The 288,358-nt window shown below is 43.8% G+C and overlaps 9 protein-coding genes across 10 annotated transcripts; 2 read left to right on the top strand and 7 right to left on the bottom strand.

Annotated features, from left to right (window-relative positions):
* Positions 1-13,429: 13,429 nt before the first annotated feature.
* LOC106578525 (metalloreductase STEAP2) lies at positions 13,430-22,793 on the bottom strand. Its single transcript, XM_014157426.3, has 6 exons — positions 22,643-22,793; positions 21,044-21,480; positions 20,705-20,863; positions 18,630-19,157; positions 15,315-15,479; positions 13,430-15,055 (listed from the first exon to the last, which is right to left on the bottom strand). Exons 2-6 carry the CDS (start codon positions 21,431-21,433, stop codon positions 14,771-14,773), a joined length of 1,527 nt encoding a protein of 508 aa, XP_014012901.1. The 5' UTR covers positions 21,434-21,480; positions 22,643-22,793; the 3' UTR covers positions 13,430-14,770.
* A 650-nt stretch (positions 22,794-23,443) lies between these two features.
* LOC106578523 (STEAP family member 1B) lies at positions 23,444-36,900 on the bottom strand. Its single transcript, XM_014157423.3, has 6 exons — positions 36,659-36,900; positions 34,195-34,313; positions 33,160-33,517; positions 29,774-29,940; positions 24,818-24,982; positions 23,444-24,516 (listed from the first exon to the last, which is right to left on the bottom strand). The coding sequence occupies exons 2-6, from the start codon at positions 34,303-34,305 to the stop codon at positions 24,253-24,255; spliced, it is 1,065 nt and encodes a 354-aa protein (XP_014012898.1). The 5' UTR covers positions 34,306-34,313; positions 36,659-36,900; the 3' UTR covers positions 23,444-24,252.
* Positions 36,901-36,989: 89 nt separating this feature from the next.
* Positions 36,990-40,913, top strand: LOC123728991 (uncharacterized). The gene is made up of 5 exons (XM_045702128.2): positions 36,990-37,850; positions 38,543-38,651; positions 39,591-39,710; positions 39,896-39,974; positions 40,066-40,913. Exons 1-5 carry the CDS (start codon positions 37,702-37,704, stop codon positions 40,155-40,157), a joined length of 549 nt encoding a protein of 182 aa, XP_045558084.1. The 5' UTR covers positions 36,990-37,701; the 3' UTR covers positions 40,158-40,913.
* A 20,534-nt stretch (positions 40,914-61,447) lies between these two features.
* Positions 61,448-64,745, bottom strand: dtx3la (deltex E3 ubiquitin ligase 3L a). The gene is made up of 5 exons (XM_014157421.3): positions 64,517-64,745; positions 64,278-64,360; positions 64,016-64,170; positions 62,108-62,319; positions 61,448-61,781 (listed from the first exon to the last, which is right to left on the bottom strand). The coding sequence occupies exons 2-5, from the start codon at positions 64,351-64,353 to the stop codon at positions 61,712-61,714; spliced, it is 513 nt and encodes a 170-aa protein (XP_014012896.1). The 5' UTR covers positions 64,354-64,360; positions 64,517-64,745; the 3' UTR covers positions 61,448-61,711.
* A 48,386-nt stretch (positions 64,746-113,131) lies between these two features.
* c1ql3a (complement C1q like 3a) lies at positions 113,132-119,475 on the bottom strand. Its single transcript, XM_014157420.2, has 2 exons — positions 118,212-119,475; positions 113,132-115,361 (listed from the first exon to the last, which is right to left on the bottom strand). The coding sequence occupies exons 1-2, from the start codon at positions 118,797-118,799 to the stop codon at positions 115,182-115,184; spliced, it is 768 nt and encodes a 255-aa protein (XP_014012895.1). The 5' UTR covers positions 118,800-119,475; the 3' UTR covers positions 113,132-115,181.
* Positions 119,476-123,368: 3,893 nt separating this feature from the next.
* On the bottom strand, positions 123,369-168,351 carry rsu1 (Ras suppressor protein 1). Of its 2 annotated transcripts, none has more exons than XM_014157417.3 (9): positions 168,202-168,351; positions 166,594-166,705; positions 165,857-165,907; positions 160,344-160,464; positions 157,069-157,187; positions 143,955-144,037; positions 141,560-141,674; positions 139,926-140,058; positions 123,369-123,741 (listed from the first exon to the last, which is right to left on the bottom strand). In XM_014157417.3, the coding sequence occupies exons 1-9, from the start codon at positions 168,217-168,219 to the stop codon at positions 123,639-123,641; spliced, it is 855 nt and encodes a 284-aa protein (XP_014012892.1). In that variant the 5' UTR covers positions 168,220-168,351; the 3' UTR covers positions 123,369-123,638. The 2 variants fall into 2 exon arrangements, with proteins under 2 accessions (XP_014012892.1, XP_014012893.1); XM_014157418.3 differs by lacking the exon at positions 168,202-168,351 and adding an exon at positions 166,902-167,086.
* Positions 168,352-179,410: 11,059 nt separating this feature from the next.
* On the bottom strand, positions 179,411-234,319 carry cubn (cubilin (intrinsic factor-cobalamin receptor)). Its single transcript, XM_014157416.3, has 66 exons — positions 234,109-234,319; positions 233,516-233,642; positions 232,838-232,972; positions 232,553-232,654; positions 232,339-232,442; positions 232,080-232,206; positions 231,174-231,342; positions 230,337-230,468; positions 229,607-229,702; positions 229,056-229,180; positions 228,424-228,610; positions 228,144-228,262; positions 227,623-227,857; positions 227,285-227,466; positions 226,952-227,114; positions 226,503-226,693; positions 225,895-226,051; positions 224,740-224,915; positions 221,872-222,037; positions 221,395-221,620; positions 220,993-221,123; positions 218,789-218,978; positions 218,344-218,504; positions 217,993-218,174; positions 217,647-217,803; positions 216,461-216,648; positions 211,348-211,507; positions 207,803-207,984; positions 206,300-206,468; positions 206,014-206,195; positions 204,847-205,003; positions 204,500-204,616; positions 204,176-204,289; positions 203,656-203,784; positions 203,305-203,437; positions 202,812-203,017; positions 202,351-202,532; positions 201,919-202,111; positions 201,627-201,824; positions 201,196-201,342; positions 200,647-200,837; positions 197,310-197,478; positions 196,929-197,103; positions 196,488-196,666; positions 196,027-196,233; positions 195,686-195,826; positions 193,745-193,932; positions 193,311-193,482; positions 192,781-192,984; positions 191,862-192,011; positions 191,441-191,562; positions 190,793-191,018; positions 190,365-190,552; positions 189,898-190,054; positions 189,644-189,793; positions 189,212-189,400; positions 186,676-186,802; positions 185,933-186,150; positions 184,464-184,669; positions 184,048-184,213; positions 182,075-182,283; positions 181,580-181,721; positions 181,221-181,402; positions 180,771-180,936; positions 180,220-180,455; positions 179,411-179,806 (listed from the first exon to the last, which is right to left on the bottom strand). Exons 1-66 carry the CDS (start codon positions 234,231-234,233, stop codon positions 179,699-179,701), a joined length of 10,890 nt encoding a protein of 3,629 aa, XP_014012891.3. The 5' UTR covers positions 234,234-234,319; the 3' UTR covers positions 179,411-179,698.
* A 475-nt stretch (positions 234,320-234,794) lies between these two features.
* On the bottom strand, positions 234,795-253,921 carry trdmt1 (tRNA aspartic acid methyltransferase 1). Its single transcript, XM_014157414.2, has 11 exons — positions 253,770-253,921; positions 252,846-252,955; positions 244,977-245,053; positions 242,860-242,931; positions 242,356-242,421; positions 241,923-241,992; positions 241,745-241,828; positions 241,193-241,524; positions 239,589-239,646; positions 239,208-239,337; positions 234,795-235,161 (listed from the first exon to the last, which is right to left on the bottom strand). The coding sequence occupies exons 1-11, from the start codon at positions 253,831-253,833 to the stop codon at positions 235,061-235,063; spliced, it is 1,164 nt and encodes a 387-aa protein (XP_014012889.1). The 5' UTR covers positions 253,834-253,921; the 3' UTR covers positions 234,795-235,060.
* Positions 253,922-255,038: 1,117 nt separating this feature from the next.
* On the top strand, positions 255,039-263,097 carry vim (vimentin). The gene is given in 9 exon segments (NM_001140475.1): positions 255,039-255,695; positions 256,343-256,403; positions 258,710-258,805; positions 259,428-259,589; positions 260,498-260,623; positions 261,184-261,404; positions 261,778-261,821; positions 262,188-262,270; positions 262,500-263,097. Coding segments are annotated over 9 exon segments (1,389 nt in total). The 5' UTR covers positions 255,039-255,141; the 3' UTR covers positions 262,542-263,097.
* The last annotated feature ends 25,261 nt before the right edge of the window (positions 263,098-288,358 follow it).

The raw sequence follows: 288,358 nt of genomic DNA, 5'->3' as shown, positions 1-288,358 counted from the left end.
CTTACAGTAGTGAATGCATACATTTCATGCATAAAAAAAAGATTTTTTGTATTGGCCCCCCGTGGGAATCAAACCCACAACCCTGGCGTTGCACACACCATGCCAGCATTGCAAACACCATGCTCTACCAACTGAGCCACAGGGAAGACCAGTACGTCTGACAGGCCTCACAACCACAGACCACATGGAATCATGCCAGCCCAGGACCCCCTCATCTGGCTCGTCTGAGACCAGCCACCCAGACAGGTGATGAAACTGTGGGTTTGCACAACCATAGAATTTCTGCACAAACTGTCAGAAACCGTATCAGAAAACTCATCTGCACACTCGTCGTACTTACCAGGGTCTTGACCTGACTGCAATTCGGCATCTTAACCGACTTCAGTTGGCAAATGCTCACCAGAAGAAAGCCCTATTTGGTAAAAGACGAAGTCCATATTATGGCAAGAACAGCTCAAATAAGTAAAGAGAAACGATGCCGAATAACCCCAGGCAAATAGCAGTAGCCTAGTCAAACTCTGCACTGTGCCCAGCTTCACGCACTGACCAACGCAAGGTAGGCGGCCTGTTCCTGATTTTCTACATCTGCACGGCACCTTTATCATTCAAATGCTAAAATGACTTGCGTGATATTAGGCTTCATTAGTTAAGTGTAAATTGCAAGGTTATTGTTATTTATCCGCTGTTGAAAATGTTGTTTTACCGGAATAAAAGTAAGTTACCACAACTCTCATCTGGCTATACCTGCTATACCTGCTGGCATACAATAAATATATTTTATTTTAATTGTCCAGGTTCAGCATCAACAATAGTTTTGGTAGTTTTGCTTTGAACAATCCATTTATATGGTCATTTTTAGATATACAAGGTAAAGTTGATACATTAATGAGGACAGCAATCACTTTTGCGAGGTGCACTGCATTGCCGAAGTGAGAGAAAAAGAAAAGAGATCACTCCTAAAAACTTCCAAACAGTCAAAACCATTCGATTTTGAGATGGGGTGTAACGACTGACATAGAGAGGGGACCAAAGCACAGCGTGTTGATTGCTCTAAAGGAAAAATAACAAAGAGAAAAAACAAACGCGCACAGTTCTGTCATGTACATAAACTAAATAGAAGACAACTACCCACAAACACAGGTGGAAAAAAACCCTACTTAAGTATGATCTCCAATTAGAGACAACGAGGACCAGCTGCCTCTAATTGGAGATCATCCCAAAAAACAACAACATAGAAATAGAAAACTAGATCCTAAACATAGATATACAAAACATAGAAAAACACAAAACACCCCCTGTCACGCCCTGACCTACTCTACCATAGAAAATAACATCTTACTATGGTCAGGACGTGACATGGGGTGAAAACCAAAGTTGTTCAGTGAAGATTTTAGATAATCTTGGTGGGGCAAACTCCCCCCCAGTTTCTTTCAAGAGAGGATCACTCCTAAAAACTTCCAAACAGTCAAAACCATTTAATTTTGAAATGGGGTGAAATCCAAAGTTGTCCAGTGAAGATTTTAGTAAATCTTGGTGGGGAAAACTCCCCCCCAATTTTTTTAGATGCATGCCAGCAAAGCCACTACTCAACACAACACTAAACAATACATTAATTGCACTATAACGGTGACAAACGCTGACCACAAACTGTTAGGGCCTACATAAAGCTTTCCCAACAGCAGAGCTTTCTTTCCAGCACAATGGAGTGAATCCTTACCACCTCTACACTTGGCTGTCAGCGAAGCCTTGTCTGGCAGCGAAAACAATTCATTCAGTTCAATTCATTCAAACAAAACATAGCTTATATGGCTGACCATATCTCCGTGGCATATTACATAATTTATGCAGCAGCATATAAAACATTTTTGGACTCACCTTGTTGTGCGTGGCAGTCCTTTGTTTGTCAAAGTCTGTCATTAAAGAAAAAGATTTACAATTCCGAGTTGGATGACTGTTCAAAACGTATTTTCCCAATCTGACTTCCCAGTTGCAATGCTTGCGGTTAGCCACTGTCACCAATTCCTTCCAAACAACTCATTGTTGTACTTGTGATTTCCAACTTGTTGTGTAATGTTTATGTCCAATGGCCGATGAGCACCGATACATTTTATCTGTAATTTATCTTCATTATTTATCTTCATATGACAAGTATGTAAAAGGCTTTGCCAGTAGATTGTCTACTTGATTAATGATGATGACTGCTAGCTAAGATTTTGAAAGTAAAAGTCCAATCAAAACTACTGTAGATATAACGTGATTTGACGTCATTTTATCTGCGTCCAATGACCTTGAGCCTTCTTGGAAGGGTACTTCTAACGTAACTCTATGGCAGCACCCAAAGGGCTCACATTCTTGATTTTATTTATTTTATTTCACCTTTATTTAACCAGGTAGGCTAGTTGAGCACACGTCCTCATTTACAACTGTGACTTGGCCAAGATAAAGCAAAGCAGTTCAACACATACAACAACACAGAGTTACACATGGAATAAACAAACATACAGTCAATAATACAGTAGAAAAAGTCTATATACAATGTGTGCAAATGAGGTAAGATAAGGGCAATAAATAGGCGATGGTGGCGAAGTAATTACAATATAGCTATTAAACACTGGAATGGTAGATGTGCAGAAGATGAATGTGCAAGTGGAGATACTGGGGTGCAAAGGAGCAAGATAAATAAATGAATACAGTATGGGGATGAGGTAGTTGGATGGGCTATTTACAGATTGGCTATGTACAGGTGCAGTGATGTCTACCCTTACTAAAGGCAGGTGATGTAGTGTCCCAATGAGTGACAGAACACTGAGCCAATCACGGTGCAATGCTCCTATTTTGTGCTGGCCTGCCCCACCACCACAGAAAACACTGAGCTAGGCTGAAACACTTGTCTGTTTTTATGCAGCTTTATTAACTCAATGATGTATATTTTTTACATTGTTTGCAAATTGATATGTGATACGTATTAATGCCAAAATAACATGCAAAACAGGCAAGCCCCCCCACCAAAAAAGAAAAAATACATCTATATACATACAGTATATTATTTATTTTATTTTTACAAACAATGTGGGGCTCAAAACAAGCCACACCTGCCCTGAATGACGGGTCGCCACAGGCTATGTCATATTGATACATTACTAGCTAAAATATTTAATCTGCAAAAAGAACAAGTTAATTAGTGGGTGATGGTGATTTCAGTTCCAAAGTGGAGGGACAAAAAAAGGCTACATTGACCCCCCTAATCTGATAGTTGTACTGGTGGTAGATGCCTAGTCTCCCTTAAGGCTCTGCTCAGGTGCCTACATAATATTTTTTATTAACCTTTATTTAACTAGTAGGGAAGTCAGTTATGAACAAACTCTTATTTACAATGACTGCCTACTGGGGAACAGTGGGTTAACAGCCTTGTTCAGGGGCATAATGACAGAGTTTTACCTTGTCAGCTCAGGGATTCGGTCTAGCAACCTTTCAGTTACTAGTCCAACACTATAACCCCTAGGCTACCTGCCACCCCGGACATACATCATTTATACACACACAGGTCAGGTCAGACAGATCCAGTTCACAGGCCCAGCTCATGAGCAGCTGATTTTAATTTAGAATGGAAAATGAATGCGTTTATGAAACAGTTGTTAGTGCATTGAATTGTATTGTGTCGCATCTAACCGAATCATTCTCTAACCAAAACAACTCCAACCGAATCGTTTCAAACTAAAACAAATCATTCCTGTATGGTATCGGAGCCCATGTATCTAGATACGTATTGAATCGTCTTGAAAGGGAAAGATGCACATCCCTAGTTTCTAAGGTATAGTTGAAATATCCTGTACAAAATTTGTTAGTATAGAAAACTTTATTTCTTTGTTCAAACACAACAATCTTTAGACATGGCCCATCAGTTGAATTGGCCAAAATGAGCCCACCTTTTAATATTCCCGTCTAGCATCAGCTAATTTGAAGTTGTGTTTCTTCAGTCCAAATAGACCTTAGTGGGGTTTGAAGAGTTGAAAGTATGAACTTGTCACGATCGTCAGATGAAGTAGACCAAGGTGCAGCGTGGTGAGCGTACATTTTTCTCTTTATTGAAAGTCGCCAGCAAAACCAATAAACAATACAAAACGACCGTGAAGCTTACAGGGCAAAGTGCCACAAACAAAGTTAACTACCCACAAGGACAGGTGGGAAAAAGGGCTGCCTAAGTATGGTTCCCAATCAGAGACAACGATAGACAGCTGTCCCTGATTGAGAACCATACCCGGCCAAAACAAAGAAATACAAAACATAGAAAATAGAACGCCCAAAACACACAGAAAACACCTCCTGCCACGCCCTGACCAAACTACAATAACAAATAACCCCTTTTTGTAAAGGCTGTCGTCGGAAGAAGACCAAAATGCAGCGGAGTTAGTGTTCAACATATTTAATTATTGCCGTAACACTATTCAAACAAAACAAGGAACTGACAGCCAACACAGTCCTGTCAGGTGAAACACACTAAACAGAAACAATTACCCACAAAACCCCAACGGAAAAACATGCACTTATGTGTGACTCCCAATCAACAGCAACGAACTTCAGCTGTGCCTGATTTGGGAGCCACACACGGCCCAAAACAAAGAAATACAAACACATAGAAACAGAACATAGAACGCCCACCCAACGTAACACCCTGGCCTAACCAAAATAAAGAACAAAAAACCCCTCTATGGCCAGGGCGTTACAGTACCCCCCCCCCCCAAGGTGCGGACTCCGGCCGCAAAACCTGACACTGAAGGGGAGGGTCTGGGTGGGCCCTCTTACGGCGGCGGCTCAGGTGCGGGAGTAGCCTCTGCCCCACCCTTGGCGTCACCCTCTTGGGTGGCGCACCTGGCCGCGCCGAAGGTCTGGTGGGCGACCCTTGTTGCGCCCGGCTGGCGGGCGGCGCTTGCTGCGGCGATGGCTGATCCGGGCAGACGGGCCACTCTGGCAGCTCCGGGCAGACGGGCCACTCTGGCAGCTCCGGGCAGACGGGCCACTCTGGCAGCTCCGGGCAGACGGGCCACTCTGGCAGCTCCGGGCAGACGGGCCACTCTGGCAGCTCCGGGCAGACGGGCCACTCTGGCTGCGCCGGAGGACAGGCGGGCGATTCTGGCTGCGCTGAACAGGCGGGCCACTCCGGCAGATCCGGCACGGCGGGCCACTCCGGCAGATCCGGCACGGCGGGCCACTCCGGCAGATCCGGCACGGCGGGCCACTCCGGCAGATCCGGCACGGCGGGCCACTCTGGCAGATACGGCTCAGGATTCACCAGGCTGGGGAGACATGAGGGAGGCCTGGCTCTGGGCGCAGGCCCTGGACTCACCAGGCTGGGGAGACCCGCTGGAGGCCTGGTCTGAGGAGCCGGCACAGGAGAGACCAGGGTGGAGGGATCCACCGGAGGACTGGTCCTTGGAGGAGGCACAGGCTTGACCAGGATGAGGAGACCCACTGGAGGACTGGTCCGTGGAGGAGGCACGGGCTTGACCAGGATGGGGAGACCCACTGGAGGACTGGTCCGTGGAGGAGGCACGGGCTTGACCAGGATGGGAAGACATGCAGGAGGCCTGGTTCTGGGCGTAGGCACAGGACGTGCAGGGCTGGGAAGACATGCAGGAGGCCTGTTTCTGGGCGCAGGCACAGTCTTCACCAGACAACCAGCACGCACCTCAGGACGAGTATGGAGAGCTGCCTCAGGTGACATCATATCCACGACACGCTCCGTAGGGCAAATGCCGTGCCTTATGCACCAAACTAGCAGCTCTCTCATCTCTCTCCTTTAATTTCCCCATTAACTCCTTCACAGTCTCTGCCTCATACCCCTCGCTCACCTCCAATGTCAACCCGGCTGGCTCTGGTTCCGACCTCGGCTCCGCCGACTGTCCCATGTGCCCCCCCCAAAAAAATGATTGGGGCTGCCTCTCGTGCTCGTTGCGCTCTCTCTCCTCATAATATCGCCTCTCCGCTCTCGCCGCTTCAATCTCCCACTGCGGGAGGCGATACTCCCCAGCCTGAGTCCATGGTCCCTCTCCGTCCAGTATCTGTTCCCATGTCCACGAGTCCATCAAGCTGTTCTCCTGTTGCTCCTTCCTCCTCCGCTGCTTGGTCCTGGTTTGGTGGGTAATTCTGTAAGGGCTGTCGTCGGAAGAAGACCAAAATGCAGCGGAGTTAGTGTTCAACATATTTAATTATTGCCGTAACACTATTCAAACAAAACAAGGAACTTACAGCCAACACAGTCCTGTCAGGTGAAACACACTAAACAGAAACAATTACCCACAAAACCCCAACGGAAAAACATGCACTTATGTGTGACTCCCAATCAACAGCAGCGAACTTCAGCTGTGCCTGATTTGGGAGCCACACACGGCCCAAAACAAAGAAATACAAACACATAGAAACAGAACATAGAACGCCCACCCAATGTAACACCCTGGCCTAACCAAAATAAAGAACAAAAAACCCCTCTCTATGGCCAGGGCGTTACACTTTTACTGGTCAGGACGTGACAGAACTCTCTCTTGTCTAATCAGCAAACTGAATACACCAGCGAGGGACTCTCTAAACAAAACTTTAGTTGAGTTATACACAGAGCCACTGCGTCTGCTCTTTCTGATTCAGTTCAGAATACATTTCTCCAGTCTGAACCCAACTGGTAACAGTGACAGTGACTCATGTGGTGGTTATTGACGTCTTTGAGGTGTTGATTACACGTTTTGATAAAGGTCAATAAGGCTGAGGAGGGAAGTGACTCACTTAGTAACACATATGAGGCTTCCAGACAGACCCCCCTCCTCCTCAAGCCTTCCAAGCCCGGTCGTGGGCCTAAAGGGTGTCTCTGTCTTCCCTGCTTAGTCTATCCACCATCAACATCTGCATGTCTAAATTAGCAACACTCTCTGGGGTGTATTGACCCTAACCAGGGTCAGTTTTCACTGACTGGGCTATTGACCACCACATCAGAAGCACCAACCAAGTCTGTAGAACATTGACACTTGCATTTTGTGGCATTGAAAGTAACTGATGTACTCCCACTGCCCTCTCTGGTTGGAAGAGAAACTGCTATGCTAATGTGTCTCCCACTTATTGCAACCCAAAGACTCCCATAATACAAATTCCCAGGTGTTATGGCTGATGCTGTTGTAAATTGATGTTGCATTGTGTCCAACAGTCTCCAATGAGATGACAATAGACAGCCAAGAAGGAAAGAACAAACAGTTAGAGAACGATGGTGAGAGGAAGACCAAAAGATACAGAGAGAGAATAACAGAGAGATGCTGTGAGGGAGAAAGGACAAGATAGAGTGGAAAGAGTTTGCCAGGCAAGTAGCAGAGCCTGTCCTTCTCCTTGTGTGGGCTGGTGTAAATTGGGTTAGAGTGGCACAGCACAGCGATTGATGAGAGAGGGAAGAGAACAGCCCGGAACAACATTTCTACCACCCACAGCTCCCCGGAGGGAGGGAGGGAGGGAGGGAGGGAGGGAGGGAGGGAGGGAGGGAGGGAGGGAGGGAGGGAGGGAGGGAGGGAGGGAGGGAGGGAGGGAGAGAGCGAGAGAGAGAGAGAGAGAGAGAGAGACACTGTATGAAACTTACCACACACATCAAGATGTGAGATGAAGTCTGGCTAGAATGCCTAAACTAACAAGAGCTTAAACAGAGTGAAATAACAACCCTCATTGGGCATCTCTTTGCTTGCAGAAATAGATTTAGCTGCTAATCTTTTGATAAGAGAATACAAAACTTGCATGTAAAATTATTATCTCCAGTGGCTGTCGATCTGGATAAACCCAGACACAGACAAATAATTTGGGGGTTTGTCGAAAGGAGCTGGTGGTGAGTATAGTGTTGAGGTATGGGTTTAGGATAAAGGTGTGGCTATAGGGTTAGTGGTTGGGATTAGATACATGTTGAAGATGCTGTGTATATTAAGTGGGGTAGGCTTTTCTCTCCCTTTCTTTATGTCTGCCCAACACACACCCGTCCCCCCACCCAACCACCCACCCACCCAACCAACCACACACACACAGCCTTCATTTTGACAAATAGAACTGTTTCAGGGTGATGATTTGATGGAGCTCTTTACGTGGGCACCAATACATCACATGCAAACCTTTCTCAACTGGCAGTCTTTGATGTGCTCCAATAAAAACACCAGTTGTATTTTCTTCAGGCGGTACGTCGGCTGGACCCGACACTGGCTGCCTCCACTCAGCGGCTCCATATGTCAAATAGTAGTTAAGATACCACTCTAAGAAATGAGAAACGCTGAGTCGCATTTGTATCTGACCACTGTAACATATAAGCCAGATTACTTTCTACTGAGAACATTTGCTAGAAAGTGATTTTATGTCATTTCTCTAGTGTCATGATGCTTGATATTTTAGAAAAGAGTCGCTGTGAAGCAGTAGTAGCATGCTGCGGTTTATTTCCTTCTTCCTAAAATGACACCATCCATCAATGGGTTTGACAGCGAATAGACCAAGAAAAGCCATAGTTGAAACTAAAGCTACTATACAAAATATATTGTGTTACCTTTGAGCACATTAGTCTCACGTCCATAAAGCACACTTGAATAATCTTCATAAGATCTTAATTAGTGCAGTAGCAGGGGGGTCAGCCCTTCCTACTCATCACCAGGCTGTTCGGAGCAGCTGCCACCCTCCCACTCCTCTGCCTGATCAACTGTCACAGTGATTCTGTCACACATAGCAACAGCCTTCCAAATGCCACTCCCTCCCACTGCAGTATAGTCTGGTGGCTTGGTCACAAAGTGACAAACATCCTGTTTTGAAGGTTAGCATCCAACAGATATTCATCATATTCCATGCTTGATTGCTTAATTGTCTATTCATTCATTTTAATGGGTGTTTTGCTTCCTATTGCTCTCACTGCCTATAGGGTCAAAAAGCACAAAGGTCTATGTCTATTGTTGAAATAAGCACTTTCCATGAGTGATGCTTTTGTGTCTAGAAGGGATAATGTACCCTTGGGTGTCCTCTCTGAGGCTGTCTTTTTGACACGCTCTCTCTATCTCCCCCCTTTCTCTCTCTGCCTCGCTCTCTCTCCATCTCTCTCTCTCCCCATCTCTTTGTCTTTCTTTTTCTCTCTGTATCCGGGGGCCTCTCCTTTACACGCTCTGATTGCCTTTATTGGCAGTTGTTCAGAAGTGGGATGCAGGCAAGTTTCTTGATGCCCTGCATGATAAAGACGGATCTGCACATAACATTAGGCAAAGCAGTTTTCTTTTCATTAAGAGGATGGGCACAAGATCAGAACAAGATCACCCTCCATGGCCAAAATGGCCCAGGCTTAAGGGGGTATAGTGGGGTCCGCAAAAAATGTAGTTTGCTGTAACAAGAACTCAATTGCACAACAAACTGCAGTTGGTTTAGATGTAGAGAGAAGAGAAATGTTTTTTTTTTAAGTAGTTAAATATTGAGAAAGACAACGTGAGAGTGACAAAGACAGACATAATGGATGCCAAGATGAGTGTGAGCTAGAAAACAAAATCAGAGGAACAAGACAAAGAGGGACTTGTCAGTTGAGTACAGGAGGAAGGCTGTCCTCTACATTGTGTGGGCTGATGGTACAAACTGTGTCATGGCATAGTGAGTGATGAGAGCGGGAGGAAAACAGTGAAGAAACAACGCTCCAACCACCCACAGCTAAACAGAGAGGAGCAGGGGTTGTTGCAGACTCACCACGCACTTCAACAAGATGGGAAATGAAGTCAGGCTATAAAGAGTGATCTGGCGATCGAGAAAGAGAGTGAAAAAGGGAGAGAGAGAGAGAGAGAGGGAGAGAGAGAGAGAGACACAGACAGGGAAAGAGAGGAGGTTTGAGTACAACAATACCTAAGATGCTCTATAAAATGTGTGGTACTACGCTGATAGTAGATTTAGTAACTAGATTTAGTAATTAGAGGAATAATCTGCCTTCTCTTTTCTACGTGGGCAGTGGGTGAGAACTGCTATACAGCCAGCCATCGATAATAAAGAGAGCCACTGTTCAGAATAGCATCCTTCCACCCACAGTCACTCTACAGTGAAATAGTTGTTTGCAGTCCAAGACCGCAAATCAACATCCACAAAGCACAGTAAGGTCTGATAATTTACAATGAAGTATAAAGTTTTGCATTGTTTTGCTAATGTATTTAGTATGGCGGTCCACAATATGACCAGTCAACGGGGCATTGATGGCGTCCACTTGAGCTAAGTGTTCAATAGGTACCGCTTCAGCCAGGGAAACAGTGTTTGTATCAGAAGAATGCAACCCTTTGTTTTGTACTGACCACAAACGTTCCTGTCATTGCACTTTATCATTGGGCCTGCTATCAGGAAAAAGTATTGTTCAGTTAGTTAGGGCAGGGGTTTCGGGTCAGAGGCCAGATCTCAATATATTTATTTAAAAATATAATCATAATTACAACAGATTTTTGTATGAATATTGCTAGCAACAACAGATTTTGGACAAGGGATCCATTGAATGGGTTTAGGCTGCAATATAATGCAACATTATTCATCCACAATGTATGTTCTTAACCCCTTAGATGGATAACATGGGCCGCGAGGCTCACAGGGATATTGTTATCCACAGTACTCTATCAATGCTACATTTTTTCTTGTATTCCCCCAAAATGTTGTTTTTTACTTAAAATCACTGTAATTTAAGCCTAAAAACATTCTGCGCCATTGCAAAATGTGCAGAATTGCAAGAAATTAGCTTTAAAACTGCTAAATGCTCTCGCTGCCCCAGGCAGCATGGGTAGAATTGCAGGAAATTAGCTTTCAATTGTGTAGAATTGCCCGAGACTTGAGTCAAGCCATGCACTGCAGAGGTCATATTAAAACTGCTTGTATGCTATTTTTAGCACACACCTGGGTTAGGGCTTGGCAAGAAGAATATATGTTAAAAAAAAATGTTTGTTTTCAAAGTACATTTTTTTATCTTTTAAAGTTCCATTGAAACGCAGCATCTTGTTATTTCATTGTAATGTTGAGCACCCATCCAGGCTTTCATTGTGGGACCATTATTGTCGTTATTAAGGGTTTGTGTTGCTAACCTGCGGCGAAGGATAAGAGGAGGCCCATCTCTTGTTGTTTGTTGATCACAAGCATTAATTAAGACTAATCTCTTCCCCCGTCTCTGCGCGGCGACAGGAAGCATATTTGTGTCCATGGCAACCCGCTCGATCCAACCCGCTCTCCCAAATCGTGACACAGTGTAGAAGTACGGTTCCTCTAGTGTGTGTGTGTGTGTGTGTGTGTGTGTGTGTGTGTGTGTGTGTGTGTGTGTGTGTGTGTGTGTGTGTGTGTGTGTGTGTGTGTGTGTGTGTGTGTGTGTGTGTCTCCTCTACCCACCGACTCGTCCTCATTATTTGTAGAGGAATTATGGGACAAATGGAAATAGAAAAGTAGCATTCACTATGGGGCTGGTATTGCTAAAGCACAATGACATGACAATGTCTCGTACAGCCAGCCCACTTCACATGAGGAGCTGCTCCATTAGGACTGAGAGAACACTGGAGGTGTGTGGCGGATGAGTTGGAGAGCTGGTTGTCGAATTGTTGATGGTGACTATCGAAGGTATTACAGACAAACAGCCTCTGATTGTAGACTTTAGGCTTGTACAACTGCTAGCAGGGGGTTGAGGTCAAGCGTGCTTGGCACCATGACCAGAATCATATAGTTCTTGTCCCAAATGGCACCCAATTTCCTTTATAGTGCATTACACATTAAACAATAGTAGTGCAAAGTAGTGCACTATATAGGGAATAGGGTTCCATTGGGACACATGTATATGCTTGGTCCATGACCTACATTCACCATTCCTTTATGTTAAGATGCAGGCTATGAATAGCATGCATACAAAACATATTATCACAATCATTAGCCTTAGCTGCATTTGATTTCCACTGCTGTCCATTAGAATTTACCAGCCTCTAAAGATAAGCTGCTTTTCAGGTGTGAATCAAAAGGGGATGGAATTAAGCATGTGTGCTAGATGCTCTAAGCGGGGATAGGATTGCTGGTATCAATAAATTGACTGCCTGCTGTGAGAAACCAGTTAGAGATAACTTGTTTAGAGGGTGGGAATCCATAAGAGGTACCAAGTCCATCAATGTTGTTAGGCACTGACCCCTAGTGGTTAAGGTGAAGTACTGGCCTGAGTGCATGCATTGCTCCTCTCCTCTGTGCTCCTCTCCGTCTCCTCTTTTCTCTTCAGAGTAGGTGGTTATTCATCAATATATTAAACAATCGGCAACATTTTGTAATACACGGCAGAAGAAAGTGAATACAGAGAAATACACAGTAAATAATATTTATACTGAACAAAAATATAAATGCAACGTGCAGCAATTTCAAGTTACAGTTCATATAAGGAAATCAGTCTATTGAAATACATTCATTAGGCTCTAATCTATGGATTTCACATGGTTGGGAATACAGATATGCATCTGTTGGTTACAGATAAAAAAAAGGTAGAGGCTTCAATGGTTGTGTGATTCTTCTGGATATTGGAGGGAACTGGAACACGCTGTTGTCAAGTCGATCCAGAGAACTAGGACGTTTTCAGCTTCCAGGAATTGTGCACAGATACTTGCGACATGAGGCTGTGCGTTATCATGCTGAACATGAGGTGATGGTGGCAGATGAATGACACGATAATGGGGCTCAGGATCTTGTCAGGGGCGTAATTGATTTTAGAAGTGGGGGGACATATATATATTATTTTTTTCTTCTGTCAGATAAACACTCCAAACAACCAACCCGACTGCTCGGATGGTCCTAAGGCACAGCGTTTCCTAGTTTTGTATCACATTCCAATGATAAAACTGGGGAGGACAAAAATGGAATTTCAGGATGTAGGGGGTACATGTCCCCCCCCCCAGTGAAAGATGCACCCCTGGATCTCGTCATGGTATCTCTGTACATTCAAATAGCCATTGATGAAATGCAATTGTGTTTGTTTTTCATAGCTTATGCTTAACCATACCATAACCCCACTTCCACCATGGGGGACTCTGTTCACAATGTTGACATCAGCAAACTTTTTGCCCACACAATGCTATACACGTGGTCTGCGGTCGTGAGGCCGGTTGGACGTACTGCCAAATTCTCTAAAACGACATTGGAGGAGGCTTATGGTAAAGAAATTAACATTCAATTTTCTAGCAACATCTCTGGTGGACATTCCTGAGGTCAGCTTGCCAATTGCATGCTTCCTCAAAACTTGAGACATCTGTGGCATTGAGATGTGTGACAAAACTGCACATTTTAGAGTGGCCTTTTATTGTCCCCAGCACAAGGTGCACCTGTGTAAGGATCATGCTGTTTAATCAGCTTCTTGGTATACCACACCTGTCAGGTGGATGGATGATCTTGGCAAAGGAGAAATGCTCACTAACAGGGATGTTTTTATTTCACCTTTATTTAACCAGGTAGGCAAGTTGAGAACAAGTTCTCATTTACAATGTAAACGATGTACAATGTAAATAACATTTATGCACAAAACTTGAGAAATAAACTTTTTGTGTGTATGGAACATTTTGGGGATCTTTTATTTCAGCTCATGAAACATGGGACCAACACTTTACATGTTGCGTTTATATTTTTGTTCAGTGTATTTTCAAACACGTTGTCACACATGCTATTTCAACAAACTCTAATACAGGGGGATAGGCTAGATGACAATTTGATAGATTGTTTGGCATGTTGCAGGTTGATAGCCAATATGTTCTCCTACTGACTAGGCTCTCTGTTGTTGTTGTTAAGGATGACTACTAGTAAATACATTTTATACCAAGGATAGTGTCATGAAATTATCATTTTTAGGATGTATGTGTATCATACAGTATTGCATTATCAATACACACACAGTATACATGAAAGTTGTTCCATAATTACATGACTTCAATTGACAACAAATAGCTTGATTCAACAATAACCTGCTACATAATTTCTATTGACCGTGTAAAAAATACAGTGGTTTTTTTGGCACATTTTTCTGACCGTTGAACACAGTGAGACAGATCATCGAAATATGTTTTTCTCAAGTGTGTGATTCTCAGTTAACATTCTTACATTGATTTCACATATAATACTATTTTCACATATATCATAATTCCTAAAAGTACATGTCTAAAAATACATGGTACTTTGGCTGAACATAATTCCATGATGACTATTATAATTCTACAACAAGGAAATTGGCAATTTGCAGACAATACTCAGACAACAGTCACAGAACCACATTGTGCCTTTTGCAGCACTGACCAAACCACAGATCCAAGGGCATATAGCATATAGGCTAATTATCCTTTATAGATATTGTCTGGAACTAGGGACTCATTAAATGCTGTTGGAAATGTTACAGTATGGTTGGTCATGGCAGCGTGTCATCAAAGTGTCACTGAAGAGCAAAGACGTATGTCTGATCGATCATTGGCAGGGCAGTGGTAGCTAACTAGAGCACTGGTAGAGCATTGGCAGAATATTGATAGCTAGATAGGCTATGCTGCAGTCTGGCCCAGTCTGGTTGTGTAGTCCAACCAACCCAGGGCTCTGGCTTCACAGTCCAGTTCCACAATCCAATTTCTCCTCTGAGGATCAATAAAGTTCATTCATTCATTTATCCATCCAGTCATACATCTGCCTGTCTATCTACACATCCACCTATCCACCCAATCCACCCAATCCATCCAATCCATCCATCCATCCATCCATCCATCCATCCATCCATCCATCCAATCATTCACATGATAGTGACCCTCTCTGGTGAGACGTGTGCTGCTGCGCCAACAGGGTCCTGGCGCAACTGGCTGCTCTCAGCCCCCCGTTTGATCCTGTGGAGCCGCCGTCCCACACAGGGGATCAGCAGGAACACCTTCCCCAGGATGACACACACGGGCAGGGCCAGGGCCACCACGAAGTTAGGGGGTAGGTAGAAACGGTAAGCCTCCTCCTCAAAGGCCCGCTTCCAGCCGAACAGTAGAGCATGGAACGTAGCGATAAGCAGAGCGATGTAGCCCAGCGTCGACTAGGGGAGAGGGAGAGAGAAACACATGCATCAACAATAAATTATATCACCGTTTTTACATCTACAGTAAGAACATGATTACAAAAAACATGTAGAAGACTACTCAGAAAACAAACAAATGTTTTACCCAGAGTTGACAGCTTGTTATTATTTCTTAGTCAGTATTATTAATCAGAGGCCTTTCCATAAGAATGTTCATCATCCTCGTCACCATCTTCATCATCATCCTCCTCACCATCAACAGTGTCTGTCTGAGTACCTGAATAAAGCTGAACTCCCTCCAGTTGAGGGCGCTGTTAACAGAAGGAATGGAGGTGACGGCCAGGAGAGAAAGGAGCCCGAGGCTCATGATACCAAAGGACAGGTACATCTCCACTCTCCACACCTCCTCCTCATTCCACGAGTTCTCCACGTTAGCATGGAGCTGCAGAGAGAACACAGACACACATACATTCAGTAAACACATACTGTATGAATACAAAAAGTCACAAACATAGTGTATTCACAAATAAACACTCACTTAACATGAAATAAACGCTCACAATCACACACACACACCTGAGTAAAAATGACAAAAAAAATTAAATATCATCCCCTCAAAAATGCCGCTGCCTGATTTATCTAAATGAGGAGACCTAGTTTTCGGTCTAAATTTGGCAGTGTTCATTCATTAACAAAAGCCTCTACAGTCCACTGGCTGTGTCAGTGTGTGTGTGTGTGTGTGTGTGTGTGCGCCTCACACAAGGTGAATAAAGCAAAACCGCATGCGGCATATCAAGCAATTTCAATACAACTGCAGGAGCACCTCAGAGGTCATATGGGTGTAACAGGCCTGAACTAGAGGACAGGCTGACAGGGTGAGGTGGCCTGGATTCACACACACACGCACCACACACACACACACACACACACACACACTCACACACACACACACACACACACCACACATAAACACACAGCCAGAGGTGTGTTTGAGAAGCAAAACACACAGCGAGAGATGTGCTTGAGAGTGCAGCTGATGCTATGGCCTGGATCGACAGACACACACAGCTAGAAGGGTTTGTGTGTGCGTGAGAATGAAGGATGCTGGGTAGGGAGTTGCAGTAAGAGACAGATGAAGGTCAGAGGAGGACGTGAATGAATAAACTGAGATTAAACCGGTGAAGATGCAGATATGACACACTACGGTATGCCACACAGATCAGTAGATAAATGTTGCAGGTACATTTTGGATGTACAACCGTTACATACACTGCAGTATGTATGTTGTTCACAATACCCAATTGGAATGAGAACATAGCTTATAGTTTCACTTATATGAACAAGAAGGAACACCATCAGTAAAAGATGCATTGCAATTCGTTTGTGAAGAACAAGATGTGTACTATATGGTAACCAAAGGATCGACAGTATGTGCATGCTGTTTGTCCCTCTGTGGTCTTCCCAGTGCAGCTGGCTGGCTGTCGTAAGTGTTGTTTATGGCCATGCCTCAGGAGCCACAGCACAAATAGATGAGTCACTCTGAGGCCAAACATCCAATCACTTCAATGTGGGTCACTCTCAAGATTAGAATTATAGAGGAGAATAAAAGTGCATAACGGTTACAGTGTTGCTGCATTGCTGCTGATTCACGATTCCAAAGTGAACTTAATCTGATAAAACATCTACAGACCTCAATTACATAAACAACAGCATTTATGAAGGGTGTCTTTGACCTGACACAAACACTATTCTTCAGATATACTAAATGTTCTATCCATGTACTGTCCATATTGTCTATACATCCCATTACATATACAGTACAAGTCAAAAGTTTGGACACACCTACTCATTCAAGGGTTTTTCTTTATTTTTTACTCTTGGCATTCTCTCAACCAGCTTCATGTGGAATTATTTTCCAACAGTCTTGAAGGAGTTCCCACGTACAGTGCCTTGCAAAAGTATTCATCCACCTTGGTGTTTTCCTATTTTGTTGCATTGCAACCTGTAATTTAAATAGATTTTTATTTGGATGTCATGTAATGGACATACACAAAATAGTCCATATTGGTGAAGTGAAATTTAAAAAATAACTTGTTTACATTTTTGTTTTTTAAATATAAAAAACGGAAAAGTGGTGAGTGCATATATATTCACCCCCCTTGCTATGAAGCCCCTAAATAAGATCTGGTGCAACCAATTACCTGAAGAATGGGCAAAAATGTAATAGTTATGCACTCTAAAGTTTTCTGTTTTGTCTTATTTATTGTTAATTTCACAATAAAATATATTTTGCATCTTCAAAGTGGTAGGCATGTTGTGAAAATCAAATGATACAAACCCTTAAAAAATATATTTTAATTCCAGGTTGTAAGGCAACAAAATTGTAAAAATGGCAAAGGTCGTGAATACTTTCGCAAGCCACTGTATGCTGAGCAGTTGTTGGCTGCTTTTCTTTCACTCTGTGGTCCAACTCATCCCAAACCATCTTAATTGGGTTGAGGTCAGGTGATTGTGGAGGCCAGGTCTGCTGATGCAGCACTCCATCACTCTCCTTGGCCAAATAGCCCTTGCACAGCCTGGAGGTGTGTTGGGTCACTGTCCTCTTGAAAAACAAATGATAGTCCCACTAAGATGGTATGGCATATAATTGCAGAATGCTGTGGTAGCCATAATGTTTAAGTGTGCCTTGAATTCTAAATAAAATCACCAGCAAAGAATCCACACACCATCACACCTTATCCTCCATGGTTTACGGTGGGTGCAACACGAGGAGATAATCCGTTCACCTACTCTGCATCTCACAAAGACACGGCGGTTGGAACCAAAAATCTCAAATTTGGACCAAAGGACAGATTTCCATCAGTCTAATGTCCATTTTCATCATAGCGCTTGATGGTTTTTGCGACTGCACTTGAAGAAACTTTCAAAGTTCTTGACATTTTCCAGATTGACTGAGCTTCATGTCTTAAAGTAATGATGGACTGTCGTTTCTCTTTGCTTATTTGAGCTGTTCTTGCCTTAATATGGACTTGGTCTTTTACCAAATAGGGATATCTTCTGTATACAACCCATACCTTGTCAAAACACAACTGATTGGCTCAAACGCATTAAGAAGGAAAGAAATTCCACAAATTAACAAGGCACATCTGTTAATTAAAATGCATTTTGTTTAACACTTTTTTGTTTACTACATGATTCCATGTGTTATTTCATAGTTTTGATGTCTTCACTATTATTCTACAATGTAGAAAATAGTAAAAATAAAGAAAAACCTTTGAATGAGTAGTTGTGTCCAAACTTTTGACTGGTACTGTATATACATACAGTATATATACTTATACTCCGGACTCAGACATTGCTCGTCCTAATATTTCTATATTTCTTAATTATATTATTTTACTTTTAGAGTGTATTGTTCGATATTACTGCACTGTTGTTGCTAGGAACACAAGCATTTCACTGCACCCGCAATACCATCTGCTAAATATGTGTATGTGACCAATAAAATTTGATTTGACACACACCCTCCCTCTCCTCCCTCCTTTTCTCTCTAACTCCCTCTCCTCCCTCCCTTCCTCTGTCCATCACCCACCTGTTGGTAGGCCATGTTGAGGAGCAGGTATCTCTCTGACCTCCTCATGGGTAGACAAAGGCTGTAGAGAACGTGGACACACCCCAGGAAGAAGCTCAGCAGCCCCAGCTGTTTCCTGCTCTGTAGCCAGCCCTCCAGCCAGTGAGGGAACCTCCTGTACTTAGTCCTATAGTACAGCTGGTGGACCGCGGCTAGCTGGCCCGCCAGGTAGACTAGAGCGAGTAGTGTTATGGCCACTGTGGGCAGAGTCCTATTCACCATCTCTATAGGGATCTTATAGAAGTCACTCTGCTTGTTCTTCACATACGGGTGGATGATGTCCCGGACAAAGGAATAGGCGAAGAAGAAGATGGAGAGAGCCACAGTGGCTAGCACGGGGCCTTTCCAGTCGGGGAAGAGGCGCAGGGGCATGTTCTCAATCTCTCTGGAGGAGGAGAGGGCTCCCATGTCCACTGGGGTGAAGTTGAGCTGCCTGGTCAGCTCCATGATCTGCTGTCTGCCCTCTACAGAGTTACTGCAGATGTACACCTTGAGGAATGGGTAATCAAGCAATAATATATCAAGGTAGTCAATCAGTCAGTCAATCAATCTAATATGTATGACATGGTCAATGTGCATTGCATGTATTGTGAATGTGATGTAATGTGTAGTGTACATTTTTTTCTAAACAACCTCGGGGAAGGCTTATCTTGTCTATCATAGTCATTTACATTTTAGTCATTTAGCAGACGCTCTTATCCAGAGCAACTTACAGTAGTGAATGCATACATTTCATTTCATACTTTTTTTTTTTTCTGTGCTGGCCCCCCGTGGGAATTGAACCCACAACCCTGGCGTTGCAAACACCATGCTCTACCAACTGAGCTACAGCAGATATAATTAGCAGATATAATTATGTAAAAGGAAAACATGGATGTGGTTGTTTCTATCCCTTGTGACTGACACAAACACAATGATTCCCTGGTTCATAATATCGTGCTTGTTTTTTCATTGTCCCAATTGTGTTAATTGAATTTACTGTGTGCGTGTGCGTGTGCGTGTGTGTGTGTGTGTGTGACCAGAATGGTTTTATTTGAAGAAGGATGGCAGCGTAAAATGTTCTTCTCAGCTGTAGAGTCTCACTATAATCCTTGCATAATATTTGGAGGAATTAGTCTCCTTCCCAGGCAAGCACAGACCAGACTGTTAATGCTTTAACCAGCTCAGTAGCCTGCCTTACACTCCTTCTAGTGAGGATATCATAGGAATAAAGACGAGGGTGCAGTGACTTTACCCTGAGATGCGATATGTCATAATCATGTTTGATCTGTCCCCCGCATATGACATCATCATGCCATAGGGGGAGGGTATGTATTGAGGAGAATGTCAGTGCACCTCTTTGAAAGGTCAGCCAATCAGATTGTGTCAACAACAATGGTTTGTAACAACTGACATTGAACAACTGAGAATGATGTAGAGAGAGGTAGCTGCTGTACAAAAGATCACAACAAACGAGTGTTAGGACAATGGATGCTTAGAGACTATCTGCAGCCATTTGGCTGATCCTGTTGCAGAGTCTGATGCTGCCATTTAATTTCTCTGTAGACGGATGTTAGCCTAACTTGGTTCCAGATCTGTTTGTGCGGTCTTGCCAGTTCGGCACCACAGCAGAAAGAGACCTGGAACCATGCTAGACAGACAGGTCAACATCTATACTGCCTTGGCTGCCAACACTGTTATTTCAGCAGATTCAGCTCTGGGTCCAACTTTAATAGACTGAGTGGTTTGTTACCTGCAACAAGTCTGTACCAGGGGAGACATTCTATTCATGTAAAAATACTAATTTAGTCATAAGTCGCTATGCGTGGTTTATGCAATACAATATTTATAAGTTAAAAATGAATGACTAACTGTGCAATGAGTTAAAGAGTGGGACAGTGTTTGAGCCTGAATTAATTCTGAATAAGTAAATCCTGAAATGAACCTTGTGTGTGTCCCAAATGGCACCCTTTTCCCTAAATAGTTCACTACTTTTGAGCAGAGCACTTTGGGACACAGTGAGCCATTTGGGACACAGACCTCTTCTTCCATCTTACCTGCCTGCTGGCATCTTTGGGTCCAGACTGCATAGCCCAGGCAGATATGACATTAAAGCCCTTCACAACTGTAGAGTCGGGGAGCAGGGAGGCCAGGTACTCAGCATTGGACTCAGGGTACTGGTTCACACGGCGGTTGTTGCTCACGTCCACCAGAACCTTAGAAGAAGAAGAATGGAAATGTGTATTTTTGCTCACAACCCAATCCCCTGACACACACACACACACACACACACACACACACACACACACACACACACACACACACACACACACACACACACACACCACACACACACACACACACACACACACACACACACACACACACACACACACCTTCCCTGCCAGCAGATGCTTGAGGTCCCAGAGAACAGAATAATGCTCCCTGCGGATAGCAAGGAAAACCACAGAAGCTTTACCCACAGCGTCTTCATGGTGGGTCACATCAACAACATGAGGGAAGAACTCAGCGGCCCGTTTGGGTTGGCGGCTCCCCACCACCACGTGGAAGCCACAGCGGAGCAGACGGATGGTCAGGCACTTGGAGAAGTCACCCGAACCCAGGATGGCTATGACAGGCTTGGGGAGGGGGCCGTGGGGAGGAGGGTCCCTAGGGCCATTCTTCCTCACCCCGTTGGGGAGGAACAGGGAGGGGGTGGTAGGGTGGGCTGTGTCGGTGTAAGCCGGGCTGCTGCAGCCACTGCCCAGCATGGAGATGGTGTCCATCCTCAGGCTCCAGACCTCTCCTGTCCTTTAGGAGGACGTCTCAGGTTCTAGGATGGTGGAATATGGTTAGTTAGTTATGTACAGCACTTGATTTTTGAGCATAGAGATAGATGGTGTCTGGCAATAACTTTACATTATACGAATAAAAATACACTGAGCATTCACAGTGTAGTACATTGCCTCCAACTGTGTGAACTGCGGTTTGCTTGCTCTCTGACCAGAAGAGACTAAGTACCCTTGGTAACATCTATCCACCCAGCTGCCTGGTTCCCTAGGCTATCAAGAAGGAATTCCTCCCTTTTACTCTGCAGGATGCAGCAACAGCTTGTTAGGCCAAGCACAGTCACACTGGAGACATTCATTGCAGAGTGTTATTAGTTTGGGATGCTGATTGTTCCTTCTTTGGTGGTCTGGACGTTTTAATACTGGGAACACATTATGATGATGCAAAGCTTGGGGACCTTAATTGGTTATATTAAATTATCTAACTGCCTGCAAATTGTAGATTAAATCAAATTAGATAAGGGTGGAATATAATATATGTGGTTGATGCACTGTATGTGTAACCAGCCAAAAAATATATGTTGTCTAATTCATATTAAAATTATATTAAGCTACTACACTACCAACTACAACATATTAAATCAGTATGGTAGGCTATAGGTTGCTTTCAGGTTATAAAAAAAGATTTCTCAAAATATGTCACCAATGTAATCTTATCATATAGAGATCATACTATTTTAAATTATCTAACCTATGACATATTTTGAGAAATACAGTATAATCTACACATTCAACATTTTTGAACGGCACTAGCATGTCACAATATGTCCTTTGGTGACTTTGAAATATCTTCTCGTAAAATGTGCGATTTATTAACCTGTAGAACTATTACCACTAACAATTTACAATATGCTAAAAAAGAATTCACAGTAAACATTGTATTCCTAACGTTAGAAAAATAATCCCGCGAATCGAGGTTTAGACAATATGACTCATCTCATCCAGAATAGATTGCTGCTAGTGCAGAATAGCCAGGCTCCACATCGCAGAGGAATTATTTAGCTTCAGACTCCATTATACAATGCAATACATTATTACGCTTTACAAATACAGCCTACTATAGCTCACAGGTGTATGTACATAGATTGTAGGCTGCGTGTCAAGAGTGTGCAAATTCGTCGGTCAATCGCAAGGTTACAGCCATACCTTTCATGGAGCTGGTAAGGACACCACTGCACGAATAACACACATCCAGCCAGCTGCTCCGCCACAGGTCTGTCTGTCGGACTCCCCTCCCTCTCTCTCCTAGGTGGATCTGGCTGTGGCTGTGCTTCTGCTCAGCAGCGCTGTCATGCATACAGACACTGAGCGGATTCCTGTCTTGCAGGCAGAGCACGTACCAGCGACGAGCATCACACCACGCACAAAGGGGAGGTAGCGCCACGCAGGTAGATCTGTAACTGCCGTTTACACTATGTCCTCAAAACGAGGTCTCCTTCAGTTAGGGACACAGAGCCTATGCTTTTAGGATTTCCGTGTTGGTGTTCATTTGCAAAGGCTAAATCCCATGTGAGGTTGAATTTTGATGAAAGAAAAGGACTAGTTAAGCATCCTCAGATTAAACGGTTTCATACAAAAACGAGCCAAGTACCAGTTAGAATAGGATAAAGTCATATTTTTTAACATTACTCACGTTTTTATACATTAGAAATAATAAAGAATACAGAAGTAATTATAAACAAATTATAAACAAACACCTGTATTATCTCTCCAACATATTCACCATATTTATCCAAAGTCTGAGGATAAAGTGGAATGAGGAAGGGCACAGACCAGGAATTATAAACAAGAGTGTCACTGTACAGCTAGACACATTCATCTAAAACAATTACCTCTTTGACTCTGGTACTCAGTTAGACAAAGAACTATACTCATGTGTTTAAAAAAAATAACAATTGTGAATGTCAAAAGTGAACTGTAGTCATGAAAGGGCAAGCAGTTGAACTCTCATGTTCAAATCTTTATTTCAGAGTGAAACTGAGGGTGGTTCCTCTACCTTCAACTGCATTTTGGGATATTTCAGGACTTTTTACTGCTGTCTCGATAAAACATATTCTAATACAATATATTCTAATGGATATTCTAGCGCCAGAGAAAATACAGGTGAAAACAAGCACAAAGTAAGCTTCGAAATCATTCATATAAATTATCATGGGTCTACTTAAATCGGAATTATGATGATGCTCTCAATGGTTGCTTCCCAAATGGCACCCTATTCCCTATATAGTGCACTACATTTTACATTGTCTACAGGGATTGTCTACAGCCATTGTCTAGTCTGACATTAAATAACATTACTATGCACTAACTACTTACTTATAGAATAATTGTCTAAGAGGAGCAGGCTTTGGCTTCTCCATGTTTCCCTGACTGGGTGCAAACATGCCACAAGATGGTCATTCGTTTTACTTTTACCTTCAACTGAACTGAGCTTCCTCAGCAGCCTTGTGAAACCAGTCTGATCTTGCAATATCTCAATTAAACAAAACATGAGCACAGCGGTCAGCCTGCTTAACCAGGTTATGTTCTCAAGACATCGATTCAGTAAGCACACTGTGTGTAGACTACAGAGTATGTCACCTCAGATATCTGTATAATAAGCAGAAGAGTAGAACTGTACAGTGGCCACTTTATGTTGCCCATCAACCAGCACCGATTCTCCTTGAGGTCCAGAGACCAAGCTTCCGGCCTTATCCCAAAATTGAAACAATTTATCAATCGTCACTGCTGCATCCCAGGTTTTGACGTGTCATCTTTCATAGCGAGTCTTTTTCAGTCACTCCCCTTCCCCTTGGGGGGCAGGGACTCTCCCAGCCTCGACGAATCTGCCCCAGCCTCCGGTCCAGGCAAGGCAGCAGCAGCACAGCCTTGACCAATAGGACGGTGGCTGGGAGGAGCGAGGCCAGGATAAAGGATGGAGGGGTGTACCACACGTAGTGCTTAGGCTCCACCCACTTCCTCCAGCCGTAGACCAGAGCATGGGCTGTACACAGGACCAGGGCAGCATATCCCAGAGTCCTCTGCAGGATGGAAGGACCAGAAGATAGGTAAACAAAAAGGAGGCCTGTCAACAGCTACTAAGAAAAGACAGACGGACAGACAGACAAACAGGAGAATTGGTAAACAAGGAGACAGTTCCACGGGTACTGCCAAACAGACAGACTGACAGTGAAATTCAGGGTCATTGACACAAACAGAGAAATTGATACTGGAGAGGAAACCCTGACCACTTAAGTCATCGATAGAAAGGCAGACAGACGGGTGGATGGAAGGACATGCAGACAGACATCATTATTTATTTTTCAGGGTCAAAAGATTCACCTGCATCCAGGTGAACTCTCTCCAGTTGAGGGCGTCAGAAATGGAGGGAAGGGAGGAGATGGCTAATAAAGCCAGGAGACCCAAACCCATGATACCCAGGGAGACATAGATCTCCATACGCCACACGTCATCTGCTACCCATGAGTCCTCCTGGTTCTGCTGGACCTGATGGAGAGATTACCATATTATAAATTAAAATGAAGCAGAAAAATGTATCCATGCTTTTGTCACTTCTACATTAGACTACTGCAATGCTCTACTTTCCGGCTACCCGGATAAAGCACTAAATAAACTTCAGTTAATGCTAAACACGGCTGCTAGAATCTTGACTAGAACTAAAAAATGTGATCACATTACTCCAGTGCTAGCCTCTCTACACTGGCTTCCTGTGGTTTTACTGCTAGATTTTACTGCTAACCTAAAAAGCATTACATGGGCTTGCTCCTACCCATCTCTCCGATTTGGTCCTGCCGTACATACCTACAGGTACGCTAAGGTCACAAGACGCAGGCCTCCTTAATTTCCCTCGAATTTCTAAGCAAACAGCTGGAGGCAGGGCTGTCTCCTATAGAGCTCATTTTTTTATGGAATGGTCTGCCTATCCATGTGAGAGACACCGACTTGGTCTCAATCTTTAAGTCTTTATTGAAGACTCATCTCTTCAGTAGGTCCTATGATTGAGAGTAGTCTGTCCCAGGATTGTGAAGGTGAACGGAAAGGCACTGGAGCAACGAACCGCCCTTGCTGTCTCTGCCTGGCCGGTTCCCCTCTCTCCACTGGGATTCTCTGCCTCAAACCCTATTACAGGGGCTGAGTCACTGGCTTGCTGATGCTCTTCCATGCCATCCCTAGGAGGGGTGTGTCACTTGATTGGGTTGAGTCACTGACGTGATCTTCCTATGTTGGCAAAGTGGCTGGGGTTATATCCTGCCTGTTTGGCCCTGTCCGGGTGTATCGTCGGACGGGGCCCCAGTGTCTCCCGACCCCTCCTGTCTCAGCCTCCAGTATTTATGCTGCAATAGTTTATGTGTCGGGGGGGGGGGGGGGGGGGCTAGGGTCAGTCTGTTATATCTGGAGTATTTCTCCTGTCTTATCCGGTGTCCTGTGTGAATTTAGGTATGCTCTCTCTAATTCCCTCTCTTTCTCTCGGAGGACCTGAGCCCTAGGACCATGCCTCAGGACTACCTGGCCTGATGACTCCTTGCTGTCCCCAGTCCACCTGGTCGTGCTGCTGCTCCAGTTTCAACAGTTCTGCCTGCGGCTATGGAACCCTGACCTGTTCACCAGATGTGCTACCTGTCCCAGACCTGCTGTTTTCAACTCTCTAGAGACAGCAGGAGCGGTAGAGATACTCTGAATGATCGGCTATGAAAAGCCAACTAACATTTACTCCTGAGGTGCTGACCTGTTGCACCCTCTACAACTACTGTAATTATTATTATTTGACCATGCTGGTCATTTAAGAACATTTGAACATCTTGGCCATGTTCTGTTATAATCTCCACCTGGCACAGCCAGAAGAGGACTGGCCACCCCTCATAGCCTGGTTCCTCTCTAGGTTTCTTCCTAGGTTCTGGACTTTCTAGGGAGTTTTTCCTAGCCCCCGTGCTTCTACACCTGGTTTTAGGCTGGGTTTCTGTACAGCACTTTGTGACATCAGCTGATGTAAGAAGGGCTTAATAAATACATTTGATTGATTAATCCAATTGTGATTGTCTAAGGTTGCAAAATTCCAGTAACTTTCCCAAAATTCCCATCTATATACACGGTGTACCAGTACCGGGTCGATGTGCAGGGGTACAAGGTAATTGAGGTAGATAATATACATATAGGTAGGGGTAAAGTGACTAGGCAACAGGATAGATAATAAACAGTATCAGCGGCATATGTGATGAGTTAAAAGAGTGCAAAAAGGGTCAATACAGATGGTCTGGGTAGCTACGGTGGCTTGCGAAATTATTCACCCCCTTGGCATTTTTCCTATTTTGTTGCCTTACAACCTGGAATTAACATGGATTTTTTGGGGGGGGGGGGGGGGTTGTACCATTTGATAAACAGAAAATGCCTACCACTTTGAAAATTAAACTATTTTTTGGTGAAACAAACAAGAAATAAGACTAAAAAACATAACTTGAGCATGCATAACTATTCACCCCCCCCCCCCCCCCCCCAAAGTCAATACTTTGTAGAGCTACCTTTTGCAGCAATTACAGCTGCAAGTCTCTTGGGGTATGTCTCTATAAACTTGGCACATCTAGCCACTGGGATCTTTGCCCATTCTTCAAGGCAAAACTGCTTCAGCTCCTTCAAGTTGGATGGGTTCTGCTGGTGTACAGCAATCTTTAAGTAATACCACAGATTCTCAATTGGATTGAAGTCTGGGCTTTGACTAGGTCATTCCAAGAGATTTAAATATTTCCCCTTAACAACTCAAGTGTTGCTTTATCAGTATGCTTAGGGTCATTGTCCTGAAGGAAGGTGAACCTCCATCCCAGTCTCAAATCTCTGGAAGACTGAAACAGGTTTCCCTCAAGAATTTCCCTGTATTTAGCGCCATCTATCATTCCTTCAATTCTGACCAGTTTTCCAGTCCCTGCCGATGAAAAACATCCCCACAGCATGATGCTGCCACCACCATGCTTCACTGTGGGGATGGTGTTCTCGGGGTGATGAGAGGTGTTGGGTTTGTGCCAGACATAGCGTTTTCCTTGATGGCCAAAAAGCTACATTTTAGTCTCATCTGACCAGAGTACCTTCTTCCATATGTTTGGGGAGTCTCCCACATGCCTTTTGGCGGACACCAAATGTATTCAGTTATATTTTTCTTTAAGTAACGGCTTTTTTCGGGCCACTCTTCCGTAAAGCCTAGCTCTGTGGAGTGTACGGCTTAAAGTGGTCCTATGGACAGATACTCCAATCTCCACTGTGGAGCTTTGCAGCTCCTTCAGGGTTATCTTTGGTCTCTTTGTTGCCTCTCTGATTTATGCCCTCCTTGCCTGATCCTTGCGTTTTGGTGGGCGGCCCTCTCTTGGTAGGTTTGTTGTGGTGCAATATTCTTACAATTTTTTAATAATGGATATAATGATGCTCCGTGGGATGTTCAAAGTTTCTGATCTTTTTTTATAACACAACCCTGATCTGTACTTCTCCACAACTTTGTCCCTGACCTGTTTGGAGAGCTCCTTGGTATTCATTGTCCCGCTTGCTTGGTGGTGCTGCAGACTCTGGGGCCTTTCAGAACAGGTACTGAGATCATGTGACAGATCATGTGACACTTGGATTGCACACAGATGGACTTTGTTTAACTAATTATGTGACTTTTGAATGTCATTGGTTGCACCAGATCTTATTTAGGGGCTTCATAGCAAAGGGGGTGAATACATATGCACGCACCACTTTTCCGTTACATTTTTTGAAACATGTTATTTTTTTCATTTCACTTCACCAATTTGGACTCTTTTGTGTATGTCCATTACATGAAATCCAAATAAAAATAAATGTAAATTACAGGTTGTAATGCAACAAAATAGGAAAAACGCCAAGGGGCATGAATACTTTTGCAAGGCACTGTATTTCGTTAACTATTTGAACGTTTTATGGCTTGGTGGTGGAAGCTGTTCAGGGTCCTGTTGGTTCCAGACTTGGTGCATTGGTACCTCTTGCCGTGTGGTAGCAGAGAGAACAGTCTATGTATTGGGTGGCTTGAGTCTATGACAATTTCTAGGGCCTACCTCCGACACCGTATAGAGGTCCTGGATGGCAGGGAGCTCAGCTGACCACCCCTCAGAGCCTGGTTCCTCTTAAGGTTTCTTCCTAGGTTTCCCGCCTATCTAGGGAGTTTTTCCCAGCCACCGTGCTTCTGCATCTGCATTACTTGCTCTTTGGGATTTTAGGCTGGGTATCAGTATAAGCACTGTGACAACTGTTGATGTAAATAAGGGCCTCATAAAATACTTTTGATTGATAAATATGGCGTATATTCAGTCAAATAAGCATTTCACATGCACATATCAAAGTGACATCTGACAACTATGCCTGATTGTGAACTGGCACATTGGGATGAGCAACAGTCAATATAAAATTCTCTTTCAGTAATAGCTGTTCTTCATATTCACATTAGATTCCATACTGAGAAAAGTACACAACGATCAGGTTGTTCTGTTTATTCTGGCCGGCATACAGCACATACCAAAACTCCCACACCTCAATACCAACAGAAACCTGGCACCGTAATTTGTCATGTAAGAATTGGTTTACCCTGTCATGAAATGTTATACCAATATACAACCCTCTCTCTCTTTCTACCTCTCTCTATTTCTACCTCTCTCTATTTCACCTGCTGCCTTGACCTCAATGCTTGGCTATGAAAAGCCAACTGACATTTACTCCTGAGGTGCTGACCTGTTGCACCCTCTATATCTACTGTGATTATTATTTGACCCTGCTGGTCATCTATGAATGTTTGAACATCTTGAGGAACGATCTAGCCTAAATGGTCACGTAACCTTATAATCTCCACCCAGCACAGCCAGAAGAGGACTGGCCAACCCCTCGGAGCCTGGTCCATCTCTAGGTTTCTGCTTAGGTTCCTGCCTTTCGGTTGGGTTAAATGCGGAAGACACATTTCAGTTGAATATATTCAGTTGGACAACTGACTAGGTATCCCCCTTTCTCTTTCCAGGTAGTTTTTCCCCAGCCACCGTGCTTCTACATCTGCCTTGTTTACTCTTTGGGGTTTTAGGCTGGGTACCTGTATAAGCACTTTGTGACAATTGTTGATGTAAAAAGTCATTTATAAAATACATTTGATTGATTGAGTTTGCTTGAATATATGCCATATTGTTGAAATAAGCAGCCTTCTGTTCATCATAGTATAAAACGCATCTCAACAGTTATACAAAGAAATGCAATTTTCAGATTTTTGAAAGAAGCCTGGTCTAGCCAGTAGCCATCTACCTGTTGGTAAGCCCAGTTGAGCAGCTTGTATCTGTAGGAGCGTCTCATAGGGTAACAGAGGCTGTAGATAGCATGGAGTGCTGCTAGGAAGAAAGCTAGCAGGCCCAGCTGTTTCCTCATAGACATCCACCTCTCCAACCAGCCTGGGAAACTGCTGTACTTGGTACCTGACAGAGGGATGATTGTGTGTGAGAGAGAGAAAGGGGGGGGGGGGGGGGGGGATTAGTAGTGCTTCTCAACACATTTTTAAAATGGCTGACAAACTGTCAGGCTACAAAAGGCTTACAGTTGTCTGGGAAAGTTGTTTTTACGTGGTGGATCTACTACTCGTCTCCCTGGCAGAAGAACCTCAAGATAACGTGTGTCATCATGTCAAAACCAACACCCTACCTCTGGTTTGACACCATGTTGCCACATCCTGGCTGTCTGGCTCTCACTGGAACCCTAATATAGACTAACTTCAGTACTTTTCATATGATCCATTGACCTTTATTGTAGAGAAACCGACGCCCCAAAAAATCCAATGTGTTATCCTATCTATGAAGCTTGCTTCCATTGTGGCTGGCTGCATATTTTCAACCCCCTACAATTACATTGCACTGAGGAAACCTCAACCTATATTTATACACTGCAAGGCTCCAATTACCCTTATGAATAGTGACTGGACAGAGAGAGAGATGAAGAGGGGGAGGGGAGATTGAGGGGAAGGGTCAGACAAGGATGGGGGGAAGGGGGGTAGTAAGGTCAAACAGGATTTTTTTTTGGACTAGGGTGTTGGTGTTGACCCAATGATACACAATATGTTGAGGTTCTTCTGCCAGGCAGACAAGAGTAGACCTTCCTGCAGGGAAAGACAACCTTGGGCTAATTCATAACTATAAATAGGATTTCATTTATTCTCTAAACTTAAATAAATAAGTAAATAAATCCACTGACTGCGCTTATGCAAACTGTGTGTCTCACTGCACTGATTTCATGTCAGTGTGTATTTGTGGGAGTATGTGTACAACTGTGCACTCCAATGACTTTCAAATTAAATTGTTTGTGGTAGTAGGCCTAATCGCGCATTTCCACTGACAATTCACTTTTTAAATGTTCAGTTTCCATCTATGCAGGCCAGCACCCGTGTCTCATGGCTCCGGCAGACCTGCTCTACCTTCTATGACATCTGGTGTGGCTCAGTTGGTAGAGCATGGCAATTGTAACGCCAGGGTTGTGAGTTCAATTCCTGTGGGGGACCAGTACAATCAAAATATTAAAATGTGTCCACTCATTACTGTACGTTGCTCTGGATAAGAGTATCTAGAAAATGTAAACGCTTGTTTGGATTTTTATTTTGTGTGTGTATTGTGTTTTAATTTGTTTTATGTCTAGGTATTACTGTACTGTTGGAGCTAGAAAAAAAGCATTTAGCTGCACCTGTGATAACATCTTCAAATCTGTGTTCACGACAAATAAACTTCGATTTCAACTGTTCATATGTAATTTACATAACAATTGCTAAGTATAAACTTTAACACCTCACAAAGCAACAGTTTTGAATAAAGGTTAAATAAAGGTAAGAACAAATTCAGTTAAGAACAAATTCTTATTTTCAATGACGGCCTAGGAACAGTGGGTTAACAGCCTTGTTCAGGGGCAGAACGACAGATTTGTACCTTGTCAGCTCGGGGATTTGAACTTGCAACCTTTCGGTTACTAGTCCAACACTCTAACCACTAGGCTACGCTGCTGCCCCATGATGCAGAGGTTGTTGATTCTGCTCGCCATAGGTCTTTAGTGGCACTCTTGATATAATAACACTAGAGGTAACATTAACATAACACATTGGCGGCCCAGTGGTGTGGGGGGAAAGGCATCAGTATGCTTTGGTTGGCGGCTAGCCGAAGTTGGCTTGGCGAACTGAACGAGTGTGCTCGCATACTCCTTTAAAAAGACCTTGGCTTGAAAAACGTGAAAAAAGCAGCAATAGTTTGTCCATTTTGAGATGCCGTAGCCAGACTATTCCTCAAAAGAGTGAGAAGGAATCTAAGATAACAAAAAAAATCTGTCATTAATTTTGACGTTTTTGCAGAGGAGCTCTTAATCGTGCAATTTCACATCTAAGATGTTTGGTACATTGTTTCACAACGAAAAAATGTGAATGACAACTAAGACTTTATTGAAGAATCTCTACTCTTGACCAATCATCGATGAAGGGGCGTAGACTTTGACTTGCCTCCAGAAAACAGGTTGTGTGCCATAACAGCCAACAATAAGTCCAAACGAACAGAAACGTCACAAAATGCCATCATAATATATGCACAAACTCTTCCGAACTGTTTCGGCTGGGAAGTATGCGGGCGCAAACTGTCAGGCTACAAAAGGCTTACAGTTGTCTGGGAAAGTAGTTTTTACGTGGTGGATCTACTACTCGTCTCCCTGGCAGAAGAACCTCAAGATAATGTGTGTCATGTCAAAACAAACACCCTAGCTCTGGTTTGACACTATGTTGCCACATCCTGGCTGTCTGGCTCTCACTGGAACCCTAATATAGACTAACTTCAGTACTTTTCATATGATCCATTGACCTTTATCGTAGAGAAACCGACACCCCCAAAAAATCCAATGTGTTATCCTATCTATGAAGCTTGCTTCCATTGTGGCTGGCTGCATATTTTCAACCCCCTGCAATTACATTGCACTGAGGAAACCTCAACCTATATTTATACACTGCATGGCTCCAATTACCCTTACGAATAGTGACTGGACAGAGAGAGAGATGAAGAGGGGGAGGGGAGATTGAGGGGAAGGGTCAGACAAGGATGGGGGGGAGGGGGGTAGTAAGGTCAAACGGGATTTGTTTTTGGACTAGGGTGTTGGTGTTGACCCAATGATACAGAATATGTTGAGGTTCTTCTGCCAGGCAGACAAGAGTAGACCTTCCTGCAGGGAAAGTCAACCTTGGGCTAATTCATAACTATAAATAGGATTTCAACGACAAAATGTGAATGACAACTAAGACTTTATTGAAGAATCTCTACTCTTGACCAATCATCGATGAAGGGGCGTAGACTTCGGCTTGCCTCCAGAAAACAGGTTGTGTGCCAGAACAGCCAACATAAGTCCAAAACAAACAGAAACGTCACAAAATGCCATCATAATATATGCACAAACTCTTCTGAACTGTTTCGGCTGGGAAGTATGCGGACGCCTTAAGTCTCAAAGGAAAAACACCACGTGTAGCCCTTAGCAATGGGCAAATTTAAGTGTAGGACTTTGAGCACACTTAGATGTATATGTCTGTGCTTGCCTGCATGTTTGTGTGTGTCTGTGCCCATGCCTACGAGTGTGTGTGTGTCCCCCTGCCTTCATACATACAGTATGTGTATGCGTGTGTAGCCTACCTCTGTGCAGCTGTAGCAGGGCAGCCAGTAGCCCAGGCAGATAGACCAGAGCAAGCAGAGATATGGCCGTCCATGGCAGGGTCTTATTCATCACCAGTATAGGGATCTTATAGAAGTCACTCCTGCTCTGAGACACAAAGGGCTGCAGCACATCCCTCATAAAAGTGTACAGGAAGGTCAGCGCCATCAAGATGGCCATCAGTTTGAGGGGTAGGTGCCACTGGGGGAAGAGGGGCATCTCTTCTAAACAGATGCTGGAGGGAAACTCAAACTCCTCCAGGGCGAAGGAGACCAGCAGAGGGCGATGTTTAGGATGTTTAGCCCTGTTCAATAACAGAGCCTCCTGGTCCTCGGAGGCCTTTGGGAAGAGAGGAGACGTCACGTTTGAGTGATGCGCATGTATTCCCCAACCAGAAATCTCTGTAGAACAATAGCTAACACTAAAGTCGGAACCTTGACAAACTTAACAGTGAGTGAGTGATGACCATGAAAACAACCATAGCTATGTTCAACAGGTATATTATTCTTCTGGCTTTATCTAGCTCTATTTGTGATATTTTACCTTGCGTCGCTGGCTTGCTATGTAATCAATCCTCTGATGACATCTGTAATATTGTAGACAATAACCATTTCATTACGGATTTTTTAACTGTCATGAGCTGCATTTGAAGTTGCATGTGATCGTATCCACTGCTAGGGAAACAAAGAGATTTCTGATTCTGGGAAATGGCCCGGGAAATGTGTCTATAAGCTTCCTCTTCTAAAGCACAGTAATACTACAGCAATGTATGGCCGGCATACAACTAACTGACTATATAGTTGGTTTTCTGTGGGGGTAGCTTAAATGCAAACAAACGGTTCACATTCTGAGTCACAACCAGTTGAAATGACTAATAACAGCAACAGGGTAAGCAAGACAACTTTTAATTAAACAACGGCCCCTATTCACACGGCATATTTCCCCTCGGGAAATGATTTCCTACTCACCAGAGAGCTTAGCCTGATTCACTGACATGGGCAATGGGTGTGTTTTACCTTGTGTACCAGGTGTGGTTTGTCCACTGGGTCCATTATAGCTAGCTCTTGCCATGTGTCTTGGTCCTCCACCACAGTGGTCTGTGAATCTGCTTGTCTTTTCTCCATCATTTCAGAGACTGGGCAGACAGGAACAGAGACATCATGCCATCACCATAGATTAAGGCATTTCAACATCCTGGAATTACACGTCTGGAAACACCCTTGGTAGTTCCTCTTAATTGTAGTGCATAGTTTGGCTAATACTCCTATAGAGTTGACTATGTGGTCTTACTGATCAATAGAACATTATTAAAAACAAGAAACTACATTTTAAGTGAGAATAGGCATTGGTCTGAAGCCAAAAATAGTCAAATTCACATGTGCACCACAATGCTCAACCAAGGTTTTCCAGCACATAGCTTTGACCTACTAAAGTAGCTATGTTGGTACTGTACTTCAAACTATTGGTAGGCAGGTTGCTTAGGATTCAAACAGCTTAATTCATACTCTTAGAGGAGGTGCTTCCACAATAATGTGAGTTGTACCGCATGTGGTGCATTTCCTTAAACCTTTAATTTAGCAAAAAAAAATCATAACATCCTTTTTTTGGTCACTAGGCACCCAACATAAACACAGGTGGTGGTGTGTTGGACACAGTAGCTCAGATTGATAGAGCCTGTCTGCATTTCTGATTTCTGTAACTGTTAACTTATCTGTGTAATATTGACATAAGCTCATTGATCAGCACAGTAATTGATAAAACAGGACCACGTTTCAAATATGGTCCTGTTTTATCAATTGCTTTGCTGATCAATGGACAGTTCATTGCCTCTGTCAAAATAATGTGTAGCTTAATGTTTTATTTATACTTGTTAGTTTAGGATTCAACCATTTACTATATGCAGTTCAACGTATGTAATTTACTGTTTCTTAACAAAACAATTTGTTTTCTTGGCTACGGTTTGTGTTGTGGTCTTGGATGTTCTTAGTCAAGGAAATATAGCATAGCTAACTGCAGTGTTTGTCTAGTCTGAAATCTGGCTACCTACGTGATCAGCGTGGCAGTTTCACAAATATTGGTGGTTTTAAACTTAACGTAACTAATGTTAACGAACTAGTTAAGTTGTGTGTAAGAAAGTATAATATATTGTGGTGCATGAACTGGCCATACACGTTAGCTAACGTTAGTCTTACGTTGGCTAAGGTTACTTAGCTAGCTAAAGTTAATTGGATATCATAGCAGCCAAGGACGTTCGCTAGTTTATTTGTGCTCCGATTATACGCAAGTGTCTACATCAGCAGTTTCCCCTTGATGACTTCAGCCTTATGCGAGAAAAAACTTACTTGTAAAAATATAGATAGCTAGCTTTCCTCGCTTGTTGGTTAGCTAACCAGCCAACATTAGCGCTCATATGATTGGTATAACGCTAACGTTGGCTAGTTACCTAGCTAATCAAAACAATCGCATTCATTGGCTAGCTACCTTTATTTGCCTGTTTGTTAGCTAGTTTACAGCTGACTGGTGTTTGCTAGACTTTGTAGCTAGTTAACTACCTAGATAATCAAAATATCGGTTTGCATGTATTGGTTAACCTCAGCTTGAATACCACAATGTAGCGATCTATATACAGTAGCCTAAGTTGTTCGCAAACACTTAAGACTGGCAGCGTGGGGCAAGCAGCTGTGTTGTTATCGCGCAACCGACTTGGTGTTAGAACTCTTGAGTTTCAGCAACAAAAAAAAAGTTCGTTTTGTCAGAAATGTTACAAAAAAAGAAGGTAGCAGCACATCGTTGTTTCTTAACTGACGGAAATGTGCAAGTGAAAGCGATACATTATACATGTTATAAAAAAAATTAAAAAAAACTGTTGCACCTACAAATTGTCAATCCGGTATTTTTTAAATTGAATGGTCACTTTATGGACTCTATATTCTTGTTTTAATTTGAGCTAGGTAGGCGCAATAAATACTCTTAAAACTCAATTGCTAAAGACTATAAAAAAATGTGACGGACGTGAAATCTATGAATAATTAGCCTGTTCCAATCAAACTCTCCTGGGTTTAATTCCCAAAATGGAATGTGAAGAACTCGAGATCTGAGAGCAGAATCCACATGACTTCTATTCCCACGGCATTAAACCGAAACCATTAATACCCGAGGATTAAAAAAACAGGACTGGCAAAATGTAACACAATAACATAATTGTGACAGAAATAGAATAGGAAGAAAAACAGTATTACATTTGTAGCCTAGTATAGTGCAGTGTAGCCTACTAAAGTAGAAAGCAAATATGGAAATGTGATACCTGTATAAATGTTTTATTGGTTTACTTGAAGATTTCGTTGTTGTAACTTTTTTTTTAAGTGTCTATAAAATCCTTACCAGAGAACATATGCGCAAATAGCATTAGTAAAAGCAAACAATGCCATAAATGTGGACAATCTGTCAACCTATTGTATGTGTGTTATGTCAGTGACTTACTGGAAGTTTAGGTCATCTGTACAAATATTTATCCTGCCGATGGACGGGTCCAAAGGGATGAAAGTTGTGGGGGAAACTGCGCACTGCGTGAACAACTCTCAACACGCGTGGAGGACACGGGGCTCGTTTATATTATGAAGAGAAGTGTTCAGTCCTCGACGAGCTCGCGGCTCGGACTACATCTATTTAAAAGCTCCACAACCTACGTGCCTTCAAAATGATGCGGACGTGGGGCATTGAGCGTTCTGTAGTGAAAGGACCGCGGCAAGGAGGGGGTCTGGCAAATTCTGTCCACGGATTGGAAGTTGGATTTGGAAGGGGCGTGATCTATTACACACCTCTGGACAAGGATAGGTAAGTACGCCCGTGAGGCGGAGTTAATACGACTTTTCGGGGCGGGTCTCGGATACAAATCACAGCCACACTTTTGAATGGTGTGTCCTCGTGAACGATACAGGAAGGATTGTCTGTAGCCTACTGTGGACTACACTACTCTTTTTTTTCTGTAATATTTAGTTATTTCTAGAAGACATGGGCAAACATGAGCAACGAACACATACAGACACCTCTAGCGATCAAATAAGTTATATTCTATTCTAAAGACTGAGTTAACCAATATAAAAATGTGATTTTATTTGCAACAACAAAAAAGCTTTCAACAACCACACTGTATCTTGAATGTCCGATTTATCCTCTTACAACAACTTTAAATAACGTTTTTCTCTCCTTTTTGGAGAGTCTCCAATTCATTATTGAACCCTGAACATGCACGTGCCTGGAATGTATGGCTGTAATGTATGTTCATTGATGAAGCAGTTTACAATTTCACAAGTTCACAGTGGATGCTTTCATTTCAATGACCCATAGATGTCTCTCTAGTCTTGTCCTCTGTAGCTCTGTCTCTGCTCTGTAGAATGATGGATTTTTTTTCTAAAGTTAATTGAATTTAGGCTGTTTCCTTTCCTCCTAACGCACATGACCATCCTGTGATTTTCTATCCGTCTCCCAAAACAGGCCTCAGAACTTTGTTGTTGGTGTTGTGAATGTGTTACTTGGATACTGCTTCAAAAAATATTACTTTTCACAAGATGCATTTGACAGGGTGGATCCTTTCGGTGGCTCTAGTTTTTGGGACCTCAAATCTCAAGATCATATCCGCAGGACCGCTCCATGCACAATGCAAAGTAGAATGGTAAGCTACTGTTTGACCATTACTATGCTATGACTATATGTCTATGTTTTGACCAGATGGTGCGTGCTGTTTTTACTGTGCTGGTTGTTTTAAAAACAAATTGTTGCTGTTGTTCACTCTTGCTGTTTTATGGTCTGACCCATACCCGAGTGGCGCAGCGGTCTAAGGCACTGCTAGAGGTGTTATTACAGACCCTGGTTCGATTCCAGGCTGTATCTCAACCGGCTGTGATTGGGAGTCCCATAGGGCGGCGCACAATTGGCTCAGCGTTGTTAGGGTTTGTCCGGGGTGGGCTGTCATTGTAAATAAGAATTTGTTCTTAACTGACTTGCCTAGTTAAATAAAATAAATACAAACATATGATCTCATGGACATTCCCCTCATGATGACTAATCATTTATTATAGCTCTCTGTGCAAAATGGCTCCAAATAAAAATCAATAACTTTACATAGTGCTGATTTATTACAACCACTTGTTAATTTAATTAGCAGTTCTGTTAGGCCCAGTTGAACACTACCCTCTGTATCCACAAGATGGTGCCAGTACCATTTTACCTGAAATGACTGTGGTGGATACTAGTAATGAGTAGCCTCGGGGCCCAGGCTTCTCAACTAGACAAGCTGATGGCCCGACGAGACTAAGTATTAAGCCCTGTCATCGATGTGTTTCTATGTTCTGGGTCCTACTACAGGTACTTTGGGATCCCCTGTAGACAGGTCTATGAAGGTCTGGTCACTCAGATCAAGCAGTGGAGGACCATGTCCAGCTGTGCGATGGGGGGACAGAGGTGCCTCTACAAGGTATGGTGTATGTGTGTTTGTGTGTTTTTATATCGTATAATTACTTGTGTGTGTTGCAAACGAAGAGTATATTACTGGTAACTTTCAAAGTTGAAACGTTCAAGCCTTTTATGGAATTTTCAAAACATGTAAAATATATAAAATCATAAATTGAGATGATTTTAATATAAAACATTGTAACAAAGCTTTAAAACATTATCCTAAATCAGTGAAGGCTGCTGAGGGGAGAACGGCTCATAATAATGGCCAGAACGGAGCAAATGGAATGGCATCAAACAACTTGAAACCGTGTGTTAGCTGTATTTGATACCATTCCACTGATTCCGCTCCCGTCATTACCACGAGCCCGTTCTCCCCAATTAAGGTGCCACCAACCGCATGTGACCTAAATATATTCAATCAACTTAGGGAATACCGTTGGTGTTTAATGTGAGGGTTTCACCATGAATTATCCTTTATATTTTTACTCAACTTTATTTACTCTGTCTATATGTGATTGTTGTAAATGTTTTGGTGCCAAACTAGTGGCAGTTGTCAAAAAAGTAAATTGTTGGAAAAGTTGCAGAGTTAATTGGAAATTATGTAATTGTTGTTTAGATGCTTTTTAAAATGAATTTAGCTGTTTTCTCTTGAATTCATATTTTATATGAATATATATTTTCAGTTATTTAAGTATAAATTGCCAAAGTTACCATAGATTGCCATAGATTACCTGTTAATTACCAAAATGAGAGAAAATTCCAGTAACTTTGATAAAATACTGGTAGTTTTACAACCCTATGTGTGTTGCATATTTCTGACTACAGACTATGACCGTCTTCTCTCTCTCTCTCTCTCTCTCTCTCTCTCTCTCTCTCTCTCTCTCTCTCTCTCTCTCTCTTTCTCTTTATCTCTTTCTGTTTATCTCTTTCTGTTTATCTCTTTCTCTCTGCTCCCCAGCTCCAGGCAGCCTCTATCCACTTCATAGCAGCCAAACACACCACACCATTTAAGAAGTCTGTCGATGACCTGACGTTCCGTCTGGTCTCCTTTGAGTTCTTCACCCACTGTCACGTCTCGGTAGGAGGGATATTCTCTGATCCTGTCGTCACTTCTATACATCCATATGACATATAAGGACAATAATATAATGTGTAGGCCTATTTAGGGATCACATCTTTTTTCGTGGGTTATCTGCAGCTAACACTACAGTAACATGTTTCAGGTCTTAAACACTTCTAACCAGAGCCATTCTTTCTCTGCAGGCCATGTCTGTCTCAGAGAGCTGGTATGCCATTAGAGATCACGGCACAAACTACTGCAACCTCTATAATCTCATGGAAGGTGAGATGGTTAACTCCAATACATATATAGGATCATCTGCACATGAATTATAAAATGTTGTCACTAATTGTTCTCCTTGTAATTAAAACAGGAAGTGGCCTTACAGACGCCCCTGGATGCAAAGAGATAACAAGTGACTTCCTGTGTACCCAGCGATCTTCTGCTGACTGCACTGTATACTGACACCATGATGGCCCATGGTTAATATTGCACGGTGACAGCTTGCTCACCATCAGATCGTTCCTCATCATTTGATAGTGTTAGCAGCACCGTATTTTATACACACACTGCTTTTGTTTTTTTCAAGGTCTTCTTTTTTATTTGATCTTTAATTATTATGCTGTATCTTTTTATCCTTGTTATTTTTTACATTTTGATTAAAATCATTGTTATTGTACGGTAACTGCCCATCTTGCAATGAAGTCAAAACGTTCAAGTAAGGAGTAGTGGGGTAAAAGTTTCATCTGTAAGGTCTTTCCTGCTGTCTCAAGCTGGGCGAAAACTTAGTTGTAAATATAGCTCTCCTTTCATTCTATACCTCTGAGGTGAGTCGTGGTCTGAGGAGGGGCATCGTTCTTTTTGACACCTAAACCAGTTTTCCTCTTAAAAGCAATGGTGCCGGGGTAAAAAAACCACAGTGAGCTATGTGAATTGCAGGGCAGGTTTTTATTAGCACAGCAATATGGTCAGCTGGGCTTTGCCATCCATCACAGCGAAGGCTTTTCAGATCACTGCTAGAAGACACTTTGCCACGGACATCAATGTCTATGGCTGTATCCCAAATGTCAGCGTATTCCCTATATAGTGCACTAGTTTTGACATAGGCCCACAGGGTGCACTTTATAGGTATAGGGTGCCATTTGGGAGTTAGACAATCTATGCTTTAGTTTAGCCAGATAGCTTTCCTCTCTTGCCAATAGGTGGCAGTGTCTGCAAGCTCCTTTGTCTTGTTACGGTTATCTGCACAAATTGACTTTTATTATCATTAAACCACAGCAATTCCAATATTTCAAAGAAAAGGTGTATGCATTTCACTATGGATAGAGAAAGTGGGCTAGGAAGAGAGCAGGCATTGCATAAAGGCTATTGCTTTGATACTTCATTTTTCCAGCACATACGAGCCACCACGCTTCACAGCTTAAAGGCATAGATTTCCCTGCTTTCTGAAGAAGTGTAACATAACCGAATGATGGGTGCTCAAAGAGATCAACGAATTGTTTAATTCTGATAGTAAGTAGACTATTATTTTCTGTGAATATGTTATCCAATATAATGATTGAATTGAAATAGCTCTTCAACTAACACTTACACTACGGTAATATCAGGGCTTAAATTGGGATAGTGGTCGTGGAACTGACTTCAAAATGGATAGGCTCTGAAAGATCATTTTTAATTGACAGTTTTATGTCCATCTGACAGTTAGCATTGGCTCCGTCCTGTCCTCCATCCAAATGTGGATGAATGCTGTTCCACTTCATTCCATCCAGTCCAATTTAACAGCTGTTTATTTAACATGTATGTTGTAACACATGAAAATAGTTTTTGTTTTAGGCGTGTCAAGTTACAGATATTTTGAAAGCATGGCCAAACTCTCGTTCACTATGTTTTTTGGAAAAAGGATGTATTACGACTTCTTCCCTGTGGCATCAGTATTTTGGAGTGCATATGATCCTATGCTGTGTGCATGGCTTCATGCGTATGTGGTTGTATGTGCCCTTACCTCCCTTTCAACGGGTGCTTTATATGGTTAGACAGGACAGGCCCATGACAGTGCATCCCCTTTCCTGCCCACATAACACAAACAGTGTTGAATTCCCTCTTATTAAAACTGAAAGACCCCAAAAAATCATAGCCTGGAATCTAAACTGATATGCTCAATTTCATTAAAACAGAGCATATCAGTTTGGATTCCAAGCTATCAAAATTCTGCCCAAACCAATGATTTTGTCAAGGGGCCCCAGGGCCATCAGGGGCCTTATAGCACCAGGCAGACATCTGAGACAGGGACTATGTCCGAAATGACATATAGTGCACACATTTTGACGAGAGCCCTATGGGCCCTGATCAAAAGTATTGCACTACATAGGGAATAGGGTGCCATTTGGAAGGAAGCCTTGACAAGGTCCGGGGTGGCAGGGGGACAAGGTAATCACAGGCTGTGTATTGAACAATATTGAGAAGCACAACAATACCATCTATAAATCACCATTGAGAGTATGAGAGCTATGCTGAGTACAGGATCTCAAGGACAAAACAGGCTGTCCCCTCTAGCCGGAAGGGAACCAACCTTGTAAAAAGTGTCTGCTCGCTTTATACAAGGCAGTGTTATTGTTGTGGACTGTAGCCCGCAGACCACCTTGCCTTAATGGTTAAACTGTTAGGATTTGTTTTGGTGTAATTCACAATTAAATATAGTTGATGCATAATGTTTTACAGTATATGAAGAGAACTAGGTTTCTTTGACAAACTGTTGGCTCAAAGTAAGAAAGGACCTAACATGACACAAGCTAATAGTAATTAGCGAATGTGTCTCTCTGTATTATACACATTTACACACAACACATCCCTATAGGAGTCTAAGCAGCAGAGATCTCTATCTCCACCACACTGAGTGTAGGCTAGTTCTCTGTGAGGAGATGCCAGAGCGGATCCATCACTCTGGTTCCACCACTCTCATTAGCTGTGACAGAACATTAGCTCAGTGGAGGAGTGGAGAATGGAGCTAGTATGGTTCTAGAGTGGGAGGGTTCCGTTACATATGACCATGTGACCCAGTCACTAGCACTAAGGATCACCCTGTCTCAGATCACCACATTCATACTGTGACGGCTTCTGTGTGTGTGTATATATATATATATATATATATATATATATATATATATATATATGTATATGTGTGTGTGTGTGTGTATATATGTGTGTGTGTGTATATATGTACAGTGAGGGGATCCCATGCTGATTTTGTACGTTTGCCCACTGAAAAAGAAATGATCAGTCTATAATTTTAATGGTAGGTTTATTTGAACAGTGAGAGACAGAATAACAACAAAAAATCCAGAACAATGCATGGGTAATGCTCGGGCGTCGTGGGTGAGGAATCAAACGCAGGAAGCAGCGAATACAGGGTAGTGACTTTTAATGGGCCAAATGGCGAAAAACACAAGCCACCCCAAACAGCGATGAGAGCGCACACAAAACAAAGTGCCCCAAACACAGGGGAAAACACAGTCGGCGCAAAACCAACGCACTAGCGCAAAAACACAACCAGCGTGTACACAAGCATACAACAGATAAACAATCCCGCACAAAGAGCAGGCGGGCCAGCTAGCTCATATAGCCCCGCTAATCACCCCCACTAAGAACAGGTGCAAACAATAACAGAAAGGGGGAAAACAAAAAGGGAATCAGTGGCAGCTAGTAGGCCGGTGACGACGACCATCGAGCGCCACCCGAGCAGGAGGGGGCGCCACCTTCGGTGGGAATCTTGACAGCATGTCAAAAATGTTATACATTGATTTGCATTTTAATGAGGGAAATAAGTATTTGACCCACTCTCAATCAGAAAGATTTCTGGCTCCCAGGTGTCTTTTATACAGGTAACGAGCTGAGATTAGGAGCACACTCTTAAAGGGAGTGCTCCTAATCTCAGCTTGTTACCTGTATAAAAGACACCTGTCCAAAGAAGCAATCAATCAATCAGATTCCAAACTCTCCGCCATGGCCAAGACCAAAGAGCTCTCCAAGGATGTCAGGGACAAGATTGTAGACCTACACAAGGCTGGAATGGGCTACAAGACCATCGCCAAGCAGCTTGGTGAGAAGGTGACAACAGTTGTTGCGATTATTCGCAAATGGAAGAAACACAAAAGAACTGGCAATCACCCTCGGCCTGGGGCTCCATGCAAGATCTCACCTCGTGGAGTTGCAATGATCATGAGAATGGTGAGGAATCAGCCCAGAACTACATGGGAGGATCTTGTCAATGATCTCAAGGCAGCTGGTACCATAGTCACCAAGAAAACAATTGGTAACACACTACGCCGTGAAGGACTGAAATCCTGCAGCGCCCACAAGGTCCCCCTGCTTAAGAAAGCACATATACATGCCCGTCTGAAGTTTGCCAATGAACATCTGAATGATTCAGAGGACATCTGGGTGAAAGTGTTGTGGTCAGATGAGACCAAAATGGAGCTCTTTGGCATCAACTCAAGTCGCCATGTTTGGAGGAGGAGGAATGCTGCCTATGACCCCAAGAACACCATCCCCACCGTCAAACATGGAGGTGTTAACATTATGCTTTGGGGGTGTTTTTATGCTAAGGAGACAGGACAACTTCACCGCATCAAAGGGGCGATGGACGGGGCCATGTACCGTCAAATCTTGGGTGAGAACCTCCTTCCCTCAGCCAGGGCATTGAAAATGGGTCGTGGATGGGTATTCCAGCATGACAATGACCCAAAACACACGGCCAAGGCAACAAAGGAGTGGCTCAAGAAGAAGCCCATTAAGGTCCTGGAGTGGCCTAGCCAGTCTCCAGACCTTAATCCCATAGAAAATCTGTGGAGGGAGCTGAAGGTTCGAGTTGCCAAACGTCAGCCTCGAAACCTTAATGACTTGGAGAAGATCTGCAAAGAGGAGTGGGACAAAATCCCTCCTGAGATGTGTGCAAACCTGGTGGCCAACTACAATAAACGTCTGACCTCTGTGATTGCCAACAAGGGTTTTGCCACCAAGAACTAAGTCATGTTTTTCAGAGGGGTCAAATACTTATTTCCCTCATTAAAATGCAAATCAATTTATAACATTTTTGACATGCGTTTTTCTGGATTTTTTTGTTGTTATTCTGTCTCTCACTGTTCAAATAAACCTACCATTAAAATTATAGACTGATCATTTCTTTGTCAGTGGGCAAACGTACAAAATCAGCATGGGATCAAATACTTTTTTCCCTCACTGTGTGTGTGTGTGTGTGTGTGTATATATGTATGTATGTGTCTGTGTGTGTGTGTGTTAATGCCCCTTGAGATCCATCTGAGTTGGTATGGATCTATTGTATGATATCATTCTCTCCAAACCTCTCATTTACAAAATGTCTCCATTCTTTTGACGCCCTTATAGCAGCAGTGCAAATGATATGTGAGTATAGAGCCATGTAGCATGGTGTGTGTGTTCTTTAACACAGTGGGACAGGAACATACCTGACAGTCTTTAAGCTGTCACCTCCAGCTGGCTAACTCCACTTGGCTTTCTTCCACTGGGTGCGTTTGTCACACACACCCACACACACGCACACATTTCTCCAACCCCATCCCGGAGGTTTTTACCTAAACAGTGGTGGGGGTGCCAGCTTTGTAATTGATTGAACTGCAGCTCTGTTTAAAAAAATATCTACAGTATGTATTATAGGAACAGTAACAGTCTGTCTCAAAGGCTAACAGTTTTACATACAATTTGTTTTCCTTTTAAAGAAGAAAAATAAAGTAATACATTCCCTAGAAAATGTTTATGAATCAAGTTTATATAAAATAAGTTATATTGGTCTTCTAATATTTCAACTATAATGCATTTTTTGTGGCTCTCAACACCTGTTCACCTTGTACATTTGATTTCATTCAGCCTATTCATAAAGCCGCTGACCCCTTTTCAATTACTCAATATTTCCACATTAGAAGTGTTTGTATAAAATCCAATTCAATCCAAACATTTAGATTTAGTCATTGATTTATGTCTTGTTTATTGTGGCCTAAATAATAAAGGGATGTCCTTCTGAATGTTTTATAGCCATGGCTACACTGCAACGATCATACCAGTTCCACATTAAAATGCAGAACAGCATTCCAGAACCCTGAGTGTTCCATGTCTGTCTGTAGGGTCCCATCGGTCATCTAGGACTGGGATCGCCTCGCCAGTGATTTCTCCTTTCCCCATCTGTGGTAACTTTAATGAAATACCTCTTTCACGTGATTTCATTTAGCCAGTACGCTAATGGCTAGGGAAGTAATAATTACATTCAAATATTAATCTGGGGCCGGAGGACAGAGTGATGAATCATACACACGCCCTGTTGTCCAACACGGCCTTACCGTCGTCTTTATATCTCCTTCTGTCTGACTAGACAGATTAGAATGACAAATAATTGTAATTCCTTATTAAATCGAGGAGGGCTGGGCCGAGGCGGAGATTTGAAAAACCCTATTGGAGGGGGTGTGGCAGGGGAGGGGTGTGTGCGCGTGTGTGTGCGTGTGCATACGTATGCATGTCTATTCTTTGGGAGAAACCCAAATGGGGGCCTTACTCTGTGGGGGCTGTAGTGGACCCAACAGCACAACTTCAAAAACAACAATCCCACAGCCACCTTGCAAAGCTGGGCTGGGGTCGTATGTATCAAGCATCTCAGAATAGGAGGGCTGACCTAGGATCAGGTTCTTTCTGTCCATGTAATCTAATTCATTTTGATCTCAAAGGAAAAACTGATCCTAAATCAGCACTTCTACAGTACTTTGAGATGTTTGATACATACGGCCCCTGGGCTTATCAGCTTCTGTGATCACAGCTATAAGTTGTAGTAAACTTTCCTCCTCCAGACAAACCGGGAGCCTGGGAGACAGCCACGTTGAGGACTCATTACCGTAGGCCAGCATTACCCAGGAGACAATGCGTCACTCCTCCCCAACACCGCAACCAGCGCTCCAAAACACCCGCCTGTCAGTCGTCATCGGCGATAGCGCTGTCAGAACCCCCCTCTCCCACCCCCTTCCGTCTGGTTGATAACTGTCCAGCCGAATTTAAGGCGGATTAAAGCTATTATGACTACTGGTGGTTGTGTCTTCCATTTAACTCACAATTAACTCTGTTGTTTACCACAGCTTAGGGATCAATACCTTCCAGAGGGTTGCTAGACTTGAGGATGCCTTTGACACCTAATTACCAATATGTGAGTATGATTATTGTCCTGTAAACAGTCTGTTGTGGTTTGTTTGTGTGGGCGGACCTGATTCCACACAGGAGGTTCTTCTGAATCACTTCAACTGGAAGGAAATGGTTTGCTACTATGGCCAGGGCCAGGTGTGAGTTGGCAAAAGACTACTCAGAGTACTCATAGTCATATTTTTCCCCAACTTACTCAGATTTTCTGGATCACTTATACCGACTAACAACAAATATGTTTTATTGTCACATACACCAGATGGGTGCAGTGAAATGTGTTTTACAGGGTCAGCCATAGTAGTACGGCATCCCGGGAGCAAATGAGGGTTAAGTGCCTTGCTCAAGGGCACATCAGCAGATTTTTCACCTTGTCAGATCAGGTATTCCAACCAACAGCCTTTTGGTTACTGGCCCAACGCTCTAACCATTAGACTACCTACCGCGCAAATATTATGGTGTTCTATTAATGCATTTATAATGTGTTAATTAGGTCAGAATTAATGTACGTTGCATAAAGTGATTCTAGAAAATAATGACTTATCAGCCTTAGAAAGGTATGATACAAGGTATGATAATGTTAAATAAGTCTAATAATCTTGCTTGTGCTGATTTGGTAGGATCTGAGCTGCAGGACAGGGTAGGTTTGGCTGCTGCTCTATCCTTCCTCTCCTCAGCTCTGTCTAAATACACACACCCTCTGTTCTGTTACCATGTGGTCCAACAGCCATCATTCAGTTTCCCCTCGCAGACACAGCGCTATCAGTCATCTGCCACCCATGGGCCTGAATACCCTAACACCCTAACACGCATACGTTCGGGCTGGGGGATCACTCACAAGGAGTTTGGAAATGATTGTATCTCCGCGATGTCTTTAAGGAGGGGTTGAGGAGGCGGGTGGGCTGGGTGGAGGGATGGATGGATCGGAGAAGAGGTGGAGAGGTGAAGGGGTGGAGAGTTGAAGGGGGGATGAGTCGAATGGGTAAACCTAGGTGAAGGCTAGACGCTCGTGCAGGGCGAGAGAGAGAGAGAGAGAGAGAGAGAGAGAGAGAGAGAGAGAGAGAGAGAGAGAGAGAGAGAGAGAGAGAGAGAAGGAGAAGGAGTTATTGGAAGGTATGGGCAGAGGGAGGGAGGAATTGAAGGGATGTATTGTTGCTGTCTCATGGAGGTGTAGGTGTAGTTCATCACTCTGGACCCTTGGTGATAGAGGGGCCTTGTTCAAGCCTCCATTTTAAATGTGTGGGTCAGATGTCCAGGTCCGCCCGTGTCCCCTGTCCTCTGGGGTGGTCAGAACACAGGTGACAAGAATGGAGATTGCTCTTTGGTTCCTCTTTAAAAACACCTTACGCTCCCGTGTCGACCTCCACCCCCCCACACACACGCTTGATCCCTATGGATGAGAATAGGATGAGAATAGGATGGATGTCTCACTTTGTCAATTGCTTGTGTTGCATTTTGAATGCTGGGTTCTTATAATTGAATGACTCAGAGACTAAACAAATGTCTTCAGCTTTGCAAGAAACAAATGCAACCCAAACAGGACGGACAAAGCCTTTATCTATTTGTCTATGTGGTGTATTATAGTCCTTCTGAGTAGTGTCAGGGTGAACAGGATATTCTAAACCCCCAGCAGGAAGCAGCATGGTGAGTGACCTCATCAGTCAGTCACTAATTGCTGTGATTTTCTCTGGTTTGATAGGACTTCTGCCTCACCCACACAGAGCTGGTCCTGGCCCATTAATCACACATGAATACCTGTCACTGTGAGAGGCTGCACTCGTCCAACAACCCTCTGACAGCCAAGGTCCTGATGACCAGGGAAAATGAGCACGGGGAGAGAGTACTGGGGAAGAAATGACACCCTATTCATTACACTCTTAGAAAAAAGGGTACCAAAAGTGTTCTTCGGCTTTCCCTATAGAAGAACCCTTTTTGGTTCCAGGTAGAACCCTTTTTGGTTCCAGGTAGAACTCTTTTGGGTTCCATGTAAAGGTTTCTACATGGAAGTCAAAAGGGTTCTACCTGGAACCAAAAGGGTTTTTCAAAGGGTTATCCTATGGGGACAGCTTAAGAACTCTTTTAGGTTCTAGATAGCACCTTTTTTTCTAAGAGTGTATATAGTGCACTATTTTTGACCAGAGCACCATGGGCCTGTAGGGCTCTGGTCAAAAGTAGTACACTGTGTAGAGAATAGGGTGCCATTTTGGACATAGCCATGGAAAGTTAAACGGAGGGTTATGGGTAACAAGTGTCACTCCTTGAAATGTAGTTTTGATCTCTATAAGTAAGGTCACCAGTGTGTGGAGCGTTCATCAAGAAAACAGATTTCAGGTTTTACTGCTCTTGTTTTTTATTATATTTGGCAGCCTCAAATAATCTATCATCTTTGTTAATCTCGCAGGTCATTCCTGCAGTGGGAAATAGTAATTTGCGGTAACCTCTTCATATCTCCATGCCCCTAACCTCCCCCAACCTTATCTAAAGAGTGTCTCACTCTGCCTATACCATGCCTCTAATATCACCCCATCAACCCTATGAAAACTGCCTATACCAGTGGTGAGTTATGAAGTCCCTCACGCATGGTAAATATTACCTCTGCCCACCCACTCCAACACCCCATAAGCCCTCCAGACAAATGCTAGCTTAGCGAGACCATCAGGGCTTTAAATGTTGGCCATAAAGAAAGAGAAGATGAAGAGAGAGATAGGTGGAAGAGGAGGAGGAGGTGGAGGGAGGGAGGGAGCTGAAATGAACATATGGAATATTATGGTGGAGAGGTGGAGATTCCTCAGGCCAAACACACACACACACATAGATAGACCTGAGAGAGAGCGAGAAATGGTGTCTGTATGTTCCGATTTATGACTCGTCCGTTAAGTCGGGGGTTTCAAATTGGCCGGTGGTCAGAGAGTGATGAGCGCATGACATTTATTGGAGCCGGGGGACCTGGGTAAACTGTCAGTGAAGAGGGCGGCTCTGCCCGGCACCATGTGTGGCGAGCGGCTATTGAAGGTTATGTTGAAGTCTATGTCATTAAGAAGACAGACCCACTGTCAGGAAACATATCCTCCTTGGGTTTCCCCTCTCCTCTGCTTCTCTCCAGGCAGAAACAGGCAGAAATCTATCAGCCGTCGGGGAGAGAAATCCTTTTATTAAGAAATAAAAGGGAGAAGTGGTCTACCCACCACAGTGTCATCCATTTTGGCAGCTCTGCCTCTGTAATAACTTTGTCTCTGAGGCTACCTGCTGCCCAGCCCGGCTGCACATAGAGAGATATGACATTTATCCTGGAAGCATGTGGGTCTATCTCAGGAGAGAAAGAGCGTGTTTTGTTACAGTACAAAGCTGAAACCTTGGCGCTGCTTTAAAAGTCTCACAAATAATGATGTTGTCTGGTTGGTTATTTATAAGAATTTTCAAAAGGAATGAAGCCTATTTCATTTCAGGTGAAATAACTATGTCTTTAGCTCAGCTAGCCAAGTGGCAAACATTTTACATGTCACTGGAGTCCCCTGAGCTTGTATAATGTTGACAGCATATCGTACAACCCCTTAAGTCTTCCCCTGACCAATCAGATGTCCTGTTTGTTTAACATGAAGCAGTGTCCCAGCGAATGAGAGCAGGGCCATCAGAGAGAAGATGATCACATTAATTATTCAATATAGAAAAGCCAATTTTCTCTCGGATCTGACCTTTACCCGTTGAATCGCCTCTGCCCGTGTGTGTGTGTGCGTGCGTGTGTTTGTGTGTGTATTTGTGTCTGTGTACACTCTGATTACGTCCTCATTGCCACTGTGTGAATAGCTTTTTATGTCCCCGTTGCCAACTCACACCTCTCCACCCACTCTGTTTATTAAAATACACCCATCGTTAAGAGAGCAAATAGAACCAGGATATTAGAATATTATGGCAAGGGTTGGGAAGTGTAAATATCAAGGTTATTGCTTTGATAACGCATAGGGGTTATGCGTTACATCCTCAATGGCCAACATAATATTAGTCAAGTGAGTTTTCCATTTGGGTTGAAAATGGGTTGAGTACATTGAAATAACACAAAACCTCCACAAACACACTTTACGGGAAAGCATAAAGGCTGCGCACTAGTACATTGCATTCTGTCAGATCAAATGAGTGTGTCAAAAGTGTTGAAAAAGGAGATTTTATTCTCTGCTTTGTTGTGATGTCCCTTTGAGAGAGAGAGGTAGAGAAAGAGAGAGTGACAGAGAGAGACAGAGGGAGACAAACAGAGAGAGGGGGGTAATAGAGAAAGTGGAATGAAGAGAGAGAAACAAAGAGAGAAAATGAGGATTAAAAAAAAGAAACATTGCAGCATCGATTGAATGGGTGGCGATGGCCAACGTATGAAGCGCCGGAGTGCTCGATCCCACAGCTGAGCCACAGGGGCGATTTGTCACCTTAAAGCTCATTAATCACTGAATCGAGTTTTGAGGGGGGCTGTGCTGTGCATTGAGGGGACTGGGGACTAAGCAAGCAGGGTCACCCCATCCATCCAGGACCCATGCTGGAGCACCCAGGGACCTGCAAGGTCAGGATCATGGCTGGGAGAGGAGCTGCATGGGCTGGGTTGGGGCTGGGTTTGGCTGAGCTGGGGTTAAGTCTGGGCTGAAGCTGGGATCACACTGCCAGCTCAACCCAGATCCTAAAGTACCTGTCACTTTTCCACTGTGTGATATTTGGCGTAGTCGGCAAGATCTGGGCCTCTGAGTGGGCAGTTGTAAAGTAGGGGTCCATTTTATATGCTTTTTATTTTTTTGTGTTTTGTCTCTACTTCACTCTGCCTGCTCAACCCAGATCCTAAAGAACCTGTCAATGTTCACCTTCTGACACATGTACTGTACTGTACTGTACTGTATTGCACTGTACTTGCAATGACACATTTTCTCTATGGGCAGCTAGCTACTGTATCTACAAACGCACTACTCTCTATGTAACATGGTCCCCTCTCTCTGTATTATTCTATCTAAATGGCAGTAGAGAACACCACCAGCAGAGTGGTCCCACTGGTCTCATCTGAAAACAGAGCACTACACTGGAGCTTTATTGGGGTAAGGAGGTATTGAGCCAGAGCAAGGGGCTCTCACTAGCAGGGCCTGTAAGACATACGGTAGATGTGGTTGGTCTGACAAATGTGTCTTGTGGTTTCCTTTCTTTGTCTTTACCACCTACACTATATATACAAAAGTATGTGGACACCCTTTCAAATGAGTGGATTCGGCTATTTCAGCCTCACCCGTGGCCAGGCCTAATCGCCCAACATCAGTGCCAGACCTCATTAACGCTCTTGTGGCTGAATGGAAGCAAGTCCCCGCAGCAATGTTCCAACATCTAGTGGAAAGCCTTCCCAGAAGAGTGGAGGCTATTATAGTAGACAAACTCCATATTGTTGCCCATGATTTTAGAATGAGATGTTTGACGAGCAGGTGTCCACATACTTTTGGTCATATAGTGTATCTATTTAATGGACTTGCATTTTTTTTAAACAGTGTCCAGAGAGCATAAAGGCAACGTGAAGTGCGTCACTGGGTTTTGAGTGAGTGACACAAGTTGGAGAAAGACGACGACTCTAGGTTGACTGTATCACAGCCCTCCATCTCTGGCCTCTCAAAAGACTGAATGTTAGCTAAAAGGAGGAGTGCAGGCGAGGGGCCAATGAAGGTCTCACTGTATCAGATCTCTGACTCCATAGAAGCGTTGCTCTTCGGGGCTATAGAAAGATATCAACACACTGTAGTGTCTCTGTATGAGAGTAGCAAACAGCTAACCTTAGTATACAATCGGCCTGAGGGCTATCAGGTCGGGCCATCTCTGAGTCTTTGGCTAGCCATGTAAGAGGACAAAGTGGGGACACTGGGGGCACAGAGTGTGTGACAGGTCTCTGTCAGAAATGAAAAGAGCACAGCCTCAAAGAGATACAGGGGAAGGGAAAGGGGAAGGGTGGAAAGAGCCAGGGTCTAGATATGATATGAATGGCATTATAGGGATTGAGTGGGTATGTGACGAGTGTTGCCTTTTCAATGTGTGTGTGAGACAGAGGTTTGTGTGGTGGCTTTTTGAAAGCATGGAGTCTGGTACCTTAAAAATCAAATAAATTGTATTGGTCTGATGTTATTGCGGGTGTAGCAAAATGCTTGTGATCCTAGCTCCAGCAAAACAGTAATATCTAACAATTCACAACAATACACACAGATCTAAAAGTAAAAGAATGGAATTAAGAAATATATAAATATTAGGACGAGCAATGTCGGAGTCCGGAGTATAAATATATATATATATGATTGGATGTATAAACATTATAGACATTATGGACAGTATGTGGATAGAATATTTAGTATATCTGTACAATACGTAGGATATAATAGTATATATACAGCAATAATTGAATAGGATGACATTAACTAGAATACAGTATATACATATGAAATGAGTAGAACAGTATGTAAACATCATAAAGTGAGCAGTGATTCCATGTCTATGTAAATAGGGCAGCAGCCTCTAAGGTGCAGGGTTGAGTAACCGGGTGGTAGCTGGTTGTGACAGTGACAAAGTTCAGGGCAGGGTACTGGGTGGAGGCTGGCTAGTGATGGCTATTTAACAGTCTGATGCCCTTGAGATAGAAGCTGTTTTTCAGTCTCTCGGTCCCAGCTTTGATGCACCTGTACTGACCTCGCCTTCTGGATGCTAGCGGGGTGACCAGGCCGTGGTTCGGCTGGTTGATGTCCTTGATGATCTTTTTGGCCTTCCTGTGACATCGGGTGTGGTAGGTGTCCTGGAGTGCAGGCAGTGTACCCCCGATGATGCATTGGAATCTTGGAATCCTGTCTTTACCAGAATGTTGGAAATCACAGACATATTCACAGACGGCTGGTCTCCCCCATCCCTTAACGTATCACACACACATTCCCTCCTCTGTACGCTGTTGATAAACCTTGTCCTATGTAAACAAATCTTTTTCCATGTGCCTTTTCAGGGATTGTCAAAGTTCATTTCAACCTTTATGAAAAAAGCCAATCAACATCTTGGCCAGTTTGCTCTCTAAATAAGATGACCTTGTTGTACACACGGATCTGTTCTGTCTGGATCAGATAGCTAAATAACTCTTTTTTTTACCTTTCTGTTTTGATAACCTCAGGGAAAGAGGAGAGGACATCCCCTAACCTCCACAGGGCCGGAGATGTCTCCATGCTATCCACCTCTCTCTGTAAGATTTATCACACCGTAAACCATTTTCCTTCTGAGATTGACTCAGCTCACCTTTGTGGCATCAGCCTGTTTTTTTTTACGGACACCATTCAGGTCTAATTGATGGCTTACCATCTCTTTTCCCCCTTGTCATGGAGGGTTTATAGGGCCTGTAAAACAGGAGACACAGTGACACAAATGGGATGCAGCGCAAACTTCTGTCAGACGGACAGGGAGGGACGCTAGACTGGCTGTTCCCCTGACGAGACACAATAGCTCATATGACAGCCCTGACGATTCAATTCTATGTTGTGTTTTCATTCCTCTTTTTTACACTGTTTTTCCAAGAAACCCACAGGCACTTTCTGTGTGGTTAAAGCTCTTGGTTGACCTAAAAGTTCTTCTTCTTCTCTCACTCCAAAACCCTGGACACAAGGCATAGCTTCATTACTCCTTCCTCTCTATCCCTGATCAATAATGCACACAGCTACTGATTGCGTGTTTGTCCGGAGGTATTTGTTTATAATAATGGGTTTGCCCCCACTCAGTCAGTTCTATGAACAACCTGACCATCATCAAACTTTATCATCATCCCTATTGTTTGATAAGATAACTAAAATATTAGATCTGTTCGCATGGTGCTAGCTAACCACACTAACCAAACAGTGTTTTACATTCCATTCATCTAAAGATTATAGTCTAATTTCTCTTAACAATGTGACATAATTATCACTATTGTATGAGAAAAGTGTGGTATTTTCAACATCAACACTTTTACATAGAAATTAACTGTTTCCTTTTACCTACTTTTTCTGCTAAAATCACCACCATTTCTCTGCCAGTGTGGGGACTACAGAGTAAAGAGGGGAAAGTTGCCTCATGGGGGTTCAGTTCAGTAAACTGTGAACAAGGCCCAGACTGAGAGACCCAGGCCAGTGAGAACAGAAGCATCCATCTTCAGCGTTTGTGGCCCATGTCTTTTAATGAACTGTCTGGGAATCTGCTTTGTCTTCTGAAAGGGATTGCATCTAATTGTGGTTCAAATTAAAGACTCTAATGAAACCAGCTCCACAGCCCATTCATCACCACTAACAAGGGAACTGTACACCGCTTAGTACAGAGAGACATTGGTTGCATCCCAAATGGCACCTATTCCCGTAGGGGCCCACATGCTTTTACTACGCACTTCTCAGTTGTTGGTATTCAGACTTAGCCTACCTTATTCAGTCGTGTAATGCGCTCTTCAGGTGTGGCTACCTTGCACACTCTGAATACATTTCATTCAGTTGCTGAAAACCCTGCCACTTGCTGGCCAACAGATTTTGTGGTGGAGTTTTCATTGAATAGGGTTTTCAGTACATTTATCTTAAGCCATCCCTTTAAATACAGTGTGCCTTTTACATAGTTAAAAAAAAATCTACAGACTCACTAGAATATATCGAGGGAACAGGTTGAGAATATTAGGGATCAATGAAAGAAAGCCATCTACGCTGAACAAAAATATAAACGTAACATGCAACAATTTGAAATATTTAACTGAGTTTATTATAAAGGTGAATTTTTATGGTGAAAATGATATTCCCCAAACTTAAAACTCACACGCTGCTTATGTATGCAGTTAGGCTCTACACCCCCTGTAAAGCCGATTAACGTGCTTAATTTTAAGAAGTAATTTGGCCACTTTAGTTGAGGCCTATGGGCTAGGCTACATGAGGTGTGTGGCTATGATTCTAATAAATAGTGTCACTCGTCAGACTATTCTTGATTTTCTCTTTACATATACTAAATCATATATTTGTGAAATTTGTTTTAATTTAGAATGCACCATTATCATGCACTTGTCTCCAAACAGGGGCAGCGGGAAAAAATATGGCATCTGTGCACTTAAATAGCGAATGGAGGAGCTTTTCTCATGGTTCATGGTTCATGGTTCATTTTCATGCCAGCCTGTTGTAAAGATAAGCAATGTGCTTAATATTAGGAAAGTTGAAAAATAAATATATTAGGCCTAGCCAGAAAGCTGATGGGATCCTCCCCTTTTTAATAGAGGTCATCGCTCTGTTGTCTAGCTCAATTGCATAGCCTATAGAAACGTTGCACAACATGAGCTGATGGGCTCTCATGAAGTGTTTGATTAGATTTTCGATTACATTTGCATTGATGTCAGAGTGATTAGAGGGACAATAAAGTGCTGAGTACCAGGCAGTTAGCAAGTTGGTAGGCTACTAATGACCATCAGCAGCATCAGAGCTTTGAGAAGCCTAATTACCATGACTAAACGGTCACGTGGAATTTGACTGCCTTCATGACTCATGATCGCCTGTGTGGCAGTAATACGGTCAACGCAACAGCCTTAGTGACCACCATTTGCCTCATGCGGCGCGACACATATTCTTTGCATAGAATTGATAAGGCTGTTGATTGTGGCCTGTGGAATGTTGTCCCACTCCTCTTCAATGGCTGTGCAAAGTTGCTGGATAATGGCGGGCACTGGAACACGTTGTCGTACAAGTCAATCCAGAGCATCCCAAACATGCTCAATGGTTGACATGTCTGGTGAGTATGCAGGCCATGGAAGAACTGGGACATTTTCAGCTTCCAGGAATTTTGTACAAATCGTTGCGACATTGGGCCATGCATTATTCTTCTGAACCATGAGGTGATGGTGGCGGATGAATGGCACGACAATGGGCCTCAGGATCTCATCATGGTATCTCTGTGCATTCAAATTACCATTGATAACATACAATTGTGTTCGTTGTCCGTAGCTTATGCCTGCCCATACCATAACCCCACCGCCACCATGGGGCACTCTGTTCACAACGTTGACATCAGCAAATTGCACGCCCACACGATGCCATATTATTATTTATTTATTTATTTTTTTTGAGGGGAGAGGGGTCGAGGTGAGGAGGAAGATTATTTAAGATACTGTTTGAAGAGGTAGGGTTTCAGATGTTTTTGGAAGATGAGCAGGGACTCTGCTGTCCTAGCTTTTGGGGGAAGCTGGTTCCACCATTGAGGTGCCAGGACAGAGAAGAGCTTGGACTGGGCTGCTCTTCTGTAGGCTTGGGAGGGCCAAGAGACCTGAGGTGGCAGAACGGAGTGCTCGGGTTGGGGTGTAGAGTTTGAGCATAGCCGGAAGGTAGGGAGGGGCAGTTCCTCTTGCACCATGGTCAATGTAGTGGTCATGAGAGAACTTGGGAAGGTTGAAAATCAGGCGGGGTGCAGCATTCTGGATAAGTTATAGGGGTTTGGTGGCACAAGCGGGGAGCCCAGCCAACAGTGAGTTGCAGTAATCCAGACAGGAGAGGACAAGTGCCAGGATTAGGACCTGTGCTGCTTCATGTGTGAGGTAGGGTCGTACTCTCCGGATTTTGTAGAGCATGAACCTGCAGGAGCGGGTCACTCTTTTGATGTGTGCAGAGAATGACATGGTATTGTTCAGGGTCACACCAAGATTCTTTGCACTCTGGGAGGGCGATACTGTGGAGTTGTCAACCGTGATGGAGAGGTCTTTGAGTGGGGCAGTCCTTTCCCGGGAGGAAGATCAGTTCCGTCTTCATCAAGGTTGAGCTTGAGGTGGTGGGCCGACATCCAAGTTGAGATATGTGCCAGGCACGCAGAGATGTGTGTCACCACCTCGGTGTCAGAAGTGGGGATGGAGAAAAGCAGTTGAGTGTCATCTGCATAGCAATGATAGGAGAGACCATGTGTGGATATGACGGAGCCGAGTGACTTGGAGAAGAGGAGAGGGCCTAGAACCGAGCCCTGGGGGGCACCAGTAGTGAGGGTACGTGGTGCAGACACAACTCCTCTCCACTCCACCCGGTAGGAGCGGCCTGCCAGATAAGATGCAATCCTGGAGTGTGCAGAGCCTGAGACGCCCAGCCCTGAGAGGGTGGAGAGGAGGATCTGATGGTTCACAGTGTGGAAGGCAGCAGATAGATCTAGGAGGATGAGAACAGAGGAGAGACAGTCAGCTTTGGCAGTGCGGAGCACCTCAATGACACAGAGAACAGCAGTCTGAATGACCCGTCTTGAAGCCTGACTTGTTAGGATCCAGAAGATTGTTCTGAGAGAAATAATGAGAAAGTTGATCAGAGACAGCACGCTCAAGTGTTTTGTAAAGAAAATAAATAAGGATACAGGTCTGTAGTTTTTGACGTCAGATAAGTCGAATGTTGATTTCTTGAGAAGGAGCAACTCGGTCCATTTTGAAGTCAGAGCTTCTCTGAGACTGTTTCTGACAGTTTGTGCAGAGATTCTTCAGTTTTGCAAACCCACAGTTTCATCATCTGTCCGGGTGGCAGGTCTCAGATCATCCCTCGGGTGAAGAAGCTGGATATGTAGGTCCTGGGCTGACGTGGTTACACGGGGTCTGTGGTTGTGAGGCAGGTTGGATTTACTGCCAAATTCTCTAAAACGACATTGGAGAAATGAGCATTACATTCTCTGGCAACAGCTCTGGTGGATATGCCTGCAGTCAGCATGCCAATTGCACAATCCATAAAAACTTGAGACATCTGTGGCATTGTGTTGTGTGACAAAGCTGCAAATTTCAGAGTGGCCTTTTATTGTCCCCAGCACAAGGTGCACCTGTGTAATGATCATGCTGTTTAACCAGCTTCTTCATATGCCACACCTGTCAGGTGGACGGATTATCTTGGCAAATGAGAAATGCTCACTAACAGGGATGTAAGCAAATTTTTGCACAACATTTGAGAGAAATAAGCTTTTTGTGCGTATGGAACATTTCTTGGATATTTTACTTCAGCTCAGGATTATTTAGGTTTAGGAAAGTACTTATGAATCATAAAAAAATGGTTTGGAGAGCCATGTCGCACAAAATAAAGAAAACGTTGGATTGAGTCATTCTGAAAATTGCCACATTAAGTTCTTCAATCCATGGTAATGTTGAAAGATTAGTTGATATATAATTATAATAGAGAATAGTGTACAATAGTAGGCTATAGCCTTGTCTATTCCCTGCACTAACAATGGAACTGTGTGATGACACGGCCAAACAAGGTCGTAACCTTTTACATGTCCCCCCCACATTTTGAAATTGCATTTTTTTCCCCCCCAGTTTTATAATTGGAATGTGATACAAAACGAGGCAACGGTGTGCTTTAGGACCATGCGGACGCCTCTGAATGATCTGGTAGGCTGTTTGGAGTGTTTATCCAAAACAAATTAATAATAATAATAATTATGCCCCCCCCCCCCCCCCCCCCCACACTTCTAAAGCCAAAGTTTTGTGCCATGGCTTGGTCTGCACTCCACTCCATAACGATTTAATTAGCCTACGTCTTTAAAAAAATATATTATCCACTGTTACTTATGATCCTCAGCAACAGCCAGGAGGAAGCAAATTAAGATAAATGAAAGAATGGAAGGAAATGGAATGATAATGTAGGCTAAACCAACTGAAGGGAACATACAGTAAATTGGCAGTTGAATATGTGTAGTTATTAGGCCTACTGACAGTCGATACTGATAGTGGCAAATATTTAACATGATAGAAATAGGAGACAGAGAAAGTCAGGGTAGCTTATAATTAAGACATTTGGGAGTGCCCATCCCAGCATGTTTAAAAGGCAGTGTAAATGTAATGTTGCATAATGGCACAGTTTTTCATCAACTTTACAGTGGGAAACTTTATATGTTGATATGCTTCAGTTTGCTGCCATATGTCTCCAGCGATTATAAGGTAAAATATATCTAAAACAAGATTCATTTATATTTACAATTCCTTTGTCCAAATGGATTACTAATGTACCTAGCTCTTGTCAATAGTGTTTATCAAGTTGTAAATTGCAGTGTATAGAGAATGGTGTTATTTCTATCCCCCAAAAATAATGACATGCTTTTCCCACTTGGAACTGGAAGGTTCGCTAGACCTTATTCATAGTTTCCTTGCGCATAAAGGTGGAGGAATTATTAGGGAATTAAGTGAAAGTCACCTTAATTTACTTTATCTCCCCGCCAAACGAATAAGTTGGTCAGAATACGCATAGAGAGAAAAGTGCATAAAAAGGGAATTATGTTCCACTTATGACAGCTTAACTCTGGTCTGAATCGGGCCCATAGGGCTCTGGTCAAAGGTAGTGCACTAGGTAGGGGAGAGAGGGAATATGGTGCCATTTGAGAAAGAGGAGGAATAAAGGGAGAGAGAAAATATTTCTGCTGAGAATTCAAGCTTTCTATGGCTGATAAAAAAGTGTTTTTTGGCTTTGGTCTAAGTAGTCATTATTTCTCAATGATTTCTGACCATATCTAACCTTCATTGACTTTGCCTTGAGAAGTACAGTATGTATACAGTTGGACAAAGTTAAGACTAACTACACACAGGGCTGTCTGCGTCACAAAGGGTAATACAAAACACTGCTAACAGAGACAGAGACACGATCACTCACATTTTCTCACTCTCTCACTCTCTCTCTCTCTCTCTCTCTCTCTCTCTCAATCTGACAAACACATGCACACACTGAGAATCAAGTCATCTCTTTTCCTCATGGGTCTTTCTAAGAAAGACAGAGATAGGAGGCTTCTGATGACAGGGGAAGTGGCGACGATGGGGGCCAGAATGTGCTGGAGGATACGAGCCTGCGAGGTGGATGGGAGGGGGGACTTGAGTGCCTCAGTGAGACAGATTTGATAGCTGTCGTTGCGGTGGCTGTGGCTGCCGCTCCAGCTCCAGACCCTGACAGTTGGGACGGATGACTCTACTGTGAAACGTCCAGGAGAAAGTGGTTTAAGAGGCGCCCCTGGATGACAGACACCTCCCTAATGGGACCAGCCAATGAGATTAGACTTTATTGTCTGTATGAAGCCCAGGCTGTAATTCAGTTTGAACAGAACAGGCGGCCTTGCCATCACCCTGGGAAAGTTCACACTCGGCAATCTGGACCAATAACACGCTAGGCCAGCAGGAAGGAAGGAAGGAGATAAGAAAAATAATAACTATAAGGGTAAACTTTTTTCTCAGGAAAAGGGGCTAGGGCTTAGGGTGTTGTTGCAGCGAGGTAGACGAAGGTTGGGAAGCATCCTGTGCTTAAAAGTCATTTGTGTGGTTTGGAGAGGCTGGTGTGTGGATATGTGACAAACCTTAGTTTTCAAATGAATGCTGTTATCTTTATGGAACCACTGACATATGTCAGAATACTGTATCCTGAAGAGCACATCTCCTATTCAATAGGAGTAGTCAGTATATAGGGAATAGAGTGCCATTTGGGATACAACCCTGGTCAAAAGTAGTGCACTACATAGGGAACAAGGTGCCTATGAGCTGGTTTTGGAGGGAAACACAGTGAGTGTAGAGACATAAACAACCACAAGAGGGAGTGTACAGCAAACAGCTGTTTATTGTACATTCTGCGCATAAGGACCCTGTAATCTAAAATACTAATATATTATCAAAGCTTTCAAGAAACAAAACTGACACGATACATTACAGCAGCTAATAAACTTGTATGTAATCCTGCTGTAGAGGTCTAAAATAATTGTACACTAGGACCTGTAGGCTACGACAGAGCATTCAGCACCTTTCAGACATTACTGTTGACGTTGACAGTGTTGATAACTGATGTTGATTGTATCTTAGTCGCCTCTCATTCGATGCCTTTGTCTTTCAGTATTTTCCTCGCTGTCTTCAGGTAGTCTGGGTCTGGATAGCTGTCACTGAATTATCAGAAAAACAAATGAATATCTATGACTAAAGGAAATTGTGTGTACAGATGCAGAGATAATATAGATGAAACACTGGGTCAGACAGATTACATAGATTTACAGACATAATAGACCTAATGCGAGTATTTAAAAGATAAATAATTTAGGGCTTGATTCAATCTGTATCGCCAAAGTTCAGTGTTATAGCACGATTTAAATGTAAAGGTAATTTCCGATTGAGACAAAATGCATTGAGGGTTTACCGTGAATGCAGAGTCCACTAACATGGGAACTTGACCTTTTTCTATTGCTCTGTAGTACACACATCCAGCACTAACCTGTCTTTTCCTGCATCAGGGGTTGTTTTATGGGGTATATCCGCCCATGTGACCATATCCTCTCCATTCTCATTGGTTGCTACAGTAAAGACCAGTCTCTGGTAGAAGGCCTTATTCAATAGCCCCAGGATCCTCCTTCCATCGCGGTTGTCGGGCAAATACGCCAATGTCCTCATTCCCAAAAACGTCTGCCCTGGATTGGGATGTTTGTCCTGCAAAATCAGAATATCTGAATTAATCCAAAATAATCATGGATCTGTGAAATAACTCTAAAACTTCAATTTTTTGCGGCAGATTTCCTGCAAATCTACACATTTTGCCAAAGGTTGGAGGCAAATGTTTGCAGTTTTTAGTATGATAGCTGATGATCAATGGGCCCCACTCTTAGAAAAAAAGGGGTTATCTAGAACCTAAAAGTGTTCTTCGGCTGTCCCTATAGGAGAACAGTTTGAAGAACCCTTTTTGGTTCCATGTGGAATGCTTTTGGTTCCAGGTAGAACCGTTTGGGTTCAATGTAGAACCCTTTCCACAGAGGGTTTTACATGGAACCCAAAATGGTTCTACCTGGGATCAAAAAGGGTTTCCCTATGGGGACAGCCGAAGAACCCTTTAGGAAACCTTTTTTTAAGAGTGTAGACTTACCAATCTAAATAATTTTAGCTGACATGGGCTTATTGAGTGACTGCTGATGCAATCCCCCCTGCCAAAAAAAAGGCTGGCTTAAGTCATGGCAAAATGTATAGAATTGCAGCAAACTTGCTTAAAAACTGCAACATTTTCTCTACGCCCCAAGACAAAATGTGTAGAAAATAACTCTAAAACTTCAATTTTGTCTCTCCGCCATCAATAGGTGGGCCACTAAAACGCATTGCCAAAAGGTGGGTGGTCCCAACAAAATGTTACTTAGGGCCCCCAAAAGTCTAGCAAATAGCTGCCATGAATGACTGTTCCTCCAGTCTAAAATCTGAGATGCAATACTATGTACACTCCTGTCTGTTTGATGTTTTCCTTTTTATTAGTGGTAAAGTTAAAGCCGGGTAACCGGTCGTGTTTGTTCCTTTTCATTATAAACTAATGTAAATTCAACTTGAAATCAATAGAAAATGTCACCATGACATTGGATTAAGGTTAAAAGTTGGGTTAAAATTTAGGTTAAAAGTTGGGTTGATTCAACATCATCACATTTACTTTTTTGTTGAAATGACAAGGAAAGAATGCTGATTCAGCCAGTTTTTGTCCAGTGGGGTGCACCTGTTCTGAATACATTCAAAGATATTTGATTTCCTTCATGCTAGTTGCTGACTTGTAGTGATTGCATTACATCACCCATTCTGTGTTTCCTCCCCGGTGGTATGCAACATCTCAATGACTAGCGACTAGCCTAACCTGATTTACCACATCATCACATCAACAGGATGGAATGTCACCAGACTCTTTAAGCACCTGTAGAATGTGCTTCCTTTCCTCAGAACACTCAGAAGTGGAACACACTTAGAATAGAACAGTATGAGTGAATAAGGGAGTAAAGGTCCCGTGTGGCTCAGTTGGTAGAGCATGGTGTTTGCAACACCAAGGTTGTGGGTTTGATTCCCATGGGGGACCAGTATGGGGGAAAAAATAATACAAAAAATATGAAATGTATTTACTACTGTAAGTCGCTCTGGATAAGAGTGTCTGCTAAATGACTAAAATGTAAAATATCCAACACATGGCAAATACACTTCAAACTTGAATTTGACATTTGAGCTATCATGCCAACTCCTCCTGTCACTCATTGTCATGTTTGGCTTGGCAAAGACAGCAATGGAATTGGCAAGAGTACAAACAGATCTGGGACCAGGCTATATGATGTATGCTATTCTGTATAATAGCTAAATACTGGAACCTTTTGTTTTAACCCTAACTTACTGTTTGTATTCCATCTGCAAATACATAATTGATCTGTATGGTGTTGTCCCCTGTGTATCCAGGGAGGTCTCTGTGTAGAATGACCCATGTCATCTGTCCCTCCGGCTGGCTGCCCTCTGACACCTCAGCATAGCTCCCCTTCACATCCCCATTAGCTGGGGGCAGACACACACAACCAGGTAGGGTCAGAGTTCAATCTTAAGCATTAGAGAGACAAAGAAAGGGATGAGCGAGAGAGAGAAAGAATATCCAGGTAGTGTACCTTGGTCTATCAGTGCTGGGGGTCCCTGTCCATCCAAGTACCTGGTGCAGTACATTTTATCTTGTTGAGCACCCATAGCAGGGCTGTGTGGGGAGAGAAATAAGACAATGTACCTTTCAGTAAGAGAGGATTTTAAACTATTTCAATGAAGACATTGTAGTATTAAACTGTGAAAACATCCAGCAAGTCTGATGATTGGCCATTGCCAAGATGTATTAAACTTAGTCCCATACACTCACCTGTGTGACGGTCTCCACAGCCTTGTTACTCCTGGGGTCTCTCTTTAAGGGACTTATTTCCTCCTCTGGTCCTGTAGCTCAGACCACGTTCATTCAGCTCGTCCCAATACTAACCATTACGGTCTGGGACTGGGTCTGAGTAACTCTGTTTCCTCTACCAAGCCGTCACCTGAGTATTATGCTGCGGTCAAATGTTTTTGACAATAATGCTGGCAGTCCTGTCATGTGTGTGTGGGTGGGTGTGGCGGAAGGTACTTTTGGCAAGTATATGCAAAGGGGTTGAGGTTCTTCCTTGTTCAGCCTCACAACGAAAGGAGGCGTGGCAGAAAGTAGACATTATCATGTGGTTTATTGTTGGTTCCTTCTTAATCACATTTAGATGGGTTGGTGTCGATGCCTTAAATGCCTTAATCTACAGTAGATTGTAACAAAGGTGATGAATAACAATGTTCTTGAGCTCTTGTGTTCCTTGAGTTGTCAACTGAGTCATCAATGACCAGGCTACACTTTTTCCAATGCCATTTCTCAAAATGTGTTTGCGGGTGTTTTGGTGGCATTGACAATTTAATTCGACTGATAAATGAATGGCTATTACACCAGGAAATGGGACTTTCCATCAGTACAGTGACTTCAAGTAGATGTCAACATAGACCAGAACTATTTCAGACCGCTCCAAACTCCCCAGACAGGTCAAGTCATGCATGATACAGGTGTTGTGGGTCACTGGGTGTGGCAGACTGGTCCTATTGTGTTTTAGGAGTAAGTGTGATGGGGACATAGATTACCATGTCAGTTAGTATCATGCACTGGTTGAAATTACAGTGTTGTTTAAATGTTTCCTTTAAATGTTTGGTGAATGGGGTTATGAGCAACCTTCAATGGAGATGTTGTTAACATGCACATTATCTCCATAAGTGAAGATAGGAGTAGTCACTGACTGACTGATAGACAGTATACAGTACTTTCGTAATTAGACATTCTGACACACTATTACAAAATGGTATTGTCTCACACCCACTGACAGACAAACTAACATCCTGACAAGCACACACTACTGCTCCAATGAAGACAGAATAGTGTATATTTACATTTTTATGTTGCTTTCTTTTGCCAGTGTATTTATTTTGTATACCTCTACCTGTAATATTGCAGATTTTAAATGCAGATTACTTTTTTACACAATAGTACATGTTTTCTTTTGGGCAGTGTTTCGTTCTCGTCTATACTTTGGTGCAAGTGTTGACACAAATAAGTTGTATCCCTGGGCTATAAGTCAAGTCCTATGGGACAATAATAAGTGCATAGGAGGAATGGTCGAATGATGAAGAGAGATTGGAATTTTCTCTGCCCTCAGCTGCCTTTAAGTCCACAGCTCTGAGTGGGAGACGGGGAGAGGAGAGTTCTATAGGACTAGTTCGCTACCGACCTGGATCAACAGGAATAGTTTTGTTGTCTGGGTGGTGATGCTTTCAGCGCCTTTAATGCTCCTTAAGGAGATTCCTTTGCCCCCACTCTGCTCAGCCTTTTTGTTACTTTCACTTTCTATGTCTACATTTTTAAAATATTTTTTGTCTTCTCTTTCTCTTTCTCCTTCTCACTCTCTCTCTCTTGCTACTCCCTTTGTTTGAAACTGTATGCATACAGTTTGAAACCACACTCTTTTGAAAGCGATATAGAAAAAAAGAAAGAGAGAGACAGAAGAGAGACAGAAGAGAGAGAGAATACTGTACCTCAGTGTGGCTGACAAATTATGATTCTTTCTAACAGGTTAAGAGGGGTTGGTCAGTCAGTTAGTAGCCAATTGGAGGGGTCACTGTGCATTGATAAACACTAGGCTACAATGAGAGAGAATGACAAGTACTCTATGGATTTGAATCATATTTATTGCCTTTAATTTCCAATGATGCATGTGGGGTTACACTTTACAGATGACACAATATAGCTAGATAGCGGTACCACACACAAGCAGACAGACAGATAGGCAGGCACATACACACAGACACACACAAACGTAGATATACAAAAATGATTGACACCCTTGATAAAGATGAGCAATAATGGCTGAACAAAATAAATAATTTAAATACTGAGCTAAACTCAGCAAAAAAAAAAGTCCTCTCACTGTCAACTGCGTTTCTTTTCAGCAAACTTAACATGTGCAAATATTTGTATGAACATAACAAGATTCGACAACTGAGACATAAACTGAACAAGTTTCACAGACATGTGACTAACAGAAATGGAATAATGTGTCCCTGAACAAAGGGGGGGTCAAAATCAAAAGTAAAAGTCAGTATATGGTGTGGCCACCAGCTGCATTAAGTACTGCAGTGCATCTCCTCCTCATGGACTGCACCAGATTTGCCAGTTCTTGCTGTGAGATGTTACCCCACTCTTCTACCAAGCACCTGCAAGTTCCCGGACATTTCTGGGGGGAATGGCCCTAGCCCTCACCCTCCGATCCAACAGGTCCCAGACGTGCTCAATGGGATTGAGATCCGGGCTCTTCGCTGGGCATGGCAGAACACTGACATTCCTGTCTTGCAGGAAATCACACACAGAATGAGCATTATGGCTGGTGGCATTGTCATGCTGGAGGGTCATATCAGGATGAGCCTGCAAGAAGGGTAACACATGAGGGAGGAGGATGTCTTCCCTGTAACGCACAGCGTTGACATTGCCTGCAATGACAGCAAGCTCAGTTCGATGATGCTGTGACACACCGCCCCAGACCATGACGGACCCTCCACCTCCAAATCGATCCCGCTCCAGAGTACAGGCCTCGGTGTAACACTCATTCTTTCGACGATAAACGCGAATCCGACCATCACCCCTGGTGAGACAAAACGGCAACTCGTCAGTGAAGAGCACTTTTTGCCAGTCCTGTCTGGTCCAGCGACGCTGGGTTTGTGCCCATCCTAGTGTAACTCGGCAGTTGTTGTTGCCATCCTGTATCTGTCCCACAGGTGTGATGTTCGGCTGTACCGATCCTGTGCAGGTGTTGTTACATGTGGTCTGCCACTGCGAGGACAATCAGCAGTCCATCCTGTCTCCCTGTAGCGCTGTCTTAGGCTTCTCACAGTATGGACATTGCAATTTATTGCCCTGGCCACATCTGCAGTCCTCATGCCTCCTTGCAGCATGCCTAAGGCACATTCACGCAGATGAGCAGGGACACTGGGTAGCTTTCTTTTGCTGTTTTTCAGAGCCAGTAGAAAGGCCTCTTTAGTGTCCTAAGTTTTCATAACTGTGACCTTAATTGCCTACCGTCTGTAAGCTGTTAGTGTCTTAATGATTGTTTATGGTTCATTGAACAAGCATGGGAAAAAGTGTTTAAACCCTTTACAATGAAGATCTGTGAAGTTATTTGGATTTTTACGAATTATCTTTGAAAGACAGGGTCCTGAAAAAAGGGTGTTTCTTTTTTTGCTGAGTTTATATTGCATGTGTCACGTCCTGACCAGTAAAGGGGTTATTTGTTATTGTAGTTTGGTCAGGACGTGGCAGGGGGGTGTTTGTTTAGAGTGTTTCGGGGTTTGTTGGGCTATGTGTTTATGTAGAGGGGTGTTTGTTTAGAGTGTTCCGGGGTTTTTGGTTAATGTTCTAGGTTAGTGTATTTCTATGTTAGATCTAGGTTGTTTAGTTCTATGTTTAGTTAATTGGGATTGGCCTTCAATTGGAGGCAGCTGTTCCTCGTTGCCTCTATTGAAGGTCCTATGTATAGGGGTGTTTTGTAATGGGAATTGTGGGTAGTTGTCTCCTGTTTAGTGTCTGAGCACCTGATAGGACTGTTAGTGTTGTTTGTTTGTTTTGTATACGTGATTTGTTGTTTTCCTTCTTCACATTAAAAAGAAGATGAGTATACATGTTCCCGCTGCACCTTGGTCCAATCCTTACGACACCCGTGACAGCATGCTAAACATTTTTTGGAAATTATATAATTTTATACAAACATAATTGCACAGAGAACAATATTTTGTTAAACAAGTTAAAAAAAAAATCTCAAAGGTAGGGGTCCAAATTATCAACACCCCTAAGAATCTTATAAAGTAGTCAAAAGTTTAGTATTTGGTCCCATATTCCTAGCACGCAATGACAACATCAGTCTTGTGACTCTACAAACTTGTTGGATGCATTTGCAGTTAGTTTTGGTTCTGTTTCAGATGTATTTTTTTTGCCCAATAGAAATGAATGGTAAACAATGTGTTTTGTCATTTTAGAGTATCTTTTACTATAAATAAGAATTGAATATGATTATGGATAATCCTGAATGAATCGTGAATAATGAGAACGTTACAGAGGGTCAAAGATCATGCCTCCAAGACATGCTAACCTCTGACCATTACCAATAACAGGGGAGGTTAACATGCAGACACAATGCAGACACAGTGGACAGAGAGAGACTGTCACGTCCTGACCATAGAAAGCTTTTATTTTCTATGGTAGAGTAGGTCAGGGCGTGACTAGTTACATTTTTTTATGTTGTGTGGTTCTAGTTTCCGTTTTTCTATGTTTTTTGGGGGGGATGATCTCCAATTAGAGGCAGCTGGTCATCGTTGTCTCTAATTGGGGATCATATTTAAGTAGTTGTTTTTCCCACCTGGGTTTGTGGGAGATTATATTTTGAGTTAGTGTATGTTGCACCTCTTCGTCACGGTTTGTTGTTTTGTTTAGTAGTTTATTTGTATTTCTTGCATAGTTTCACAGTTAAAATAAAATGTGGAACGATACACACGCTGCGCCTTGGTCTCCTTCGTACAACGAACGTGACAGACATTTTATTACAATGTTTAGAAGCGACAGACCTTTATCAGATAGTGATTGGATTATAATGATTGGATCAAGAAACTCACATTTCAGCACAAATTGTAAACAAGGCTTTAATCTCCCTTGATCAGGGTTGCAGATTATGAAAATAATACATTCGAATATATTAAGGCTAGAAAATACATCACTGTATATCTATGTCCCACCCTAACCCCAGTATAGTGCACTGCTTTTGACCAGGGACCATAGGGCTTGGGTTAGAAGTAGTGCTCTATATAAGGAATAGGGTGCTATTTGGGACACAGCCTCAGGGATCATTGGTGAGCTATAGTCTTTGGGGATCTCCTTCTCATCAATTGAGTTTCCTAGCTACCTACCTTAGGGCTATCCATACTGTTACTCAGGGGTTAGAACATTTTAAGGCCTAGGTGAAAATACATTCTGTTTTGTGGAATGTCAAACCCTTTAGTAACCCTGCTTCTTAGCCCAGGGGCGAGACTGATGCCACTGTACTGCTAGAGACACACTCAAACATACAACTAAATCTGGAGATAGAATACGTTGACAAAACACACAACAATACAAAAAGATACTGATGCATGAGCACCCACGTCATTATGCCAGTGCTGATTCTACACAGGTCTCATTAACATTTGGAAGAAATGAATGTGATTCATGATTATCTCTACCCAGACTGAGTCTAATCAACAAAAGAATACCCTAAAGATACTCAGAGGAGAGAGATGGAGAGAGGGAAAATTAATAAATTCTAAATCTTTCTGTTTTAGCTACACTCTTAGAAAAAGGGTTCTTCAGTTGTCCCCATAGGCTAACCCTTTCCACAGAGGGTTCCACATAAAACCCAAAATGGTTCTACCTGGAACCAAAACGGGTTCTTCAAAGGGTTATCCTATTGGGACAGCTAAAGAAACCTTTTAGGTTCTAGATAGCACCTTTTTTCTAAGAGTGTACTTTTGACCTCCATGTTACAATCTCTGCAGCATTTTAAGAGTCCAACAACAGAGAAGAGAACATGCTTGTGTGCACAGCAGCACAACTGACTAACACCGGTACAGTGGCCCTGGGTCCTGCCGACAACCTCCAGTCTCTCAGAGAGGCTGTCTGATCTAATGTCTGTTTTTCAATGGTCTATTTATAACCACCTGGTACACTTACTGGCCCGGAAGGCGGGAGCACCAATTTGCTCCTCCAACTCTGACTCAGGATGTGTCTTTATCTTGAATATGTCCCAAATGGCACCCTATTTCCTATGTAGTGCGTTACTTTTGACCAGGACCCATAAGGATCTGGTCAAAAGTAGTGCACTATGTAGAGAGTATGATTCCAGTTGGGATGAAGACTGTCTTTGGCTGTATCTGTCCATAACGCCCTAGTGTTCTCTGCTGTCTGCATTGACAGGCAGGCAGGCACCTGGGTTAAACTGAGTGCATGGTTTAGGTTAATCTGTGAGACAATAAGGCCACTGCTGCCACCAGAGTAGTCTATAAAGGGGAGCAATAAGCTCACATACTAAGATAGCCTATGACACAGGTAATTACTTAAATCTAAACCATTGTTTTGTGTTTCTGTATCCACATGAACTAAAACATTTAAGTATTTTGGGGTCATTTTGACCCCAGCCAAAAACACCTAATCCTGCCTATAGTAATTTAAAAGATATGACCTTTATTTGAATCTAGGTTTCTCTGGATAACAAGTTATCCACACCACCAGAGGTGGAGCGGGACCTGTATCAGTGATTTTGACCAGATAGACAGATCACCTGCAGAGATATAGCTTCCCATGTACTCACCTAAGATTGTACTTTTCTATACCACGTATCATAAGACTGTGTACATAACCAAAATTACCGTATTTTTGTGTATCTATACAAGTCTGCCAATGGTATACAAAGTCTGCCAATAGTATAAATACTTCATAGAACTGCAATACAGAACTCAGATATGCTCTACACAACTGTACATTCTCTGAAAAGTAGACTCTTAGAAAAGTACACTCTTAGATAAAAGGTGCTATCTAGAACCTAAAAGAGTTCTTTGGGTGTCCCTTTGAAGAACCCTTTTAGGTTCCATGTAGAACTGTCACGACTCCTACCAAGGGTGACTCCTCTGTTCGGGTGGCACTCGGCGGTCGTCGTCACCGGCCTACTAGCTGCCACCGATCCCTTTTTCCTTTTTCTGTTGGTTATGCCTTTATTAGTTGCACCTGTGTTAATTAAGTGATTAGTTGTGTTATTTAAGCCCGTGTCCCCACCTGTTCTGTGTGTGTGTCACGACACCGACGGATGGTGGCGCCCCTCCTCGGCCGGGCGGAGCTCGGCGGTCGTCGTCGCCGGCCTACTAGCTGCCATCGATCCTTTTTTGTTTCACTTTCTGTTGGTTAGGTCTAGGTAGGCACGCACCTGTTTTGGGTTAGTTATTAGTAGGGGGGGTCATTTAGTTTAGTGCAGGATGTCTGTGTTTGTGCGTGATTATGTTTCTTGTCCGTTTTGTGTGCTTGAGGAACGTGTGCTGGTTTTCCTCTGCCTGTGGTTGGTTTCTTTGTGTTCACCACCGCAGAAGTATTTAAGGGCTGCGTCCCTATTTTTTGGTGACCATATCTACTTTCTGGAATAAAGAATTGTGGTCAAGAATTCTCTGTCTCCTGCGCCTGACTCTACCTCTCCTGTTTTCTTGAGCCAGCCCGTGACAGAAATCACGCACCAAACTTGATGGAGTCAGCAGGAGCTTCAGCGCCAACCCTGTCCATGGAGGAAAGAGTTGCCCAACACTCCACCCTGCTCCACCATCTGGGGACCGCCATGGATCAGGTGTTGGCGCGCATGGAGAGCTGGGACTGAAGCGCTCTCGGCCCCCTGAACGCGGCAGGTCAACAGCCTGCGCCCCCACCAGCACCCACAGCACCCAGTACCAGTGGGGTGAAACTCGCTCCCCCCAGGGAGTACGATGGGACGGCCGCTGGGTGTAAGGGCTTCTTACTCCCGTTGGAGTTATACCTGGCGACCGTTCGTCCCTCTCCCTCGGGGGAGGACAGCGTCAGCGTCCTCGTCTCCTGTCTCACGGGTAAGGCCCTGGAATGGGCAAACGCCGTGTGGGACAGTCCGGACTCAGCCAGGGACAACTACCCAGAGTTCACCCGCCGCTTTCGGGCAGTGTTCGATCATCCCCCGGAGGGGTGAGCGGCTGTTTCACCTGAGGCAGGAGACGAGGAGCTCGCAGGATTTTGCTCTCGAGTTCCGGACCCTGGCCGCGGGAGCAGGGTGGAATGAGAGGGCCCTTATAGATCACTACCGTTGTAGTTTGAGGGAGGACGTCCGCCGGGAATTAGCCTGTTGGGACACGACCATCACCCTGGACCAACTGGTGGACCTGTCCATCCGACTGGACAATCTGCTGGCCACCCGCAGATGTCCGACCCGGGCCCTGCTCATTCCACCCTCCAGCCCTCCTGCTCCCACGCCTATGGAGATAGGGGGGGGCAGCAGCCAGGAAGACTGGAGGGGGAGTTCGCTCCTGCACCTCATGTGGTCGCAGAGGGCACACTGTGGACCGGTGCTGGAGAGACTCAGCTGGGAGTCCAGAAGGCAGGCAGAGCGCTCCTTTGACACCTCAGGTGAGTCAGCACCAGCCTCACCCTGAGCCCCCTGTCCGTCACATGTATGTGTCAGTGTCTTTTCCTTGTTTCTCCCCTCACTCCCGGTTTAAGGCGCTAGTCGATTCAGGCGCGGCTGGGTGTTTTATGGACCGTGGGGTCGCGGCTAAGTTAGGGATTCCCCTGGTCCAGTTGGACCAACCCTTCCCCGTGCACGCCCTAGACAGTCGACCACTAGGGTCAGAGCTGGTCAGGGAGGCCACTGTGCCACTGGTCATGGTAATGCGGGGGGGTCATGAGGAGCGGATTAGTCTTTTCCTCATTGATTCCCCAGCGTTTCCAGTGGTTCTAGGGATTCCCTGGCTAGCCACTCACAACCCTAAGATTTCGTGGGGACAGAGGGCTCTTAAGGGGTGGTCAAATGAGTGCTCGGGCAGGTGCATAGGAGTTTCCATTGGTGCGACTACGGTGGAGAGTCCAGACCAAGTCTCCACCGTGCACATTCCCTCAGAGTATGCCGATTTGGCTATCGCCTTCAGTAAAACGAAGGCGACTCAATTACCATCTCATCGACGAGGAGACTGTGCGATAAACCTTCAGGTGGGCGCTGCACTTCCTCGTAGTCACGTTTATCCCCTGTCTCAGGAAGAAACAGCGGCTATGGAAACATACGTCACTGAGTCTTTGAGGCAGGGATACATTCGGCCATCTAACTCACCCGTCTCCTCAAGCTTCTTTTTGTGAAGAAGAAGGAGGGAGGTCTGCGCCCGTGCATTGACTATAGAGGTCTAAATGCCATCACAGTGGGTTTCAGTTACCCACTACCTCTCATCGCCTCGGCGATAGAGTCATTTCACGGGGCGCGCTTCTTCACGAAATTGGATCTCAGGAGTGCATATAATCTGGTGCGTATCCGAGGAGGGGACGAGTGGAAAACGGCATTTAGTACCACATCTGGCCATTATGAGTACCTCGTCATGCCGTATGGGTTAAAGAATGCTCCCGCAGTCTTCCAATCCTTTGTGGACGAGATTCTCCGGGACCTGCTCGGTCAGGGTGTAGTGGTGTACATCGATGACATTCTGGTCTACTCCGCTACACGCGCCGAGCATGTGTCTCTGGTGCGTAAAGTGCTTGGGCGACTGATGGAGCATGACCTATACGTCAAGGCTGAGAAATGTGAGTTTTCCAAACCAGCCGTCTCTTTCTTGGGGTATCGCATTTCCACATCAGGGGTAGTGATGGAATGTGACCTCATATCAGCCGTGCGTAATTGGCCGACTCCCACCACGGTGAAGGAGGTGCAGCGGTTTTTGAGGTTTATCCGGGGCTTTGGGCAGGTGGCGGCTCCCATTACCTCACTGATGAAGGGGGGCCCGGTACGGTTGCGGTGGTCCGTGGAGGCGGACAGGGCCTTTAGTCGTCTGAAGGTTTTGTTCACCGACGCTCCGGTGCTGGCGCACCCGGACCCCTCTTTGCCCTTCATAGTGGAGGTGGATGCGTCAGAGGCTGGGGTAGAAGCCGTGCTGTCCCAGCGCTCGGGCGCCCCCCCCCCCAAGCTCCGCCCCTGCGCCTTCTTCTCTAGGAAGTTGAGTCCGGCGGAGCGTAACTATGATGTGGGGGACAGGGAGTTGTTGGCTGTGGTCAGAGCCCTGAAGGTGTGGAGACATTGGCTTGAGGGGACGCGTCACCCTCAAGCCAAGTGGGCGATGTTGAACCCGCATCAAGCCAGGTGGGCGATGTTCTTTACTAGATTTCAGTTTAACATCTCGTATACCGATCCCACTACCATACTTCCAGCCTCTTGCCTGGTGGCACCGGTGGTCTGGGAGGTGGACGCGGACATCGAGCGGGCGTTACGGACGGAGCCTACTCCTCCGCAGTGTCCAGTGGGTTGTAAGCACGTTCCGCTCGGTGTTCGTGATCGTCTGATTCGGTGGGCTCACACGCTTCCCTCCTCGGGTCACCCAGGGGTTGAGCGGACAGTGTGTGGTCTTAGTGGGAGATACTGGTGGCCCACCTTGGTGAGGGACGTGAGGCACTATGTCTCCTCCTGTTCGGTGTGCGCTCAGAGTAAGGCTCCCAGGCACCTGCCTAGAGGGAAATTACAGCCCCTCCTGGTTCCACAACGACCATGGTCCCACCTGGCGGTGGATTTCCTGACCGATCTCCCGCCGTCTCAGGGCAACACTACGATCCTTGTCGTTGTGGACCGGTTCTCTAAGTCCTGCCGTCTGCTTCCGTTACCCGGTCTTCCTACGGCCCTGCAGACCGCGGAAGCCTTATTCACCCACGTCTTCCGGCACTACGGGGTGCCCGAGGATATCGTCTCAGATCGAGGCCCCCAGTTCACGTCCCGAGTGTGGCGGGCGTTTATGGAGCGACTGGGGGTTTCGGTCAGTTTGACCTCGGGGTTTCACCCTGAAAGTAATGGGCAGGTAGAAAGGGTAAACCAGGAGGTGGGCAGGTTTCTGCGGTCCTACTGCCAGGACCGGCCAGGGGAGTGGGCAAGGTTCGTGCCATGGGCCGAAATGGCTCAGAACTCTTTGCGCCACTCCTCTACCAACATGTCGCCATTTCAATGTGTGTTGGGTTATCAGCCGGTCCTGGGGCCATGGCATCAGAGCCAGACGGAGGCCCCTGCGGTGGAGGAATGGGTTCAGCGCTCAAGGGAGACCTGGGACGCTGTGCAGGAATCCCTGGAACGAGCCAGGGAGCGACAAAAGGCGAGCGCTGACCGGCACCGCAGCGAGGCCCCCGTGTTCACCCCAGGGGAGAGAGTCTGGCTCTCGACCCGGAACCTGCCCCTTCGCCTGCCCTGCCGGAAGCTGGGTCCACGGTTTGTCGGGCCATTTAAAGTCCTGAGGAGAATAAATGAGGTGTGTTACAGATTACAACTTCCTTCTTATTATCGTATTAACCCCTCATTTCATGTGTCTCTCCTCAGGCCGGTGGTAGCTGGTCCGCTGCAGGAAAATGAGGTACGGGAGGTCCCTCCACCCCCCCTGGACATCGGGGGGCCCCTGGTGTACACAGTCCGGTCCATCTTGGACTCCAGACGCTGGGCGAGGGGCCTGCAGTACCTCATGGACTGGGAGGGGTACGGCCCGGAGGAGAGGTGCTGGGTACCGGTGGAGGACATATTGGACCCAGCGCTCATCCGGGAGTTCCACAGCCTCCATCCGGATTGCCCTGCGCCTTGCCCTCTGGGGCGTCCTCGAGGCCGGCGTCGGCGTGCTGCGGGAGCCGTGCGTCAGGGGGGGGAGTACTGTCACGACACCGACGGATGGTGGCGCCCCTCCTCGGCCGGGCGGAGCTCGGCGGTCGTCGTCGCCGGCCTACTAGCTGCCATCGATCCTTTTTTGTTTCACTTTCTGTTGGTTAGGTCTAGGTAGGCACGCACCTGTTTTGGGTTAGTTATTAGTAGTGGGGGATTATTTAGTTTAGCGCAGGATGTCTGTGTTTGTGCGTGATTATGTTTCTTGTCCGTTTTGTGTGCTTGAGGAACGTGTGCTGGTTTTCCTCTGCCTGTGGTTGGTTTCTTTGTGTTCACCACCGCAGAAGTATTTAAGGACTGCGTCCCTATTTTTTGCCGACCATATCTACTTTCTGGAATAAAGAAGTGTGGTCAAGAATTCTCTGTCTCCTGCGCCTGACTCTACCTCTCCTGTTTTCTTGAGCCAGCCCGTGACAGTGTGGGCTTGTTACGTTCAGTTTCACTGTGTTTGAGTAGTGGATCGTGTTTTGGACTTTGGGTTTTGTTACGCCCTGTTGTTTTGGGCATATTCTCTTTTGTGGTACTTTTCGCACGAATTAAGCCACACCAAAACGCACGAAATTTGCTGTAATGATTTATGTGCATATATGCACGAATTGATTGTGAGACTGAGTTGCAAATGCAGGTGAATCGATAAGAAAGAAACTAATTCGTTCCTTACGACTCCACACCCACGACGTCCAAGCGTTACAAGAACCTTTTCCACAGACAGCAGAAGAACCCTTTTGTAACCCTTTTTTTATGAGAGTAGTTATTCTAGGGCAAATATAAACAAGTATTTATTCAATCCAGGTTTCTCTGGTGACATAATATTAAGTTGTACATATCTTCAGAGGGTGGAGGGGGACCTGTTGGAGTGATTTTGACCTGATAGACAGATCCCACAAACACTCTAACACACAAACTCTAACACACACACACACACACACACACACTATAATATTGTTGTATTGTGGTATTGTACATTTCATATTGTAGAGGTGTAATAATAGTGAAATAATGTAATGATGTCACGTATGACGCATTGTGCTATTAAGGATGTAGGCTGTTGCGTTTTGTTGTAAAGTAATTGTTTTAATCCTGTTTGGACCCCAGGAAGAGTACAGTAGCTGCTGTCATGGCAGCAGATAATGGGCATCCTAATGAATACAAAAATACCTGCAGAGATGGAGCACCTTATGTACTCACCTAGGGTTATAACTGTTTATAACTGGGTATGACGTGTACAAAATAGAAATTACTTTAAATATATGCATAGTTGCAGTTAAAACAGCTCAGAAATGTATGTCAGTGGTATGAATACTTGGTAGAGCTGTAATACAGAAACCAGATACCCTCTGAATGTACTGTACAAATAGTGCTGTATTGGTGTGTTTTCTCTGAAAAATAGTTATCCTACTGAAAATGTTATATTAATACCAGAATTCCTATAATACCCACCAATATTAAATATACGCATCTTCTTATGGTATGTTGGTTGCTATATAATTTGGGTTGAAGTGACTTTGAAGATTTGGGTATGATTTTTGAAGCATCCTGCCACAGGCCCTACCACTCTCATTGTTTCACTAGCAGCGATGCTAATGCTGGCTGTGGGGTATGTCAATAAAGAAAATGAAGCCATATTTTTGGTAATTGTCTCTCACGATCAATAGATGAATCACTCTTGTCAATAGAATTTTTAAGTATATTTCCAATTTTGGTGTACTGCCCCTTTACATTGCAGTAGTTTTTAATCACATAAATATGGAAAACATATTTACTTCAAAATTCAAAAAAGTAAATGATACTAAGATTGAATTGCACTACACCAGCTCCGACGTTCGTCAGATGTGGCAGGGCTTGCAAACTATTGCGGACTGCAAAGGGAAGCAAAGCCACGAGCTGCCCAGTGACACGAGCTTAACAGATGAGCTAAATTACTTCTATGCTCGCTTCGAGGCAAGCAACACTGAAGCATGCAAGAGAGAATCAGCTGTTCCAGACGACTGTGTGATCACGCTCTCCATAGCCGATGTGAGTAAGACTTTTAAACAGGTCAACATTCACAAGGCCGTAGGGCCTGACGGATTACCAGGATGTGTACTCAGAGCATGCGCTGACCAACTGGTGTCTTCACTGACATTTTCAACCTGTCCCTGAGCGAGTCTGTAATACCAACATGTTTCAAGCAGACCACCATAGCTACAGACACAGGGACTATGAAGTGCTTTGAAAGGCTGGTCATGGCTCACATCAACACCATTATCCCAGAAACCCTAGACCCACTCCAATTTGCATACCGCCCCAACAGATCCACAGAGGATGCAATCTCTATTGCACTCCACACTGCCCTTTCCCACCTGGACAAAAGGAACACCTACGTGAGAATGCTATTCATTGACTACAGCTCAGCGTTCAACATGATTGTGGGGTGGCAGGTAGCCTAGGGAATAGAGTGTTTGGTCAGTAACCGAAAGGTTGCTGGATCGAATCCCCGAGCTGACAAAGTAAAAAATCTGTCATTCTGCTCCTGAACAAGGCAGTTAACCCACTGTTTCCCTGGTAGGCTGTCATTGTAAATAAGAATTTGTTCTAAACTGACTTGCCTAGTTAAATAAAGGTAAAATATATATATATAATAATAGTGCCCTCAATGCTCATCACCAAGCTAAGGACCCTGGGACTAAACACCTCCCTCTGGATCCTGGACATACTGATGGGCTGCCCCCAGGTGGTAAGGGTAGGTAGCAAGTTATCTGCCACACCATGCTGATCCTCAACATGGAGGCCGCTGAGGGGTGTGTGCTCAGTCCCCTCCTGTACTCCATGCCTGCATGGCCAAGCACTACTCCAACACCATCATTAAGTTTTCCTACAACACAACATTGATAGGCCTAATCACAAACAATGAGACAGCTTATAGGGAGGAGGTCAGAGACCTGGCCGTGTAGTGCCAGGATAACAACCTCTCCCTCAACGTGATCAAGACAAAGGAGATGATTGTGGACTACAGGAAAAGGAAGACAGAGCATGCCCCCATTCTCATCAACGTGGGCTGTAGTGGAGCAGGTTGAGAGCTTCAAGTTCCTTAGCGTCCACATCACCAACGAACTGTCATGGTCGAAACATACCAAGACAGTCTTGAAGAGGGAACGGCAATGCCTATTCCCCCTAAGGAGACTGAAAAGATTTGGCATGGGTCCTCAGATCCTCAAAAAACTATACAGCTGTACCATCGAGAGCACCCTGACTGGTTGCATCACTGCCTGGTATGGCAACTGCCCAGACTCCAACCGCAAGGCACTACAGAGGGTAGTGCATACGACTCAGTACATCACTGGGCCCTAAAAATTGGCAAAGACTCCAGACATCCTAGTCATAGACTGTTCTTTCTGCTACCGAACAGCAAGCGGTACCGGAGCGCCAAGTCTAGGTCCAAAAGGCTTCTTAACAGCTTATTCCCCCAAGCCATAATACTCCTTAACAGCTAATGAAATGGCTATTTACAGATGACATACAAGTTTTTTTTATAAATATATATAAAAAACATTCAAACAACTCTCCTGTGAAGTAGTTGTCACAATCGTCGTAATAACATTCGGACCAAAGCGCGGCGTGATATGAGTTCCACATGTTTATTGAATGAAACGCACAAAAACAATAAAGAACGAATGAAACGTGAAGCAAATAAAGTGCTCACAGGCAACTACCCATAAACAAGATCCCACAAACACAGTGGGGAAATGGCTGCCTAAATATGATCCCCAATCAGAGACAACAAAAAACAGTTGCCTCTGATTGAGAACCATACCAGGCCAACATAGAAATAAACAACCTAGATTACCCACCCTAGTCACACCCCGACCTAACCAACATAGAGAATAAAAAGGCTCTCTATGATCAGGGAGTGACAGTACCCCCCCCAAAGGTGTGGACTCCGGCAGCAAAACCTGATTCTATAGGGGAGGGTCCGGGTGGGCATCTAGCATTGGTGGAGGCTCCGGTGCAGGTCGTATCCCCCGCCCAGACCCCGAATCCGGCCATGGCGCCGGGCTGAGCGCCGTGCCTGGACTGGGCACCGGCGCAGAAGAAGGTTCCGGCCATGGAGCTGGGTTGGACGCCGTGCCTGGACTGGGCACCGGCACAGAAGAAGGCTCCGGCCTTGGAGCGGGGTTGGACCCCATGCCTGGACTGGGCATCGGCGCAGAAGAAGGCTCTGGCCATGGAGCTGGACCGGACGCCGTGCCTGGACTGGGAACAGGCGCAGAAGAAGGCTCCGGCTATGGAACTGGACCGGACGCCGTGCCTGGACTGGGCACCGGCGCAGAAGAAGGCTACGACCATGGAGCGGGACTGGACACTGTGCCTGGACTGGGCACCGTCGCAGAGGAAGGCTCCGACGTTGGAGCTGGACTGGACGCCGTGCCTGGACTGGGCACCGGCGCAAAGGAGGGCTCCGGCCATGGAGCGGGACTGGACGCCATGCCGGACTGGCCACCGGCGCAGAGGAAGGCTCCTGCCATGGAGCTGGACTGGACGCCATGCCTGGACTGGGCATCGGCGCAGAAGAAGACTCTGGCTTGGAGCTGGACTGGACGCCGTGCTCGGACTGGGCATCGGCACAGGGAAGGCTCCGGCCATGGAGCTGGAGGTTCCGGACCGTTGACCGTCGCTGGAGGTTCCAGACCGTGGACCGTCGCAGGAGGTCCCGCACTGTGGACCGTCGCAGGAGGACCCGGACTGTGGACCGTCACAGGAGGTCCCGGACTGTGGACCGTCGCAGGAGGTCCCGGACTGTGGACCGTCGCAGGAGGTCCCGGACTGTGGACCGTCGCAGGAGGTCCCGGACTGTGGACCGTCGCAGGAGGTTCCGGACTGTGGACTGTCGCAGGAGGTTCCGGACTGTGGACCTGGGCATCGGCACAGGGAAGGCTCCGGCCATGGAGCTGGAGGTTCCGGACCGTTGACCGTCGCTGGAGGTTCCAGACCGTGGACCGTCGCAGGAGGTCCCGCACTGTGGACCGTCGCAGGAGGACCCGGACTGTGGACCGTCACAGGAGGTCCCGGACTGTGGACCGTCGCAGGAGGTCCCGGACTGTGGACCGTCGCAGGAGGTCCTGGACTGTGGACCGTCGCAGGAGGTCCCGGACTGTGGACCGTCGCAGGAGGTTCCGGACTGTGGACTGTCGCAGGAGGTTCCGGACTGTGGACCGTCACAGGAGGTTCCGGACTGGGGACCGTCGCCGGTAGCTCTGGACTGGGGACCGTCGCCGGAAGCTCTGGACTGTGAATGCGCATTGGAGGCCGAGTGCGTGGAGCCGGTACAGGTGGCACCGGACTGGTGACACGCACTTCAGGGCGAGTGCGAGGAGCAGGCACAGGATGTACCGGACTATGGAGGCGCACTGGAGGCCTGATGCATGGAGCCGGCACAGGGGGTATTGGACTGGTGACACACACTTCAGGGCGAGTGCGAGGAGCAGGCACAGGACGTACCGGACTGGGGACACGCACTTCAGGGTGAGTGCGAGGAGCAGGCACAGGATGTACCGGACTGGGGAGGCGCACTGGAGGCCTGATTCATGGGGCCGGCACAGGTTGCACCGGACTGGTGACACACACTTCAGGGCTAGTGCGAGGAGAAGGCACAGGACATACCGGACTGGGGACACGCACTTCAGGGCGAGTGCGAGGAGCAGGCACAGGTGGCACCGGACTGATGACCCGATCTTCAGCCCGCCTGTGCTGCCGCATACTCCTAGCCAACTCCATTCTCCGGTATCCCTCCTCACACTGTTCCATCGAATCCCAGGCGGGCTCTGGTACTCTCCTTAGGTCGACCGACCACCTCTCTATCTCCTCCCATGTGGTCTCTGGCTCTTCCCTCTGCTCACTCTCCTTCAATTTCTCCATCTTCTCCCAGACTAGCTCTGGTTCACTCCTCGGCTCCACCGACCACCCCGTGTGCCCCACCCCCAGAAAAGTTTTGGGGCTGTTTTTTGGGCTTTTGTTGTGGCCGCGAACCCTGGCGTCGTCGCTGACCTCCCTTATCTCCTTGCGTCTTCTTCCAAGGAAGGCTTTCATGTCCCTCCAAGATTTCCTCCCATGTCCAGGATATCTTCTCCTCCTTGATCTCCTCCCAAGCCCAGGATACTGTTTATTTTTGTTCAGTTAAAAAAAAGGGAACGAAGCATACGTTTCAGCCTTATGCCGTCAGTGCTGTACAAACAAATTAAGAAGACACTTATGAAGACACACCTGCTGTGCATAACAGGCACAACAGTTGCAAGCAGATAGTTGATTAGAGACTGGCTAATCGGGAGTCAATGCATATTAACAAGGAATATATATGAATATCAAAAATGGACAATTTAAATGTCACATATAATTGGAAAGAGACAACAGTCTGGGTTACAAAACAATATCAGAAGCAATAGATATGAAATACTCAGAGAGCAGCGGGGGTTTGAAAAAATACTTTCACTTATACTTCATATTTTAAGTGCCTTCGTTCTGTGAAAGAAATCTCGCATTCAAGGAAATGTAAGGGGAAAAAAACAGGAAATTAATTTATGAAATCTTAAATAACACAATGCCATACAAATACTGGAAACATACAAGGTCCAATTCCTCATTAAGCCCTTGGGGGTATAGAGTTTTTAAGTAGAAGATCCATCGGGCTTCGCACTGAAGAAGGCGCTCATCCGTATTGCGGCATCAAACACGGTCAATGGAACAGAACTTAAGATCTGTCACGGCATGATTAGCCTCATGAAAATATCTGACACTGGTGAGGCCACTTCTTGCTAAAAATCACCAGTGGCCAGATAGTTTCATAAGGCTAATCATGCTGTGACTGATATAAAGTTGTGTTGTCCCCCCCCCCCCCCCCTTGTACTTTCACTTTTTGTATTCTTTTGAGCATGGATTAAATTCATGATATTATAATTTTTGCATCTCGGCCTCCTTGGGTTATTCCTATTCATGGTTTTGAGTGTGAGTACCTTAATTTACCTTATGCCAGGTTTATTGACTAAGAACACATCATCTTCATCAGCTCCCGCATCTCAGTCCCTGGTTCGAATCCAGGCTGTATCGCATCTTGCTGTGATTGGGAGTCCTGTAGGGCAGCGCACAATTGGCCTAGTGTTGTTTGGCTGGGGTAGGCCGTCATTGCAAATAAGAATTTGTTCTTAACTGACTTGCTTAGTTAAGTAAAGGTTATATGTATTCTTTTTTTTATCTTTACAAAACAAATTAATCTCTTGACCAACACCTGATTACTCTCGTGGTTGTGTAAGTGTTTCAAGGGGAGAAGATGTTCATCTGTTTTAGCTCAGTTGTCTTTGGAAATTGCAGATGGGAGCAGACAGGAGCAGATTTCAGCCAAAAGCACTTTAATCAGTATTCAGAAATTAGTTCTGCTTGAGTCCTGGCTGGTAAGGTCAGAGTGGTGAAAAGCAATTTCCATTAAATGAGAGAGGTTCGGATTATTTAGATTATAGATGAGAGTTAAAAATATCTCTTGACTATATATCAGCTCTATATTGAGCAATAGCTATCCACGTATTTTGTTATTAGTGTGTGACAGCAGGGCCAGCTCTAGCCTTTTGGGGGCCTTAGCTGCAATCCATTTTCTTGGCCCCCCTCTTGATTGTGGACAGAACATTTTAAGTTTTAAAGTTAATTTCCTGCAAATGTACACCTTTTTCCGTGGGGTGTAGAGAAAATGTGGCAATTTTATAACAAATTTCATGCAATTCTACACATTTTGTAATGATTTATACCATATTAATAGGATACAGTCTGAGTGAGAATGGGAGAATCTCAGTTGCATATTCCTCGCGTTCTCTCTCCTCTCTCCTCGCCTCCTTCTCTAAAAGGAGATCAGAGCGGGGAGTGACCTCTGGCTTTCTCATCCAATGGGTTTTGAGAAGGAGGACAGGAGAAAGAAGAGAGGATGTGAGGAGTATGCATTTGAGATTCTCCCAATGACTAACAAAATCAATGTGGGCACCCTGGAGCTCAGGGCCCATGGGCAAGTGCCCTGCGTACCCAGTCAGTATTTCAGCCATGAATTCTACAAGTTTAGATAGCTGGCTACACTACCTACCAATCAAAAAGTGTTAGCTGACATGGCTAATTGAGTGACTCTCAGTGATTGATATAACAAAATAAAACTGCTGATGCACAACACATTTTCAAAATTGCACCTCTTGTATTATTAACCTGATGTCAGTGACCAGGCTGCTGGTATTATACTATTCTTACTCTCAATAGTAAATTGAGAAACCAACTGAGATTCCAAAAAATGTACAGTACCAGTCAAAAGCTTGGACACACCGACTCATTAAAAGGTTTTTCTTTATTTTTGCTAATTTCTACATTGTATAATAGTAGTGAAGACATCAAATCTATGACATAACACATATGGAATCATGTAGTAACCACAAAAGTGTTCAACAAATCAAAATATATTTTATATTTGAGATTCTTCAAAGTAGCCATCCTTTGCCTTGATGACAGCTTTCCACACCCTTGGCATTCTCTCAACCAGTTTCATGAGGAATGCTTTTCCAACAGTCTTGAAGGAGTTCCCACATATGCTGAGCACTTGTTGGATGCTTTTTCTTCACTCTGCGGTCCAACTTATCCCAAACCATCTAAATTGGGTTGAGGTCGGGTGATTGTGGAGGCTAGGTCATCTGATGCAGCACTCCATCACTCTCCTTCTTGGTCAAATAGCCCTTACACAGCCTGGAGGTGTGTTGGGTCATTATTCTGTTGAAAAACAAATGATAGTCCCACTAAGCGCAAACCAGATGGGATGGCCTAGCGCTGCAGAATGCTCTGGTAGCCATGCTGGTTAAGTGTACCTTGAATCCTAAATAAATCACTGACAGTGTCACCAGCAAAGCACCCCCACACCATCAAACCTCCTCCTCCATGCTTCGTGGTGGGAACCACACATGCCGAGATCATCCATTCACCTGCTGTACTCTGCGTCTCACAAAGACACGGCGGTTGGAACCTAAAATCTCAAATTTGGATTCTTCAGACCAAAGGACAGATTTCCACTGGTCTAATGTCCATTGCTCATGTTTCTTGGCACAAGCAAGTCTCTTCTTATTATTGGTGTCCTTTAGTAGTGGTTTCTTTGCAGCAATTCGACCATGAAGGCCTGATTCATGCAGTCTCCTCTGAAAAGTTGATGTTGAGATGTGTCTGTTACTTGAACTCTGTGAAGCATTTATTTGAGCAGTACTCTGACGCGCAATTAACTCTAATGAACTTATCCTCTCCAGCAGAGGTAACTCTGTGTCATCCTTTCCTGTGGCGGTCCTCATGAGAGACAGCTTCATCATAGCGGCAGGTAGCTTAGTGGTTGGAGTGTTGGACTAGTAACCGCAAGGTTACAAATTCAAATCCCTGAGCTGACAAGGTGAAAATCTGTTGTTCTGCCCCTGAACAAGGCAGTTAATCCACTGTTCCTATGCTGTCATTGTTCTTAACTGACTTGCCTAGTAAAATAAAAAAATTGTGCTTGATGGTTTTTGAGACTGCACTTGAAGAAACTTTCAAAGTTCTTGAAATGTTCCATAATGATGGACTGTCATTTCTCTTTGCTTATTTGAGCTGTTCTTGCCATAATATGGACTTGGTCTTTTACCAAATAGGGCTATCTTCTGTATACCATCCCTACCTTGTCACGGCGCAACTGATTGTGTCAAACGCATTAAGAAGGAAAGAAATTCCACAAACCAACTTTTAACAAGGCATACCTGTTATTAAATGAAATGCATTCCAGGTGACTTCCTCATGTAGCTGGTTGAGAGAATGCCAAGAGTGTACAAAGCTGTCATCAAGGCAAAAGGTGGCTACTTTGAAGAATCTCAACTATAAAACACTTTTTTGGTTACTACATGATTTCATGTGTTATTTCATCGTTTTGATGACTTCACTATTATTCTACAATGTAGAAAATAGTAAAAATAAAGAAATACCCTTGAATGAGCAGGTGTGTCCAGACTGGTACTGTATATACAGCATATATATTTATTTATTTTTGGGTCGGGGGCACTCTAGTGGCCGAGTGCCCAAATTGACCACTTAGGGCTCCTGAGTAGTGCAATGGTCTAAGATGCTGCATCTCAGTGTATGAGATGTCACTGCAGTACCTGGTTCAAATTCAGGCTGCATCACATCTGGCTGTGATTGGGAGTCCCATAGGGACACATTGAAGAGTTCCCTGGCCACTCATGGCCTACTGGCTGTGATGTATGAGTATGCAGTAGTGTGGTCAGGCATGCACAGCTAAGCAATTGGCTGTATTGGTATTGATCCCCCCCACTAAGGCCCCAGGGGAGAGAAGCTAAGAATGTGCAGCCAGGTTAGGACATGGCTGGGGGGGGTGCTTTATGAAAGATGAACTCTTGTATCCAGCAGCCCCAACACAACATATTCTCGCTCTCTCGCTTGGCTCTGACTGTTTTGGCTAAGTATATGAGTGTATAGTGGACGGACCAGAGAAAAGACAGTGAGCAAACAGACTAAGCTAAGGTCAAGTGGGAGTGATCATTTGAGTCTGGCTAGCTATATCGGCTGTTAGAAAAATGATTAACATGGTTGACCAATGTACTGTATGTTTAATGACAAATCTATGCACCAATAGTCCTAGAGAAACTGGTGTTGTCATTGTAAATAAGACTTTGTTCTTAACTGACTTGCCTAGTTGAATAAAATAAATTATATTAATAATGTTGAAACATTTAAACCAACACTATATTCTATATGAGCACCAATATGGTTTCGTAAAAACAACTCTACACTGGAATCCGGAATGGCGCAGTGGTCTAAGGCACTGAACCGCAGTGCTAGCTGTGCCACTAGAGATTCTGGTTTCGCAGCCGGCTGCGACCGGGAGACCCATGGGGTGGTGCACAATTCGTCTGCACAATTCGTCATTTTTCTAACAGCCGTTCCGCCAGTGGAACCCCTAGCCAACAGCCAATGGGATCGCATGGCGCGAAATACAAAACCTCAAAAATCCTATAATTTAAATTTTTCAAACATACGACTTTTTTACACCATTTGAAAGATAAACCTCTCCTGAATCCAACCACATTGTCCGATTTCAAAAAGGCTTTACAGCGAAAGCAAAACATTAGATTATGTTAGGAGAGTACATAGACCAAAATAACCACACAGCCATTTTCCAAGCAAGCATATATGTCAATAAAACCCAAAACACAGCTAAATGAAGCACTAACCTTTGATGATCTTCATCAGATGACACTCCTAGGACATTATGTTATACAATACATGTATGTTTTGTTCAATCAAGTTCATATTTATATCCAAAAACAGCTTTTTACACTGGGGCATGATGTTCAGAAAATGTATTCCCACCAAAAACTTCAAGTGAATTTACAAAAATACTCATCATAAACGTTGACAAAATACATAACAATTATTTTAAGAATTATAGATACAGAACTCCTTTATGCAATCGCTGTGTCAGATTTTAAAATAGCTTTTCGGCGAAAGCACATTTTTCAATATTCTGAGTACATAGCTCGCCATCAGACACCCGCCAAGTTCGGCGCAAACTAAACTCAGAATTAGTATTAGAAATATTGTATTACCTTTGCTGATCTTCGTCAGAATGCACTCCCAGGACTGCTACTTCCACAAGAAATGTTGTTTTTGTTCGAAATAATCCATAGTTATGTCCAAATAGCTGCGTTTTGTTCGTGCGTTCAGGTCACTATCCAAAGGGTAACGCGCGAGTGCATTTCGAGACACAAAAAGTCAAAATGTTCCATTACCGTACTTAGAAGCATGTCAAACGCTGTTTAAAATACATTTTTATGGTATTTTAACGTAAAATTGAGATAATATTCCAACTGGACAATAGTGTATTCATTCATGGAGGAAAAGAAAAAACAGCATGCTCACGGGAACGCGCATATCCAATCTCTTTGTCCCCAGGCAGTCCGCTCAGAAACTGAGCTACTATACTCTGCCCAGTGACAGGGGAATGCTCAAAACACTTTCTGAAGGCTTTAGACAGCCAATGGCAGCCTTAGAAAGTGCAACGTAACAGCACAGATACTGTAGTTTCGAAAGGGACTAGAAAGAAGAACTACATTTCTCAGATCCTACACTTCCTGGTTGAATTTCTCTGGTTTTTGCCTGCCATATTGGTTCTGTTATACTCACAGACACCATTCAAACAGTTTTAGAAACTTCAGAGTGTTGTCTATCCAAATCTACTAATAATATGCATATTCTAGTTTCTGGGCAAGAGTAGTAACCAGTTTAAATCGGGTACGTTTTTTCATCCGGCCGTGAAAATACTGCCCCCTATCCATATCAGGTTAAGTGGGCATTGTGTCAAGAAGCAGTGCAGCTTGGTTGGGTTATGTTTCGGAGGACGCACGGCTCTCGACTTTCATCTCTCCCAAATCTGTGCGGGAGTTGCAGCGATGAGACAAGACTAACTACCAATTGGATACCATGAAATTGGGGAGAAAAAAGGGGTAATTTAAAAATATATATATATACAGTTGGCTGGGTTTTCCATGCATCGGCAGGACAGAACAGCTACGTCCGTTAAGACGAGGGGTGGAGGTGTGTGTCTATTTGTCAATAACAGCTGGTGCATGATGTCTAATATTAAGGTAGTCTTAAGGCATTACTCGCCTGAGGTAGAGTACCTCATGATAAGTTGTAGACCACAATATCTACCAAGAGAGTTTCCATCTACATTTTCCGTAGCCATCTATATACCACCACAAACCGGCGCTGGCACTAAAACCGCACTCAACAAGTTCTATAAGGCCATTTTTCATTAAAGAAAATGTACCATTATTTAATTAGGCAAGTCAGTTAAGAACAAATTCTTATTTTCAATGACGGCCTAGGAACAGTGGGTTAACTGCCTTGTTCAAAGGCAGAACGACAGATTTTTACTTTGTCAGCTCGGGGATTCGATCTTGCAACCTTTTGGTTACTAGTCCAATGCAAACAAGAAAATGCTCATCCAGAAGCGGTGCTCCGAGAGACCGAGGACTTAAATCCGTTTTTACCTCATTTCTACCAGCATGTCACATAAGTAACCAAAGAGAACAAAACTCTAGACCACCTTTACTCTACACACTGAGACGTGTACAAAGCTCTCCCTCGCAATCCATTTGGCAAATCTAACCATAATTCTATCCTTCTGATTCCTGCTTACAAGCAAAAACTAAAGCAGGAAGTACCAGTGACTTACCCCAGGTGGTAAGGGTGGGCAACAACACATCTGCCCCGTTGATCCTCAACACGGGGGCCCATCAGGGATGCGTGCTTAGTCCCCTCCTGTACTCCTTGTTCACCCACAACTGCTTGGCCAAGCACGACTCCAACATCATCATTAAGTTAGCTGACGACACAATAATAGTAGGCCTGATCACCAACAACGATGAGACAGCCTATAGGGAGGAGGTCAGAGACCTGGCAGTGTGGTGCCAGGACAACAACCTCTCCCTCAATGTGAGCAAGACAAAGGAGATGAATGTGGACTACAGGAAAAGGAGGGCCGATCACGCCTCCATTCACGTCGATGGGGCTGTAGTGGAGCAGGTCGAGAGTTTCACGGAAGTAGCATGTGCCTTACTGAACACTTCCAGGAGGTCATGGTATTCAGTGGGAATAGCAGAAACATCCACAGTCTTGCTAACATCCTGAGGAAGACGACTTGGGGAAGGCTGTGCTGCTTGAAGGCAGTGAGAATGGAAAAATGGGCTCCAACCCAGGATGGAGCATGTGGTCCAGTCAATCACAGGATTGTGCTTTTGGAGCCAGGAAAATCCCAAAACAACTGGAACATGGGGAGATGCAATGAGGAGGAGCTGTATGGTCTCACTGTGGTTACCAGAAACCCATAATTGAACGGGCACAGTACTATGGGTGACTTCCCCTATAGAGGGGCTGTCCAGTGCCCTAGTATCCATGGGAACAGAGAGAGGCTGAGTGGGAATACCACACTCCGAAGCAATAGTGGCATCCATAGAACTCTCATCAGCCCCAGAGTCAATGAGCACTCGGAGAGACTTAGATTGGTCTCCCCACAGCACAAAAAAGGGTGTGGGGGTGATGGGAATTAGGGAACTCCCAGTCTGACTCACCATAGTACTGGTACTCACTAGAGACAAGGGTTTCCTAATAGGGCAGGTAGCTATAAAATGTCCTGCCCCTCCACAGTACAGACAACAGTTACTATTCATCCTCTTTGAGCGTTCCCCAACTGATAACCTAGCTCTTCTCAACTGCATAGGCTCAGGAGTATCCAACTCACGAGAGGCTCAGTTGGCTTCGAATCCTCTCGGAAAATCTATATTCGGAAACTTCTGGATTCCCTCGAAGGTGAACTAGCCATAGCGGGTGCACGAGTGTGCCCCAGACCAGACCTCCTCTCACTCCTGCGTTCCTTTAGGCGTCCATCAATTTTAATGGTTAGGGCGATTAGGGAGTCGAGGTCCACCGGCAATTCCCAAGCAGCTATCTCATCCTTTACCGCCTCAGATAATCCATGCAGAAAGTATCTAAAAGAGACTCCGGATTCCAGGCACTCTCAGAGGCCAACGTGCGAAAATCAACCGCGTAGTCTGCCACACTACGTGAGTTTTGACATAAGTCAAGCAGTTTACTGGCCCCCTTTCTCCCGGATACCGGAGACTAAAATACCTTTCTCACCTCTGCCATAAATTCCTCCAGATGAACACAAATGGCAGATTGTTGCTCCCAAACTGCCGTAGCCCAGGAGAGCGCTCCTCCTGACATTAGCGTAATAATATATGCTATCTTCGATCGATCTGAAGGAAATGAAGATGGCTGTAGCTCAAAAATAAGCGAGCACCGAGAAAGAAAACCCTGGCAGGTACCAGGATTCCCCGAATATCGCTCCGGAGGAGGTAAGCGGGGTTCTCGGGAGCTGGGATAAGCTGTACAAACTCTCCACAGAGGGAAAATAATTACTGGATGATTGGGGTTTTTCAGAGGTGGCAGGCAACCTCTGAGCTAACTCCCTGATTTGCGCCATAATAGCCTTTAACCCATGGTTGTGGCGTTCCGTCAAGGAACTGAGCCCTTCCAAAAGGCCTTGTAACTCATGTCTCCCAATGGCGGCTCCCTGCAGGCAGACAACGTGGCAGAGCTGGTCCAAGTCTGCTGGGTCTGTCATGGCCAGATCATACTATCAAGGCACAAGATGAGACCCAGATGCAGACACAGGAGGCAGATGGTTGGAGTCTTACAATGTTTATTAATCCAAAAAGGGGTGGGCAAGAGAATGGTCGTGTACAGGCAAAAGGTCAAAACCAGTTCAGAGTCCAATAGGTACCGAAGGGCAGGCAGATTCAAGATCAGGGCAGGCAGGATGATCAGGCAGGCAGGAAAGTAGTCCAGAGTCAGGCAGTGGTCAAAACCGGGAAGACTAGCAAAAGAGAATACAAAAGGAGTAAGGGAAGAAACAAGCTGGTTGACCAGACTAAACATACAAGACGAACTGGCACAGAGAGACAGGAAACACAGGGATAAATACACTGGGGAAAATAAGCGACACCTGGAGGGGGTGGAGACAATCACAGGGACAGGTGAAACAGATCAGGGCGTGACAAAGTCAGTTAAGAACAAATTCTTATTTACAGTGACAGCCTACCCCAGCCAAACTCAGATGATGCTGTGCCAATTTTGCGCCGCCCTATGGGCCCTAAACCTTCAAAGGACTCTTCCAAGTGAATTCCTAAATCCATGCATACAACACAAGACACTGCGATAACCTTCACCCTCCCCACTGCCGCACCTCACTTAGTCAATTCTCTATCATATACAGAGATTTCATACTCTGGAATTCCTATCTTCACATTGCCAAAACATCACCATCCCTCAAGGGGGTCAACCTGATGAACCAAACTACCCAGTAATCCCCTCCATGTACCCTAACTCTCACATTCACATGCACACACATAATCAAACATGGCTTTTCTTATATACTGAGTATATCATGTACATTTATAATTAGTATGCTCTGTGTAACTGATTGATCAAACGTTTTTGTAGTAATATTTGTACGTTGGTTTTGTGATGTGATTTTCACATGAGCCGTTTCGGGTTTCCAACCTTACCTGCACATCATTTTTACCTGTTTTTTTTATCTGTCCTGTTTTGCCTTTCCCTTGTTTTCTTTGGGGCGGAAAAAATCTAATAAAAGATAGAGTAGGTGTCAGAGTTATGGCCACCCGTAAAAATTCTTATAAATTAAATCAGCATTAACATTTTTCATTTTAATGTTCATCTCAGCTTAAGGGACTGTTCTGTGGCCTTCCATGGCTTTGTGTTTCGCTGGGGTATAAAAATTAGGTAACACATGTAAAATCCATTTGTCATCCAATACCATGGGAAAAGACAAAGAACTAACTATCAAGCAAAAAGAGACAATTGGTCGTTAACTTTCATAAATCAGGCAATAGGGAGAAAATAAGAGCAAAAAGAATATACCATGTACCACTGTTAGGACAATAATTAAGACGTTTATAACCACTGGAACGACTTGTGTCCTCTACCTGCCTGGTAGAGGACACAAGATACACTTGGGTCCTCTACCAGATGGTTTGGGTGGCAAAGAAAAGTCCAAGGAAAGGGTTTGGAGAATTACTGAACTTGATTTTATCTTCGGGTCAGGAAGTCTCCAAATCTACAGTTAGACGCCACCTCTATGCCAGTAGGCTATTTGCAAGGGTTATCAGAAAGAAGCATTTATTGACAGTAACCAACAAATATAAATGCCTGGGGCTTGTTAAACAGAATTGGCACTTGAATTGGAACTACAGTAAGTGCAATGGTGATATGAGATGAAAATAGAGGTCTTTGGCCACCCACATCAGTGGTGGGTTGGGTGTCGAAAGAAAGATGCATCAGCAGAAAATAACCTCATACCTACTGTAAAATATGGTTGGTGGATATTTTATATTATGGAGCTGTTTTGCTTCCACTGGTCCTAGGGGCATTGTTAAGGTCAACGGCATTTATTATTTTTTATTTTATTTAACCTTTATTTAACCAGGTAGGCAAGTTGAGAACAAGTTCTCATTTACAATTGTGACCTGGCCAAGATAAAGCAAAGCAGTTCGACACATACAAGAACACAGAGTTACACATGGTGTAAAACAAACATACAGTCAATAATACAGTACAAAAATAAGTCTATATACAATGTGAACAAATGAAGTGAGATAAGGGAGGTAAAGGCAAAAAAGGCCATGGTGGCAAAGTAAATACAATATAGCAAGTAAAACACTGGAATGTAGATTTGTAGTGGAAGAAAGTGCAAAGTAGAAATAGAAATAATGGGGTGCAAAGGAGTAAAATAAATAAATAAATAAATACAGTAGGGGAAGGGGTAGTTGTTTGGGCTAAATTATAGATGGGCTATGTACAGGTGCAGTGATCTGTGAGCTGCTCTGACAGCTGGTGCTTAAAGCTAGTGAGGGAGATAAGTGTTTCCAGTTTCAGAGATTTTTGTAGTTTGTTCCAGTCATTGGCAGCAGAGAACTGGAAGGAGAGACGGCCAAAGGAGGAATTGGCTTTGGGGGTGACCAGACAGATATACCTGCTGGAGCGCGTGCTACAGGTGGGTGCTGCTATGGTGACCAGTGAGCTGAGATAAGGGGGGACTTTACCTAGCAGGGTCTTGTAGATGACCTGGAGCCAGTGGGTTTGGCGACGAGTATGAAGCGAGGGCCAGCCAACGGGAACGTACAGGTCACAGTGGTGGGTAGTATATGGGGCTTTGGTGACAAAACGGATGGCACTGTGATAGACTGCATCCAGTTTATTGAGTAGGGTATTGGAGGCTATTTTGTAAATGACATCACCGAAGTCGAGGATCGGTAGGATGGTCAGTTTTACGAGGGTATGTTTGGCAGCATGAGTGAAGGATGCTTTGTTGCAAAATAGGAAGCCAATTCTAGATTTAACTTTGGATTGGAGATGTTTTATGTGAGTCTGGAAGGAGAGTTTACAGTCTAACCAGACACCTAGGTATTTGTAGTTCTCCACATATTCTAAGTCAGAACCGTCCAGAGTAGTGATGCTGGACGGGCGGGCAGGTGCAGGCAGCGATTGGTTGAAGAGCATGCATTTAGTTTTACTTGTATTTAAGAGCAGTTGGAGGCCACGGAAGGAGAGTTGTATGGCATTGAAGCTCGTCTGGAGGGTTGTTAACACAGTGTCCAAAGAAGGGCCAGAAGTATACAGAATGGTGTCATCTGTGTAGAGGTGGAACAGAGACTCACCAGCAGCAAGAGTGACATCATTGATGTAAACAGAGAAAAGAGTTGGCCCAAGAATTGAACCCTGTGTCACCCCCATAGAGACTGCCAGAGGCCCGGACAACAGGCCATCCGATTTGACACACTGACCTCTATCAGAGAAGTAGTTTGTGAACCAGGCGAGGCAATCATTTGAGAAACCAAGGCTGTTGAGTCTGCCGATGAGGATGTGGTGATTGACAGAGTCGAAAGCCTTGACCAGGTCAATGAATACGGCAGCACAGTATTGTTTCTTATCGATGGCGGTTACGATATTGTTTAGGACCTTGAGCGTGGCTGAGGTGCACCCATGACCAGCTCTGGAACCAGATTGCATAGCGGAGAAGGTGAGGTGGGATTCGAAATGGTCGGTAATCTGTTTGTTGACTTGGCTTTCAAAGACCTTAGAAAGGCAGGGTAGGATAGATATAGGTCTGTAGCAGTTTTGGTCAAGAGTGTCCCCCCCTTTGAAGAAAGGGAATGACCGCAGCTGCTTTCCAATCTTTGGGAATCTCAGACGACACGAAAGAGAGGTTGAACAGGCTAGTAATAGGGGTTGCAACAATTTCGGCAGATAATTTTAGAAAGAAAGGGTCCAGATTGTCTAGCCCGGCTGATTTGTAGTGGTCCAGATTTTGCAGCTCTTTCATAACATCAGCTGACTGGATTTGGGAGAAGGAGAAATGGGGAAGACTTGGGCGAGTAGCTGTGGGGGTTGCAGTGCTGTTGACCGCGGTAGTGGTAGCCAGGTGGAAAGCATGGCCAGCCGTAGAAAAATGCTTATTGAAATTCTCAATTATGGTGGATTTATCGGTGGTGACAGAGTTTCCTATCCTCAGTGCAGTGGGCAGCTGGGAGGAGGTGTTCTTATTCTCCATGGACTTTACAGTGTCCCAGAACTTTTTTGAGTTTGTGTTGCAGGAAGCAAATTTCTGCTTGAAAAAGCTAGCCTTGGCTTTTCTAACTGCCTGTGTATATTGGTTTCTAACTTCCCTGAAAAGTTGCATATCACGGGGGCTGTTCGATGCTAATGCAGAATGCCACAGGATGTTTTTGTGTTGGTTAAGGGCAGTCAGGTCTGGAGAGAACCAAGGGCTATATCTGTTCCTGGTTCTAAATTTCTTGAATGGGGCATGCTTATTTAAGATGGTGATGAAGGCATTCAAAAAAAATAACCAGGCCTCCTCTACTGACAGGATGAGGTCAATATCCTTCCAGGATACCCGGGCCAGGTTGATTAGAAAGGCTTGCTCGCTGAAGTGTTTCAGGGAGCGTTTGACAGTGATGAGTGGAGGTCGTTTGACCGCTGACCCATTACGGATGCAGGCAATAAGGCAGTGATCGCTGAGATCTTGGTGGAAAACAGCAGAGGTGTATTTAGAGGGCAAGTTGGTTAGGATGATATCTATGAGGGTGCCCGTGTTTACGGCTTTGGGGTGGTACCTGGTAAGTTCATTGATCATTTGTGTGAGATTGAGGGCATCAAGCTTGGATTGTAGGATGGCTGGGGTGTTAAGCATGTCTCAGTTTAGATCACCTAGCAGCATGAGCTCTGAAGATAGATGGGGGGCAATCAGTTCACATATGGTGTCCAGAGCACAGCTGGGGGCAGAGGGTGGTCTATAGCAGGCGGCAACGGTGAGAGACTTGTTTTTAGAGAGGTGGATTTTTTAAAGTAGAAGTTCAAATTGTTTGGGCACAGACCTGGATAGTAGGACAGAACTCTGCAGGCTATCTCTGCAGTAGATTGCAACACCGCCCCCTTTGGCCGTTCTATCTTGTCTGAAAATGTTGTAGTTAGGGATGAAGATTTCAGAGTTTTTGGATTCAGACACGGCTAGGACATCCGGGTTGGCAGAGTGTGCTAAAGCAGTGAATAAAACAAACATAGGGAGGAGGCTTCTAATGTTAACATGCATGAAACCAAGGCTATTACGGTTACAGAAGTCATCAAAAGAGAGCGCCTGGGGAATAGGAGTGGAGCTAGGCATTGCAGGGCCTGGATTCACCTCTACATCACCAGAGGAACAGAGGAGGAGTAGCATAAGGGAACAGCTAAATGCTATGAGAATTGGTCGTCTATGACGTCCGGAATAGAGAGTAAAAGGAGCAGGTTTCTGGGGGTGATAAAATAGCTTCAAGGTATAATGTACAGACAAAGGTATGGTGGGATGTGAATACAGAGGAGGTAAACCTAGGCATTTAGTGATGATGAGAGAGATATTGTCTCTAGAAACATCATTGAAACCAGGTGATGTCATAGCATGTGTGGGTGGTGGAACTGCAAGGTTGGATAAGGTATAATGAGCAGGGCTAGAGGCTCTACTGTGAAATAAGCCAATAAACACTAACCAGAACAGCAATGGACAAGGCATATTGACATGAAGGAGAGGCATGCTTAGCCGAGTGATCATAAGGGTCCAGTGAGATTCAGACAGTTAGCCGGGCCATAGGTAGCAAGCTGGCAGAAGATGGAGGGAGGTCTGTTTTTAGCCACCTCGTGCGTTTGCGTCTGTAGATTATTGGTGTTCCGTGTGGTAGAGGGGACCAATCCAATTGGCAAAATAGTTATAGTTATAGTGGTCCAAGAAAATTGTCCGATAGACTTATTCAGATAGCAGCCGATAAGACAGCTAACGATTAGCGGGCCGCAAATGGGCGTTCAGGTTACGTCGCGACGGAGGGGCCAGTTGGATAACTCCCTCGGGCAGATAACGTCGGTAGTCCTGTCGTGAAGGCCCGGTGGAGCTCCACATCGGCAGTAAAACGGGTCCGGATAGGTGATTGTAGCCCAGGAGTGGCTGATGGAACTCTTCAGCTAGCTAGCTCTGGAATAATTGATGTTAGCTCTGGGACCGACATTAGCCAATAGTCACTCGGATAGCAGCTAGCCAGCTGCAAGATCCAGGTGTAAATGTCCAGAGGTTGCGATAGAAATCCAGGGATATGGAGAGAAAAATAGGTTCGGTATGCTCTACCAAGTTCCAGGACATTTTAGTCAAAAACCTGGTTGCCTCTGCCAGGAGGCTGAAACTTGCCCACATGTGGATCTTTCAGCAAGACAATAACCCCAAGCACACATCAACATCCACAAAGAAATGCTTAATTGACCACAAAATCAAAGAAATGTAATGGACCTCTCAGTCTCTGGACTTAACCCCATTGAAAACCTGTGATTTGAATTGAAGAGTGCAGTCCTTAAGTGAAGGCCAAAGGATATCAAGGATCTGGAAAGATTCTATAATGGAGGAATGGTCGAAGATCCCTCCCAAAGTATTCTCCAATCTCATAAAACATTATAGAAAAAGGCTGAGTGTGTCACAACGTCCACAGAAGGTGGCACCTCTCCCCGGTCGGGCGGCGCTCGGCGCTCATCGTCACCGGTCTACTAGCTGCCACCGATCCATGTAGCAGTGTCTGTTGGTTATGTCTGTTTTAGTCTGCACCTGTTCCTTGTTTGTCATTAGTGGGGGGTATTTAGTTTGTCTGTTTCGTTTGGGATTCGTGCAGGATTGTTGCTTGTTACGTTTATTGTAGTGGGCAGGTTTACTGTATGTATTGGACTGCACAACGGTTTTTTGTTAGGCATTAGGGTTGCCGGGCTGTGCCCCGTCTATTTGGATTTTGGAGCTGTTCTCCTTCCTTTTGTTGACTGTGCACCCTGCCTTGTTGCTGTGTTTGCTCTTGGCTGTATTAAACGTCTGTTCAACGGACCTCAGTCTCCTGCGCCTGACTTACCCCTTTCCTGCTATCTTGGATAACGTGACAGAGTGCCGTTATCCTCGCAAGGGGAGGGTACAAAAAGCATTGAAAACAGCGTTGCCAATAATTATGACACCTATCTTTAAAAAAAAGATATTACTTCTCCAAGCAATTATATTAGTATAAAATAATATAATTTTCTCATTTTTTGGAGCATACAACATAGCTCAGTATTTGTTATTATTTATTTGATGTGGTATTTTTTGCACATAATTGTGCCAATAATTTAAATAATTTAGCTAATAATTTCAGAGGTGACTGTAGGTTTGACCTGATCAGTTTACCCCACCCCAATTGTAACCTTCAATATTTGGAAGAAAAGGGAAAAAAGAGACCTTAGATCAACCATTAGACATACAGGTAACTTTATCCTAGACTCCATGGCTCCATTTTTCTCTATTGTTTTATACCTGAATTACTTTACAATTATCCATTACTTTCAAACTTGAGTGTCTCGAAATGTATGCACTGTATTAATTGGAAACGTCAAGGAGATAGAGGTTACATTTACCAGAAGGAATTGGTTGTTTCAGAAAGCCAATTGCAGGGGATCAGCTGACTACTTCATCAAGGTGCCGACTGGGCCTCAATTAGCCCCTAAATGCTGTCAAGTATTACTGGCTCCTGTTGTGAAAAATTTGTGGAAAGTGCCAAATAAATGGACAACACTTCCTGCTCCTGCTCCTCCCGCATCTCAACCGACACCTCACTGCTCCCGGTCCGAGCAGGCGTCGTCTGTGGCTGATTTATTGAGTAATTCAAGCTTTCACCAGTGTTGCCTTGTGCTAATTAAATGTTTCACACTCCGTCCAGAAATGTCACAATTGATCTGTCTTCCGTCCGCGAGCTGCAATTTTATTTCAAGACTTCAGCTGAGAAAGTGGTTGGGCTGTTATGAACATGGACAGGTTTTTTCCTCATCCAGTGCCTTCAACCTTTGCATGTCCTGAAATGTGAGTCTCTCTATGTTCAGGTTGTGTAGTTAGTCAATGGTTGTAATTTGTGTGCATTGTGTAGGAAGCAATGGAACATACAGCTAATCCATCTTCAATAATAACTAGCTTGGCAGGCCGGTTCTGATCGTGACATACAGGGAACATTGATTTCACACAGTCACGAAGGAGCCATTTGTTAGTTCACAGCAATAGGCTGAATGGAGCAGTTGACATTGGCTCGAACAAAACAATGATGAACTCTCTTTCTGGTCAATACAATGTCTATCAGTCTACATCACATGTTGTTGATGTTCCTTTAGTTTGAGGCCAATTCAAAGTGACCTTAGTGACCAACAAATGTTTGATTTATAACGTTGATGACTACGCTACAGATTTTTTTTTAAGGATTATTGTTTTATTTCCCTACTATTATTGTGACCTTATTGGATAACTTACTATATTTACACAGTGGTGTAAAGTATTTAAGTAAGAATACTTGAAAGTAGTTCTTAAGAAATTTTTGGGGGTATCTGTACTTTACTTTACCATTTATATTTTTGATTACTTTTACTTCACTACATTCTTAAATAAAATGATGTACTTTTTACTCCCTGACACCCAAAAGTACTCTGTACATTTTGAATGCTTAGCAGGACAGAAAATTGTTCAATTCACACTTATCAAGAGAACATCCCTGGTCATCCTTACTGCCTCTGAACGCTTTGTTTTTAAATGATGTCTGAATGTTGGACAGTGACCCTGGCTATCCGTAAATTAAATAAAAGTGTGCTGTCTTGTTTGCTTAATGTAAGGAATTTTAAATGATTTGTACTTTTACTTTTGATACTTAAGTATGTTTTAGCAACTGCATTTACTTTTAAAACCAAATACTTTTAGACTTTTACTAAAGTAGTATTTTACGGGGTGACTTTCACTTTTACTTGAGTCATTGTAAATAATAGTTTGTTCTTAATTGACTTGCCTTGTTAGATAAAGGTTAAATAAAAATCAATATGAATAAAATGCTCTAAGGTATGGGAATTGAGTACTTTTTCCACCACTGTATTTACAACACAATAACAACACCATTCACACAAAACCCCTATGGTAGATGTTGTTGTTGAATTGTCAACACATTACCACATTACATACACATTCTAGGACAGAATGAGTAGGAACTTGGGCCAAGGATGAGAATTATCCATTTTATTATTGGTCTTGTTCTTTTTTCACTCAGGGACAGATTGTTTATCTATCTGGTTCTCTCTTTTCCTCGCTAACAACAATCCCTACCTATTCTCAACTCATCTTTATCTTTGAAAGGACTGACCATGTAGTGAACTACGTTGCAGCAATTTCCATTATTTCTACCCCACTATATGGTTGTCATGGTGAGAGATTGGGGATATTGGCCCAACTGGAGTAAAGGGTTTGAAATGCTCTCCTTCAGTGCTGTTCCAGGATTGGACAAACAATATTATCCTTACAGTGGCACTCTAAATTGAGGCACAGTCCCTCTCTAACTGAAGCTGTTTGGCGCTTAACATTCTATTTGTATAAACTACACTACAAACCTTAGCATTCCTCCCTGCCCTTAGTTGACAACACACTACAAACCTTAGCATTCCTGCCTCCCCTTAGTTGACAACACACTACAAACCTTAGCATTCCCCCCTCCCCTTAGTTGACAACACACTACAAACCTTAGCATTCCTCCCTCCCTCCCCTTAGTTGACAACACACTACAAACCTTAGCATTCCTCCCTCCCTCCCCTTAGTTGACAACACACTACAAACCTTAGCATTCCCCCTCCCCTTAGTTGACAACACACTACAAACCTTAGCATTCACCCCTCCCCTTAGTTGACAACACACTACAAACCTTAGCATTCACCCCTCCCCTTAGTTGACAACACACTACAAACCTTAGCATTCACCCCTCCCCTTAGTTGACAACACACTACAAACATTAGCATTCCCCCCTTCCCTTAGTTGACAACACACTACAAACCTTAGCATTCCTGCCTCCCCTTAGTTGACAACACACTACAAACCTTAGCATTCCCCCTCCCCTTAGTTGACAACACACTACAAACCTTAGCATTCCCCCCTCCCCTTAGTTGACAACACACTACAAACCTTAGCATTCCCCCCTCCCCTTAGTTGACAACACACTACAAACCTTAGCATTCCCCCCTCCCCTTAGTTGACAACATACTACAAACCTTAGCATTCCCCCCTCCCCTTAGTTGACAACACACTACAAACCTTAGCATTCCCCCCTCCCCTTAGTTGACAACACACTACAAACCTTAACATTCCCCCTCCCCTTAGTTGACAACACACTACAAACCTTAGCATTCACCCCTCCCCTTAGTTGACAACACACTACAAACATTAGCATTCCCCCCTTCCCTTAGTTGACAACACACTACAAACCTTAGCATTCCTGCCTCCCCTTAGTTGACAACACACTACAAACCTTAGCATTCCCCCTCCCCTTAGTTGACAACACACTACAAACCTTAGCATTCCTCCCTCCCCTTAGTTGACAACACACTACAAACCTTAGCATTCCCCCCTCCCCTTAGTTGACAACACACTACAAACCTTAGCATTCCCCCCTCCCCTTAGTTGACAACATACTACAAACCTTAGCATTCCTCCCTCCCCTTAGTTGACAACACACTACGAACCTTAGCATTCCCCCTCCCCTTAGTTGACAACACACTACAAACCTTAGCATTCCCCCCTCCCCTTAGTTGACAACACACTACAAACCTTAGCATTCCCCCCTCCCCTTAGTTGACAACACACTACAAACCTTAGCATTCCCCCTCCCCTTAGTTGACAACACACAACAAACCTTAGCATTCCTCCCTCCCCTTAGTTGACAACACACTACAAACCTTAGCATTCCTCCCTCCCCTTAGTTGACAACACACTACAAACCTTAGCATTCCTCCCTCCCCTTAGTTGACAACACACTACAAACCTTAGCATTCCCCCCTCTCCTTAGTTGACAACACACTACAAACCTTAGCATTCCCCCCTCCCCTTAGTTGACAACACACTACAAACCTTAGCATTCCCCCCTCCCCTTAGTTGACAACACACTACAAACCTTAGTATTCCTCCCTCCCCTTAGTTGACAACACACTACAAACCTTAGCATTCCCCCCTCCCCTTAGTTGACAACACACTACAAACCTTAGCATTCCCCCCTCCCCTTAGTTGACAACACACTACAAACCTTAGCATTCCCCCCTCCCCTTAGTTGACAACACACTACAAACCTTAGCATTCCCCCCTCCCCTTAGTTGACAACATACTACAAACTGTAGCCTTATTTTTTACATGGTCCTTCGGGCCGGATCTCTTAGATACTTTATTTCTTTCCCCTAATTCTTCTGTGCCAGTCCTCTCCACTGTCCGCTGGTGTCTTGTCTTGTTGGTGTCAGAACTGGTTTGTGTTGAGGAACTCAGACATCGCGCTGCCATCTCATTTGCTGTCTGGAAATCCATAGTCCTATATCCACAGGGATAGACGTCCGAAGAGTGCGTGTGTGACAGGCCCATCCCAGAAGAATTGGTGGCAGGCAGCTTCGGGCATGGACCCACACACGCAGGAATGCGCACACACACACACACACACACACACACACACACACACACACACACACACACACACACACACACACACACACACACACACACACAAGAACATGCGCACACACACACACACACACACACGCACCTGGTTTACATTACATTGACATAGTGTGCATGATTGATGATCACAAATATGTAGATAAATAAGTAATCAAACTCAATCAAATCAAATATTTCAATTGTATCTATTTAGCTGAGAAAAGCAATGGACAGCTGATTTGAAGAAGAAAAAAAACCATTTAGAATTGGAACCAGTGTTCACAATTTCACACTTCTCAAAGAAACTGAGACGAGACCAATGTCAGCATTCACCCATGTAACGTGAAGAGTACTTCTGTACCAGCAGCAAACAGCCGCCTGCAAGGAGACATCAGATGGGTAGTGTGTGCGTGGGTGTGCGCACGTTGGGTGCGTGTGAGAGAGAGAAAGAGAGTGAGAGAGAGTGAGTGAGGGAAAGAGAGAGTGAGAGAAAGAGAGTGAGAGAGAGAGAAAGAGAGAGAGAGGGGGAGAGAGAGGGAGAGGGAGAGAGAGAGAGAGAGGGAGTGGAAGTGAGAGAGAGAGAGAGAGAGAGAGAGAGAGAGAGATACAGTAAGAGAGAGGTGGGGAGTGGTGATGGGGACCATGACAAATGTGCTTTTTGCTATCACATCCCCCTGTCCTAATAGATCCGCAGCAGCAGCAGAGTGTTTTACACCCTGACAACAAATGGAGATATCAAAGATATTAGAAGAGACAACAGGCCCTTTAAGCTACTTGGCACAATTTGCTTGGAGTTAATAGTCTGTTCTCAGGGAGATTTGATCAGTAAGGAGAGAAGTGAATCCCATCCCCGTCCAAATAGTTCCACAGTACCTGTCACTTCTCATCTCTTCACCGCGCTCAGCCTCTCTGCCTCTCTCTACCTAGCTAATTCAGGAAAGAGAAAAGGCGTGTGTGTGTGTGTGTGTGTGTGTGTGTGTGTGTGTGTGTGTGTGTGTGTGTGTGTGTGTGTGTGTGTGTGTGTGTGTGTGTGTGTGTGTGTGTGTGTGTGTGTGTGCGTGCGTGCGTGCCTGGCATCGTTGACATCAAACCAGTTGTTTACAGGGGATTACCACTGTAGATTGGTATCAGCAATTTGTCGTGCTGCACACCTGACACAACTGCATCTGACAGTGCTGTAGACTTCATAGCGGATTGGGTACTGCAATACAGTACTATAAGACCAGTTGGTGTGTGGGTACACAAGGCATACTATACAGTCAAATCAGTTAATACTGTAAGAATACACTCTGCCCTTACTCACTCACAACTAGCACCTTCAACAGTTTGTCACAGCCAGGGCAACTGCAGCAGAGCCTAGCCCCAGGTCATCATGTTTAGTTTGAGTTGTTTAAATCAATCCTATCCATTCCATTTCCCAGCTCTAAGTGGAACATGGGGCCAATCCCGCAACGCACACTCTAACTCCCTCCCTCTCCTCTCCTTCTTTCCTCTCTCACTTTCTCCCTCCACATTGACCAGAAAAGAGGAGAGTAGAGGGGGGAACCGGCCACTGAAGGTAATTGGACTTTTTTGCTGCGTGTTTTTGTTCCTGTCACGATCAGTCAAAGTCAGGGAGGATTTGGGGCTGTCAGATGGCGTTCCCGTGGCGTTCCGGGGTTGGCCTTCATTATCTCACTGGGATATGAGTCCCAAATGGCTCCCTATCCTCTATAAAGGGCTCTACTTTTGACCAGGGCTCTGGCCAAAAGTTGTGCACTATGTAGGGAATAGGCTGCCATTGAGACGATAAGATCTGGTTAGGGAGTAGGAGAGTGGGGAGCAGAGTGTGAGCTGATCCGTGCCCGAGGAGAAGAGCCTGTTTTCAAAGCGCAGTGTTACCACACACACACACACTGCTCAGGCCTTCTGCAGATCCTCAGAGCCATCAGGAGAGCTGGGGATTTATGTCTGAACAACAAAAGGGTTTGAGACAAAAAGAGCTTAGATTGAACTGAAATACCTCTCTGAAGACCGTAGACTGGATTTAATCCGTATCACCGTAGTGTCGCGGAAGAGCCGGGTTAAAATGTAAAGGTTTTTTCCAATTGAGCCGACATATCCAGCATTTATCATGAATGCAGTCTCCACAACCATGAGAACATTGCCTTTAATTGTCAATTGCGCTATAAAGCGGATCTTCAGTGCTATGGATTGAATAGAGCCCTATAGGTATTTATAGATTCAGACAATAGTACGGCCTGGTGCACAGTATATGCAGGTCAATATAGGTTGTTATCAATAAAACATCACAGTAAGGTGCAGAGCATTCAATTTGCCTTCTTGGGGGCAAGGAGACCCCGAACAATTGACAACTTCCAAATTGAACGCTCTTGTGACGTTTTATTGAGTGTGGTCCTATGGAAGTTTGTTGTGGGAATATATGTAAATAGACTGTACAGGCCTATTACCCCTTAAAAAAAAGTTGAAAGTTAGGATATTCCCATAAAGAGTTGGATAAAACAGTGAAGACATTTCTTTTTTTACATAACAATGTCATAAAACTAGTGCTTGCAAATTAAGGCCTGTAGTTGGAGAGATTGGAAACCCAAATTGGTCTACATGGACAAGTTCTGGCCTGGTTTAGGTCTTATCTGTCGGAAAGATATCAGTTTGTCTCTGTGAATGGTTTGTCCTCTGACAAATCAACTGTAAATTTCGGTGTTCCTCAAGGTTCCGTTTTAGATACACTATTGTTTTCACTATATATTTTACCTCTTGGGGATGTCAGTCGAAAACATAATGTTAAATTTCACTGCTATGCGGATGACACACAGCTGTACATTTCAATGAAACATGGTGAAGCCCCAAAATTGCCCTCGCTAGAAGCCTGTGTCTCAGACATAAGGAAGTGGATGGCTGCAAACCTTCTACTCTTAAACTCGGACAAAACAGAGATGCTTGTTCTAGGTCCCAAGAAACAAAGAGATCTTCTGTTGAATCTGACAATTAATCTGGATGGTTGTACAGTCGTCTCAAATAAAGGACCTCGGCGTTACTCTGGACCCTGATCTCTCTTTTGAAGAACATATCAAGACTGTTTCAAGGACAGCTTTTTTCCATCTACGTAACATTGCAAAAATCAGAAACTTTCTGTCCAAAAATTACACAGAAAAATTAATCCATGCCTTTGTTACTTCTAGGTTGGACTACTGCAATGCTCTACTTTCCGGCTACCCGGATAAAGCACTAAATAAACTTCAGTTAGTGCTAAATACGGCTGCTAGAATCCTGACTAGAACCAAAAAATGTGATCATATTACTCTAGTGCTAGCCTCCCTACACTGGCTTCCTGTTAAGGCAAGGGCTGATTTCAAGGTTTTACTGCTAACCTACAAAGCATTACATGGGCTTGCTCCTACCTATCTTTCCGATTTGGTCCTGCCGAACATACCTACACGTACGCTACGGTCACAAGACGCGGGCCTCCTAATTGTTCCTAGAATTTCTAAGCAAACAGCTGGAGGCAGGGCTTTCTCCTATAGAGCTCCATTTTTATGGAATAGTCTGCCTACCCATGTGAGAGACGCAGACTCAGTCTCAACCTTTAAGTCTTTACTGAAGACCTATCTCTTCAGTAGGTCCTATGATTAAGTGTAGTCTGGCCCAGGGGTGTGAAGGTGAACGGAAAGGCTGGAGCAACGAACCGCCCTTGCTGTCTCTGCCTGGCCAGTTTCCCCTCTTTCCACTGGGATTCTCTGCCTCTACCCCTATTACGGGGGCTGAGTCACTGGCTTACTGGTGTTCTTCCATGCCGTCCCTGGGAGGGGTGCGTCACTTGAGTGGGTTGAGTCACTGACGTGGTCTTCCTGTCTGGGTTGGCGCCCCCCCTTGGGCTGTGCCGTGGCGGGGATCTTTGTGGGCTATACTCGACCTTGTCCCGGGATGGTATGTTGGTGGTTGGAGATATCCCTCCAGTGGTGTGGAGGATGTGCTTTGGCAAAGTGGGTGGGGTTATATCCTACCTGTTTGGCCCTGTCCGGGGGTTTCATCGGATGGGGCCACAGTGTCTCCTGACCCCTCCTGTCTCAGCCCCAGTATTTATGCTGCAGTAGTTTATGTGTCGGGGGGCTAGGGTCAGTCTGTCACACCTGGAGTATTTCTCTTGTCTTTTCCAGTGTCCTGTGTGAATTTAAATATGCTCTCTCTAATTCTCTCTTTTTCTTTCTTTCTTTCTCTCTCTCGGAGGACCTGAGCCCTAGGACCATGCCTCAGGACTACCTGGCTTGATGACTCCTTGCTGTCCCCAGTTCACCTGGCCGTGCTGCTGCTCCAGTTCAAACTGTTCTGCCTGCAGCTATGGAACCCTGACCTGTTCACCGGACGTGCTACCTGTCCCAGACCTGTTGTCCCAGACCTGCTGGAACCCTGACCTATTCACCGGACGTGCTACCTCTCCCAGACCTGCTGTTTTCAACTCTCTAGAGACAGCAGGAGCGGTAGAGATACTCTCAAAGATCGGCTATGAAAAAGCCAACTGACACTTACTCTTGTGTTACTGACTTGTTGCACCCTCGACAACTACTATGATTATTATTATTTGACAATGCTGGTCATTTATGAACATTTGAACATCTAGGCCATGTGCTGTTATAATCTTCACCTGGCACAGCCAGAAGAGGACTGGCCACCCCTCATAGCCTGGTTCCTCTCTAGGTTTCTTCCTAGGTTTTTGGCCTTTCTAGGGAGTTTTTCCTAGCCACCGTGCTTCTACACCTGCATTGCTTACTGTTTGGGGATTTAGGCTGGGTTTCTGTACAGCACTTTGTGATATCAGCTGATGTAAGAAGGGCTATATAAATACATTTGATTTGATTTAGTTAGCTTTTCATGGTTCGTTAGCATTTAGCTGTTGTGCTTAGAGATGAAAGTTGATCTCCTTGAGTCACAGAGGCCTCTACCCAGTATGAGACAGCAAGGCCAGTGACATTTCACTCCCTCCTAACTCCCACATTAATTTCCTTTCAGATGGGATGCTGTTAATATGTTTGTTCTTCAGCCCTCCTCTCTCTCGTCGTTATAATTTGCCTCTTATTTAAACACCTCACATCCCCCCTCTGCTCTCTCTGCTCTGACCTTTCCTGATTAAAAACATTGGAAGGGTGTGTGTGTGTGTGTGCGTGCGTGCGTGCGTGTGCGTGTGTGTGTTTGTGTGTGTTTGCGTGTATGTGTGTTTGCATGTGCGTGTGCATGTGTGTGCGTGTATGCATGCGGGCGTAAAGGGGTGGTGTGGGGTGAGCATTGACACTGTTACACACACACGCATACACACACACACACACACACACACACACACACACACACACACACACACACACACACACACACACACACACACACACACACACACACACACACACACACACACATACACACTCACACACACACACACGCATACACACAACTCGCAGGGCAATTTTTTCGCTCTGGAAAGACACATACAGATATAGCTTCTTCCTGAATGTGACACACAGCCATCGATTTACCTTCTGATTAATGCATTCCTCCTTTCTTGTTTTCTATCATCTCTTTCTCTCCTCCCCTTCTCTTTCTCTCTTCCTCTTCTCTTTCTCTCCTCCCCTTCTCTTTCTCTTCTCTCTTTCTCTCAGGCTTTCTCGCCCATTCCCCAGACAGAACTATTCATTGAAATTTAAATAAACCTTTGAATGAGTTTGAGTCACGATACACCATAACATTGCACAGGCAGTTCTCATTGAATCAAATATTGATCAGAGGTTTCCATTGTGATGTCTTATTTTTAAAGGATAGTTCAAACAAGTAAAGTAGCTAAGATATCTGACTCCAATGACTGCTGTGCAAAAAAGATGAGGTTTTATAAATGTTACAACCATTTATGCTTTTGTTGTCAACTGTTCCTGTTCCACACAGGCTACTTGGGTCACTTTCAACTGTTTACTGGATTGGCTGCAATGTACCTTGAAACCATAACTTGTTACGTAACGACGGTAATAATTTGGAGTGCAGCCATGGAGAGTAGCTTCTTCTGGGGAGACTATCCTGCCTGTTGGCATTGTCTGTTTGTGACTGGCTGTCTGTGCTCCTTATAAAATAGGCCTAAGCAGGACAACATGTCAACATTACAGATGCCCCTCAGATATAACAGCACTCAGAAATAACCATACAGATTGATTTCAGGCTTCTCCTCCAGACTCTAGACCTAGAATCTTTGAGCGCTGCTCCACTAGATAAATGACACCCAGCATATTCCCTTGGAATTTTTATCAATTTGCAGTAATGGCACTTAAGGGTAACTTTTCAACGAGCTTTGTGTGTGTGTGTGTGTGTGTGTGTGTGTGTGTGTGTGTGTGTGTGTGTGTGTGTGTGTGTGTGTGTGTGTGTGTGTGTGTGTGTGTGTGTGTGTGTGTGTGTGTGTGTGTGTGTGTGTGTGTGTGTGTGTGTGTGTGTGTGTGTGGTGTGTGTGTATCTATCTTCTGACCTGCAAGTTTCTCTGGTAATGTGGACATTGTTTCCCATTGTGATTTTTTGATTGGAGAAAGTACAGATGTATGATCTTAATTTGATACCCCTGTTACAGGAGAACTTTCCTGCAATGCAGGAAACGTAAAACGTGTAGTGTATTTGATGTTAAAAAGTCTGAAGTATGTAATTTCCACCTTGAAATTTCAGAATCGATTTTCCCTTGTGAAAAATGTATCAACCCCAACAAAAATGTTCATAAATTATAATCCACATAACAATTAAAATGTCTTGTTACTGCAGGATTATTTTCCTGCTGTAGCGAACTGGCTCAAATTAAGATCCTACATCGGTATATTCAGCTGTTCTGTCCTCAGTCCTGACACAGGGCTGTCTGTATAAAGAAGACGTCAACAGGAAAAATCGTATCGATAATGTCTGTATGTCTTCCAACTTTGTAGACAGTGTTATTTTTACACTTTGTAGATCTCGGCTTGGGCAATAGAGTACACGAGGCTCAGAAAAAGGAGAGAAAGGATGGGTACTTTATAGGACAGCACAATATACTGGAGACGAGTAGAGGAGAGGAAGGACGGCATTGGAATAGAATATTATTGTTGTGTTGGTTCAGATCAGATACAGACTGTGAGTCTCACACGTGTACCTGTATGTGTATGATCTATAGGTTGGGTTTCAGTCAAACAAAGTTGTCCAGTGTCCCCTGTCTCCTGTCCCCTGCTGGTAACTGATGTGTGATTAATGGGGTCTCTGGGATAGACAGCTCATAATGAAGGACATGAGCAGCCAGCACACACACACACACACACACACACACACACACACACACACAGAGAGAGAGATACACACACACACACACACACACACACACACACACACACACACACACACACACACACACACACACACACACAGAGAGAGAGAGAGAGACACACACACACACAAGCACCCACCCACACACACAAGCACCCACCTACCCACACACACACACACACACACACACACACACAGAGAGAGAGAGAGAGAGAGACACAAACACACACACACATAGACACACATTCACACAGAGAGACACACACACACAAGCACCCCCACACACACACACACACACAGCCAGCCAGCCAGCCAGCCAGCAGCCTTCTGAACAGGTGGCTCCGCTAGGCAGGACTCTGTGTGACAAATCACCGTCTGACAGCCACATAGGAGCAATCCCAACCTGGACATTATCATTATTAAAACAGGCCATCAGGAGAAGAAAAGACACAGAAGGAAGAAAGGAAGGAACACCAAGTTTAGACCCATCACAGACAGATGTCCTTGGTTGGTTCCTTGTGAATGAAGGGAAAAGAAAGTCTGATTTGATTGTATTGAGGAAGTAAGTATCTTTTATGTAACAGACGTATGTCTGATGACACATTAGGAGAGGCTAGAGGACTGGCATGTGCAGAGTGACTAGCGCTGACGTAGCATCTTTTTCATTTATCCATTTATTGACGGAGTTGTTGGTTTGAAGAAGCAATTGTGATTTGTGACGAGTAATGAGGAGAAATCTGACTGTGTTAGCTGCAGTTCTGAGATAATTGTGTGATATAACTCCTCTTTCATGTGGCATATAGAGGCTGTCAACATCAGAGTCATTATAATGATTAATAAAGTCCCCGTACTGAAGACGCTGAGGATGTTATTGATTACCTGAGAGTAAAAGGTCACTCCATTTGGTGTGTGTGTGTGTGTGTGTAAGAAGAGACGCTTTGATCGCCAGTGTATGGACATGTTGCATGAAGGCTGTAGATATCACAGATCGTCCTCAATAGAGAGGTTGGAGGTGTGTCTGTGTGTGGTATTGTTACCATCCTAGTTTGTGTTCCTGCAGGGTCATTTGGGAATCACTCTGACCTCACAGTGTCATGACCTTTGACCTATGACCCACAGCTCACTGATTGGCCCAAACTCACCTCCAGGACGATGTTTTTATAATCTAAACATTAAATTCACTTCAAATTCACAAATATAATTTATTGTCAGTACTACGTCATCCAATGATGTTTACTGGCCTATAGGACAAATCTCGTCCCCAGCCAACATAAGGTGGTAGCAATTGAGCCTGGGGGGTGTGGTTAAATTAGTACTGCATGATCAGATAATGGAACAGCCAGGATACTGTGAATATTTCATTCACTTTTTTCTGACAGTATGAAATAAATCTTTCAGATTTCAATAACCTTCTGAAGGGAAATCTCCCCAAAACAGCAGCATTGCGCATAGACAGATTTTTTTTTATCAACACCATACTAACAAGCCATGACAATGCAGTCATTTATCAATATAATATTATGTAATATTCAATATTGACACATAACCCTGTCTGTGTATAACCTTTGACCCCTGCTGTGTTGTATAGAGTGGGTATGTTGTTTCGTAAACAGAGTTTGCTGGAGATGAAAGGAATAAATCAAGAAGTCAAGTTGTGTTCTGTCCTGTCCTGTCCATAAACAGACACACCCCTCGCCTGTACAGATGAAGTATCTTAACTTGATCACCCTGTTGCAGGAGAAATTTCCTGAAATGCAAGAAATGTAAAACTTGTAGTTTATTTGATGTTTAAAAAGGCTTCTGAAGTTTGTTATTTCCACTTTTACATTTCAGACTTGATTTTCTCTTACAAAAAATGTATCAACCCCTACCATACGAAAATGTCCAATAGTTATAATCCACATAATAATTCATTTCCTGTTGATGCAGGATTATTTTCCTGCCGTAGAGAAATGGCTCAAATTAAGATCTGACATCTGTACCACCGGCCAGACCGACGCCCCATCTGGAGCGCTAACAGAGGTGTGAGGCCGTCGCATTGTCCTCCCTGACACCGCTGCATTGTCCTCCCTGACACCATTCTCCTTCACCTATTCCCTCACGCTCTCCATTCTTCTCTTCCTCTCTCCTCTCTCTCTGTCTGAGTCTGTCCAATGTTGTTTTCCACTCAGATGACTTCTAAAGTGCCCATATGGCCCTTTGGAACTCTGCGGTGAGCCAAAGTGACTCACAACAAAGCAAATATAAGGGCTCGGTTCAATCCGTAGTGCTGAAGAGCTGCGCTACAGCGCAAAATACATTTAAAGGCAATGGTTCCCACGTTAGCGGAGACGGTAAATGCTGCATATGTCGGAGATTACCTTTAAATTCAGCGATACGGCTTGAATCAAGCTCTATATCTCTCTATAAGAGGTGTAGAGAGAGTCAGTGACAAGTACTAACCTATGCCCATGACCAAATAATCCTCACTCCTAATGGACAGAACTTGGTGGACCAGAATTTTCCATTCACTCCCAAGAGGCACAGATGGGGAACAATTCAACCACTGAGGAAAGTGTGGGTTGGATCGTTTCTTTAAGAACTGGCTACATCAGTTGTCATACTGTGAGACCTCCTGGAGGAGAAACACTGTGGCTGAACTGTGGAAGCTCATGTTCTGAGTTCTACAAGACTTGCACAATTACTGTGCAGGAATTACATGTGAGGATGCCTTTACTTAAAATCGACTGAACACTTCAGTGACTTTACTCTCCTGTGTAACCAACCACCTTCACAGACAGAAAGTTTAGTGAGTTGAAACATTGACATTCTATCTGATTAAAGTTTGAGGAGACTCCTTTTCCCCTCCAACCAACCACAGACAAACAACTCAGTGAGGACTGAGCGCCCATCCAGACAGTTGTTTTAATGGTTGTATCGTAATACATATTACTAATCAGAAAGATAAATAAAGACAGGAATCTGATCATCTGATTAGATTTGTCCATTTAATGGCAACATGATTTGAGTAAACAGTACACAGGTGAAGTGTGTCCAGGGAATACAATAGAAGAACGTGTCCTGATCTAATAGCCTCTGTCTGAAATGGTACCCTATTCTCTATATAGTGCACTACTTTTGACAAGGGCCCATAGGGTTCGGATCAAAAGCGGTGCACTATATAGGGAATAGGGTGCCATTTCAGACGCAGACATAGTCACACACATATCAGTAAGTATAGGACTGGTACTGCATGTCCCATTAACTTAGACTATGGTTCTAATACGAAGCGGTAGGTTATCCAACCTGTGCTCTTTCTTTCAACATTTTTGTACATTTATAGGGGCGAAAAATAAGAACAATTTCATAATCACTACAATATTTACACAATAATTCAGTGGTGCTATCCACATTCTTGTTAAACTTTCTTTAGGATACATACATATACATTTACATAGTAGCCATACTCGTAGTTCTGCATAGTGCTTTCTTCCAGTAGCATTCCAATATTGTAACTTCACACTGTTGTGTTGAGCTAATGGGGCTCAGCATTGTTTCACGTCAGGTAGCGTCACTCCTACACAGCACTCGATGATTCATCTAGTGTAAAACAAGGTGGGCTAAGTGGACTTAACCACTAAACAGTCTAGGTTTGACCTTCAGAAAAAGTATACATACTGTACACTTAGAAAAAAAGGCTTCCAAAAGGGTTTGTTAGCTGTCCCCGTAGGAGAACCCTTTGTGGTTCCAGGTAGAATCCTTTTTGGTTCCAACTAGAACCATATTTGGTTCCAACTAGAACCTGTTCTACATGGAACCCAAAAGGGTTTTACCTTGAACCAAAAAGGGTTCTCCAAAGGGTTCTCCTATTGGGACAGTCGAATAACTCTTTTAGGTTCTAGATAGCACCTTTTTTTCAAAAAATGTATAGAAACCATGTCTACCTTTTGTAAACCAAAAAGCTGTTTCTGCTATAACCATAAGAAAGCAGCTCTGCCATAAAGGAACTATCCCTTCAAATATGATGTTGAAGGTATTTTTCTATAAGGCCTTAAAGTCTACTTAATTAATAAGGGAAAGGTATGACTATTTATAGAGCTAGTAGGGACTTCACCATATACACAGTCCATTCCTGACCATGAACTGAAACCAGATTTAAGATGATGTCATCGTCCCCCCTCTCCCTACAACCCTACAACAACACAACCAACCTTTCTCCAACATGTAAGCATCCGAGTTGCTTGGCAACCCTCAGAAAGTATTGTATTGCCTTAGGTTTTAACACGTCACGCCACAGCAAGGACAATTATGGTCTGTTTATGTGGGTTATTGCAAACAATCATCTGGTTCTGTGTTCATAAAAACTCTCATCACACGATTAGGCTTCATTTATATAGCTACACAACAAAAGATGTACACTAGTTTACTGCTTTGGTGGTAGAATAATGAAGGCCAGCACTTCTGTTTGACTTACAATTTATGTTTTGACATTTTTCTTCTGTAACTCTTCTTCAATTCTTCTTTAATTTTCTTTACACACAGGCAGTTTTGGATCCAGTAGCAGGATTGGAAAAAACTAAATTACTCTGTTGTTGAGAATAACCCACCCTCAACAGCCTTCCTCCAAGAGGGGAGGGGGGGGGGGGGGGGGGGGGGCTGCGATATTAGATGACTGAGGGTTGAAAGTTGAGGCTAGATCATATAGATGGAGAGGGTGTTCTGTAAGTATGTGACTGAGGGTTGAGGTTGTAGGGAGGACTGAGAGTTGAGGCTAGGTCCTATAGCCTCAACTCTCAAATATAGTATTCGTCACTATAGTAACTTTAGTAACAAGCTCCTATAGCCTCAACTATCAAATATAGTACTAGTCACTATAGTAACTAGGGCCTATAGTTAATATAGTTACTATAGGACAGATCATGGAGATGGTGTTCCGTATGATTGAGAGGTGAGCCTGTAGGTTGACTGAGAGGTGAGCCTGTAGGTTGACTGAGAGGTGAGGCTGTAGGTTGACTGAGGGTTGAGGCTAGGTCTGTTAGCTAATCTGCGTAGATGATGAATCCAGAGAAGGTGCTGTACTTGTTGTTGTTGCCCCCGTGGGCCTTGCCCCCGTCCAGTTTGATGTAGACCTCGTCTCCAGGCTCCAGATGCAGCACGGCACTGTTACTGGCATAATCATAGTTCTGGTCAGCGTCCTGGGCTATGGCACTGGCTCGAACCTAGAGGGATGGAGACATATTTACATAGTTAGTTCATGTGTATAATTAGTTAACACTGGCTCCAACCTACAAGGGAATGGAGTAATGGGTACAGTAGCACTGTCTTGAACCTAGAGGGGAATGTATGGAGACACAGTTTGTTATCATGAACACATGGCATTGGCTCAAACCTACAAGGTAATGGAGACAGGTGTATATAGTTAACTGCCATCAACTCACTGTGGCACTGGCTCAAGCCTAGAGGAGAATAGCCATGTAGATATGCAATATGCCTTTCTTAATTTCCCTTGAGTGGATAATTAAAGTCGTATTGAATGGAATAGAATCAGCACCTTAACCTAAGGTTTCTCATTGGAGTCCCATAACAGGTCCCCCCCCGAAGGTTACTCTAACAAGTTTGCTTACATTTTAACAAGAACATTATCTTTAGTTTCATAAATGTTTAATGCAAATTATATTAAAGACTCCTTTTATGTCACTATGCAACTTCATTGAATTGCCTTCTGGGGAGTTTTTATACAACATGTGTACATAATCTAATGTTTATGACTCCAAATTGCTGTACTGTAGTAGACTGCTCACTCTTCTAAAAACAACATATTAGAGTCATAGGGTAGGCCTTGGTCTTGCTTCCGATGTAGATTATAAAGAAGAGGCGATAACTGTTTCAGACCCATGGACAGCTCCAATACACAATAGGCCTACCCGGACACCCGGACACCCGGACACCCGAACACCCGAACACCCGGACACCAGAGACTTGTCAGGAAGATTTCAAAATCAGGAAGAGGCTTGAATTCTGCATTCTGACCCTAACTATTGCTAAAATAACTATTTAAGCCAGATAACAAAATACCACAATGAATTAAAACAACTAATAAAAACATTATATCAACATCACATAGAGAAAGGGATGGTAAACTTCCATATGAAGGATAGGCCTAAGCTCAATTAGGCTACACCTATCCAGACCTCTCATCAACCAGAAATTGTTCAGCAATATCGCCCTAATTAGCCTACTAATCATCAGTCTTCATTGATTGATGAACATGAATATCATTACGATCTAGAAAGTGAAACATAGCAGAGAATTGTGGGCTGTTGTTTATTCAAATGAGTCTCCTCGGACACCTTCTGTAAGGTGTAACATGAGACTGTAAATTAGGGAATTTGGTATAAATCCACTGTTTGCATAACACTATTTTGATGTTCTGTGTGTGGAGATTCAAATGGAAAACGACCTTTAAATGCCATTAAAGGCATGCACAGCAAGCTCTGTTAATTCACTATAATAAAATTAGGAGTAACATCTGAATTATTTAAGACGACTTTATTTAAAAAATTATACTGTAAACGCTCGTGCCTAAAAGCATATTTTAGTCTAATCAAAATTATTTTAATTATCTGAGTGAGTGAATAAATAAAGTATTTATTTTATTATTTGTAATTGTTTATTTCTGCTTTAGCTCACGCTTGACCTCTACTAGTCCTCAGATCAGCATGCTGTTTTCAAACACTGGATGTGACAATAAAAACAAAACCAGAGCCTCTTGGCAGAGTCTTAGTTCTTTTTTTTTTTACACACCAAAAGTACCGTTTTTGCTTCAGATGAACCTGTCTGTCTGTGCTGTGAACTGATTGGCCCGTACTGTAGCTGTGTTGTGCAGAATGAGCTCCGGGCTTCAGCCTAAGTGGCTGCCTGGTCGCCCGGTACACCGAGCGCAGTAGCCGTTGACAGGGGGATGCGCATGGCGAAGCGAGCTCTGTGAGTCGAGGAGACTAACAGTGGCTTGGTGACACGGGATGTCCCGAGGGAATAGGGATTAGATGTGCTCTCTGACAGCAGCTAGTATTATGAGCAGATTCTGTAAATTCTGATCGTTGAAGCACTGTTGAAAAAGGAGATAAAATATGATTTGTAGCCATGTACAGTGTGAGTAACAAGATATTGCTAAATCTACATATTCTAATCATATTATGATTAAGGATTTTATAATAATAATAATAATGTTTTTTGTAAAAAAAATATGACAGGCCTATTTTTGTCTTTTTTTTTTAACTTGTAATGAAAATAATAAACAATTGTTATGATGATCTATCAGATTTAGCATAATGTAATCAAGTCACAAATACAGGAAAGGGTATAATACATTTTATTATTTGGCCTTTAAAAAAACCTTTTATAATTGGTGTGAAAAGTAAAATAGAGATTTGTTTCGTTTCGTTAAACTCAATCATTCAGTCGTAGGAAAAATTGAATGTCAACCCAATGTCAATTCATTAACCCAATTAGTGTTGAAAATGTATTATGATAACAACGGACAATCTTTGCCTCAGGTACATTGTCCTAATAGCGCTGTCCCGCTATTTTATTTCTTCCGTTTGCATCAATTACACGCAACACCGGGCATCTTCAATCAAGCATCCATACGCCTCCTGTCAGCGCGCACACGGGCATGACTGAGGAAGTTCAACGCAATGTTTGAGTGGGTAAAAGTGTCACTTTCGTTTAATTGTCGCCTGGCTTTAGCCTATAGGCTACTATATATGCTGGAGTGATTATTTAAATAGAAACATTCATACATGCGTAAAACTGACTTCAGCTACACTCGTGAAATAAGCTAATAGCATTATATGTATCATGTTGAGTAATGTCTGCTTTAATGGTTTATGCATTTGGTCACTTTTCGGTCCCTACTTATTTTCCCATGAAACAAAAAAGAGATCACTCGAACGCCAGTTCAGTGACAAGTGACAAACGTTGAAACATTATATTTGCCAATAAACACACAAAGGCTACAACAATATATGCCTCAGTGTGTGCGTAATTCTTTGTGCACCGGTCCATACCTGATTGTTTTTGCAGAGATCTGCCCACATGCTGGTTCCGTCCCCTCCACGCATCAGGACGTGATAAGTGAAGAAGTATATCCCAGGTATGGAGCAGGTAAACTTCCCTGTTGTGGGGTCGTAATGGTTCCCCAGATTAGTGACCACGTCGTCGAATTTCAGCACCTCGTAGCCCTCGTGCTGTTTTTTAAGGCCTGCGTAAAACGCGATTTTGGGAACGGTGCTGTACGTAGCCGCGCTGATAGCCCCCGCCGCGGCATTGGGTCCCGGTGGCCCCGGTAGTCCAGGCCGCCCCGGTTCCCCCTTCTCCCCGGGTGGCCCCATCGGACCGGGCGGGCCCTGATCACCTGGGATGCCTCTGGGTCCAGCCTTCCCTGGGCGGCCCGGTTCTCCTTTCGGACCTGTTATAAAAGTTGGTAAAGACTGCATGAGGCTGTTGTCCGCTCGCACCGTGTCTGCCGTAGCGGTCGGTGACTTGGTTCCATATGGATCACATACCATCCTGCAGGTTCCCAGCATCTCATAGTGCGCTGAAGTTCCAGCGGAGTTAACCAGAACTGGGATCAGAATCACCAGCACTAACACCATGACGACTCCAAGCACTCCAGCCGCTATTAGCCGCTTCCTGCCGACCAGTCTCGTCAGCGCAGGGCGATCCTCTTGTCTGCTTTTGGGTGAAATCTTGGTGGTTGATGAGGTACGCTTTTAAAAAGAAAAAAATATACAGCCAATATTGGTTTGATGGTAAGTTAATGGTAATGAACTTTTTTTGGGCCAAGCCCCCTGCGCGTCTGTTTTTTTTCTTCTTTCCGCTCTTTACTTTTTGTGCTGATGTTTGCTTATTTAAGTCTCACCGAATCGTAAAGTTCAGCCCTTTTCCTGGCTGCTCGCGCTTTAAGTCGTCAGTGCTTAAAAAAACCCACTGTCTTCAGCATCTCTGTGAGGTGGCGGCTGTACTTTAAAGCCCTGCTGTAAAGCAGCCACGTGTGGACGCGTAGCACAAAAAAAAACACTTCGGTGGGAGAACGCACTCCTTCCTCTCCTATATTCTCCAACGCTCCACAGATTATATCCAAAGCCAACTGGTCTAAAGGTCTACCACTGTGTACACAGTCCAGAGTTGGTTAAAGAATAGCAGCATATCAGGTGTAAGCACGACTCTATAAACCGCTGGTAATGTCATTAAGCCCTGTGTGGAGAGCGGAGTGCCTCTGATCAGAGCGCGTAGCTTTACAGAGTTGTATGCGCAGTACTCTGCACTGCACAGAGAGAAGAAAAAACAGAGAGGGAGGGCAAGATAGTGCACCGTCTTATAAAAGATGGAAATCTAGCGCAAAGTAACACCACCCATTCCGTTGTCTTGATATCTCGCTCGGTCCAAAACTCAGACTTGGCACCACTAGGACCAGAGGAGAGGCTTGGAGGGGTGCAATCAGGCCTTGGACAAAGATGGCATTAATCACTGCTTTAGAGGATATACATGAGAAATGTTTCAAGCTTAGACACATTGGATTGTTTTATTTTAGCGTTTACTCAGGGCTCTGTGGCAACATCTCTATATGTTTCTTTAGACTAATATCAATACATGATTAATACATGGTTACATTCCTGTAACTCAAACTTAGGACATCAGGAGCCACGAGAAGGTAATCGCTGGTCGCGGACTCTTATGTCCTTTAAATCAAACCATGGTTCCGGGTTATTATACCGCCCAAAAAAAATCCAATATTATTGAGACCACTTAGTTGATACATTATACAAGTCCCTGACAATGAGCTACGAAGGTAACAGGGCGATCATTATAATGACACTTCTGTCAATATCATAACAGCAGAAGATAAATTATAGCACATTGCTGTGGTAAGCACAAACTATATCTTAATGTAGCTTATTGCTGCTTGGCCCTGGTATCCAAGGTAAATATGAGGTATACATTTGAACAGTTTAGGTGATATTCTTTACGCTCCTTTCACACGTTCAACAGGTTGTTACCACAAACACGATTGCTGTGTTGCACTTGGATGTGGGCAAAGCCCTGCACTGCAGGTCATAAGGATAACGATTTGCTAGATGCATAAAAGCAGCACGTCCTGTCTGAAGAGCTTTGACGTAGCGCTGGGACCAAAAAGGTGGCTGTGACAATATTTCACTGTTTAAGGCCACCCAAGACCAATTTTGCGCACGCACACACACGTTCTCTGTGACTCATATTCTATAGATTGGCATGGTCTGGGTGGCATAGGTGCCTGTAGGCACCAATCGGCCATATGCCATCTCCCCCTCTTCACCCATTAAGGTGGCATAGAGCAGGTTCCCTAGCCAATCAGGTCTACCCTAACACACAGTGGACCCTATAAATCACCCAGTGAAAATCAATGGCCTTGGTTAGCTGGGGACCTATTGTGTCCTTGAGGCCGTGAGATGAATTGAGAAGAAGGAACGAAGGAATAACATCTGTTTAAAGGAAGGAGTAGCAGAAAGGAAATAAAAACAAGCATAAAAAACAAAACGTTGAGGTAATGACTTTTACCAAAATCAAAGAGGGGGCCAGAATGAAATCTATTCCAATGCAGCATTGTGAAGTTTTAACTTAAAACAACAATAGTTGGAAAAGGTCATAGATTCATTGCTGTCGTTGACTGATCTACCATTCGCATAATGATGCATTTCCCTTGACGAGCTCCATTTCTCAGGCCAGTCCTCCCATTCTAATGGAGGCTGACAACACAATTGAACTGCTGTAGAGAATGGGTCAGGTTGCCATTATTCTAGATCCACAAATAGATGGATTGGTTCTAAACTCTCAGACAGTAATGAATTGCCAATACCCTTTGCAAAGTTTAAAAACCACACCCCGTTTTGGACTTGTAATTGTTCAGATTTTTTGAGGGATCAGATGAAACCCTCTGGCCAGACTGAAGGAGTAGGAGGAAGGAAGAGCATAACGGCCAGAGAGTATTGTAGAGTGAAGAGAAGGAGGAAGAGCATAGAGGGCAGAGGGCATTGTGGTACGTTGGAAAGCGTGACGAATCCATCTGCACTGTTGGTTGAGGGACAAGCGTCGTGTAGAAGTGATGCCACCAGTTAGAAGACAATGGGGCAGAGAGAGTAGATTGGAGAGGGAGACAGGCTGTGGATGAACACAGGGGACAGAGTGATGAGATGTTTGGATAAGGAGAAGAGGATGATTTACTGGTGTTAATGAGGAACGGGGAGAAGGTAGCGTAGACAGTGTTAGGAGACAGGTCTGAGAGATAGAGAGAGGAGCACTGAGGAGGAATAGGTAAGGGGTATGCTGGCTCGATGGGGCGAGGTGAGTGGTGTGTGTGTGTGAGAGCAGGGGGGTGTGTGGATGCGTGTCAGGTCTCCAGCTCCATCTTCTGAGTTGTTGCGTCGGCTCTAAGAGATGGACAGATGTGCCCGCTGTGCTTGTGAGCGTGGTGTGTGAACGAGCAGGACAGGCAGCCCCATGGTGGCCAACTGACACACACACACCGATTCACACCCGCATGCACACACACACACCATCCTAAGAGTCATCAGCTGGTTACCAGGAGACACTGCTGAAAGGTCAGTTCTAAGGAGATCTCATCACCTCCCTCCACCATGACAACAGGGGAGGTGTGTGTGTGTGTGTGTGTAGGACAGGTGTGTGAGGCGTGACAGGGCCGTCTTAGGGTGTGTGATCTCCCTGACTGACTTGCTGTGTGTCCACAAGTTCAGTGTTTAACTCTCCTAGAAACCCCACCCATATGGGTTATCAAAGTTATACAGCAGATTTGGACCAAAATCTAATCTCAAACCAAATGGATTGCTTTATTTAAAATATTGAAAACAGAACACATGTAACGTACAGTATATTGTGGCATCTGGCGCATGGCTTGATAAAAGCATAATAAAAAGGAGTACACGCTTTTCATTGACATTATTAAGCTGAAATGTTAAGGACAGTTGTCAGGAAGCGTGTTACCGAGGCACGTTTAAAAATAACACTTTCAGCAAAAGACTCAGGCTATCAATGGCTATTCTATGGCTTGTCCCAGATAGTTGCGGACGCATTTCAAAGTCACTTGACAAAATGGAACAATCAAAATACTCCAGGTCATTGAAAAGACTTGGACAATGGTTTTACAAAGTGGATTATGACCGAGCACCGTACCAGACTATAGTGGATTGCAACTTTAGGACGCCATATTGTTTCAGTGTTATGTCCCATATGACTGATATCTAAGGTACATGGCCACCCCATTGTTGAGAGCTACTTGTTATCCTTTATAAAAATGAGCTCTGGGGGCATTTTGGCCACTGCTGGCTCCCATAGCTCGTAGACAGCAAACATGTACAATTGACCACAAGAGACAGTGAGGATACATATCCCTGTGTTACAAAACAAGAATGTAAGAAGAGAAAATGCAGGAAAAGGTAACAGTCAGTGACTTTATACCCCTCTACTCCCCTCGAGGGCAGGATACAACAGATGCAGTTAAGACCCTTTAAAGCCGTCTGAAATCCCTCCATCCACTCGGGCTGCAGCGGCTGCCTTTACACAACCTGTCTCACTACAGTGGAGACAAGGAGTCACCAGGGAGTGTTGGAGGGGGTCGGATATGACCATCTCCAAATGGCCTACTCCTCTCTCCTCCTCCTCCCTCATCCCCGCTCTCCAAATGGCCTACTCCTCTCTCCTCCTCCTCCCTCATCCCCGCTCTCCAAATGGCCTACTCCTCTCTCCTCACCCTCCCCCATCCCCGCTCTCCAAATGGCCTACTCCTCTCCTCACCCTCCCTCCCTCATCCCCGCTCTCCAAAATGGCCTGCTCCCCCCCCCCTCTCCTCCCTCACCCGGCGTCCCTCGTCTCACTCGCTCTCTGGTAAGCTGGATCAAATCAAACGCGGGGTGAAGCTAATGCCATCTCTCTGGTGGTTACTCTACAAGGCGTTTTGTGTCGGCAGATACCTACACAAATTAGCATTGTTTCACACTAGTCTCCCCCACCAGGACAGGCTAATTCAGTTACTGTGGGACCACAGGGGCCAGAGCCCGTTAACCTGTGTAACGACTTCACCACTACAGATATGGCTTGGGAAATGATTTATCTTCCAAATTAAGTTAAGAAACAAATTGCTAATGGTTTAAAATCATACTGTCTGAGAAAAGTTAATAAAAGACGCTTTATGAATTGGTTTGAAGAGGATGGGTTGACTGAATCAGTCCTTTAGTCTGCTTAAAAGGGTGCTGTAATAAAATCGGCCTCTGTGGCAGTTGAATAAAGATGCATGGTGGACTACCATTCTAACACTAGTGTGACATCCTGAACATAGAGCAGTATAAAATGTAGTTCTGTGTTCCTCTGATAAATACATAAAAAAAAGGGGCAAACAAGCGGTCAGCTCCTCCTCCTCTTCATCCTTCTCATCCTCCTCTCCCTCATTTGTTTTTGGCGGCCAGGGGCTTGCGGCTGATCTTTTTGGTTTTGTCGTTGTTCTTCTTCGGAGGCTCGGGGTCGGCCTGCATGTGTCGGCCGTACAGACTGTGGTAGAAGAAGAAACAACAGGGATTTGTGTTACATACTCTACGCATGCATTCATGCACAGCTACACTGAATCTCAGCTCAACATCTCTTGTCCTGACTATTCTCCTCATGTATCATCAAACATGTACAGTATTTAATTCAACCTCTTATTAGTCTAACAATTAATTAAACATCATTACAGCATTTATGCCCATTTTTAATAAACAGGGCTAAATAAATAGGACATAATCAAAAGACGGATGAAAGAGAGAGAGATGGGGAAACACTATCTCTGTGAGGCTAAACAGCCCCAGTTGGGGATTATCCTGCAGAAGAACAGGGAATACACAGAGACAATTATCTTTAGAACTGGGCCGCTCTGGCTAGGGGGAAAAAAAGAGAGGGAAGGGAAGAGGGAGGAACAGTCCTTTCCAGTCCACTGCTCTTTCACTCTGTAAGGGAGAGCCACCCATGGGGCTGAGCAAAGTGACAGAGGGCGAGAGAGAGAGAGAGGAGGGAAAGAGTGCAGAAGATGGAGAAAGAGAGGGATACATAGAGAGGGGTAGTGGGGGCATGAGAAGAACAAGAAGGAACCGAGGCCATCGATGAAAAGATAGAGGTTGTAAACAACTGTCTGGAAAGAGGTAAAGAGGAGAGGAGGAAAAAGGAGGAACGGTAAAGAGCAGGTTGATGGACAGGAGACAGCTGAGTGCATGTTACTGCCTGGCCACTTGTTGAGGGTAAATGAAGAGTGCCATTTCAGAAATAGTTATAATTGCAGATTAGGCAAATGTCAAGAGTCTGATTAGCTTTATGGAAGAAGTTCAATTCTAATACAGAAATTTGAGATATAGCCATGCAGAGCTTCTCACACGCACACACACACACACACAAAGGTGTTGACTGACTCTCACGCTGCATAAATCAAACACATTTTTTCATTAATTATGTAGATAGTTAATATTTCACTTTTGACAGAGCGATATTTTTACTGTCTATCAGCATAAACAAAATTCTGTTGCGGCTTCTTGCTCTAACTAACCCCTACTGTGAGGGTTAACACTGCAACCATCTGGATGACCCCCACCCGCCCACCCCACCCCTTCAAATAGAACACCAAGATGTTGGTTTAAGTGTGGCCAAACTCAACTTTGGATAGTGCACTTTTATTTTTAATGACGGTTTGTCAACATGTCATTCCTTTGAATTTCCTTCCCACTACTTTCCATAAAGTAGCTACAAATCAAAAATGGAGTCTAGATTCTGTCATCCCCTGTCTGTCACTGTGTGATGGAAGAACCTGGAATCTTCTAGCTCTACAGGCACATCTCTCTGTGTTTGGCCCAGTGTCAGGTCCCCCTCCTGGGGCTTGGGAGCGGTTGTCCCCCCCCCCCCTCTTCCAGAGCTGCTGCCCAGCCAGGCGTGGTGCTATGGCCCAGGAGAAGGGGGTTGGCTGGGGGCTAGGAGCCACTCCACTGGCCCCTGGGGGCCCCCAGTGTCTGGAAGAACCAGGGTCCTAAGAGATATAGTTCTCTTTCTACTTGGACATCAAAACCATTTCACTACCATGACCAAGAGCAGGGACAGACTGCGGCATAAAGCCACAGCATTACCGTTGGAATGCATTCACATGGCCTATGCTGTTTTACCAGTATATTACTCAACTAATAGAGAAATCAGGTAAGAATGAAAGCGAGAGAGAGACACAAGAGGAAAATAGGCGTGTTTTTGAGTATATAAGAGAGCAGAGATCTAGCGGAACAGAGAAGGGGGGGGTGGGGGGGAGACTGATGGAGGGAGCTGCTTAAAAGAGCTGGTTTACTCATTTTGTCAATAACATGCAGTGGGGCGCAGCACTCAGTAGTGTCATAACAAGCCACTGTGTTTCTGCATAATTGTAGCTCTCGCCCCGCTGATGGATGATTTAGAGGAAGGGGATGCAGAGAGGAAGAGAAAACAATCCATTGTGTCATAAAGAAAAAAATCAATCTGAGGAGAATAATACCCCCAAATGAATGATGGAGTGTTTTGGATCAAGGGAGTCACTAAAGAGGAGGGATAGGAACTGTATGAACAATTGCTAGGGTGTATGATAAAGATGTGTTTGGAAATGTAGTACACTAATTATAGTGAACAAAAATATAAAGTGTTGGTCCCATGTTTCATGAGCTGAAATAAAAAGATCCCAGTAACTTTCCATACGCATAAAGTGTTGGTCCCATGTTTCATGAGCTGAAATAAAAAGATCCCAGTAACTTTCCACACGCACAAAAAGCTTATGTCTCTCCAACTTGGTGCACATGTGTGCTTACGTCCCTCTTAGTGAGAATTTCTCCTTCGCCACGATAATCCATCCACCTGACAGATGTGGCATATAAAGAAGCTGGGGGAAAAAAAGCATGATCATTACACAGGTGCACCTTGTGCTGGGGACAAAAGGCCACTCTAAAATGTACAGTTGTCACAACACAATGACACAAATGTCTCAAATTTTGTTTGGAGGGAGCATGCAATTGGCATGCTGACTGCAGGAATGTGCACCAGAGCTGTTGCCAGATAATTTAATGTTAATTTCTCTACCATAAGCAAATGTAATTTTAGAGAATTTGGCAGTACGTCCAAACGGCCTTACAACCGCAGACAATTTGTAACCACGCCAGCCCAGAACCTCCACATCCGGTTTCTTCACCTGCAGGATCGTATGAGCCCAGCCACACGGACAGATGATGAAACTGTGGAGTATTTGTCTGTAATAAAGCCCTTTTGTGGGGAAAAGCCAATTATGATTGGCTGGGCCTGGCTCCCCAGTGGTTGGGCCAATGCCAGGCCCACCCATGGCAGCACCCCTGCCCAATCATGTGAAACCATAGATTAGGGCCTAATGAATGTATTTAAAATTGACACATTTCCTTATATGAACTGTAACTCAGTAAAATCCTTGAAATTGTTGCGTTTATATTTTTGTTCAGTATATTTTGAAACCCAAAGATGACCTCATATTCAAGTTAACACACATACAGTAACACCAGTAACATTTCATTTGAAAGCATACTAATGCCTACATTGGGTTGTTATAAACATGACTTAAAGCTTGACATAATATATCATGAATGTTGACAACAACATACCGTCTCATTGGCGGTCTCGGCACTACATCTAGTATGAAGCATAACAGGTTGAAACCTCGCAAGGTTTGCAAGACCACATCAGGTCTTACACATGTCATTGGAAACGTTGCAAGTTTTCACTTTTTTTTTTAGTTTTCAGTCTAGAATGTCCTCGTATAGGCTCTCTGTTACCAGGATGACTGTTATGGTGTGGAGGTCATACAGTGTAACATAGTTCATGTAGCCTGGCTGTGTGTGATGATGTTGTTGGGAGTCATCTGAAGGAGTGGTAGAGTTGGTTTATTCCCCACCGAGACATGCAGATAGAGGCTGATCAGACCAGGGCTTGTCAGAAGGATCAGTGTTGACAGAAACACGTACACAGACACACAACACTGTTTCAGGAGTTAATTGGTCTTGTTTTACATTGGTCTGATGAGGTGGAGAGAGGTGAGAGGTGGAGGGGAGGAAAGGGGAGAGGAAGCTGCGGTGGGATCAACAAAGCATTCCTCCTCCCCCAGCCCTCCCGCTCTCCCACCCTCCTTTCAACCCCCCCTTTTCCCTCCATCCATCCATCAATCCCCAGCCCCCTCCCTCCCGCTCTCTTTTTCTGACAGTCTCAGAGGAATGACATGGCAGAGGAACATGAGTGGAATACTGAGGAACCATGGGGAAGATGTGGGGGCGGGGGTAGACACGGGGGAGAAAAGAGGGAGACACAGCAAAGATATGCTCTATCATGCCACCTGAACAGCATGCTATTGTTTCTCTGCTCTGGGCTAGAGAGCCGCTTTCCCGAGGGCATCCCGCGGGCCCTGACAGAGAGCATTGCGGCACAGTCTACATTTTTCATGCTGCGCAGCGGGAGTGGGCGGTCAGACAGACAACTTTGGGATGAAAATATTTCTTCGCGCCACAGATTATTTAGAACGGTTGTCTTTCTGTTTGGTATGTGTTAACTATTGTATTAAAGCACCTCTTGTCGTACTACTCACACACTCTCATAGGATAATTCTGCTTCAAGTTCAGTAAACGACCTCTCCTCTCGTGTTGGGCGTGCGAGATCAAACGCAGCTATGCGTGGTCTCACTTAAATAGCCTGTAGCCTGTCTTTCCATGGAAATGAACTTCTAAATATAATAGGCTGGGTTAGGCTCCGACATTGACTGGAAATCAATATTGATAACACATTTATTTATGTCTGCCGGCTCCTATCAAAGTTATGCAAGGTGATTTCGAAAAAGGTTGTCTTTTGCTTTGTAGGCTATCCGTTATCTAGTGTGTTAAAATCCCCCGTCGCAATATTCACCAAATCAAATAACCTAATTTTTGCTGATTTACGTTCAGCAGCCTACATTTATTATATTTTGTTGGGCGTGCGAGATCAAGTAGGCCTATATGTGTGGTCACAATTAAATAGCCGGTAGACTAGGTTATATGGGCTTTGACGCACTGCGCAGTTGTCCTTAACTTCCTAAATATGAGAGGCTCATTTAGACTCCAGAATCCGACTGGAAATAAATACTGATAACACATGTATTTTACTCTGCTTGCAAATCATCCTGCTCTGTAGAATCATCCAGTTATGCAAAACGTAGCTCAAGTCAAATAAGTATCCACTCTCCTTTATAACTGTATTCTCTTTCAAACTAGGTCTACCCTATTGGCTGACGTAGCCCAATAAATGCCGATATAATGGGCCATGTGAGAGGCCTCCCAAGTGGTGCAGTGGTCTAAGGCACTGCACCGTGCATTGTGCCCTGCCCGCCACAGGAGTCGCTAGAGCGCAATGGGACAAGAACATCCCTGCCGGCAAAACCCTCCCCTAACCCAGACGATGCTGAGCCAATTGTGTGCCGCCCCATGGGTCTCCCGGTCGCGGCCGGCTGCAACAGAGCCTGGACTCGAACCAGGTCGCCAGGTGCACAGTGTTTCCTCCGACACATTGGTGCGGCTGGCTTCCGGGGTTAAGCGGGCGTTGTGTCAAGAATTTCCCAAGTCCGTACGTGAGTTGCAGCGATGGGACCAGACTAACTACCAATTGGGGAGAATTGGCAAAATTGCTGGGACCGTGGCTGCAAAACGAACTGCGTCACATACACCTAAATTCAAAAAAAGTCTGCTAAGAACAGCCGTTTAACCTGTAGGTCTAATCCCTTAGATCACAAAATCTACTGAGCTAAAATATGGAATTGCTTTAAGATAGTCAAAAAATGTATCATTCAGCCATTTGATTTTGAATTTTAGGACACCTGCAGAATTAGGCCTAAACTGCTATTGCCCAGTCAAAAAATAACTCAGAGGAACAAGGTTTTGAAGTGTCTGTATAGGCATCTATGAGATATGAGAAAACTTCGATCCAATGTTTAGACCCAGGTTTTGGTCACGTTATTTATTTTTGGCACATTTGACCCCTTTTGCTATTTTGACAGTCGGTATGGAGTTACCTTCAGATGACTGCTGTAAAGCTTGTGGATGTCGTAGAGCCAAACAACTGACACTGTAGTGTTTGTGGGAGTCATATTAGTTTGTAGCTCACACAGTTTTGGTTTTACAGACTATTTAATTACGATTTTCTTGTTTGGAACCTCGTGTGTAGAAAAATGCCATTTATGGCTTATGCACAAACTTTATAACGGCGTAGAGACGGGATTGAGCTGCAGCCACTACAATAAACTAAGTCTCTAGGATAAATACACGGCAAGCTATTCAACATTCATAATGAAGTGACCATGTGGCGCACGGAAGTGTCAATCGACTTTGGTTAGCCATGTTGGCAAAAATGTATGCCCAAGTCAAGAAAGCTTATCTGCAGTTTTATTCTGCTATTTTCTACTGTAGATATGTCATTTAAAATTAGTTGATTCTGTTGCTAGCGATATTCATAAAAATATTGGGGGCAAAAACTAGACGTTCCATCCCATGGGAAAGTCTACACCGAGACGTCCCATTCCCCTCTTCCTCCTCCTCCTCCTCCTCCGTGTGCTCTGTCCTCCCTCTCTCTCCCCCCTCTCTTCCTCACTCTGTCACAGTCTGTTGTTCACTGGAGAGGCCAGAGCCCAAGGGGAAGATGGGATATCCACAGAACTGCCCCCCCCCTTGCCACAAACACACATACATACAGCGCAAATCATTGCGGTGCCGACTAGAGTCTTGTTACTACTGTACATGGGCAGCGGCAGCAGTTCTGTCTCTGCATAAACACAAAGATTTCCCATAGCATTGCAGTGAGTGGAGAGGGGACTGGATAGGACCCTTGTGAACACTTAGGGCCATTAAAAGGGGGAAAGCAGCCCGGAGAACTTAATGGGTCCTGGTGTGGTCTTAGAGACTCTTTATAAGGATTTTTCTATTTTCCATTTTACACGGCTTAAATAATCAAGGCACTTGCCAGTGTCTGTGTCCATAGGTTCTCTCTCTCTTGATAATTGTGCACCACCATGGATCATTGATCTGATATCAGGTGTCCTGTATTAGAGCTGGGGGATATGGACAAAAATCGCAATAAATTGCCTTGCGATAACAATAAATACAAGATAAGTTTATAGCAATGTGCACCAAAGTATTTATATTTTTTATTATCCTTTAAACTACTACTACCAGTTTGATGGTTATTGCCATCAATTGTCCCATTAACAAATCACACATATTAGCAAACTTAATCCATTATAAATTTCGCTAGTATAGGCTGCTTATTGTAATGAACAATATCTGCAAAATGCCTATGATAAGTGATCGGTATGGTCAGTGTCGAAGATTTTCAGTTTATCGTCCCAGCTCTATCCTTTATCATCCTGTTCCATTTTAGATGTTTTTTTGTTTAATCATTTTTGGGGGGTCCTTTTTACCCCCTTTTCTCATCAATTTCGTGATAGCTAATTGGTAGTTACAGTCTTGTCCCATCGCTGTATGGACGTGGGAGAGGCGAAGGTCGAGAGCCATGCGTCTTCCGAAACACGTCCCTGACAAGCCGCACTGCTTCTTGACGCACTGATCGCTTAACCCGGAAGCCAACCGCGCCAATGTGTCGGAGGAAACACCGTACAACTGGCGACCGCGTCAGCGTGCATTGTGCCCGGCCCACCACAAGGAGTCGCTAGAGTGCGATGGGACAAGGACATCCCGGCCTGCCAAACCCTCCCCTGACGATGCTGGGCCAATTGTGCGCCGCCTCATGGGTTTCCCGGTCGCGGCCGGCTGGCAACACGGCCTCGGGATCAAACCCGAGTCTTTTGTGACGCCTCAAGCACAGCGATGCAGTGCCTTAGACCACTGCGCCACTCGGGAGGCCGTTCCATTTTCAGTTTAACAGTTATTTTATAGCATTACTATAGGTTTTACAGATGGAAATATACTTCTGAGTGAAATCAAGATCTACCATTTCTATCAATTGCTCTAGTTATAAGTTAATTCAAACTCATATGGCGCCTAGAAATACGTACAAACTATTACTTTTGTCATTTAGCAGAAACTCTCATCCAGAGTGACTTACAGTCAGTACATTCAACTAAGGTTAATAGGAGGGAAACAACCACATATTACAGTCATTGCAAATTTCCAAGTATACCTTTCTCTGTACTATGCATCGGAATCTGCATACCTCAGAGAAGAAAGTATCTATAGGTCAGGTCAAATGGGGTGAGAGATCACTGGAGTCCCATCACTTCTCATTAGCCGGGCCTCGAGGACAGCTCTATAACACGGGCCCCTGAGTGGCCAGGGGCCTCCTACAGGTTATCAATCAGACGCCTCATTAAAGGACAAACATACAGGGGCCTTGTCTCTCTACCTTTGCTCTCTCCCCCACACTTTCTCTTCCCCACTCTCTCTCTCTCTCCTTCTTTCTCTCAGTCCCCGTAATGAATGGGGACAAGGGGCCAATCGAGGGCCCCAAACAGCACGATTGAGGCCCCCGTGAGGAAGAAAAATCAGAGAAATCAATGATGTAACAATATCACAAAGTAGCCTCTGTACAACATGCATTATTAACGAAGTAGCCATCCACTTCTAAGGCACAAATACAGTCCTACAACCTCGTACACACAGTAGTAGGCCTGCACTAATTGCCTAGAATGATACACGACTCTTGAGGATCTACATTAGGGTCATTGGTATTATCATTTCTCTCAGGGGTATACGCATTACAATACGTTGGTGCTATGAGTTGTGTAAAAGCGGAGGTAGAATATCCCAAATTTTTCTTACCCTCGTTGGTCGGTGAGACACGTAGGCATAGCACTGGGCTGGTCAGTCAGCAACAATAGACTGTTCGATCATCCTTAAGGTTACAGCTAACGATGTGGGCAGGCAGGGAGGAGAGTAGGAGTGGAGGGAAGATCTGTCATAGGCTGGGAGCACAGCTCGTTTGTCATGCGTCTTAATTATTGTCATTTAGTCTCATCGAGCCTCCCCATGGATTTCCTGTGGCCTTGTCACTATGGATTTAGGCTGAGGCAGGGAGCTGGACAGTTTATTCTATCCCTGTGGTTTGTGGTTATATACCATAACAGGGTCTGATGTACTGTGGTTATATACTATACAGGGTCTGTATAGTGTTGGACAGTATGGAAAACGATCTGCAATCTGCCACTACAAGACAATAACACGCCAGGTCTTCACTGTCCTCCTCCGCACAGAAGTGTTTTTCTTTCTAATGGGCAGACTCTAGATCTGTGAATATACAGTCGATTTTGGACGTTCAGGTTTCAACTATCACGGACTGCTTCAGTCCGTACTGAGATTGACAAAGTTTGCTTATAGCTCATCAGCCATTTCACCAGCCTCATACACCAACAGCTGCACTACTAGCTCATCAGCCTCGGCTAGCTCCAGACACATACTAGTCACAGAGGGAGCAAAGACCCAAATGGCAGACGTACCCAGTAGCCAGTGGGCCCCTGTCCACCCATGTCAGCGAGGCGGGGCGTATTCATTAATGCATGAATATAATTAGCTCGGAGGATAAAGTCTGAAAACTCTTCTGAGCACATTCAGCAGAATTAACGAACTCGGGCTAGCTAGCCATGCAGAAACGCCTGATAAAATATGCTAAGGTAAAAGTGTGTGTGTCTGTGTGTTCGGGGTTAGCTACACCAGAGAGAAGCTTAGTGCAAAGGATTTTCCTCCCCTCTCCTACCGTTATGACACTAACGTGTTAGTTGAATTCAGAGTTAAACACTTGATAACATCATCTATCACCTTGCCTCTCTCATTGTACTTTGAGGTCGGACTCAAAATAAAACTCAAAAGTCCTACAAAAATAACAACTCCACAGAGGTCTATGGTTTAAAAAACACATCATTTAAAAAAATAAAAAATATCACGTGACTGACATGGCCATTGCTCTACGGACCCTGATCAAAGGTAGTGCATTACATAGGGTACTATTTAGATGGCAGACTCAGCGGGTGGGTTTGTAAAGTGCTGAGCACCTGTGTCTAGACCAGACAAACCCTGATTGGTTCCTAATGATCCGAATGCCCACACAGCATTGAGGAGAACACTTCCTAATAGGTTTAAAGTATTTTTTAACTGATACACCTAGAGCCTATTCAGCTGTCTGAAGCTGTCTGTCTGAAGCTGTCTGTCTGAAGCCAGCAGTAGTAGTTTCACAGCAGGTGTGTGTGTGTGTGTGTGTGTGTGTGTGTGTGTGTGTGTGTGTGTGTGTGTGTGTGTGTGTGTGTGTGTGTGTGTGTCTACCTGTCATGCATATTTCATATGGAGCTTGTTAACTTGACAGAAATAATTGGCAGCCGGACTGGTGGACTGACAGACAGAGGCGAAGGGAAAGCCATGGCATAATCATAAAGCAATAACACATGGTAAACTCAAATGCTACTCCTTTACACACAACAGATTTCTCTCGCTCCATTTCTCTCTCTTCTCTTAATGGTTGCTGATAAGAGAGGGTGGCTAGTGTTCGTCACTGCACAGCTGTCCAGAGCTGACTGAGAAATGAAAACACAATTAAGCCAAAACACACACACACAAACACACACTTCATTTGAAGAACTAAGAAGGACGAAGGGAAGAGAGGAGAGAGGGCACTACTTAACAGTCCATTCCCTCCTCCTCAAAACACCCGCTCCTAAACGGATGAGTATCCTGGTGTTGCACTATGGTTTGGGGCTTCAGAAAACCACAGAAGACTGAAGACAAATCTCCACACAGCTATTTCTGGATACTATTGACAACGCCGAGAGAAAGCAGTGATCGTGATAGAAGAGACCTTAGTTGGGTGAAGGTAGGGTTGAACTAAACTCATGCAGAAATGTCTAATGCTCTATAGTGTAGTACCAACTGCAATGTATTCTTTGTTCAAGAGGACATAGCAAGAAAAGCACATTGATACTCTTATCCCTGAGCAAGCAATGGAAATAAACTCCATGACATGTTGGTGAGTAAACTGATGTAGAGACAGAAGGGAAGAGGGAGAGAGAGTGATAGGAGAAAGAGGGCTAGATGGAGGCAGAGTAAGAGAAGGGAAAAGAGTGAGAAGGAGAAATAGTGGGAGAGGGAAAAGGGAGTGAGAGAAGGAGGAATAGAGAGTGAGTCTTGAGTAGTGGTGTCTGAAGGACACTGAGGAAAGTGAGAAGGATGCTGTTGCGCGTATGAATTCTTCGGGGGCCAGACCCAACCCGGAGGCCTGTTAACGCCTGTCTAATGTGAGATAACCGTTACCCCCCCCACACAAGAACTGGGTTGAAATACATGCATATTTAATTATTAGTTAGTTTACTTATTTTCTGTGCATTTTCAAATAATGTGCCCAAATCAGGTACTTCTATTTGAAAGTATTTTCTAATAACTTCCTATAAATACGTTTTTTCCAAATACCACACAGACCTTGGTTCAAAACAATTGGGAGCATTTAAATATTTGTATTTGAAAATACTGTGTATTTAAATATTTTCAAATACATGCCAACACATTTCAAGTGTATTTCCAAATATATTCCAATATTTAACTACTACCTTCAAAATGTCTTTGTAAGTCAATTCAAAACCCCAAATAGAATTTGAACCCAGGTCTGACTGACACACACACACACACACACACACACACACACACACACACACACACACACACACACACACACACACACACAGGGAAGGGGCCCAGTAAAGTGAAAGTACACTAATAACACCATCCCCCACAAAGTCTGCACCTCGTTAACACACTAACAGAAAATGAGGATCACATTGTCTGAATAGCCTATTTAAAATCCACCTCACAGTGATTTCACAGAGTGCTACAGCACACCATGTCCATGACGAGCATAACCCATGTACCAACTGACTAGACTCAAAGAGACAAAACCTATTAACTCCTAGCAAATGAGTCATTAAAAAACCTTTTAACACAAAAAAGCTAGAATGGCATCTAAATAAATTGTGGAAGACATGCGACTACGGAACTTCTGCAAGCAAATGCTTATTTTGTCTCTTGGAGAAATGTATTTTCCACTTTACAGAAGAGGAGGATGTAAGCTGACTGACAAGGAAGGAAGAAACATTGGTGCAACTTTGCCAGCTCATAATAGATTTAGGCCTAGAGGCCTTGAATTCTGTACCAAGGAGAACACTAAACGAAGGTACAGTTGAGGCACTTTATACAAAACACTATATAATACATAATATTAGCAGGAACAATCATCGATCGTGAAACTTGCAATCGGTCCCCTGCAATACCAAATAAAAATGGCAGTATCTACAGCAGACAGTGATGTTTCCAACAGCACATTCACCACCACTTTTGTCTTGATGAATCAGCGAATCGATGAGGAAATATAAAGATGACTTATGAGACAGATAAAGCGAGAGGTCTAGTATAATCTCAGCGGCAGCGACGCCGGTTTGACTTGGCCTGTCTGAGTAGTGATTTATGGTACCCGGCATTTTCATTGACCAGCAGCGTTTAACATCATCACTGATGCAGACAGCATTGATTGTGTATCAAACCTGCCGTTGGTCAGTGGCCAGCGCTACATTAGCATACGCCAATCAAAACACAGAGGGAAACGTCCAAGAAAACGTACACTTTGTAAACAGAACGCTAAAATAAGTGTACTATATTGGATTGACAAAAACTGCTGTTGGTTTGATTGCAACAAAAGGTGTAACTATGAGCATGACAGTGCATATTGTATGTTTGCAGAATCTACTACAGTTCAACAGTAGAGTGGGATGCCATAGTTTTGGATAAACCCAGACAGACATTTCCTTGCACCAGGTCACAGAGGCACACACACACACACACACACACCACACACACACACACACACACACACACACACACACACACACACACACACACACCACACACACACACACACACACACACACCAGCGTGTGTAGGAAGATAAGTTCCAGTGTGTGGGTCGAGTCTCTCTGAAGATGTAGGATCAGCTGGATATGAAAGTATTCAACAGAGGGATTTGTTCTGCGTTCGCCTCCCAATGACGGCCTACTAAACCCTCCCCTAACCCAGGCGACACTGGCCCAATTTTTCACCGCCTCAACCTAGACTGTATCTCTGGTCTTCTAGTTTAACATTTTGTATTTTCTTTATTTAACTAGGCAAGTCAGTTAAGAACAAATTCTTATTTTACAATGACGGCCTACCCCGGCCAAACCCTCTCCTAACCTGGGCGACGCTGGCCCAATTTTGCACCGCCCTATGGGACTCCCGATCACGGCCGGTTGTGATACAGCCCGGGATTGAACCAGGGTCCGTAGTGACGCCTCTAGCCTTACGCTTCGAACACACCGCCAGCGTCCATGTGCAAAATAGCACGCAGCATCATCTGAATATGTACACAACAAAAGTTCAACACTCACCTTCTGCTGCCATTTCTGTCAAGCCGTCGACAAATACAGTCTGACGCATATGTTCGATAAACCCAACGTAGGCACCACACAGAACGCACTGCAACTGCCTTTGCAAACGCAATGCTGCAAGGCAAACGCAGCGTTTCATTGGAAATGAATGTAATTCTGATGTACTGAAATGTAATGACGCTGTTGGTGTGATCGAAGAGTTAGACCGCTGTGCCACTCGAGAGCCCAGAAGTTAGCTACAGTACATAGAGCAATGGACAAGGCTAGTTCAACTGTGCCATCTAAGAACATATCTGGTACAGTACAAACCAAAACTACGGGTTTCAATGCATAGATAATGTTTAAGTGCATAAATAGCTTTGAAATGGGCCGATACTCTACTACAATACCAGTCCCCAGTCACAGACAGACAAAATGAATGCCTCAAGCCCGTCATAGTAATTGATCTGATTCTGGGTTAATAGAACCAACTAGACACACAGACATTAACTAGAATGACCTGACTGGGTTGTTCCAGAAACAAAGACTTCAAAATAAAACTGCCCTCTATAAGAGGACTAAAATTAGCCTTACCATCCACACACAGGAAATCTTTCAAAGTCTCCGCTCTTTTAAAACAGAAAAACATATTACAAGAGAGAGCGAGACACAGAGAGAAATAGAAAGTGTGTGTGAGGTTTTATAGTAAAGATGGGCTCAGCAGTGAACAGACAGTAGAGGTAACTCAAAGCAGACATTGACAGCTCCAGGGCTTGTCAGACAGGGCTGTGCTGTTGTTGTGAGTGTTATTTCATGCTGTTAGCTCTGGTCTCTGGGTAGCTCCCACCAAACTAACTCCCTATTGCTGCCCTATACTTACCAATAACTGGGTTAACTTGCTAACTAGCAAAGAATATCAACAAAATGTGCACACTCGCGGCACTGATCTGAAAAGCAGATTCACTTGTGGGTGATTGAAAGACCTCTCGTGGGCTACACCCTCCAATAGAATCCTACTCCGTTGCACTCTGGCTCTGCCTACAACAAAATCACACACTCAGTCTTGCAAAGTTAGATTTGTTTTGGTTTGTTGCATTGAAAAGGGGCTGATATAATGTTTATTCGATCACAGGAAAAAAAACGTTGATCTGTATTGTGCAAACTAATGGGGCGAACTCAGTGAAGTTTAATCTCCTCTTGCGTCTCTGTGTGGGCTGGCGTTTCTTCTGTTTGCCAGTCCTGGAGGAAGTGTGTGGCTTAGAGAGAACATTGGCTCACACCAATGGCCAAGTCTTACAGGTCTGTATCACCTCCCTCCTCCAGCTCTCCATCCTTGTGTCTGAGTCTGGCGCTGAGGGAGTCTGGGACATAGACAGCTGGGGTCGGAGCCTAGAGGTCGACCGATTAATCGGAATGGCCGATTAATTAGGGCCGATTTCAAGTTTTCATAACAAATCGGTATTTTTGGCCACCAATTTGCCGATTTACACTTTTTTTTTTTACACCTTTATTTAAAATTAATACACAAGTATATATTTTTTAACCTGCATATTTAGTTAATATTGCCTGCTAACATGAAATTGTGTCACTGCTCTTGCGTTCATTGCCTGGCTCGTTGTGAACTAATTTGCCAGAATTTGATGTAATTATGACATACCATTGAAGGTTGTGCAATGTAACAGGAATATTTAGACTTAGGGTTGCCACCCATTAGATAAAATACGGAACGGTTCCGTATTTCACTGAAAAAAATAAACGTTTTGTTTTCGAGATGATAGTTTCTGGATTCGACCATATTAAATGACCTAAGGCTCGTATTTCTGTGTGTTTTTATAATTAAGTCTATGATTTGATAGAGCAGTCTGACTGAGCGGTGGTAGGCAGCAGCAGGCTCGTAAGCATTCATTCAAACAGCACTTTCGTGCGTTTGCCAACAGCTCTTCACAATGCTTCAAGCATTGCGCTGTTTATGACTTCAAGCCTGTCAACTTCCAAGATTAGGCTGGTGTAACCAATGTGAAATGGCTAGCTAGTTAGCCGGGTGCACGCTAATAGCGTTTCAAACGTCACTCGTTCTGAAACTTGGAGTAGTTGTTCCCCTTGCTCTGCATGGGTAACGCTGCATCGAGGGTGGCTGTTGTCGATGTGTTCCTGGTTCGAGCCCAGGTAGGAGCTGTTACACTGGCAATACTAAAGTGCCTATAAGAACATCCAATAGTCAAAGGTATATGAAATACAAATCGTATAGAGAAATAGTCCTATAATTCCTATAATAACTACAACCTAAAACTTCTTACCTGGAAATATTGAAGACTCATGTTAAAAGGAACCACCAGCTTTCATATGTTCCCATGTTCTGAGCAAGGCACTTAAACGTTAGCTTTCTTACACGGCACATATATTGCACTTTTACTTTCTTCTCCAACACTTTGTTTTTGCATTATTTAAACCAAATTGAACATGTTTCATTATTTATCTGAGGCTAAATTGATTTTATTTATGTATTATATTAAGTTAAAATAAGTGTTCATTCAGTATTGTTGTAATTGTCATTATTACAACAAAAAATAATATATTTTAAAAATAAATAAAACAAAATAAATAATACCAATCATAATAAAAAAAAAGAAAAAAAAGAAATGAATGAAAAAAAAAAAATTATAATAAAAAAATTATAATCGGCCGATTAATCGGTATCGGTTTTTCCCCCCTGGGGTCACCCAATAATCGGTATCGGCATTGAAAAATCATAATCGGTCGACCTCTACTAGACGCAACAGAAAGGTACTGTACACCGGCGGTAGAGGAACGGACGCCCTCCCTCAGGTCTATAAAAGTGAGTGGGTCTCGGCTGGAGGATTGCGTTGACGTGGCAGTCCAGCAACTCAATGGACAGAACAAGAAAAGAGGGAAGGAGAGGAGAGGAGGGAGAGGACAGAGGATCCACGTATCCCCCGCTCTGTCCCTAATGAGAAGTAAAGGTTTGAGGGCCCAGAAGAGAGCAGGGCAGGGCGAGGGTCCAACAACACCATGATACAGCCACAAGACCAGCGGGAGAGGGAGACACAGACAGTCACACGCATGAAAGTCCTTAATACACACACACACACACACACACACACACACACACACACACACACACACACACACACACACACACACACACACACACACACACCCCATTCTCTCCTCTTAGAGCCCTCTCCCTCAGTAGGTCAGAGTCAGTGAGTCCACTACTGCTATAGGTGGAGGGGTGTTTGTAGATTAGACTACTTACTACTTGTAGGTCTCGGAGCGGACGTATTCAAACACATGGGAGACTCCCAGCTGGAACTGGTCTGCAATGGGGGTCACCCACGGGTTGTTCTCAGCCTTGAACACCTGCTTAGGCCCAGTCAGATCCAGGTTACCTGAAGAGAAAGAGGGAGGGAGAGGGGATGAACAGAGAGAGATTAGGAGATTTAGAGTGATATAGAAATGTGTCAGGGAGGAAAGAAGGGAGGGAGAAGAGGTCAACGGGTGGAGAGATGAAGGTGTGGGGAGAAGAGGAGTGAGGAAAGAGGGAGAGAAAGGGCGAAAGAGTGAACAACGTTCTGACAACATTGTGGCGCGGGCGACGGGTCACAGTGCCAATGTGGTCGGTGGTAGCACCTCAGAGACCAATTAACACATATCTGATTAGCCCAGCACCGAGAGAGCTGTCTGGGCCTAAAACCTAAAACCCCAAGGTCCCCCCCCCAACCTCAACCCAACGTTACGCCTGGTCAGAGGAAGCCAACACCAGCAGCCCCATGCTAGCTAGTCAGTTAGGGTTGTTCAGCTGTTCATCTATAATAGTACAGAATCTACAGTTTCACTGCTCTTCTTACTCAACTTCTTGCTTTCAGCTTTGTCTGGGATTTTTTTGTGAGAACGAACTAGGGTTGAATTCAGAGACTGAATGATTTGATGGTTTTACAGTATGGTTAAACTGTAATAATCTGCCTGAAATACACTTTTTTAGATTTATATTACATACATTTGAAACCTCATCTCCCTTATTTTTCCTCTTTTCCTTCCCACCGCTCCATCATCCCTCTCCCCTGGTTACAGGATGAGGTAGGTGTTAGTCCTTCTTCTCTCCAGTGTGGTCTTGACAGCTACAATGCCTGATCTTCTATCCCCAAACGTGCACTTCTCCTGTGCACTTGGCTGCTCCTTGTTAGATGGGCCACTCCCTCTTCATCTCCTTCTCCCCTCTTTTCCTCTGCTCCATCTCTGGAGCACCCCGTCCCTCAGTCGCTCCCTCCGCCTGTGCCTCCCTCCGTCCCTCTAACATTCTCTCTTCCGCCACATCATTTCCCTCCCCCATCTTCCATCCTCTCTTTTGGCTGGTGGTGTAGCTGTGGCTCTAACAAGGCCAGAGCAGTGAGACACTGGGATTAGGGAGCCGTGACAGGAAGATTCTAATCAGCTCTACACAGAGAGTGAGAGAAAAAGGAGACCATCTCTCCCTCCCTCTTCTCTCCCTCCTGAACTCTCTCTCTTCCGAGTTTAGGTCTTAGCTGAAGACATTCCCTTTTTTGTTTTTAACTAACTGATGAAAATATTTCCTTCGTATTGTACTGGAAGGTGTTTCAGTTCTGTAAAGTGAGCTGGGTTGAGCTGCAGGACCTCCAGTGGCGAGGGTCCACACATTGTACTCTACAGGCTGTCAGAGAGAGGGTTGACCCCTGGTGACCTCTGTGGGGGTTCATGGGTTTGTGGATCTGTGAAGCATGCGGTCTGGGGCACACACACAGTGGGACGGTGAGGGCAGTGGGGCGACGCTGGGAGAGGCCAGCCAACCAGAGGAGCAGTCAACTACACCTGCGCCCACATACAGTGACTGTGTGTCTGTGTACAATAGTGTGTTCGTGTGGTCAGTCTTACCCAGTTCAGGGGGCAGCACAGTGAGCCTGTTGCCCTGAATGTGGAGCTCTTTGAGCTGGGCCAGGTCTCCTATCTCTTTAGGCAGAGAGATGAGGTCATTATCCCTCAGACTCAGCTATGGAGAGGAGGATAGGGGGAGAGAAGGGGGGGGGTAATGAGAGAGACATAGAGGGAGAGATGAAGGACGAGAGAGAAAGACAAAGGGAGTAAGAGGATACAGAGAGAAAAATAGGGATTTATACATTCTGTATAAAATCAAATCACATTTTATTGGTCACATGCACGTGCTTAGCAGATGTTATTGTGGGTGTAGCGAAATGTTCCTAGCTCCGACAGCGCAGTAATATCTAACAAGTAATATCTAACAAATTACACAACATATACCCAGTACACATAAATCTAAGTAAAGGAATGGAATTAAGAATATATAAATATATGGACGAGCAATGTCAGAGCAGCACAGACTAAGATACAGTAGAATAGAATACAGTATACACATTTGTACTGTTTGCACAGCAGACATTCATCCACATCCAGTTGAAGTTGGAAGTTTACATACACCTTACCAAATACATTTAAACTCAGTTTCACAATTCCTGACATTTAATCCTAGTAAATATTCCCTGTTTTAGGTCAGTTAGGATCACCACTTTATTTTAAGAATGTGAAATGTCAGAATAATAGTAGAGAGAATGATTTATTTCCGCTTTTATTTCTTTCATCACATTCCCAGTGGGTCAGAAGTTTGAATACACTCAGTTAGTATTTGGTAGCATTGCCTTTAAATTGTTTAACTTGGGTCAAATGTTTCGGGTAGCCTTCCACAAGCTTCCTACAATAAGTTGGGTGAATTTTGGCCCATTCCTCCTGACAGAGCTGGTGTAACTGAGTCAGGTTTGTAGGCCTCCTTGCTCGCAATCGCTTTTTCAGTTCTGCCCACAAATTTTCTATAGGATTGAGGTCAGGGCTTTGTGATGGCCACTCCAATACCTTGACTTTGTTGTCCTTAAGCCATTTTGCCACAACTTTGGAAGTATGCTTGGGGTCATTGTCCATTTGGAAGACCCCTTTGTGACCAAGCTTTAACTTCCTGACTGATGTCTTGAGATGTTGCTTCAATATATCCACATAATTTTCCATCCTCATGATGCCATCTATTTTGTGAAGTGGACCAGTCCCTCCTGCAGCAAAGCACCCCCACAACATGATGCTGCCTTCCCCCGTGCTTCACGGTTGGGATGGTGTTCTTCAGCTTGCAAGCCTCCCCCTTTTTCCTCCAAACATAACGATGGTCATTACAGCCAAACAGTTCTATTTTTGTTTCATCAGACCAGAGGACATTTCTCCAAAAAGTACAATCTTTGTCCCCATGTGCAGTTGCAAACCGTAGTCTGGCTTTTTTTAATGGGGGTTTTGGAGCAGTGGCTTCTTCCTTGCTGAGTGGCCTTACAGGTTATGATGATATAGGACTCATTTTACTGTGGATGTAGATACCTTCGTACCTGTTTCCTCCAGCATCTTCACAAGGTCTTTTGCTGTTGTTCTGGGATTGATTTGCACTTTTCGCACCAAAGTACGTGCATCTCTAAGAGACAGAACGTGTCTCCTTCCTGAGCAGTATGACGGCTACGTGGTCCCATGGTGTTTATACTTGCGTGCTATTGTTTACACAGATGAACGTGGTACCTTCAGGCGTTTGGAAATTGCTCCCAAGGATGAACCAGACTTGTGGAGGTCTACAATATTTTTTCTGAGGTCTTGGCTTTCTTTTGATTTTCCCATGATGTCAAGCAAAGAGGCACTGAGTTTGAAGGTAGGCCTTGAAATACATCCACAGGTACACCTCCAATTGACTCAAATTATGTCAATTAGCCTATCAGAAGCTTCTAAAGCCCTGACATAATTTTCTGGAATTTTCCAAGCTGTTTAAAGGCACAGTCAACTTACTGTATGTAAACTTCTGACCCACTGGAATTGTGATAATGAATTATAAGTGAAATACTCTGTCTAAACAATTGTTAGAAAAATTACTTGTGTCCTGCACAAAGTAGATGTCCTAACCGACTTGCCAAAACTATAGTTTGTTCACAAGAAATGTGTGGAGTTTTTGAAAAGAAAAAACAAGTTATAATGACTCCAACCTAAGTGTATGTAAACTTCCGCCTTCAACTGTATACTAAACAATGATTTCCCGACTACAATCAGAATAAAAAACCTTGAGACGTCACAATAGGAGAAACACATATTCCATTTGAAGTCCTTATTGTGGGGAACCGTCCCTCCTGTATTAAGGCAGTTCTAGGTGACAGAAAATACACGGAACCAACCAAGCAATACGAAGGAGAGAAAGGAGACCACTGATTTTCAGAGGGAGATATTTAGATAAATGACTCACAATCTGCAGCTTGCCCAGCTTGCCGATGTCTGGAGGAAGCATCTCAAAGTCGTTGTCACTGAGATAGAGTGCACGCAGGGTAGCTGCAATTTACACAGGAGTTGGTTAGTGTGTGTGTGCACTGGACTTTCAGTCCTAACCAGGCCGAAGCGTGATCAATAAGACCAGTCACGGCTGATTAATAACCGTTTGCAAGCTCTGGGCAGCTGACACACACATGGGTCAAACATAGATTTACTGCTGCTTGTCTAGTCGGGGGGGGGGGGGGGGTCTATATAAAGAAACACACATACTGACAGCAGCTCACACTGCCTCTCATTCTCTCTCACACACATGCACACACAAAACACCCACACTGAGACACACACCCAAACAGAGACACACACCCAAACAGAGACACCCCCCTCCCCCCACAAAACACACACACCCACACAGAGACACCCACACAGAGACACCCCCCCACACAGACACACACCCCCCCACACAGAGACACACACCCACACACACAGAGACAGACTAGACCAAAAGGGTAATCTTCAGATTCACTGACACTATTCTTCCATCAGGGATTTGGGGAGACATCCAGACAGACAGGCATACTTCCTGGTATGTCACTGTAAGGGAAGCAGATCCTTTGGAGCAAAGTAAAATACCAAAAATAGCCACATACAGGCTTCTAATAGTAACAATGAAAGCGCATATCCTCCTCCTTGTATCTCTGATTGTCTTTAATCATATGCACCTCATTCATTAATCAGTGGCTGTTTAATTTGGGCAGGGAACTAGTAGCGATCTGTGTGTGTGTGTGTGTGTGTGTGTGTGTGTGTGTGTGTGTGTGTGTGTCTGGGCATCGTAGCCTCCTCCAGCTTTGATAGATGGAGTAGGGAGGAGAGGAGGTAGTGTGCGAGGCGAGGGGGGGTATAAGATTAAAATGGAGCTGATTGCTGTGTGAATAGTGCTTTCATTATGTCATCATCTGTATTAAAATAACAGGCCAATAGTAGAGCTAGCACAGCAGCCTCGGAGAGAGACAGTCAGAGACATGGAGACCATCTCTCTCTCTGTCTGTCCTCTTCCTTCCTTCCTTCCTGACTCTCCCCTTCCTTCCTAACTCTCCCCTTCTCTCCTTCCTTCCTTCCCAACTCTCTCCTTCCTTCCTTCCCAACTCTCTCCTTCCTTCCTTCCCAACTCTCTCCTTCCTTCCCTCCCCTCTCTCTCCTTCCTTCCCTCCCCTCCCCTCTCTCTCTCTCTCCTTCCTTACCTCCCCTCTCTCTCCTTCCTAACTCTCTCCTTCCTTCCTTCCTAACTCTCTCCTTCCTTCCTTCCTTCCTAACTCTCTCCTTCCTTCCTAACTCTCTCCTTCCTTCCTTCCTTCCTAACTCACTCTCTCCTTCCTTCCTTCCTTCCTAACTCTCTCTCTCCTTCCTTCCTTCCTCTCTCTCTCCTTCCTAACTCTCTCTCTCCTTCCTTCCTTCCTTCCTTCCTAACTCTCTCCTTCCTTCCTTCCTTCCTAACTCTCTCCTTCCTTCCTTCCTTCCTAACTCTCTCCTTCCTTCCTTCCTTCCTAACTCTCTCCTTCCTTCCTTCCTAACTCTCTCCTTCCTTCCTTCCTAACTCTCTCCTTCCTTCCTTCCTAACTCTCTCCTTCCTTCCTTCCTAACTCTCTCCTTCCTTCCTTCCTAACTCTCTCCTTCCTTCCTTCCTAACTCTCTCCTTCCTTCCTTCCTAACTCTCTCCTTCCTTCCTTCCTAACTCTCTCCTTCCTTCCTTCCTAACGCTCTCCTTCCTTCCTTCCTTCCTTCCTAACTCTCCTTCCTTCCTTCCTTCCTTCCTAACTCTCTCCTTCCTTCCTTCCTTCCTTCCTAACTCTCCTTCCTTCCTTCCTTCCTCTCTCCTTCCTTCCTTCCTCTCTCCTTCCTTCCTTCCTTCCTTACTCTCTCCTTCCTTCCTTCCTCTCTCCTTCCTTCCTTCCTTCCTTCCTTCCTAACTCTCTCCTTCCTTCCTTCCTTCCTAACTCTCTCCTTCCTTCCTTCCTTCCTAACTCTCTCCTTCCTTCCTTCCTTCCTAACTCTCTCCTTCCTTCCTTCCTTCCTTCCTAACTCTCTCCTTCCTTCCTTCCTTCCTTCCTAACTCTCTCCTTCCTTCCTTCCTTCCTAACTCTCTCCTTCCTTCCTTCCTTCCTAACTCTCTCCTTCCTTCCTAACTCTCTCCTTCCTTCCTTCCTTCCTTCCTAACTCTCTCCTTCCTTCCTTCCTAACTTCCTTCCTAACTTCCTTCCTTCCTAACTTCCTTCCTAACTTCCTTCCTAACTTCCTTCCTTCCTTCCTTCCTAACTTCCTTCCTTCCTTCCTAACTTCCTTCCTTCCTTCCTAACTTCCTTCCTAACTCTCTCCTTCCTTCCTAACTTCCTTCCTAACTCTCTCCTTCCTTCCTAACTCTCTCCTTCCTTCCTAACTCTCTCCTTCCTTCCTAACTCTCTCCTTCCTTCCTAACTCTCTCTCCTTCCTTCCTTCCTTCCTAACTCTCTCTCCTTCCTTCCTTCCTTCCTAACTCTCTCTCCTTCCTTCCTTCCTAACTCTCTCTCTCCTTCCTTCCTTCCTAACTCTCTCCTTCCTTCTATCCTTCCTAACTTCCTTCCTAACTCTCTCCTTCCTTCCTTCCTTCCTAACTCTCTCCTTCCTTCCTAACTCTCTCTCCTTCCTTCCTTCCTTCCTAACTCTCTCTCCTTCCTTCCTAACTCTCTCTCCTTCCTTCCTTCCTAACTCTCTCTCTCTCCTTCCTTCCTAACTCTCTCTCTCTCCTTCCTTCCTAACTCTCTCTCCTTCCTTCCTTCCTTCCTAACTCTCTCTCCTTCCTTCCTTCCTTCCTAACTCTCTCTCCTTCCTTCCTTCCTTCCTTCCTTTCTAACTCTCTCCTTCCTTCCTTCCTTCCTTCCTAACTCTCTCCTTCCTTCCTTCCTTCCTTCCTTCCTTCCTTCCTAACTCTCTCCTTCCTTCCTTCCTTCCTAACTCTCTCCTTCCTTCCTTCCTTCCTAACTTCCTTCCTTCCTAACTTCCTTCCTAACTCTCTCTCCTTCCTTCCTTCCTAACTCTCTCCTTCCTTCCTTCCTTCCTTCCTAACTCTCTCCTTCCTTCCTTCCTTCCTAACTCTCTCCTTCCTTCCTTCCTTCCTAACTCTCTCCTTCCTTCCTTCCTTCCTTCCTAACTCTCTCCTTCCTTCCTAACTCTCTCCTTCCTTCCTAACTCTCTCCTTCCTTCTTTCCTTCCTTCCTAACTCTCTCTCCTTCCTTCCTTCCTTCCTAACTCTCTCCTTCCTTCCTTCCTTCCTCTCTCCTTCCTTCCTTCCTTCCTTCCTAACTCTCTCCTTCCTTCCTTCCTTCCTTCCTAACTCTCTCCTTCCTTCCTTCCTTCCTAACTCTCTCCTTCATTCCTAACTCTCTCCTTCCTTCCTAACTCTCCTTCCTTCCTTCCTTCCTTACTCTCTCCTTCCTTCCTTACTTCCTAACTCTCTCCTTCCTTCCTTACTTCCTAACTCTCTCCTTCCTTCCTTCCTTCCTAACTCTCTCCTTCCTTCCTTACTTCCTAACTCTCTCCTTCCTTCCTTACTTCCTAACTCGCTCTCCTTCCTTCCTTCCTAACTCGCTCTCCTTCCTTCCTAACTCGCTCTCCTTCCTTCCTTCCTAACTCTCTCCTTCCTTCCTTCCTTCCTTCCTAACTCTCTCCTTCCTTCCTTCCTAACTCTCTCCTTCCTTCCTTCCTTCCTAACTCTCTCCTTCCTTCCTCTCTCTCTCCTTCCTTCCTTCCTAACTCTCTCCTTCCTTCCATCCTTCCTTCCTTCCTCTCTCTCCTTCCTTCCTTCCTTCCTTCCTTTCTAACTCTCTCCTTCCTTCCTTCCTTCCTAACTTCCTTCCTTCCTAACTTCCTTCCTAACTCTCTCTCCTTCCTAACTTCCTTCCTAACTCTCTCCTTCCTTCCTTCCTTCCTAACTCTCTCCTTCCTTCCTTCCTTCCTAACTCTCTCCTTCCTTCCTTCCTTCCTTCCTAACTCTCTCCTTCCTTCCTTCCTTCCTTCCTAACTCTCTCCTTCCTTCCTAACTCTCTCTCCTTCTTTCCTTCCTTCCTAACTCTCTCTCCTTCCTTCCTTCCTTCCTAACTCTCTCCTTCCTTCCTTCCTCTCTCCTTCCTTCCTTCCTTCCTTCCTAACTCTCTCCTTCCTTCCTTCCTTCCTTCCTAACTCTCTCCTTCCTTCCTTCCTTCCTAACTCTCTCCTTCCTTCCTAACTCTCTCCTTCCTTCCTTCCTTACTCTCTCCTTCCTTCCTTACTTCCTAACTCTCTCCTTCCTTCCTTCCTTCCTAACTCTCTCCTTCCTTCCTTCCTTCCTAACTCTCTCCTTCCTAACTCTCTCCTTCCTTCCTTACTTCCTAACTCTCTCCTTCCTTCCTTACTTCCTAACTCTCTCCTTCCTTCCTTACTTCCTAACTCGCTCTCCTTCCTTCCTTCCTAACTCGCTCTCCTTCCTTCCTTCCTAACTCTCTCCTTCCTTCCTTCCTTCCTTCCTAACTCTCTCCTTCCTTCCTTCCTTCCTTCCTTCCTAACTCTCTCCTTCCTTCCTTCCTTCCTAACTCTCTCCTTCCTTCCTTCCTTCCTAACTCTCTCCTTCCTTCCTCTCTCTCTCCTTCCTTCCTTCCTAACTCTCTCCTTCCTTCCTTCCTTCCTTCCTAACTCTCTCCTTCCTTCCTTCCTTCCTCTCTCTCTCCTTCCTTCCTTCCTTCCTCTCTCTCTCCTTCCTTCCTTCCTTCCTAACTCTCTCCTTCCTTCCTTACTTCCTAACTCTCTCCTTCCTTCCTTACTTCCTAACTCTCTCCTTCCTTCCTTACTTCCTAACTCTCTCCTTCCTTCCTTACTTCCTAACTCGCTCTCCTTCCTTCCTTCCTAACTCGCTCTCCTTCCTTCCTTCCTAACTCTCTCCTTCCTTCCTTCCTTCCTTCCTAACTCTCTCCTTCCTTCCTCTCTCTCTCCTTCCTTCCTTCCTAACTCTCTCCTTCCTTCCATCCTTCCTTCCTTCCTAACTCTCTCCTTCCTTCCTTCCATCCTTCCTTCCTAACTCTCTCCTTCCTTCCTTCCTTCCTAACTCTCTCCTTCCTAACTCTCTCCTTCCTTCCTTACTTCCTAACTCTCTCCTTCCTTCCTTACTTCCTAACTCTCTCCTTCCTTCCTTACTTCCTAACTCGCTCTCCTTCCTTCCTTCCTAACTCGCTCTCCTTCCTTCCTTCCTAACTCTCTCCTTCCTTCCTTCCTTCCTTCCTAACTCTCTCCTTCCTTCCTTCCTTCCTTCCTTCCTAACTCTCTCCTTCCTTCCTTCCTTCCTAACTCTCTCCTTCCTTCCTTCCTTCCTAACTCTCTCCTTCCTTCCTCTCTCTCTCCTTCCTTCCTTCCTAACTCTCTCCTTCCTTCCTTCCTTCCTTCCTAACTCTCTCCTTCCTTCCTTCCTTCCTCTCTCTCTCCTTCCTTCCTTCCTTCCTCTCTCTCTCCTTCCTTCCTTCCTTCCTAACTCTCTCCTTCCTTCCTTACTTCCTAACTCTCTCCTTCCTTCCTTACTTCCTAACTCTCTCCTTCCTTCCTTACTTCCTAACTCTCTCCTTCCTTCCTTACTTCCTAACTCGCTCTCCTTCCTTCCTTCCTAACTCTCTCCTTCCTTCCTTCCTTCCTAACTCTCTCCTTCCTTCCTCTCTCTCTCCTTCCTTCCTTCCTAACTCTCTCCTTCCTTCCATCCTTCCTTCCTTCCTAACTCTCTCCTTCCTTCCTTCCATCCTTCCTTCCTAACTCTCTCCTTCCTTCCTTCCTTCCTTCCTTCCTAACTCTCTCTCCTTCCTAACTCTCTCTCCTTCCTAACTCTCTCTCCTTCCTTCCTTCCTAACTCTCTCCTTCCTTCCTTCCATCCTTCCTTCCTAACTCTCTCCTTCCTTCCTTCCATCCTTCCTTCCTTCCTAACTCTCTCCTTCCTTCCTTCCATCCTTCCTTCCTAACTCTCTCCTTCCTTCCTTCCATCCTTCCTTCCTAACTCTCTCCTTCCTTCCTTCCTCTCTCCTTCCTTCCTTCCTAACTCTCTCCTTCCTTCCTTCCTAACTCTCTCCTTCCTTCCTTCCTTCCTAACTCTCTCCTTCCTTCCTTCCTAACTCTCTCCTTCCTTCCATCCTTCCTTCCTAACTCTCTCCTTCCTTCCTTCCATCCTTCCTTCCTAACTCTCTCCTTCCTTCCTTCCTTCCTTCCTTCCTAACTCTCTCCTTCCTTCCTTCCTTCCTTCCTAACTCTCCTTCCTTCCTTCCTTCCTAACTCTCTCCTTCCTTCCTTCCTTCCTAACTCTCTCCTTCCTTCCTCTCTCTCTCCTTCCTTCCTTCCTAACTCTCTCCTTCCTTCCATCCTTCCTTCCTTCCTCTCTCTCCTTCCTTCCTTCCTTCCTTCCTTTCTAACTCTCTCCTTCCTTCCTTCCTTCCTAACTTCCTTCCTTCCTAACTTCCTTCCTAACTCTCTCTCCTTCCTTCCTAACTTCCTTCCTTCCTAACTTCCTTCCTAACTCTCTCCTTCCTACTTCCTTCCTAACTCTCTCTCCTTCCTTCCTTCCTTCCTAACTCTCTCCTTCCTTCCTTCCTTCCTAACCTCTCCTTCCTTCCTTCCTTCCTAACTCTCTCCTTCCTCTTCCTTCCTAACTCTCTCCTTCCTTCCTAACTCTCTCTCCTTCTTTCCTTCCTTCCTAACTCTCTCTCCTTCCTTCCTTCCTTCCTCCTCAACTCTCTCCTTCCTTCCTTCCTCCTCTCTCCTTCCTTCCTTCCTTCCTTCCTAACTCTCTCCTTCCTTCCTTCCTTCCTTCCTAACTCTCTCCTTCCTTCCTTCCTTCCTAACTCTCTCCTTCCTTCCTAACTCTCTCCTTCCTTCCTTCCTTACTCTCTCCTTCCTTCCTTACTTCCTAACTCTCTCCTTCCTTCCTTCCTTCCTAACTCTCTCCTTCCTTCCTTCCTTCCTAACCTCTCCTCCTAACTCTCTCCTCCTTCCTTCTTCCTAACTCTCTCCTTCCTTCCTTACTTCCTAACTCTCTCCTTCCTTCCTTACTTCCTAACTCGCTCTCCTTCCTTCCTTCCTAACTCGCTCTCCTTCCTTCCTTCCTAACTCTCTCCTTCCTTCCTTCCTTCCTTCCTAACTCCTCCTTCCTTCCTTCCTTCCTTCCTAACTCTCTCCTTCCTTCCTTCCTTCCTAACTCTCTCCTTCCTTCCTTCCTTCCTAACTCTCTCCTTCCTTCCTCTCTCTCTCCTTCCTTCCTTCCTAACTCTCTCCTTCCTTCCTTCCTTCCTTCCTAACTCTCTCCTTCCTTCCTTCCTTCCTCTCTCTCTCCTTCCTTCCTTCCTTCCTCTCTCTCTCCTTCCTTCCTTCCTTCCTAACTCTCTCCTTCCTTCCTTACTTCCTAACTCTCTCCTTCCTTCCTTACTTCCTAACTCTCTCCTTCCTTCCTTACTTCCTAACTCTCTCCTTCCTTCCTTACTTCCTAACTCGCTCTCCTTCCTTCCTTCCTAACTCGCTCTCCTTCCTTCCTTCCTAACTCTCTCCTTCCTTCCTTCCTTCCTAACTCTCTCCTTCCTTCCTCTCTCTCTCCTTCCTTCCTTCCTAACTCTCTCCTTCCTTCCATCCTTCCTTCCTTCCTAACTCTCTCCTTCCTTCCTTCCATCCTTCCTTCCTAACTCTCTCCTTCCTTCCTTCCTTCCTTCCTTCCTAACTCTCTCTCCTTCCTAACTCTCTCTCCTTCCTAACTCTCTCTCCTTCCTTCCTTCCTAACTCTCTCCTTCCTTCCTTCCATCCTTCCTTCCTAACTCTCTCCTTCCTTCCTTCCTTCCTTCCTTCCTAACTCTCTCCTTCCTTCCTTCCATCCTTCCTTCCTAACTCTCTCCTTCCTTCCTTCCATCCTTCCTTCCTAACTCTCTCCTTCCTTCCTTCCTTCCTTCCTAACTCTCTCCTTCCTTCCTTCCTAACTCTCTCCTTCCTTCCTTCCTAACTCTCTCCTTCCTTCCTTCCTTCCTTCCTTCCTAACTCTCTCCTTCCTTCCTTCCTAACTCTCTCCTTCCTTCCATCCTTCCTTCCTAACTCTCTCCTTCCTTCCTTCCATCCTTCCTTCCTAACTCTCTCCTTCCTTCCTTCCTTCCTTCCTTCCTAACTCTCTCCTTCCTTCCTTCCTTCCTTCCTAACTCTCTCCTTCCTTCCTTCCTTCCTTCCTAACTCTCTCCTTCCTTCCTTCCTTCCTAACTCTCTCCTTCCTTCCTCTCTCTCTCCTTCCTTCCTTCCTAACTCTCTCCTTCCTTCCATCCTTCCTTCCTTCCTCTCTCTCCTTCCTTCCTTCCTTCCTTCCTTCCTTTCTAACTCTCTCCTTCCTTCCTTCCTTCCTAACTTCCTTCCTTCCTAACTTCCTTCCTAACTAACTTCCTTCCTTCCTAACTTCCTTCCTAACTCTCTCTCCTTCCTAACTTCCTTCCTAACTCTCTCTCCTTCCTTCCTTCCTTCCTAACTCTCTCCTTCCTTCCTTCCTTCCTAACTCTCTCCTTCCTTCCTTCCTTCCTAACTCTCTCCTTCCTTCCTTCCTTCCTAACTCTCTCCTTCCTTCCTAACTCTCTCTCCTTCTTTCCTTCCTTCCTAACTCTCTCTCCTTCCTTCCTTCCTTCCTTCCTTCCTAACTCTCTCCTTCCTTCCTTCCTTCCTCTCTCCTTCCTTCCTTCCTTCCTTCCTTCCTAACTCTCTCCTTCCTTCCTTCCTTCCTTCCTAACTCTCTCCTTCCTTCCTTCCTTCCCCTAACTCTCTCCTTCCTTCCTAACTCTCTCCTTCCTTCCTTCCTTACTCTCTCCTTCCTTCCTTACTTCCTAACTCTCTCCTTCCTTCCTTCCTTCCTAACTCTCTCCTTCCTTCCTTCCTTCCTAACTCTCTCCTTCCTTCCTTCCTTCCTAACTCTCTCCTTCCTTCCTTCCTTCCTAACTCTCTCCTTCCTTCCTTACTTCCTAACTCTCTCCTTCCTTCCTTACTTCCTAACTCTCTCCTTCCTTCCTTACTTCCTAACTCGCTCTCCTTCCTTCCTTCCTAACTCTCTCCTTCCTTCCTTCCTTCCTTCCTTCCTAACTCTCTCCTTCCTTCCTTCCTTCCTTCCTTCCTAACTCTCTCCTTCCTTCCTTCCTTCCTTCCTTCCTAACTCTCTCCTTCCTTCCTTCCTTCCTAACTCTCTCCTTCCTTCCTCTCTCTCTCCTTCCTTCCTTCCTAACTCTCTCCTTCCTTCCTTCCTTCCTTCCTAACTCTCTCCTTCCTTCCTTCCTTCCTCTCTCTCTCCTTCCTTCCTTCCTTCCTAACTCTCTCCTTCCTTCCTTCCTTCCTAACTCTCTCCTTCCTTCCTTACTTCCTAACTCTCTCCTTCCTTCCTTACTTCCTAACTCTCTCCTTCCTTCCTTACTTCCTAACTCTCTCCTTCCTTCCTTACTTCCTAACTCGTTCTCCTTCCTTCCTTCCTAACTCGTTCTCCTTCCTTCCTTCCTAACTCTCTCCTTCCTTCCTTCCTTCCTTCCTAACTCTCTCCTTCCTTCCTTCCTTCCTAACTCTCTCCTTCCTTCCTCTCTCTCTCCTTCCTTCCTTCCTAACTCTCTCCTTCCTTCCATCCTTCCTTCCTTCCTAACTCTCTCCTTCCTTCCTTCCATCCTTCCTTCCTAACTCTCTCCTTCCTTCCTTCCTTCCTTCCTTCCTAACTCTCTCTCCTTCCTAACTCTCTCTCCTTCCTAACTCTCTCTCCTTCCTTCCTTCCTAACTCTCTCCTTCCTTCCTTCCATCCTTCCTTCCTAACTCTCTCCTTCCTTCCTTCTTCCTTCCTAACTCTCTCCTTCCTTCCTTCCTAACTCTCTCCTTCCTTCCTTCCTTCCTTCCTAACTCTCTCCTTCCTTCCTTCCTTCCTAACTCTCTCCTTCCTTCCTCTCTCTCTCCTTCCTTCCTTCCTAACTCTCTCCTTCCTTCCATCCTTCCTTCCTTCCTAACTCTCTCCTTCCTTCCTTCCATCCTTCCTTCCTAACTCTCTCCTTCCTTCCATCCTTCCTTCCTAACTCTCTCCTTCCTTCCTTCCTTCCTAACTCTCTCCTTCCTTCCTTCCTTCCTAACTCTCTCCTTCCTTCCTTCCTAACTCTCTCCTTCCTTCCTTCCTAACTCTCTCCTTCCTTCCTTCCTTCCTTCCTAACTCTCTCCTTCCTTCCTTCCATCCTTCCTTCCTAACTCTCTCCTTCCTTCCTTCCATCCTTCCTTCCTAACTCTCTCCTTCCTTCCTTCCTTCCTAACTCTCTCCTTCCTTCCTTCCTAACTCTCTCCTTCCTTCCTTCCTTCCTTCCTTCCTAACTCTCTCCTTCCTTCCATCCTTCCTTCCTAACTCTCTCCTTCCTTCCTTCCATCCTTCCTTCCTAACTCTCTCCTTCCTTCCTTCCTTCCTAACTCTCTCCTTCCTTCCTTCCTAACTCTCTCCTTCCTTCCTTCCTAACTCTCTCCTTCCTTCCTTCCTTCCTAACTCTCTCCTTCCTTCCTTCCTTCCTAACTCTCTCCTTCCTTCCTTCCTTCCTAACTCTCTCCTTCCTTCCTTCCTTCCTAACTCTCTCCTTCCTTCCTTCCTAACTCTCTCCTTCCTTCCTTCCTTCCTTCCTAACTCTCTCCTTCCTTCCTTCCTAACTCTCTCCTTCCTTCCATCCTTCCTTCCTAACTCTCTCCTTCCTTCCTTCCATCCTTCCTTCCTAACTCTCTCCTTCCTTCCTTCCATCCTTCCTTCCTAACTCTCTCCTTCCTTCCTTCCTTCCTTCCTAACTCTCTCCTTCCTTCCTTCCTAACTCTCTCCTTCCTTCCTTCCTTCCTTCCTTCCTAACTCTCTCCTTCCTTCCATCCTTCCTTCCTAACTCTCTCCTTCCTTCCTTCCATCCTTCCTTCCTAACTCTCTCCTTCCTTCCTTCCATCCTTCCTTCCTAACTCTCTCCTTCCTTCCTTCCTTCCTTCCTTCCTAACTCTCTCCTTCCTTCCTTCCTAACTCTCCTTCCTTCCTTCCTTCCTTCCTTCCTAACTCTCTCCTTCCTTCCTTCCTTCCTTCCTAACTCTCTCCTTCCTTCCATCCTTCCTTCCTAACTCTCTCCTTCCTTCCTTCCTAACTCTCTCCTTCCTTCCTTCCTAACTCCTTCCTTCCTTCCTTCCTTCCATCCTTCCTTCCATCCTTCCTTCCTAACTCTCTCCTTCCTTCCTTCCTTCCTTCCTTCCTAACTCTCTCTCCTTCCTAACTCTCTCCTTCCTTCCTTCCTAACTCTCTCCTTCCTTCCATCCTTCCTTCCTAACTCTCTCCTTCCTTCCATCCTTCCTTCCTAACTCTCTCCTTCCTTCCATCCTTCCTTCCTAACTCTCTCCTTCCTTCCTTCCTTCCTTCCTTCCTTCCTTCCTTCCTAACTCTCTCCTTCCCTCCTTCCTTCCTAACTCTCTCCTTCCTTCCTTCCTTCCTTCCTAACTCTCTCCTTCCTTCCATCCTTCCTTCCTAACTCTCTCCTTCCTTCCATCCTTCCTTCCTAACTCTCCTTCCTTCCATCCTTCCTTCCTAGCTCTCCTTCCTTCCATCCTTCCTTCCTAGCTCTCCTTCCTTCCTTCCTTCCTAACTCTCTCCTTCCTTCCTTCCTTCCTAACTCTCTCCTTCCTTCCTTCCTTCCTAACTCTCTCCTTCCTTCCTTCCTTCCTAACTCTCTCCTTCCTTCCTTCCTTCCTAACTCTCTCCTTCCTTCCTTCCTTCCTAACTCTCTCCTTCCTTCCTTCCTTCCTAACTCTCTCCTTCCTTCCTTCCTTCCTAACTCTCTCCTTCCTTCCTTCCTTCCTAACTCTCTCCTTCCTTCCTTCCTTCCTAACTCTCTCCTTCCTTCCTTCCTTCCTAACTCTCTCCTTCCTTCCTTCCTTCCTAACTCTCTCCTTCCTTCCTTCCTTCCTAACTCTCTCCTTCCTTCCTTCCTTCCTAACTCTCTCCTTCCTTCCTTCCTTCCTAACTCTCTCTCCTTCCTTCCTTCCTAACTCTCTCCTTCCTTCCTTCCTAACTCTCTCCTTCCTTCCTTCCTAACTCTCTCCTTCCTTCCTTCCTAACTCTCTCCTTCCTTCCTTCCTAACTCTCTCCTTCCTAACTCTCTCCTTCCTAACTCTCTCCTTCCTAACTCTCTCCTTCCTTCCTTCCTAACTCTCTCCTTCCTTCCTTCCTAACTCTCTCCTTCCTTCCTTCCTAACTCTCTCCTTCCTTCCTTCCTAACTCTCTCCTTCCTTCCTTCCTAACTCTCTCCTTCCTTCCTTCCTAACTCTCTCCTTCCTTCCTTCCTAACTCTCTCCTTCCTTCCTTCCTAACTCTCTCCTTCCTTCCTTCCTAACTCTCTCCTTCCTTCCTTCCTAACTCTCTCCTTCCTTCCTTCCTAACTCTCTCCTTCCTTCCTTCCTAACTCTCTCCTTCCTTCCTTCCTAACTCTCTCCTTCCTTCCTTCCTAACTCTCTCCTTCCTTCCTTCCTAACTCTCTCCTTCCTTCCTTCCTAACTCTCTCCTTCCTTCCTTCCTAACTCTCTCCTTCCTTCCTAACTCTCTCCTTCCTTCCTAACTCTCTCCTTCCTTCCTAACTCTCTCCTTCCTTCCTAACTCTCTCCTTCCTTCCTAACTCTCTCCTTCCTTCCTAACTCTCTCCTTCCTTCCTAACTCTCTCCTTCCTTCCTAACTCTCTCCTTCCTTCCTAACTCTCTCCTTCCTTCCTAACTCTCTCCCTTCTCACATTCCCTTTTCAGTTTTTTTATTTTATTAACATTTTTTACCAGAGAGAGCGCGTCAATTACCAGAACAGGGTGGTGGACAGAACGGAGGAGTTGATTGGAAAGATGATGAGGCCCATGATAATGATGTGCTTGAGTCAGTAATAAGAACGGTGGTCTGCTCTGCGTGTGGTGACAGGAGAAATATTTCAGTCGCACTTGAGTACACGTGTGCATTTCTTCACGGGCTTCTGTGGACGTGTGTGCGTGCGATGCAGTGTGTGTGTGTGAGAGAGAGAGAGAGAGAGGGAGTGACTCACTGAGGTAGAAGAAGTTGCCGGGCAGCGAGCTCTCGTTCAGGTTGTTGTAGGTCAGGTCCAGGACCTCTAGAGCAGGCAGGGACCCGAAGCCTCGGGGCAGAGCACTCATCCTGTTCATACTGCACGCATAATGACAGTTAGAAAACAACCAGTTAAACCAACTCACAGCTTTACAACGGCATTTCCTGAGGTAGTCCTCAACTGAAGAAAAAAAAATCAGTGTCACCCTCAGCACAAGAGGACATTTCCACTTGGTCTAATGGTGAAGACATCGGTTTCCTGAGGCTGTGACACTATTTCTACAGTAAATCCAATATAATGTACAGTGAACGCAGAGTCATTCTTTTTTCATACTAGCTGGCGTTCACATTGGGGGAAATAACTCATTCTTCAATTGTATAATCTCACATTCTGCATGTAAGGTCACATATAGTCCTTGTGTTAGGCAGAACTGTTTAAGGATTCTATAGAATGAGCTCAGGGAGAAGGAGAGGATCAAGGTGTCACTGGGTCTAGCCGGAGATCAGGTTCTGATTGAGCCCAACCATTTAAGCATCAGTCTATACATCTCCAGGTATTACATTATCAATATCCACACACACACACACACACACGAGGCTAGGCCGCCTCAAAGACACAGGGAACACAGTGGAGCGCCTTGCTTTCAGGGCGGATTTGAAAAGCAAAAACAAATTGATTCTGCGACGCCAGGATATGTTTGCAAGGCAATTACAGGTTGGGAGGCAGAGATTGTTTTGACAAATGAGATCAGGTTGGTAGGTACACACAAATGCGCTTGCACACACAAACACATCGTACACACACAGTACAGAGTACACACACCGCGCTGAAAGGGACAGTGGGTCCTGAATACGTCTGCGAGGCTTATGTTTCCTAGATTATGGTTGGGAGACGGTGCAGCTGACAGCCAATCCATAAGAGACGCAGAATGTCAGAGCGGTGGAGGAGATTGTAAAAACTTTGGTAATCCCGCGTGACATTGAGACCAATCCCTTATCGCCAGCCCCCATCTTTCAGTGGCGAGAGGGGTTCCACCAATATCTCGCCAACAATAGTATTTGGGGTTAAAACTGTTAATTCCACACATTTGGGCTGTGACTGAACTGGAGTAGAACATAGGAAGAGAAAGGAGAAAAAAAAAATCTACAAGTCCTACTTGAGTTACCTGTCCAAAAGCACAAGTCACTTGTCCCAAAATAATTATCAAAAATATATTTTTTAACCTGCCTGTAACACTATTCTGACATCATTGTAAGATGCAAGGAACCACTCTACAAAATAAAATGCATTACCATATTTTTTTACCATCGAGAATCAGACAGGAATATAGGCTACACTGCCTATTGGCATCTTTGCATATTGAAGCCTCTGAATACAACACAGCCCCTTTAAGGCTGTCCTGGAGGATGGTTGGCCACCCTTGGTAGCTTTTAAAATATTTCAACGTTCCAATTACTTTTGTATATGTCTACGGTTCAAAACAGTGTCTGGGAAGTTCTGGAACGACAGATTCAAAATTCATACAACCACTGCACATAAACATTGTTTAAAGAAAGAGGCTGATGCAACAGATCAGACCGTTTAGCTTAAAGTGTTGATAGAGGTTTATTTCTTCATATGATAAAGCTCAACAACGCACACATGGCTGTAGGCTATTTGCGAACGTTCCAAAATGCAATTAGCAGAAAACACTTCTCAAACGCGCACCCACGCACAAGCGGTTTCACGTGACAGAGATGAAAATATCCATTCGAAATGAAGAAAAGGAAAATGTAAAAGATGCATCAACTAGCATGATGGATTACTGACGGCCGTGACTAGGACTATGCCTTTGGCTGCTGGACAATAAAATAACGTCGATTTGAAAACCTTTCTATGGTCATAATTTGGCTTCTTTCAAACAAGACATGCTTCGTAAAATGACATAAAACATGCAGGTTTTAAAACAGTTAAGTTTATGGTGGAATAGTTTTGAAATGCTGACCGCCTCCGCTCAGGTTCAAGGTGGGTGAGGTGCGGGGTGCAACAGGCACTGTCCTTCACTCGACCATCACATCTGAACGAACGGGGCCTCCAGCACGTCGACAGAATCAAGTCTTTAGACGTTAATGTGAATTATCCTTCATTGTATTTGGTCAAACATGACTGGCGTTTAGCCGATATCTGTGTAATTAAAAGCCTCATTAAAGTTTGGCTACATTTTCTGTCGCCTCATGTCAGCATCGGTTTGGAGATGAGCACATTGGCTACAGCCTCATCACCTACACTTTGTAGCCTTTTTATTTATGTACATGAAAAATGCATTTGAATGTTACTCCAATGTTGGCCTCTGATCTGAGTAATTGTTTGATATTGTAATTTCTGTGGAAAAAAAAGAAGTCTTTACTTGTCCATTTTGACAACTTAAATCTATATTCTTCTTGTCCAACAAATTTTGGTAATTGTCCCAGACAAAAGGAAAAGCGTTAAATGTCGAGCACTGGATGAGAGGATGAGAGTAGGAAACAGAGGACAGAAACACAATATGAAGTTGTCTCTGAGCCTCTCGATGTTGTCTTGGCAAATAGCTAGTTACACAGCATGCCTCACGCACACCATTCTTGGGTTTAGCCTTGTCCCTTTGTGCTGTGCACAATTTGACCTGAGAACTGAAATTGTTTGGGATTCATCGTCTTTGGCAGACTGGTATAGGTAGGGAACATAGCTTGCTGTCTTCTATAGTCCTTCAATCTAATCAAATCAAACCTATTGCAAGCTGGTAAATTCCGCCAGTCTTTAATATGGCATTACATAGATCGACTGATCACCATATGAAGAAATGGCATACGCTCGTATTCTTACACTGCTTAGCCAGATGTGTGATCTAAAATGTTCTAAGATAAATGTGTGCATACTGGTTCATAGCGGTTTATTCCACTATGTGAATGTGAAGTGATGGGTAAAGCGTTACGGGTAAATTACAAGGGTGAAGTGATTTGTGTCACAAACGGAGATGAGAAAATAACAGGATCCCTGCCCTGACAACAGCAATTCAGTTGAGCACAGAGATACAGCCATGTCCTGAGGGGAAGAGAGCGACCCGCAAATAAACAAGTGTTCAAATGAACAGTTTCGCCCTTTCTCTCACCTGTCTGACAACGTAGGCTTTGTGAGCTTGGAATGAGGATGAAGGAGTGGCATAGCTGAAGAGCCACAGTCGCACACACACACAGGACAGAAAAGAAAAAAAGAAAAAAAGACATTCGGTGGCCTACCCAAGGTTGAGGTGTTTGAGCTTCTGCAGGCTGCTGATCTGAGTGGGCAGCTCTTCTATCTGGTTGTTGAACACATTGAGAACCTCCAGGTTCTTCAAGTCGGCCACGTTGGCAGGAATGGCTGAGAGAGAGACAAAACATGGAATAAAAATACAGACCCCCAGTATTTCTTCCGCCCAGCCTTTTGTTATTGAACATTGCATACTCTTTCATCACTTTACAACACAACCATGGAGTCAAACTACGACCAGTTGAAGAACCACTATAGTCAGGCTGACGGTACAGCGTCTTAACGAGTCAATTATCATCCCGTATGTCTTTGATGGCTCATTTAGCTGCTCTATGGCCAGGGAAATCAGGGTAGAGGTTTGACATTTTAATGGGGCCATTTCTTTTGTTCCGTACACCTCCCCCTATTTTCCCCTCTCACCCTTATCCTCCCGCTCCTCATCCTTTCCTCCCCGAGTCAATTTTTGAGAGGTGGACAGAGATCGATAGGGAGATAACGAGATGATGCCTCTATCCGATTAGAAGCCTGATCAATGGAGGCGTTGGTTAAGAAGGGATGGGGGGGTACACAAACAGAACAGGTGTACCTGACAGGAATGCCCCTGGGGAGATCAGTGTGACTGAACGTGCCCCTGCCACACTGTTTCCATATCGCAGGGACAACATGTCACAAAGGCTAGTCTTTTGAGGGGTGTGCTTTTCAGTGATGAGGGACAAAATGGATAGTTACATATCACAATATTATTTAGGACGATATTTTATCAATACTTGGGATTTTTTTGTTGTTGCTAGGTATCGTTAGCTAGCACTAGTCGGCTGTACCTGCGCCAAAACTCCTGGATTGCTCATCTTATAGCTTGTTTTCCCATCTTTTTAAATAGTGAGCCAATATGTTTGTTTTCAGCACTAATTTCCATGACTGATCAAAACGAATTCTCATTCTCTCCCTTCACTCTCTGCAGCAGACATATAGTGAGCAATATCATTGGAAGATCAAATCACAATATTGAATCCCGTAAATATAGACTCCCGTAAATACTGACAATCATATGAGTCGCAATACTTATCGCATCGGCACCTAAGTATCGTGACAATATTGTATTGTTAGGTCCCTGGCAATTCCCAACCCTAGTGCGTGTGTGTAATCTCTGTAGTCTGTAACTAAAGCTTAGAAGCATGTGGAATTAAAAGTATACCAGGGAGAGAGACTTTGTCAACCAAGTCACAACTGGTCCAGTCTGAATCCAAGTCCATGTCACAACCGGTCCAGTCTGAATCCATGTCATCACTGATTGATTAAGAGTGGAGTCCTGAGTTGTGAAAAATCGTGACTCGATTCCGATCCCTGGACTTTTAGAGTCCATTTCTCTCCATCTATCCCAGTGGTTTACCCCGTACCACAAAATCAATTCCATTCAGGCTCAGTCTCAATAGATCTGTGAATGTCCATTGAATCAATGCAGAGTGAACATAGGGTCACAGAGTACTGGACCTGGCCACACAGATCTAGGCCTACGCCTCAATCGATAGAACACTCCAGTGATCTCTTTACACACTATTCATTTACTACACCTGCCCTGTATTCATGTGAGTAAAGTTAAACTCTTAGACATGCTGAAGACGATACGATTTCGTACTACAAATAACACTTTTATGCTTAATTGTGTTTAATTGCTAGTCTCAATGGAGATAAACGAGAGGGAGAGAGAGCAAGCGAGAGAGAGAGAATAGTGTGTGTGCGTGTGATATTAAGTGTGTGGTATTAAGTGGGTGAGTGTGTGTGAGGAGGAGGCTGGGTTCAGGTTGGTGCAGCCTGCATGGGGACCCTATGACACTCGGGAGTTGTTAATGATCAAATAGATAGATTGATGGTAATAGGGGAGAGACGTGTTAGGGAAACGGTCCCAACCTTTGGCTAAGCAGCAACAGCCATCTCATTTCCCCTCTTTCTCCCCCTCACTACCTATGCCTCTCTCGCTCTCTCTACGACTCTCTCCCTCTACGCCGCTCTCTCTCCCTCCCTCCCATAGGCTAAGTAAGCACCCTGCTCACCCAGATCACCCTTCTCGTCACCTTCCTCTTCCTCCTCTCTAATGAAAGACTTTCCAAATGTCACTGTAATATCGGACTACCTTGAAAAGTTCAAAAAGACGGCATGCTATCTTTCATATCTGGGAGCGCTTTAAAGCAGGCAGGACAAGATCAGAGCCACGGAGGGGAGAGAGGGGGAAAAACCCAGTAGAGGTACGCCAAGACGAAGAGAAAAGCCATAAACCACAGCTCCATATTCACAATACAGTGATTTGTTGTGTAAAAACTAAATACAGCTATGAACATTATTGCTAACAGACAGATCAGATGATCGCACCTGAAACCCCTGCAGGTAAATGGGCATGGATGATAATGGTAATTAGCTATTCCAAAAACAAGTCTCTGATCTTCTGCTATAAATAGCATGGAGAGAGAAATGTATAATGGATGTAATCTCAATGTGTGACATCTTAAAATGGGGATTAGGGTGAGGAACAGAACAGGAAACTCAAGATACCAGCAGTATGAGATAAACAATGTGCCAACATGATGCAGGTAGTTAGATGTGAACTTGTAGCTGGTGTCTGGAGTAGTTTCAATATCAGCCCAACCAGACTGAAGACGCCAAGAGAGATCTTGCGATTTTTTTTTGTTCATTTGTTTCAAGTGTATCCCTAGTGGGCTTGTCCCAAAATTAACTACAGACTCTTGTACAGATGATATACTAGTTAACAGACAGACATGATTCTCTGCCTCACTCTTTGTGATTACTTTGCTATATTACCTGGCTTTATGTCATATTAATGCATTAACAATATAATAACGTAATATAAACATATTAGCAACTTAAATTATGTTCTTCTTTAAATTACTCATAACACCATGAACCCTAGGCTTTGAGATCCTAAATAAAAATCCTCAAGTAAATGCATACTTTGTCAGACACCCCCAGTTAAAACACAGAGAAGTGAACTGACTCGTGAGCGGAATTTTCGTTGTTCAAGCTGACTACAAAGGTCTTGGTCTCCAATGCTCATCTCGGAAAGTGAGCCTTTTAAGGTAAGTACTACAGCACAAGTGTGCCCTCTAGTGGTATTAAGCACAATTTCACACCCTTGAGTTGCCATTCATAGCTGTGTATGCATGTCATTTTGTAAACATAACTCTTTTAATAATATACACTGTGTCAAGGTTATTAGGTACACCCATCTAGTACCAGATCAAAACCTCTTTGCCTCCAGAACAACCCGAATTCTTCAGGGCATGGAAACGCTGCTCAATTGGAATCAAGGGACCTAACGTGTGCCAGGACAACATTCCCCACACCATTGCCACCAGCTTGTACCGTTGACGCCAGGCAGGATGGGGCCATGGACTAATGCTGCTTATGCCAAATCCTGACTCTGCCATCAGACATGACGCAACCGGGATTCGTCGGACCAGGCAATGTTTTTCCACTCCTCAATTGTCCAGTGTTGGCGATGGCGAGCCCACTGGAGCCTCTACTTCTTGTTTTTAGCTGATAGGAGTGGTGTGGTCGTCTGCTGCAATAGCCTGTCTGTAACAAGGGCCGACGAGATTCCGTTCTGCACACCACTGTTGTACTGTGCCGTTATCTGCCTGTTTGTGGCCCGCCTGTTAGCTGGTACGATTCTTGCCATTCTCCTTCCACCTCTCAACGAGCTGTTTTCACCCACAGGACTGCCGCTGACTGAATGTCGCACCATTCTCTGTAAACCCTAAACACTGTCGTGCGTGAAAAGTCCAGGAGGCTGGCCGTTTCTGAGATACTGGAACCGGCGCACCTGGCACTGACGAACATACTATTTAATTTTACCTTTAACTAGGCAAGTCAGTTAAGAACAAATTCTTATTTTCAATGACGGCCTAGGAACAGTGGGTGAACTGCCTGTTCAGGGGCAGAACGACAGATTTATACCTTGTCAGCTCAGGGATTTCAACTTGCGAACTTTTGGTTACTAGTCCAACGCTCTAACCACTAGGCTACCCTGCTGCCCCTCAAAGTAACTAAATTTGCACATTCTAACATTCAACTGAACAGTAACTGAATGCCTTGATGCTTGTCTGTTTGCTTTATATAGCAAGCCACGGACACATGACTCACTGTCTGTAGGAGCAAACCATTTTTGTGAACTGGGTGGTGTACCTAATAAACTGGCCACTGGACGTATGTGTATACTGAGTGTACAAAACATTAGGAACTAATATTGAGTTGCACTCCCTTTTTCCCTCAGAACAGCCTTCATCTACAGTGATTGATGTGGATTTAAGAAGTGACATCAATAAGGGATCAAATATTTCACCTGGTCAGTCTATGGCATGGAAAGAGCAGGTGTTCCTAATGTTTTGTACACTCAGAGTATGTCCAAATTGGACAGAAACTAGGGTTGAGACCAATGTTCCCTCTATGCGGCCCGCCTGCGCAGCCACGCACCTCCTCCAGGACTGGAAAACAGAAGAAATGCCAGGCCGCGCAGAGACGCAAGAGGAGATTGAACTTCACTGAGTTCGCCCCATTAGTTTGCACAATACAGATCAACGTTTTTTTCTGTGATCGAATCAACATTATATCAGCCCCTTTTCAATGCAACAAACCAAAACAAATCTAACTTTGCAAGACTGAGTGTGTGATTTTGTTGTAGGCAGAGCCAGAGTGCAACGGAGTAGGATTCTATTGGAGGGTGTAGCCCACGAGAGGTCTTTCAATCACCCACAAGTGAATGCTCTTTTCAGATCAGAGCACAGAGCCGCGCGACACTGCTTCCTACAAGAGCACAAAATGTGTAGGCTACATTTCAAGAGCTCTTTGAAAAGCCAGTCAGGTAAAAAGCTTATGTCTTAATTAAAGGGCCAGTGTTGTATTTTGAGACAGGCTTGAATATGCAAAGTCAATATGCAGAGAATTAGCCTACATTGTCTAATTCGCTGTATGGTAATAATAATATATTTTACTTTGTAAAGTGGTTTCTTGCATCATACAACACAATGCATTTTACAGTCACCTAATTGGCCCATGGTGTTACAGACCAAGTTAACAATCATTAATTCATGTCAAGCCCTTCATAATGTAAAAAAAGTCTCATGCAATGTAGCCCTGCATTGAACACCACATATAGGCTACTGTAGGCTATATCATAGAAATCAAAAGCTATTTCCATGTGAAAATGTTCTGGGATTCACTCCATTGGTTTTGTTGGTTGGCCTACATTGTCCTCAAATAGCCACAATAGCCTATTGGCTACTGTCAAACTGTAAGAGTACAGCTTCAGTGTTCACTGTAAAATGCGCCGTAAGTTGCACAAAATTCTCTCAAAGTTCAAGTTTCCGCTCACAAGACCTAAAATTTGCTCAGTGCCCCAAACTATTGGAGGGAACATTGGTTGAGACATACGTCTGTCAAAGTCTGCTTGCTTCACAGCTGGATAAACAACAGATAAACAGTCAGAACTTACTTGTGAGCTTGTTGTGACTCAGAACCAGCTGGGTAATGTTGGACAGTGTGACTGCAAAGTAAAAACCACAAAGGACATGTCATACATGAACCAGCATTATCTGACTTATTACTTATAAAAGATCTACTTACTACAACTGTACTTACAGGAATAATTCGGCCTGATTAGATACAGTAACAAAGACACTGACATGTAAAGTGTGACCGAATGTGTGAAAATGAACTCCCTATTCAATTAAAAAAGAGTCTATCTGACCAATCCTATAATAAAAAAATCACTGTTTGGCCTAAAGATGCATAAAGCGTGCTGCAGTTTGTAGGGTACACCGTTTATAATTAATTTGACCAAATCCAAACATCAACCAAGTAACAGTTACTATGAAAAATACATTTGGTAACAGTTACTATGAAAAATACATTTGGCAACAGTAAATCAATTTGGCATACAAAAAAACTGTGATCACAAAGGCACTGCTTTGCTTCATATTTATATGCTACATCATCAGCCTGATGTTGATATAGGCCTAATACTGTAGAATCCCCAGAGTCAACCAATAGGAATTCAGGGCTAGACAAACGTTTCCCAACTCCGGTCCTCGCTTATCCCCAGTCTCCCAACTCCGGTCCTCGAGTACCCCCAGATTCTACTTGTCAACTAATCAGCAAGCCCTATTCAACTGTTTTCTATAGAGAAGATTAAAAAATGGCATGAAACAGCAACGGTAGGCCCCTACTCACATAACCCTGGAATGTCCAACATGTTTGATACACCCCTGTCGCACATATCGACCTCGGGTATATTCTTCTCCCGACTCTCCTCTACGATTTTCTTCAAAGACTTGGACATCTTCTACAACGTAACCAGGGGAAAGTCAAGGAGTTAGTTGAGTTGCTACTTTTTCCTTGTTGAATGAGCAGGATATCTTACTTTCTATGAACATGGCCAAGAAAGTTAGATTGACTGCAGATAATATGGAATAGGCTAGCATAAGTAAAACACGTTAGAAAACCGTCCATTGTATGTCGGAAACGATGGAAATGGTTACCTTTCGATTGGTATGAACTCCGTGAACAATTATTGTGTTAAAAGGCGAGATATTTCCAATTTACTTCCTAGACTAAGCGTCTGCACACACCCAACCGGAAGTTGATGTGCGATGATCTGTAAAATGTTCTGCATGCCATAAAAGGGCACTTCCTACAAACCAAATGTATCCCAAACATTCTACGAGCATAGTTCCCTTTTCCATCCAATCGTTTTCCACAATCCCAGAGAAAAAAAAGAGAACGTTAACAAGGATATCCAATTGGATCCACGGTTATATCCTAACCGAATGCTCTGTTGTCCTTATTTAGCCAATCGGATAGAAGGATGGTGCAACATAAATATGCTCCGCAGTGAAACAATGTAGCGAACGACGCAAAATTCATATACAGTATCTTCTTCTACAGTATAGACTGTATCCGACGCATCATTGACTGTATCGGATAGCCGACATTGTAAAAATTACATGGACAGTTTAATAGACAGTTTAATAAGCAATAATCAACTGGTTACTGATTTGAACAGGTTTAGGGTTAAACTAAATTGCGATAATCTGTGATAATGAACAGTTTATAATCAGTGTGTGTGTGTATATATATATATTAAAATGTTAATTTGACTGTTAACTCCTCAACCAAATAAATAAAGAACGACTTCCTTTATTTATTTATTTTTTTCTGAATTGTTATATTGCTATTATTATAAAAACTACCGGTTATTATAAAACAATATATCTAACAAATCTGTTTAATCTATTTGTGTTTTTCCCAATTTATAAATACTTATTCTATGTTCATTGTAGGGTTGTCACTAGTTGCCAAGTCAAAATTCGCTGTCATAAAAATGTATGAAAACAACAATTAGCTATGGTCTTAATTTAAGGTCAGGGTTCGGCATGAGGTTAGCAGTGTGGTTAAGGTTAGGGTTAAACTTAGGGTTAGGCTTAAAATCAGATTTTAACTTTGACTTTCTGGCTGAGGTCACTAGTGACGACCCATATGTAGGCTATCTATTGGATTGAGCGTTAAACAATAGGCAATTTAATCATTCATTAATAAATCATTTTTGAAAACAACCAAAACTGGGCATAACAGTGAACAACGAATGCTTATTTCTTTCAAATAACTTTTCTCTTTCTTTCACATGATGATAAACAGAGTTTAAGAATACATCACACAATAGTAGTAGAATTCCTGGGCAGCTGCCAGTCAGTTCAGTCCATAGCAGCTGCTCTCTCCTAGTATCAGCTCTCAAGCCTCCTAGTTTGGCCCACTATAGTAGTAATACCTTTCTAACATTACCTTGCTTGGGAGACACATTCTCTGGCCTGGCTCCTAGTCGCCTGGCTCAGACACGGCACCATAACACAATACACTGCAACCTGAGCTTCCTCCCCGTTCTCCTCCTGCTCTTCCTCCAGCGTAGAACACCTAGACAGGCATGAACAGGAGGAGGTAAACATAGAGGGCTCCCCTGGCTGAGTGCTACCTTCTTCGTGCTTGGCTGTGTTGGGTTGACGAGCCTCCATACAACACTCCCTGAGTCGTGTTTCTCTCTCTCACTCACTCCTTCCCAACCTTTCTCTTTCTTCCTTTCACTCTTTCCCTCTCATTTTCTGTGCCCTTGTTCTTCAGGGTAGGCTGGGGCTGGTGATTTCTACAGCTAAACAGAGGCCTCTATGTATAGACTGATTATATTTGGCGGACGGTGAGTGGCAACAGATGCTTGCAGCACAGATGAACTTTGCCTTCACTGTGAGCCGGGGAGAAACCTGGGATTCAGGGCCACTCTCTGTTTGCACTGTAAAATATTTAACTTTACTCAATTCACATCCAAAAAAGGAGAGAGAAAAAAACATGAGATGAAAGAAGTGTGTGCTTGTGTATGTGTGCGCATAAGGGAGACAACGATATTAGCTATTGGGAGGCACAAGGGACAGAGGACAGGGCTGTGAGTGCTGGGTGTCTATGGGTCCTGCTATGGATAATGCAGTCATTCATGCAGTACCAGTCAAAAGTTTGGACATACCTACTCAATAAAGGATTTTTCTTTATTTTTACTATTTTCTACATTGTAGAACAATAGTGAAGACATCACAACTACGAAATAACACATATGGAATCATGTAGTAACCAAAAAAGTGTTAAACAAATAAAAATATATTTTATATTTGAGATTCTTCAGAGTAGCCACCCTTTGCCTTGATGACAGCTTTGCACACTCTTGGCATTCTCTCAACCAGATTCATGAGGTAGTCACCTGGAATGCATTTCAGTGAACAGGTGTATCTTGTTAAAAGTTAATTTGTGGAATTTCTTTCCTTCTTAATGCGTTTGAGCCAATCAGTTGTGTTGTGACAAGGTAGGGGTGGTATACAGAAGATAGCCCTATTTGGTAAAAGACCTAGTCCATTTTATGGCAAGAACAGCTCAAATACATTTCAAGAACTTTAAAAGTTTCTTCAAGTGCAGTTGCAAAAACCATCAAGCGCTAAAATTAAATTGCCTAGTTAAATAAAGGTTAAATAAAAAATAAAAAATATTAAAAACTGGCTCTCATGAGGACCGCCACAGGAAAGGAAGACTCAGAGTTACCTTTGCTGCAGAGGATAAGTTCATTAGATTTACCAGCCTCAGAAATTGCAGACCAAATAAATGCTTCACGGAGTTCAAGTAACAGACAAATCTCAACATCAACTGTTCAGAGGAGACTGTGTGAATCAGGCCTTCATGGTCGAAGTGCTGCAAAGAAACCACTACTGAAAGACACCAATAAGAAGAACAGACTTGCATGGGCCAAGAAACGCGAGCAATGGACATTAGACCGGTGGAAATCTGTCCTTTGGTCTGATGAGTCCAAATTGGAGATTTTTGGTTCCAACCGCCGTGTCTTTGTGAGACGCAGAGTAGGTGAACGGATGATCGCTGCATTTGTGGTTCCCACCATGAAGCATGGAGGAGGAAATGTGATGGTATGGGAATGCTTTCTGGTGACACTGTCAGTGATTTATTTAGAATTCTAGGCAACTTAACCAGCATGGCTACCACAGCATTCTGCAGCGATACGCCATCCCATCTTGTTTTCCGCTTAGTTGGGAGACAACGATATTAGCTTCAGGGTAGGCTGGGGCTGGTGATTTCTACAGCAAAACAGCAAAACAGAGGCCTCTATCTATAGACTGATTATATCGTTTGATTTGCAACAGGACAATGACCCAACACAAAAAAGGAAGTAGTTGGTTGTTGTTAGCTAGCTACTGTTTGACAATCCCTAATGTAATCATCTTCCATCATTCTTATTCTGTCTTTCACAGCCCTTATGCTGGGATCATCTGTAAATGTAACTTTCCTTTATATTTTTTGAATACTTTCATGTCGTTCTTTAGCAGTTTATATAACTCACAGCTGAAGATAATAACATTTTCTATTCATCCAATATCTGCCAAGTTTTTAGATGACGGAATGACGTCATCGCTGCTCGCACTGCTCCCTGTGCGATGTTGGTCCATATAAACCGGCCTGCCACAAGGAGTTACTAGAGCGCGATGAGCCAAGTAAAGCCTCACCGGCCAAACCCTCCCTTAACCCGGACGACGCTGGGCCAATTGTGCGCCGTCCTATGGGACTCCCGGCCACGGGCGGTTGTGGCACAGCCAGAAATGAACCCGGGTCTGTAGTAATGCCTTTGGCACTGCGATGCAGTGCCTTAGACCGCTGCGCCACTCGGGAGGCCCTTTCTGTGTTATCTTATGCGACCTCTGTTAGCAGATTATTGGTAATGGCATAAGTTATAATTGGTTGTCTCTTGTTCTTGTCTTTATTTTCTTTAAGGTTACGTGGTAGAGAAATGTGGCTCCAACAAAAAAGACGATCTGAAGACAGTTAAGTCAAAGCTGAATGAAGGCAAATGGATTAAATGTTTTGTAATTAAGGAATTTAAGAAATGTAATCAATGTTAATTAATTTAATAAAATAAAAATGCAATTAAGTTTGTATAAGATTATTTCTTGTTTGATGAACATGGGGGAATTGTTTAGGAATGTGGAGGTTTTAAGTAGTAGATACAAATATATTTGAGTAGGAAATATGTAGTGTTCACCAGTAGACATACTGTTCGTCCTTATTACCACCCATTACTACTTAAATTACTTCATAAATCACTACTGGTTTATTTCACAGATGGCAGTAGTAATTCAATAGGGATTGAGTAGGCATACAGCAGTAACCTGTAGGCATTGTATAGTAATTCAATAGTGAATATGTAGGAATTGCTTAGGAATGTGTACGTTTTAAGTAGTAGATACCCAAACGCTCAATACTTCCTCAATATTGTAGTGAATGATGCACTGATTTGAGTAGGAAATATGTGGTGTTCACCAGTAGACATACAGTGCTGTTGGGAAAGTATTCAGACCCCTTGACCTTTTCCACATTTTGTTACATTACAGCCTTATTCTAAAATTGATTAAATTGTTTTAATACCCCATAATGACAAATAAGGTATTTCTGTTTTTAATTTTTAATACATTTGCCAATAAAAAAAAACTGTTTTCGCTTTGTTATTATGGGATATTGTGTGTAGATTGCTGAGGATTTTTTGTTTAATTTAATCCATTTTAGAATAAGGCTGTAATGTAACAAAATGTGTAAAAAGTCAAGAGGTCTGAATACTTTCCGAAGGCACTGTATGTCCCAATCTATCACTTATTACTACTTAAATTACTATATACATCCCTATTGGTTTATTACAGATCTCAATACCAAGTAGTAAAACCAGTAGGCAGTACTTTAAAGTACTAGTTAAGTAGTTTTGTCGGTTATCTGTACTTTACTATACATTTTTTTGACTACTTTTACTTCACTACATTCCTACATTCCTTAAGAAAATATTGTACTTTTTACTCCATACATTTTCCTTGACACCCAAAAGTACTCGTTACATTTTGAATGCTTAGCAGGACAGGAAAAGAGTCAAATTCAAGCACTTATCAACAGAACATCCTTGGTCCTCCCTACTGCCTCTAATCTGGTGGACTCACTAAACAGAGAACATCCCTGGTCATCCCTACTGCCTCTAATCTGGCGGACTCACTAAACACACATGCTTCGTTTGTAAATGATGTCTGAATGTTGGAGTGTGCCCCTGGCTATCCGTAAATTTAAAAAACAAGAAAATGGTGCCATCTGGTTTGTTTAATATAAGGAATTTGAAATTATTTATACTTTTACTATTTTTTTACCAAGTACTTTTAGACTTTTACTCAAATAGAATTTGAGTAGATGACTTATACTTTTACTTAAGTTACTTTCTATTAAGGTATTTTTACTTTTACGCAAGGATGACAGTTGGGTACTTTTTCCACCACTGCCAGTTGGTTTGGTGTAGTAGTGATGAGTAGTAATTCAGTAGTACTTTGTCATGAGGGACTACCCCTGTTTAGTTTCCGCATTGATTTATGAGGTGTTCTTCCAGAACCCTGTTCACAGGATGAGGGCAATTTAAAGACATACTTTTGTAGATCAAGTGTCACACTAGTGGGGCCACAATCTTATAAAAAATGTTAGTGGGTCTGTATTAGGCTCATAATGAAATATTAGCCTCAAGTATGTCAGTTATTAGCATGCTGTATGAGTTATTGCAAGGTAACACAACTTTATTATTAGATCAGTTAGCTTGCTAAGAACAAATTCTTATTTACAATGATGGCCTACCAAAAGGCAAAAGACCTACGGGGACAGGGGCTGGGATTAAAAATAAAAAAATACAAATAAATAACATAGGACAAAACACACATCACGACAAGAGAGACAACACAACACTACATAAAGAGAGACCAAAGACAACACATCAGCAACACATGACAACACAGAATGGTAGCAACACAACATGACAACAACATGGTAGCAACATTTCTGGGCACAGACAACAGCACAAAGGGCAAGAAGGTAGAGACAACAATACATCACGCAAAGCAGCCACAACTGTCAGTAAGAGTGTCCATGATTGAGTCTTTGAATGAAGAGATTTGGATTTGATATGGAGCGGGAGGATGAGGGTCAAGGATCTGAATGGTCTGTAGTGGAAAGACATAGAAAGAAGAGAGATCATGATACTGAAAGCAGTGGAGCGTCTATTAAAGAAAGCATGGAGAGGGCCAAGGTAAGAAGCAAGGGTAATAATGTGTCAGAGTGGAAAGTTGTGATGGTGTTTGATGAGACCACAGGGTCTCATTTACACGCTATCCGATTAACCAATGCCATAGAGAAAGAGATAGGTGAAGTCAATCTAGCCTGGTTCATTAGAAATGGTAGAATGCTAATATTTTATGGTACTCAGGCTCAGCAAGGGAAGCCTGGTTGCAAATGGAAAAGCTTAATGGGTAGAAGGTTAAAAGCTGTGTCCATGGTGCTTATGCTAGGTTGAGGGGAGTCTTCACTGGGGTCCCAATACACAATATGTCCATAGATTACATTAAAGAAAATATGAAAGGAGTGTCGTGGAATTATTGTAGATACACACCCTTCAGTCTACATGACAAACAACAGATGTATAGAATGGGTCACAAGGTTAAGATTTGTATGAAAGCTACTTATAATTCACAGCAGACAGTATCTGTAGTAAAAAAAACTGTTCTCAATGTGTAGAGACCAGGGTCTGGCCCCGGAGTCATCTCTGTGGTGTCCTCTGAAATGTGTACGTCTGTCTCCGTGGCGGCCCCATTAATAAGGATGGGGGCATGCCCAGCCTGGTTCCTCCTGAAGTCCATAATCAGCTCCTTTATTTTGCTGACATTGCGGGAGAGGTTGTTTACCTGGTACTACACCGTTATAGTGCCTAGGGAGGGAGTAGGTAATTAGACCTACTACTGTCGTGTCGTCAGCAAACTTGATGATGGAGTTGGAACTGTGTTAGGCCACGCAGTTATGGGTATACAGAGAATACAGGAGGAGACTGAGGACACACTCTTGTGTGGCCCTCATGTTGAGGATCAGTGTGGAGGAGGTCATTTTGGCCTACCTTCAAACTTAGTGCCTCTTTGCTTGACATCATGGGAAAATCCGCTCAGCAAGGAAGAAGCCACTGCTCCAAAACCCCCATTAAAAAAGCCAGACTACGGTTTGCAACTGCACATGGGGACAAAGATCGTACTTTTTGGAGAAATGTCCTCTGGTCTGATGAAACAAAAATAGAACTGTTTGGCCATAATGACCATCGTTATGTTTGGAGGAAAAAGGGGGATACTTGCAAGCCAAAAAACACCATCCCAACCGTGAAGCACGGGGGTGGCAGCATCATGTTGTGGGGGTGCTTTTCTGCAGGAGGGACTGGTGCACTTCATAAAATAGATGGCATCATGAGGAAAGAAAAATATGTGGATATATTGAAGCAAAATCTCAAGACATCAGTCAGGAAGTGTCACGTCCTGACCATAGAGAGCTCCTATTTTCTATGGTAGAGTAGGTCAGGGCATGACTGGGGGGGTTTATTCTAGTTTTATTTTTCTATGGTGTTTGGTTCTAGTTTCTGTTTTTCTATGTTGGGTTTTTTGGATGATCCCCAATTAGAGGCAGCTGGACATCGTTGTCTCTAATTGGGGATCATATTAAAGTAGTTATTTTTCCCACCTTTGTTTGTGGGAGATTATTTTGAGTTAGTGCATGTAGCACCTCTTCGTCACGGTTTGTTGTTTTGTTTTTGTTTTATTGTATGTCTTGCATAGTTTCACATTATAATAAAAATATTCACGCTGCGCCTTGGTCCGTTCCTACACACAGTCGTGACAGGAAGTTAAAGCTTGCTCGCAAATGGGTCTTCCAAATGGACGATGACCCCACGCATACTTCCAAAGTTGTGGCAAAATGGCTTAATGACAACAAAGTCAAGGTATTGGAGTGGCCATCACAAAGCCCTGACCTCAATCCTATAGAAAATTTGTGGGCAGAACTGAAAAAGCATGTGCAAGCAAGGAGGCCTACAAACCTGACTCAGTTACACCAGCTCTGTCAGGAGGAATGGGCCACAATTCACCCAACCTATTGTGGAAAGCTTGTGGAAGGCTACCCGAAATGTTTGACCCAAGTTAAACAATTTAAAGGCAATGCTACCAAATACTAATTGAGTGTATGTAAAACTGGGAATATGATGAAAGAAATAAAAGCTGAAATAAATCATTCTCTCTACTATTACTCTGACAGTTCACATTCTTAAAATAAAGTGGTGATCCTAACTGACCTAAAACAGGGATTTTTACTAGGATTAAATGTCAGGAATTGTGAAAAACTGAGTTTAAATGTATTTGGCTAAGGTGTATGTAAACTTCCGACTTCAACTGTATTTCCCACATTTCAGATTTTCTCTGTTTTTGCATATTTTTGACACTTCAACCAAAACCTAATTTAGAGAAAGGGAACCTGAGTGAACAAGTAACACACAATGTGGATACTTATGTAATTTATTTTGTAAACAAAGTTATGCAACACCCAATGTCCCTGTGTGAAAAAGTAATTGCCCCCTTACACTTAATAACCTTTAGCTGCAATGACTGCAACCAAACACTTCCTGTAGTTGTTGATCAGTCTCTCACATCGATGTGGAGGAATTTTGTCCCACTCTTCCATGCAAAACTGCTTTAATTCAGCAACATTTGTGGGTGTTCGAGCATGAACTGCTCGTTTCAGGTCCTGCCACAACATCTCAAATGGGGTTTAGGTCTGGACTTCCAAAACATTAACTGTGTTGCTTTTCAGCCACTCTGATGTAGACTTGCTTGTGTGATTTGGATCGTTGTCTTGCTGCATGACGCAGCTGCGCTTCAGCTTCAGCTCACAGACGGATAGCCTGACATCCTCCTGTAGAATTCTCTGATACAAAGTGGAATTCATGGTTCCTTCAATGATGGCAAGTCTTCCTGGTCCTGAGGCAGCAAAGCATCCCACACCATCACACTACCACCACCGTGCTTGACCGTTAGTACAATGTTCTTACTGCGGAACGCAGCGCTTGGTTTTTGCCATCCAAAAAGTAGACTCAAATTTGCGAAAAAGCACCTGAAAGCACCTGGATGATTGTCAAGACTACTGGAAGAATGTTCTATGGACAGAGTGAAATGTGGAACTTTTTGGACGACATGGGTCCCGTTATGTCTGGCATTAATCAAACCCTGCATTCCACAGTAAGAACCTCATGCAAATTGTCAAGCACGGTGGTGGTAGTGTGATGGTTTGGGGATGCTTTGCTGCAATCATTGCAGCTACAGGTGAAACAACAAGTTATTGAGTGTAAGAGGGCACCTCACACTTCCCCAATCTCTCTCACTCTCTAGTCATTGCATTTACTGTTGCCTACAATCAGAACAAGCAGTTGATCGGAGAGTGAGGCCTCATGCTGTGTTGCAAAGACTACCTGATCAGTATGAAGCGCTATGTGGGGGGCAAGATCAACCTCTGCCTTGGCCTAGACCCCCTCTAACCTGTGGTTCCCGGACTGGACGGCATGGATGCTAACCTGGATGGCATTGTCCTGGTGGGGATGGCACTGTCAGGCTTTGTGTTGGTGACTATAACTGCAATGGCTTTGTGTTGGTGACTATAACCTCACTCTCCTATTCTCACACTCCAGCTGAGCTCTGCTTTGCTTGCGTTGATGAACTCTGTATACCCTGTGAACTTGGGCCTATAAGGGAATTAGTCCATTTTACTCAACCGGCTGTGGTGCCCCAATGGCATTAATGTGACAATTATTTTGTCCGTTAGTCCACATGCCTTAATGCTGTATGCTTGACTATGAGGGGCGAACGTGTCCCACCCTGCCCCAAGTCCCTCTGATGCATGTGCCCATCTGAACACCTGCCTTGATGAAGCAAAACTTCCTTCAACTGAACAGCAGCAAAACCGAGGCCCTGCATTGTTGGCACCCACTATCAGGTCCAGCACTCACCAATAACACACCTCACCATAGCAGGACAGAACACGCCTCTCTCCCCCTGAGTTTCCAGTCTGGGTGTAAAGCTTGATTCCTCCCTGACCTTTGACAGCCACGTCAAACAACCGCGTAAAGCGTCATTCTATCTCCTTAAGGCTGGACTACCTCAACACACTCTTCATCGGGAACCCAGGCAGGAGTCTCCAGAAGCTCCAGTACATCCAGAACGGCGCTGCCAGGATCCTGATGAGAGTGCGGAAACGCCATCACATCAACCCCATCGCGGCATCTCTCTGCACTGGCTCCCCATCTCATTACGGATTGAATTCAAAACCCTCCTGCGGACATTCCAGTGTGTTCATGGCAATGCCCCTCCTTATCTAAAATAACTACTCTCCCTCCATAACCCCACCTGCACCGTTAGGACAAGCGACTCCACGCCCCCAGGACCAAGCTCAGCTCCTTGGGGGATCAGACTTTCAGCTTGACCGCCCCCAGCCTCTGGAATGCCCTCCAGGACCACCTGAAGGCACTTCAGCCTCTGGGCTCCTTTAAAATGGGCCTAAGGACCTTTCTCTTTAGGAAGACTTTTAAATCAAATTGTATTTGTCACATGCTTCGTTAACAACAAGTGGAGACTAACAGTGAAATGCTTACTTACAGGTCCTTTTCCAACAATGCAAAGTTAGATAAAGAAAGCTGGGCTTGTCTTTGTCCCTTGTAGCGTCAGCTGTGTTCTTTGTGTCAGTTGCCTGGTCTAGTTGTCCCAAAAAAAACATTATTATATTTGTTTTTAAATGTATTTTATGCACTTTGAGATTATTCTGTATAATGAAAAGTGCTTTACAAATGTAATTTATTATTATTATATTATTATTAATGCTTGCTGTTTGGGGTTTTTGGCTGGGTTTTAGATTAAACACTTTGTGACATCTGCTGATGTAAAAAGGGCATTATGAATACATGTGATTGATTGATTGTAAGTCGCTCTGGATAAGATCGTCTTAAATGCCTCAAATGTAAACGTTTACCTGGGCTTTTGTCTGTAGACCTGCTGTGGGAGGCTTTACCCGAACACACTAAGTGAGATACTCTGCATTTCTGATGTTCCTTTATCAGTTCCTGCAGAATAATACCGCTTAAGTCCCGCAGACCATTCTTACTCCCCTGAGAGCGCTAGCCTTCCTGATCCTTTTCTCCCATAACCAAGAGCTGTCAGAACAATATTAGCACTGTCTGTGTAAGTCTGGTTCTGACAGCATTTACTCTGATCCCTCTCTCCCTGCTATCAATCTCTCTCTCCTTCTCCCTCTCCGCTATCCATCCCTCTCCTTTTCCCTCTCCTCCCGCTCTACTTTCTCTCTCAGCCTCTCTTTCTTGCTCTCTGCTACCCCGTCTCTCCTATCTCTCTTTACTATCCCCCTCTTTCCTTCTCTCTTACTGTCTGTTTGATCAGGGCTGTCAGAGGCGTCATGTCAGTTGAGGCGTGTCCAGGGGCACTAGCAGAGCCAGAGGGTTTGAAACTCCACTCAAATTAGACAGTCCAATAACTGATGGAATTAGACACACTCACTGACAGGGAGCTTGTGTAGAAGGTGTGTGTGTGTTTGTGGAGTATGCATGTGTGTGTTTAGGGGGAAACAAAATGGGAGCGAAAAGGGCCAGCCAAAATGTTCCTGTTGATAAATGGAATGAACATAATAGAAGTGTACAAAACATGAACACCTGTTTTTCCAAGACAGACTGACCAGTTGGACACAGGTGAAAGCTATTATCCCTTATTGATGTCACTTGTTAAATCCACTAAAATCATTGTGGATGGGGTGGAGACAGATTAAAGAAGGATTTTTAAGCCTTGAGATATGGATTGTGTATGTGTGCCTTTCAGATGGTGAAAGAGCAAGAAACAAAATATTAAAGTGCCTTTGAACAGGGTATGGTAGTAGGTGCCAGGCGTAGCAGTTGGAGTGTATCAAGAACGGGTTTTCATGCTCAACAGTTTCCTGTGTGTATCAAGAATGATCCACCACCCATAGGACATCCAGCCAACTTGACAACTGTGAGAAGCATTGGAGTCAACATGGGCCAGCATCCCTGTGGAACGCTTTTGACACCTTATAGAGTCCATTTCCCCGATGAATTAAGGCTGTTCTGAGGGCAACTCAATATTAGAAAGTTGTTCCTAATATTTTGTACACTCAGTGTACATACAACCTAATGTAGCAACAGCGGGCCATTGAAGGGTACAAAGACCCTACAGAATGTATATTCGGGCTGTCACTGCATATTTAGAGCTGAGGTTATCATATCCTCATCTATGCTCCTAACGTCCCTAATGTTTTGTACACTCAGTGTATACCAACAACATCTTTTGATTAAGAGACATAAGTATTTTAAGAGAGATCCCTACTAATAAAAAAGGAGCTTGTTTCATGTTTTGCATGACTGTTGCTTCTCAGAACCCAAACACATTCCACTAATAATATGTGTATGTGGAACGTCAGTCTGGTCATAAAGTTGTCTCCTGATGTAATACATGCTTTTACAATTCAATACAACTGCTGCCCTGTAAGATAGATACCCCCATAATACGTTTAAAACATAACTTTTATTAAAAGGTTGCTATGTCGGCTGGCACATCAAAGATCTTATATGAAAAAATACATTCATTTATTACACAATTGCAACTCCATAAAATACATATTTGCCATTTTTTTGAAAATTATCTACAAACAGATGATTCAAACATTCTATGGTCCAATTTAGAGCTTTTTCATTATTTACATTTAATTGGTCTGCTAAGATCTCATGGCAGATGTCCAGCTTCACTGGCATGATTAGAGAATCTGTAAACAAGCATGTGCTTAGTGTGTCCTATCAGCTGCTCCATGTAAGCCTGAACCCAGAAGGCAGGACAGAGTACTGGGCGTTGAACACCACGTAGACGTGGTGTGAGGATGCTGTGAACGGAGCGATATTCGTCTCCTGTGAACGACAAGAAAGAAGGGAGGGCTAGAGGAGAAAAACGGGGTACCACATACATAACCCTTGCCCTTATATGACAACAATCATTCATTGTATGTTATAATCTGTATATTAACTGTATAATAAACGCCATTGATAAATTGTACAAATGCCACATAATCCGGATATGATCTTTTGTTCCTCAATAAAATGTAAATTATTTTCCTTTGCCTGCTGAAAAGCAAGGAAAAATAAGTGGTCTAGTTTTTAGTGCGAATCACCGTTCATTTTCTGAACTTCATTGTTTATTGGTTCATCGCACCAAAACAAGACCATTTGAGGTTGAGTATGATGACACCTACGTTCCCCACAATAAAATGGAAACAAATCAACAAAGTAAACTAAAGTTCAATATGAATTCCTATGTTACGTACCGCTCCACAGTAAGGGCCAATAGGAGGAGTGCTAGCATCTTCCCCGTCAAACAGCTTCAGGTAGTTGTTCTGGCAGTCTCCTGGGTCATCAATGCTGATCTGGGCAAAGGTGACAGTCACCACACGCCCATTAGGAGCCTTAATACCCCACTCACAGTGGGTACCGTTGGCATAGGTGCCAGGGTAGTTAGGACTGGTCACAGAGCCATGGTCTCCGTATAACCGCCCTCCACAACCTGAGGAGAAAACACACAGACACACACATGAAAATACACATACTGCACAGACACACACCTACAATGTTAAAGCGAGCAACCTCTCTGTTGATATCCCCTTATACAATTGTGTACTACAGATACACTGTTATAACCTTTGGTAGGCTCCTTTTTTAATAAACCAAACCGCTATTTTGTCATTCAAATGGATAGATCTTGACCATTACCTCGGTTGCATCATACGGTAAACTACAGAAGGAGGAGATGGTTTAGGACTAGGAATGTGTCTCTCTTGTCTTTCAGGATGGAGACACTCTACAGGGTTAAATCACTCACCCTCTGGAGAAGAGGTCCAGGTGATCTCAAAGCCGTCCTTGGCACCAGAGAAGTCACTCTTGAAGCGCAAGTAAAGCTGGTTGGTGCCCGGGAATATAGGATTGGGAAGTGTGGACCCGCAGTACTTTCCTAACAGTGGGGCAGATTCTGTACTGCCATTCCGGACCTGAGGAACAGGGACGAGACGTTGCCTTTTATAAACATACAACACCAAGGAATGACTGACTGGGATACACAGAATTCATAAAGCAGCTAAATAATATTTTATGTGGTCATCCAAATGCCATCAAAATGTAACATTCCAAGATATGAAAATGGGCATAAAAAAATAACTTAGAACAGACTGTCAGGAGAGAATTTCAACCAGGCCCGTGTATGGTATAAAATGGCCATGCATCAAGTAAAGTGGCAGACTGAGCCAGTGTGTCCTCAGACTGTCTGTGTTCTCACCTCTAGGTAATCATAACTACAGGTGGAGTGGGACTCCAGGTTGAAGCTGTTGAAGAACAGAGAGATGGAGTTGTTCTGGGGGGCCATGAGGATGATGGTACAGTCGACATCGTGGGGGTAGATGTTAGGCCAGTCGGGGCTCTTCAGGTAGCCGTAGGCCTGCTCATAGGTCCTGCTGCAACCTGGAGGAACACACAGGAGAGACGAGTAATCAGACAAGGGAGAAAACACCAGACAAATACATTAAAGATAAAGACATGGGACAAACACAGATGTTTAAAATAAGTCACTAGTAAAAGGAGAATAGGGTAAGAGGGAGCCTCTCCCTCTTAACGGTTGGAAGTCTGCCATCAGCATACCTGCCACCTGATAGGTCAGACTCATTCCGTTGCCGGTGATGAAGGCGTCAGACTTGAAGACGATGTGCATGGTCCTCCCGTAGCTGTAGAAGTCTGGGATGTGGTCCGCAGCACAGAACTTGTGTGCCTGTCCGTAGTCTCCCTGTGAAACACACAATACAGAAAGATTAAGGGCATTAGAGGAAGTCTTTTTTGGAGACTCACAGAGTAAGTGAAGATGAACTTTCTAAAATAATCTTCCCAGTCCTGACATGCAATACATGTCAGCTTCACAAGGAGGTGTAAGTATGCCTGTCAGTACAGTAACGGTTACGGCTACTGTCACAGTTATGGTTAACAGTTTAAAAGAGCTGACATCTAGAGTAGTAGTATCCTACAAATTTAGTATATAATACAACGTTTAATTGTAGGTGACTTTCAAGTGACCCAACAACACTCTGTACAAATAAACACATAAAAAAAAGCAACAACAAAAAATTGGCTAGCCTGTCTCACCACAGGCCAGTCACTCATGTGCAGGAAGTTGGTGTTACAGCTCTGGCTGGGCTGCAGGTTGAACTGCTGTACGGCTATTTTAACGCTCTCCTGAGGAGGGGCATCCAGGACCCAGCGACATGAGATGAACGGGGGATAGGCGTTGGGGTACATAGGAGATGTTATGGTCTGGACCGCATATGTAGCGTTCAGAGTGCCTCCGCAGAGTCCTGGATAACGCACACACACACACACACACACACACACACACACACACACACACACACACACACACACACACACACACACACACACGTCTTTTGAATTGCAATACCCAAACGCCAATTAATATACAGTACCAGTCAAAAGTTTGGACACACCTACTCATACAAGGGTTTTTCTTTAATTTTACTATTTTCTACATTGTAGAATAATAGTGAAGACATCAACGCTATGAAATAACACATATGGAATCATGTAGTAACCAACAAAAAAAAGTGTTAAACAAATCAAAATATATTTTAGATTTTTCAAAGTATCCACCCTTTGCCTTGATGAAAGCTTTGTACACTTTTGGCATTCTCTCAACCAGCTTCATGAGGAATGCTTTTCCAACAGTCTTGAAGGAGTTCCCACATATGCTGAGCACTTGTTGGCTGCATTTCCTTCCCTCTGCGGTCCAACTCATCTAAAAGCATCTCAATTGGGTTGAGGTCGGTGATCGTGGAGGCCAAGTCATCTGATGCAGCACTCAATCACTCTCCTCCTTGGTCAAATAGCCATTACATAGCCTTGAGGTGTGTTTTGGGTCATTGTCCTGTTGAAAAACAAATGATAGTCCCACTAAGCGCAAACCAGAAGGGATGGCGCATCACTGCAGAATGCTGTGGTAGCCATGCTGGTTAAGTGTGCCTTGAATTCTAAATAAATCACAGTGTCACCAGCAAAGCACCCCCACACCTCCATGCTTCACGGTGGGAACCACACATGCAGAGATCATCCATTCACCTACTCTGCATCTCACAAAGACACAGCGATTGGAACCAAAAATCTCAAATTTGGACACATAAGACCAAAGGACAAATTTCCACCGTGATTGGCCCAAGCAACTCTCTTCTTCTTATTGGTGTCCTTTAGTAGTGGTTTCCTTGCAGCAATTCGACAATGAAGGCCAGATTCACGCAGTCTCCTCTGAACAGTTGATGTTGAGATGTGTCTGTTACTTGAAATCTGTGAAGCATTTATTTGAGCAGCAATCTGAGGTGCAGTTAACTCTAATGAACTTATCCTCTCCAGCAGAGTTAACTCTGGGTCTTCCTTTCCTGTGGCTGTCCTCATGAAAGCCAGTTTCATCATAGTGCTTGATGGTTTTTGTGACAGCACTTGAAGAAAATGTCAAAGTTCTTGACATTTCCGGACTGACTGATCTTCATGTCTTAAAGTAACGATGGACTGTCGTTTCTCTTTGCTTATTTGAGCTGTTCTTGCCATAATAAGGACTTGGTCTTTTACCAAATAGGGCTATCCTCTGTATACCACTCCTAACTTGTCACAACACAACTGATTGGCTCAAACACATTAAGGAAGGAAGGAAATTCCACAAATTAACTTTTAACAAGGAATATCTGTTAATTGAAATGCATTCCAGGTGACTAGCTCATGAAGCTGGTTGAGAGTTTTCAAAGAGTGTGCAAAGCTGTCATGAAGGCAAAGGGTGGCTACTTGGAAGAATGTAACACTTTTTTGGTTACTACATGATTCCATATGCGATATTTCATAGTTTTGATGTCTTCACTATTAGTCTAAATTGTAGAAAATAGTAACAAATAAAGAAAAACCCTTGAATGAGTAGGTTTGTCCAAACTTTTGACTGGTACTGTAAATATGTGTTCAAAGTTTTTATTAATAATAGTGTGATGGATTAGCCAATGAGTGCAGGGCAGGTAAACTTTTATAGAAAGAAAGGGAGGGAATAGACCATAAGGGTGTCTTACTGTCCTGTGCCCTGTAGGTGGCGTTGAAGCCCCTGTAGCTGACAGAGCTGTCAGTGACGAAGTGTACAGTCAGGAAGTTACTAACAGACACAAAGGGTCCCGGGATTACATCACGTCCACAGTACGTCCCCACCAGAGGGAAGTTCATATTGTCTCCGTCAAAGATCTGACGGTGAAGGGTAGAAGGGGGAAGAAAGAAAGAAAGAAAGAAAGAAAGAAAGAAAGAAAGAAAGAAAGAAAGAAAGAAAGAAAGAAAGAAAGAAAGAAAGAAAGAAAGAAAGAAAGAAAGAAAGAAAGAAAGAAAGAAAGAAAGAAAGAAAGAAAGAGCAGATTAATGAGTGAAAGAACGAACAAACAAGAGAGCAAATAAACGAATGAGTGAACAAATGAATGGAAGGAATGCTAGATCTCCTAACCTTGACGTAGTCGTAATGGCAGGTAGATGTAGACGTTCCCTCCAGTTCAAACGAGGAGAAGGTGAGGTTAATGACTTTGTTGATGGGCATGGTGATGGTCCACAGGCAGTCCATATTGTACTCATAGTTCCCATCACCGTTAGAGTCCGGAGAGCCAAACATCCCTATAGGTGTAGAGAGATAACCCCCACAACCTTGAGCCGGGCCTGGAGAGAGAGACAGGGGAGGAAGAGAAAAGTGGAAGAGGAAGACATGGGCATATGTGATAAAGAGTGATGATATTTCGTGTGGGCTTCGGGAGTTCTCATGCAGGCTTCCATAAGTGAACAGCAGATAGCGCTAAATATCCATGAATTCTCAAAGATTGCATGGCTGTTATTACACATGTATAGGCCTACATAATCAAACAAGGGTGGTACACATTCAAAACAGCACTTGTTGAGTATCCACCCATCAAGTGATATTTAATATCACATCAAGATATCACATGTCCCCATATACTCAGTTGTCCCTCCTGCTGTTGCTGCGCTGTATGCATCAAAACTAACTGAGGGACTGGATGTCTGAGCTCTGAGGGGGTATGCTGTGAACATTGAACATAATATGTTAAAACCTATAGAACTCCTAACATTCCTAGAGACAGAGGAGCGTTTGTGTGCGCCGTCATAAATCTTCCCCCTCTGCCCAGTCTGTTCAGCTGCTCACATCCCTCGGAGGGCCTTCTGCTTCATGGGAAACAGGGGTAACCACAGCTGGAGATTGATTTAAGTGTAACACAGAGTGGGGTGATTCACCATGGCTCTCTTCTATGACAATGCTGGAATCTTGGATTCTTTCTCAGCCCTCTCTGTACTTTATAGAGCCTTTTGTATCTACAGTAGACTATCAAACACAAATCAACCCTCTCTATACTTTATAGAGACATTTGTATCTAGACTATCAAACACTAATCAACTAGATAAAATGCATTAAAATAAATGGCAAAAGAGATAAAAAAAACATTCTCACATTCACGCCTTTTATTCACTAGCTTGATGCATGCAGAATGCCTCTCTCTCTCTTTTGTCCTGGTCTGAGTACACTAATATGGCTGGCTGGCCCCCTGCCCATCGGATGGACAAAAGGCTGTTTATGCGCAGCGGGGCAGTCATTGGGAATGTACAGCCCCCCACTCCCCACATAGCGATTTAAGACATGTGGGTTAATATTGGAGAGAGTAGAACAACAATCCTGGCCTCTCACTTCTCTAGAGTGAGTGTAAAACAAACTATATTAACTTAACGTCGACAGTAGCTTGAGGCCTGAATAAGTATAGGACAATGTAAGATATGTAACCATCTTTTATATAGATACAGTCCGTTGTTTTCAAATAGCCCATATAGTGTCTGGGACACTTAGATAAGAAAAATGTAACACCATCCACTGTTTTTTAATAGACCAATAGAGAAGCCATGTGTAAGATCACCTACCCAGAGTCTCAATGTAGGTGGCCCTCCAGCCAATCCCAGACACGGATGAGTCGGTCCTGAAGGCGATAAACATCTGATTGGTTGTGGACTGGAGGTTGGGCGGGAGTTCCGTGCCACAGAACTGCCCCATTATAGGAGCCATGGCGTTGGGCCCGTCGTACACGATCACATAGTCATAGTGACAGGACGACGACGCCTCCAGATGGAAGGTGTTCCACCTGATTGGTGGAAGGAGAGGCAGAGGGTTATGGGACATCTGAGGAGATGTGGTGTCATTTAAAGCCCGACACGACTTTCTGGAAAAGGTGTCAACCTGTTCATGTGGGTTTGTTAAAACACTGTCACGCACAGAAAGTCCCTTAGGAGGAAAGTAATTGTTTTTGAGTTAGGAGGTGCCTGGTCCATAGAGGAAATCTTTCCTCATACACCGACACACACACACTCTCTCTCTCTGTGGGGGTTATGGTGTGACACAACGGCATTAACACCTGCAGGTGGAATCGGGGGACATGAGACGGTCTGTTCTCAGAATCAGAATGATCTTACTACACTACAGACATGAGGTACTTATTGTTAGCTAAGAATGCAGTCTTGTATGTGCTTTAGACTAAGTCAACACTTCAGCTTGAGCCTTGCATTTGCTCCCTGTTAAATTTTTAATGATGATGGATTGTGTTGGTTTTCTGATCATTATTAGACCTTCTCTGGGTTAGTCGACAAAGCAGCATGTCCCTTGGACTCACTTGAGGCTGATGATCTTGTTTTCAGTGACGACGATGTGGTAGGTACAGTTCATGTTGTGGTGGTAGTTATCGATGCCAGCCGGGCTGCTGACCGTACCAGAAGTGCTGTTGAACACACCTCCACATGCTAATAGTAAAAAAACACTGATTAATACCATTCTGACCATACCAGAAACACAAATCCCTTTATTAGTCTCCTTCCTCCACCCTTTTTCTGCTACTTGAATTAAATATACTTGAATGAATCATACTTAAATGAATTCTGTTTATTTTCAGGCTGTATTTTGTTGTGTGTCTTGGCTCTGAGAGAAGAGCTGTTTACATTATGAAGCACACAAAAAATAAAGCAATAAGGCTTTTTGTTTTTGACTACTCTGAGCTTTCAATGTGCAGACAGTCACGCTTACCCTGCCCCTCTAGACATGAATCATCTAAAAGGGTTGATGGAGAGTGGTGTCTCCCCCATTATAGAGGCTATAATGGCTGCCCTGTCTGAAGTGTGTGGGTGCCCGTCTGAGTCATTTAGCTACTGATGATGATACATATTTACTGTTCTGTCTGACAGGCTGCATGTCTGAATATTACAGAGGTCAGAGTTTAATCCTTATGAATTGGTGTGTGTGTGTGTGTGTGTGTGTCTCTCTCTCTTCAGAAAAGTATTCATACCCCTTGACTTATTCCACATTTTGCTGTGTTACAGCCTGAATTCAAATGGATAACAAAAACAATTCTCACCCATTTACCACAATACCCTGTAATGACAAAATCAAAACATGTTTTTAGAAATGTTATCAAATTTGTTGAAAATGAAAATAGATTTAAGTCAAAACTGTAAATCAGCCACTCGGGAACATTCACGGTCTTCTTGGTAAGCAACTGCAGCGTAGAATTGGCCTGGTGTTTTAGGTTATTGTCCTGCTGAAAGGTGAATTCATCTCCCAGTGTCTGGGGGAAAGCAGGCTGAACCAGATTTTCCTCTAGGATTTTGCCTGCGCTTAGCTCCATTACATATTTTTTTTATCCTGAAAAACTCCCCAGTCCTTAATGTTTACAAGCACACCCATAACATAATGTAGCTATCACCATGCTTGAAAATATGTAGAGTGATACTCAGTAATGTGTTGTATTAGATTTGCCCCAAAACATAACACACTTTGTATTCAGGATAAAAAGTTAATTGTTTTGCCACATTTTTTGCAATATTACTTTAGCGCCTTGTTGCAAACAAGATGCATGTTTTGGAATATATATAATTTTTTTTCAATTAGGTTAGTACTGTGGAGTAACTACAATGTTGATCCATCCTCAGTTTTATCCTATTACAGCTATTAAACTGTTTTAAAGTCACAATTGGCCTCATGGTGAAATCCCTGAGCGGTTTCCTTCCTCTCCGGCAACTGAGTTAGGAAGGACGCCTGTATCTTTGTAGTGACTGGATGCATTGATACACCATCCAAAAGAGAAATTCATAAGTGCACCCTGCTCAAAGGGATAGTCAATGTCTGCCTTTCATTTTTTTAATCCATCTACCAATAGGTGCCCTTCTTTGTGGTTGAATCAGTGTTTGAAATGCACCGCTCGACTGATGGACCTTACAGATAATTGTATGTGTGGGGTACAGAGATTTAAAAAAAATCATGTTAAACACTATTATTGCACACAGAGTGAGTCAATGCTACTTATTATGTGACTTGTTAAACACATTTTTACTCCTGGACTTATTTAGGCTAGCCATAACAAAGGGGTTGAATCCTTATTGACTCGAAACATTTCAGCTTACATTTTTGTATTAATTTGTAAAAAAAAAACATCATTCCGCTTTGACATTATGGGGTATTATTGTGTGTAGGCTAGTGACCAAAAAAATGCACTTTAATCAATTTTAAAGTCAGGCTGTAATACAACAACATTTGGAAAAAGTAAAATGGGTGTGAATACTTTCTGAAGGCACTGTATGTGTGTGTGTGTGGGTCTATTGTGTGTATGTGTTGTCCCTGGCCTGGTATCCATCTGCTGCGGCCTTGTATCCAGAGCCCTCTCTCCTCTCAAATCCCCTCTAATTGTTAGAAAGCGCAGTCTCTCTCCATTCCTCACATTCTCCACTGGGCTGAATGGAGCGCCAGCGCAACGGCAGCATTCCCCTCTTAATGGTAAACAACCCCAGAACTATGAGGCCAAAAGCCCAAAACTCTTAGCCCAGAGGCCCAGACAGATCCAGTCAGGGCCAGAACGCACAAATACTCAATATGGTAATAGCTCCCCCTTGCCTTTTGTAAGCTAGGTGGACGTTTCACCACATTTGCTTACATAAATAAAATCTTCTCAGATCTTTTCAAGTACATACAGCAAATGTGTCAAACTCCAGTCCTCTGAAGGTAGTTAGGAACTCTCCTCACCTTGTTGTCTAGGTCTAAATTGGAAATAACAAAAACCAGCAGAGGCACGGCCAGGAATTGAGTTTGACACCTCTGGTAGATGGCTTAGGGTCCAAGGGTTGATTTAGAATTGGGCCTCAGACTTGAAGCATGATACTCACGTATAGCTCTGTACTCAGCCAGGAAGCCGTTGTCGTTGATGATGGAGTCGGAGTAGAAGTTGACCAGCATGGGTCCCAGGGTGCTGAAGGGCCCTGGGATGGAGCTGCCACACACTGTGGCTACAGGGGTCCCCGTAGGGTGGGTACCACCGTACACCTTCACCCCATCAAACATACACGTGGAGTGGGCTAGGACAGGACACAAAGGACACAGGCTAGGACAACATGGGGGGAAAATAACTGTAAAAAGAATCATAGTATTATGAATGCGATTTGAAGGTAGAATAAGCGACACACATTTCGGAAGCAGCATATCGGGCTGACTTTCTCAACAGCAAAGAGCTAGAGACAAATCTCTTGTGCAGTTGTTGTTACACAGCTATCATGTTGCAGGAGAGCCAAGATGACCATTTAGATGGTCCTTCTTCTTACCTTCTACCTGGAAGGTGCGGAACTCCAGGATGATAACAGTCTGGGGTCCAACGTCGATGAGGTAACTACAGTCGGAGAATAAGGGGTAGTCGGCTGGGTAGTTGGGCGACACCACCCGGCCGGTGGGGGCAGTGAAGTTAGCTCCACACCCTGAGAGAAGACGCCAACAGAGAGAACTTTATAGTAGTTAAAATACACTGATATATTACGAATGTAAATGTGTACCTAACAGACACTAGTAGTACTCTACTCACGTGTGATGTAGTTGGCTGAGAAGCCTCTTCCTGGGGTTCCAGTGGACTGGAACCTAGCGGTGATGGTGTTGTAGGGAGCGATGATGGGGGCTGGGGCGGTGGTACCACAACCTGTAGCTAGCAGTCCATCAGCTGTGTCACTATCACCTGACCACACCTACAGGTAATACCACAGAGATAGTAACAAACAGACGTTATGTTCAGTATGTACTGTATAGTAGGGAGTGATGATGTCGACTGGATCAGTGCTGTCACACCCTGCAGCTAGCAGACCACAGAACCAGTGGCGTACCACACACCCCTGCACAGAACCATTATACAAAATAATTCCCACTCCTTGGGTTCATTATTTTAGTCATAAGATGTCAGCGGAGCATCAACCTTGCAATACCAAAGGCTATTTTAATAGAGGGCACAATCTTATCAAGCAAGTGTAGGAGATAGGAGGTTCAATAGGGTGTGTTCACCTTGATGTAGCTGCTCTGGCACTGCCCGTTGGCATCAGGGATCTGGAAGTCAGAGTTGAAGTTCATCTCCAGGTGGTTACCCTCGTGGGCGATGATGGTCCAGGAACACTCGATGTTGGCAGGGAAGTTCTGGGGGTAGTTGGGAGACTTGATGACGCCAGTGTCAGCGTGTATCACTCCTCCACAGCCTGTAGGGATACAGCAGTACATCCTGTTTTCACAACATATCACACTATCACAGAACAATCCCAAGGCCAGGGCTGGGGTGAATTCCATTTCAATTCAGTTAATCCAGAAAGTAAACTGAAATTCCAAGTCCGATTTCCATCCTTTCTTTTTAAAATGACTTGGAATTTTTGTTAACTCCCTGCGTTGACCTCAACCTTGGCCAAGATGACATCCTGGTCACTCATCGGCCCATAGCCTACCTGAGGTGTCAGTTGACCAGGTGGCCACAAACCCTCCTCTGGACACTGAGTGATCGGCCAGAAAAACCACCACCAGCTTGTTGGACCCTGATTGGATGGTTCCCGGGGAGGTGGTTCCACAGTACTGGCCAATCACAGGAGACCCTGGGGAGCCCCCGTTGAAGATGGTGACAGAGTCCCATCCACAGGTATTGTGAGGCTCCAGGTTGAAGTAGCTGAAGGTGAGCTGACAGGGACAACAGGGGGTAAATGGAGGGGTTGGTTTGAATGTTTTTTAAGGTAAATCTGTATGGTATGTGATGGCTGTTTGTGTTGCACAAGTTTAGTTTATATTATACCATCCAATTTATAGCACCAGCTCTGCATAAATACGATACACTACATCAATGTTACTATTAATGTCACTATTACCTAAGAAATTGACCATCCAGGTAAACAAATAACAATCACACCATCTACCAGAAGACATTAGAGAAACGCATCACAAATCCTCTTCACTTCCCAATACGGCTAGCTAGCTAGTTCACATGCTGATTGATATTGGTCTTACAGTGTTAGCTATGTAGCTAACTTTAGCTACCAAACCACACACACACAAGATTTAACCCAGCTCCAGGACGTGCTGCTGAGGGATTCTCTACTACTCACAGTGATGGTGTGGCCCTCAGGGGCCTCCAGTAACCAAGCACAGCGACTGGGGCTGGGGTAGAGGTTAGGGTAGGCAGGGCTGGAGATTACGCCTCCCTGTCCAGTCTGCCAACCACCACATTCTATAGGGAGGTAAGGAGACAGAGGTAGAGGTTAGGAGCGAGACACAATGGCTGAGTAAAAAGGTAAATGTTTGGGAAGGCAGGATTATACTTCCTTCCCCAGTCTACCAACCACCACACTATATAGGGCGATGGAGAGGTTATGAAGATTGTAATGCTACATTTCATATCTTGCTGCCTTAGTGGAGCATCGATCTGTGTCTGATATCCCTCAGAATAAAACTAGTGGTGCTTGGACCACAAGATGTTGAGTTTACAGACATTGAGGAACTGTACGTGAGAGATGGGGCTAAGCTCACCGGAGAATAGGTACTTGGCCTTGAAGCCCAGGTCTCCTATAGCTTGGTTGGTCTGGAAGTGGACCCAGAGTTCTGGGGTGGACACCACCAGGGGAATCATAGGAGTGGTCTGGCCACAGAACTGGGCCAGCAGCTCCCCGCTAGAGCCACCTAGGAAGGGAAGATGCACAACATCCACACAGTCACACAGCCTGTTTCTGGGGATCAGTTACAGAAAGGTTAGGCACATAATCACTTGTCTTTATCACTTAGGGGAAATTTCCCAGACATAGATTACGATTAGTCCTGGAATAAAAAGCAAGCTCAATGAAGAATCTCCATTAAAAGTGCTTTTTAGGGCCTCCCGAGTGGCGCAGTGGTCTAAGGTACTGCATCGCAGTGTTAGAGGAGTTACTACAGACCCGGATTCATTCCCGGGCTGTGCCACAACCGGCCGTGGCCGGGAGTCCCATAGGACGGCACACAATTGGTCCAGCGTCATCCGGGTTAGGGGAGGGTTTGGCAGGTGGGGCTTTACTTGGCTCATCGCGCTATAGCGACTCCTTGTGGCGGGTCGGGTGCCTGCAGGCTGACCCCGGTCGCCAGTTGAACGGTGTTTCCTCCGACACGTTGGTGCGGCTGGCTTCCTGGATAAACTGGCGGGTGTTAAGGAGTGCAGTCAGGCGGGTCATGTTTCGGAGGACGCATGACTCCACCTTCGCCTCTCCCAAGCCCGTTGGGGAGTTGCAGCGATGAGACAAGATAGAAAATTGTGGAGAAAAAAGGGGTAAAATTTAAATGCAAAAAATATATATATCTTTGTTTTCTATGGCTATGCTTAAATCTGTGTCTGTGAAACCGCCCCAATGAGTAGTTACTTTGGATACGAACGTAAATATTCTTCGATTAGCAAAACGACACATCCAGCGTTGTGACTCACCGAGGCGGAACTCTATGTAGTCGAACTTGCAGGTCTGATGGTTCTCCAGGTGTAGGTCTTCTAGGATGACCACGATGGACGAGTTGATTTGTGTAGGGTTCTGGATCAGCCACTCACAGTTCAGGTTGTTGCTGTAGTTAGAGGTGAGGTAGCCCGGGGAGGTGAAGTTACCTCCAGCTGGGTCATTGAGGATGCCACCACACACTATGGAGAAGGACATAGAGGTTTAGAACAAGAAAGCACTGAAGGGTATTTTAAATGTATGATATTTCACTTGAGAGCAGTTCTGATAATTCAAATCCAAATGTTAACATCCCTATGAGGATGGCAACACACTTTACACATTAAAGACATACTTTGCATAAAAAGTGTCTTTAAATGTCTTTGAAAGAGGTCAAAACTGCAATGGCCGCCTTTATTATTAACCCTTATTTTACCAGGTAGGTACTGTAGGTTGACTGAGAACACATGATCTTATACTAACATCCTGGGAAAAGTTGCGAGGAAGAGGAGAGTAAAGCTGTACTCACATGCATCTTCATTGGAGGAGTAGGTAGCTGTAAAGCCTCCATTGGAGACAGAGGAGTCGGTACGGAACACTACAGTCATGGTGTTTGCTGACGACTTAACCTGGTAGCCTGTTGGCACGGTGCCACACAACCGCTCGATATTAGGGGCGGTTACCGCCACGCCGTTTAACACCTGAGGGAGCAGAACCATGCCATCAGAACCAGTTAGAACCATTAGAACTGCATTAGAACCGATAACGTCATACTGGAAGCATGGAAAGAACCATGATTGTGACCTGGCTGATTATGTGCTAGAAGAATTGAGTAGAATTTAATCTTAGATGATATGACTACACAGCAAGTGGAGGCAAATGAGAAAATAAAACAACACACCGACTTAAATGATGAAAAAGTGAACCTAAAAGAAGAGAAGCTGAAAGATAAGTGAGACCCACATCCACATAGTCGGCGTAGCAGCTGCTGCTGCTGGTGCCCTCCAGCCGAAGGTCGTTGATGGTGAGAGTGACCCTTCTCCCCGGGACCACAGTGATCTCCCAACGACACGTACGGCTGTGAGGGTACAGGTTGGGATAGTTAGGGGACGAGATGGTCCCCGAGGGAGCGTTCAGCTCACCTCCACACACTGTAGGGGGACAGGACGGAAAGAATGAGAAAGAAAAGAACGGGTTGTTAACATCAACACAGCTTATTAACTTTTACTGTCAGTCAGTCATTTTCACTGCTAATACCAATACTACACAAAGCTATGACACAGAAATCACACACACAGCTCATTCGGAAAGTTTTCAGACCTTCCCTTTTTCCACATTTTGATACGTTACAGCCTTATTCTAAAACAGATAAAATCTTGTTTTTCCTTAACAATCTACACACAATACCCCATAATGACAAAGCGAAAACAGCTTTTCAGAAACATTTGCTAATTTATAAAAAATAAAAACAAAAAGTATTTCAGACCCTTTGCTATGAGACACCTAGATTGAGCTCAGGTACATTCTGTTTCCGTTGATCATCCTTGAGATGTCTCTACAACTTGATTGGAGTCCACCTGTGGTCAATTCAATTGATTGACATGATTTGGAAAGGCACACACCGTTGACAGTGCATGTCAGAGCAAAAACCAAGCCATAAGGTCGCGGAATTGTCCGTAGAGCTCCGAGACAGGATTGTGTCGAGGCACAGATCTGGGGATGGGTATAAAAACATTCTGCAGCATTGAAGGTCCACAAGAACACAGTGGCCTCCATCATTCTTAAATGGAATAAGTTTGGAACCACCAACACTCTTCCTAGAGCTAGCAGACCCGGCCAAACTGAGCAATCGGGGGAGAAGGGCCTTGGTCAGGGAGGTGACCAAGAACCCGATGGTCACTCTGACAGAGCTCTAGAGTTCCTCTGTGGAGATAGGAGAACCTTCCAGAAGGACAACCATCTCTTAGCACTCCACCAATCAGGCCTTTATGGTAGAGTGGGCAGACGGAAGCCACTCCTCAGTAAAAGGCACATGACAGCCCGCTTGGAGTTTGCCAAAAGGCATCTAAAGACTCTCAGACCATGATAAACAAGATTCTCTGGTCTGATGATTTCAAGATTGAACTCTTTGCCTGAATGCCAAGCGGCACGTCTACATTTACATTTACATTATAGTCATTTAGCAGACGCTCTTATCCAGAGCGACTTACAGTAGTGAATGCATACATTTCATAAATGTTTTCCCCCGTACTGGTCCCCCGTGGGAATCGAACCCACAACCCTGGCGTTGCAAACACCATGCTCTACCAACTGAGCCACACGGGACCACGTCTGGAGGAAACCTGGCACCATCCCTACGGTGAAGCATGGTGGTAGCAGCATCATGCTGTTTTTTTTCTTCAGCAGCAAGGACTGGGAGACTAGTCAGGATCGAGGGAAAGATGAACGGAGCAAAGTACAGAGAGACCCTTTATGAAGACCTGTACCAGAGCACTCAGGACCTCAGACTGGGCTGAAGGTTCACCTTCCAAAGGACAATGACCCTAAGCACACAGCCAAGACAACGCAGGAGTGGCTTTGGGAAAAGTATCTGAAGAATGGGAGAAACTCCCCACATACGGGTGTGCCAAGCTTGTACCCAAGAAGACTCGATGCTGTAATCGCTGCCAAAAGGTGCGTCAACAAAGTACTGAGTAAACGGTCTGAATACTATGTGTAATCGAGCGCAGTTTTTTATTTGTAATACATTTGCAAAAATTTCTAAAAATCTGTTTTTGCTTTGTCATTATGGGGTATTATGTGTACATTTTAAAATAAGGCTGTAACGTAACCAAATTTGGAAAAAGTAAAGGGGTCTGAATACTTTCCGAATGCACTGTAAGTCTTAAATTAATTGACTTGTACCTTCCACACTGCCCACAAAGGTCAGAGTGAATCCTGGGGCATTTACACTGCTGTCGCTGACAAACTTGACATAAGCAAAGCTGTCTCCTGTTTCCATAGGGCTAGGTATGCTGTTCCCACAATGCTTTCCCAGGAAGCGCCCTGGAACAGGACATACCGGCAACACATTCGTCAACTTTTATTTCATCACATTAGACAAAATGAATTACACAAATTGACAAACTGAATTAGACTTCTTAGAAAAGAGATATAACACAACTGTATGTGCACACACCGCTGTCATTTTTAGGCAGAACATTGCTAGAAACATGTTAAGAATCCCTAAACATAGAACAGGTTACCTGAGGCATTGTACTCTCGTATCTCGACATAGTCACCGCTGCAGTCTACTGTGCTCTGCAGGCTGAAGTTGTTGAAGCTGATGGTGAGGTAGTGTCCTGTAGGGCCCTCCAGGTACCACTCACAGGTTAAGCTGTCTGGGTAGTTTGCAGGGAAACCTGGGCTCTTAAGGTTAACACTCTGGCCAGTGTATGTGCCTCCACACGTGGCTGTGTTGGATTGAAAAGACCAAAAAACTGAGATTGAGATCCGGGTCATTCCAAGTATCTCCTGCATCTTGTAGAAGAGGCAGCAAAATACATCTGCTTTCTGAGATATGTTTGATACTGTAACATGCCCACTGAAAGGGTTCATGGTCTATGTAGGTGGTAAAGTGTATTTGAGTGAGTGTGTGAGCGTGTGCGAGACTGTATTAGAGAGCGTGGCGGAGTGGGTTGATTCTGTTCGAGTTACACACACTCACCGATGGAGTACTTGGCCTTGAAGCCCTTGTGTGTGATGCTGGCGTCTGTGCGGAAGCGCAGGTACATGGTGGAGCCAGTGGAATGCTCGGTAGAGGGCCTGGTGTTGCCACACAGTTTTGCGAGGGGGTTAGCATCAGAGGTGGCACCATCACGGAGCTCAACGTAGTCATATAAACAGCTGATGACAAAACATTGGGGGTAAATCTCATGAAATTGTTTCCTTCAAACAATTGAACAACAACAGAATGGTACAATATATAGCTCTTGGATCCAGTCTATTAGAAACACTGTCATACTCTGTGCTCATATATAAGAAACATATGGCGTTCTGTACTCGTATATAAGAAATGTGACATAAGAACTTATAAAAAGTACAAGTAAAAAGAAACATGATGAAGAATTACAACATGACGATGATATCAAATGGGACATTTTCATACTTGGACGTAGGCTCGATGTAGAATTCCTCATCAAAGTCGATCTGGACAGACTCCCTGTTGGGCACGGTGATGACCCAGATACAGTCCATGTTCTGGGGGTAGTTCTGGGGGTAGTTGGGTGACGTGATATAGCCTGGAGGGTCTGAGTAACTCAACACAATGCTTCCTCCACAAGCTACAGGAGGAGAGGAAATACATGTGATTCGGAAAATCTAGAAATCAGAAAGTATTTTCTCACATACACTTCGACTTCAATGCTCTTAAGCCCAAAATACAGTGATGTCTCAGTCATGTAATAACATACATTAGTGTTTCTATCTAAACCTTTGATTGTCTGTGTTATAAACATGTTATAACAATTTACTGTTATTACAGTCTCACCCTGGCTGTGGGCCTCAAAGATCAGTTTGAAGCCACTGCCCTCGTTGGTGGCGTCTGAGATGAATCGTATGTGGAGGTTGTTGTCTGTTGTCTGGGTGATGGAAGGGGGGCTGGTGCCACACAGACGACCCCCCAGAGAGGGGGCTGAGGCATCCGGACCGTTCCTCAACTAAGACAGAGAGGCGGCGGGTTGAACACACACACACACACACACACACACACACACACACACACACACACACACACACACACACACACAGTAACGCACACACACACACAGAGGGGTAAGGGTCATGTTACAATCCATATCACTCACTGGGTAAATTGAATCTGTCAGAGCAAATCACTCTTCCTGGCTATAACAAGGTGTAGTATATTATGTGTAGTGTAGTAAATAACTGTGACTTTAAAAATCATTTAGTAGACTGGTTCATTCACTATATAAACTCAGCAAAAAAAGAAACGTCCTCTCACTGTCAAATGCATTCATTTTCAGCAAACTTAACGTAAATATTTGTATGAACATAACAAGATTCAACAACTGAGACATAAACTGAACAAGTTCCACAGACATGTGACTAATAGAACTGGAAAAATGTGTCCCTGAACAAAGGGGGGGACAAAATAAAAACTAACAGTCAGTATATGGGGTTGCCACCAGCTACATTTAGTACTGCAGTGCATCTCCTCCTCAAGGACTACACCAGATTTGCCAGTTCTTGCTGTGAGGTGTTACCCCACTCTTCCACCAAGGCACCTGCAAGTTCCCTGACTTTTCTGGGGGGGGAATGGCCCTAGCCCTCACTCTCCGATCCATCAGCTCCCAGACGTACTCAATGGGATTGAGATCCGGTCTCTTCGCTGGCCATGGCAGAACACTGACATTCCTGTTTTGCAGGAAATCACACACAGAACGAGCAGTATGGCTGGTGGCAATGTCATGCTGGAGGGTCATGTCAGGATGAGCCTGCAGGAAGGGTACCACATGAGGGAGGAGGATGTCTTCCCTGTAAGGGACACAGCGTTGAGAAAGCCTGCAATGACAACAAGCTCAGTTCGATGATGCTGTGACACAACGCCCCAGACCATGACGGACCCTCTACCTCCAAATCGATCCCGCTCCAGAGTACAGGCCTCGGTGTAACGCTCATTCTTTCGACGATAAACGCGAATCTGACCATCACCCCATGTGAGACAAAACCACAACTCGTCAGTGAAGAGCACTTTTTGCCAGTCCTGTCCAGCGACGGTGGGTTTGTGCCCATAGGTGACGTTGTTGCCGGTGATGTCTGGTGAGGACTTGCCTTACAACAGGCCTACAAGCCCTCAGTCCAGCCTCTCTCAGCCTATTGCGGACAGTCTGAGCACTGATGGAGGGATTGTGCGTTCCTGGTGTAACTCGGGCAGTTGATGTTGCCATCCGGTACATGTCCAGCAGGTGTGATGGTCGGCTGTAGCGATCCTGTGCGGGTGTTGTTACACGTGGTCTGCCACTGCGAGAATGATCAGCTGTCCGTCCTGTCTCCCTGTAGCACTGTCTTAGGCGTCTCACTATACGGACATTGCAATTTATTGCCCTGGTCACATCTGCAGTCCTCATGCCTCCTTGCAGCATGCCTAACGCACGTTCACGCAGATGAGCAGGGACCCTGGGCATCTTTCTTTTGGTGTTTTTCAGAGTCAGTAGAAAAGCCTCTTTAGTGTGCTAAGTTTTCATAACTTTGACCTTAATTGCCTTCCGTCTGTAAGCTGTTAGTGTCTTAACGACCGTTCCACAGGTGCATGTTCATTAATTGTTTATGGTTCATTGAACAAGCATGGGAAACAGTGTTTAAACCCTTGACAATGAAGATCTGTGAAGTTATTTGGATTTTTACAAATGATCTTTGAAAGACAGGGTCCTGAAAAAGGGACGTTTCTTTTTTTGCTGAGTTTATAATCAACCTGATCATGCTTCAAATAACTATTTGTCTAAGCAGCATCCATTGATGTGATATACAACTATACAAGTTATATAAAATAATATAAACATGTCACAATGCATTTGATGTTAGTAAATATTATATTCAATATCTACTCAATTATATTATACTATATTATACTCTTTTCTCTAATCTAATATCTAATTTATTATATTCTACTCTACTCGGCAATGCTCTTCTCTTCTCTACTCTATTCTATTTGACTCTATTACAGGGCATTCGGAAAATATTCAGGAAATTTTTGAAAATAACTTATTTACATAAGTATTCAGACCCTTTGCTATGAGACTCGAAATGAAGCTTAGGTACATCCTGTTTCCATCGATCATCCTTGAGATTTTTCTACAACTTGATTGGAGTCCAGCTCTGGTGAATTTAATTGATTGGACATGATTTGGAAAGGCACACACCTGTCTTTATATATTAAAAGGTCCCACAGTTGACAGTGCATGTCAGAGCAAAAACCAAGCCATGAAGTCGAAGGAATTGTCCGTAAAGCTCCGGGACAGGATTGTCGAGGCACATATCTGGGGAAGGGTACCAACAAATGTCTGCGGCATTGAAAGTCCCCAAGAACAGGGAGGTGACCAAAAACCCAATGGTCACTAACAGCGCTCCAGAGTTCCTCTGTGGAGATGGCAGAACCTTCCAGAAGGACAAGCATCTCTGCAGCACTCCAACAAACAGGCCTTTATGGTAGAGTGGCACCATCCCTACGGTGAAGCATGGTGGTAGCAGCATCATGCTGTGGGGATGTTTTTCAGCGGCAGGGACTGGGATACTAGTCAGGATCGAAGGAAAGATGAACGGAGCAAAGTACAGAGAGATCCTTGATGAAAACCTGCATCAGGGCGCTCAGGACCTCAGACTGGGCCGAAGGTTCATCTTCAAACAGGACAATGACCATAAGCACACAGCCAAGACAACATCCCTGAGTGGCCCTGCCAGAGCCCGGACTTGAACCAGATTGAACATCGCTGGAGAGACCTGAAAATAGCTGTGCAGCGACGCTCCCCATCCAACCTGACAGAGCTTGAGAGGATCTGCAGAGAAGAATGGGAGAAACTCCCCAAATACAGGTGCGCCAAGCTTGTAGCATCATACCCAAGAAGACTCTAGGCTGTAATCGCTGCCAAAGCTGCTTCAACAAAGTACTGAGTAAAGGGTCTGAATATTTATATAAATGTGATATTTATTTTTTATATATTTGAAAACATTTCTAAAAACTTGTTTTTGCTTTGTCAGTATTGTGTGTTGAATGAACAATTGAATACATTTTAGAATAAGGCTGAAACGGAACAAAATGTGGAAAAAGTCAAGGGGTCTAAATACTTCCCAAATGCACCGTCTCTCACCTCTAGGTAGTCTCCAGAGCTGCAGGCGGTGCCGAAGCCCTGGACCTGGAACGGGCTCTGGATGTTAACAGACACTCTGAAGCCTGGGGTCACCATCACGTGCCAGCTACAGTCCAGATTGGACGGGTAGTTCTCGGGGTATCGCGGGGTGGAGAGTACACCCCTGTCCACATGCAGCAGACCACCACAACCTAGAAGGAGAATTAGAAAACAATTACTTTATTGTCACTTGTCAAAGACATACTGAGAGTTTTCTTTATCCTTTAGATAAATACAGTCAATGATTTCAACCTCTATGAAATCAGAATGATCTGCATTGTCAAAGTCATAGAGAAACAGAATCCAGGAAGATCAAAAACCTATGATACAAACCAATATGAAATCAACAGCATGGGATTTTAACCAATAAGACACAAGCAAGGTTAAGAGAATGAGATGTCAACCGATGACACATTAGCAGGGTAAACGACATGACATGTCAACCAAGTTAGCAGGGTCAACAACCTCCAGTGATTGGATTGCTTCAGAGAGGGTTGTGAGTGAGCTCACCCTTGGAGTAGGAAGCGTTGAAGCCCTTCCCGGAGACGCTGCTGTCTGAGGTGAAGCGGAGGAACATGGAGTCCCCTGTAGAGTGGATGGGACCAGGCAGCTCACGGCCACACACAGTGTTCAGCAGGGGGGACAGGTTGGTTTCACCTGGGGGAGGAGAACACACACTGGGGTAAAGATTAGGAACACAAAGGAAAGGACATGCAGTGTTCACTGAGGAGACGTGTCCATTTGCTTAGCTAAAACATGAACACACTGTACAGTGCTGTGGTAGTGACCATGGTCATGTTCAGTTTGCACGATACAGAAGAACACAGAGTGAAACAAACAGGTACTATCTGAACTTGTCCAATGAGAAATACTAAATTTTTTTGCGACAGTGTGGCCTAATGAACAGGATCCAGGCCTCTCTCTCACTCTCTCTCACTCACCATCCCTGATAACCAGGCTGTCAAAGTAGCAGGTGGGGTAGTCCTCCATGTCCAGAGACAGCAGGTTGAACTCCACAATAGAGTTAGGGGAACGAATGACCCAGGTACACTCCAGGTTAGGGCCATAGCTGTCTGGCCAGCCGGGGGAGAAGAGGAACCTGGGGCTGTCGCCTGGCATCAGAGCCCCCCCACAGGCACCTACATACAGAGAGAGAGATAGAAATTAGTATAGTAACACACATGGATGGGTGCACGGACAGGTGCACAAAAACCCACTGGCTTAAACACACACCTGGTGCTATGGTGGGCAGGGGTCCAGAGCTCTGTATGGCTGACCATTCAACGAGGAAGCCTCTTCCCCCCACCACAGTGTCCGACTGGAACTCCAGAGTCACGGTGCTGCCGGAGCTACTGACCGAGGCGGGCAGGGATAGACCGCAGAACTTCCCCAGGGAGTAGGCATGGATGTTGGGCCCGTCAAATATCTGACCACACACACAGAGAGAGAGGTTAGAAGTTATGAAAAAGACTGGGGAAACTGTTTATGGTTCCCGATATGATGCAACATTCGTATGATATTATTCATGTTCACAGTGAGTTTTTCAAGTATGATAGTGATCTAACATTTCCTAATATCAAAACGAAGATGACTTTTGGGGATGTTTTGAATTCTATGGAAGAAAGAGGTCATTTCAAAAGAATCAGTCGCCTCGACGACGCACACCTTAAGCTGGTCATAGTAGCAGTCGTACAGGTCCTCGATGTCCATGTCTAGGAAGTGGATCTGAATGTAATCGTCTCCGGGTACAGTGATGGTCCAGCGGTAGTCTGCGTTGTTGGGGTATGTCCGGGGGTACAGTGGAGACGCTATCTGTCCTGACGTACCTGTGATGTCATTCCCATACACTGGAGAAGGAGACCACATGTCCTGTGTTTAGCATACCGAGTATGACTGGACGCATCTAAAGCTAAAGTACTGTATCTTGTCATTGAAAGCATTTTTGCATCAGTAGAAGAAGATAGAGCGTCGACAGAGATGTGATGCTGGGCATGGAATTAACAGAACGGATAAGCATCTGAAGAGATGCATTGTGTCATCGAGAGAGTGGGTTGTACAGGAAGACACTACGGCCCTCAGTAGAACACACGCATGCACGCGCCCACAAAAACCCAACACACACTCACAGTGGGAGAAGGTAGCTCTGAATCCAGCTCCGCTGAGAGAGGAGTCTGAGCGGAACTTGACCCACAGGATGTGGCCAATCAGAGACGTGTAGTTGGAGGGGAGGGAGACCCCACAGAACCGACCAACCAGAGCGCCTGTAGAGTTTCCCTCCCGGATCTCCAGGTAATCGTTGTTACAGTCAGAACTCGGCTGCAGCTGGAACATACTGGCACAGGAGAGGTAAATAATAACTAATAGCTTAGTCATTGATGTGTAACGACCTATGTAATAACACTTTTATAACCACCGTATTTAGAACCTATTCCATGGTGAAAGAACATATTATTTAATGATCTTCCCTGAGGCAATGTCTTACAGTATAATAAATATTCAGAATACGTAGAAGATGCAATATGGAGGCATTTGATCATGTAATAACCCATGTAATAACCCATGTAATGACCCATGTAATGACCCATGTAATGACCCATGTAATAAGTATAGGAGACTCACATGAAGGAGAGCTGGAGGCGGTTGCCGGGGGAGCTGGTGATGGTCCAGACACACTCCACGTTGGGAGGGTAGGCATCAGGGTAGTTAGGACTGTTAAAGGCCCCCGTCTCCATGAGCAAGTCCCCGCCACAGCCTGCGAGAGGAAGACGGGGTTAAGATTAGTGAGAGGAGGGTTAGAGTTAGTCGCTGTCAGAACTGATCACTGTCAGATGATATGGAGATAGGCAATAGACAGCAGTAGATATGTGGAATCAAACTCAATTTCTGAAGGTACTTTAAGACCTTATGTGAGACAACCATTGGGTCCCACTAATAGTTGACCATTCTGACAAACACAGCTAGATGCATTACTTGAGGTGGAGCCTGTGTAGGTTGCTCTGAAGCCCTTCATGGCGACAGAGGAGTCAGAGACAAAGTTGACGACCAGGGCGTTGCTGAACGATGTGACTGGGTGAGGGATCTCAGTGCCACAGTAACGACCTGAGAGGAAAATAAATATCATCACAACTAACATGGAAAACGTCATCTATCATTGTGTTGGAGTAGTAATCAGTAATACTTCGATACAGTATTTTTTCCATGTTAAAGGCCATGTGCTGCAACAATGACATGACCCTTCACACTCTTGGGAATTTGCTTTTATGAGCATGTTACGGTACAGCCACAGTGTACCAATTTAGGAGGTGATCAGTGCTCAAATCTGCCATTTTCAACCGTCTACGGTTACGAGTGTAAAGGGTTACACAGTCTCTGTTATATCCCGTTCTTGTTTATATTCTTCTATAGTATGTAGCCTCGGAGGACCAGTATCCACTGTGTAGCACTGATCTGTATTATTTTATATTATTTATTTTCTGTAACATGACCTTACCAATGACTGGTGCCATGTAGTTATCTCCATCTAGGATCTCCACAGCGTCGTGGGAACAGTTGGAGTTGAGACTCTCCAGCTCAAAGTCCGTAAACGACAGGGTCACATGGTTGACTGTGCATTGGATAGTGTGTGGAAAGAGAAAACAAGACACCGCATCACTTCAGTTTGTTACAGATAACTAACTATCAATTACATTGCAATATAAAAACAAAGTATCATTGGTTAATACAAATACCAAAGCTGGCAGGCCATTGAAATGAATGGGAGTTGTAGTGCAGTGGATAGAGTGGTGTGTATCTGTGATGTGATTGGCTAACTCACATGGCAACTGAGCCTTGATGATCCAGCTGCAGTTCTGATTGGCTGGGTAGACAGCAGGGTACCGTGGCGATGCGATGGCCCCACCCACGTCATCTGTCAAGAAGGTGGCTCCACAAGCTGAGAGAAATAAACATTTCTTACCAATAAGAATCCAAACCAAAATCTACACTTTAATAACAAAATATGTTTTATAAACATGTTTTTCAATGTTGGAACAGACTTCGTCCACATAAATATTTTTATAATAAACCAGAAATGTGTTTAATGTCTCAATAATGGCTAAGAGAGGTAAAGTATATGTATCAATATTTGTATCTATTGCCGTGCGAGCTGTGCTGATGACACACCCTCGGAGAAGGTGGCAGCAAAGCCCCGGTGGTTGAGGCTGGCATCAGATCTGAACCGCACGAAAATGGTGTTCTGGGTGGAGGTGATGGGGACGGGCCGTGTCTGACCACACACTTGACCCAGCAGCGGAGCAGATATACTGGGTCCATCATAGATCTACACACACACACACACACACACACACACACACACACACACACACACACAACGTAAAGATGAGAAGTTGATATTCAGAATGGAAAATATGGAATAATTTCTGTTTCCTGTAGTTCGTGTCTCACAATGAAGTGAAAAAATGACATGATTGGTCATTCACCAGCTCTTTATTTGTTTTATTTAACTAGGCAAGTCAGTTAAGAACAAATTCTTATTTACAATGACGGCCTAGGAACAGTGGGTTAACTGCCTTGTTCAGGGGCAGAACGACAGATTTTTACCTTGTCAGCTCGGGGATTCGATCTAGCAACCTTTCGGTTACTGCCTAACGCTCTAACCACTAGGCTTCCTGCCTAACTCTCTAACCACTAGGCTTCCTGCCTGACTCATACAGGGGCTTTTCAAAGGATAACTATTCTGTTGGCTACCTCAACGCAGTATTTCATAGCAGCTTGTATCTTACACACTGAATGCTCTTTCGCATAGACTGAATGCTACTTGTTTCCCTGAACAGAATCTGTAGCACTAGCTTTTGTCACAGACCACTAGTGCACTTGACCAGTGGGACATCAGGGTGTTAGCATTCACATCATTTCAGTGGTACTGTCTGCCCTTTACTGTGTTAACAATGGGCCCTGGAAGATGACAAGAAGACGGCCAAACCACAGAGAGACAAAGAGCTCTGCTCTGTTCGCGTTTTCTCTCTCTGTGATGGGGGGGATGGGAGGATGGTAACAAAGGCCACTTAGAACGACAGAGGCAGTGGGAGGGACAGCTTGGAAACTGCCCTCAGAACAGCGGTTGATATTTCAATAGATTGTCTCAGTGTTCAGATGCCAAGTTTCTTTCAGAGGACCTTGACATCTGTTAGTGTGGACATGCCAATACCGTGACATTGAGAGAGATAGTGGCATAAAGATACCAGAACCACAACCACATCCCTCATTTCCTCCTCATCTCAGGAGTCATAATACACCACACACGTCATCATTCAGAAAGTAATCACTCACAGCTACATGGTCCCACTGGCACGTGGAGTGGAGCTCTATGTCCAGGTCAGTGAAGTTGAAGAGGACCCGGTGGCCTACGTCCACTGAGATGGTCCAGGAACAGTCCACCATGTTGGGGTAGTTGGCGGGGTAGTTGGGGGAGTGGATCTCTCCACTGGGGGCCTTGATCGGACCTCCACATCCTGGGGAGGAAGAGAGGCGAGAGGAGAGGAAACGGGATTTAGTGAAAACGTGTGTATTTGTGTGTAGGTGCGGTACATTGTGTCTACAGCCCACTATCACCCACCTCCCTGGACCTCGACCCAGCTGGCATTGAACCCTCGGCCACTGACGTAGGGGTCAGACTTGAAGCGGACTGTGACCATGTTCCCTGTGCTGGAGACCTGGAGGGGGCTGGAGGTGGTGGTGCAGAGCTGGGCCAGCCTCGGGGCTGAAAGGTCAGGGCCTCCGTATACCTGTGGAAAGACAGGGGTTAGAGGTTAAGGGTTAGAGGTTCAGGGGTATGGTGGTGGTGGACAGAGAGCTGACAGGTCTGGACCTAGCGAAATACTTGTGTTCCAAGCTCCAACTGTGCAGTAATATCTAACAATACACACTAATCTAAAAGTAAAATAATGGAATGAAGAATTATTTAAATATTAGCACGAGCAATGTGCTAATGTTATGGGATGTATAGATATATATATATATGAAATAGGTAAAACAGTATGTAAACATTAAAGTGACCAGTGTTCCATTCAATACGTTTAGATGAAGGGGAGGAGACAGATTAAAGAGGGATTTTAAAGACTTTGAGACAATTGAGACATGGATTGTGTATGTGTGCCATTCAGAGGGTGAATGGGCAAGACAAAAGATTGAAGTGCCTTTGAAAGGGGTACGGTAGTAGGTGACAGGCGCCCCGGTTTGAGTGTGTCAAGAACTGCAACGCTGCTGGGTTTTTCACACTCAACAGTTTTCTGTGTGTATCAAGAATGGTCCACCACCCTTAAGACATCCAGCCAACTTGACACAACTGTGGGAAGCATTGGAGTCAACATGGGCCAACATCCCTGTGGAACGCTTTCGACACCTTGTAGATTCCATGCCCCGACGAATTAAGGCTTTTCAGTGGGCAAAAGGGGATGCAACACAATATTAGGAAGTTGTTCCTAATGTTTTGTACACTCAGTGTACATACAACCTAATGTAGCAACAGCGGGCCATTGAAGGGTACAAAGACCCTACAGAATGCATATTCAGACTGTCACTGCATATTTAGAGCTGAGGTTATCACTTAACTATGTTCATGTCCTTATCTATGCTTATTTGTCTGGTTTAAAAATAGGACATATGGGAATCAAATTAGCTAATTGTCAGACCATCCTTTAAATGTGTTGCTGGGCTACAGACGGTTTCCTCAACAACAAACATCTTTGGTCAGTTACAGGACAGGAAGAAGCAGCTGATGATGATCATGAAGTGACATTTGTGGGACGTTAGGGTGTGGCACCAGCCTTTGGGATTTTGGGTAGTGTGGCAGTGGTCGGGGCTAGTCCAGCGTTGGAGGCAGTTGGACCAGATAAAGGCCAGCTAGCTAGCTCCCTAAGCTGCGATTTCCAGGTCATTTCTGCCCCACTGGCTCCATTCACTGTTCTGTCTGGTGGAAGTCAGCATTCCACTGGCGTGAGCTACTCTGCGCTAGGCCCTCTTGGTACAGCTAGCACAGGAGGGAGCACAACACAACTCTGGCATACACCACGCAGAATCAAACACACACTCCCTAAGACCCACACATCACACACATTACCTCTAGTACGTCATAGTTGCAGTCAGGGTGGTACTCCACATCAAACTCATAGATGGTAATGGTGATGCTGCTTCCTGTGGCAGTCTGGATGTACCAGAAACACTCTCTGTTGTCGGGGTATCTGTTGGGGTATCCTGGGCTGTTGAAGGAACCCGTGGGACCAGACAGATCCCCACCACAACCTGTAGGGGGCCACACTGAGTCAGTGAGGCTGATGGAGAAAAGGGGTGGGTCCCACTAATCTCTCCTTTAACCTGAAGTGTATACTTGCTCACCACTTCCCACATATCTAAAAGCATTGGATTGTTGAAGCTGTGGGCTAGTTGGGAGTTTCCACCATATTTGCTATACCAGTCCTTTCAACTCATTGAAGGGAAGTGAACAAGTGCAAGATGGGAGGAAAGAGGTAATTGGGACACAGTGATAGTAAAGATGAAAGAGATGCTGGTTAGTGTTGGTCACAGAGACTAATCATGACAAAAATCCACCTGTCATTAAGGTGTGTAATTTCATACAGTGTTTATACAGTTGATTACCAGCTAAACAGATCCTGTCCATACTGTATGAGGTGTTACCATACCACACCAACGTAACTACACAGAACAATTGACCTCTGGTAGGGGGCAACTAACTAGACCATCGACATGTTCCTGCAAAAGTCATGCTGTTGTCACAATATTAAACATGAACAAGATTAACCATGATGATAACACGCTCACATGAGTTGGCAATGCAACACTAACCAAACAGAAGCATATTCCTCAAAACCTTGACTGCCAGAGCATGTCCTATTTTCCCATAAAGACACATGGACCTCACTAAACACGTCACACGGATATGTGTATACAGGGCTTGGAAGAGCCTAGTGGGCTCAACATAGGCGGCTAACGGCGTTGAGTGTCCAGGTAAAGAATGAGGGGTGTCGCAGCTCTGTTGGTGTTATTGTGTGGCGGTCGGACTGGGGCAGAGATAGAGGGCATATTCACAGAGAATGAGATCAGTTCTGAGATACATGTGGAGGGAGAGAGGGCAGAAAGTCAGGAAGCTAATAGTCAAATTCTAGGAGACTCAGGGAGAAGCTGCCAGCCTGACATGTTTTACTGATAAAGATAGAAGGAATGGAGGCCAGGCTGAAAGCTACTGAGGAGGAGCTAAGCAGCTAGGAATCTACAGTGGCTGTCCTACAGACTGAGATCAAAGGTATCAATTAATAGACTATTTAACCCGTTCGACATGTTCTTTTAAAAAATAAATAAATAATGGATTCAAAATTGGCTGATTCATAGACTGAGCTCACCTTAACTCTCTGCTGTTTTGTCCATTATTGTTAAGGTCTGTAATTTCTCAAACGATGGCCCTTGAAACACTTCTACTTACAATACAATAGGTCAAGCATTGGAGTTGAGTGCCAGCGTGAGGCAGGTGGAGCCTAGTTGAGTCTGAAAGCTTGCTAAAGCTTACATCCCAACTGAGCACCACAGTGGTTGAGCTCAGGGACTTGAAGGCCAGACTGACAGGGGCTGAGTTTACAGTGGCTACCCTACAGACAGTGAATGAAGATAATACGAAATTCATAGATTTACACTACGCCCTTACAATAATCTGTCTTGAAAGCTTTTCATTCTGAAAGCTTGCTATTCATTTTTCTCCAGGTCTTACATCCCAACTGGGCATCACAGTGGCTGAGCTCAGGGACATGGAGAGCCAGGTGGGGGAGCTGGAGGAGAATGCAGATTCTACAATCTCATTTACCAAGTCTGTGGTCATGACAGTTATTTTATTTAAAGATTGTGAGTATCATTTCCATTCCAAATCGTACAGTATTATCCCCGAGCATACGGTATGCACAAGCTGTCAAATTATGATTTAGGATTGTTATTAATTATCTGCATATTATCAATATGTTCATTAATTTCATCAAATATTTTTAATGATGAAAGGGTTAGCCTAACTTCCTTTCCCAATGTTTGGATGAAATATGCTAATACTGTAACTGTTCACTATAGTTTGTTACAGCATTTAACAAGAGTGATTATATCACGCAAGTTCAAACACTCTGCATGTACCCTGGACAAACCAAAAGGGGCATTCTTAGCTGGACGAGGTGTCGGGTACTTCGGACACCACCCTGATCTACAGCAAGATCTTCACCAACATCGGTGACGCTTAAAGCCCAAATACAGGTAATCTCCACATAGTGATGAATGAAGATAACTGCATTATGGTCTACTGCACAGCATGTGTACATTAATCTCCATCACTTCACATAATATCATATCTACAATGCAGGCCGATCTTTTACGTCGCTGATGAAAAATAGTCAATTACTTGTAACTTCTAAGGGAAACAGTGCTGGCGACTGGGCTAGTGTATCGAATGGGATCACTGTGCAGTTGGAGGAGGGGAATGAGATCTATGTTCGTCTATGGGAATCTAGATGGCTCTACGACGATCAAGATCATTTCAGCAACATCAATGGCATTCTGCTATTCACTCAATAAATCTCAGTGTTGTGGAATATAAATAAAGCAGGGGACCAAACGGCTAGTGAAGAAATTGTAAAAATGATACTGTATGTACACTGTATGTGTTGCAAATGTGAATGCAAATGTCCGTAATTGTGCAATGAAGAGCACAAACAATGAATATGTAAACAACTTTGAGCTAATTACAACTCCTTAAAAATTAACTAAATTGGAGTGTAATCCTTGATGAAAAATCAACAGGAATGTTGGCCTCTAAACTTTGTGGCATCTCTTATCTTCCATAAGCCTCTTACATCTTTCCAGGTAGTCTTGATCTAACTTTTCCTTTGGTGAAAAACATGACGAAGAACAAAAGAGGGGGTATTTTCCCAGACTATCGCTGTGTTGCAAATGATTGAATATCCCTGAAACATGGATTACTTTAAATTAGGTTGCCAAAGTACCAATCCAACACGTTGGTAAATAAGGATGCAGCTAGAGTAGTGAGAAAAAGGGATGAAATTGAAAATGTTATGACAAATGCATATTCTTCCACAAGCAGTCACATTTGACAATTCCTCTTGCCAATTCCCTCCATTCAGTCTTATACTAAATAATTCAACACAGAGCACTTTGGCTGTACTTCAGGCCTATTTACAATGAATCGTCCAGTAACACTGGGTGTTTGGGCCAGGCCCTTTCCTATGTGGGAGTGAGGGCAGGGGGAGTTCCCAGAGTTGTTTGGGAAAAAAGTGAAGAGTAGGAACAGATGACATCATAATTGAACACAGCAGTAAGAGGAAGGGGGGGCGTGGCATTTGTGGTCCCTCTACGATCTAGCTAGTAAAACGTGATATTCATATTAACAGCCAGGCCTGGTTTTACTATTTGAAATATTTGCTCTAGCTTACCTGGAGTGCCAGATGGGCAGGTTTTGCTGGTCAAAAGTACTGCACTATGAAGGGAATAGCGTGCCATTTTGGACACAGACAGTTTGTTGTGTAAGGTTGTTATGGTTCTATTACTTATAGTATTGTGGTTGTGTTGTGGTACAAGAGTTAGTTGTGGTTGTGGTCTCACCGTTCTGGTACCAGAGCATCTGGAAGCCCGTCATGGCAATTGAGGAGTCAGTGTGGAACACCATATGAAGGGAGGAGCTAGTGGTGGTGTTAGCCGGAGGGGGCGTGTTCCCACAGTACGAGCCAATCAGAGGGGCTTGATCGTTGGGACCATTGTACAGCTGGGGGAAATATCAAGACAGGTTAGGAACTGTTAGCTCTTCTGACAAAACTGAATAAATATTAGAATAAAGATACAAATACAAATACAAGCATACACATATTTGGCTAGCTTCACGGGACTTCAGAGCTACAGGAAATGTATATAAATTCAGACATCCATGTCCTAATAACCTGAAAAATGGCTTCCTATTGAAAACATGTTGTATTAGTATAGTGGTGAGGTGGTGACAATGCAACAATAAGCCCCATTGTCTTGGCATGATGTATTCTTATGTAACAGACCAGAACAGAGAGAGGGGAGGAGAGAAGAGATGAGATTAATGAATCCTGACATATTCTGAGGCCTGAAAGGGAGGTGGAAACTGGGGGGGGGTCTAATCTAAGAAGTGCAGTGCCTTCAGAAAGTATTCACACTCGTTGAATTTCTCCACATTTTGATGTGTTACAGCCTGAATTTAAAATGGATTAAATTGAGATTTTGTGTCACTCGCTTACAAACAATGCCCCTAATGTCAGTGGAATTATCAATTAAAAATGAAAAGCAAAATATTTAACCCCTTTGTTATTGCAAGCCTAAATAAGTTCAGCAGTAAAAAAAGTTCTTAACAAGTTGCATAGACTCACTCTGTGTGCAAAAATCAAATCAAAGTTTATTTGTCACGTGCGCCGAATACAACAGGTGTAGAACTTACAGTGAAATGCTTACTTACAGGCCCTAACCAACAGTGACATTTTTAAGTAAAAAAATAGGTATTAGGTGAACAATAGATATGTAAGGAAATAAAAAACAACAGTAAAAAGACAGTGAATGATAACAGAAGCGAGGCTATAACAGTACCGAGGCTGTATACAGTCACCGGTTAGTCGGGCTAATTGAGATAGTATGTACATGTAGGTATGGTTAAAGTGACTATGCATATTTGATAAACAGAGATTAGCAGTAGCGTAAAAGAGGGGTTGGCGGGTGGTGGGTGGTGGGACACAATGCAGATAGTCCGGGTAGCCAATGTGCGGGGGCACCGGCAGTCGGGCTAATTGAGGTAGTAGTGATGCACTGGGCCATACGCACCACCCTCTCAAGTGCCTTGAAGTCGGAGGCCTAGCAGTTGCCATACCAGGCAGTGATGCAACCAGTCAGGATGCTCTCGATGTTGCAGCTGTAGAACCTTTTGAGGATCTGAGGACCCATGCCAAATTTTTTTAGTTTCCTGAAGGGGAATAGGCTTTGTCGTGCCCTCTTTACGACTGTCTTGGTGTGTTTGGACCATTCTAGTTTGTTGGTGATGTGGACACCAAGGAACTTGAAGCTCTCAACCTGCTCCACTACAGCCCCGTTTATGAGAATTGGGGCGTGCTCGGTCCTCCTTTCCTGTAGTCCACAATCATCTCCTTAGTCTTGGTTACGTTGAGGGATAGGTTATTCTGGCACCACCAGGCCAGGTCTCTGACCTCCTCCCTATAGGCTGTCTCGTCGTTGTCGTGATCAGGCCTGTTGTGTTGTCTGCAAACTTAATGATGATGTTGGAGTCGTACTTGGCCACGCAGTCGTGTAATAGTGTATAATAGAGTATAATAATACATGTTTAACATTCTTATTTAATGACTACCTCATCTCTATAACCCGAACATACAGTTATTTGTAAGGTCTCTCAGTCGAGCAATACATTTCAAACACAGATTCAACCACAAAGACCAGGGAGGTTTTCCTAATCTCGCAAAGGGCCCCTATTGGTAGATGGGTAAAAGCAGACACTGAATATCCCTTTGAGCAAGGTGAAGTTATTCATTACACTTTGGATGGTGTATCAGTACACCCAGTCACTACAAAGATACAGGCGTCCTTCCTAACTCAGTTCCCAGAGAGGAAGGAAAGCGCTCAGGGATATCACCATGAGGCCAATGGTAACTTTAAAACAGTTACATAGTTTAATGGTTGTGATAGGAGAAAACTGAGGATGGATCAACAACCTTGTAGTCATTCCCCAATACTAACCTAAATGACAGAAAGAAAATAAGGAAACCAGTAGAGAATAAAATATTCTAAAACATGCAACATGTTTACAATAAAACACTACCGTAAAATATGTGGCAAAGAAATGCACTTTATGTCCTGAATACAAAGCATTATGTTTGGGGCAAATCCAACACAATACATCACTGAGTACCACTCTTCATATTTTCAAGCATGGTGGTAGCTGCATCATGTTATGGGTATGCTTGTCATCGGCAAGGACTAAGGAGTTTTTTAGGATTAAAATAAGCGCAGGTAAAATTCTAGAGGAAAACCTGGGTCAGCCTGCCTTCCAACAGACACTGGGAGACAAATTCACCTTTCAGCAGGACAATAACCTAAAACAAGGCCAAACATACACTGGAGTTTCTTACCAAGACGACATTGAATGTTCCTGAGCGGCCTAGTTACAGTTTGACTTAAATCTATGGCAAGAATTGAAAATGTCTGTCTAGCAATGATCAAGAACCAACTTGACAAAGCTTGAAGAACTGAGACAGATGTCTCATGTTTTGAGGGAGCGTGCAACTGGCACACTGACTGCAGAAATGTTCACCAAAGCTGTTGCCAGAGAATTGAATGTTCATTTCTCAGCCATAAGCCGCCTCCAATGCCATTTAAGAGAATTTGGCAGTATGTCTAACAGGCCTCACAACTGCGGACCACGTGTATGGTGTCGTGTGGGTGAGCGATTTGTTGATGTCAACGTTGTGAAAAAGATTGGATCGATGTGTACGACAGCACGTTCCAGTTCCCGCCAATATCCAGAAACTTCGCATAGCCATTGAAGAGTGGGACAACATTCCACAGGTCACAATCAACAGCCTGATTAACTCTATGCGAAGGAGATGTGTCCTATGGCTCCTATGCACCTAAAAACTCACCAAATTCACTGAGAATACATTACATAGGATGAAGAAATAATACTCCGAGTTGCAGCTCCATACTACTTGTCAGACATCCTCTTCTGCTTTCTGAGGTGAAACGAGCCAATAGCTATCACAGACTCCGGACTTGTGGTTTGAATTGGAGCAGGCAGTCCATAAGCGCAGACAAAGGATATCAAGGATCTGGAAAGATTCTGTATGGAGGAATGGTCTAAGATCCCTCCCAATGTATTCTCCAGTCTCATATTTTTTTTAAATAAAAAGGCTCATTGTCATTATCCTCACAAGGGTAAGGTGCTAGAGTATTGAAAACGGGTGTTAAAAATGTACCCCCATCTTCTTTAGACGGTTTTATGTTTATTACTTGTTAAATAAAATCTATTTCGCTGACCAACTGTATTAGTATAAAATATTATAATTGTCCAAATGTTTTTAGCATACAATATAGCTCAGTATTTGTATTATTTATTTGATATAGTATTTTTTGCTCATCTTTATCAATGGTGCAATAATTATGGATCCCACTGTATGTCAGTGAATGGATTTAGAGGCCTAAGATTGAAGAGGTGAAATTAAAGCTGGATAGATTAATCATTCCCTGTGTTATTGATGTTAACCTACTCTACCTCATCTGCACTAACCAGGCCATACATTCTATGGGGGGTTAGAGGTCAGATGTTAGACCAGGTAATGACGAGGATGAAGAATATGACCTTTCATGGAATACAAAGCTTGACATCTCAGATTCATTACATCCAAAAGTAAACAAACAGAAAGATTACCATAAGCTTGTGGATATACTGTGAGGACTAAAGGAAAATGCAGACCACTATAACTACAGAGTTGAATTACGATTGTGTTATGTGTTATTGGTGATTTGCAACAAGGTTATTGTTCCCTCAGTTACAATCAACATTATTTGAGAGTACAATGTCATGACAATCTTCATGAGACATTCCTGTTTTGTACACTGAAAATTATGAAATGTTTGGCATTCATTTCGACCAGGGCCCATAGGCCACACAGTGCTCTATGAGTTAAATAATTAGACTGGCACCATAAAGTTGCAGGTCTGTGGAATAGAGTATAGGCAACAAAAACAGTGGTGAGATCAGCCTAGCCAAATAGAGGTGCAGCAGGAGGATGTGAATTACCAGTCTCCAGGAAATCTAGACCCACACAGAATGAGTCTATTTAACTACAGGAGCCCATGATGTCATCCATGTGTGCTGGGGTTGTCATGGTGACCAGGGGGCCAGTTGAAAACAGCACTATTTTGTTTCCACAAAGACATTTATTTCCAGTGAGTGAGTTAGATGAAGAGCCATAGAACTCACTTGTATTATGTAAGCCATGAAAGGCCAGCCTTGTAGCATGTTCTAAGAAATGAGGTCTTCCTTGAAAATCATGTCAAAAGGAAGCCCTGACGAAAACCTGTGAGAACTTGTGCAGATCACAGCAAACTGTCTATCAACTACTTTCAATACAGGCTTCATCCACATTCTATTTCAGCTTAATCCAGGACACTAGTACCTATCGTACAGAGGAGAGAGAGCTGAAATCCAACTTCTCACTAAGAAATATATTTCAAAAATTCCATCAAAACTCACAACTATCAGGTAATGTCAAAAGTGTTGATGTATGTAGTGAGAACCAGTCACTGTGTACACTATCTCCAGAGTATAAGCAGAGTCAGCGGTCCATCTGTCTCCTGCTCCCTGTCCATGTGGTGAGTCAGTAGAGCACAGCAGAGGAAACTGATACTTCCTCCCAGAATTGAATAGGCGAACCCATCACCCATGACTACTAACACGCAACACTAATCACACGAAGGGGGTTCTGACCTCCTGACCTGACGATGCCTTTCCTGGAGTGATGTCATCTGGGAGAACAGAAAGCTCAGGCCAGGTCAACAGGGATCAGTTTCTCAGTTTCAACCTCTATCATTTAGATCCATTCAGTTTCCAAATGTTATGATGGTACTCTGATTAGAGTTCATTAAACCACACTAGCGTCACATTATCTTGCACTGTTTCCCAAAGGGCGCCACCCACCTTGACGTAGTCGTAACTACAGACGCTGGTCCCCTCCAGGTCAAAGGTCATGAAGGTGTAGTTGATGGTGTTGCCCATGGAGGCCTGGATGGTCCAGCTACACATGGAGTTGTGGGGGTAGGTGTTGGGGTAGTTCAGAGACTCAATCTGCCCACGCGCCTGGTTGGCGATCAGCACACCTTGACAGTCTTAGGAAGACAGAGAGTGAGCTCATAGTAATGTGTTTAGTGAATTTAGCAGTATTGAATTTCCTGGATTTCATGGTGATATAAGGATATATTTGCTTGTTACCAAAATATATTCCAATATTAAATGGAAAAGGAACTAAATGTACATTGTTTTTGGACAGAAATGTCAAGCTTAAGCATGAGAGCCAACAAAAAGGCAAGCATTGTACTTTTCAACTGAGAGTCAAACTGAAACTGTGTTATTTTTCCAGGAATAACTAAATAAAGCTTCAGAGCAGAGCTGACCTCTCTGTATAAACCTAAGTGACAATTAGTGTTCCAGGGACAGAATGAGAACATGAGTCCAGGGCCAAATTGCAAAGCGCTGTGACAGAAACAAAACAAGATAGACTTCACTAAGAGTGACCTCTTGTCCTTTCAGCATGACTTCCAGAAAGCCCATTTGACAACAAGAACAAAAGCCAGTCCCCACTCTGACATTCTTTTGTAGTGCGAGTACCTCTGGCAACTCGGTCTCCTCACCTCTCGAACCTCAAGAGTGCGTTCCCTAACTCCAATTTCCATGGAAACCAAACAAAAGGCCCCCTGGGATACCACTGTAAGCCACTTAGGCATGGTACGGCATGAACTGTAGTAAGGTTTACTGTATCTCAAGATTCAAACGTAACTATGTCAAAGTAAACGTGTACAAATTGGATAACAAGAAAGTAAAATGGAACCTACAAAATGATAACAAAATCAACATGAGCGTACCAGCTCAAGCAGCAAACAGAGATGGCTGAATGTCTTTGGAAAGCCAGATGGCTTATAATCACCCAACAGCTCCATTAGGACACGTTGACACATCAATTACATGGAGTGGCTACTGGGGAGGTATATTTGTGTAAAGCTAGACTCGTGTGTGTGTGTGTGTGTGTGTGTGTGTGTGTGTGTGTGTGTGTGTGTGTGTGTGTGTGTGTGTGTGTGTGTGTGTGTGTGAGAGAGATATAGATGCTCACTGGTTGTATACATGGCCAGGAAGCCTCCAGCTGCGACGACACTGTCTGTGCGTAGTTTCACATAGAGCTCACTCCTACTGGAGTTGATTGGGGCAGGCAACTGAGACCCACACAGGTTGGCCAGCTGTGGGGCATTAGTGCTGTTCCCATCGTACACCTACGGACAGACGGGCGGACAGATGAGCAGCCAGGCAGACAGACATTATGTTAGATATCGAAAGGGGCAAGGGATATGCTTTTCTTTCAGCAACGTCATGAACACACATTGTCTCTCGTGTTCAATTTCAGTTTGTACTGACTGACTGTTATGTGGGTGTGATAACCTTGAACAGTGCTCTGTACTCACGGCCAGGTAGTCATATGTACAGCTGGTGCTGGACTCCAGATCGAAGTCACCAAAGCTGAGAGTGATCAGGCTCCCAGCATCGGCCTTGATCAGCCAGTAACACTCAGCGTTAGTGTGGTAGGGTAGGGGGTAGTTAGGAGAGGAGAACCCTCCTGAACTGGTGGTCAGAGTACCTCCACAGCCTAGGTTGGGAAAGGGCAGGAACAAAAGGAGAGGAATAGGAGGAGGGAGGTACAAACAGAGGGATGGAGTTAAGATTGAGTAGTTAAAGTATAGTACATTTTATGGTATGTATCACAATACCTGTTGAAGATGATGCTAATGAAATAGACATTTCTCCCACACACCCACCTGTCTGCGTGCCGTCCCAGTGTGCCCTGAAGCCAGGGAAGGTGACAGAGGAGTCAGAATGGAACATGAGCCACAGGCGGTTGCTATGGGACACCATCATTGGAGGCCTCTGGTTGGAGCAGAACTTGCCAATCAGAGGAGAGGTTTCATAACCGCCATCTCTGTGGGACAGAGAGAACCGTGGGAGATAAAAATAGTGCCTTTTAAGTTGCTAGCTATATTAACAGCTTTCGTCTCGTCACGCTTGCTGACATAGTTCTCATTTGATTCTAATCACATTATTGTACATTGGTTTCACAGTCACTCGCTTTGGCATGGGTTTTCTTGCCTGGCTAGCTACTAATTACACCAAAATGACTGCTCAAGTGAAATTGAATCATACAACTGACAAACATCCTCCTGTAACAGCTGAATAAGATCAGGCTCATTATGACTGGGTGCTCACCTGATCTCTACATAGTCGAAAGCACAGTTGGGTGGTGAGCCCTCCATATTAAAGTCGGTGAAGTTGAGCATGATCTGCATGTTGACCCCAACGATGATCTTATAGATACACTGGCGGTTGGTGGGGTAGTTACTGGGAAAGTTAGGAGAGCTGAGTTCTCCTGTAGGGGAGGTGAACGTCTCACTACAGTCTGGGGAAGACATGAGAGGAATATGATTTTGTGAATATGAGGGGAAAGAGATGGGGTTAACTTAAGGGTAGTCTTGCAGTACCAGACCTCAACACCATATTCTCCTTCGACTGGAGTTGAGGAATAAGGGGGGAATGTTGTGTGCAGTAAATTACAGTACCATTCAAGCAAGAGGCAAAGCATTGGTCAAACTCGGATATAATCTTCTACTTCACTACTGCCATCTTTTCTGTATGTTTTCTTGCTTTGTTTTGGTTATTTTGTTACAAAGGTTTGAACCCCCTCTAACCCTGATGGGTAACGGGGTAACAGTACTCATGGTGGCAGTGATTTCCTCTTCCTAACCCTCATATACTGCTCAAAAAAATAAAGGGAACACTAAAATAACACATCCTATATCTGAATGAATGAAATAATCTTATTAAATACTTTTTTCTTTACATAGTTGAATGTGCTGACAACAAAATCACACAAAAATAATAAATGGAAATCCAATTTATCAACCCATGGAGGTCTGGATTTGGAGTCACACTTAAAATTAAAAGTGGAAAACCACACTACAGGCTGATCCAACTTTGATGTAATGTCCTTAAAACAAGTCAAAATGAGGCTCAGTAGTGTGTGTGGCCTCCACGTGCCTGTATGACCTCCCTACAACGCCTGGGCATGCTCCTGATGAGGTGGCGGATGGTCTCCTGAGGGATCTCCTCCCAGACCTGGACTAAAGCATCCACCAACTCCTGGACAGTCTGTGGTGCAACGTGGCGTTGGTGGATGGAGCGAGACATGATGTCCCAGATGTGCTCAATTGGATTCAGGTCTGGGGAACGGGCGGGCCAGTCCATAGCATCAATTCCTTCGTCTTGCAGGAACTGCTGACACACTCCAGCCACATGAGGTCTAGCATTGTCTTGCATTAGGAGGAACCCAGGGCCAACCGCACCAGCAAATGGTCTCACAAGGGGTCTGAGGATCTCATCTCGGTACCTAATGGCAGTCAGGCTACCTCTGGCGAGCACATGGAGGGCTGTGCGGCCCCCCAAAGAAATGCCACCCCACACCATGACTGACCCACCGCCAAACCGGTCATGCTGGAGGATGTTGCAGGCAGCAGAACATTCTCCACGGCGTCTCCAGACTCTGTCACATGTGCTGTGTGAACCTGCTTCATCTGTGAAGATCACAGGGCGCCAGTGGCGAATTTGCCAATCTTGGTGTTCTCTGGCAAATGCCAAATGTCCTGCACGGTGTTGGGCTGTAAGCACAACCCCCACCTGTGGACGTCGGGCCCTCATACTACCCTCATGGAGTCTGATTCTGACCGTTTGAGCAGACAAATGCACATTTGTGGCCTGCTGGAGGTCATTTTGCAGGGCTCTGGCAGTGCTCCTCCTGCTCCTCCTTGCACAAAGGCGGAGGTAGCGGTCCTACTGCTGGGTTGTTGCCCTCCTACGGCCTCCTCCATGTCTCCTGATGTACTGGCCTGTCTCCTGGTACGCCTCCATGCTCTGGACACTACGCTGACAGACACAGCAAACCTTCTTGCCACAGCTCGCATTGATGTGCCATCCTGGATGAGCTGCACTACCTGAGCCACTTGTGTGGGTTGTAGACTCCGTATCATGCTACCACTAGAGTGAAAGCACCGCCAGCATTCAAAAGTGACCAAAACATCAGCCAGGAAGCATAAGAACTGAGAAGTGGTCTGTGGTCACCACCTGCCGAACCACTCCTTTATTGGGGTGTCTTGCTAATTGCCTATAATTTCCACCTGTTGTCAATTCCATTTTGCACAACAGCATGTGAAATGTATTGTCAATCAGTGTTGCTTCCTAAGTCGACAGTTTGATTTCACAGAAGTGTGATTGACTTGGAGTTACATTGTGTTGTTTAAGTGTTCCCTTTATTTTTTTGAGCAGTGTATAACACACATTTTCTGTGACTTTTTCTGTGAATGAATGCGTTGTTGGGGGGGGTTGTAAATGGAAATAGCGGTTGCCAAGGGTAACCGTACCGGTGGCGGCATCGATGGAGACATAGTTGGCAGAGAAGCCTTCGGTTGCTAGGCTGATGTCGGAGACAAAGAGGACAGTCATCAGGTTGTCTGTGCTGGTCAGAGAGGGAGGGACAGACCGACCGCAGTACCTGGAAAGAGATAGGCCAGATGCGGAGGGGGAAAAAAACTGTCATTCTTTCCCAAACAATAAACCTGATCACTCACCAACAGAAGTTAACTGAAGTTTGAGTTGACGTCGAGTTGGAGTAAATTATCACGTGAGTGAATCACTTCTAGAGTGCATATTGACTTTGAATCTTGCCAATGTTCACACACATTAAAATGATTTAGGGTAATCACCATATTGCCACAGGTTCTTAACACCTTGACATGGGTTTGTTTGCGTGTACTGTACTCTACCTGCCAAGCTTGGTCCCAGTCGCCACGGTGCCATTGTCATACACCTCCACGTAGTCATAGTTACAGCTGATGTGGTACTCCATGTTGAAGGAGGTGAAGGACAGGCGGATGAGGTTGCCTGGAGCGACAGAGATGTACCAGGTGCAGTTGGCTCCATGGGGGTAGTTGTTGGGATGGCCAGGGCTGGTGAGGGAGCCCGATGGGGCATTAAGAGTAGCGCCACAACCTGGCATCGTGGTATCAAACATGGAAACAGGCTCAAAATTACTGTTCTTTGTACACCTCATTCATAGTCAACACAAATATTTTTGGAAACATTATATAGAGACAAAGGATTGGTAAACATTTTGTTGTCACAATACCCAGGACACATAGGCTCACAGATACCACTCACTGACAACACATACACAGTACTAGATACTTGAGCTTTTAGTTAAGGCAGATAAACTACATATCACATGAGTACCAGGGGCTTACCCTCCATAGCAGAGTCGTAGGCTGCGGTGAAGCCATGGTTGGAGACAGACATGTCAGTCTTGAAGCGGATGTACATGGACCTCTGGGTGGACTGGAGCATGGCTGGCATGGTGTTGCCACAGTATGTACCAATCAGAGGAGAGCTCACCGTGGAGCCATCCCTTACCTGGGGGAGGGAAGAGAGAAAGAGAGAAAGAGAGAAAGAAAGAAAGAGAGGGAAAGGAGAGCGAGAAAGAGAGAAAGAGTGAGAGCGCGAGAGAGAAAGAGAGCGAGAGAAAGAAAGAGAGAGCGAAAGAGAAAGAAAGAGAGCGAGAGAGAGAGAAAGAAAGAGAGAAAGAAAGAGCGAGAGTGAGAGAGAAAGAAAGAGGAAAAGGAGAGCGAGAAAGAGAGAAAGCGAGAGAGAGCGAGAGTAAGAGCGAAAGAGAGAAAGAGCAAGAGCGCAAGAGAGAAAGAGCGAGAGCGCAAGAGAGAGAGAAAGAGAGCGAGAGAAAGAAAGAGAGAAAGAAAGAAAAATAAAGAAAGAGAACATTTTGCATGAGGGTCTGCTATACAAATGTATGAAATGTATGCATTCACTACTGTAAGTCACTCTGGATAAGAGCGTCTGCTAAATGACTAAAATGTAAAATGTAAATGTAATTTGTATGAACATGAGATTGAACAACTGAGACATAAACTGAACAAGTTCCACAGACATGTGACTAACAGAAATGGAATAATGTGTCCCTGAACAAAGGGGGGGTCAAAATCAAAAGTAAGTCAGTATCTGGTGCAGCCACCAGCTGCATTAAGTACTGCAGTGCATCTCCTCCTCATGGACTGCACCAGATTTGCCAGTTCTTGCTGTGAGGTGTTACCCCACTCTTCCACCAAGGCACCTGCAAGTTCCCGGACATTTCTGGGGGGAATGGCCCTAGCCCTCACTCTCCGATCCAACAGGTCCCAGATCCGGGCTCTTTGCTGGCCATAGCAGAACACTGACATTCCTGTCTTGTAGGAAATCACACACAGAATGAGCAGTATGGCTGGTGGCATTGTCATGCTGAAGGGTCATATCATATGAGGACGATGTCTTCCCTGTAATGCACAGCATTGAGATTTCCTGCAATGACAACAAGCTCAGTCCAATGATGCTGTGACACACCGCCCCAGACCATGACGGACCCTCCACCTCCAAATCGATCCCGCTCCAGAGTACAGGCCTCTGTGTAATGGTCATTCCTTTGACGATAAACGGGAATCCGACCTTCACCCCTGGTGAGACAAAACCGCGACTCGTCAGTGAAGAGCACTTTTTGCCAGTCCTGTCTGGTCCAGCGACGGTGGGTTTGTGCACATAGGCGACGTTGTTGCCGGTGATGTCTGGTGAGGACCTGCCTTACAACAGGCCTGCAAGCCCTCAGTCCAGCCTCTCTCAGCCTATTGCGGACAGGCTGAGGACTGATGGAGGGATTGTGCGTTCCTGGTGTAACTCGGGCAGTTGTTGTTGCCATCTTGTACCTGTCCAGCAGGTGTGATGTTCATATGTACCAATCCTGTGCAGGTGTTGTTACACGTGGTCTGCCACTGCGAGGACAATCAGCTGTCCGTCATGTCTCCCTGTAGCACTGTCTTAGGCGTATCACAGTATGGACATTGCAATTTATTGCCCTGGACCACATCTGCAATCCTCATGCCTCCTTGCAGCATACCTAAGTCACGTTCACGCAGATGAGCAGGGACCCTGGGTATCTTTCTTTTGGTGTTTTTCAGAGTCAGTAGAAATGCCTCTTTAGTGTCCTAGGTTTTCATAACTGTGACCTTAATTGCCTTCCGTCTGTAAGCTGTTAGTGTCTTAACGACTGTTCCACAGGTGCATGTTCATTAATTGTTTATGGTTCATTGAACAAGCATGGAAAACAGTGTTGAACCCTTTACAATGAAGATCTGGGAAGTTATTTGGATTTTTACGAATTATCTTTGAAAGACAGGGTCCTGAAATAGGGACGTTTCTTTTTTTTCCTGAGTTTATGTATCCCATGCCAAAAATTGAAAAAGAGAGAGAGAGGTGACGCTTAGATCAAGTCACCTCGTCTCTTTAGAAATGTTTGTGTATGTAATGACAACAATAGTAAATATATACATTTACATACACAAACATTTATGCACACACACACACACACACACACACACACACACACACACACACACACACACACACACACACACACACACACACACACACACACACACACACACACACACACACACACACACACCACACACACACACACACACACACACACACACACACACACACACACACTCCAGGGTTTTTCTTTATTTTGACTATTTTCTACATTGTAGAATAATAAAGTAATGTAATAAAGTAATGATGGACTGCCGTTTCTCTTTGCTTATTTGAGCTGTTCTTACCATAATATGGACTTGGTATTTTACCAAATAGGGATATCTTCTGTATACCACCCCTACCTTGTCACAACACAACTGATTGGCTGAAACGCATTAAGAAGAAAATAAATTCCACAAATTAACTTTTAACAAGGCACACCTGTTAATTGAAAGGCATTCCAGGTGACTACCTCATGGAGCTGTCATCAAGTCAAAGGATGGCTACTTTGAAGAATCTCAAACATAAAAATAAATTTTGATTTAAAACTTTTTTGGTTACTACATGTTTCCATATGTGTTATTTCATAGTTTTGATGTCTTCGCTATTATTCTACAATGTAGAAAATAGTAAAAAATAAAGAAAAACCCTGGAATGAGTAGGTGGCCAAACTTTTGACTGGTCTGTATATTCATTGACGATGTTGGACAATCAGAGGCAGGATTCAAGAATGAAAGTCTGGAGTGAATTTTGAATACCTCAACAAAGTCATATACACAGGAGCCGCTCTCAATGTCGAAGGTGAGGAAGTTGAGGGTGACAACGTAGCCCTGTGGTTGGTTGATGACCCACTCACACTCCTTGTTGTGGGGGTAGGCATCAGGGTGGTAGGGGGACCGGATCTGACCTGTCCCAGAGAAGGTGCCACCACAGCCTGGGAAAGAGAGAACTCCATTGTGACAATTCTAGATGGCTATGCACAAACTAATTGGAAAAGGAGGTCAAGTTAATTCTAATGGACTGCAAACCAGTTGCCAGATAATGAAAATGAACTGTAATGACCTGTAAGAGAGCCTGCTAAATGACATAACTGTAAATGGTTTAAATGCCAAGTCTTTTGGCTCAGATCACCATACACGACTGTTACACTTCACATACTGTATATGCAAATATGGAGCGAAGAGAACCAGCATTGGGAATCACACTGGATATTCATCCCAGGCTGTGACACTAAGTAGAGTCCAGTCTGACAGGCCATTTCCAGGTGCAGAAGATGGAGTGGAGGGTGGGCCATTAAAGTGCACACACACACACACACACACACTATTCACGGTGCGTGTCAAGAGTGTGTTTAATCACCAGAGATTGCCAATGCCGCAGGAAGACTTAAGGTTCAATAAGAGAGGTAGAGAACATTGAACAGAACACGACTATGTCAATAACTGAATTGTGCTGATATAACCTTAGTCTCTCGAGCAGCTGTTAAATAACATACAGGCCAGGCATACAGACATATGAGATGGCCACACACAAACACACACACACACACACACAAAACTGCATGGTGGGGGAGGGGGCAGAAGAAGCTGAATACACAACCCTTTTTATCCTTCACATAAAACCCTCACACTTTTAATAAGCTCTGCGAGGCAGCTGTGCTGAAATGTGATTACTACAGAGGTAGAGATCGGGGAAACGCGTCACAGGACTAGCGATTTTAACTGCTTAGAAACCTAGTGAGAAGAACTATATGGGTGCAGTACATTATCAGTACCCCTATATGTCACCGGGTCATGATTTTTGGCATATCTGAAGAGCTTGTGGTTTGTCACTGTTGGGGTTTGCCAGTGACAAGACGGTGAAGAGATAGTGTTTTGCCACTGGTGTGGTTAGACAGCGCTTGTGTTTCTCACCGACTTCGTATGTGGCCCTGAACCCGGCCCGGGTGATTGATCCGTCAGACTTGAAGCGGATCCAGAGGGCATTGGAGGAGGACAGGATGGGGGCAGGGATGGTGTCACCACAGTACTTCCCAATCAGAGCGTCTGTCTCTGTGGGACCATCACGGACCTGGGAAACACAACCAGGAGAGTCAAACACGAACAATGTTACGAGGGCACAGAGATACAGGTACACACATCATAGCTAATCCCCCTCCCAGAGACAAAGCACCTTGACACCAGCAACCATCTCAATCACACACACACACACACAGTTTTGTATTGCTATCCTTGTGGGGACCAAAGAATTTATTCCCATTCAAAATCCTTTTTTCCTTAACCCCAAACCCTTAACCTAACCATAACCCTAACCATACCCCCCAAACTCCTAACCCTAAAACTATACCTAACCGTAATGCCTAACCCTAACCTTAATTCTAATCCCAAACCTAACCTAGCATTTTTCATTGTGGGGACTGGGAAATTGTCCCCACTTGTCTAAATTTCTTTGTTTTACTTTCCTTGTGAGGACTTCTGGTACCCACAAGGACAGTTAAACAAAAACACACACACTACTGTACCTCCACATAGTCAAACACACAACCGCTGTGGGACTCCAAGTCCATATGCGTGAAGTTGAGCGAGACAATCTCATTGGCCGGCAGGCGGATGATGTAGACACACTGGCGGTTGTGGGCGTAGTTATTGGGCCAGTTCGGGGAGATGATGATGCCCTCGCTCTCTGTAAAGGTTCCTCCACAACCAGGGTCAGCTAGAACAGAGAGAGCCGGACACATGAACTTCAGTTGTAGAGGGAGATCCTTTAGAAAAGTCTCAGATCACTTTGGGATGTTTAGCCGACTCCTATGCTCATTTATGGAATGACCATAGGAATGAGCAAAACAGCACAAAGATCTGGGACCAAAAAAAGCTGCATACGACATTGCAAAGCATGGAGAATCCTTGTAATAATCCTATCCCTATCAAAGGTCAGTTGTTAACAGTAGCTGATATGACAGAGATCTCTTACATGGAGAGGTGGTGTATGTGATGTGGAAGCCACGGTCAGAGTTAGAGAAGTCCGAGTGGAACCGGATCCATGCTGCAGGTCCCGTGGTCTGGAGAGGGGCGGGAGACACATTGTGGCAGTACTTCTGTAGAACCGGATCTTCCGGGAGGAGACCATCCCGAATCTAGAACACAGAACCAAGGGCAGACAGCCGTTACAGTAACAGACTTAGAACTTTCACAGTTGCGGATGAAAATGAAAAATCTTAATATTCACATAATGTGTGGTGCTATAAATATATACTTCTATATATTCCATAGCTGAAGGGACATGTTGCCATTGTGCCTGCCTCACCTCCAGGTAGTCATAGTTACAGTCAGGGTGGTTTTCCAGGCTGAGGGTTCCGAAGGCAAAGGTGATGAGCAGGCCGGGGGCCACGTCAACTGTCCAATAGCAGTCGCGGTTGGGTGGGTAGTTGCCGGGGTAACCAGGTGAGTTGATGTTACCGTAGGGTTCGGTCAACTCCCCGCCACATACTGGAGGTGGAACAAACAGGTACAGATTGCAGTGAGGAGAGGACTGCACATGGGTAACACCTGACTAAGCTATCAGGTAGATTGCAAATAATACATTTTATCTAGGTCTCTTGCTAACACAGACACGCACAGGCACACACAAGCGCAGACACACACCTGGTGTCTGTGAGGTCCATGCCACAGTGAAGCCGCCTGCGTTGACGGAATGGTCAGAGCGGAACCAAAAGTACAATGCATTGTGGGAGCTGAAGAGCTCTGCGGGGGAGCTGGTACCGCAGTACTTCCCTAACTGATAGGCCGAGGCGCTCTCGCCATCGTGGATCTGAAGGAAGTCGAAGTTGCAGTTGGCACTGTTCTCCAGCTCAAAGTGAGGGAAGGTGATCCGTAGAATCTGGGAAGAAATTAACACCACAGTATTAACACAGCATTAAAGAACTATTCCACTTCTCTTGTACTCACTCATCTTCTGTAGCTACTTGGTGTGCACAACGAATAGAACAAATGCCACATATTGTTAGGCATTCAAATCGTCCAAATCAGCAAAAATGCTTATTCCATGGGATACTGCATTATTACTGATGTAACAGCATGGAAGAGCATTTGTTAGACTTGTCATGTGTAGTCGGGTCCAGGACCTGCCGTGTGTAAGTGACTGTGTGGCATTAGATTACACCGACCTTGTTGGCGTCTGTTCTGATGACCCAGGCACAGCTGACCTGGTGGTCATACTGGTCACTACCAGGGGTATTGGGGTAGCTGAATGTACCAGCTGGGCCAGTCAGGTAGCCTCCACACACTGACAACACACACACACACAGGTAAGTGAAGCACACAGTACACACACTGTACAAACACAGCGAAACTCCCTGAAATAAGTCCATTTCTCTCTATCATTCCATAAAGACACAGATATACATGGAAAGCAGTGATGGCACGAACACATGCACGCGCACACACCCTGCTGTGCAGTCTGGCAGGTTGGCCCTGTCCACTGGTCAGTGCAGGTACAGGTGAATCCATTGAGTCCATCGTTGCAGGTACCTCCGTTCTGACATGGGTTGCTGGCACACTCATTGACATTCTGGTCACAGTTCACCCCTCCCCAGCCAGGACTACAGGTACACAGATACCCTGTGGAAGTAGGCTGGATTGGGGGGGGGGGGGGGGGAATACAGAAAAAATGTTACCAAAACCCAATTATAAACTGGGTTTGTTCAAGCCCTGAATGCTGATTGACTGACAGCTGTAGTATATCAGACCGTAACCACTTGTATGACAAAACATGTATTTTTACTGGTCTAACTACAATGGTAACCAGTTTATAATAGCAATAAGGCACCTTGGGTGTTTGTGATATATGGCCAATATACCACGGATAAGGGCTGTGTCCAGGTACTCCGCGTTGCGATGTGCATAACAACAGCCCTTAGCCGTGGTATATTGGCCATATACCGCACCCCCTCATGCCTTACTGCTTAAATAATATACTGTATGGATGAAAACCTCCTGGACAAATCATAGGTTAAGGAGTAAAATCCTGGTCCTGAGAAACTGTGAAGCTGCTAGAGTCCCATGTAACCCACGCTCACCACACACTGTCCGTTGACACATGGATTGTTGGTCTGGCAGATATTGCTGCTCTGGGTGCATCCTGTTGGGCCGTAGCCATTTCCTGTGTAGTCTGGGGGACAGGTGCATACTGGGAGGGTGGAGCCTGGAAGCACAGAGACATGGTTAGGATACCTGATTAACTCACCATAACATTAAAAAACACAGGTGCATTTACTGGACTCGGTATACAGATGGGGGACAAGGGATATAGTACGAACAAGGACAATTTGTTAGAGAAATAAACCAAATCTCCCTAACTACCATGCAATAAAAGTATACTACATTTCCTACCATAGGTGAATAGGTCATTGATCTCTGGTGTCTCTGCTCTCTCAGCACTCACAGCCTCTACTCATGAGATAGCATCCTAATCTAGTCTCCTGGCTGTAACAGTCTTTATAGTGGATGTCAGCCATCAGGAGGTGAGAGAGAGCAGAGCTGTCAACACCTGCTATAATGGCCCTGTCTTATCCTCACGGCCAGCGGTCATTAGGTATCTTAAAAGGTAGGTGTGTGTCCGCATGTTTACCTGGAGTGGAAGAGCAGGTAGCAAGGGGGTAGCACCCTCCATTGTTATTGGCACAGATGTTAGCCTGAGTGCAGGTTCTCCCATCTCCTTCATAGCCTGGATACAGATCAATCAATCAATCAATCCACCAATGAACCAGTGAGTCTATACATCAGTCAAAAAGCAACATTTTGAATTATAAAAAGGGCCATACAATGCTTTTGAGCACAATGACTAATTATGAGAGACAGACAGGGACAGACAGAGGAGAGGTCGACAAAGTGAGATTGAAAAAGAGAGAGACAGAAACTGTGCCAGAGGGGTAGAGAGTATACACACAGAGATCTCTGAATGGGGCTAGCGCTGAACACATTACATAGTCAGCCATCTGCTTTTCATCAGAGCTATATTACTGAAAACTACCACGAGTCAGCTAGCATCCACCTGCCAGCTGGCATCTGCCGTAACCACGGACAGGAAAACAAGGACAGCTTTCTTCTGTGGTACACCAAATCCACCAGCTCAGTTTTGACTTTCAAACCAAGGGTTGTGTAAGGACACTCTTACAGTAACCTGACCAAAACCATGTTGGTCTAAATGTTGTGTGTGTGTGTCACCAAGAGATCAGTTGTAGCAACAGAAAACATTTTCGAACTGCTAGAGAAATACCAGAAAACAGTACAGAGAGGAAGGTAAAGAAAGAAGAGGGAGAGGATCCAGAAGAGATTCCTCCAGATACAGATATGGGTACCTGGAGGACAGGTCCCACAGTGGAAGGAGCCCATGGTATTGAGACACTGGACCATGGGAGTAGTGGAGCATCCTCCGTTATTAGTGGAACACTCATTCACATCCAGACAGCTGTAGCCGTTGCCCTGCCATCCTGGAGGAATGCACAACAAACAGCGCTAACGACATTTACTGTAATACAGGAAATAATTGTTTATTACACAGTTAGGCATAGGCATATTATTCAAGGTTACGTTTACATTTAGTTTACAGATGCTTTGTTTATTGTAATGATATACAAGCAAGCATAAAATGTATTCTTTACTGATGCACACACACACCACACATTATGCACAATAAGCATCACAAAGATCCACACATCTTCACACACAGAACAGCCTGTGTTCCTCTGTAGAGTTAAGTTAATCATGATGGGGCTGTTCCCAGAGTAAAGAAATAGGACCCAGATCCCTTAATCTCAGAGTATCACCTGAGAGGGGCAGTCCCGCTAGGATCTAAGGACAGCCATTTCCAAATGATATTCAATAACGCTCACGAATCGCAAATCTTGTGCTTTCTTGTACTTTCCCAAGTTCAAACCCAACAAATACAGTAAAGTACAGATTTGTTGGAGCAATGTCTATGTCTTAAGAAGTACTCTTGTATAACTGAATTTGAGAGCACTTCGACTCAAGATCAAAACATGCTATTTTGGAAGACGGAAGAAGCATCCATCTGGCAACCACATGGAGGTAACCAACTATGTCAGCCATTTTGGGTCAGCAAACATCAGTTTCCTCACACCTAATGCACTATACCATTGATGATAAGGAAACTGTGAGCACTGAGCGGCTCTCACCAGCAGGACAGGAGCCGCAGTAGAAGGAGCCCTGGGTGTTGTAACAGGTCACAGGGGGGTTGGTGGAGCAAGGCTTCTGGGCAAGGCTACACTCATCCACGTCTGAGATACAGGCCGGGTTGCCGGCTGGGGCCATCCAACCATCATCACAAACACACTTAAACTTGGGCTGGAAGGAAATAACAAAACATGGCATGGCCTGGATTAATGTCAACTCCCATGAATAGAACATGTACAGAATGTGTACCGAGCACATTTAGATGCACTAGTAGTGAATCACTGATGTGAAATGACCTGCGTCATAGAAATACAGTCATTCTAGAGTCATTCTATTTCCATGATGATCATGGCCTAGTGAGCCGAGACTCAATAAGATTAGTAAAGGGCCTTAAAAAAAAAAAAAGGAGGATGAAGGCATCTTTGCCTACAAATAATTTATTTGATTCGATATTCAAGGGGTAAATGGTTATAGCTACTCCCATGTAAGACCACTGGCACTGTACTACTGGTAATGGATCGGTCCCTACTACTCGAATGCAGGTCTCAGATCTATCATCACTATGAAAAATAAGTGTTTCATTGCTCTAGTCTACTCTAATAAAATTAAAGAAACATTAAGGCTATGGTAGCTAGCAGTGCTAAATCTAATCTAGTAATTGCTTTCTTCACAGGGCATTTATCACATTAAACTAATTGTTTGAAGCCAAGGGACCAGGGTGAAGACGTTGGCTGAAATAAATGACCTTGTCTAGACAGTCTTGATTAATTAAATGAAAGTATCTTGGGCTCGTTAAACAGGGCAGGCTACAGCTAAGAAAAAAAATGAGGACAATTCTGTTTTTATACAGCTGTGATCCAGGAAATCAAATAGGAGACCAACACTGTTGAATGATGATTGACAGTTACCACGTTCGGTGTGATTCTGTCTGCGTCGATGCATGTCCCATGGACACACAGGTCCTGAGCAACACCCTGACAGTCGTCATAGCGGGTCGTACACAGGGTACCAGACCACTCTGGTGAACAGGTGCAACTGGAAGAGAAATACAAGAAGACAGATTCAGTGTGTGTGTGTGTGTGTGTGTGTGTGTGTGTGTGTGTGTGTGTGTGTGTGTGTGTCTGTCTCAGTGTGTGTGTGTGTGTGTGTGTGGCTGTGTGGCCTCACGTAAAGGATCCAGGTGTGTTGATACAAGTGGCTCCATTCTGACATCCCTGAGAGGTCCCGACAAAGATCTGACACTCATTCACATCCACAGCACAGATGGGACCCTGCAGACACACAAAACAAGATTTAAACAGGAATAACACAGACATGCGGCTTCGGGCTCTCTCTCTCTCTCTCTCTCTCTCTCTCTGTGTCAACTCCAGTATCCACTTACCCCCCAGTTGCTGGGACACATGCAGTGAAAAGAGTCCAGCAGGTCTAGACAGGTGGCTCCATTCTGACAGGGATTACTGGTACATGTCTTTCTCTGGACCGTCTTGGAGAGGCAGGGAGAGAAAGGAGAGAAAGAAGGAGAGGACAGAGGCAGAGGGTAAGGGTGAGATGAAGAGGATAAAGGGGGTTGGAGTTAGGGAAATTATTATTTGTTATAATAAGAGTAAAAGTAACATTCATCATACTCAATATGTAACATGTAAGAAGTAGGCCCTACTGTACTTACCTGTTCAAGTGCTGTCACTTTAGTTTCAAGTGATGACACCTTTGTGTTGAGCGTATTGAGTTGGTTAGTGACATCAGGGGACGTTCCACCTCCATTTTGTTTTATATTGTCGATGTCAGCTTTGTTTGTTTTGATCTGAAATTATATGAAGTAAGAAGTAAATAAGACTTGGTATAGAGGTTTTGATGTTACATGTTTCTTCACCATTATTAAATTAATGTTTCTAAAGAGTAATAACCATGCTACAATAAAACTAGACATGAATACATTTTGATCTTTGGTCAAATGCTGGTTGAATTGCAGAGTCTGCTCTTTCACAGTTGTTAATGATCCGTAGTATCATGTGAAAACACTCGCTTACAGAGATGTTGGGAGACAGAACAAAGTCCTGAACAGATGGAATATTTTGAAGAATGTGCTTTTTGGACATATTTTCATAAAGATAGTTATGTGAACAAGATAAGAAAACTAAATCACTTCCCAATGTTCCAATTACCATATCCATGGTGATATCCACCACTTGATCTGATATGATTTCTACAACTTTAGCTGGAAAAAAACAGTTAGAGATGGATGCTTTTCGAAAAGACGGTACAAAACATGAAAACATTTCTACAAATTGTCTGTCAATGTGGATATGTTTATCCATTTAAGACTTTCTCTCGTGTGTGTGTGTACCTGAATCATCAGCTGAGTGAGGTCCTCATTTCCCACTTTGACACTGCCTGACCCTGAGGTCTGGAAGCGGATCTCTTTGTTATGGGTGGAAAAGACCAGGTGACCGTTCTCTGATACCATGCGTGGCCTAGGAGGACCAGATATTTATTCCAAATCATTCATTTACATGTGAACAGATTTAAAATGTTGATACATTAATTGTATATACAACACGTACCACTATACAGAAGATATAATATAGCATGTAGGTTAAGTACTAAATGCTGTTAATTTATATTTTTATGATTTTGTTGACAAAATGAGCTCATTCTCCATTAGCAATAGATTAAATTCACCCTTTGGAGGTGATGCTTGGTTGAGCTTTGAAGATCAGAGTTGTTTGACTGAAGCAAAAATATTTCCAGATAACTACATTTTTACCCTTTGCAATGTGAAGTTCATGTAAAAACATTCAATCACTTAAGATAATTATTACATTACACAACTGCTTTTAGCAGACACTGCATTCTTGCAGATAAACAAAAAAATATATATAACCACAATTCCAACAACCACTGGCCATCACTAAAATCCTCTTTCATCACCAAACTCACTGGTCATTACTGATGTCCCTCTTGCTGCGAGGTCCTTGGGCGGCGTGCTCCCCTTGGTCACACTGTAGTCCAACCAGGAAGAGGAGGCCGAAGAGCAACCAGGAGAGCTGCTGTATCCGAGCCATGCTGAGAGAGTCTGGGCCCTGGACACCTGCTCTTCAGACACTATACTGCCGTACAGACCTGATGTAACACTCTAATGCCTCTAGAAAGGGACAGGGGAGGACAGGGGTGCACTTTGTCCCCACTGGTCTTCTTCTGGAAGCAGGCATTGGCAGCCACATAGAACCATAAAACACCCAAACCTACCCAACGATGAAGGGGGGGGGGGGGGGGCGGGGGGGCATTTTAAACACTATTACATACCGGTTATGTCCTTTTATTGGGTGATTGACACGAGCCATCACATGATTTAAGAGATGAATAACCAGAGGTTAGGGATCGGCTGGGGTGAACGTTAGTTAGCTAACAGTAACACATGCAGGGACCTGGCTGTTTGAAGCTTCTTCCTTAGTGTATGGTTCAAATGAGTGTACGGTCCAAATGAGATGAGTTTCTCTCATCGATAAAAGGTTAAAGGTTTTTGAACTTCCTTGATAAACGAGGAAGGCTTAAATCATATTCATAATTACTGCCAAAAAGAAGATCCATCACAGTACATACAAGTTGAGAAAATCAGAACAAAATAATGTAACAAAAAACATTTTATTTAATTCAGTTAGCAAAGGCATCTGCAAAGGTTGATTCCATGATCCCAATCCATGTCATGTAGTACATCCTTTACACAGTTTAGTCAGTAAATACAGAATGTAACTTGTCCCTCTGGATCAACTGTGGACTGTAGGACAGAGACTGTGGCTACATTATTTTTCCCGAGGCAGATCGTATTTGTGGTTAGTATACCATGAGTTGTGTACACCTGGTTAGGATACCATAAGTTGTATATGCCTGGTTAGGATACCAAGAGTTCTATGAGCCGGGCGACCACATGTACGTTCAGGCTATTCCCCAGGACTCGGTACTGCTGCTTGGTGGAAATGTTCTTTGGGATAGCTGCAAAAAAACAACACAAAATCATTACATCACATATTATCCTATGAACAAGAATAAACAGATCCTGATTTCCAGGTTAGTTTTTCCCAATATTGTCAAGAGACTAAACAGTATTATGAGAATGTCCATACCTCATTAAAATCCTTAAGAGAGTCTATTGACACATCTAAGTAACATAATGAAAAAAACACCATCAAAATCTGTCAGTTTAAGCTAAAGATATTTGTTGAATTTTTTTTGGGAATGGGCTGCGTCTCAATCCACCAAATCCGCCTATGTTGATCTTCCGCATTTGTGGTGGAAGGTGGCCGAGCTACAGCTGTGTTTGTCAGACCATGAGACATCTCGAAAATCGTTTTTCTCACGAAAACGTCTGTAGCGTCTGAATGGTTTGGCCTATAAAAGGCCAGGGGTAACTCTCTCGGTTTTGCTCTACGAACCCCATGTGTGATTGGGACTCATCTGAAGGTAACACATACAAACTAATGGAAGTAGTTTTGAGCCAACAAAAATAAGGGGTTAAATACAGTGCATTTGGAAAGTATTAAGACATTTTGTTACATTACAGCCTTATTCTGTTTTACCTCAATCTACATACAATACCTCATAATGACAAAGCAAAAACAGATTGTAGAAATGTTTGTAAATTTATTACGCTTAAAAACAGAATTACCTTATTTACATAAGTACTCAGACCCTTTACTATGAGACTCTAAATCGAGCTCAGGTGCATCCATTTCCATTGACCATCCTTGAGATGTTTCTGCAACTTGGAGTCCAAAACATTTCTGCAGCACTGAAGGTCCACAAGAACACAGTGGCCTCCATAATTCTTAAATGGAAGAAGTTTGGAACCACCAAGACTCTTCCTAGAGCTGGCTGCCCAGCCAAACTGAGCAATTATGGGAGAAGGGACTTGGTCAGGGAGGTGTCCAAGACCCCGATGGTTACTCTGACAGAGCTCCAGAGTTCCTCTGTGGAGATGGGAGAACCTTCCAGAAGGACAACCATCTCTGCAGCACTCCACCAATCAGGCCTTTATGGTAGAGTGGCCAGACGGAAGCCACTCCTCAGTAAAAGGCACATGACAGCCCACTTGGAGTTTGCCAAAAGGCACCTAAAGGACTCTCAGACCATGATAAACAAGATTGAACTTTTTGGCCTGAGCACCAAGCATCACGTCTGGAGGAAACCTGGCTCCATCCCTACGGTGGTGGATCCATCATGCTGTGGGGATGGTTTTCAGCGGCAGGGACTAGGATACTAGTCCTGATTGAGGGAAAGTAACAAAGTACAAAGAGGTCCTTGATAAAAACCTGCTCCAGAGCGCTTAGGACCTCAGATTTTGGGGGGGGGGGGGGGGGGGTTCACCTTACAACAGGACAATGACCCTAAGCAACAGGAAAATGATCCTAAGCACACAGCCAAGACAATGCAGGAGTGGCTTTGGGACAAGTCTAGGAATGTCCTTGAGAGGCCCAGCCAGAGCCCAGACTTAAACCCGATCGGGTCTGAATACTTACAGCAGCAGTCAAAAGTTTGGACACACCTACTCATTCAAGGGTTTTTCTTTATTTTTACTATTTTCTACATTGTAGAATAATAGTGACGACATCAACACTATGAAATAACACATATCGAATCATGTAGTAACCAAAAAAAAATAAAAAAGTGTTAAACAAATCAAAATATATTTTAGATTCTTCAAAGTATCCACCCTTTGCCTTGATGACAGCTTTGTACACTCTTGGCATACTCTCAACCAGCTTCACCTGGAATGCTTTTCCAACAGTCTTGAAGGAGTTCCCACATATGCTGAGCACTTGATGGCTGCTTTTCCTTCACTCTGTGGTCCAACTCATCCAAAACCATCCCAATTGGGTTGAGGTCGGGTGACTGTGGAGGCCAGGTCATCCGGTGCAGCACTCCATCACTCTCCTTCTTGGTCAAATAGCCCTTACACAGCCTGGAGGTGTGTTGGGTCATTGTCCTGTTGAAAAACAAACGATAGTCCCACTAAGCACAAACCAGATGGGATGGCATATCACTGCAGAATGCTGTGGTAGCCATGCTGGTTAAGTATGGCATGAATTCTAAATAAATCACAGACCGTTTCACCAGCAAAGCACCTCTACACCATCACACTTCCTCCTCCATGCTTCACGGTGGGAACCACACATGCTGAGATCTGTTCAGCTACTCTGCGTCTCACAAAGATACCGTGGTTGGAACCAAAAATCTCCAATTTGTACTCATCAGACCAAAGGACAGATTTCCACCGGTCTAATGTCCATTGCTCGTGTTTCTTCGCCCAAGCAAGTCTCTTCTTCTTACTGGTGTCCTTTAGTAGTGGTTTCTTTGCAGCAATTCGACCATGAAGGCCTGATTCACGTGGTCTCCTCTGAACAGTTGATGTTGAGATGTGTCTGTTACTTGAACTCTGTGAAGCATTTATTTGTGGTGCAATCTGAGGTGCAGTTAACTCTAATGAACTTATCCTCTGCAGCAGAGGTAACTCTGGGTCTTTCTTTCCTGTGGCGGTCCTCATGAGAGCCAGTTTCATCATAGCACTTGATGGTTTTTGCAACTGCAGATTTGACACAAATTCGACTGACCTTCATGTCTTAAAGTAATGAGGGACTGTCGTTTCTTTTTGCTTATTTGAGCTGTTCTTGCTATAATATGGACTTGGTCTTTTACCAAATAGGGATATCTTCTGTATACCACCCCCTTGTCACAACACAACTGATTGGCTCAAACACATTAAGGAAAGAAATACAACAAATTAACAAGGCACACCTGTTAATTGAAATGCATTCCAGGTGACTACCTCATGAAGCTGGTTGAGAGAATTCCAAGAGTGTGCAAAGCTGTCATCAAGGCAAAGGATGGCTACTCTGAAGAATCTCAAATATATAAAATATATTTAGATTTGTTTAACATTTTTGGTTACTACATGACTACATCGGTTTTATTTTATAGTTTTGTTGTCTTCACTTTTATTCTACAACGTAGAAAATAGTAAAAATAAAGAAAAACCCTGGAATGAGTAGGTGTGTCCAAACCTTTGACTGGTACTGCATGTAAATGTTATATTTCAGTTTTTTATTTTTAATACATTTGCAAACATTTTGCAAAAACAGGTTTTGGCTTTGTCATTATGGGGTATTGTGAGTAGATTGAGGGGGGGGGACAATTTAATACATTTTAGAATAAGGCTTTAACGTAACAAAACTTTGAAAAGTCAAGGGGTCGGAATACTTTCCAAATGCACTGTATGTGTACAAATTAAATTCTATATTTCCTGAGCTTTCTTATATGTCCTAGATATAGGACAGCTAGATATAGGACAGACACTTCAAAACCTTATTCCTTATGTTTTATTTTCGACTGTCATTTTTTTTGCCATTTATGAATGTCTTAGTCGATGTGTTTCTATAGTAGTAAAGGCCAAATTCTATATCTTAACCTAAACAAACATATCTATATTTGTTTTATACCTAAAGGGGTCCAGAAATTCTAAATCCAATAGTTAAATGATCCATGATATGACCGCCGTAAAATAATTCCATATGTTAGCTTAGTATTAAGATCCCTTCTTTTGTCATCCCATTAGCCCTCAGGCCCTTACTCTCTGGTCTCTCTCATCTTGTTACCTTGGCCTGCTTCCTACGTCCTCTACTCTCTAATTATATCACCCACCTAGAAAGCTCCTTACGCTAAAACCTTTGCACAGAAAAACACAGCAGCTAACTAAGCTTAGCACTCACCGTAACTAACCTGGTTACATGGAGAAAACTACCAAGTGCATAAAACTAGGCATTAGCCGTGCTGTGTTTGCTGTGACGACAATAAACGAATTAACTACTGTAGGCTGCAGGCTAGTTTTAATTTCATCACTTTGTGAGTAAGGTCCTCACATGGCCTACAGTATAAGGCCTATGATTTATGGAGTTTTGTACTGCATTTGATTGGACATATTCTTGATTAACTAACTAATCAAATAGAGGTCTTATGTTATTGGCTAATGGGTGTGTATGACTCACTGAAGTGCTTGGGGAAGCCCATGAGGTTGGCTATCTCTCTGGGGGAGAAGTAGCGGAGCTTCAACCTGGACAGCTGCTGTAGTTTCTCCTCATCAGACAGACACTCCGGTGATCTAAACGCTGCTTCCATCTGAGGGGAAACACAAAACAAAGAATATATCTGTCAGGGCAGAGCTCACCCTGTTCTCCTAGGCACACGCAACACCCTGCTCGCTTCTGCTTCCTGTCACGTTAAATGTACACATTGAGACAGGTAATGGAGAAGCTAAACAGGCCTAAGACCTCCTAGACATTGCGAGGGTGGATGTATCCATAAGCTGTCTAAGAGATCTATTAGAAGACACGTGTGACTTGTGTAAGGTTGTAAGGTCAAAAACCTACATCTGTTTCCATACAGGACTGAAGCACAGAGCCTGTTCCCTCAACGTAGTGTCCATAGCTGTGGAAAAATAGGGGACACAAAATCAGAAAATACTAAAGTTTACACAAGAACGATACCAACACATGGAAAACATGTAAGGTAAAATACATGTTATACCAGGCTAGATGTAAAACTATGCTACTCTACACTGTTTTCCTGCCACTGAAATCCTTCGGCGGGCCGCCTAGTGTTTTTTCGGGTCGCCTAAGTACAAACAGTGTGAAATAAATATATTCAGTGCCTTCGGAAAGTATTCAGACCCCTTGACTTTTTCCACATTTTGTTAGGTTACAGCCTTATTCTAAAATGTATTAAATTGTTTTTTCCCCCTCAATCTGCACACAATACTCCATAATAAAAAAGCAGTTTTTGAAATTTGTGTTAATTTATTCATAATTAAAAACAGAAATATGATATTTACATAAGTATTCAGACCGTTTACTCAGTACTTTGTTGAAGCACCTTTGGCAGCGATTACAGCCTCGAGTGTTCTTGGGTGTGACGCTACAAGCTTGGCACACCTGTATTTGGGGAGTATGATGAGGAGTGTTGCTGCACAGCTATTTTCAGGTCTCTCCAGAGATGTTCGATCGGTTTCAAAAAAGCGTTTTTGCTTTGCCATTATGTGGTATTGTGTGTAGATTGCTGAGGATATGTATTTATTTAATACATTTTACAATAAGGCTGTAACGTAACAAAATGCGGAAAAATGCAAAGGGTCTGAATACTTTCCGAAGGATGGAGATATATATATATATATATATATTAAAAAAAATTAAATGTTACTAAAAAATGGGGATGGAAAAACGCTTTCAGTGTAAATTTAAGATGACTAAAACCAGATATGAAGTATGTAGAAAAGATAATGGACCTGTATATATTTTTTTTAATAATATAATCTTTGAAAACTAACAATTACCTAAATAAAAGCTAGACAGTCAGGGAGAATTGAAAATTCCCAGAACAATGAATTTAGCAGTATAGATTTTGTTATGTTTGAGCAAATGTACACAGCATTAGCCATGGCAAAATGCATAGAACTGCAGGAAATTAGCTTTCGCGGTAGACTCAGCGAAATGAGGTTGCCACAAGCAGCACTGCAGATATTGAGATGAGTGAGATTTGTGTGTACGGGTTCGCTTCACACTTACAGAGTGGGAGCCACGAGACCAAAACTGGAGAAGTTGAGCCTCGCACAACGCTCTTTGTTGTTGCGGAAATTGTCCCACAATGCTGTTTACTTTCTGCATCTACGTCATATCACTAAGTCTACCTTTAAAACTGCAACATTTTCTCTCAGCTCCATAGCAGACTATGTCAAATTGCAGGAAATTCCTTTAAAGCTGCAAAAATGTCTCTCCGCTCTATGGAGAATTGTTTTGAAATGCAGAAAATTAGCTTAAAAATTCCTAAATGTCACTACACCGCCAAGATGGGGGCCTCTAAAACGTTCTCTGAAATTCAGCCGCACCAACGGGCTTACCACGCCCACCACTTAAAGCCCTTTTTGATCCAGGAAAAAAACCCTACTGTGTCTATGCTCCAGCGCAGCTTGATGCCATACCCTTTGGTGAAGCAGACAGATCTCCTGCAGGTGGGCCTGACTATATCCATGAGCAGAGCGTAGCGCAGCAAGGTCTTCGGGGGAAGGAGGTACTGCTCCATCTCCCCTTCTCCCTGGTCCTCCAGGTAGACCCTGATCTGTCTGAGGGACTGGTCTCTGTTCTGACTGCTCTTCCTCTCAGCATCCTGGGCCCGCTCCAGCTTGTACAGGATACCACCTTCATCTTCCTTGTGATCTTCCTCTTGGTAGGCAGTTGTAGTGGGACTAGGTGAGATTGGAGAACTGGGCTCTAATAAGACCTTGTCTGCGGGGTGCGGGAAACCTTCCTGGATCTGGTCATGGGAGGAAATAAGTTCACCTCACATTGTTTAGTTGGTTATGACAAATACATAAAACCAGGATGTTGTCTACAAAATGTATATGAAGACAATGTTGCCCAAAGTGTATGGAGCTACTGTCCTTCAGGAATGCAAAGTAGACATCATTACATGTAGTTAGGTACATCATATCCATAACATAATACAGACTGATGTTAAGGTGACCGGGCCCCACCTCTGAAGTGGTGTGGAAGGAGAAAGATCCTGGTGGAGCTTTGGCAATCATGAAATACCGGAGTCTGGAGTTGGGCATCCCCAGCTGTGAACAGAGATAGACAGAATGAAAATGGGTAAGCTCACTATGCTGCTCATCATTTTAGTGTAAGCAAATGTAAAGAAAGGTGATGTCTTACACATGTAGGAGAAACCATGAGCTCCTGATAGTTGTATCCACATTCCTTTAGCGTTTTCACCAAAGAGTCTCTAGGCAGAGTAGAAAAAAACTATTCAGACATCACTCTTGGCATACCTTTTGCCATCTCACAGACAATGTAAGATCATATTTTTTTATAAGACTGTAGTAAATGCACTGTACATGACAGTTGAGAAGTAAAGGGGCTTTAGAGAAGTGATGTGGTAACCGAAATCGAAAAAATAGCATTTAGCTGAAAAATGTATAGGCCTACAGAACTAGGCTCTCTGGTGCTCAGAGAAAGTTTTGTACACTGATCTGATCCACAGCGACAGAGAAAGGCTAAACACACAGCCTGTCCCGGGACCCCATTGGCCACCAACAGGGTAACTATGGTGACCTTCCAGAGCAGGGGAACCCGTCTCCATGGTTACCTGGCGGAGGACGTCTCAAAGCCTTTCACATTCTCCAGCAGAATGAAGCGTGGCAACTTGATGAGCCTACAGGGAGAAATGAGGGTCAAACCACACACCATGTATTTATTCATAAAAAAATAAACATAATTCAGAGAGGTGAATTCATATTGATGCTAATATTATTACACTCTGAATGTGCAATATGCAACAGGATATGATTACATCAGTCTATCTATGAACAGAATGTAATGAGTAAGAAAATGACATGGTCACGATGGTGTCGAACAATGGTTTCAGTGACCAGGAACTGAATCAATGACTCCAGAAATAGCTACTAACTAGGCAACAAAGAGGGGAAACTGAGTAACTACAGTGGAGGAAAAGAATGAATGAACTTCAATCATATGGCTAGAAATAGTACAAAACAGAGTAGGCCCATTAGCTACCTATAAAACAAACAAGGCCTTGGAAAGAGAGACCAAGTGGAAAGATGAATAGGGAGTGTAAATGTATGTGTCTAACCTTGGTAGAAGGTCCAGGATGTAGAGAAAGCTCTTGGTTCTGGGGTCAGATATGTCACCTTGTAATCCAATCCTACAGAGAGGAAGACGATTGCAGTGTCCCTTCATCAACACATCTATGAACTAACGGAGATTATCTGTAAATGCTAACACCAGATCTTAGGCACGTGTATACACTAGAGTTCGACCAATTAAATCGGAATGGCCGATTAATTAGGGCCAATTTCAAGTTCTCATAACAAATCGGTATTTGGACACCGATTGTGGCTGATTTGTTTTTTATATTATTTTTTTACACCTTTATTTAACTAGGCAAGTCAGTTAAGAACACATTCTTATTTTCAATGACGGCCTAGGAACGGTGGGTTAACTGCCTTGTTCAGGGGCAGAACAACAGATTTTTACCTTGTCAGCTCGGGGATTCGTTTTTGCAACCTTATGGTTACTAGTCCAACGCTCTAACAACCTGCCTTACATTGCACTCCACGAGGAGCCTGCATGGCAGGCTGACTACCTGTTACGCGAGGGCAGCAAGAAGCCAAGGTAAGTTGCTAGCTAGCATTAAACTTATCTTATAAAAAACAATCAATCTTAACATAATCACTAGTTACCTACACATGGTTGATGATATTACAAGTTTATCGAGCGTGTCCTGCGTTGCATATAATCGATGCGGTGCCTGTTAATTTCTCATCGAATCAGCCTACTTCGCCAAACGGGTGATGAGTTAACAAGCGCATTTGCGAAAAAAGCACTATCGTTGCACCAATGTGTACCTAACCATAAACATCAATGCCTTTCTTTAAAACCAATACACAAGTATATACTTTTAAACCTGCATATTTAGTTAATATTGCCTGCTAACATGAATTTCTTATAACTAGGGAAATTGTGTCACTTCTCTTGCGTTCCGTGCAAGCGTCAGGGTATATGCAGCAGTTTGGGCCGCCTGGCTCGTTGCAAACTGTGTGAAGTCCATTTATTCCTAACAAAGACCGTAATTAATTTGCCAGAATTGTACATAATTATGACATAACATTGAAGGTTGTACAATGTAACAGCAATATTTAGACTTAGGGATGCCATCCGTTAGATAAAATACGGAACGGTTCTGTATTTCACTGAAAGAATAAATGTTTTGTTTTCTAAATGATAGTTTCCGGATTCGACCGTATTAATGACCAAAGGCTCATATTTCTGTGTGTTATTATGTTATAATTAAGTCTATGATTTGATAGAGCAGTCTGACTGAGCGATGGTAGGCAGCAGCAGGCTCGTAAGCATTCATTCAAACAGCATTTCCGTGCGTTTGCCAGCAGCTCTTCACTGTGCTTCAAGCATTGAGCTGTTTATGACTTCAAGCCTATCAACTCCCGAGATTAGGCTGGTGTAACCGATGTGAAATGGCTAGCTAGTTAGCAGGGTGCGCGCTAATAGCGTTTCAAACGTCACTCGCTCTGAGACTTGGAGTAGTTGTTCCCCTTGCTCTGCAAGGGCCGCGGCTTTTGTGGAGCGATGGGTAACAATGCTTCGAGGGTGGCTGTTGTCGATGTGTACCTGGTTCGAGCCCAGGTAGGGGAGAGAGGGACGGAAGCTATACTGTTACACTGGCAATACTAAAGTGCCTATAATAACATTCAATAGTCAAAGGTATATGAAATACAAATGGTATAGTATAGCTATAATAACCTCAACCTAAAACTTCTTACCTGGGAATATTGAAGACTCATATTAAAAGGAACCACCAGCTTTCATATGTTCTCATGTTCTGAGCAAGCAACTTAAACATTAGCTTTTTTACATGGCACATATTGCACTTTTACTTTCTTCTCCAACACTTTGTTTTTGCATTATTTAAACCAAATTGAACATTAATTATTTGAGGCTAAATTGATTTGATTGATGTATTATATTATGTTAAAATAAAAGTGTTCATTCAGTATTGTTGTAATTGTCATTATTACAACAAAAAAATAATTATATATATGACCGAAAATAAAAAAAATATCAGCCCATTGATTGGTATCGGCTTTTTTTGGTCCTCCAATAATCGGTATCGGCGTTGAAAAATCATAATCGGTCGACCTCTAGTACACACACACACACACAGGCACATACCTAGTGAAAGGTTGGCATGGAGGGCTCATCAAGATCATATCAAATGACAATTTGTTGAAATCATCCAATGTCATTCCCTGAAACCAAACAAAAATACTTTGATTTAAGCTACACAAAATGCCAGATAAAAATAAATAAAAAACAGATAAAAAACAGCATTTCATCTTCTACTCAAAGCTGTGATTGTGCTATGGCAATATGACTGATTGACAGCTTTCTATTTAAGCCATAGCTACTGTATAAGACTGATTATGAAAGCAACTAACTAATTATATATATATATATATATATTAGACTTGTGGAGATGTACAATCTTTTTTCTGAGGTCTTGGCTGATTTCTTTTGATTTTCCCATGATGTCAAGCACAGAGGCACTGAGTTTGAACGTAGGCCTTGAAATACATACACAGGTACACCTCCAATTGACTCAAATGATGTCAATTAGCCTATTAGAAGCTTCTAAAGCCATGACATCATTTTCTAGAATTTTCCAAGCTGTTTAAAGGCACAGTCAACTTTGTGTATGTAAACTTCTGACCCACTGGAATTGTGATACAGTGAATTATAAGTGAAATAATCTGTAAACAATTGGTGGAAAAATTACTTGTGTCACGCACAAAGTAGATGTCCTAACCGACTTACCAAAACTATAGTTTGTTAACAAGAAATTTGTGGAGTGGTTGAAAAACTAGTTTTAATGACTCCAACCTAAGTGTATGTAAACTTCCGACTTCAACTGTATGCATGCATGCATGTATATTAGTGTACCAAACATTAAGAACACCTTCCTAATATTGAGTTGCACCCCCCTTTTGCCCTCAGAACAGCCTCAATTCATCAGGGCATGGACTCTATAAGGCATTGAAAGTGTCTCACGGATGCCGGCCCATGTTGACTCCAATGCTTCCCACAGTTGTATCAAGTTGGCTGGATGTCCTTTGGATGGTGGACCATTCTTGATAGACAAAGGAAAATATTGAGCATGAAACCCCCAGCAGCTTTGCAGTTCTTGACACAAACTGGTGCGCCTGGCACCTACAACCACACCCCGTTCAAAGGCACTTATGTTAAATCTTTGTCTTGCCCATTCACCATCTGCATAGGACACAGAAACAATCCATGTCTCAATTGTCTCAAGGCTTAAAAATCCTTATTTAACCGGTCTCCTCCCCTTAATCTACACTGATTGAAGTGACATCACTAAAGGAATCATAGCTTTTACCTGGTCAGTCTATGTCATGGAAACCTACTCAGTGTAAGTCTATGTGTAACCATTAACTCTCAGTGGTATGCCCATAACATTAGTCTCTATTTTTACAACCAATAAAAGATTTGGTAACATCATACTAAAAGCCTGCAGGTATACTGCTGTTTAATGTGTTATAAGCACGCAGGCTTATGAGCCTTTATATTGTCTTTTTATGTCCCTGGATTTAAGACACTACAACAACATAATTTCCATTTACTTCTGGGCAATTCTATGGAAAGGGAAGCAGGCCTGGTCACTTTAAAAGCATGCATGGTAAACAAAAAACATTGCTTAACAAACCATACAACTCTATGCAAAATGACTGGGCCTACTTTGAAACTGTACACAGTAAATGCAGATGCAAAGTTTGGTAACAGAATTACAGTAAAATCTCCTAAAATGTTATTCTGTTACCAAACTTTGCATCTGCACATTTCTTCCTGTAAAACCTGCCTGTATCACAACTGGCCGTGATTGGGAGTCCTATAGGGCCCACCGCCGTCTGGGTTTGGCGGTCATTGTGTGTGTGTGTGTGTGTGTGTGTGTGTGTGTGTGTGTGTGTGTGTGTGTGTGTGTGTATGTATATATATATATATATATATATATATATATATATATATATATATATATATATATATATATATACATACACACACACACACACACACACACACACACACATATATATATATATATATATATATTTAGAAGTGTCCTTGTTTTTGAAAAAAAAAAGCACATTTTTGGTCCATTAAAATAACATCAAATTGATCAGAAATACAGTGTAAACATTGTTAATGGTGTAAATGACTATTGTAGCTGGAAACGACTGGTTTTTAATGGAATATCTACATAGGCATACAGAGGCCAATTATCAGCAACCATCACTCCTGTGTTCCAATGGCACGTTGTGTTAGCTAATCCAAGTTTATCATTTTAAAAGGCTAATTGATCATTAGAAAACCCTTTTGCAATTATGTTAGCACAGCTGAAAACTGTTGTCCTGATTAAAGAAGCAATACAACTGGCCTTCTTTAGACCAGTTGAGTATTTGGAGCATCAGCATTTGTGGGTTCGATTACAGGCTCAAATTGGCCAGAACGAAATAACTTTCTTCTGAAACTTATCAGTATATTCTTGTTCTGAGAAATTAAGGCTATTCCATGTGAGAAATTACCAAGAAACTGAAGATCTCGTACAACACTGTGTACTACTCCCTTCACAGAACAGTGCAAACTGGCTCTAACCAGAATAGAAAGAGAAGTGGGAGGCCACAGTGCACACAGAGCAAGAGGACAAGTGCATTAGAGTGTCTAGTTTGAGAAACAGATGCCTCACAAGTCCTCAACTGGCAGTTTCTTTCAAAAACAAGGACATTTCCAAGTGACCCCAAACTTTTCAACGGTAGTGGAAATAAAAAAAATACAAAAAAATGTGTTTTGGTAAAATGTGTTAAAAACAGTAATTGTGCATAGAGTTCTCTGGTTGGTTAAACTTTAAAATCAATGTTTTTTGTTTGTTATATATTTTAAAGTGGAAAAAAAAGAAAAGTCTGGGCATAATTCTGCTTTCACCGAAACTCTGGGCTAATTTGAAGAGTGACGCATAGACCTATAACAGCATGAATATTCTATCCTGTTAGGAAGACAGTGCAAGTTGTGCATCATGTCTGACTGGATGCTGACAGAGCAGACAACCTTTACCCCTCACTTAACCTGCTCCTCAGTTACTAAATTACCCCAAACAGCCTATTAAAAACACAAGTCATGGGATGATGTAGGGAAAAGCTAAATAAACAAAACATCCTAGACTATGCAACACTAAAGGAGTCGGCCCTATCTCTCAATGGGTATTCCACCAAGTCAGTGCCTTTTGAGAAACTTTGAAAAAAACTTTGGATTTCACACAGTTTTTACATTCTGTCATAAAGAGCACATGTTTAATTTAATTTAAAAAAAACATGTTTTCCCCATCTCAAGAGGTTAAATAAAGAATGACTATAGTAAGTGCCAAATAAAGTAACAAGGTTGACGATTTCCTCATAAATCAGCCATAAATCAATCCCCTTGTGACAGGGGGAATGGATGGTTGGGCAGGAAGTGGCAATTGAATGCAAGCTTCACAAAGAAATGTAATTGTTAAAACATTTCTAGCCTGTATCTATGCGCAACTTGGTTGATGTGTTATGCTCGACCAGCTGAGTTTTCCAGCACAAAACAGCAAATGGCCAAAAAGAATAGAACCAGCTCACCTGCTTTTACACTATGATTTGAGTAGATGATCAATGTTTCTTTATCATTACATTTTTTTAAAGGAATAGTTTCCATATTAAAAAGCGAGTTCAGTTCACGTAACAGGGTTGGCCTTAAAATTAGGGACAGAAGTAAATTAATCAGTAGGCTAATAATCACATGAAATTGCCTAAATATGAATCTTTATAAATGACTGTCAAAACAACAAAATAACCACAGCTTTACAATGATGTTGAAAACATGGAGAAATGTTAGGGTTAAGTGGGTTCAAATCTTCCTAGAAGTAACAGAGGGTGCACAGAGGGACATGTCAAAATGTGGAATTTTGACCCTTTAGTAAGTCTATATTTATATTAAAACCTCTTATGGACAGGCGTTCCGCTCGCCAATATCCAATGGTAGCGCCTGGCGCGAAATACGAAAAACCTTAAAAATGCTATAATTTCAATTTCTCAAACATATGACTATTTTACACCATTTGAAAGACTCTCCTTTATCTAACCACATTGTCCGATTTCAAAAAGGCTATACAGCGAAAGCAAAACATTAGATTATGTCAGGAGAGTACCCAGCCAGAAATAATCACACACCCATTTTTCAAGCTAGCATATATGTCACAAAAACCAAAACCACAGCTAAATGCAGCACTAACCTTTGATGATCTCCATCAGATGACACTCCTAGGACATTATGTTATACAATACATGCATGTTTTGTTCAATCAAGTTCATATTTATATCAAAAACCAGCTTTTTACATTAGCATGTTTTGTTCAGAACTAGCATACCCACCGAAAACTTCCGGTGAATTTACTAAATTACTCACGATAAACGTTGACAAAAAACATAACAATTATTTTAAGAATTATAGATACAGAACTCCTTTATGCAATCTCGGTGTCAGATTTTAAAATAGCTTTTCGGTGAAAGCACATTTTGCAATATTCTGAGTAGATAGCCAAGCCATCACGGCTAGCTATTTTGACACCCACCAAGTTTGGCACTCACCAAACTCAGATTTACTATAAGAAGAATTGGATTCCCTTTGCTTGTCTTCGTCAGAATGCACTCCCAGGACTTCTACTTCAACAACCAATGTTGTTTTGGTTCCAAATAATCCATAGTTATATCCAAATACCTCCGTTTTGTTCGTGCGTTCAAGTTACTATCCGAAGGGTGACGCGCCGGCCATTGTTCTCAGAAGGACCACTCTCCAAAACCCCTGCTGTTTTTCGCCCAGAGACTGCAGAGCTATCATTCCATGTTCTGGCACCTTCCTAGAGTCAATGAAAGCCTTAGAAAATGTCACGTTACAGCAGAGATCCTGTATTTTCGATAAAGAGGCTATAGAAGGACAAGAAATGGACAGACAGGGCACTTCCGATATAGAATCTTCTCAGGTTTTGGCCTGCCATATGAGTTCTGTTATACTCACAGACACCATTCAAACGGTTTTAGAAACTTTAGGGTGTTTTCTATCCAAATCTACTAATTATATGCATATTCTAGTTCCTGGGCAGGAGTAATAACCAGATTAAATCGGGTACGTTTTTTATCCGGGCGTGAAAATACTGCCCCCTATCCCAAACAGGTTAACAATCTGATTGAATTAGCCATATGGTCTATATTAAAAAGGGCACTTCATTTAATATAACAGGCTTTTAAAATGCTCTATTTGTGCACAATTTCTACTTAAAATATCAAATGGACACGAAAGGCATTCATTTTGTGGTATGCGCCCACTATTAATAAAGCATATTTATCCAAATTAACAATCTTGTGTTTATAACAGCTACTCCTGTAGGACTAGGCTAATTGACAATAATTCCATGTTGGTTTCTATTATCCAGGTCAAAGATCAGTTAAACTCATCTAACAATAGTTACACTGAAATGACTGAATTATCTGCACGAGTCAGCAAAGTGCTTCCTTTTGAAACGAAGAGAAAATTTAGAAGGTTAAAGCTTAAAAGAAATGTTCCGGAACTTTGGCGACTACTAAGTATTTTTTAAACCACCCGCTTTGGGCTGGATGTGTCAATGTGTAGTTCATAATTTATGAGCAGAATTACTGTCTTGCCTTAATTAGCCACGAAATCCCTAGTTTGCAAGTTACTGCTTTTCTGGAAGCTGCGCCATTTTCCCTACATTTTGTCTGGGCTAATTTGAAGAGAGTGACACATATACCTATAACTGTTTGACTATTCTACAGAGAGGGAAAGAAGTATTTGATCCCCTGCTGATTTTGTACGTTTGCCCACTGACAAAGAAATGATCAGTCTTTAATTTTAAATGGTAGGTTTATTTGAACAGTGAGAGACAGAATAACAACAACAAAAAAATCCAGAAAAACATGTCAAAAATGTTATAAATTGATTCGCATTTTAACGAGGGAAATAAGTATTTGACCCCCTCTCAATCAGAAAGATTTCTGGCTCCCAGGTGTCTTTTAGTCAGGTAACGAGCTGAGATTAGGAGCACACTCTTAAAGGGAGTGCTTCTAATCTCAGCTTGTTACCTGTATAAAAAGACACCTGTCCACAGAAGCAATCAATCAATCAGATTCCAAACTCTCCACCATGGCCAAGACCAAAGAGCTCTCCAAGGATGTCAGGGACAAGATTGTAGACCTACACAAGGCTTGAATGGGCTACAAGAACATCGCCAAGCAGCTTGATGAGAAGGTGACAACAGTTGGTGCGATTATTCGCAAATGGAAGAAACACAGAAGAACTGTCAATCTCCCTTGGCCTGGGGCTCCATGCAAGATCTCACCTCGTGGAGTTGCAATGATCATGAGAACGGTGAGGAATCAGCCCAGAACGACACGGGAGGATCTTGTCAATGATCTCAAGGCAGCTGGGACCATAGTCACCAAGAAAACAATTGGTAACACACTACGCAGTGAAGGACTGAAATCCTGCAGCGCCCGCAAGGTCTCCCTGCTCAAGAAAGCACATATACATGCCCGTCTGAAGTTTGCCAATGAACATCTGAACGTTTCAGAGGACAACTGGGTGAAAGTGTTGTGGTCAGATGAGACCAAAATGGAGCTCTTTGGCATCAACTCAACTCGCCGTGTTTGGAGGAAGAGGAATACTGCCTATGACCCCAAGAACACCATCTCCACCGTCAAACATGGAGGTGGAAACATTATGCTTTGGGGGTGTTTTTATGCTAAGGGGAAAGGACAACTTCACCGCATCAAAGGGACGATGGACGGGGCCATGTACCGTCAAATATTGGGTGAGAACCTCCTTCCCTCGGCCAGGGCATTGAAAATAGGTCGTGGATGGGTATTCCAGCATGACAATGACCCAAAACACACGGCCAAGGCAACAAAGGAGTGGCTCAAGAAGAAGCACATTAAGGTCCTGGAGTGGCCTAGCTAGTCTCCAGACCTTAATCCCATAGAAAATCTGTGGAGGGAGCTGAAGGTTCGAGTTGCCAAACGTCAGCCTCGAAACCTTAAAGACTTGGAGAAGATCTGTAAAGAGGAGTGGGACAAAATCCCTCCTGAGATGTGTGCAAACCTGGTGGCCAACTACAAGAAACGTCTGACCTCTGATTGCCAACAAGGGTTTTGCCACCAAGTACTAAGTCATGTTTTGCAGAGGGGTCAAATACTTATTTCTGTCATTAAAACGCAAATCAAGTTATAACATTTTTGACATGTTTTTCTGGATTTTTTTGTTGTTATTCTGTCTCTCACTGTTGAAATAAACCTACCATTAAAATTATAGACTGATCATTTCTTCGTCAGTGGGCAAACATACAAAATCAGCAGGGGATCAAATACTTTTTTCCCCTCACTGTATATTATTAGGAAGACAGTGCACGTTGTTCATCATCACTGACTGGATGCTGACAGAGCAGACAACCCTACATTTTCCTCCATGTGGGCCAGCCCCCTAGCAATTCAAATTCTAGCCAATGAACATCAGCCCCTCACCATTTGAGTGACCGCTAGCAAGAGGCACACAGCAGAGTGAGCAAGAGAGAATCGATGTGGTTCACATATGTGAAGTAGTACACAATTTTCAGGGACCACTTTTGGCTCTTGAGGATACTTTCAGAACTATTGGCTAAAAAGTATACACATGTACCGGATAATCTCTTTAACCTAAAATCGCTGGTTGTTTGAGAGACTTTAGTAAGACTTCTCATATCCTTTAATTTTAGCCTTGGTACTTTGAATGTCTGAATGTCTCTCAAAGTACAGGTGTATGTGGCTTAACATGAGCTGACAATTTCAGTTAAATTGTTTATTTCCTTTGGTTAAGTGTGCCCCTGAAGTGTAGCCTGTTGGTTAAGAATGCAGTATGGCAACTCTTGTGAACCCGGGACCTCAGTGGTCTAAGAGTGCTCACCTCTATGGTCTTGGGAAGTAAAGGAGTGTTGGGGAAGTTGTGTTTGTAGATCTCATTGGCTGTGGTGTTCACATCCACTGCAGCTACCACCTTTGCTGCCACACCACTCTCTGCGCAGAGAAAGAAATAGGAGTGTAAATCAACATGAAACTGACTTGTCTAGTTAAATAAAGGTTAAATAAAAAAAATACAAAAGATGGACAGCTAACTTACAACAGTAGGCACTAAGGTCTAGTGGTTTGCTGATGAGCCTGGTAAGCTAACGATCAACAGGTATTGTCCCATAGACTTTATGAATACCGACAGTGACACCTGTTGTAAGCCAAAGCATGACAGGCCGCGTCAACCTTCGGATTCCAAATTAACGTCACTCTCTGAGCAAAGTGTACACTCGTTCACTTCCTTTCACTGAATTGAAAGGAAATGACTGGTATAACTAATATGGTAAGAATTCCCGCTAGCCATGCTTCCACTAACGAAGTAAACTCCACAGTTGAAACTTCTTTCACCATGGAGTGGAGTTTAGTCCGCTATGCCTCCACCAATCCAATGCTTTAAGATTTGTGGGGAGTAGTGAACGAGTGCACACTTCAAGAAAAAAATATATATTATTGGAATGAAAAAGGGTTAGTTGGCTGGACAGGTGCTATTAACCTTGGTTAATTGAACATGAGCGAAAGTTAGGGTAAATTAACGAGATTAATAACTAGGCGAGAAGCTAGCTTCAAATCAATTTCCAGTCATCTTTGCAAACAATAACTTAGTATTTCAACTCCAATTAAGAACAAGATAACGCTAGCTATCAACAGTAAGAAAACCATTCACTTGTTACCGTTAGCGGACGCGGCTAGCAATTTTATAGCATGCTTGGACACAACAAGACAGACTCACAAGTGACTAACTACATATTTCACATAACGTTACCTGTTAATGCATAATGCATTCCCCCGATCCCGCTGTACAATTCTAGTACTCTGAGGTTTTCCATGTTTTGTCCCAAGTTGAGCTATCTAGGTTTGACAGCATACACATTGTAAACAAGATAACGCATTACTGGTGCGTTTCCGATCAGAGTAGAGTACTAAAAGAAAGGTTCCGGATATTAAAGTTCCGCACACGCACTTAAATGTGTACTATGTAATTTGCATAGACATTATCTGTAAACACTGTGTAAATAGTTAGGCTGCTAATTATATTAGGCGACATGCGGTTTATAAATATGTAATACACTGTAATGTCATTAGTTAAAAATGTGTGATTTTCTATTATATTCTGTTCTATTGTATTTTATTCTAATTAAGCCTACATTATATCCTAAAACCTGCCTGAAATTATTTTCTACCTTGCTAAAATAGACACATGCTATATCAGGAAACAGTCAGCTTTAATAGTTTTCATGTCAAGAGGTAAAGTTGCAATATGAAACCTAAAGTTGTTTCCCCAACACAAAGAAATTAAGATGAGATGCAGGCTATAGTGTGTGTGCACTTAGAAAACCCTCCAGAGGGAAGGGTCAAGTCTATGAGGTAAATATGCACATTCCCATAGCAACACATATAAAATGAGGTGGGGGAAGGGGGAGTCAACTTTGATCTGAATAATGAGTGCCATTCAGTTCTTTATCAACCTTGACTCTCATGTTGGACACATGTTGGTGGGTAGCCTAATGATACATATAAAATGTAGAAGAAAAGCCAAATCGCATAGTTGCATAAATTATTTATTTAGGCTGCATAATTCTGTATTCTTGGCAATCTAATGCAAATGTCATTTTTATTATGGGCCCTGTAATGAATAAGTTAAGGAAGTGACCAATATCACTTTTTGAAAGAAATGTACCAGAAGATAACAATATCCGTAAAAGGATGCGTAAAAGGATGTCACGATGGCACACCCTTACATGCGAAGTCTCCTATAGGCTATATTTAAAACGGTAAGGTCCATCAGTAAACACTTTTTGTGTCTCTGTGGATGTGTCCTGGCTTTTGCCAAATGGCAACTGGGAAAAAACAACCTCCGAACAAAAGGGTCTGCCGGACAATAGAAGAATGGCCCAATGCCCTGAGCGCGCATACCAGTGTTTTCACAGGCTCCGGGCTTCGTCAATCACACCCACATGTGATTTGCATAAAGGAGTGGACTATAAAATCCGACATTGGCGTACTGCAGAGTTCTCGCTGGGGTAGTACTGTTCAGAGGTTTTATCACACACTGAAGTGGAAGTCCAGTTTGAGAGAAGGCATTTACACCACTTTTTTTAAGAAAGAAGAAACCTTAGGGACCAAAGGATTACAATATGAACCGGACAACCAACAGGCAAACCACCTCTTCATCTTCTTACAAGAGGATGTTCGGCGGCGAAGGACGGCCCGGTGTCGGGATGGCTCGGTCCACCTTGTCTAGCCGCCAGTACTCGAGCCCGGTGCGCTCCTCTCGGATGTCCTACAGCGTCTCCTCCGCTCCGCCGAGCATCTACGCCTCCAAGAATATCCGTCTTCGCAGCAGCGCCCCGATGCCCCGGCTCTCGTCGGAAACGGTGGATTTCGCCCTGTCCGATGCCATCAACTCGGAGTTCAAAGCCAACCGGACCAACGAGAAGGCGGAGATGCAGCACCTCAATGACCGGTTCGCCAGCTACATCGACAAAGTGCGCTTTCTGGAGCAGCAAAACAAGATCCTGTTAGCAGAGCTGGAGCAGCTGAAGGGCAAAGGCGCGTCCCGTATCGGTGATCTGTACGAGGATGAGATGAGGGATCTGCGGAGGCAGGTGGACCAGCTCACCAATGAGAAAGCCCATGTCGAAGTGGACCGGGACAACCTGGGAGAGGACATCGAGAGGCTCAGAGAGAAGTAGGCAACCAATGTATTTCATTTTCTAAATGCCCCCCCCCCCCCCCCCCCCCATCGCTGAAACACTATATGAACTATTAATGCGACTACACGTCCCTTCACTTTTTGTTCCACAAGACCTTTGTTGGAGTGCATTCATTAATTCCCCAAAAATGTTTCTCTTGGCAACGGCCCATGCATTCTTTAGTTCTTTGTAAAGCCATTAGCCCACAGCCCCAGAACTACACGCAGATTAAGGGCTTTTAAGCGCTCTTCACTGTCATAGCTTTAGCTGTTTTGTTCAAGGCCTGGATGCAGTTTTGCACTGAACATATTATGCAATCACGAAATACTTAAATGAGCTCATTCTTCCAATGGCAACTTTCCATTGGACTATTTTAGCTGTTTTTAAAGAAAGGGGAACGATTTTCCTTTCGTACACTTCAAATAATCACATATATGGCAAAGAAGGCATATAATAACGTTGTAGCCGATTGCAAAGAGTAAGTTATTGGTGAAAGTAACCTCAGATAAAAGACTCAAGCTGTTATGGTGATATTACAGTTGGGAACTCAACACTACAGCCTTCCATACTTCAGGACTTCCCCACCAAATGTGGGTGTGGCAATTGAAATGCATTATATAATACTCTCTAATGCTATTTTCAGGCTTCAAGATGAGATGATCCAGAAAGAGGAAGCGGAGCACAACCTGCAGAGCTTCAGACAGGTATGGTAGAAAGTCCCATTCACAGTATTCCTTCATTCTTCATAAAAAAAAAAGTGTAAACACAACAAACATTATTTTTAAACATGTGACACCATCTCTTATTTTATTTTCAACAGTAAACTACATAGTCCAGTTCATTTCATACTGAATACTTGTGGTTGTTTTTCCTACTAAAGCATGTCTTTTGAAATGTGAAGATTAACTTCATGCCTGATGAAGTTGCCTTGCGTGGTAGCGTAGGTCCTATGTAGAGATGTTTCACCTCCAGTGACAATCTCGTGGAACAGTCAGCCATGTTGGGTGTGTTGCAACCAACTCCATTTGACCAAAGTCATTTTGACACGAGTGTATGTAATTGTAAGATGCAGGCCTCCCTTGCAAAAGAGACATTGGTCTCAGTGGCACGCCCTGGTAAAATTTTTTTTTGCTGTTCACTCATGGGGGGGGAAATATGTGCAGTTTACATTAGAATGACTGCCTTTCCACTGATGCTGGCTACTCAAGTGTTACTCTTGACATTTTAGAAGGTATTTTGATGATTTAGATCAAATCTCCATTGGTTTTCATTCATTTGGTGGCATTGCAGTGAGGAGCAGCTTTGTTACTGAGGACCTTGGTGGTTATTGATCCTCTCTTACCTCAGTGGGCTCCCCATTCAGAATGCAGTCCCATTCAAATGAGCAATACAATTTTGTTTTGGAGAGGACATGGAATCAAGTGGCCCTCCCTGATAACATATACACAACCTAATACATAATTCTATGGATACTACTCATCAAGATGCCACTTTCTAACCTAAATTGCTTTTTTTATCCCTTTGTTCTCCCCTTGGGGAATTGCCAGTGGAACACTTAGTGTGGTGAGGTTGTCAAATATAATGTTACAAGAACCCAGCTGTTGAAACGGCTGTCAGAACTGAACAGGAAGGTCCACAGCAGCTCTCCTCCATCCAGGTCTGTTCCGGGCCAGCCACCGTTTCACTGTCTGTTTTAAACACAGAGCTCAATGGACAGCTTTGTCCCAGTCGGAAATTATGGCAGGAAAGCTGACTCTCCAATGCCATTGTTTCTGTTCTGTTGATGAGGAGATGGAGAGGGGGGTTGTGGGTTAAATGACAAAGCAAGCTGTTGTCTGGGTGGGCGGTACCAGTGGCGGGGATGAGGAGGGGTGGGTGAGCGGCACTGACTGACCTCCGCACACTGGTCGGCTGGCAGGCAGCAGACAAACTGAGACAGTGTTTGTTCAAGTACATCTGGCGCTGGCAACAAGGGCTCTCCAGATCCGGGCCAGAGGGTGACAGAGCCGAGACCAGAGGCCAGCAATCTGTATGTGTGTCCAGCAGCAAGGCACTTACGCTGGAAAGACTTAGAAATGGAGCTTTATTGACATGAGGCTGATTTTTTTTTTTTAATATATTTTTATGATTCCTGACTAATTATTTTCCCCCAGTAACTACGCTGCTTGTTCACTTATTCCTCATTGGGGCTTTTAAATACAGGAAATTAATGCTTCTGTGATTTAATGTCATGGTGTTGCTGTGACAGTACAGGAAGCTGGGAGTTTGGCTCAAGATGATCAGCACTGACAGGCCTTCAAGATGTGAGAAATATGGGTGTAATACAATGCATTATACAGAAGTTACCTGAGACGTAGTAAGGAGACCATGTCTCTGGATTTGGAAAATTGATTAAAGGCATTTTGTATAATATATTAGTTTATTTTTAAAATGCTATATACACACTTTTCACATTTGTGGTTTTTCATCAAATGATTGCATCGTGTATGTGCAAAAAAAAATGCTTAATAGATTTTATGTGTATGAAAATAATATTTGTTGCAAAATGCTATATAGCCATTGTTTACCTGGCATGGAATGTTTGTATCCTGTATTTTTAACTCTGATCGTGAGGTGACAACCACAATCTTAAAATGAATGCACTTAGTGTAAATCCCTTTTGATAAGACCACCTGCTAAATGACTCAGGACTTTATTGAATTATAACATTGTCACATGTATAATTTGTACATTACTTTATTAAAAATTGAGTTATTTGTTACATTTGACTGAACTTGTCTTTGAGAGTGAGGTGGACATAGCATTTTGATATGACATGAAACCCTCAAGTGATTTGGGTTTGAACCCACTATCCTAGCATTGCAAGTGCCATGCTCTAGCAACTGAGCTACAGTGGGCCATTTATGCCATGTGGTTCAGTATTGAGGATGTGGACCACTATTTTCTGCAATGCCACTGTACGGGATCTAGAATGTGATGTAAAACGTTGTACTAAATTTTTCCTGTGTAGGATGTGGACAATGCCTCCCTTGCTCGTCTCGATCTGGAGAGGAAGGTGGAGTCTCTTCAGGAGGAAATCCTCTTCCTCAGGAAGCTGCATGACGAGGTGACTATGACAGTGGTTAACACCTGCCCCTCCAACCTTACCTGACACCCACACGTCCCAATGGATAGTTAGTGTTTATTAGGAAGCTGAAAGACCATATTAGTGTCTCACCTGACACCTCCCACGTGTCCCAACAGACATCATAGACATTACCTGTCCTCATAGTGTTGTCACTTAACAGTCTGTCCAGCTAACCTTACACCCCTACCTGTGCCAAGTTCAGACAGTCTGTCCGGCCACCTCCGCCATCACCAAGGCCTAAGAGGATCATGGTATTGGCCTGGCCAGCAGGGTCATTGCCATGGTGATTACACACTCTCAACGGATCGGAAGTCTGGGGAATTACTGTCTAGAGGATAAATGCATGCCAGGTGGCGCAAAGACTTAGATCAAGGGGGAAAACTTCCTGTGTGGGGGTTTTCAGCAAAATCAGTTTGAAAAATCCCGTTTGAAGGTGTTTGGCTGAATATGGTGGTTTACATCTCAAGTTACCCATCTACATTGAGTATACTGTAACAAACACACCTGTGACCACGGTACATTATTGGACGTTAGCCAGTGAGGTAACCTTCTGATCTAAGATCAGGATTGTAACCGTCCCTCTCCTTTATCCACTCTGTAGGAGGTTGCTGAGCTGCAGGCACAGATCCAGGATCACCATGTCCAGATCGATATGGATGTGGCTAAGCCTGATCTGACAGCTGCCCTGAGGGACGTGCGTGTGCAGTACGAGACCCTGGCCAGCAGGAACCTCCAGGAGTCTGAAGACTGGTACAAGTCCAAGGTCAGTACCCCCTCACTCACATAATGGCTTTGGTCAAAAGTAGTGATCTGAATGGGGTGCTATTTGGGATGCATCTGTCTCCCTCACACTGTCTGTCCTCTACCTGTCGTTCAATCCCTCACACTGGCTTCGTGTCTCTTTGGCCCCGTCTGTCACTAATCAGAATGAACGTTTATACTTTTAGAGGATGTAGTAGGCTAGTGTCTTGCTATGGAGCTGAACAACATCAGGCTTTTAAATCTTTGAAGATTGATTGCAAATGCTCTTTAGTTAACTGTTTTACGAATCCAAAGCTGTCCTACCATGACAATGCACTGTAGCAGTTCTGGTGTGCAGCTGCAGCAATGATCACTCTATGGATGACAGAGTAGAAATGTCTAGCAGGGCTTTTTCTTGTAGGATTATCTTTTCAGTCTCCTAACAGGCCAGATGGTGCTGTAGGGCTCAGTGGATTGAGTGGACAGCTGACCACTCACTGAGTCAATGACAATGGTCTGCGACCGCAGGGTGCATTGCTCTAAAGCATATTGATCTTCTTAATGGGAACCTAAAATGGAAACATTTGAGGACAATGCATATTGGATAATGTAAAAGTGTTTTCAGAGGGCGAGAGACAAATTGCCTGTTTCGCGTTAAGGCTAAACGTCTGGGCTTACAGCCAGGGTGAGAAAGAGGCTGAGCGTTCACCTTTTAATCTCAGGGTTCAGGAGTAGAGCAGAGTTTTCTCACACAAGTCCCTCTCTTGCTCACGCTCACCTTCTGTCTATATCCCCTTGCCTCCCAGACTCCCACACATCAATTAAGGCTAATTAAAAAAGCCTTTTAATCTCTAATGACAACTAACAAGGCCTCTCTGCCTGCTTTCTTTCGCTCTCCCATCTATCTTTATTTCTCCCCATCCCCCTCAGTTTGCTGACCTGTCGGAGGCTGCGAACCGTAACACCGATGCCATCCGGCAGGCCAAGCAGGAGGCTAACGAGTACAGGCGTCAGGTACAGGCCCTAACCTGTGAGGTGGACTCTCTCAAAGGAACTGTAAGTACTTCCTGTGCAACCACTATCCCTGTTCACTTCCTCTATTGACTGACATTACTTATTCCTTTCAGCTCCTAGTGGAGCAAACACCATATGAAAAGCGCCTCGCTAGTGAGTCTCCAGCAAACCCTACGTCTCACTCCAGAGGAAATGTAGTGTACTACTAGAGTGAGGAGTACTGGCAGAACATCTCCTGTGCTGAGTCAGATGAAATGCAACTTTAATGAAATGAGTGGTTGAATGCAAAAATAGACTAGCAAAACAACCTCGGCTGACTGAATGCGTTCTGGTGTCCTCCCAAGATGTGATTTTAACAACCCAGATGCAATACAATGTTAACGGAATTTCTGGAAGTGTCCTTGCAGAGCATTTTGAAATGTACTACAGTGTAGCATCCCTTTACCTCAGACAATGACCTGTCATGGAGCTAGTCCTTCCCTGTCTCTACTATATATTTACTTCGACTCCTACAGCCACATCTCAGGGAAACCTATATATGAGAGCATAGCGTAATTTAACCTGAGACAATCAGTCATCTCTTATCAACCTATGATGTGTAGAATGAGTCCATGGAGCGTCAGATGAGGGAGCTGGAGGAGAGCTTTGGCTGCGAGGCTAATAACTTCCAGGACACCATCTCTCGCCTGGAGGACGACATCAGGAACATGAAGGATGAGATGGCCCGTCACCTCAGAGAGTACCAGGACCTTCTCAATGTCAAGATGGCCCTGGACATAGAGATCGCCACCTACAGGAAGCTGCTGGAGGGAGAGGAGAGCAGGTGAGGTCATGATGAACAGATGCCTACCAAGCTGCTGGAGCGGGAGGGGAGCAGGTGACATAAACAGAAAGTAGAAAGAGGGCAGAGAATGAGGATGTAGAGTTAATGAGGGGGGAAAGAGGGAGGTGTGTATGTATATAGGGAAATATATTTGCCTGTGTTGGTGTTTATGGTGGCTTATACTAGAGACAGATGAGTCAAGACTGAAACAAACAGGTTTTATCTTGTGTTCTCCTCTGGACTGTAGATAAGCGTCTTAAATGGGCCTGTAAGGAAGATTAGTGTTTCTGTGGTTTGCATGCCAGTTTCTCAACCTCAGACGTCTAATGCGCTTTTCCTTCTCTCCTACCCCCTGTCTCTTTAACCCTCCTAGAATCACCACTCCCATGCCCAACTTCTCATCATTTAACCTGAGAGGTAGGTTCCCTTTGATAAAGCTTTAGAACAGAGCACTACCTCCTGTGGAAATGTTAGTCATGAGGATATACTTAACACTAGCTTGACAACTTCACCAGAGAACCAGCAGCACTATCCTCATATAACCTCGGAGTGATGCAGCTGAGCCTTTGAATTATTGGTAGATGGGACTCTGAAAGTCCTTCTCAAAGAGAAATTATGTAATGGAATGTAACCACTTATATGGCGACATAAAGGTTGTATGCAATAATTCAATTCAGTTACTGATTTGACTAGAACGGTTAATCATATGGTGTTGTCTTGAGTGGAACATTTTAATATCATTTATCCAAGTTGCACTCTATTCAATATTTTGTCTTATTGCAGAATCCATGCTTGAGGCAAGACCAATGATTGACAACATGTCAAAGAAGGTTGTGATCAAGACCATTGAAACTAGAGATGGTCATGTAAGTACTAGACTCCATTTAAGTCTATAGAATTTAAGAATACATAACATCAGTGAAGGCTGAGTTTTAAGTCTGTCCATTCAACTTTCATGTTAGACATAAGTCCACTGAGGCCTGATACTAAGACATCATAAAGGCACATACATTGTTATGACAAGTTATTATGCATTATACCTCTAAGCTGCAAGTTGTGTTGCCATACTGACTATAACCTCCCTCTCATCATCAGGTGATCAATGAGTCCACCCAGAACCATGATGACTTGGAGTGAACATCACATAGCATGTCTCTATTGAGAAGAGAAAATAGTTAGCAGCAGCATACTGGGGGAAAAATACACTGTTGGGGGATGAGAAGGCAAAATGGGATATTTCTGTTGTGAGTAAAACTAAACAAAAACAGCTTTAAAAGTGCCTTTTTGACACGTTAGGGTACTTGCTGATCTGGTAGGGTTGTTGCTAGGTAGGCTAGACACTGTTTAGAGGAGATGAAACCAGCTTTACTGAATGTTTCTGTTTGACCACAGACACTGGGCAAGTCTCAAATGACACTTTTTCTGTTATAGCGCTGTACTTTTTATAGGGCTCTAGTGAAAGTAGTGCACTAAGGGAATAGGGTGTCATTTGTGATGCAACCACACTGAGTCTCTAGTTTACACTTGAGCTGTTAGACTTAGACCATAGCAACACTTTGAGCAATGGCTGTTTTTCTATTCTAATTTACCAAAATCATGGAAAGGATTGAAGCACTGTTTCATGTACACAAACAAGACCAACACCAAACTGTCAACGCTTCTGTAAGTCAATAAAGCTTTGAGGAAAATAAAATCCATTCTGAGGTGTCTTGAATTATACTTTCTTTTAGTTTAATGGCCGAAGTACTAGTACTTAGTGTTGATTAATTCCTATTCTGTTTAAGTCAAATTCCAGGTCAGTCTCAATTCCTATGTTAGGTAAATTCCAATAATTAATTTCCCAAGTCAATATTATCACTGACAATTCCTCAAATTCAATTCCTTCAGGCTGATCATGTCAGTGTTCAGACAGCCTAGCTACACTGGAAATTTAGATACAAGTTGAAATGATTTAAAACAAATCCTGGAGTCAACATTTTGATAGTGAGTGCATTAATTCCATCATGGGTAATGTGAAAATATGGAATTCCAAAGATTAAATGTTTCAATTCCAATTCAGTCTAATTTCATTTCCATAACTTGAATTAAACAAATTCTCCACTTCATGAGTGCATTCAAGAATTGGGGTAAATTCCAATTCCACACTGCTAGTATGCTATGTTTATTGTTATATTTATCTACTACAAAGTTCAAACTTGGACTTAAACACTATCATGAAACCTTAGGGCCCTACACAACTGTCCTCTTGATAATTACCAAGTCCACATCTGTTTCCGCTGCCTATCTCCTGGCCCTCTACAGTGGAGGAAGTGACAGAGCATTATCAAAAAGACAGTAATGTCAGGTCCTGCTTACTCGCACTAAGGCAACCTCCCAAACCCTGCTCTCTATAACCCCAGACAACCGCATGAGCGAGCTAAATACAGCTTGGTAGAGTTGTCATTCTACCTTATTGAGTTCTCATGCATTTGGTAGGTAATGTAATGGTCATGAGGAATGGTCACTATACATTAAGTGCAAGATGCAGCTTAGCAATAAGTAGGTGGACTAATTGTGGGGGAACTAAGCACAAAACCATGGTCTCTACTAGGATGCTAACAAGCATTGAACCTCTCAAGCTCATGTTTCTAACTTCCTCACTCTAACCCTTGTCCCTTTGCACCAATCACAAGAAAGCTGGATCAAGAGCTCAGTCCCTTGATAGTCCCTCTGACCTCTATTTGGGGGTAACATTCCTGTGAGTATTCTGGGACCGAGACAGCCAAAAACCCGAAAGGGTGCTGTTTCGGGTTAGATCTGTTTTCAGACTGCTTCATTCCCACTAGTGACGCTGTCTTGGTATCAGGGCATTTAAAGAACTAATTTAAGCCCTATTCTCTACATAGCCTGGACATAAATCCACATACTCCTGCTGTGTGGCGGAGTAAATGAGTAGTTCATCATAAATTGTGTTGGCAACCAGGTCTGTGCCCCAAATGGCACGCTATGCCTTATAGTGCGGCACTTTTAACCAGGGCCCATATGGCTCTTGTCAAAAGGTAGTGCAGGTAGTCTACAATCTGTAGTTCCTGAGTAGATTTCCTGTCTTTGACTACCTCCTAGTGGAAAATGCTGAATCAAAGCACATACACCTAGGCCTACCTAAGTCAATCATATTCATCAATCTAAACATGTTAGCGCTGCTCACATAATCCATGCATCCACACTTTATTCTATGGTCATTTTTGTAGTAGCCTTCCACTGGGCACAGACGTTAGTTCATCTAGTTTTGATTTATGTGAAATCAACAAAACGTTTCACCATGTCATTGGATTTAAGTTCAAATGTGTGTAGAAAAAATATTCGATGCCCTTATTGAATGCCCAATGACTTTTTGCAAATCCAATCAGCTTTCCACGTTGATTCAACGTCATCACATGTATTTTTTGGGGCTTAAATGGCGTGGAAACACATTGATTCAACCAGTTTTTACTTGTGGTCAGGAAAGGCATAAAGGCACATTCCTTTTGCCAGTATGTCTCCGCACAATATACTGTTGCGTATTTATCAACCGATAGTTTTTATACTGTGAAGCATTAAGTTTATTGTAGCCTAAAACTTTGAAAAGAGAATTGTTTGTTACCACTGGACATCCACAAATTAATACATACCATACGAAATGTAATATCATAGGAAATGTAAGTTTACTATGTTACGTCTACCCCTGAGTCCAGATTAGCCATTGACCTCACTTAACTGCAGTCAGAGATGGAAGAGGAAACGAAACATCCCACTCGCAATTTTTTTTCTGGTTCAGATATAGTCAATGACCTAATTAGACCAGATCCAGCTGCTATCGCATTGGTCCCAAAATTGGAGAGCCATGCCTTAAGCAGACCGGAACTGTGACAATTTTTTTCAAAGGTAAACGGCCTGACTAAGACATCTTCCTTTATCCACCATCTTTGCCGTAGTCTTCTTTCCAAATAAGAAGTGACAAACCTGAGGTGGGAATGGGAAAGTTCGTTTTGCATGACCCGGTGCCTCGGTTGGTCTGGCTTTAACCTAACATAGCTAATATTCCAGATGGAAACAACTTCAGAGAGCAAGCTAGTGAACGTGGCCCCGTCTTAACTTGTCTAAGCCCTGTCTAAACCTGGGGGGGGGGGTGTTCTACTAAGTTACATGGAATTGTATTGTCCTTTTGCATTTTGAAGTCTCGTCAGAGGTTGTAGCGGGCTTTCTTGTATGCGTCCATGTCCAGTTCCATGTAAGCGGTAGCTCTAGCCTTTAGCCCAGTGCCGATATTGCCTCTAATCCATGGTTTTTGGTTTGGATACGTTCTTATAGTTACTGTGGGGATGACATCGTCTATGCACTTATTGATGAAGCCTGTGACTGTTGAGGTACCTCCTGTTTGATGCTATCAGATGAATCGCGGAACATATGCCAGTCTGTACTAGCAAAACAGTCTTGTAGCCTTGCGTCATCCTTATCCAACCACTTCAGTATTGGGCGCATCACTGATACCTCCTGTTTGAGCTTTTGTTTGTAAACAGGAAGCAGAATAGAGTCATGGTCAGATTTGCAGAAGGGAGGATGAAGGAGTGACTTTTATGCATTTCTGTAGGTAGAATAAAAGTGGCCTAGTGTTTTAGCGACCCTATTGCAGGAGACATGTTGGTAGAGGTGAGGTAGGACAGTTTCAAGTCTCTCTGCATTAAACTATCCGTCCACCAAAACCTGTCTCTGGGTGAGTGGTTTCTTGTTTGTTTATGGACTCATACAGTTGAGTGCCAGAGTGGTGTTGACTTGGGGAGGGATGTAGACAGCCATGATAAACATTGATGTGAACTCTCTTGGTAGATAAAAGGGTTTGCAGCTTAACATGAGGTATTCTATATCCATTGAACGAAAACTTGAAATTTCCTTCACACTTGAAGCAGCACACCACTTATTATTTATGAAAAAAACACACTCCACCTCCTTTCGACTTCTTCACAGCCACTGTACAATCCTGCTGCTCCAAGGAGAATCCACTGAGAACTACATACACAGCGTCATCATCCAGCCCCGTTTCAGTAAGACATATAATATTGCACCTTTTCAAGTCTCTCTGATAGGAGACACACGAAATAAGCTCATCCATCTTATTCTCGAGTGACTGGACATTTGCTAACAGAATGGAGAGGAGCGTCGTTCGGTTTTCTCTTCGCCTTAATTTCACCAGGACTCCAGCTGGTGTCCCGTGCCTATGCCTGTGGAGTTTGGTAGCCAATGGAACAAAGGAATAGGGTCTGGTATGGACAGTGGAACAACTGAGTTGAAGTTGAAGTCGAAATCGAGGTTAGTAATTGTCGATCTGATGTCCAGTAGTGCTTGGCAGTCATATGTGGTAATAGTATTAACTTTCAGTACAAAAAAAGTTAAGATAAACACAATAAAATACACTACATAGCAAAGTTGATTTGGAACTCTTCTTTGTCGGCGCCATCTTGATCTTGCATCTTGTTTCCTACGAACTCTGGTGTCTGTGTCCACACACTTCATAACTTAACATGGTATCAGAAGTGCTTAACAACCACCGTGCTCGCAACTCAGAGACTCAGAAGAAGTAGTCGGGCTTATTATGTCATGTTTCAAACGAAAGAGTAAATGTGAGAACATGTTTTACCAGCATTTTCTGCAGCTAATGTTCTCAACTAACTAGCCAGCAAGCTAGCTGCATCAAGGACAGTGCTATTTAACAAGTGGCAGAACCTAACTAGCTAAAGACCACGTCGGAACCACAGCAAGATCGCAGAACCAGCACCGGGTATCATCCAAAATGCAGAACGTGCAAGCTAACATGAATGAGATGGCAAAACAAACATTATTCCAAATATCTCCCCCATCTGAATTCAACTTCACTCACCCAGAAGAATGGTCACAGTGGTTCACTCGCTTCCAATGTTTCAGACAGGCATCTGGCTTGAACAAGTAGCTGCGAGACAGGCAAGTGCACATGCCGCTATATTCAATGGCTGCTGAGGCTATAGTACGTTCCAGAAATATGACCGCTCACAAGCTAATGATTTATGACACTGTCACAGCAGTTCTTAACAGCCACTTTGTACCAAAATGGAATGTGATTGTTGAAAGAGACAGATTTAATAAACACATTCAGGAAAGTGGGGAATCAGTGGACAAGTTTATCATTGCCTTGCATGAGCTTAGTGAACATTGTGATTATGGACAATTATGTGATGATCTAATAAGGGACACATTAGTGATAGGTCTTTGTGACAGAATCCTATCAGAACAAATGCAGATGGATTCAGCCCTTACCTTAGAGAAAGCAAAAACCATGGCCCATCAAAAAAATATAATAAAGAATCAACTATCCTTACTCAGTGATGACTGCGAGCAAAGACAAATGGTAGAGGCCATAGCAAACACAAAGTCGCCTTTCCAACACTCTGGGAGACCAAGATACACAAACACTGCTAGTGAACCAAACAGGACTACAGAGAGAAGTGACTCACAGTGGAAAAACACGAATCAAGAGACCAAACCATGTTCATGGTGTGGAAAGGGCCCCCATATAACAGACGAGTTAGCACAGCCAGAGACGTTATCTGCAGAAATTGAAAAAAGATCACTAAACTGCAGTGTCAGAACTCCTAGAGGAAGAGTCTGAAATTGCATGTCTTGGCTCTATCGGGACAGATACAGACCAGCCATGGGTAAATACACTCAGTCTGTGTAATCAACAGGTCAAATTCAAAATTGACACTGGCGCAGATGTCATTCCAGAGACCTTATACCAACAGCTGAGTCATTTACTTTATGTTCGTATTCATATCTTTTATTATTTCTGATTGTTGTTACATCGTAAAGAAGGAACCTGCAAGTAACCATTTCGTTGGACAATGTATTCCATGTGTATCCCGTACATATGACTAATAAAACTTGAAACTTGACCAAAGACCCAGTGCAGCACAAGTCATTCTGGGCCCCAGTCAAATAGCTCAATTTGAAAGGAATATTTCAGGCCACACTTATACATGGGGAACACTCATCTCAACAAGTTATCGATGTGATTCGTGGCCTTCGCACTCCAGTACTGGGCCGTTCCGCTGTCACTAAACTCAGACTGGTCACAAGGACTGAACATCTACAACTGCACAGTGTCATCAGATCTGGAACAAGAGATAAAATAAAAATGTCCAAAACTTTTCCACAGGAAAACTGGAAGGCGATTTCCCACTCCAGGAGATTGGTGGCACGCAAATTGGGGAGAACAGGCTTGTGATATTAACTGGAGCGGAATAGGTGGAATGGTAACAAATATATCAAACACATGGTTTCCTGGTGCTCGATGCCATTCCATTTGCTCCGTTCTGGCCATTATTATGAGCCGTTCTCCCCTCAGCAGCCTCCTGTGAATACCACATCAAACTCAAACGTGAAGCTCAGTCATTTACGATGTCCACGCCCAGACAAATGGCTCTCCCCCTCCTGACAAAGGTCAAAAAGGAACTTGGCGGCATGGTGGGGTAAGACATCACAAGAATGGAAGAAGCAACGGAATAGTCTGCTTGGATGGTGGTAGTCCTCAAACCTGATGGAAATGTGCGAATCTGTGTGGACGCCAAGATCTTTTCCAAGCTCGACACACAGTTAAGGTTCTGGTAAATCCTTTTGTCAAAAGACTCTGCAAAACTCACCACATTCATCACCCCCTTTGGCCGATACTGCTTTTGGAGGCTCCCATTTGAATTCTTGTTGGCCTCAGAACATTTCTAGCACAGAATGTCAAAACTGCTGCATGGAGGATTTCATATTTTCTGCTCATTCCCTTCTGATTCCGGGTACTTCCAACTGCGATTTTGGGAAAACCAGGGAATTTATTGAAAGTTCCTGGAATTTTGCAACCCCATGTACGGGGCAACTCAGGACGAACACAACAACCGACTGTTTGCTGTTCTCCAGCTCCTTGAAAAGGGAGAACTGATGCTGAATGCAAAATGTGAGTTCTCCAAACAAAAAGTGAAATTCCTTGGCCAGATCATCAACGGGAGTGACGTTCGAGCTGACCCAGACAAGGTCACAGCAGTTGCCAGTACCAACACATGTGAGCGAGGTACGGAGATTCATGGGCAATAGTCAACCACCTGGGGAATACATCCCTCAAATAAAATAAAACGTTATTCGTCACATGCTCAGAATACAGCACGTGTAGACATTACCGTGAAATGCTTACTTACGAGCCCTTTCCCGACAATGCAGAGTTTAAAAACAAGAAAATGTTAAAGTAAAAATAGAAAATAGTAACACAATAAATAATAATAACGAGGCTATATAAAAGGAGTACTGGTACCTATTCAGTGTGCATGGTGTAGGAGGTATTTTGAGAGAGTCAGTTTCAGAGAGTCTGTGAAAAAAATGTCAGTGCAATAGTCCAGGTAGCCATTTGATTAACTGGTCAGCAGTCTTATGGCTTGGGGTAGAAGCTGTTCAAGTGCTTTTTGGTCCCAGCCTTGGTGCATTGGTATCACTTGCCGTGCAGTAGCAGAGTGAACAGTCTATGGCTTGGGTGGCTAGGGTCTTTGACAGTTTTCTGGGCCTTCCTCTGACACCACCTGATATAGAGGTCCTGGATGACAGTGAACTTGATGATGGTGTTGGAGTTGTGCATGGCCAAACAGTCATGGGTGAACAGAGAGTACAGGAGGGGATGAAGCACACACCCTTGGGGGGCCCATGTTTTGAGGGTAAGTGTGGCAGATGTGTTGTTATCCACCCTCACCTCCTATCCCAGGGTCCCGAGCTTGGTGAAGAGCTATGAGGGGACTATGGTGCTGAACGTTGAGCTGTAGTCAATGAACAGCATCGTCACATACCCTCACCTCGTAGAGACGTTCAGATCACAGGTTGGTAGCACTTTAATTTGTGAGGACGGCTCGTGGTAATGGCTGGAGCGGAAAAGCGGACCAGTATCAAATACATCAAACGTGTTTGGTGCCATTCCATTTGCTCCATTCCGGACATTATTTTGAGCGTTTCAGAATTTGAACTCATGCACGAGAATTTCTCCATTGCACATGTGCCTGGTAAGAGCTTGGCCACGGCCGACACACTGTCCAGAGCATCTGTACTCCAGAACCCTTCAACAGACAACCCGAGCAACCAACCTGAGGAACATCTGATTGAAGGGTGTAAGAACCGACGCCGGAGATGAGAAGCAGGTACAGGGAGTTGAACATTTAATATAGCAGAGACATGGAACAGGACAGGAACAGAGTCAGAACAAGGTAACAAAATGACATAGGACAATTAATGCTGAAGCGGGGAACAGAACTGCGGAACAGACAGATATAGGGGCGGTAACAACACAGGTGATTGAGTCCAGGTGAGTCCAATGAATCGCTGATGCGCGTGACGGGGGAAGCAGGTGTGCGTAATGATGGTGGCAGGAGTGCGTAATGCTGGGTAGCCTGACGCCCTCGAGTGCCGGGGAGGGAGAGCGGGAGCAGGCGTGACTCTACCCCCCCCCCCTCTGAACACCTCTTCTCTACCTAGTGAGGCAGTACTGTGAACCAGGCTGGCCAGAAGAAGGCAGACACGACCACGCTCTGAAACCCTATTGGGCCGCCTCTGGTGACCTCACTATGGCACAAGTACTCTTACTAAAAGGCAGACTGGTCATCCCCTAAAAAATGCATGAGGACATTTTTAACCGGTTGCATGAGGGCCACCAAGGCATTACGAAATCCAGAGAGAGAACGAAGTCCTCCGTCTGGTGGCCAGGTCTCAGCAAGCAGTTTCGATTGAAAGTCAAACAATGTGGTGACACTTGTGCCAAATACAGAAGGCAGGTCCCAGAGCCCCTCCTCAGAAGTTCAAACGCTAGGGGCTGACCTTTTTCACCTTGACAACTCCACCTAACTCATTATCTTTGATTCTTTCTTTAGATTCAGGGAGGTGCCAAAAAGGACCTCAACGACATCTAGCACAGTGGTGGAGAGGATGAAGTCATGATTCACTCATAACGGGGTCACTCTTATAATCTTAGACAATGGCCCCCAGTTTTCCTCAAAGACATTCAAAATGTTTGCAGATACCTGGGGATTCACACACACAACCTCAAGCCCGCTGTTCCCCCAAAGCAAAGGTGCATCCTTACTTAAATCCTCAAACCTCTACCTGGCGTAGAGTACAGACCAACAACCCCTCCAATGGACTGAGCCCAGCAGAGTTGTTGCAATGCAGGAAGCTGCATATGACCATTCCATTTGGAAAGTTTAATTTCAAAACACTATCCATTCTCAGAAATATTGGAAAATTAGCTTTTATTGTTTAAAGAACTTATAAAACAGATTTGTGTGTTTTTTTTCAATATCTAATCATGGCATAGGGTTGGTCAATGACAGACATTTGTTTGAAATCTATCCCTTGATGGATTCATTTCAGAGACAAATAATCATGTTTTTTTGCAAAATAACATTTTATTTGTCACATACACGTGTTTAGTAGATATTATTGCGGGTATAGCAAAATGCTTGTGTTTCTAGCTCCAACAGTGCAGTAATATCTAACCAGACACAAAAAACACACGAACTACAAGTAAAGAATGGAATTAAGGAATATATAAATATTAGGATGAGCAAAGTCGGAGTGGCAAAGACTAAAATACAGTAGAATAGAATACAGTATATACATACCATTCAAAAGATTGTGGTCACCTAGAAATGTCCTTGTTATTGAAAAAAAATCACATTTTTTGGCCATTAAAATAAAATAAAATAGATCAGAAATACAGTGTAGACATTGTTAATGTTGTAAATGACTACTGTACCTGGAAACGGTAGATTTTTTAAAATGGAACATCTACAGTTGAAGTCGGAAGTTTACTCACACTTAGTCATTAAAACTCATTTTTCAACCACTCCACAAATTTCTTGTTAACAAACTATAGTTTTGGCAAGTTGGTTAGGACATCTACTTTGTGCATGACACAAGTAATTTTTCCAACAATTGTTTCCATACAGATTATTTCACTTATAATTCACTGTATCACAATTCCAGTGGGTCAGAAGTTTACATACACTAAGTTGACTGTGCCTTTAAACAGCTTGGAAAATTCCAGAAAATGATGTCATGGCATTAAAAGCTTCTGATAGGCTAATTGACATCATTTGAGTCAATTGGAGGTGTACCTATGGATGTATTTCAAGGCGTACCTTCAAACTCAGTGCCTCTTTGCTTGACATCATGGGAAAATCAAAAGAAATCAGCCAAAAAAAATGGTAAACCTCCACAAGTCTGGTTCATCCTTGGGAGCAATTTCCAAACACCTGAAGATACCACGTTTATCTGTACAAACAATAGTACGCAAGTATAAACACCATGGGACCACGCAGCCGTCATACCGCTCAGAAAGGAGACACGTTCTGTCTCCTAGAGATGAACGTACTTTGGTGCGAAAAGTGCAAATCAATCCCAGAACAACAGCAAAGGACCTTGTGAAGATGCTGGAGGAAACAGGTACAAAAGTATCTATATTGACATAACCTGAAAGGCCGCTCAGCAAGGAAGAAGACACTGCTCCAAAACTGCCATAAAAAAGCCAGAATGCGGTTTGCAACTGCACATGGGGACAAAGATCGTATTTTTTGGAGAAATGTCCTCGTCTGATGAAACAAAAATAGAACTGTTTGGACATAATTACCATCGTTATGTTTGGAGGAAAAAGGGGGATGCTTGCAAGCCGAAGAACACCATCCCAACCGTGAAGCACGGGGGTGGCAACATCATGTTGTGGGGGTGCTTTGCTGCAGGAGGGACTGGTGCACATCACAAACTAGATGGCATCATGGGGATGGAAAATGATGTGGATATATTAAAGCAACATCTCAAGACATCAGTCAGGAAGTTAAACCTTGGTCGCAAATGGGTCTTCCAAATGGAAATGACCCCAAGCATACTTCAAAGGTTGAGGCAAAATGGCTTAAGGACAACAAAGTCTAGGGATTGGAGTGGCCGTCACAAAGCCCTGACCTCAATCCTGTTGAACATTTGTGGGCAGAACTGAAAAAGCGTGTGCGAGCAAGAAGGCCTACAAACCTGATTCAGTTACACCAGCTCTGTCAGGAGGAATGGGCCATAATTCACCCAACTTATTGTGGGAAGCTTGTGGAAGGCTACCAAAAACATTTTTTCCCATGTTAAACAATTTAAAGGCAATGCTGCCAAATACTAGTTGAGTGTATGTATACTTCTGACCCACTGGGAATGTGATGAAAGAAATAAAAGCTGAAATAAATCATTCTCTCTACTATTATTCTGACATTTCACATTCTTAAAATAAAGTGGTGATCCTAACTGACCTAAAACAGGGAATTTTTACTAGGATTAAATGTCAGGAATTGTGAAAAACTGAGTTTAAATGTATTTGGCTAAGGTGTATGTAAACTTCCGACTTCAACTGTATATGGGGCAGCAGCCTATATGGTGCAGGGTTACATAACTGGGTGTAAGCCGCCTAGTGATGGCTATTTAGTAACAGTCTGATGGCCTTGAGATAGAAGCTGTTTTTCAGTCTGACCTCGCCTTCTGGATCGTAGCGGGGTGAACAGGCAGTGGCTCAGGTGGTTGTTGTCCAAGATGATCTTTTTGGCCTGCCTGTGACATCGGGTGCTGTAGGTGTCCTGGAGGGCAGGTAGTTTGCCCCCGGTGATGCGTTGGGCAGACCGCACCACCTTCTGGAGAGCACTTTGGTTGCAGGTGGTGCAATTGCCGTACCAGGCGTTGATACAGCCAGACAGGATGCTCTCAATTGTGTATCTGTAAATGTTTGTGAGGGCTTTAGGTACCAATCCAAATTTCTTCAGTCTTCTGAGGTTGAAGAGGTGCTGTTGCGCCTTCTTCACCACGCTGTCTGTGTGTGTGGACCTTTTCAGATCATCAATGATGTGTCGGCCGAGGTACTTTCCACCTTCACCTTTCCACCTTCTACACTGCGGCCACATTGATGTGGATAGGGGAGTGCTCCCTCTGCTGTTTCCTGAAGTCCACGATCTGCTTCTTTGTTTTGTCGACATTGAGTGAGAGGTTATTTTCCTGGCACCACACTCCCAGGGCCCTCACTTCCTCTCTGTAGGCTGTCTCATCACTGTTGGTAATCAGGCCTACCACTGTTGTGTCGTCTGCAAACTTGATGATTGTGTTGATGGCGTGCGTGGCCATGCAGTCATGAGTGAACAGGGAGTACAGGAGGGGGCAGAGCACGTACCCTTGTGGGGCCCCTGTGTTGAGGATCAGCGAAGTGGTGGTGTTGTTTCCTACCTCACCACCTGGGGGTGGCCCATCAGGAAGTCCAAGACCCAGTTGCACAGGGCGGGGTTCAGACCCAGGGTTCCGAGCTTAATGATGAGCTTGGAGGGTACTATGGTGTTGAATGCTGAGCTATATACACCTTACTCAGAGAAATAAGTAGTACTGTTAGGTTTTACATAGTCAAATGTAACAAATAACTACATTTTGAAAAAATTACTTAAATGTCACAAATTATACATATTTGACACCAAAAAAAGTTTTCTTTTAAATGTATTAATTACATTTGATATTTTAGTTATTTAGTAGATGCTCTTTTCCAGAGTGACTTACAGACGGACTTTTCCAGAGTGCATTCATCTGATAAAATATTGAATTTGACCTTTACTTCTATTGCCTATAGAAATGCATTGAATAACACACATAAATGGCAAAACAAATCATCATAAGAAACAAGGTTTTGAAGCCTCTATCCTATATCTAGGAGATATAAGAAAGCTCAGTAAACATATTTTTACACATATTTAACCCATGTTTTGGGGTAGGCACGAAACTAAAACAAATTCAAACCAGTACAGGTTACCTTCAGACAAAAAAAAAACACAAGTGCAAAAAATTGGTGGATATAGTGTTTTGGAAATAAACTTCAATTTTACATCGGTCGTGACTTGGTCTAGGACAATTTCTTCCCGAGACTGTAACGCGGGTCGTATAAAGGGGACCAAGGCGCAGCGTGTAGAGTGCTCATTTCTTAACTTTAATGAAGAACTTAAACAAAACAACAACACGACAGCCAACAGTTCCGTAAGGTACACGTGACAAAATGGACAACTACCCACAAAAACCCAGGAAGAAAAACCCCTACTTAAATATGATCTCCAATTAGAGGCAACGAGGACCAGCTGCCTCCAATTGGAGATCAACCCAAAAAAACAACAACATAGAAATAGAAAACATAGAAAAACACAAAAACACCCCCTGTCACGCCCTGACCTACTCTACTATAGAAAATAATATCTTACTAGGGTCAGGACGTGACAGTACCCCCCCCCCCCCCCCCCCCAAAGGTGCAGACTCCGAATGCACCCAAACAAAACCCAACAAAAACAACCACAAACACAAAGGGAGGGCAGGGAGGATGACAAAAGTCTATGGCAGCTCATGTGCTACACCCAGAACCTTTCTCTCCCTCCGATCCTCCAGCAACGGAGGTGGCTCCGGCTCAGGGCGAAACCCCCATTCCGCCCGCAGATCCCTCCACTTCTGTAACACTGGCCTGTGGATCATTACCGGAGGAATCGGACTGTAGATCATTACCGGAAGCTCTGTGCTGTAGACCACCACTGGAGGTTCCGACCTACAGGCCGCCGCTGAAGGCTCCGGGCTGCGGACCGCCGCTGAAGGCTCCGGGCTGCGGACCGCCGCTGAAGGCTCCGGGCTGCGGACCGCCGCTGAAGGCTCCGGGCTGCGGACCGCCGCTGAAGACTCCGGGCTGCGGAGCGTCGCTGGAGGCTCCGGATTGAGGAGCGTCGCTGGAGGCTCCGGACTGAGGAGCGTCGCTGGAGGCTCCGGACTGAGGAGCATCGCTGGAGGCTCTGGACTGAGGAGCGTCGCTGGAGGCTCCGGACGGAGGAGCGTCGCTGGAGGCTCCGGACGGAGGAGCGTCGCTGGAGGCTCCGGACTGAGGAGCGTCGCTGGAGGCTCCGGACGGAGAAACGTCGCCGGAGGTTCCGGACTGGGAGGCGTCATACTAGGTTCCGGACTAGTGACTGTTGCTGCTGGCTCCATGCCATGGATCATCTCTACAGGTTCCGCGCCCTGGATCATCACTGGAGGCTTCTTACCATGGATTATCTCTACAGGTGCCGGGCCATGGTTTATCCCTACAGGCTCCGGACCATTTATAATCCCTCCAGGCTTTTTGCCAAGGATTATTTCTTCAGGTTCCAGGCCATGGATTACCTCTTCAGGCTCCGGGCCATGGATCATCACTAGAGGCTTAGTGCCATGGATCATCTCTACAGGCGTCGGACCATCGATTATCACTGGAGGCTTTGTACGTGGAGCAGGAACCGGCCTCACCGGACTGGGGAGACGCACTGAGGACCGAGTGCTCAAAGCAGGCACCGGCCGTACTGGGTTATGGAGGCGCACTGGAGGGAGAGCGCGAAGAACAGGCACAGGACGTACTGTGCTATGGAGGCACACTGGAGAGAGAGTGCGAGAGGCAGGCACATGCTTACCACAAAAAGCATGGGTAATTGACTCAGGCCTCACCCCTGGCCCAGCCAAACTACCCGTGTGCCCCCCCCCAAAAAACAATTGGGGGGCTGCCTCTAGTTTTTCCCAGGTAGGCTCCGATATCTATTGATTACCTGGCCCCAAGTCCAGTTCCTCCTCTCCATCCACTCCGTATGTGACCAGGTGTCCATTTCTGCCCGGGCACGCCACTTGATCCAGTCATGGTGGGTAGTTCTGTAACGCGAGTTGTATAAAGGGGACCAAGGCACAGCGTGTAGAGTGCTCATTTCTTAACTTTAATGAAGAACTTAAACAAAACAACAAAACGACCTACAACAGTTCCATCAGGTACACTTGACAAAGCGGAAAACAACTACCCACTTAAATATGATCTCCAATCAGAGGCAATGAGGACCAGCTGCCTCCAATTGGAGATCAACCCAAAAAACAACAACATAGAAATAGAAAACCTAGAACACAAACATCGAAATTGAAAACATAGAAAAACACAAGAACACCCCCTGTCACGCCCTGACCTACTCTACTATAGAAAATAATATCTTACTAGGGTCAGGATGTGACAGAGACCAACCGAGATCAGTGGAATAAAACATTCAGAATTATCAGCTTCCATTCAGTAAGCGCATAAATCCACTTTTCCAATCAAAATATCCACACTCATTTGATGATACATTAATATCTTATCGTCTATTGAAACCTGGACGTGCATTTTTATCAACATTCTGAATGTCTAAAGAATCCAAATGTTGTTCTGAAATATGAACACAGAAATACTGGACATTTTGAACTCTTATTATGGTGGCGATTTGACACAATTACAATCATGGTCTTGAATTAGAATCGATTTGCTCCGGTCTTGGTGTTGAATTGGTCTCAATTTAGGTGGTCTCGAACACAACACTGTAGTTGACTCCAGGGTGGACAGATATTTCTGAGTTTACAGACAAAGACAGACAATCTAAGCTCAACCAAAAGAAACCCTCCGACAGCTGAGATCGCGCAAAGGCCCTCAGCTCTCTATACAGTATGGATACAGGACATCCAGGACAAAGGCATAGTGCAAGGACATGCAGACACACAACACTCCATCCTAGTAAACACTCATGGCCAGACAGACAGGAGAAACCGCCGACACCTCACACTGGCCCAACCAGAAAATGCGCCACCACAGCACCTCTGACTCGAGCTCCAAGGAACCTCCCCCAGCTCAGACAGAGCCCTCCATTACCTCTCCACAACGTTCTCCCTCTCGACGGTACTCTGGGAGGATTAGGTTGTCACCCACTTACCGTAAAGACTTTACAGCTCCATAGTTCACACCAAAGACATTGAATGAGGACAGAATAAAGCCCCAGGTGTATGGAGAAGATTTGCAGGTAGTTGGTACCATGTGCTCTCTTGAAAAGAAAATAAGAAAAAAAGTGATTGGATCTCTACATGTTGTTTACATGTTAGTTGTGGCATTTATTGAAATGCTAGTTCAAAGAACTGTTACAGTTGTTGACGATTTGATGTTAGACAATGCAGTTCTGTGTTTTCTCTTATTCCTTAAGGAAGGGAGATGTAGGAGTAGTTACATCTCCCCCTCCATAAGGGGGCGCAAGGTGACCGAGTTAATAAATACTGTGTTGAAGCCAGATAAAGTCATTCATTTTTCCTACTAACTCTGGTGTCAGTGTCCGCTCACTTCATAACTTAACAATTCCATTGGTAGTAAGATGATATGTCCACCCACCCGGGGCATCGGGCCATGAAAAACAAACTTGCTCATTCCAAGGACAATAGGCTATGCAAGCATGTACGCATGCATCGTTTTCCTGGAAGTAGGCTTTTTATTTATTTTTTAATATGTTTTACTTTTGTAGGATTTTTGAATTGTATTCAATGGACAAAAACGTAGCGCAAAGGTTTTCAGCACAATAAGTTCATAAAAGGCATCTGGCAGAAGTAAATTCATCCACAAACACAAATATAATTGTATATCTTAAATAACCACATTTTCGTGAATTTAATGACATAATCATCAGGCCAATTCAAAAGATTAGGGGACATGATACGGAAGTAAAGCAAAAGAGGTGGTTACTTTCACATGGTACTGTACATTCCACATTCAATACAACTCAGAACTCGCAAACTCCGGAATTTCTGACTTGGAAACTCGTTGTAGAAAGATGAGCTCAAATTTTCCCACTTGAAAAGTATCAGAATCAACCAATATTAAGCTCTACGCAAACAACATAAGCAAATTTAAACTTGGAGGTTCCGAGTTTCCGAGTTGTCTTGAAAGCACCAATAGAATTGGGCTCAACTATGAGGGCTAGGTTGATGTCATCTTCAACCTTGTAGAAGGCTTCCCGGGGTTCAAACTAATGCCTCGTTCACCGGAAACTCAGAACCTATCGGAAACTCGGAACCTCCGAGTAAAAATGAACATACGTTATTTGTTCAGAGCTTCCTATTAGTTGATTCTGATTCTATCAGTTTGGGAAACTCTGGATAATCTTTCTACAACGAGTTACAAAGTCAGACATTTCTGAGTTTCCTAGTTCCGACTAGCACGTGAATGCGGCATTAGTGTGGTTATAAACGGGGAATTTGTGAACAGTCTGGAATTGATCCTATTTTATTCCATTTCACTATGATTCATTTATGGTAGCCTCCCTACCTTATATTATATTTTCGAGAATGGTATTTGTAATTTTGAATATTTTGTTGTTTGGATTAACTCTCTTTGGTTTGTCTCTGTAGGAGGAGCTACGGCTATATAAAGGCTAGAGTATGCCCAGAGCTGCTGGGTTGGCTCTGTCAGCTGATATTCGGAATACTGATGCGTGTAGCATGTAGCTTAGCCTAACTTTTTAGGGCCCATGCCAATGCATAGGCTATAGAAACAGGCATACCAGTAGTCTAAAACCAAGTTTAAGCCTTTGTGTTTTCTCAAGTTTATGTCCTTTTCCTCCTGCGCTATAGGCTATAATTCCCAGAACTCCACATATTTTGTGATGACCACTGCCTTAGTTTCAATCCTTTCAAGCCTCCTATTGCTGGGCCAACCTTATAATAGCACTCAGTAGGCCTAATTACAGTTCAAGGTATTTTATCACAGCTAGAATTATCCTTGATAGCCTGCCTCTTAAAATTACCAGTATAGTCTATGCAATCTTAATTGAGGGGGAGCATTGCTGAAGGAAGGAATACCAAACTGGCAACATTATGAAATTGTTCTTCAAAAATTCAGAAGTTGCAACCTTTTTAATATCATCCTTCTTCCACAATAATATCATAACAATTGCATTTATGTACTTGGATCTCAGGGAATAACAAAAGAAAATACATTCACCTAATTTACAAATGTCTATAATCACGTTTCCATGCGAGTAAAGTTTTTATGCGAGTAAAGTCATCCTTTATAAAAAAAGAAAATCACTACAGCTGTGATGGAAACAGGAAGTTTCGGTACAGTTTTATAAATGCTGACACATAATTAGTTCGTTTGACATGGTTGGATCTTTTTGTGTCTGTAAGATTAATTATGCGAGAAATGGCAGTGGAAATGCCTTTATGCGCAAATATTGATATAATAACCATCATATCGAAGTTAACTTGGAGTAAAGTGATGATATGTTATGTGGTCCTCCCACTACGACTCGGGAAAGCATGCAGTTTATTACGTGAAATAAATTATGATGTACTTCACAGGGTGGTGGAAGTGTATGGTGCTGAGCTTGATGCTGCTTTCCAATAAATATCGAGAGTCTTATTCTGGTTACATGATGATCAATGCTCGGCTGCCATTTGACAAATAAAAAGAATCTTGCTCTTATCCATAATAATCTCATCATGTAATCATAGTAGTTTGCGCGTGTCATTTGGAGGCAAAAAAAATAAATCCCCTGTGTTACAGACGGCTATATCCGTCGGCTAATTAAATGTATTTTTAATTTATTATTTTTCTCACATTTTTCAGGGGGTTCTGCAGCACCCTTACTGCCCGTGGCTATGCATACTACTGTAGGTAGCCAATCTGTTGGCTAGAGCGCATGTGCCAAGACCAGTCTGGGCACATTTGCTATATAACGCAATTTTTGGGGGACTAAACCACCAGTAGAGTTGAAAATGCGATGGAAACCCATTTAACTTGTATTGTTTATTCGGTAGACTTACATGGGAATTTAACTGCAAAAGTGATTTTTATGCCACTACGTCATCATGTACTGACTTGTATCCACAACAGGTTAATTTGATGGAAACAAATCTCTGATGGGAAAGGTTTTATAGGTTTCATCCTGATTTTTTAATATTCGCATGAAATTCTGTCGCCAATTTGGTGGAAACGTGACTATAAAGTCAATAATTGAACGTGTGGAGCTTTTAACCGACCTTGAACGATTCTGGTTGCGTCAGTTCCTTCCCCTAGGAGTTTTATGTGGAAAACCGATGGAGAACTTTAGTCATTAGGCTATAGACTAGACTACATTCATTGACTGTTGCAAGAGAAGCCTTTAAAAACAACTAGTCAGTCAACAGAACAGTCTGTTTGACTAAAACTCAGTTAGTTTGGTCTCATGAGTTGGACAGGAAGTTTTGGCATGACAATTTTCAAGTCGACCAAGTGAAAAGTAAATAGCCTCGGGAGACTTCGAAAATTTTAGAAAAAATAGGCGGTAGACTTATTAGGCTAGATTCCTGAAACAAGTTTATAAAGTTAACACTGCTGCCATGGGCTCTGTTACCTCGGCGTTGACAAAAACAAGCAACACCATCGTGCAGGTGTCTTCATCAGTAGAGCCGGAGCGAAGCCAGTCCGTCCGGAGCGGAAGCAAGCGGAGAAGCCTTAGATCAACCATGCTCCAGTGTCAGAGAAGTGGACAGAGCACGCGGAGGTCGCTGTCCGAGGTGCTGAACGCACAGGACAGTAGAGGAGTCGCGAGAGTTCTAGAGACCGTGTCGGAGACTTTTAGTGGTAAGCTTTAGTGGTACGCCTTTATGCATAATGAAAAAGAACCGGATCCCTTGTCTCTCTGTAATGTTGTATTTTGGTATATGATTATTCCATTATTCATATGCCTTCTTGTCACTATGAAATATGCATTTTCCCAGAAAAAAGACCATGCTACTTAGTTTTTTGGATGAGAAGGAAGGGTGTCTAGTAAATTCTGTCTGTTTTACCACCACTCTAACTAAGCACATTACATTAATCAACACATCCATTCTGAGAAAAGGCAATACTGACTGGTGTGAACAGCATAGATTAGTCCAGGTTCAGCGCTTTTTCAGTCGAATTTCTGATTGAAATTTTAATATTGGACAACGAAAATATGCTAACAAGCTTAAACTAAAGTGTTATATGTGTATGCTATGTAAAAAAATAAATAAAAAAAAACTTCAGGTTGTTATGCTGCAGTTGTTGTTAAGTAATTGTGGATTCTGTGTAGTCCTGCCCAATCAACTTGACAACTCTAGCAATTGATAGAACCCACAAGCTAGCTGCAATATTAAAGCTGATCTACAAAACAAAAAGCAATTATGGGGCAAAATTCCACAAACTTTTATTCTCCTTTTCATGGAAGGTTTTCGTTTTTAACAACAGCTCTAGCGTCCTGCTGCCTCCCAAGACAAACACCAAAATATCATCTATCTGTCCCCCATGATGTTCTCACCAAGGTTACGTTAATGCTTCCCTTGGAACCTCAGTGGGGAGAGAGGGGCCTTGTGGTGTGGTGCTGTTTGCCTGTATTCTCTCAAGTCTCTCCTGTAGGCTACAGTCCTCAGATTATACTGTATTCACAGTATGGGGCTGTTGTCATATTAGAGATGAAGTATTGTGTTGATAATTGTATAAAGATTGATAGATGATACTGTATATGAACAGTGAAAACAGGGAGTACGCTTCCAAATACAGTAGGACATTTATCCAACAAATCATGCTCTTTTCTGGGTATTGCACAGTATAGTCAGCTGAACAATTGCAGGAAGTGGATGTTTTAGCCCAGTAGGGTTGATAGATTATAGAGGATAGTAATTACACTGCAATTCATCAGCATCTGGTTAGTTGTTTCACACTCAATCTAATCGTCAAACCAGAGGGCCTAAATAAGACAAACACCGCTCTAGCTGTCCTATTTGGCCCCATGGAGCTGGTTGGTGGCCATTTTGCAAAAGTGCTGCGTTAGAGTGTAATCGGTTTAATCTGCAATGGTGCTATAGCTGGACATCTTTATTGAGACATATCCTGGCTTTTTGTAAAAGTTGTGTGGTCTCATCATAAAGGGATTTTGCTAAAATGGGGTACCTCTGTCCCTGCTGGACATTCCTATGGGATTTTAGCTAGAGTGATGTGTACAGAGCAGGTTTCCTGTCCAAAGTTTCTCATAAGTAAATAATATCATATTTCATAGCATTTTAATCAGTAGACGTCAGGGAACATTTATATATCTTTTTAGAGTGTCAAAGGTAACTTTGTATTTAATACATCACTTCGAAAGGGAAAATATAAAAACTTTACTGCAATTTCTGTTATTTTTTCATAATTCATAAAGGACAAAAAAAGGTCATATGGTTTTGGTTGTTGGTTGAATGTGTTCCCCCAAACCAATCCAAACATTTTAAGCAATTTTGGAGACATGTAGACCCAACACAGGGGAAGTCATTACCCAAAACGTCAATATAGTTAAAAGCATTTTCACCATTGACCTGTAGGGGGCCCTACAGGTCGACCCAGGGCTTTGCTTAAATGGCACTATATTGGCTTTTGCTCAGCATGAAAAAGCATTTTCAACTTCTATACCAAATCAAACTATTTTAAAGCTTATCTACTGGACTATGATCTGATCCCAGCTGTGCAAGGCCTGAGCATTTACCCATGAGCCTGTGCACTGAGGAGCCATTATCGTAAACAGGAAATGGAAATGTGTTGAAATTACATGTATTACTCCAATAGCAGTTTGATGACTGCAAATTAGATTGTCACAAACCCACTTGTTTACATCCTAATCCTGGCTGAATGGAGGGGCGTTTCATGTGTAATGGGGTGAAAAGTCACATACTGTGTAGTAGGAACATGGCAGTTTAGCCAGCAGGAGAGTGGCTTCAGACTAGTCAAATAGTGATAAGATACTGTATATCGCTCTACATCAGCATATGACCATGGTGCGTAATCTAACATACAGTAATGAAAGTTACAATAATACTGAATACAGTTGAAGTCGGACGTTTACATACACCTTAGCCAAGTACATTTAAACTCAGTTTTTCACAATTCCTGACATTTAATCCTAGTAAAAATTCCCTTAGGTCAGTTACGATCACCACTTTATTTTAAGAATGTGAAATGTCAGAATAATAGTAGAGAGAATTATTTATTTCAGCTTTTATTTCTTTCATCACATTCCCAGTGGGTCAGAAGTTTACATACACTCAATTAGTATTTGGTAGCATTGCCTTTAAATTGTTTAACATGGGAAAAAATGTTTTGGGTAGCCTTCCACAAGCTTCCCACAAAAAGTTGAGTGAATTTTGGACCATTCCTCCTGACAGAGCTGGTGTAACTGAGTCAGGTTTGTAGGCCTCCTTGCTCGCACACACTTTTTCAGTTCTGCCCACACATTCTCTATGGTATTGAGGTCAGGGTTTTGTGATGGCCACTCCAATACCTTGACTTTGTTGTCCTTAAGCCATTTTGCCACAACTTTGGAAGTATGCTTGGGGTCATTGTCCATTTGGAAGACTCATTTGCAACCAAGCTTTAACTTCCTGACTGATGTCTTGAGATGTTGCTTCAATATATCCACATATTTTTCCTGCCTCATGATGCCATTTATTTTGTGAAGTGCAGCAGTTCCTCCTGCAGCAAAGCACCCCAACAACATGATGCTGCCACACCCATGCTTCACGGTTGGGATGGTGTTCTTCGGCTTGCAAGCCTCCCCCTTTTTCCTCCAAACATAACGATGATCATTATGGCCAAACAGTTCTATTTTTGTTTCATCAGACCAGAGGACATTTCTCCAAAAAAGTACGATCTTTGCCCCCATGTGCAGTTGCAAACCACAGTCTGGCTTTTTAATGGCTGTTTTAGAGCAGTGGCTTCTTCCTGGCTGAGTGGCCTTTCAGGTTATGTTGATATAGGACTCGTTTTACTGTGGATATAGATACCTTCGTACCTGTTTCCTCCAGCATCTTCACAAGGTCCTTTGCTGTTGTTCTGGGATTGATCTGCACTTTTCGCATCAAAGTACGTTCATCTCTAGGAGACAGAACGCATCTCCTTCCTGAGCGGTATGACGGCTGTGTGGTCCCATGGTGTTTAAACTTGCGTACTATTGTTTGTACAGATGAACGTGGTACCTTCAGGCGTTTGGAAATTGCTCCTAAGGATGAACCAGACTTGTGGAAGTCTGCAAATTTTTTTCTGAGGTCTTGGCTGATTTCTTTTGATTTTCCCATGATGTCAAGCAAAGAGGCACTGAGTTTGAAGGTAGGCCTTGAAATGCATCCACAGGTACACCTCCAATCGACTCAAATTATGTCTATTAGCCTATCAGAAGCTTCTAATGCCATGACATCATTTTCTGGAATTTTCCAAGCTGTTTAAAGGCACAGTCCACTTAGTTTATGTAAACTTCTGACCCACTGGAATTGTGATACAGTGAATTATAAGTGAAATAATCTGTCTGTAAAAAATTACTTGTGTCATGCACAAAGTAGATGTCCTAACAAACTTGCCAAAACTATAGTTTGTCAACAAGAAATTTGTGGAGTGGTTGAAAAACGAGTTTTAATGACTCCAACCAAAGTGTATGTAAACTTCCGACTTCAACTATAAATGAATTACCATGATATGGTATCGCCGCAACACGATATTATAGGAAAACATCATCCTGGCATGTTTTTGCTAACAGGTAAAACGTCACTGTAGCTGACATTTTTCTCAATACATTACAGTCAATGGGAAAAGATGAGTGTCACAGGATTGGTCTTTTTCTCAATACATTACAGTCAATGGGAAAAGATGAGTGTCACAGGATGGATGTTTTTCTCAATATATTACAGTCAATGGGAAAAGATGCGTGTCACAGGATGGATGTTTTTCTCAATACATTACAGTCAATGGGAAAAGATGAGTGTCACAGGATGGATGTTTTTCTCAATACCTTGCAGTCAATGGGAAAAGATGAGTGTCATAGGATTGATGTTTTTCTCAATACATTACAGTCAATGGGAAAAGATGAGTGTCACAGGATTGATGTTTTTCTCAATACATTACAGTCAATGGAAAAAGATGAGTGTCACAGGATGGATGTTTTTCTCGTTTATCTCATCTCTCTTACTCTCTACCTCCAATTTATATCTTCTATCTCCCTCCCCTTATTCCCCCATCCTCTCCCTTCTCTCACCCTTTCTGTCTCTCTGTTCCCTCTCTCCCCCTCCCTCACTCTCACTCTCCCTCTTCTTTCTCTCTCCCTCCTCCCTCCTCCCTCCCCCCTCTATTCTCTCTCCCTCTCCCCTCCTCTCATCTCTCTCTCGCACTCTCCTTTGTCTCGCTCCCTCCTCTCTCTCCCCATCCCTCTTTCACCATCTCCCTCTCTCTCTCCCCCCTCTTTCACCCTTCCTCACTCTTCTACTTTTCTTTGTCTAATTCCACATCATTTTCTCTCCCTCTTTTCTCTGCCTCCCCCTCCTCTCCTCTCATCTCTCTCTCCCTCCTCTCTCTCCTTCCTCTCTCCTTCCTCTCTCCCACAGACAGGCCGACTGTCACACGTCCTGACGATAGTAAGTTGTTATTTTCTATGGTAGAGTAGGTCAGGGCGTGACAGGGGGTGTTTGTCCGTTTTTGTATTTCTATGTTTAGTTTCTAGTTTTGTATTTCTAGGTTGGTTTTTGTTTGGCATGACCTCCAATTAGAGGCAGCCGGTTGTCGTTGTCTCTAATTGGAGGTCATATTTAAGTTGATGTGTGTCCCACTTGTGTTTTGTGGGTGATTATATTTTGTGAGTGTGTTTGTGCCTCCTGCGTCATGGTTTGTTGTTTTGCTCCTTCAGTTAATTTTTTGTATCGCATTAAGTTTCCCTGTCAAATAAATATGTGGAACGAAACCGACGCTGCATTTTGGTCCGATCATTCAGACAACCATGACACCAACAGACAGACAGACAGGAACAGACACTCAAACAGACTGGCAGGCAGGCAGTTAGGAAGTCAGACAGACAGGTAAGCAGGCAGACACTTAGACAGACCCAGAGAGCTTCAAGTTTCAAGTCAATCTAAAAAAATGAATTAATTCATAGCAAGGCTCTTCATTTCTAGAACTGCAAGACCATTGTGTACCAATGGAGGTTGACTAACTTCAAATTTCATATGCCATATCCCACGGTCACAAATATGTACAATTTGGGAAGATTAAACCTTTTTAACCCTATGACCCCCCTATTAAGTCACTTCCTGTAATCGCAGGAAGCTAAAATTCTATGTACAGTCTCCTGGGGACACTCTTTAACGATGCCCTGAGTTTCAGACAGTGCAGGGAGAGAATGAAGGACCATGTTGAGGATTAATTTGGAAGCTGAACCTCAACATAGAGCATCGCTATAAGGCCACGATTGGTTGTGTGCAAGGACGGTTTGCTAGCTCAATCGCAGTCATGTGAGAACTGTAGGTAATGCTTTTCTATAGAAGAAAAGCCTTGTTCTCTGTGGGAACAAGTTTTCATTGTGAAGAGCTAATTTCACATGGTCAGATGTAGGTTTGCGTTCATCGGGAGCGTCTGTTGAATGATCTCTTGCGTGAATTTTGTCAACCGTTCTGCCAATGTCCCTCAAAAGCACAATAACTAGCTTAGGCTTCAAGTGAGGCCTACTTTTCTGCCACCTAGTGGTGGGAGGGGGAAATTAATTAAGGTTAGGGCTATGTCTAGGGTTGAGGCCCTAACCCTAACCCTAGCGTCATGTCCACTCCCAGCTCAACCTTAACTCTAACCCTAAACCTAAATCTAGCTTCAAGTCCACATCCCGGCTCAACCCTAAACCTATCCTCAACCCTTAACCCTAACCCTAGCTTCATGTCCACATCCTGGCTCAACCCTAAACCTATCCTCAACCCTAACCCTAACCCTAGCTTCATATCAACTCCCGGCTCAACCCTAACTGTAACGCTGACCCTAACCCTAACCTTAACCCTCGCTTCGTCTCCACATCTTGGCTCAACCTTTCTGCCGATGTCACTCAAAAGCACATTAACTGTAGGTCAGGCTTCAAGTGAGGCCTACCTTTCATGTAGTGGGGGGAGGGGCAAAATCATGAATTGTTAATTGGATTAAGGTCAGGGTTATGTCTAGGGTTGAAGCCCTAACCCGAAACCTAGCTTCCCGTCCACTCCTAGCTCATCCCTAACCGTAATCC

This window comes from Salmo salar, chromosome 19, assembly GCF_965601325.2.
Source record: "Salmo salar chromosome 19, fSalSal1, whole genome shotgun sequence".
Classification (NCBI taxonomy): domain Eukaryota; kingdom Metazoa; phylum Chordata; class Actinopteri; order Salmoniformes; family Salmonidae; genus Salmo; species Salmo salar.
This window is presented reverse-complemented; position numbering and strand designations above follow the sequence as displayed.

Excerpts from the sequence above, each read along its gene's own strand:
- dtx3la (XM_014157421.3), bottom strand. The coding sequence starts at position 64,353 with ATGGGTGCTCAACAAGATAAAATGTACTGCACCAGGTACTTGGATGGA. Across the intron at positions 64,171-64,277 it reads CCCAGCACTGATAGACCAAG|CTAATGGGGATGTGAAGGGG; the intron begins GTACACTACCTG and ends GTCTGCCCCCAG. Across the intron at positions 61,782-62,107 it reads CCTGATGCAGGAAAAGACAG|TGACAGCTATCCAGACCCAG; the intron begins GTTAGTGCTGGA and ends CTGATAATTCAG.
- c1ql3a (XM_014157420.2), bottom strand. The coding sequence starts at position 118,799 with ATGGTGTTAGTGCTGGTGATTCTGATCCCAGTTCTGGTTAACTCCGCT. Across the intron at positions 115,362-118,211 it reads ATCTCTGCAAAAACAATCAG|GTTCGAGCCAGTGCCATAGC; the intron begins GTATGGACCGGT and ends CCATCCCTCTAG.
- trdmt1 (XM_014157414.2), bottom strand. The coding sequence starts at position 253,833 with ATGGAAAACCTCAGAGTACTAGAATTGTACAGCGGGATCGGGGGAATG. Across the intron at positions 241,993-242,355 it reads TTTGAGACGTCCTCCGCCAG|AGACTCTTTGGTGAAAACGC; the intron begins GTAACCATGGAG and ends TACTCTGCCTAG. Across the intron at positions 239,338-239,588 it reads AGTCCTGTATGGAAACAGAT|ATGGAAGCAGCGTTTAGATC; the intron begins GTAGGTTTTTGA and ends GTTTCCCCTCAG.
- LOC123728991 (XM_045702128.2), top strand. The coding sequence starts at position 37,702 with ATGTGTTACTTGGATACTGCTTCAAAAAATATTACTTTTCACAAGATG. Across the intron at positions 39,711-39,895 it reads TCACCCACTGTCACGTCTCG|GCCATGTCTGTCTCAGAGAG; the intron begins GTAGGAGGGATA and ends CTTTCTCTGCAG. Across the intron at positions 39,975-40,065 it reads CCTCTATAATCTCATGGAAG|GAAGTGGCCTTACAGACGCC; the intron begins GTGAGATGGTTA and ends TAATTAAAACAG.
- rsu1 (XM_014157417.3), bottom strand. Across the intron at positions 165,908-166,593 it reads GTTGGACATTCCAGGGTTAT|TCACACTGTCCAACATTACC; the intron begins GTGAGTAGGGGC and ends TTTACTTTGCAG. Across the intron at positions 144,038-157,068 it reads CGGCAACTTCTTCTACCTCA|CTACCCTGCGTGCACTCTAT; the intron begins GTGAGTCACTCC and ends TGTAAATTGCAG.
- cubn (XM_014157416.3), bottom strand. The coding sequence starts at position 234,233 with ATGGCTCGGATACAGCAGCTCTCCTGGTTGCTCTTCGGCCTCCTCTTC. Across the intron at positions 197,479-200,646 it reads GCTCTGGAGACTACCTAGAG|TTGAGGAACGGTCCGGATGC; the intron begins GTGAGAGACGGT and ends TCTCTGTCTTAG. Across the intron at positions 193,933-195,685 it reads CTTTGTGGGCAGTGTGGAAG|TGTGTGGAGGTGAGCTGAAC; the intron begins GTACAAGTCAAT and ends GTCCCCCTACAG.
- LOC106578523 (XM_014157423.3), bottom strand. The coding sequence starts at position 34,305 with ATGATGGAGAAAAGACAAGCAGATTCACAGACCACTGTGGTGGAGGAC. Across the intron at positions 33,518-34,194 it reads AACCACACCTGGTACACAAG|GCCTCCGAGGACCAGGAGGC; the intron begins GTAAAACACACC and ends CTCTTCCCAAAG. Across the intron at positions 24,983-29,773 it reads TCAACTGGGCTTACCAACAG|GTCCAGCAGAACCAGGAGGA; the intron begins GTAGATGGCTAC and ends TCTCTCCATCAG.
- LOC106578525 (XM_014157426.3), bottom strand. The coding sequence starts at position 21,433 with ATGGACACCATCTCCATGCTGGGCAGTGGCTGCAGCAGCCCGGCTTAC. Across the intron at positions 19,158-20,704 it reads CCAAAGATGCCAGCAGGCAG|GTGTACATCTGCAGTAACTC; the intron begins GTAAGATGGAAG and ends CCATTCCTCAAG. Across the intron at positions 15,056-15,314 it reads GGGAGTTCAGCTTTATTCAG|TCGACGCTGGGCTACATCGC; the intron begins GTACTCAGACAG and ends CCTCTCCCCTAG.